The sequence below is a fragment of the Chelonia mydas genome, chromosome 6 (assembly GCF_015237465.2).
Source record: "Chelonia mydas isolate rCheMyd1 chromosome 6, rCheMyd1.pri.v2, whole genome shotgun sequence".
Classification (NCBI taxonomy): Eukaryota; Metazoa; Chordata; order Testudines; family Cheloniidae; genus Chelonia; species Chelonia mydas.
The window spans coordinates 104,651,114-104,859,827 of record NC_051246.2 but is presented as its reverse complement, the minus strand read 5'-3'; the positions used below and the strand labels follow the sequence as shown (position 1 = coordinate 104,859,827).

The 208,714-nt window shown below is 43.8% G+C and overlaps 3 protein-coding genes across 11 annotated transcripts; 1 reads left to right on the top strand and 2 right to left on the bottom strand.

Annotated features, from left to right (window-relative positions):
- Positions 1–20,746: 20,746 nt before the first annotated feature.
- CCDC197 (coiled-coil domain containing 197) lies at positions 20,747–48,477 on the bottom strand. 3 transcript variants are annotated; one of them, XM_007063446.4, is made up of 10 exons: positions 48,370–48,477; positions 47,945–48,139; positions 45,020–45,065; positions 42,914–43,090; positions 42,145–42,302; positions 33,885–33,967; positions 28,906–29,078; positions 27,441–27,551; positions 25,700–25,816; positions 23,978–24,563 (listed from the first exon to the last, which is right to left on the bottom strand). In XM_007063446.4, exons 2-10 carry the CDS (start codon positions 48,052–48,054, stop codon positions 24,366–24,368), a joined length of 1,173 nt encoding a protein of 390 aa, XP_007063508.2. In that variant the 5' UTR covers positions 48,055–48,139; positions 48,370–48,477; the 3' UTR covers positions 23,978–24,365. The 3 variants fall into 3 exon arrangements, with proteins under 3 accessions (XP_043405105.1, XP_007063508.2, XP_043405106.1); XM_043549170.1 differs by lacking the exons at positions 23,978–24,563; positions 48,370–48,477 and adding an exon at positions 20,747–21,029 and having other exon boundaries at positions 47,945–48,304; XM_043549171.1 differs by lacking the exons at positions 42,914–43,090; positions 48,370–48,477 and having other exon boundaries at positions 47,945–48,304.
- Positions 48,478–53,107: 4,630 nt separating this feature from the next.
- Positions 53,108–99,859, top strand: ASB2 (ankyrin repeat and SOCS box containing 2). Of its 2 annotated transcripts, none has more exons than XM_043549169.1 (12): positions 53,108–53,233; positions 59,153–59,286; positions 62,564–62,888; positions 70,407–70,695; positions 72,429–72,521; positions 75,707–75,873; positions 78,158–78,313; positions 79,956–80,201; positions 83,702–83,873; positions 90,340–90,901; positions 96,885–97,038; positions 98,545–99,859. In XM_043549169.1, the coding sequence occupies exons 4-12, from the start codon at positions 70,442–70,444 to the stop codon at positions 98,679–98,681; spliced, it is 1,941 nt and encodes a 646-aa protein (XP_043405104.1). In that variant the 5' UTR covers positions 53,108–53,233; positions 59,153–59,286; positions 62,564–62,888; positions 70,407–70,441; the 3' UTR covers positions 98,682–99,859. The 2 variants fall into 2 exon arrangements, with proteins under 2 accessions (XP_043405104.1, XP_007063509.1); XM_007063447.4 differs by having other exon boundaries at positions 53,109–53,233; positions 70,431–70,695.
- Positions 99,860–105,376: 5,517 nt separating this feature from the next.
- FAM181A (family with sequence similarity 181 member A) lies at positions 105,377–140,467 on the bottom strand. 6 transcript variants are annotated; one of them, XM_043549882.1, is made up of 3 exons: positions 140,393–140,443; positions 140,163–140,245; positions 105,377–106,955 (listed from the first exon to the last, which is right to left on the bottom strand). In XM_043549882.1, the coding sequence occupies exon 3, from the start codon at positions 106,884–106,886 to the stop codon at positions 106,011–106,013; it is 876 nt and encodes a 291-aa protein (XP_043405817.1). In that variant the 5' UTR covers positions 106,887–106,955; positions 140,163–140,245; positions 140,393–140,443; the 3' UTR covers positions 105,377–106,010. The 6 variants fall into 6 exon arrangements, 3 of the variants coding, with proteins under 3 accessions (XP_043405817.1, XP_007063510.2, XP_043405818.1); XR_006291869.1 differs by lacking the exon at positions 105,377–106,955 and adding an exon at positions 139,538–139,706 and having other exon boundaries at positions 140,393–140,467; XM_007063448.3 differs by having other exon boundaries at positions 140,163–140,435.
- Between the last annotated feature and the right edge of the window lie 68,247 nt (positions 140,468–208,714).

Genomic DNA, 208,714 nt, shown 5'->3' with positions numbered 1-208,714 from the left:
GACAAAGATTCAGGATTTTTTTTGGGGGCGGGGGGGGGGGGGGGAAGAATAGGTTCTTTGCTAGACAGATTAATACAGAAACATATTTCCTGCAGAAGCAGTGCAAAGGCCTGGGGGAGTTGGGCGTTACGGAGGAGTTGAGGAAGAGGGAAGGAGCCTGGGAGTGAGTTTGTAAGGTTGTTGGGTGTGGGTGGGTGGGGAGGCGGAAGGGGAATTTAGGGATTTGGGAGCCTCCCCCATGCAGACCAACTGATCCCCTAACCTCTCCCATTCAGGCACATCTGCCCCTGTCCCTAGTGTGGCCCTGCAGCCCCCTCCCATTCAGCCCTGGGCTCAGTGCTTTCACCGCACTGGCTCCTGAGCCACCACCCCAGTTTTTTCCCCCCTGAACTCCAGTCTGACTCCTAGAAGCCCCCTGTGCCTCTGTCCTCCCAACCCGTGCTTCCTAATCTGGGTCTGTGGGTAGCCGGCTGTTCTGGCACCACAACAACCTCTGGTGGGTGAAAGGCAGAATGTATTTTCTACAAAAAAAAAAAAAAAAAAAAATCATGAATTCTGCACATGAGCATTGGTGCTGAATTCCTCCAGGAGTATTACGTGAAGATGCTCCTACGCCAATGGGAGAGTGTTTCCCGTTGGCGTAGTTAATCTACCTCTCCCAAGAGGTGGTAGAAGCTCTCCCACCAACATAGTGCTGTCTACATGTACATGTAAGGTTAGGTTGGTATAACTGCATTGCTTGGGGTGTGGATTTTTCACACCCCTGAGCGACAAAGTTATACCGATACAGCTCTGTAGTGTATCCAGCCTTAAGGGTTTATCTGCTGCATAAGCTCATGCCCTACCTGAAGTTGTAGTTTCCAGGGCAACCAACTGAGATGCTACCAACAGGCTAATGCTGTCAGGTGAGGAATAAAGCAACAGAAAGTGGATACAGATCCTGATTTCAATAAAGAATGAAGGGAAAGCACCACACAGAAAGCAAAGCACAGCACAGCAAATTTGATCTTTAGGCTGGGCTTACGCTCCATTTTTGTACCAGTATAATTATGTTGGTTAGGAGGGGTCTTTAACATTGTAGTTATACCAGAACAAACCCTAGGGTGGGCACCGTTATACTAGTATAGTTTATCCCACTTCCCTTATGGGAATAAAACTATACTATTGTTAGCACCCTTATGCCAGAATAACTGTGTCTGCACTTGGAGGTTGTACTGCTTTAACTACACTGAGCTGGATAAAGCCATACAACTTCCTAGTGAAGGCAGGGCCTAAGGCCAGATTCTGTTAGTTTTCCCATGAGACGGTTATAACTTTAAGGAAATAATCAGGCTTAAATCTTTCAGTGGAACATTGAAGTCATTTCCAAAAAATATGTGCAAAGATATTCAGTTAAGTTATCCACATTAATCGTGGCAGTGTGATTAGCTAATTGTTGGAAGAAGTTACATGAAGTAAACAGAGTGCCTAAAATGCCAGCACACGTAAGGAGCTTTCTGTAGAAGGGCAATTTCCAGCTAGGAGGACTTTACTAAGGAGACATTTCTTCTCGTCAGAGTTAAGCTTTTTGAGACTTATCACTCACCATATGGAATGTGCGCATGGCTACATAAAGACTGTCAGACTAGGGTAGGGCTAGTCACAGAAATTAGAATGGAAGATAACCCACAGCATCATTCAGGCCATCCTTTCCCGACTAGCTCAAGTGAGGAGACTTCAACCCCAGCTAGTGAGAGACTGTTCCAAATAATGAGCTCTACTGTTATCAAGTAAAAAACTGCTATGTTTTCATGTGCTTTTATGTCATCCTACTAGTCCTAGTTTGAAAGATCACTAGTGCATCTGTCCACACAAATTGCACTGGAAAATTTGTCCCTTCCCCCTCCCATCAAAACATTTTGAAATTCATTTTTTTTTTAAAATCAGGTCATATATTATACCACCACCAGCTGTTGGAGGCAAGTATCGTTGTACCCTTTTTACAGATGGGGAAACTGAGGCACAAAATGACTTGCCATGGGTATGCTGAGTGAACTTTGGCAAAGCCAGGATTAGCACCTAGATCCCCTGAGGCCCAGTCCAGTGCCCTATCCACTAGGCAACACTATCTCAAGTATGTTTTTAAAAAGTGTGAGCAGCCCCTGATGATCTGAACTGCCAGAGCAGTTAATCAGTGCTATTATCAATGCTGCACATGTTCCTGCCACAAAATCCTGGAGGCTACTGAAAGCAGAAAGTAAACCCACACAGAGCGGTCTTCTTCTGCTGCATTAGAGAAATTGTGGTAAATAAATATTGATAGGAAGTTCTACTCCGTACTTTGAAAGGCAAACCAGGAAGATCTCAACATTTAAAACAAAAACCTACTTATATAATCTCAAAATAGCAGGAACATCAAGACTTGTCCCTATTTTTGCCAGGGAGGTGGAGCTTTGAGCCTTGAATTGAAAAATGGTTAAAGGTGTTGAATCTTCCACACAGACAACTTTTCCTCTCATTTGTCAAGAGCTTGGGTTAAATGGGTATGAACAAAAGATCTCTTCCTCACTAACTTACCCAGCTTCTAGTCTCTGGGGCTGTCAGAATTAGAGCGGGGCAAATTTTTGACAGGTTCAGACCACTGAAACATTTCATGAATTCCTGTTAGTTTCACTGAATTGATAGTGTTTAAAAAAAAAAGTCTAAATTTGTAGTTTTGACTTTTAAAATGGAAATTTCAATTTTTATTTAAAAACAATTTCAAAATCTTCTTCCATTTTCTTAGCAAACACATTAAAATGTTCACATTTTGTTCAACCTGAAATGTTTTGAGTTTGAACCCAGAACAGTTTGTTTTAAACTTTTTGGTTCATCAACAATTTTGAAAGTTTTTCATTTTAGTTTGATCCAAAAAATTTGATATTTTTTTAAAAACAAACAAAACTACACCAACAACTCCAGAACAGTTATTGGTTCGTCTCAAAAAAAAAAAAAAAAAAAAAAAAAAAAAAAAAAAAAAACCCACACACCACAATCCCATCAGTTCCCCAGCAAAAAAATGGGAATTAGAGACCCGATATTTGTAATGTGAAAAAACAAGGATTTTTTTTCCAATCAAACCAAGCAGCTTTTATCCTGCACTCTAAAATATGGTTTGTGTAGCATAAAAAAACCATTTAATAATGTTTAATGATAGTGGCTTTGTTAGTAAAAGGGTCTTTCAATTATCCCAGCAAGCCTGTCTATTTTCAGAAGTATGGGTGTTACCAGTAGCCAGATGCAACTTTCCACTCACAAATCAAGGAAATGTTTGCATTTTTTTTATTATTCTAAAATGTCTTATAAGAAGTGTCTTGAAAGGGTATATGCACTCACAGAATGCTAATTTGCAAGCCCTAAAAATACCGAGGTCTGACTGAGAATGGCATACCGGTCAGCAAGAGTTCTCTTTATTACTCCTACACTTTAATGAAGCAATTTCTTATGATGTGATCAGGCCAAATCTCAGCTTGCATCCGGTTAAAAAAGTCTCCCATGGCTAGGTTAAGAGGTGTAAGAACAGCTACCACTGAAGCATTTGTTCCCTGTTGGGAACAAAATGCCATAAATACAGGTTTCTGCTCTCCTTTCACTGATATTTACAACCATTTTATAAGCTTTGAAAAGCAAATTGGGCACTTGGATTTATGGCACAGTTTCTCCCCTCTGAAGTCTAGTGCCCAGCCCATACAAGCATTGTACACATGCTCTCCTGTGCCAAATGACCTCCCAAAAGAAAGAGGCAGCAACTCAGCAAAGTATATTGCTTTGCGATTGTACCAGTACAACAGTATCCTTCCTGCTTTGGTTTTCAATTAGCAGCAAAACTTCTCAAAGTTGTCATGAAACTAAGGCCTAAATTTTCAGAGGTCATCAGCAATTTCCGGTGCCCCAGTTTTCGGTTGCCTGTTTTCATCAATTTCTGAAATCATGTATTAATTATATGTATTGCAATAGTGCCTGGGAGCCCCTGTCGTCTTTGTACCAGGCCTAGCACAGTGAGATCCTGGTTTACAAAACAGAAAACCCCAGCCCCTGCCCCACAGAGCTGTGAAAGTGAGGCCCCTTTCAAGGCATCTCAGGTTGGGTGCTCAAATCACTCTGAGTTTTAAATAACTTAAGTCAAAAATCAACTAGGGAAGACTATGCAGATTCATTTGAATACTTCTAAATCATGGATATATTGTGTGATGGGAGGTCGTTTCTTCCTTGACTTTAAAAAAAAAAAAATATATATATATATATATATATATATACACACACACACCAAATTGATATTGTTACTGACATTTATCAAGGCTTTGCAGATATTGGCCTTGCACACAGGCTTCCTTGATAGTCTAAAAGACTTCCCACACATGCTGGTAAACCTCCATTAAAAAAAAACAAAAAAAAAAAACCCCAATGCTATCTGCTATGAAAAACAGGTCCTCTGGAAACACTAGGTGTTATCCCAGCCACTGACAGAGCTGTGTGTGCATATTCTAAGCAGACTGCAACAACTCTGCCAGAGTTGTATGCCACAATCATAGAATATCAGGGTTGGAAGGGACCTCAGGAGGTCATCTAGTCCAACCCCTTGCTCAAAGCAGGACCGATCCTGAAGGATCAACTGAATAAACTGAAAGATTAGCTGTTATAATGATTAACTGCTGGGTCCATCTCACCTGCAGTCCTCTGGAAGAGGTATTTAGAACATGAGAGAGCACAATAATCTGAATGTGATCACATTGCATGGCCATTGGTTACTCTTAATGTTTCCTTTATTTAAATTTACAGGAAAAGTCAGCATGCATTACCATAATTAATATGACAAACTTTGGGCCCAATTCTTTTCTGGTTTATACTTTGTTCATAGATTCCAGTGCCGGAAGGGACCATTGTGGCCAGCTAATCTGACCTCCTGTATAACAAAAGCCGTAGAACTTCCCCAAAATTCCTAGAGCATGTTACTTTATTAAAAAAAAAAAAAAAAAGTATTCATTTAAAAATTGTCAGGGATGGAGAATCCACCATGCCCTTCGGTAAGCTGTTCCAATGATTAATTATTCTCAAAGTTAAAAAATTACACCTTATTTCCAGCCTGAATTTGTCTAGCTTCAACTTGACATTTGTTGTGTTATACCTTTCTCTGCTAGACTAAAGAACCCATTATTAAATATTTATTCCCCCGTGTAGGTAATTACAGACTGTGAGCCTTAACATTTTCTTTGTTAACCTAAAAAAAAAAAAAAAAAAAAAAAAAAACACACCAATGGAGCTTCTATAAGGCATTTTCTAATTCTTTAATCATTCTCATGGCTCTTCTCTGAAGCTCCCCTCCAATTTATCAACATTCTTCTTGGATTGATGACACAGAACTAAACAGTATTCCAGTAGCAGTCACACCAGTGCCATATACAGAGGTAAAATAATTTCAGCACTCCTACTTGACATTCTTCTGTTTTTCCAGTCACAGGATTGCATTAGCACTGTTGGCCACAGCATCACACTAGGAACACATTCAGCTGATCACCACCATGACCCCCCCCCCCCCGAAAATCTTTCAGAGTCATTACTTCCCACGATAAAGTCCCCCATCCTGCAAGTTTGGCCTAAAGTCTTTGTTCCTAGATGTATATATTTACATTTAGCCATATTAAAACCACACATGCTATTTGCTTGAGTCCAGATCACACTCTGCCAGTGACCTGTCCTCTTCATTATTTACCACTCTTCCAATTGTGTCATCTGCAAACCTTCAGTGATGATTTTATGTTGTCATCCAGGCCATTAATACAAATCCTAAATAGCACAGGGCCAAGAACTAATCCCTGCAGGACCCAGCTGGTTGTGTGCCGTGACGTAAAACAATCATTCTAGTCTGTGTTAATCAAAATGTCATGCAAAGTCAAGGCAAATTCCTTACAGAAGTCTGAGGGTATGTCTACCCTGAAAATGCTACAGTGGAGCAGCTGCAGACACTACCTATGCAGATGGGAGGAATTCTCCCATCACTGTAGGTAATCCATCTACCTGAGAGATGGTAGCTAGGTTGACTGAAAACTACTTCCATGAGAAACTTCTTTAGAAAGGAGGAGGTCAGCCTGAGTTAAGTTTAGTCTCTTGAAAACATGAGATGATTTTGTTGTATATGTAACCATTTGTTTCCCTATATCCTTTTTCACTATTACCTGAACCTTAAATCTTTGATAAATATGTTTATAGTGAAAACAAGTTTAAGTGCTGGACAAGAGTTGAAGCGGTTCCTTTGGGGGAATAGCAGACTTGGTATTTCTGTGAGTAGCCAGTGACATGAGCTGGATATCACCAGAGCAACGCTTCAGGGGGACCTGAAGACTGGGGTGCACCCACTGTTAACCTGCAAGCAAAGAAAGGGCTGGCATAGTCCAGGGGAGAGTGCTAGAGTAGCCAGAAAGCCAAAACATGAAGGAGATTAGAGGGTTAAAAAACCAAATAAAAAAAACCCCCAAAATTATTCCAGTTTGCTTTATGAATTTGATAGCACTTTTGCTGTAGTCATTCATTCAGTTTGCCCTATTCTTTTGAGGGTTTCCACATTGCAACAGAGGAAGGAAAATATTGCAAACAACACAGGAAGATGCAACTAAAGAACACCAACACTGGCAAGAGGAATCAAGGGCATGTGATCCCTGCAACTACTTTTTACTTTTTTCTTCTTTTAAGTCACCTAGGTTTCCCTTTAAATGACTGGGTCTGTAGCTGAGCACAGAATTCACCACCACCCCCCCGACTCCCAGGTAGCCAGCTACATGCTCTCTAAAGTCTCTCTTCTACTCAGTTATCATGACCAAGGATTGCTCTTTAGAGACATTTTTACAGCCACCGAGAGCAGACACTAGATGGCACAGATGCATCAGCAAATCTGTTCCTAGCCCAAGAAATGCAGCTCTCAGGACTATGAGAAGTGGATAGGCTGGAAAAGAAGACAAGCACGCTAGTGGATCTTCTCCTCACTGAGCGTACAAGACATTGGACTGGATCACAGTCTGACAAACTGTCCTACCTACCACCAGGAAGAACAATGGTGACTACTAATTTACAGTGTAAGCCACCAGTTCCTAAACCGAATTTCGCACCCCTTGATAATCTGTACCTTATTCCCTGATAACCAGAAACTTCTATGCTTAAACTCTGTACCGTTTTCCTTTTTACTTCAACATTATCTTAATAAAGTATACCCTCCCCTGCCCTCCTTCCTTAGCACTAGAGAGATGCCAAAGGCACACAGAGGCTTACACCCAGTTTTGTTTCTCTTTGTTGCTTATTGAAATAGATTTCAGAGTAACAGCCGTGTTAGTCTGTAAGGTACCACAAGCACTCCCTTTCTTTTATTGAAATAGAGCACCCCAAATTGACAGCCGCCCCCACAAATTTCCTATCTCGCTTTTATTTTGTCTGTTATTGACCTCAGAGATGCAGAATTATGAAACAGAGGAGAAACAACGGCATTTAGGCTGAAGACACGGAGCTCACATTGTTCAGAAGCATTTTGCCCTCACAGTGCTCATGTCCCTCGCTTTGGCTCGTCGCCTCACCCTGTGCCGTCTTTGCGCCTGGGTGTAAGGACGGTGTAGTGCTTAACGTCACGCTGGAGGCCAGGCAGAAGCAGCGCTGGGGAAGGCGGATGGGCAGAAGCGACGCAGTGAAGCCGAGACCGATGCAATTACTTTAGGGTCCATCCACATTACAGATGGAACCACCATTTTGTAACCGCCCTAACAGGTTACAGTGGGTCCGACTTGCGTCCGTACAGCAACTTTCCGGGCACCTTCCACAGCACTCCGCAGAATCGTGTGTTTAAGTGCGTGTTGTGGGGCGCTCCGGACAGTTATCCCGGAGCAGCTGCTGCCTGCGCCATGAACTAAGGTTTCCTGCTTTTTGTGGCTAGGCAGCTTCCTCAGTCTTGTGTCTTCCTCAAGCAACTCCTCCCCACAGTCCGCAAGATTAACCTGATCCACGAGTGGTCTGATCCCGAGCAGAGCCCTCCCTCGGGTACAGCGGATCAGGGGGCCTGCTGTGGGGCCCGCGCGCCATAAACCCGTGAGGAGGCCGGGGGTGGAGGTGAGGTGAGGTGAGCGGCCGGCAGTGAGGAGGTAGGTGGGTGGACGGACAGCGAGGGAGAGAGCCGTGGCCACCGGCAGCCCCCCTACTAGACCCTCCCTCAGCGGCGCCCCCTGCCGGCGGGCCCCCGCCGATCAGCGCCTCCTGCCGCTCAGTGCCTACTGCCTGCCGCAGATCCAATGTTCCGCGGCGGCCGGAGGCGCTGGAGGTGGGGGGTAAGGGGGAGATGAGGCAAGGCAGAGCCAGGAGTGCACCCCCTGACCCATTAGAAACTCGGCACCTGTGTCCCAGGCCCTGCTCCCCCAGGGATGTCCCTGATCCTGAGGGCTTGGTGCAGCGCCTCAAAATTAGAGACAGGGTGTCTCAAGCCCCTCACCTATTTGTATTGCAACTTCCTGCACCCTTTCTCTCCTAGCTCTGTGTAGTGGTACAGTTCACCATTAAGTCACTCTGCCAGCTTGACAGTGCCTTTAAGGAAGACTAGTTCAGAAAAATGTTTCTAGAGCCGGTAGGTGGAACAACTGAAGTGCAGTGGGCTTGATTAGCTAGGGAGTCATCAGGAAGCTATTAGCTATGTGTACTGTTACAAATACATCTGGTAACATCCGCAAGCAAACAGCAGCGCTCCAGGCCATTATGTGGATGAGGAATCTACCAGCTAGAATTTAGACATCCCACAGTATAGTAAACTGAAGAAAGCTTTGCTATATAGCCAGTGCCTAGTTTCATAAGTCTCTAGTCCTAATTCAATTAATGCATAATTTTAAAAGGTCTCCTTAATTTGTTTTCAGTAATTTCCCCAGTTCTGAGGGAAAGAGCCCTCCTTAAATACCCAAAAAGGGAGTTGAAAATTATAGATTGGCGTGGCTTGAATTAAATCCATCCTAACAGGCTCTATATTTGGTTACCTCTAATACTGAGGCCCGACTAAGAAATGCAAGTGTACCATGTGACACTCAGATGTAATGCAGACAAAGACACTTAAAGACCTTGCAGAGGAAGACTTCTTTAGCCATGTCATATTGAAGTGACAATTGTCTTGGCTTAATGGCATTACACCCCTGCCAGTTGCTTGCATGCATGGGGCAAACATCTTCAGTGGGGGTTGAGGGTATTCAATGTTTTGCGGTATCTCATGGTAGAATTGTAACTTCATTCAGATAGGAATTGCCAGACCAGATCAGCCCGATGGCCCATCTTGTCCTTCAAACAGTCTGACAGCATCCAGTGTCAGCTACAGAGGAAGGTGCAAGAAATCCCATGGCAGGCAGATGAGGGATAATCTGCCCCCATGAAAGTATCATCCTGATCTCCAATAGTTAGAGATTGCTGGTTTCAGGGCTGAAACCAGAAGTTTTATCTGCCTTCCAGTGGAGTTAGCATTAACCATTATAATTTTGGATCTGGTCATTCATATAACCTTCCAATCCCTCTGAATCTTACTGAATTCTTGGCTTCAACATCCTATGACAATTCATTCCACATTCCAATCACATTTCTTTTTATGTCTGGACCGACCATTCAGCCTGCAGTACTGATGATATAGTCACTCTTTAGTAGGTCTAACGACTGGTGAGGATAGAGAGTGCTTGGAGAGATTTACCACATTAAGTTCTTACCCTTCAGAAAAGTTACGTAAGATGACAACTTAGTAGGGCTGTCAATTAATTGCAGTTTATTAAAAACTAGTTTTTTGAGTTGTGATTAACTGCACTGTTAAAAATAGAATACCAATTAAAATTATATTTGAAAATGTAGAATAGGATTTAAATTACAATACAAAGTATGCAGTGCTCACTTGATATTACAAATTTGAAAAATACTAATTTTTACAGTGCAATTCACCTCATACAAGTACTGTAGTGCAATCTCTATTGAGAGAGTGCAATTTACAAATTTAGATTTTTGTTGTTACATAATGGCACTCAAAAAAACAATGTAAAACTTTAGAGCGTACAAGTCCACTCAGTCCTACTTCTTGTTCAGCCAATCGCTAAGGCAAACAAGTTTGTTTACATTTATGCCCACTTATTTACAGTGTCACATGAAAGTGACAACAGGTGTTCGCATGGCACTTTTGTAGCCAGCATTGCAAGGCATTTACGTGCCAGATGGGGCAAACAAATGTTTAGCATTTCATGCTTTGGCCACCATTCCAGAGGACATGCTTCTGCTTGTTACTATTTTAATGTGTACTACAGTATCATAGAGGCCCAAAACCAAGATCAGGCTCCCATTTTACATATATTCTCTCCCTCCCCACCCCCCGATATCCCCCATTTTTACGAGCTAAGGAACTGAAGCAATGAGAGATTAAAAGTGACTTGTTCAAGGTCACACAGAAAGCCTATTGCAAAGGCCAGAACTGAACCCAGCTCTCAGTCTCAGCACAGTGCCTTAACCATCCTTCCTCTCCAAGGTCATAATGCCCCCTCAAGCACACACACCCAGCCCCCATTCAGTTTGTTGCTACACTGCCTGTGGCAGCTCACACAGTACTTCAAGCATGGTTAGATTTATGTATCTAGAATAGGAGACAGTGATCTTGTTGCAGAGAAGCTTAGTGTTTCCTATAAAAGTCCCTACTAGATTAGTAAAAGACTTATTTGTTACATTTAGCTCAGTATCGCATTGCTGTAGAAACCTTTGGGAGCTCAGTTCTTTGAGTAAATCCCTACAGTATGGATTGGTTATGTTCCAGCATTCCCATGATGCAGATTTCAGGTGACAAGCAGCTACTTCCTCTATCATTATAGGGATTAGAAAAAAAAAAATAAATACCTTCACCCCAATATGAGTGGGGCTGACTGAGGTAGATTCCTAGTTGTTGGATTACCAGGTCAATACTGCTGTTTTATCCACCTGTCTAACTCAGGTATTCCTAATGCACAGCATTCTAGAGCTAGGGCTAAGGCACTTGCTACAGCAGAACAAACATTTACAGATAAAAAGTGTCTTGAAGTAAGTGCTTCAAGTGAAGGGTGACCAAATCAAAATCCAAAAGCCACCTATCATAGTGCAAACATCCTCCTCAGGGTGAAGTATCATGAGAAGTCATAGTTCAAACAGCTCAGACTTTCTAGTTTTAGATTATGGGACATTTGTTTTAATCCCTATGAGCCATTCATCAGACCTCTTGACGTATATCAATAAAACCTTCCAGTGTAGATGGACTAAGCCTTACATGCATATTCAGAATCTGTGACATGGATACAATCAAAAATACTATAGCCAGAGCCAATTAATCCAGGCCCAGATAAGTGGCATCACTCTGCTTAACTGGAGAGACAGAGGGAATAAGTGACAAACCTGAAGAACATCAGGAACAGTGTAACACCTTCCCCAGTCTCAAAACATGTTGCAACATTCCTGCATTTAGCCTCATACCTCTGTGAAGTGGATATTATTCCCATTTAGATGGCTGTACAGGCCAGTTACGGCCCCAATTCAATCCCTGTTCAGGACAGCACTGAAACAGGTGCATAGGTCCCATTGACTTCAATGGGACCTAAGTGCATTCTTAAAGTAGTGCTTTGATCCTAACCTGAGCAGGGATGGACCTGAGCATGTGCTTTCCTGAATTCAGGAATAAGTATCAGCTAACCTCACAAGAGCTTGTGGAGGAGTCAGGACTAGAGCAGATGGTTTGGATCCTCATCCTGTGCCGTAGCTACTAGACAGTGTTTCCTCCCATTTAGCAGTGGTGTTTGCAGACCACACTGGTCAGCCATGTATAGCAAACTCTCAGGCTTACAGCTGAACTGTTTGTTGCCATTAATATTCTGTTGTCCCTTTGTTTCTTTCATGCCATTTCATAGTTAGTAAATGAGTCTGTTCTCCTAGTATTTTTTTTTAAATGCTTTTCACTATGGTTATTTTAAAGTCAGTTTGGCATAAGTTTAAACATACCCATCAACCAGCTTCTTTTAGCCTCCAATAATCAGGATGATACCTTACCTGACATTTCCACCAGGATAGTCCAAATTAGTCTTCCACTGTTCTATGGATAAACTCAGTTATGATGTTTCTTATCCTGAATTACCTAGCAAAGAGGAGAGAAATGTCTGACATAGGAAGAACACGTTACCTGCACTTTTATCTCAGCATTGGCAAGTCAAACAACTCAGGGCATTGCACCACTGCCACCATGTCAAGGTTCCTTCCCGACTCTGAACTCTAGGATACAGATATGGGGACCTGCATGAAAGACCCCCTAAGCTTATTTTTAGCAGCTTAGGTTAAAACTTCCCCAAGGTACAAACTGTTTCACCTTTTGTCCCTGGACCTTATGCTGCCACCACCAAAATGTCTAACAAAAACAGGGGAAGTGCCCACTTGGCAACATCTCCCCCCCAAAATAACCCCCCCACACACACACTACACCCCCTTTCCTGGGGAAGGCTTGATAAAAATCCTCACCAATTTGCATAGGTGAGCACAGACCCAAACCCTTGGATCTTAAGGGCAATGAAAAAGCAATCAGGTTCTTAAAAGAGGATTTTAATTAAAGAAAAAGAAAAAACCCTCTAAATCAGGAAGGGAAATACCTTACAGAGTAGTCAGATTCAAAACAGAGAATTCCCTCTAGGCAAAACCTTAAGTTACAAAAAAAAGACACAAAAACAGGAATATACATCCCATTCAGCACAACTTATCAGCCATTTAAACAAAACAGAATCTAACACATATCTAACTAGGTTGCTTACTAACTCTTTACAGGAGTTCTGACCTGCTCTGGTCCCGGCAAAATCACCACACAGACAGAGAGGACCCTTTGTTTCCCCCTCGGCCTTGGAAGTATCTTGTCTCCTCATTGGTCATTTTGGTCAGGTGCCAGTGAGGTTATCTTAGCTTCTTAATCCTTTACAGGTGAAAGGGTTTTTCCTCTGGCCAGGAGGGATTTAAAAGGTGGTTAGCCATCCCTTTATATTCATGACAGCACAAAGTCTGATCAATCTGCCATGAGTAGGAAAGATGGGCATGGAACAAATCCTGGTTCTGAACATCCCACAAGCTACAGTTCACAGTATTAATCCAAACAACTTGTCTAATGGCATCAAAGTCTTCTTGGATCTCCACTTCACTGTGCCATCCATACCTGGATGAAATCCCACAGTTACTTCAATCCTTCTCTAAGGGATCTACTGATGCCTATACATCAAGGTGGAAAGTAGACCCTTTAGCGAAGATATTTCTACAGTTTATACAGAACTATATTCAGCAAGGGAGAATGGAGGGGGGAAAACCAACAAAGTGTTAAAACAAGCTTTCTACAAAGAACTTGAGACATATAAAAACAAGTTTTGCTGTACTTTGCGGGGGGTGGGGAGTCTTCTTTTAACTTGTACCCTTTCACACGATGGTGCAGCCTCAAAATTTGAGATTTGCCAGCCTCTACCAATAATCCATTAAAGGAGAAACAATCCTATTAACCAGCAATTTAAAAAAACCAAATGTGAAGTTTGAGTAATCCCATACTGGAGTCTGGGGAATAAGTTAAAAACCAGTGGCAATAGGTCAGATAGTTGACCTGCCCAGAAAGTCATCTCATCAGGAAGATCATGATCTTCAGCTGCATTTCACTTAACAGAAAAATAGGCCAGAGCTACAAAGTTCAGATGCAATTCAAGGTTTAGAGTCCCCTACAAACCTTAGGGAAGGGTGTTCTGATCCAGGGGTTTGGTTTAGTATATTAGATATAGTTATCCAAGTTCAGATCCTGATCTGGATTCTCAGCCCTCCCCAATCTGTGGGATGTTTGGATGCTGACCTAACAGGTCTTGACTGCTACACCAGAGGAGAAATATTAAATAGCATGACAGACTGTTCTGTCCTATGCATGCAGAAGAGTTAATTGCCCACTTTATCTTGAATAATCTCTTGCAACATGCATTAACTCCCTATGCTTACAATCTGTCCACCTTATATTTAGCTGTGATACAGAGTACCTTGCCAGACCTGAAGAAGAGCTCCAGGTAGCTCAAAAGCTTGTACCTCCCACCCACAGAAGTTGTTCTAATAAAAAGATATTACCTCACCCACCTTGTCTCTGAGTAATCTCAGGTGATGCAAGTGCACCTGGGTAGATTTAGCAACATCCTATTCCTTTAGGAAAAAAAGGAAAGCACAAACTTTGTTGTACTAGTTGGTCCTCTCTCTAGGATACAAGACAGTGTTATTCTATCTAATGCTTGCCCCACTAACAGTATCCTAAAATGTTCTGCAGTTAGTCAAAACAGTAACAGATTAAAAACAGGTTTGTGACTATTGTGCTGGGGGGAGGAGGGGAAGGAGAGAGGGAGGAAGCAAAGTTATATGTAAGAAGATATAGGCTGCTGGCCCATCTCCCCAGCCAACAGAGGCTTAAACACCACACTTAGAGTCTGTTCAGGCCCTTTCTTCAGGGCACCATTTAGTGATGACATCAACAATAATTAGCAAACCCTAAAACAGCTTGATATAAATCCAAGAACTACCTTTTAACCTGACTCTACAGTTTCTTTACAGAGCCTCCCTATTCCTGATAGTACTTCCCTACTCCTCCAATGGACTGGAATATCCACTTACCCAAGTATCAACCTGCTTCCTTCAGCTCAGGTGCCCACTATTAAACTTACCTCTTTCTGCCTTTATATGAATCAGATGTTCATCAGGCAGTCACCTGATCCCTTCCCAGCTGGGGCTGATAATCACTACCAGGTCCAAACACCTATTCTTAAAGAGGCTCTGCTTCAAAAAAAAACAGGGCTGTCTGGCTCCAGGCCCTGTGGCCTTTAAAAGGGTAGACCACACTGTTACAGAGACCTGGAAGAATTGCTTCTGCTTTTTACCATAGAAGTAGCAGGAGTGCCAAGTCTTGTCTTCTCCCTAGAGAAATCTCCAGCAAAAACAGGGATTTCACAGAGCTTTCCTGAAGGGGAAAGAGTGTTGAATCTTTACCAAAGAGAGCTTTTCTCCCACGTGTCTCTCAGAAGTTTGAGTTCACTGTATCTTGACAAAAGAACAAAACAAAGAGCCTGGTTCTCAGCTGTACTGAAGCCCCTTTAAGTTATTCCATTGGCAAAAAGGAGCTATAAATGACCCCTGATGAATGTCCCCTCCATAAGGAGGTTTTCAGCAGGTGGAGAGCTGCTGGAATAACACTTTTCAGAGTAACAGCCGTGTTAGTCTGTATTCGTAAAAAGAAAAGGAGTACTTGTGGCACCTTAGAGACTAACCAGTTTATTTGAGCATGAGCTTTCGTGAGCTACACTGTCAGCCTCTTCTTCCTGCTCCCAACATAAGAATGAAGGGTTGAGGGTCAGGAAGGAAGTGGGGGCAAAACACACTGCACTCCAGCTACCCTCCCTTGGCAGATGACCCCCAAGAGGCCATTGCAGCCAGAAGATAAGTAAGAGCAGCCTTAAGGCAGGCCCATCTGACTTCTCCATGAATCCCGGTGGCATAAAGTAGCAGAGAAACAGTACCTTATAATTTTTTAGAAAGCATTTATCTTTACTTATCTTTTTACTGCAACTGAGTAGAGGGGAACTATTTGATGGTGGTGTTATATTTCTAAGGTAGCGGAGTCAACCAATCAATCAAAATGGTAGAATAAAGTAGTAATAATAAGATCATCCCAATCGGCAGGCACATACAAATAGCTGAAGCAGTGGGAGAGGGAAGGGTAGGGAATGGTTCAACTATAGGTTCTAGGTCCTGTTGTTTTTAATTAAGTCTGAAAAGGCAAGGCAATTGCAGCTTTCTCCATTTATTTCATAACTGCAGAAACATTGCTTGGAAAATGCATGCACAAGTAATATGACAAATGTGCTAAGAAATCCACTTAATTTCACTTGACAGTCACAGTTTCAAAACAAGTAAACACATCAGCAAATGGCAGACGGCCAAATTCTGGGATCTCTTCAACAGGTGTAAATCTGGAATAACTCTGCTTTACGCAGATATTAACTGAGAACATAACTGATTGATGCTCGGGACCAGCATCTTCAGCTGGTGTAATTCACTTGACTCCTTCTGAGGCCTAGTCTGCACATAGGAGTTTTGCCAATGAAAGTTATAGCAGTTCAATTAAATTGATGAAGCTATGGGTTGAGTGTGTTCACACTGCTCCTTGTGCACCGGTGGGCATGCTCGTGTCTACACAGGGCCATACTGCATTGATGTAGCTGGTATAGTGTGTGTAGGTATCTTAGGGTATGTCTACACTACGAAATTAGGTCGAATTTATAGAAGTCGGTTTTGAAGAAAGCGTTTTTATACAGTCGATTGTGTGTGTCCCCACACAAATGCTCTAAGTGCATGTAGTCGGCAGAGTTTGTCCACAGTACCAAGGCAACCGTTGACTTCCGGAGCATTGCACTGTGGGTAGCTATCCCACAGTTCTCGCAGTCTCCGCCGCCCATTTGAATTCTGGGTAGAAATCCCAGTGCCTGATGGGGCTAAAACATTATCGCGGGTGGTTCTGGGTACATATCGTCAGGCCCCACCTTCCATCCCTCCTTCTGTGAAAGCAAGGGCTATAAATCGTTTTGTGCCTTTTTTCTTGAGTTTCCTGTGCAGATGCCATACCAGGGCAAGCATGGAGCCCGCTCAGCTAACCGTCACCGTATGTCTCCTGGGTGCTGGCAGACGCGGTACTGCATTGCTACACAGCAGCAGTTTATTGCCTTTTGGCAGCAGACAGTGCAGTATGACTGGTAGCCATTGTCGACATAATCCTGGGTGCTCTTTTAACTGACCTCAATGAGGTCAGGGGCGCCTGGGCAAACATGGGAGTGACTCAGCCAGGTCATTTCCCTTTTAAGTTTTGTCTCATGGCAATTCAGTCCTACCGGCAGTGCACTGTCTTTTAATCAGCAGCCAGCAGAAGATGATGGCCAGCAGTCATACTGCACCGTCTTCTGCCGAGCACCCAGGAGATGACAATGGCTAGCAGTCATACTGCATAGTCCGCTGCCAGCAAGATGTATAAAGATAGATGAAGTGGATCAAAACAAGAAATAGACCAGATTTGTTTTGTATTCATTTTCTCTTCCCTCCCTCCATGAAATCAACAGCCTGCTAAACCCAGTTTTGAGTTCTATCCTTGAGGTTTTGAGTTCTATCCTTGAGGGGGCCATTCTGTTTCTCGCAAAGCCACCCCCTTTGTTGATTTTAATTCCCTGTAAGCCAACCCTGTAAGCCATGTCGTCAGTCACACCTCCCTCCGTCAGGGCAACAGCAGACAATCGTTCCGCGCCTTTTTTCTGGGCAGACGCCATACCACGGCAAGCATGGAACCCGCTCAGATCACTTTGGCAATTAGGAGCACATTAAACACCACACGCATTATCCAGCAGTATATGCAGCACCAGAACCTGGCAAAGCGAAACTGGGCAAGTAGGCAACGTCAGCGCAGTGACGAGAGTGATGAGGACATGGACACAGACTTCTCTCAAAGCACGGGCCCTGGCAATGTGGGCATCATGGTGCTAATGGGGCAGGTTCATGCGGTGGAATGCCAATTCTGGGCTCGGGAATCAAGCACAGACTGGTGGGACCGCATAGTGTTGCAGGTCTGGGACGATTCCCAGTGTCTGCAAAATTTTCGCATGTGTAAGGGCACTTTCATGGAACTTTGTGACTTGCTTTCCCCTGCCCTGAAGCGATAGAATACCAAGATGAGAGCAGCCCTCACAGTTGAGAAGTGAATGGCAATAGCCCTGTGGAAGCTTGCAACGCCAGACAGCTACCGGTTAGTCGGGAATCAATTTGGAGTGGGCAAATCTACTGTGGGGGCTGCTGTGATGCAAGTAGCCAACGCAATCAAAGATCTGCTGATATCAAGGGTAGTGACCCTGGGAAATGTGCAGGTCATAGTGGATGGCTTTGCTGCAATGGGATTCTGTAACTGTGGTGGGGCCATAGACGGAACACATATCCCTATCTTGGCACCAGAGCACCAAGCCAATGAGTACAAAAACCGCAAGGGGTACTTTTCAATAGTGCTGCAAGCACTGGTGGATCACAAGGGACGTTTCACCAACATCAACGTGGGATGGCCGGGAAAGGTACATGACACTCGCATCTTCAGGAACTCTGGTCTGTTTCAAAAGCTGCAGGAAGGGACTTTCTTCCCAGACCAGAAAATAACCGTTGGGGATGTTGAAATGCCCATAGTTATCCTTGGGGACCCAGCCTACCCCTTAATGCCATGGCTCATGAAGCCATACACAGGTGGCATGGACAGTAGTCAGGAGCTGTTCAACTACAGGCTGAGCAAGTGCAGAATGGTGGTAGAATGTGCATTTGGACGTTTACAAGCGCGCTGGCGCAGTTTACTGACTCGGTTAGACCTCAGCGAAACCAATATTCCCACTGTTATTACTGCCCGCTCCACAATATCTGTGAGAGTAAGGGGGAGATGTTTATGGCGGGGTGGGAGGTTGAGGCAAATCACCTGGCTGCTGGTTACGCATAGCCAGACACCAGGGTGGTTAGAAGAGCACAGGAGGGTATGGTGCGCATCAAAGAAGCTTTGAAAACCAGTTTTGTGACTGGCCAGGCTACGGTGTGAAAGTTCTGTTTGTTTCTCCTTGATGAAACCCCCCACCCCTTGGTTCACTCTAGTTCCCTGTAAGCTAACCACCCTCCCGTCCTCCCTTCGATCACCGCTTGCAGAGGCAATAAAGTCATTGTTGCTTCACATTCATGCATTTTTTATTAATTCATCACACAAATAGGGGGATAACTACCAAGATAGCCCAGGAGGGGTGGTGGAGGAGAGAAGCACCAGGAGGGGTGGTGGAGGAGGGAAGGACAAGGCCACACAGCACTTTAAAAGTTTAAAACCTTAAAACTTATTGAATGCCAGCTTTCTGTTGCTTGGGCAATCCTCTGGGGTGGAGTGGCTGGATGGCCGGAGGCCCCTCCACCGCGTTCTTGGGCGTCTGGGTGAGGAGGCTATGGAACTTGGGGAGGAGCGTGGTCGGTTACACAGGGGCTGTAGCCGCGGTCTGTGCTCTGCCTGCCTTTCCTGCAGCTCAACCATACGCTGGAGCATATTAGTTTGATCCTCCAGCAGCCTCAGCATTGAATCCTGCCTCCTCTCATCACGCTGCCATCACCTTTCAGCTTCAGCCCTCTCTTCAGCCCACCACTTACTCTCTTCAGCCCGCCACCTCTTCTCCTGGTCATTTTGTGCTTTCCTGCACTCTGACATTGTCTGCCTCCACGCATTCATCTGTGCTCTGTCAGCGTGGGAGGACAGCATGAGGTCAGAGAACATTTCATCGCAAGTGCGTTTTTTTTGCCTTCTAATCTTCGCTAGCCTCTGGGAAGGAGAAGATCTTGTGATCCCTGAAACACATGCAGCTGGTGAAGAAAAAAAAAGGGACAGTGGTATTTAAAAAGACACATTTTATAGAACAATGGATACACTCTTTCACGGTAAACCTTGCTGTTATTACATACATAGCACATGTGCTTTCATTCCAAGGTCACATTTCCCTCCCCCCAGCGCGTGGCTAGCCCCTCCACCCTTAAGAAAAGCACCCTATTTCAACCAGGTGACCATGAATGATATCACTCTCCTGAGGATAACACAGAGAGATAAAGAACAGATGTTGTCTGAACACCAGCAAGCATACACTGCAATGCTTTGTTCTACAATGATTCCTGAGTACATGCTACTGGCCTGGAGTAGTAAAGTGTCCTACCATGGTGGCTGGAATAAGGCTGCGCTCCCCAGAAACCTTTTGCAAAGGCTTTGGGAGTACATCCAGGAAAGCCACAAATGCCAGGGCAAATTAATCATTAAACATGCTTGCTTTTAAACCATGTATAGTATTTTAAAAGGTACACTCACCAGATGTCCCTTCTCCACCTGGCGGGTTCAGGAGGCAGCCTTGGGTGGATTCAGGGGGTACTGGCTCCAGGTCCAGGGTGAGAAACAGTTCCTGGCTGTCGGGAAAGCCGGTTTCTCTGCTTGCTTGCTGTGAGCTATCTACAACCTCATCATCATCATCTTCCTCGTCCCCAAAACCTGCTTCCGTGTTGCCTCCACCTCCATTGAAGGAGTCAAACAACATGGCTGGGGTAGTGGTGGCTGAACCCCCTAAAATGGCATGCAGCTCATCATAGAAGCGGTATGTTGTGGGCTCTGACCCGGAGCGGCCGTTCGCCTCTCTGGTTTTCTGGTAGGCTTGCCTCAGCTCCTTAAGTTTCACGTGGCACTGCTTCGGGTCCCTGTTATGGCCTCTGTCCTTCATGCCCTGGGAGATTTTGACAAATGTTTTGGCATTTCGAAAACTGGAACGGAGTTCTGATAGCACGGATTCCTCTCCCCATACAGCGATCAGATCCCATACCTCCTGTTCGGTCCATGCTGGAGCTCTTTTGCGATTCTGGGACTCCATCATGGTCACCTGCAGCTTGCCATGCTGGCCAAACAGGAAATTGAAATTCAAAAGTTTGCGGGCCTTTTCCTGTCTACTTGGCCAGTGCATCTGAGTTGAGAGTGCTGTCCAGAGCAGTCACAATGGAGCACTCTGGGATCGCTCCCAGAGGCCAATACCGTCTAATTGTGTCCACAGTACCGCAAATTTGACCCGGCAAGGCCGATTTCCGCGCTAATCCCCTTGTCGGGGGTGGAGTAAGGAAATCGATTTTAAGAGCCCTTTAAGTCAAAAAAAAGGGCTTCGTCGTGTGGACGGGTGCAGGGTTAAATCGATTTAATGCTGCTAAATTCGACCTCAACTCCTAGTGTAGACCAAGGCTCAGAGTCCTTTGCAATTCCTCCAGGCTCATTGCATTGTGGGCAACCTTCACGGCATATTGTCGGATCCCTGTTGGCATCCGAGAGAATTGTGGGAGCAAGGTTCAGACACCTATCAGAACGTCCCAGACCATACCTTTTCCTGCACCATTTGTGAACTGGTTGAGGCCTTGAAGAATGAAACATTCATTATTATAACAGGACAGTATATATTACTGTGCATCTGATGCTCCATTCCCAAGCATGCGTAGTTATTTATAGTTGTGCAGAGTTCAGGTAGAACCCATCCAGATCAGAATGGCATCATTTTACACCCCCTTTGTACTCTGATTTGGTAGCATTTTACACCACATTGTCCAGGTACAAATGACTAAATGCATGTAATGAAAGGAGAATCAGGACTTATGTTGTTGCAGTTCTAAGGGCCAAATTTCATTCTGAGTTTCACTGGTGTAAATCTGGGATAACTGCATCACTTCAGCTTTATATGGGCGTAACTAAGCACAAAACCCAGACTTTAAGCCCTGTTTTGGTCTCACTTACAGTCCACGTGTCCTGGAATTCAACATTAGAGCTCGTCTGCATGTTTTTTCCGCCCCATTGAAAATTCTGATGAAAACAAAAAAACTTCTGTTTTCTGTGAAATTTCATTTTTTTTCCTCTGAAAACTCCAAGATTTTGGCTGAAAACACGAACCGTGGCACCACCTGGGAGCTGTCGTTTGCTCCGCTATGTGCCGGGATCATCAGCAACACTACATCTCTCACAATTAGGCTCCGAAGGATTCGATCTTTACCAGTAAATCACAGTAAATGTCAATTTCACCATACACATACAAACCAACACAAAATATTTCCATCAGTAAGAACAGAAATATACAGATAGGCAAGGTAAGAAAAATATTGCTGGAGAACTTATTAGAGTTTGATTTTAGCATATCTACTTTGTATATTTTGGCATGTGCTGTTGACAATTTGTGGTTTAACAGTTCTAAAGCTTCAACATTTTGAATCTCAACATCAACTGTCATTAAATGCATGACCCCCGCACCCCGCAATTTCTTGCAACTGTGAAAGCTTAAATTGATAAAAATAAGTTTAAAAAAATGCTTTAAAATAAACATCAGTGTTATCCAACAAAATTGTAATAAAAATCAAATTTTCCAAGTGTACTCGTAATGCTTCATGATCTCCCCTGTTGGTGAGGAAAAGCTGTGCATCATTGAGTTCCTAGTCATGGTGCAATATGGGAGATAAAGTCCAGAAAGGGGACATGAAGAGCAAACGGCAACTCCCCTGAGGCGCTACAGTTCCCATTTTCAGCCAAAATATTTTGGTTTGTAGGTGAAATATTTCAACAACAAATTTTTTTGTGTGTGAAAAATTTAATTTGGTCAAGAACCCAATTTTTCCATCAAAAAACAGTTTTGATGGGAATTTTTTTGACCAGCCCTAGTTTGTATAGTGCAAACAAAGGGTGATGCATTGCACCTTTTTCAATAAAAATGATACCCATCAGTTTTCTCCTTTGTATGGATATGCTGGGAGATGTGGAAGGTATAATGCACAAAGGAAATGCAGAATATCTGGCCATGGTGGAGAAGAGAAGAGAGTGGAGAAAGAGGCCTGAATGAGTAAGGTGTACAAAGCCTCCGCTCTGGATCTTTTAAAAGTCTTGCTGAAGCTGAGTGCACATTACCCTGGTAAATTAAGCCTCACATAACTTTAATTTGCCTGACTGCCCCTTTTTATGTTGCCTCAGAGCTCATGGACTTTGGTAGAATTACTGGCGGGCCAGATTTTCACATGGATAAACTGCTGTTGAATCATTCCTCTAATGTACCAGCCAATAAAAATGCTTTCCTTCCCCAGCTCTTTCCACCTGTTTTTTTCCCTTTAAGAGACTCTTAATGTACAGCTTTGCTTGACTTCCCCATGTCCCTCTTACTGTGTTCTGGGGGAGTCATTCAGTAGAGGTCTTTTTGAGAACTTCTTTTCAAAGCTCCTAACCTGTGGACTGACCAGTGATAAATAATCCCAGTTTTGTCTTAATAGAACATTATCACCTTCCACCTGAGACTCTCAAAGCATTTTTACAAATAGTATTGAGTTACATCTAATGGAAGAATTATCCTCATTTTACAGATGGGGAAACTGAGGCACAGAGAGGTGACTTGACTTGCCAAGGGTCCCATAGGAAGGCTGTGGTAGACCAGGAAAAAAAATCCCAGAACTTCACCATAAACCCACTTTCCCATCTCAACAATAAGTCACGATTTTTTTATTCTTAGAAGAACACCACACAGCAATGATTCTGTTTTGGGCAAGGAGTGAGACCACGCTGAGGATAATGAATCTATGAGGTTCTAAAATTGAGCCCTTGTTTTAGCTCCCAAGCGGGTGCAGTGGGGCAATTTTTGTTCTATGTCTGTACAGCACCGAGCACAATGAGGTGCTGGTCCGTGACTGGGGCTCTGTTGTAATAACTGGGCCTATAAATTTACCTTAATTGTGAGCTCAACTGTGAGAAGTAAGAAAATGTTCACAGAATGTCACAGTAACCTATCATAATAAACAAATGGCAATAAAATAAGTTATAATGCTCACAATCAAAGAAGACAAGCAACAGATGAAGGATGGGAGGAAAAAACCACAAAAATATAATAAATTAATATTAATGGACCCCCTCCATGTAAGCCATTATTAGTTGGCTAACTCCTTAGGTGTCATGGGAGACTTGACCATGAGGAAGCATCTGAACGTCTGAGCTATTAAACTGATATTATACTTGAACTGAGTCAAAGGCCATTAACCTAGTACTGAACTTCTTGTTACTGGCATTGAGTTCCTCTAGCTTTTCCAGCTGATAAGTCACTTTGTACCGTCTGTTTCAGTTTCTCCCCTTGGCAACAGGAAATTGAAACCCTTGTTATGACATCGAAAAAGTCTCGGGCCAGCTGCTGTAAATCAGTACAGCTGAGAACTTGTCCCCGATGTAATTTCAAACAAGCCCACAGAAAAACACACACTGCAACATAATCATACTTGGTATTTACACAGCAATTTTCAGATAAGGATCTTAGTGTATGTTTTACAAACAACAAATTAACTGTTCTCCCACTGTGGTCAAATATGTTTTATTGTATCCATTTTAGTCTTCCATTCTTTGACCAAAAAGTAATATTATAAATGACTCCTTACTGATTTCACTGGACATGCCATGGATAAAACCCACAGCTAGTAATGGACTAATACTATACCCATATAGCAAAACCAATGTAATTTTCATTTACTTTATTGGTGGGCTTTTTGGCTTTTGAGTTATAGTCCAGTAATTGTGTGAACCAATGCCAAACTTGTGTGTGTATGGAAGACACAAATATTAAAAATGAAGGCACTAGAAAGAAGCAATTCACACTACGAAAAGTCAATGAGTCTGAGGAAGCTTGTATAATTTCCTCTCTTCCATTGCTTTGGAAACTGCAATACATTAATACAAAACAGTGTCACACTGATGCTTTCCCGTTGTTTTTAGGAGTTTGTATTACACCACCACTGCCTGCTGGAACTTGGCTTTGGAACTTCTTCTTGGTGATGCCCATTTTTCTGCTCTGAGTTTTGTCTCCAAGAGTAGATAGCAATGCCCCAGATTCATCAGGCTGAGTCACTAATTGCTGGATATGCTTTTTTTCCAGAATGAATTCCTAGTATAAAAAGAGAGGTTTCTTCCATGCAGACATTCACTCATGGAAGGGCTCCATCCTGCAGCCCTTACTCACGCACATAGTTCCTTTGATGAAACTAAGCAGCAGTTTTATATACCGTCCACAGCGAGATATACTGAGTAAGGGATACAGGATTAGGATTAGGCTCATTGGCCCCAGTTTAGCAAGGTACTTAAACACATGCCTAACTTAAAGCATGTGAGTATTCTCGCTGAAGTCAATGAGCCTATCCATGTGCTTAAAATTAGCCACATGCTTCAGGATCTTGCTAAACTGGGGGCTTAATCTGTGAATTAGATGGTAAATGCAAATCAATTGTATCAATTCCTTCTAATGACTCCAACACTCAGGATGTTCCACACACAAACTACAATCTTGTCTGGACTATAAGTGCATGTTTAAAATTGTCACACAGAGAAAGCAGGACTGACAATCCAACACACAGTGTTTCTGGTGAAAATCTGCAAGTACCACATGGTCCAAAACCCCTGCATTGCAATGCAGACAGTATTGGTATTTCAGTAATTGTTCCCAAGACTAGCTGTGCATGGCACTACTGGTACTGTAGGCTTCTGTGGTTCCCCTGCTTTACCTTAATGACGAGCTGCTGTGCTGGTCCCCAGAGCACTACAGCTGGCCTGCTCCCATTCAGCAATGTACTCTAACCACCAACGGGCACAATGGCTCAAAGCCCCAGTTTCACAACCAAGAGCAGGCTAAACGCCACGGGTGTGTAGTGGAATGGCTGAGAGATAGGGAAATATTATTCCAGTTTCATAGATGGTGAAACTGAGGCACGGAGCCATTAAGTGACTTGCCTAAAGTCACACAGTGAGTCATTAGCAGAGCTGGGAACTGAACTCAGATCTCCCGATCCCCAGTTCCAGGTTTTAAGTGCTATGCAGTGTGCCCTCTCCCACTAGATATATAACTAACCTCTACTACATGCACTACTGCATTTGCTCAAAGGCTCCAAAACACCCATTCTTGAATGAGCCAGACATCTGAGTCACTTAAATTTTAGCTGCCTATACAATCTGTATTCCCTTAGCAGCAGGCACCCCGCTGTCCTGAGCAGCTTTTCTGTTAATGCTACAGCAGTGTTTGTTACTTACTTGGATCATGTCCAGTTTTGACAACCATTCCATTTCCTGCAAGGGGCCATAATGCTGCATGTGGCACTGCTCGGCCAGGTTGGCGATAGCTAACAACAAGCTGCCTAGTTCTTGACTCTGCAAGGCATAAAAGACGTTGGTGAATTTTGCCCCACAGAACACTTTGCACATACGGGTGCCTGGAATTGCTAACCTCCATGATGAGGAAACACCTCTCAAGACTACCACACAGGAGTTTGGCTGGGTAACAATTCTGCTGTGAGACCTAGCTTCTCCTCAGTGTGCAACCCGACTGCACTGCTGCCTGTATCTCTGCCCCCATTTCCTCCTACATCCCTCTCTTGGCCCCTCTGTTCTATCCAAGCTTCTCTCTTCCCTCCTCGCTTGGTGCCCTTCTTTGCACAAGGTGTAAACCCTCAGCCTCAGCAACTGCTAATACTTACACTGACCCTTCCATCCTACACCGGAGAATCCCCCTCTTAACTGCTTTCCCCCGCTCCCAGATGTCTTCTCCCCCATGGGGCTAGTAAGATTGGGGTCCCTCCAGATTGCCAGGCTCGCAGAGTTTAGCAATTTTCCCACAAGTCCCTGCTGCCTTCTGCCTGGGCTCCCTGTCATGCCCCAGTCCATGGCATGGCTCCCACTCGCTGTTGTGGTTGCCTCACTTGGTGGTGAGCAGCAGCAGGGCTAGTGAGAACGAGCTGTGCCAAGTGGCAGCTGTGCGTGGGGAGAGGCACAGAAGTAGGGCATTGCAGCAGAGTGAAACCTAGGAAGATGAAGGGATGAGTGGGGAAAAGGGAAAACCAGAGGGAGCTCTGGGAGGGGCTAATGAGGGAGATGGGAAAAAAGGTCAAGAGGGAGAGGAAGTTTAAGAGGGAAAACTGGGTAGTAACTCATGGAGTGGGAGGAAGACAGCATGTCCATAGAGTTGGACTGAAAAAGTCTCTCTAGGTGTCAGCTGGGGGCTATGTTGGGAGAAAACTTGTCTATATGGAGAAAGGATTGTGCCTAAAGGCCTTGACTGAAATCCCCAGTTTAGACAATCAGTGACTAGCCATTTTCACCAATACCAACTCCTAGAGTAGACAAGGAAAGTCACTTGAAGTTCAAAATCACTGCTTGAAACTGGGCTAGACTGCACTGGCTACAAGTCATGGCCTACAGCCTCTTTGCCTAGCAACAGCAGAAGTTTGCAGTGGTGCAGCTATACCAGTGGCTAGTCTGCGATGGCTGTAACAGAGGAAAATCTCCGTGTAAACAACGCTTGAATCCGTCTCTGGAAACCACTGAAGATACAGTGTTTGGAGCAAGTTGCTGCAGATTTTAATGGTAGTTTCTGGCTTTAACATTGTCCTTTTAGAAAGAACTGAAGTTTAAGAACATAGGGCTAAACCCGGAGGTCCTTACTCACACAACGTTCCCCCTGACTTCAGTGAGGACTAACCCTGACTTGGAAGTTTCGCCCACACCAAACAACAAACTAGATGAAAGCAAATGATAAGTTGGAGAGCAAACCAAGAAGAGGGATGATGTGTGTATCTTAGAACAATGGGCACGTTAATGAATTCTGGGCCTGATCCTGCTGCCAACTCCCCCACTTCCCTCCACGGAAGGAGGATCAGGCTCTGAATGCTTGTGATCTCACTCGTGTGCCAGTCTTTTCAGTTAGGGTATGTGTCTCCTCTTTTATCCATAGCTCGTGTTCTGCTGGAAGGAACAGAAGGGACACTTTTGAACTTACCTGATATCTGAAGTGACCTTTATCGTGGTTAATACTGACTTCCAGCTGCTTGTTTTTCTCCTGGATTCTGTTGCACTTCATTTGAAGCTCAGAAAGTTCCCAAATCAGCATCTAGGTGAAGTAAACAAGAATGCACACTGGGAATGTACTTTGCACTGCAGAAGGAGTCTAGCTCTAGTGTCACTCATTCTCCTAGTGGCTTTCAATTTGAAGGATCCCAAAGCACTTTACAAATTAACAAATTTATTTCACCAACAGTGAGTTACACTCAGAGGCAAGTTTTTCCCTGGCCACATGGCTGCACTGGGGGAAGCACAAGCTGGACCTGTTCAACAAGTGTTGTATAGGCTACCAGCATTCTCCGCAGCCACGACTCTGAAAAAACTGGGCCATTCTGCTCTCGATTACAGTGATATAAGTCTAAAGCAACTCCAATACAGTCAGAGCTTGTCCACATGGGAAGTTCTTCTGGAACAACGTAGGGTGCGAATTTAAAGAGCAACAGTAATTCTGAAGTATTTTGACACTGATTCTTGAAGGTGAGTGTCCACAACAGGGAGCAGCTCCAGAATAGCTATTCTGGGTCAACTTCCCTATGTAGACAAACCCTCACTCTGGATTTACACTGACATAACTGAGCACAGAATTTGGCCCCTAATGCCAGGTTCCTGGCCTTTGAAGAAATAATGCCTCCAGGTGAAATTCAAATGCTACTGTGATGGCCACCATCTTGGCCAACACACAGGGGAATGAACAAGGGCTCCCAAGAGCTGGAACCATAAGTCTCTACGACTTGAGCTGAAGAGCCAGGCTCTTGCTACATCTCTTCCCCTTCCCTTGTCGGAGCCTGGATCTAGCCCTCTGTTTTTATTAACAGAAATGTTAAGGATTATTCACTGAATTAAAAATAAAACACCTGGAGAAACTTTTCTCTATCAGGAACTGGCTTCAGTGGCCACAGTGTATAAGCGTGGGTCAACATTTTGCTAGAAGACCCATGCTGTGGACCATTACTGCATAGTCTGCCATTGGACCTGCCTGACCCAATAGCCACGGGACATTCGATGGGGGATGGAGGGCAGAATGTACCACAGAGATTGACACTACTAATCTGAGAGTAAAAATTTGCCCAGGGTGATCAAGTGATGAGAACGTACTTGGTGTTTGTAATCAGAAATATTCCAGAAACTGTCCGTTTCAGCAGTTACATATGGACCTAGGTTTGCCAATTTTGGTTGGACATATTCCTGGAGGTTTCATCACATGACATAATCTTTAATTAATCTTTAATTCTGGAGACTCTAGGACAGACCTGGAGGGCTGGGGGATGGATCCCATCCAAGGCTTCAGTGGAAGTCACTGGTGCTCAGTATTTTACAGAATCAGACCCTTACAGACCCTGGCTTAACTCTCTTGGACTAACTACTATCTAATATACCATAAATAACACGCTTGATAACATTACAAGTTTTGTGGTATCATGTTCCCGTTGCAAGGTTTCAAGGTCATGCTGGCTTTTCTCAAAGTCATCTGACAGGGTGATCAAGTTCTTTATCAAGGTCTGGTTTGTAGCTGACAGCATCTCATGCCGCCTGATGATAGCTCCAATGACAGAATCTGCACCATACTCCAGATAGTCTGTAGCGGGACACAGGGGAAACAGCACAAAGGGAAAACAGACTTAGCTCACCATGTATTAGAGACACTTTATCTTCCTTCCTTTTCAAGTTATGTACCGGATCCTTTAAGGAATTGAGGGTATGTCTACACTGCAACAAAACACCCAGATGACTCATGTCAGCTGACTTGGGCTCGTGGGGCTCTGGCTGGAGCCAGGGCTCTGGACCCTCCCCCTTCACTGAGTCCCAGAGCCTGGGCTCCAGCCCAAGCCCAAACATCTACACTGCAATTTTATAGCCCCGCAGCCCAAGCCCAAGCCAGCTGACATGAGTCAGCCGCAGGTGTTTTATTGCAATGTAGACATACCCCAAGTGGCTCAGGGGAGATACCGTGTATCCACAGCTCCCACACCTTACAGGAGGGGCCAATTGCACAATTGGGCCCTGTCCATGCTAAATAAATCTTTTCCATGAAAACTGACTCAATATTTCCAACTGCAAACATTCAACCCTGATGAGATGATTTAAAAATCATGAGATTTTTTAAAAATATATTAAATTTGGAGTTATTTTTAATTGCCTTCCAGTTTTGGAGCCTTTATGTTTTCAGTCTTTTCTCCACAACCACAAGGATCAGAAGTGGATATTTTTAAACTGAAAGCTGACAGTCTTATTACTTATGAGAGTCAGCTGACTTCAGGAACTGGGATTTTAAGACCAAGAAGTATTGCAAGACTCATGATAAAGTTGCAAGAGTTGGAAACACTAATGGATATCTGAGAAGGAAAAAAAAAGACTTCTTGTTTTGATAGCATGCAGGCATGAGTGACTTAATTCCATAAAAATGTACCAAGTTTTTGAACAATTGACACCATTTTTATTAATGCCCTTGACACAAAAAGTAGAAGTGTGCTAATTAAATTTGTTGATGCAAAGTTGGGAGGCATTGTCAATACAAAAAAAGAAGAGGAGGACTTGTGGCACCTTAGAGACTAACAAATTTATTTAAGCGTAAGCTTGTGTGAGCTACAGCTCACTTCATCGTTTTTCCACTGAATGCATCTGATGAAGTGAGCTGTAGCTCATGAAAGCTTACACTCAAATAAATTTGTTAGTCTCTAAGGTGCCACAAGTCCTCCTTTTCTTTTTGCGGATAGAGACTAACACGGCGGCTACTCTGAAAATTGTCTATACAGAGGAGGATTGGAATATTAAACAGGAAAATCTGGATGACCTTGAAGGCTGGAGTGACAGAAATGAGACGAAATTCAATAGTACAAAGTGCAAGGTCATCCACTTAGGAGGGTCTTATAAGAATTTCTGCTGCAAGCTGGGGACTTGTCAGTTGGAAGTGACAGGAGGATGAGAGAGACCAGGGTGCAGGGATTGATCACAGGATGACTATGAGCCAGCAACGGATGCAGCTGTGGAAAAAGTCAAATGCAATCCTAGGATGTATTACGTATTGCCAGTAGAGACACAGAACTATTAATGCCATTATACAAGGTACTGGTGAGACCTCATCTGGAATACTGTGTACAGCTCTTGTCACCCATATTCAAGAAAGATTAATTCAAACTGGAACAGATGCAGAGAAGAGCTACTAGGATGACCAGGAGAATGGAGGGCCTGTCTTATGAAAGGAGACTGGAAGAGCTTGGCTTGGTTAGTCTCCCAAAGAGAAAGCTGAGAGGGGATATGAGTGCTCTTAATAAATACATCGAGGTGTAGAGGGATAAATACGAGGGAGTGTGAAGAGCTATTTAAGCTAAAGGACAATGTTGGCACAAGAACAAATGGGTATAAAATGGCCATGAACAAATTCAGGCTGGAAATTAGAAGAAAGTTTCTAATCAGAAGGGTGAAGTTCTAGAACAACCTCCCAATAGGAGTTGTGGGGAGAAATAAGTGGATTAGTTTTATGCGAGAGCTGGACAAATTTATGAATATGATTGGATGACAGCACTGCTGGTGATGGTGAGGGGCAGGGTTCAGCAGCCCCAGTGATCAATTCCAGTTTATGTCTTATGTTCCTAAAACCTTATGCTTCAGGGTTTCCGTTGGCCAACTGCAAGGGTCAGGAAGGGATTTCCACTCTCCCCCCCAATGGATTTTGGGGGTTGGGGTTATCTCCTTCCTCTGAAGCGTCATGGATGGCCATGACTAGAGAAGGGACACTGGGCAGTGTGGGCCAGGGCTCTGAGGGGGCACCAAGCATTCTCTCTCTCTCTCTCTCTGGTGCTTGGCTGACTGGCTCTTGCTCATGTGCTCAGAGTCTAACTGATTGCCATATGTGGAGTCAGGAAAGAATTTCCCCTCAAGTCAAATTGGCAGTGACCTTGTGGGGTTTTGCCTTTCTCTATAATGTGTGGGTGCAGGTCACTTGCCAGGTTTATCTGGGTCCATGTCACTTAATTCCCTGCCATTGCAGGGGCCTTCGGCATTGGTCCTTCCTATTCTCTGCCTGTGGCACACACAACAGTCTGATGTCCCGTAGACTGCAATACTTTGGTCTCATTTCAGTTGTTGGATTTAGTATGTTGGTGCTGCGTGGTGTTGGTGGCCTGTGACATACTGGAGATCAGGCTAGATGAGCTGGTGGTTCTTTCTGGCCTGAAATTCTATGACTATGTTTCTATGACAATATAATGCAGTCCATTTTAAAAGATGTACTGAAATGTAGCTGCATCTCTCCACCACTGGATGGCACTGGTTCTATTACAGGGACATTTAACTTGTGGGAAGCTTGGTCAGAGGCTGTAACAGTTTTTCACAGGACAGAATATTGATACCATATAACAAGAGAATCTAAGTGCATAATCCAAAGAACCGGGTTCTCCAGCAATAGGATGGGACAAGGGAACTAAGATTTTGTACCAAAAAGTTAAATATGGCATAGAAGAGTCCGCTTAAAAGAATCTACTCTTAGTCATGAATTCTGAGTCATTTAAGCAGGTGATTGCATCACCCAAACTTGACTGTGTTGTGAAGTTAAGCTGGTAACTTTCCATGGCTCACCTTCTGAATGTTGCTAAGAGATGAATAATCTATAGACTTAACATCCGACTAGATGTTAAATGGCTGTCAGAAGAGATATCTATGATAATCTGATAACCTTTTCGTGCGCAATTATCACTTCAGCCTTGAGTCTGGGCTAGAGAACCAAGACCTGAAATACTCGAAAGAACTCAGATGGACGTTTTGATGCATTTAAGCAAATTCTTATTCTATGAGAAATGTGCAAGTAACAAGGCAGAATCTGAGATTTGGGGAAATTAATCAAGTAGCTGATCCTTTATCTGATAGAGAAATAACAAGCTGCACTGTATTTACTTATGACAGACATAAACTGAAAGATAAACCACATCATTTAAAACTAGAAGAGCTTGTATCAGCCAAAATATCATTCCTGTCAGCTAAAACAGGGTTTCTCAACTTTTCAGGTTGGTGATCCCCTAGTCAAAACAAAAATGTTCATGACCCCATTACATTTAGTACAAAAGTAAGAGTAACAAGATATCAGTGATAAACTCTAAGCTTATCATTGTTATTTGTGTTTTAAGATGTTGCCAGAGAATGCTTACCCTTGAAGGGTAAGAGTGTGTGAGGAGTGGAGGAGAAAGAGTTCCTTTGCTTTAGATTGTAATAAAATATGTAATGCTTCCCACTACTTCCCCCACCCCCTGATTGCCTTTCATGACCTCGCGACCTCTGGGTTGCAATGCACAGGTTGAGAAACACTGAGTGAGAAATTAGTCTGGAGCATCTTCTAGTGACTCCAATTGTTTAATAAATAGGGAAGGAGAAATGGTCTGGGCCCAGGCAGGGACGGCTCCAGCTTTTTTGCCGCCCCAAGCGGTGAAGGGGAAAACAAAAAACAAAAAACAAGCCTGGTTGAGCTGCTGCCGAAGTGCTGCCGAAGAGGAAGAGAGGGACTGCAGGGCCCGCCGCCGAATTGCCACTGAAGACCCAGACATGCCGCCCCGATGACGGACAGAGTGCCACCCCTTTCTATTGGCCGCCCTAGGCACCTGCTTCCTTCGCTGGTGCCTGGAGCCAGCCCTGGGCCCAGGATGCCTAAAAGATCCCCAGAAGCTCTGGCAGGAGTCATCTGTGGATCATCACCTTACTGCTGGGCACAATGGATCTGCCCACTGCAAGGATAAAGCTTAGCTTTCTTGGAGGGGTTGGTCCATGGCTGTGGAACAAACTCCCATGGGAGCTAAGAACTGCCTGAAACCTCATCACTTTCTGTTCCAAGGATAAGCTGCACGTCAGACTTTGCTTTCAATAGCAAACTTGCAGAGCAGAGCAGAAATAAAATACCTACGTATAAAAAAAAAAAAATTAAAAAAACCCAGGCCCCTCCCTGAATAGATAAGTCTGAATGAGTAAATTCTTCTAAGAAAGGGCAGTTGGATTATACCAGCCCTCAAGTGCTGGGAATATGGAGACAATGTTCCCACCTATTTTTATCCTGCATACCTAATAGAACTGGTCTAGCTCAGCCAACATGGTCCAGGTAGGTCTGGGCACCGTATCTTGCCCACAGAACAAAACAATGTGGGTCGTGCAAAATGGATTTGACTCACTGAACTGTCTCAACCCTGCTGTGATGGTTAGCGTGCTGCTTAGCAGACCTGTTTGTGACTGAGGAACAGAAGCTGTCAGATGCTCTGTAACATGTGGATTGCCTTTACTTTTAAAGACACTCACTACTGGCGATGACTAGGCTACATGGCCAGGTCACAGGAGCAAAATGAGTCAGTGAAAGTTACTATTATTATACTTAAGGAGACTGCAGATGCAGTGTAAGAGCACTTACTGTCAGGCAACTGGTCAATGATTTTCAGTAGGAAATCCTCATAGACTTTTTGCTTGGCTACCTTCTTCTGCAGCTTCTTTTGTCTGTAAAAATGCAGCAAGAAATATGTAAAGCTTAATAAAAACCAATGAGACCATGAGGAGCTAATTACATGAATCCCATGTGTCAATTATGGCTTCTTTTCACACTTGCACTACTCAAGGGGAAGGATTTCCCTTATAGTAATGTGAATAATGGTGTTAAGTATGTTGCATATAAATGACATAGCATCCTTCATCAGATCCAAAAGTGCCCAATCAGTTCAGCCTCCCAACACCGCGTGGAAGTTAGTGTTGTTAGAATAGCATTACTGTACTATTATAGTCATAGTGTATTTTCATAAATGAGTAAACTGAAGCAATGAGAGGTTAAGTGACTTGCCCATGATTATCTAACTAGTCTGTGACAAAGCCAAGAACACAACACTCCTGGGACCCTGTACCAATAAAGTCAATGGGAATTTTGTCAATAACTAATGAGATTAGGACTCTAGTGGCCTGCTTGAACCATGGGACCATCCCATCTATCCTGGGGAGGAGTGAATGAAGAAGATTTGGGGGTCATGGAGAGTAACCAGCTGAACATGAGTTCCCAGCACAATGTGGTGGCCAAAACAGCTAATGGATCCTGGGATGCATACAGAGGGGAATCTCGTAGAGGGGTTATTTCACTTCTGTTTTTGGCACTTGTGCGATCACTGATAGAACACTGTGTCCAGTTCCGATGGCCACAATTCAAGAACGATGTTGATAAACTGGAGAGGGTTCAGAGAAGAGCCACAAGAATGATTAAAGGATTAGAAGACATGCCTTATAGTGATTGAGCTCTTTAGGTATGTCTACACAGCAACTAGACATCTGCAGCTGGCCCATGCCAGCTGATTCAGTTCGCGGGGCTCAGGCTGTGGGGCTATTTCACTACTGTGTAGAAGTCTGGGCTCAGGCTGGAGCCCAGGCTCTAGGACTTTGCGAGGTGGGAGCATCCCAGAGCTCGGACTCCAGCCCAAGCCCAGAAGTCTATACAGCAATGAAGCAGCCCAAACCCTGTGAGCCAAGTCAGCTGGCATGGGGCATCTGCAGGTTTTTCTTTGCTGTGTAGACATACCCTTTGTGTTTATCTATTTAGCTTAACAAAGAGAAGGTTAAGGGATGACTTGATTACAGTCTATAAGTACCTACATGAGGAACAAATATGTAACAGTGTGCTCTTCAGTCTAGCAGAGAAAGTTATAACACGATCCAATGGCCGGAAGCTGAAGCTAGACAAATTCAGACTTGAAATAAGGTGTGAATTTATAATGATGAGAGTGTAATTAGCCATTGGAACAATTTATCAGAAGTCATGGTGGATTCTCCCTCATTGACAATTTTAAAATCAAGATTGGATGTTTTAGGTATGCTCTAGGAATTAGTTTGGGAAAGTTTTTGGGCCTATGCTATACAGGACATCACACTAGAGGATCAGAATGATCTCTTCTGGCCTCAAAATATATGATGCTGGGACTGGATGACAGGGGATGGATCACTGAATAATTGACCTGTTCTATTCATTCCCTCTGAAGCATCTGGCATTGGCCACTGTCAGAAGACAGGATACTAGGGTAGATGGACCTTTGGTCTGATTTGGTATGGCCATTCTTATGTTCTTTTGAATCTAAGCATGACAATCTCTCCCCACCCCCCGCCCCCACCCCCCGTCACTTGCCCATAGCCACAAGAGCTTTTATCTTCTGATGGTAAAAAGCAAAAAAGAACAGTCTTGTTAAGACCCAGGACTAGAAATCAGGAGATTTGGATTCTATTCCTGCCTCTCAGAGACTTCCTGTGCAAACCCCTTTGTCTCTCTGATCTCCTGTTTGCCCATCTGTAAAATGAAGCGTATCCCTCAAGGTCATGTGTGCTCTGTGGACAGCTGGACCTAAATTCACCATCAAGGTCCCTGAATTGTCCCTCCATTAAAAGTGGAGGGTTTGGATTAATTAAATAGATGTTATTTATTTTATATTACATTCAATTTTTTTTAATACTGTCGCCTTGTTCTCCGTTCCTGGTGGAAGCCTTAAGAGCTGCAGAACCTGTACAAGTTATTCAGTGAATTTAGCCCTTTGTTCTTAATCTCACTGGGGCAGGGATTGTTGTTTTGTTCTGTGTTTGTGCAGTGACTAGCACAATGGAGCCTTGATCCAAGACTGGGGCTCCTAGGTGCTACCATGGTATAAATAATAAATAGTAATGTTTGCAAGCTGTCCACAAATGGAGCATGACTTTTACAAGTTTGCTGTTCACAGTTGTCTGACTAATATGTTTTGCAAACAAATTCCAGCCTGAGATTGTGTAACTAAGTGGCTGCAGCAAACATTCTATCTTCATCTTTCAATACTCAAGCTGTGTGATTGGTCACCCATGTCACATGGTATTGCTTTTGTTCCCTGATTGGACGACCATTATCAACTACTACTTCTGATATCATTCAAAAGCAAATCAAAGAGATGTGAATTTGCAAAGTGTTCACAAATAGTTGTCTTGACTAGTCATCCCTTTTTAACTAAAGTGCCCACGGAGTAGAATGGAGCAAAAGCAGTATACAGTAAATGGTAAGAGTACATGGGAGAGAGGAAAGTTTGGCCAAAGGCTCCATGGAAAATTCAAGTCTTATGAAACATGCTATTTGACATGCTATTTGATTTTGATTGTTGAATGTCTCTTTGATTGTTATTAAGTAGAGATGGGACCAGCCTACAGAGTTATTAGGAAGAGACAGCTAACAATTATGGGAGATTCAATTATTAGAAGTATAGATTGCTAGATTTGTGATGACTGGGAGAACCGCATGGTGAATTGCCTGCCAGGTGTAAAGTTTGCAGACCTCCCAAAACATTAAGATAGACTTATGTGCAGTGCTGGGGAGGAGCCAGTGGTCATGGTACATGTAGGTACCAATGACACAGGGAAAGGTACCAAGCAGTCCAATTTAGGGTGATAGATAAAAGATTAAAGTCCAGGACCTCCATGGTAGCATTCTCTGAAATGCTTTCAGTTCCACATGCAGGGCTGGTTAGACAGGCAGAACTGCAGGGTCTCAATGCATGAAAAAGATAATGATATTGAGAAGAGGGATTTAGGTTTATTAGGAATTGGGGAACCTTTTGGGGAAGAAGGAGACTATAGAGGAAGGATGAGCTCTTCCTAAATCAAAATTGAACCAGATTGCTGGCATGTAAAATTAAAAAGGTTGTAAAGAAGTTTTTAAACTAAGGGCTGGGGAAAAGTCAACAGGTTAAGAGGAATGCACATTTCAGACAGAGACATCCCTCTGAGGAGGATTTATTCAAAGGGACACTCCATATTCTCATAATGAGGAGAAGAAAAGTTGAAACAGTCAAACGAGAAAGAGTCCCATTCAGTTACATCACATGAAGAAAACTAAATATTGACAAATTTTATGAGTGCTTGTATACAAATGCTACAAGTCTAAATATTAAAATGGGTGTACTTGAGTGTCTGGTATTAAATGAGGATATGGATATATTAGGCATCACAGAAATGTGATGGAACGATGATAATCAATGGGACACAGTAATAGCAGGGTACAAAATATACAGGAATGACAGAGTGCACTGGTGGGGGCAGTGAAAGCACACAGTCAAATATAGTAAAAATCTTAAATGAATCAAACTGTACCATAAAATCTCTATGGATAGAAATTCCATATTGAATAAATAGCAGTAAGAATATATTGCCAACCACCAGACCAGGATGGTGATGGTGACTGTGAAATGATCAGGGAGATTAGACAGGCTCTAATAAGAAGAAAACCCAGTAATGCCATGGGATTTCAAATATCCCCATATTGACTGGGACCATGTCACCTCAGGATGGGATACAGAGATAAAATTTCTAGACACCATTAATGACTGCTTCTCATAGCAGGAGATCCTGGGACCCATAAGGAGAGAAATAATTCTTGATTTAGTCCTCAATTTGGCCCAGGATCTGGTCCAAGAGATAAATATAGCTGAACTTCTCAATAATAGCGACCATAATGTAATTACATCTAACATTCTTGGGCAGGGGGGAGGGGGAGAGAATACCAAAGAAATCCACCAGTGTAGCATTTAACTCAGAGGCGGGCAACCTACGGCCCGCAGGCCACATCTGGCCCATGGGACTGTCCTGCCTGGCCCTTGATCTCCTGGCCAGGGAGGCTAGCTACTGGCCCCTCCCCTGCTGTCCCTCCTCCCCTGCAGCCTCAGCTCGCCATGCTGCCAGCACTCTGGCCCGTCGCTCCTGCTGGGCAGCGCAGTGTGGCTGGCTCCAGCCGGGTGGCGGGGCTGTGAGCTCCTGCTGCTCTGAGCGGTGGGGGTGGGGAGTTGGATTAGGGCCAGGGGGTCCCAGGGAGCAGTCAGGGGACAGGGAGCAGGGTGGGTTGGAAAGGGGGTGGGGTCCGGGGGGCGGATAGGCATTGGGGCAGTCAGGGGACAGGGAGAAGGGGCGGTTGGATAGGTGTGGGAGTCCTGGGGGTTCTGTCAGGGGGCGGGGGTGTAGATAGGGGTCAGGGCAGTCAGGGGACAGGGAGCGGAGGGGAGGGTTGGATAGGGGATGGAGTCCCAGGGGGCAGTTAGGGGCAGGGGTTCTGGGAGGGGGAGGTCAGGGGACAAGGAGCAGGGGCGGTTGGATGGGTTGGGGGTTGTGAGGGGGGCAGTCAGGGGGGCGGGAAGTGGGAGGGGGCAGATAGGGCGCGGGGGCCAGGCTGTTTGGGGAGGCACAGCCTTCCCTACCTGGCCCTCCATACAGTTTTGCATCCCCGATGTGGCCCTCAGGCCAAAAAGTTTGCCCATCCCTTATTTAACTTCTAAAAGGGGAACTATGCAAAAGTGAGGATAGTAGTTAAACTGAAATTAACAGGAACAGTTACAAGAGTGAAATGCCTGAAAACTGCATGGAGACTATTTAAAAACACCATAATCATGGCTCAAACTAAATGTGTACCCAAATTAAACAAAAACAAAAACAGCAAGAGGACCAAAAAAAAAAAATGCCACTATGGCTAAACACATAAAAGAGGCAGAGACAAAAAGACACCATTTAAAACTAGAAGCCAAATCCTACTGAGGCAAATAGAAAGGAGCATAAACTCTGGCATTTCAAGTGTGAAAATATAGTTAGGCAGGTAAAAAAAATAATTTGAAGAGCAACTAGCAAAAGACACAAAATCTCACAGCATTTTTTAAAAATTACATCAGAAGCAGGAAGCCTGCCAAACCATCAGGGGGACCACTGGACGATTGAGGTGCTAAAAGAGCACTCAAGAAAGGCAAAGCCATTGTGGAGAAGCTAAATCAATTCTTTGCATCAGCCTTCACTGGTATCCTTCAGAGGATATGGGGGAGATTCCCACACAAAAAACATTCTTTTTAGGTGACAAACCTAAGGAACTGTCCCAAATTGAGGTATTAATAGAGGAGTTTGGGGAACAAATTGAAAAATCAAACAGTAATACATCACCAGCATCAGATGGTATTCACCCAAGAGTTCTGAAGGAACTCAAATATGAAATTGCAGAACTAACTATGGTAAGTAACCTATCACTAAAATCAGCCTCTGTACCAGATGACTTGAGTATATCTAATGTGATGCCGATTTTTTAAAAAGGCTCCAGAAATGATCCTTGCAATTACAGGCTGATAAGCCTAACTTTTCAGCATCTGGCAAATTGGTTGAAACTATACTAAAGAACAGAATTATCAGACTCACAGATGAACAAAGTATGTTGGGGAAGAGTCAACACAGCTTTTCTAAAAGGAAATGATGCCTCACCAATCTATTAGAATTCTTTGAAGGTGTCAACAAGCACGTGGACAAGGGGGATCCGGTGGATATAGTGTACTTGGACTTTCAGAAAGCCTTTGACAAGGTCCCTCAAATAAGGAGTCATGGGATAAGAGGGAAGATCCTCTCATGGATCAGGTTTCAGAGTGGTAGCCGTGTTAGTCTATATCAGCAAAAAAAAAAACCGAGGAGTACTTGTGGCACCTTAGAGACTAACAAATTTATTTGGGCATAAGTTTTCATGGGCTAAAACCCACTTCACTGGGTGCATGCAATGGAAAATACAGTAGGAAGATATATATACACACAGAGAACATGAAAAAATGGGTGTTGCCATACCAACTGTAGCGAGACTAATCAATTAAGGTGGGCTATTATCAGCAGGAGAAAAAAAACTTTTGTAGTGATAATCAGGATGGCCCATTTGAAACAGTTGACAAAAAGGTGTGAGTAACATTAGGGGAAAAATTAGCATGGGGAAATAGTTTTTACTCTGTGTAATGATCCATCCACTCCCAGTCTTTATTCAGTAACTGGTTAAAAGATAGGAAACAAAGGGTAGGAATAAATGATCAGTTTTCACAGGGAAGAGAGGTAAATAGTGGTGTCCTCCAAGGATTTATTTATACTGGGAACAGAGCTATTCAACATATTCATAAATTATCTGGAAAAAGGGGTAAACAGTGAGAAGCAGGGATCCTAGAAATCCGTTTGCCATGGAAAAACAAGGAAAATCGAATTTCCGTTTTTACAGAGAATCTTTAGTTTTTACATTTTGTGAACAAAATAAAAATATATACAGTGGAACCCTGATTATCTGATCTAATTGGGACTGGGGCCAGATCAGATCATCAGAAATTCAGATAGTCAGGACAATGGGCCGAGCTCAGGCTGTCAGTCCAAAAATTGTAAATATATCAATAAAACTGTGTGTTTAACTGATAACTATATATATTATGGCTAGGGAAACTAAAGTTCAGTGTTTCATTTTAATCGTGGAAAAATGCAGATTTTCATTTTTTTTGGTCAGAGAATTTTTTTTTTTTTTAAATCATGGAAAGCTAGGATCCCTGGTGAGAAGTCAAAGAGTTCAGATGATACAAAGTTACTCAAGACAGTTAAATCCAAAGCTGACTCTGAAGAGTTACAAAGGGATCTCACAAAACTGGGTGACTGGACAACAAAATGGCAGATGAAATTCAGTGTTGATAAATGCAAAGTAATGCACATTGGAAAACATAATCCCAGCTATGCATACAAAATTGATGGGGTCTAAGTTAGCTGTTACCACTCAAGAAGGAGACCTTGGAGCATTGTGGATAGTTCTTTGAAAATATCTGCTCAATGTACAGTGGCAGTCTAAAAAGCTAACTGAATGTTAGGAACCATTAAGAAAGGGATAGAAAATAAAACAGAAAATATCAAAATGCCGCTATATAAATCCATTATACACCCATACTATGGGTATGTGCAGTTCTGGTGTCAGCCCATTTCAAAAAGATATATTAGAATTGGAAAAAATATAGGGAAGGGGGAAAAGGGGTATGGATTAGCTTCCATATGAGGAGAGATTAAAAAGACTGAGACTGTTCATCTTAGAAAGAGACTAAGGGGGGATTTTATAGAAGGTCTACAAAATCATGACTGTTGTGGAGAAATTGAATAAGGAACTGTTATTTACCCCTTCACATAGCATAAGAACTAGGGGTGACCTAATGAAATTAATAGGCACTAGGTTTAAAACAAAAGGAAATACTTCTTCACACAACATAGTCAACATGAGGCTGTTACCGGGGAGGTTGTGAAGGCCAAAAGTATAACTGGGTAAAAAAAGAATTAGATAAGTTCATGGAGGCTAGGTCCATCAATGGCTAGCCAAGATGGTCAGGGACACAACCCCATACTTTTGGTGTCCCAAAACCTCTGACTGCCAGAAGCTGGGACTGGAAGACAGGGCATTGATCACTCGCTAATTACTCAGTTCTGTTCATTCCCTCTGAAGCATCTGGCATGGGCATCAGAAGACAGAATTCTGGGCTAGATGGACTATTGATCCGATCCAGTATGACTATTCTTATATACTTAAAGTTCTGGACTTTCTGATTTAAGCTTTCACAAAATGTGTATGTGTTCAAATCGGGGGGGTTAGCTCTCTTCTAAAGATTTTACCACTGTATACATTGCATGGAATGTAAGTTATCTGAGAAACTGAGCTGATCCTGCTAGTATTTGAGCCTTCAGGGTCTAGATTACTGCAATGCAAACCTGAAGTTTAGGTTTCTAAGCCACAAACACAGGTTAGAAAGACACATGCAAAATGACAGAGTAGAACTCGTTAAGTGGGTGGTGGAAAGTGAAATTTTTAGATAACCCTAGATGGGTCTGTTGCATACCTGACTTTGAGTTTTTCAAGTTCTGCTACCAGTTTATCTATCTCCCTCTGTTTTATTTCATTCATTTTTACTTCTGCTTGGTATTTCTGGAGTGCACGCCTCCTCTTCACATTACTTTCTTTAAGAAACTTGTCAAATTTAAGAGCTTGATTCCTGCTCTGGCAAAAAAAAAAAAAAAAAAAAAGGACATATTTAATAAACCAGTGCAACACCCCATTCAGGGAAGAGACTTTTTGTAAAATCAATTAAATATGTGCATGCTCTGCTTGCTTATCCTTGTTGAACCAAAGTTTTACAAATCTACAAAGCCCCAGGTTTGTTTCCATTTATATTCCTGTAGGATGAAGAATCAGGTTCACACTAGGTACCTGACACCAACATTTATGTCACTGCTGAATTTAGCCCTACATGTTTTACTGCATAAGCAGAGGGGAGCAGTGTCAGTCTATAGAGGCTTTCAGGATCAACCCAATGCTGATGGAGCAATCTGAAAGTCATTCTTATCACTGTGAGTATGATCAGACAGAGAGCGAAGGAGAGCACATTGCTTTCACTTGGGGAAAAAGCGTACCAGGCTGCAGCTCTTACCTGCTCCAACATGACTCTGCCAAGCACTCAAATACACCATTGACTGCACCAAGCCCAGAAGCAAGTGTGCAGATATAGAAACCACCAGAGCAGAGTCCTGGGAATGTGAAAAGACCGGGACTAACTCCTCAGGGACCCTGAATGCTCTCTTCTCATAACACAGATGGGAAATGATGCTTACATCCTGCTGCTTTTTGGCAAATTGTGCTTTTCGCTGAGCCACAGCTTCCATCCGCTCTTTAAATTCCTGTCTCTTAGCAGTCAGCTCTGCCGTGACACGATCAGCTTCAACCTCTTTCTTCAGAACCAAGGTTTTTTGCAAAGAGTTTGCATCAGTCTCAAGAATCTTGCTGGGGGCCTACAAGTGGAATTGGGTTTTCAAATCAATAGAGGCACATAACAAATTCCTGTGAAGTTCCCTTGGGTCTTGCATAAAATCAAGTGCATCATTACTTTTTGTCTTAAAGTATTAACCAAAATAATTATTTTTATCCCCTTGCCCTCAAGGTACGGATTAAAATAAGAAAACAAGGATTCAAACAAGAACATGAATGCCACAGCTTTAAGGCCAAGTCCTGATCCTATTAAGGCAAATGACAGACCTCCCCTTGACTGCACTGAGAGCAGACAGTGGCCCAGAGCTCCCAACCTGCCAAATGTGACCACAGTGTGGGAAAATAATTCATATAGAGGGACATAAACTGTACATCAGTGCAGGGGCTTAATATCAGCCGGGCTGTATTTATTTCCTAACAGACAACATTTTCTACAATCCAGTCTTGATACAATGCACACAGGACCTGATTCTCTACTGGTGTAAGTAAAAAATAACTCCATTTTGGTTAATGGAATTAGACTGGGGTAAATGAGAGAAGAATCAGAATTTACCATGTTGGATAAGATACTTCAGAAGATGGTGTTAAGATGTGACAGGACATCCCAACTACAAAGAAGTGATTAGCTGAGGTACAGTGTCAGGTGTCACAAAAGCCTCAGGTTTGTCATTGACTTCTTCTTAGCCCAATCCTGAAGCCCTTACTAAAAGCCTGCTCTACTTTCTAGTGAAGTCCACAGCAAAGTTCCCATTCAGGTCAGTGGGAGTCTTCCTAACTAAAGACATCAGGATTGGGCTCATGGTTGTTGGAAGCTTGAAGCTGAAATTTCCTTACCAGAATATATTTTTCCTGCTTGGTGCCCACACTGGTTTGTTAATGCTCTTTGCTAACTGGCCTCTCGTATGTGTGTGTTCATGAAAAAAAAGCACAGATGTTTTGCAAAAGAAATCCCCCATATAAAGAATGATGTGGCTTGGTGAGGGGTGAGAGGCCCATGTTTGAACAGAGCTCTTGTAGGAGCTGACTGCAGCATCCTTTCAGCTGCAACTGTCATCACATCACCTCAGCAACTGATACATGGTGCTGAGGTAATTTTCCTGAGGAAAAGGGTTCCACGGCCTCACCTACAGGGTCGTCTTTAGGATTTATGGGGCCCTATGCAGTATTATTAAACTGGTGGCCCTATGCTGGTACAACTGGTGCCCCTGCACCGGCGCATTCGGCTCTGTGAATATGGCCCCTGCCTTCTGTCTAGGAAGGGGACTGCGGTGCGCACTGGGTGTGTGGGAGCCAACCTGCTCTTACCTGCTCTCCCAGTCATAGACGCAGACTCCGTGGGTGGGTGCTCTGGGGCTGGAGCACCCATGGGGAAAATTTAGTGGGTGCAGAGCACCCACCAGCCCCAAACTCCACCCCTCAGCCCTCCGCCCCCCACGCCTCTTGCGCACCGGCAGCCCCGCGCTTACCAACTCCTCCCCCTCCCTCCCCGCGCTTCCAGAGTGCCGCGAACAGCTGATTTGCTGCGTTCAAGCTCCAGAACAGATGGGGAGGAGCAGGGATGGGGCCTGCTCGGGGAAGAATGCGGGGCAGGGATGGAGCAGGGGCGGGAAGAGGTGGGGCAGAGGCTTGGGGGAAGGGGTGAAGTTGGGGGCTTGGAGTGGAGCGTGGGGTCCACCATCGCCCGGCAAGATAAGAAGTCGGTGTCTATGGTCCTGGTGGTGCCCCAAATTTTTAGGTGCCCTATGCAGCTGCATATGTCCCTGCTCACCTATCCAGCCACCAAACTCAGATCCTACGGCAATGAGGGCCATACAATTCCCATATAGACAGACACAGGTGAGCTGAGTCTTGATGACACATACACAGCACCCTGTTGAAGGGGAAGCTCTTGAACTATTTTCCCTGTGACACACACACAAAAGAAGGAGGCATAAAAAAAAAACACATCTAACCTCGTTGATGATGGGGATATGAGTAACATCTTTATCCTCTTCTTCCCTGGGAAAACAAATGAGAGTCACCTTTACATGGGGAGAATTAAGGACACTTTGACAAGCCAGATCAGAGTGATAGAGTTTAAGGCCAGAAGGGACCACACTCGATTGCTGAGTCTGATCTCCTGTATATCACAGGCCATCAACACCACCCAGCACCCACACACTAAACCCAATGAAGAAAATGAGACCAAAGTAAATAAGACCCACAGGAGATCAGACTATTGTGTGCCACAGGCTGAGAATAGGAGGAACTGATGCACCAATGCCCAAGGCTCCAGCAATGGCAGGGAACTGATTAAGTGAGATGGACCCAGGTGTAGTTGGCAAGTGACCCACTGTAGAGGAAGGCGAAAACCTCCCAAGGTCACTGCCAGTCTGACCTGGGGGAAAATTCCTTCCCAACCCCACACACGGCGATCAGTTAGACTCTGAGCACATGAGCAAGAACCAGCCAGCCAAGCAACTGAGAGAGAGAATGCTCGGTGCCCCCTCAGAGCCCTGGCCCACCCCACCATTGTCCCATCTCCAGTCATGGCCATCCCTGATGCTTCAGATGAAAGAGATAAAAATACCCTCCCAGAGTATATTCAGGGGAAAATATGCCTTCCTGACCTCTACTGGTGACTGCCTGAAACCCTGAAGGATGTGCTTTTAGTAATAGAAACTGGCAGTGAGTCCCAGGGCTGTTGAGCCCTCCCCACCCTCACCATCACCATCACAAGCACCTCCATCATACAATTGTACTCAAATTTGTCCAGCTCTCTCTTAAAGAGAATTAAGTTGTTTGCCCCCACAATTCCTACTGGGAGACTGTTCCAGAACCTCCCTGCTCAAATGTTTAGAAACCTTCTTCTAATTTCCAGCCTGAATTTTTTCATGGCCAGTTTATAGCCACTTGTTCTTTGACAGTATTATCCATTAGCCTAAATAGCACTTCATACTCCCTGGTATTTACCCCAATGTAATTATAGAGAACACTCATAACCCCTCTGAACCTTCTTTTTGCTAGGCTAAACAAGCCACGCTCTTCCAGCCTCTTCTCATAAGATAGGCCCTCCATTCCCCTAATCAGCACCTGGTCCACTTTAAATTCATCTTTCTTGAACATGGGTGACAAGAACTGTACACAGTATTCCAGATGAGGTTCTATAAATGCCTTGCACAACGGCATTAATACTTCTCTATCTCTACTGGAAATGTCTTCCCTAATACATCCTAGGATTGCATTTACCTTTTTCACAGCTGCCTCACACTGATGGCTCAGTTATTCTATAACCCAGGTCTCTTCCCTTTTTTTTTTTTTCCAACTGATGAGCTCTTAGCTCATAGCAGAAATTCTTATTATTAGATTATTATTGTACTATTGACTTTCATCCCATTTCTGTTACTACAGTCTTCAAGGTCATCCAGATCTTCCTGTATAATATTCCGATCCTCCTCTGTATTGACGATGTCTCTCAACTTTGTATCATCAGCAAATTTCATTTGCACACTTCTACTTTTTGTGCCAAGGTCATTAATAAAACTTAAATCCACATGTTCAAAACCCAATAAGGTAGACTCACTTCACCTTTCTATAGCCAATAAATTGAGTTCAATGCTCTTTACAGTGTGAGCGACTCCTGAAAGAGATCTCTTGTGTCCACATTACAGGTTTCCTGGCACTTCTCTTAAAACTAGAAGTTTGCCCTTGTGTCCTTAGTTAAAAAACTGTATAAAAGATTAATTTAGTGCTCTAACAACACGCAAGGACATACAGAAGTATTATCAAATGTTCAGATAAGTACCTGGACAGATGAATATTATTTTTGTTTTACAAATATGAAAAGTGAAACATTGGCAGTTGGTGACCTGCCCCTGGGCAAAGAGTCAGGCAGAACTGGAACAAGAATTTACGTTTCCATTACAAGATTAATCCCACTGCAAAGTGTCTCAAGTTATCATTTTCCACTTTGGTTTGTTTGTGGTCATGAGGGTTAGAAGCCTCGAGCCTTGTCATACTGGAGATTGAAATCCTTGAGTCCAGGGTGGTATAAAACTCTAGATATGACCGTTAAATGTGCATAATTAGAACTAATGGGCATGTCTGGTATGTTACCTATTCTTTTGAAAAGATGTTCTATAAAAAAAAAGAAATGGCTGCCAAAATACATGAGGACTGTGCATCCTTGACCTCTCATGACTTTTTAGACAGCCAGCAAGTCAGCCAGATATGGTAGATTCATACATGTGTCACAACTTCAGTATGTTGGCAAGCGGAAACCACAGTGATGACCACATTACAAACAGCAAACTAGACAGATTAACAGGGCACACATATGCAGCAGCTGCACATATTCAGTTTCCCAGATTTGTCCTGGACTTTTCCAGGCCTGAGTTTGCCAATTGTGCATGTGTGTCACGTTATGCATGGTGGGTGTTTTTTTTAGAGACTCCATACTATCTTCTATAACTTGTAAGTTTAAATGATTCACTGCCTTGCTGTCTTCTACTCTACTCCGGGTTTGCAAGATGGATTCAGATACAATAAATGGACACGTTCAGATGTTGCAAGCAATAATTTTATAGTAGAAATTGAGAAGGCTTCAATCTGACTAAATTGTCCAGCCTAAGAGCATCATCCTAGATAGCTCAGCCTCTGAGAGGTAAACTCCATAGTCAACACAGATCCCCGGGGCAGGGAGCTATTTTTATATGTCTACCATAAAGGCTACTACAATACTAATCAATCTGTTCTTATTCTAAATGCCCTAGAAACACACAGGGAAAGGGGAGATCGATTTCAGAAACTCAGATCTCACAGGCACATTCACTTTAACACTCCCCTTTTAGACTTTAGATTCCAAGAAATAAAACGTGAGTGCAAGTGACATCACCTACCTGTGTTCCCCTAACTGGGTCACAAAAACGTTCCTCCTCCTGTTTTCCAGCTGCAGTGAGTACCTAGGATCATCGTTCCTTGGCACTGCCAGGGACTCCATGTCACTCATGATGAGCTCGGGAATCTAGCAGGCGACTTTCCCTACCTGCAATACTTCATACACAAGCCATGTGCGTTGCAGTGTCGTTCTCCTTCTGCAGAGGGGAAAGAGTTTGCAACAGACGTCTAACTACAACAAAGCAATTAGAAGCGTATCGTTTTAACTGCACGAGAGATGCAGAGCAGTCTATCTCAGTTGCAACTTCAGAATTTTGTATTGCAAATCTCCGGCAGAGCTCACTCACAAGAGTCGGGGGAATGCGGGCGGGTGAGTGGGGGGGGGGGAGGGAGAGGGAGGAGGTGAGTTTGCTGTTGCTACAGTTACCTTTCAGTAGCCGTCCTCTTCTGGCGTTCCCCTAGCAACCCTGGGCCGCGTTCTAAAAGAGAACGCGGGACACAGAGTGGATCAGGGCCTCAGTGCCGGGAGAGTGTCTTCTCCGAGGGTGACTGGCTGGGCTTTGCTTGCCCAGGGGATAACTCCGCTGCATAGCTATGCACAGCAATCTCATTAAAACACCCTGTTTTTAACGCAATTCGAAAAGGAAATCACCCCCTCCCCCGCCTGACATCTGCAGTAAAAGAGCCCGGTCCAGATGCACTGAAATAAAGGAAAAATAAAAGCAAATCCTGAATACTTTAAGGATACAAACATTAAAAAGGGCAGTTTGGGGTAAGATTTGTTTGAGCTTTCGGAAGCTGTTTGGCTTGCCTAATTCTGTCCTTTCCCCACAGTTCCCAATCTTTTTGCAGCATATCCCTTTTTAAAACCTCTCAAACTTCTAATGAGTTGATAGTGGACTAAGAGACTTGGGCACTGAGGTTCCCTTTCTGCAGAGCAGGTTGTGGCTGTGCTAGTTTGGGAACCACCCTGGCTCCTGCCCCCACACACTGGGACCCCATCTAGGGGTAAGGAGGTTCAGTCAACATGAATTTTTTTTTTTTGAGGCAGCAGGCGGTGGTCTTTCTGAGATGCTTACAGTGGTTCTCATCTGGATGATAATTTTTGTCAAGAGGACACCTGTACAATTCACACTAGACTGTGACCCACCAACTCATGACCTCATGACCACACACAGCCATAAGATCATATATTTTGCACAATATCAATCAACCTTTGTTGAATTCAAACCGTCAACCTCTGTGGTTAAAGGCTCCTTCTCCTATTCCCTTGACCCCCTGCACAATTCTATTTTAAATCACGAGTAGCCTGGAATCTTCTGTGGTTTTTCTCTAACTAGATAGAGTTTGTAATCCAGATTTTTTTTTAAAAAAAAAAGTACAGAAAATGTCACTAGAACATCACATGACAAGTCAGTGTATGTCATTTGTATGTTATGTTATTTAAGATTTAAAACAGTTTCCAAAGCCCTTTGAAAGAACCCTTGAGACTCTCTCAAATACTTTCTGTGTCCAAAGACACTGGGCTATATCTTCAGCTGGGGTAAATGGGAATAGTTGAATTGAAATGAATGGAGATGAGCTCTTTTAAATCAACATAGGAACTGGCCCAATAATTCTGACAAACACTTCTAATGATAAAGGGACATATTCTCTGGTCCGCTCCATACACTTTACACCATGTAAGTGCACATAGTGCAAAGTTGACTAAAAGCATCTGGAAATAGATAGTGACAAATTCTACCTGGGCAGGGGAATTCTTCACCAACAGAAAGCTGGCAGAGGTGGCTCCTGGGCCAGTTGCCATCCCAATGTTACTACTCTTCTGCCACTTTAACTTGTGCTGGGCAGCTCAGGATCATGGAACCAACATCCTCCACTGCATCCAAGCAGAACTCAGGTGGGGTGAAGAATCTGTTCCACGAATCTGTGAGGGGGAAGGGGGATCTAAAAGTAGAATACACCTGTTTCCTTCATCACTTTTGTCACATAGCCAGGAAAAACTGTCAGCGGTTAGGGGACTATTCTTATTTTGAGTATTTATGTATGTAGCTTCTAGTTAATCAAAAGGGGACTGTATTTGTGTTTCCATTGATCTTCTATGCACTCTGTAGACCAAATTTTGTTCTCAGTTACTCCAGTGCAACCCCACTAATTTCACAGGATCTGCACTAATGTAACGGAAAGCGAAATTTGGCCCTAATGGCCTGTAACACAAGAGTGAAACCCAGCAGCGCTGGACTGATCTTTAGTACTGACACCAAGCATGTGGGATGGGTTAAGGTTACAAAAGGCAATGCTCATGTCACATGCCAGGTTCAGTGTCCTCCAAAGGCTCCAGTGGTTTCTGTTACATCTTTTTGGTTGCTTGTTTTTTCTTTTAAATCAAAAGCAAATAGACATGATTATGAAACACTCCAGCTCACCTAAACACTGAATCAATAACCACAGACATGTTTTTATCCTGATTTAAAATATCTAGAGATTTTCTTTTTATAACGTAAGAGCTTTGGTTCTGATTGCAAAATGAAAAACATGCATAAGGAGATATTGCTGTAACATTAGTGGGTCTCTGTCCAGGCTGCCTTTCTGAGATATTGTTAGGGTATTCACTGGCCGGGAACGGTGAACAGCAGCCACTGGGAGCTGCGGGAGGGCGGGGCGGGGGGGACTGCCTGCAGATGGTCAACGTAAACAAAATGTCTCGCGGCCTGCCTTCAGATTACCCTAATGGGCAGCGTACCAAAGGTTGCCGACCCCTGCTCAAAATATTAGGTTAAAGAGGAGACATTCCTGGGGCAGGGGGATCAGATTTATCCCACATCTGCCTAATGTGTGGTTTCCTGCACCTTCCTCTGAAGCATTTGGTGTTGGCCAGTGTCAGAGACAGGATACCAGACTAGATGGACCTTGGGTTTGATCCAATCTGGCAATTCCTATGTAACTGAAAAACAGGTAATTAAACTAGGCAAGAGATTAATATCTATCTATACACACACGCACGCACACACACACACACACACACACACACACAGTGCAAACATGACTAGAGTACTTAAGTTATAACAAAAACAAAAGCCATTTTTGCATGATTTAAGTGCTCATGAAATGTGCTGTCCTCACAGCCCCAAAAAGCAAAGTCTTCTAGTATCTATAAAACAGGCACAGCATGGACAATATAAACATCCTAGCAGTGACTTGGTAACTTCAGCTCTGACCTTGAAGGATCCACTCTACATATGAGGCAGGCCTTTCTGCTGAGCTCACCCAAAAGGGTCCAATTCGTGCAGTTGTGACGGTTTTTGTGATGTGAGCATCTATCCATTGCTACCTGGATTGGGACCTCCAAATGTATCTCTCGTAGGCTACTGTACAGCTTTCAGATGGCAGCAACGTCTGATCAGTGCTAGGCTGGATTTGGCCTGCGAACCTAGAGAGTCCCTATATCCAGTTTCTAATCCCTTGAAACAAAAACCTTTCCTTTCTCAGCAGCCACGTGGAAGTTACTAAATTCCACACACTCCGTCACCACATTCTCTGATGTTCTTATAGCACCTCACACGCTGCTTATACCCATAATATGTCCCGAGCATACACCATCCAGAAGCACTATTAGATGCTGAGCTTAGACTCGTATATAGATACCACTGTGATGGGTGCCTGGGAAATACCTGGAGTAAACAGATGTACTGGGACCACTTTATACACTATTGAAACGGAGTCTTCTTTGGGACAGAGCATGGAAGCCATTCTTTACCAACTGTGCTGTAGGTCACAACTGGGTTTTAGTTAGTGAAGAAAAATGCATTTATCACACACTGCAGAGGGAATGTTGGCAAGCAGAATTTATTCATCCACATTATTTATCTCTAGTCCTCCAAAAGGGCCACAAGCTGCTTAAAGGCAACAAGCGGCCAGAGATTTCAGCTTTCTTCTAAAGATCGTGGGGCAGATCCTCAGCGGGTATCAATTTCAATGAAACCAAGACAATTTACACCCGCTGTGGATCTACCCCAGTACTTGTAGGAGCAAAGGGACCCTCAGCATGAAGCAGGGCCATTGGCTAAATATTGACTTAGAAGGAACAGTTTTTAAGTACCAAGATGATAGGAGTAGGTGCCTTAAAAATACCACAAATGGATAGACGGATAGTGGATGATAGAAGTGTGTCACCAGTACTACTGTCTGTGGCATCTACTGTTGTCTAGCCAAGGCCAGATGAAGTCCCAATCTTGCTTACCTCATGTGTTTGGACAAGACACAGTGGTCTGTTGGCAGCTCAAATGGAAAAAAGACCCTGAGTTTATTAAAATATTAAGAGTATGACACAAGTCAAGACATTTCAGGGTTGATACTTCAGCATTAGTGTATGTTTTTGTGCCTGTTTTACTCTTGTCCATAACATGGTTTGGGTACTTTTGCCATTTGTGCAACAATCTTTTCTGTTTTTGAGTTTTCCCTGGAGGGCTAAGAGGACTCTAAATACAAATAAAACAAAGCTGGGAGCCAGTTGTAAATGCATTTGGTGAGCAGATTCTACTACCTTCAGTCAAACCATGTAGTACCTTACTCCACAGCTAGTCACGCAGAAATTAAGGGAATCACATGTGCAATAATCTGCTATACAGTATGAGCAAGGGCAGAAGAATCTGGCTATTTACAGAATAGGGATAGGAATTAAACTAAATCAAATTAAGGCCACTTGAATTCTGTATGAGGGTGTTCACACATGAATTTAATGCAGTTTAACTAATCCACTTCAAGAAAAAATAATCCAAATTAACTAAAGGTGTGAATTTGATGTCCCTGGGTAGGCAAGCACTCAAACAGTCTCCCTGCTTGCCCCTTCTCCCTACCCAGTCATTCCACTGATAGGTTTGGAGAGGTCAGCTGGCAGGGAGGCTTCTCTAGGAGCTCCTCTTTTCAAATGAGCTCTGGTAGCCTTTCAAGTCCAGGTACATTAGTCAATCACCAAGGTAGTTACTTAGAGGTGGCTGAGATGGGCCTATTCTCTTTGAGCAAGCCCATCTCCCCTTAAAGGGGCCAAGCCCCACTGTGACAATACAAATATGTTTAAAAGAGTCCTCCTGCTTCTAAAGAAATGACTATGGAATGATATTTAGTATTTATCTAAACAGGGAGACTGAATTAATATAGGAAAGAAATGCGGGGAAGTTATGTTTTCTTGAGTTTATTAATCAATCTTGTCCCCTTGCATATTTGTGTCTCATTATTGTACCGTCTGTTGATCATTGCAGTGGATAAAATCCAGGAGCCTGCCAAATTACGAGGTAAGCATACAGTTATTTTTAACTAAATTAAATTTTACTCGTTCCATGGCACATTGTGCAACAGACATACACTAGTGTCAGATGACATTCTGTCCAGACACTTATGCTAAATTTAACTCCTCTTGAGAGATATAGGGCAAACAATTAAATGTCAGCCCTGCAAAACAAACCTGTTGCATTATGATTTGCATTTAGAAGAGAAATAAAATCCTTCTTACCTTCTCATCCATAAACAAAGTAGTTGGTGGAGGATGTCTAAGCTTTCTCAGTGGTTGTAATTAGACTTCATTTGGACTGGACTTTAAATGATGAAATTAGACACATTTCAATTTGGCTGTACAGCAGTGAGTAAATAGAGATGACAGTGCATTGTCCTTCAGCATATGCTGTTCTATTCCTTTTACAGCTCTCTTCACCATAGTATGAGAGTGCCTTCTAGAAGTGCATTAAGTGACATGACTACACAACTGTCCTGCATGGTTCTCTTTTCTTCTCCCCATATTATACATACAGAGGGCCCAGTTCTGCCCTCAACGAGGCCCCAATCCAAAAAAGCCCTTCATCATATGCTTAGTCTGAGCATGTGAGTAGTTCCAATTGAATTCCATGAAGCTACTCACATGCTTACGGTTAAGGACATGCTTATCAGCTTTGCTGGATTGTGACTTTAGGTGGATGCCTCTCCTATTGACCAGGCTGGCCCACAACATTTTGGCACCTGAGGCAGGGAGCTCAAATGATGCCCCCATACCCCCTCGCTTGGGAGAAAACTTTGAAACTCTGGGTCCTAGTGGCATCCCCCCTCTCCCCCCCACAGTCTGGCACCTGAGGCGGGCGCCTCAGTTCGTCTCATAGTAAGGCCAGCCCTGCTATTGACTTCAGCAAGAATTTTTTCTGACCCTTAGGAATTTGAAGGAAAGCAGATCTGGTATGCAGCAGACCTATTTTCATGTCATTGAAGGAAGGGGAAGGCAAGATTGACAGTAAAAAGTCACACATAGTCCTACTATACACAGTGGATGGAACAGTTGAAAACAGAACTTCCAAATCACAGCCCTAAAGAATGAGCTTTCTGTAGGATTTTTAAAACTTGTCTATAGAAATCTAGAGCAGGGGAATTGTTATACTCACGGCCTATAAACAGAAATGTTAAATAACATCAAATACTCTTGCTGGAAGGTTGCAATGTAAAACTAATTCATTTCTTAGAATCCAGAACAATAACACACAGTAACCAAAAATAGAGAGACAAAGCAGGCTGCTCCTTAAGGCAGAAAGGCAAAGCTCAGCCTACCTTTTTCTGAATTGGCTCCTTCCTGACTGAGACCCCCAGATCACACACTTCACTTTCACAACAGAGAACTCACCCACACTCTTAAAGGGATAGCTTGCAATTCCAACAGTTTTCAATATACCACAGGTGTGATTCTCTATTAAATTCTACAGCTTGAGTTAAAAAGACTACTGAAAGGATACTTTTTGACCTGCCTCCAGGTAGCCACGCTAGTCACTAGCAGGGATAGGGGCCACTAAGGGCCAGAGTTAGCTCCCATTCCCACTACTCAGTATAGGCAATTAGGGATAAATATCTCCTTATAAGATCAAAGGTACACCTACATTTTGGTTCTCAGGACCTCTGAAAACTGACTCTGTAGGGTCAGCTGCCTTATTCTTTTAGGGAAACGTCCTATAAAAATTAATAGAGAGTAAACCAACAGAATTCTATAGAAATTCTACAGGGTACCTTAGAAATATCTCAACAAACTATAAAATTTAGTAGAGACTGATACCCTTTCTGTCAGATTTTAAGCCAGCCTATGGAGTTTAATAGAGAAGCACATTCCTACTATAGCTTTCTGTAGACTGGTTTAAAAATTCGATCGAAAAATCATTTTCTGTCACATTCTGTAGGATATCTCCATTAGGGCAGTGATTCAGAAACAGTGGCTTTGGCCATTACGTTCATTGTATGTAGTAGAATGATGTGGAACATATTGTCATTCTTGCCCTCATCCTTCCCTCTAATAATGGGACTTCAGCTTCTGTTTCTGAAAGGTTTCAGAGTAACAGCCGTGTTAGTCTGTATTCGCAAAAAGAAAAGGAGTACTTGTGGCACCTTAGAGACTAACCAATTTATTTGAGCATGAGCTTTCGTGAGCTACAGCTCACTTCATCGGATGCATACTGTGGAAATTGCAGAAGACATTATTCTATACACAGACACCATGAAACAATACCTCCTCCCACCCCACTCTCCTGCTGGTAATAGCTTATCTAAAGTGATCATCAAGATGGGCCATTTCCAGCACAAATCCAGGTTTTCTCACCCTCCGCCCCCCCACAGACAAACTCACTCTCTTGCTGGTAATAGCCCATCCAAAGTGACCACTCTCTTCACAATGTGTATGATAATCAAGGTGGGCCATTTCCTGCAGGAATCCAAGCCCATCTTGATGGTCACTTTAGATAAGCTATTACCAGCAGGAGAGTGGGGTGGGAGGAGGTATTGTTTCATGGTGTCTGTGTATAGAATAATGTCTTCTGCAATTTCCACAGTATGCATCCGATGAAGTGAGCTGTAGCTCACGAAAGCTCATGCTCAAATAAATTGGTTAGTCTCTAAGGTGCCACAAGTACTCCTTTTCTTTTTGTTTCTGAAAGGTCAAGGAAAAGAACAAACCTTTCACTAGAACTCCTGATAAATCTCATTATAAAATATAAATGATATTTGCCCAACAAAGAATAGCAGAAAGGTGATGTTTACCCAAGTAAAAGGAACGTGTCTTTGTTTACATAGTCATGGAGGTTTTATTCATTGTGCATTATGATTACATATTCTCCTGTACTTTAGTCCCTTTTCATTTTGAGTCTGTGTACTTGACCTTCTGATGATATTTGCAGAGAGAGGCTGAGACTGTAATAACTGCAGATTCCTCCAAGGTTTATTGGCTGTCAAGTCCAGCCTGAGTCAGCAAGCAGCTAAAATGGTGCTGAAGAGCTTATATATTTGTTGTTCCCCTTGGTGCTAATATGCTATCTCCAAAGAAGTGAGGACTCCCTCTGGACTGTAACTGAGATGCAGAAAGAAGTCCCTATGCAAAAGTGGATATAGCACGCTCGGCCACTATGCTGAATCTCTGAGGCAGTGGGCTCTAAAACACACCAAAATAAATCAGAAGCCATTCCACTCAAATCATAGGACGTACACTGATTTCACATTAAGGTGAGAGGAAACTTGAGTCTTAAAACTAATATAGTCTGAGAAACTTTTTTTGGGGGGGCGGGGGGAGCAGATTCAGCAACACCAAAGCATTTTGCAAATTCATGGCAATTTCACCAAATTGCCGCTGTTGAAAAATATTTCTGAAAAAAAAAATCAAAACATTTCGTTGACATTTTAGAAATAAAACATTTTTCATTCAAAATGACTGTTTTTTAAAAAAAATGTAGCAACAAATCAAAAATGGTTTACATCAAAATGAAACGTTTCCGTTTTGTCAATATAAAACATTTCATTCAACCAGAAATGAATATTTTTTTCAATTTTTTTGAAATTCCCAGTGAACTGAAAAATCACCAGCTCTAATTCTGAGTTGATTGGGGTTGGAAGGACTTTGCAGCATCAGGGTCTTAGATAGCAGAGCCACAAAGAAATAATATATTCTGTAGACATCACACCTTAGCAATTACCCAGACCTTGGCATATTCGATATCTCACATCTTTTTTATTAGAAGTGTCATAGAATTTCAGGCCAGAAGGGACCATCAGATAATTTAGTCTGACCTCCTGTATATCACAGCTACCAACACCACCCAGTACCCACATACTAAAGTGCTGCTGGCTTATTGTCACCACCATATAAGCATGGCCAAAGCAATCACTTCTCAGCCCATTCTTGCTATGGGAAGAAATTGAAACCTTCATCTATTGAAATTCTTGTCCCCTTGCTAGTTGGATGGAGTTTTAGTAGCAGCATGTGCGTGTGTGGAGAGAAGAATGGTCTGTTCTACAGAAATTGAAGCCAGGAGCTCCTGAGTTCTAGTCCTAGCTCTAACACTGACTCCTTCTGCGGCTCTGCCCTTCACCCTTCTGCCTTCCTTTCCCCCAGCTACAATGCTGAGCTAATAATAGTCTCCTTCCCCTGTTGTTAGGGTCCGTCAGTGCAAAGCAGTGCATAAACACTGAGTGTACGCGTTTCTTCTCTTTCACAAGTGCACTTCAGTGGATTTTATTGGTTGGCATTTTTTGCTACTATAACTCTAAATGTGAAAATTGAAATGTATGGTGTAAACAATGTTTTTACATTAAGAATTTGATTACAAGATGTGTAAGTGCTGAGGAATCAAATAGAAGGCAGGTATTTGCCAGATGGTATAAAATAAAAAGCCATCTAAAACAAAATGTAGGTCTATTGAAAATCATTTGCTTTTTCTTTGAAAGGGATCAGGGTTGGTGGGTGAGTGTGGGGTAGGAGAGATGCATTGGAGTTTGCTGGTTATCTTTGAGAGTGTGTGATGGTAGTGAAATACTGCAGGCACACCAAATATCAGTTAATAGCAGAATCCCTCTCCCCATTGAAACCAATGGGAGTTGTGACATTGACATCAATGGGAGCAGGAATTGGCACCAGATTTTGATAAAGATGACTGTAAAATATGAGAATGCATGTATTACACATTTTCTCAATGAACTACCACACCCATAATGCATTGCACCTAAAGACTAAGCCAAAGTTTAGAAGAGCTCTATGTTACCCATGAACAGTGTCACACTCCAGGTAACCAATAGACTATCACCATGGACTATAGCTTAGAAGATATTGTGGTAAATGCTGTGACTAAATCTGCCATAAGAAATTCAGGTCAGGCAGAAAACCTAATTAAACAGCTGCTCTGCAAATGCATAATGTAAGAGATCCCATTAACTGGATCTTCTTGCATCTCATATTCCATGTGTCTTTTCAGCGCCCACTTTCTGCATTTGCTAGAGAACTACCATGTCTGAATGGCCAGCTGAAATGAAGTGGTTAGGTTGCCTACTGGAATTACAGTATCCATGAGACACAGTTAGTCTGTTGCCCTATTCAATATGTTCTTGCTTTCTCGATGGTGTCTGAATTCATGTGATCCAAACTCTCGAGTTTAGGCATCATTAATACCATTCCACTACTGAAAGGATAGCATACATGATGTGTTCATACTCATTTGCACATGAAGATTTCTAATCATGAGACAGCAAAAATATTTCTATTTTCTGACTTCAAACGTAGAATCAGTTTCTAGTCTCACTGGCTTGCATGCACAAATTTGGTTTCTGCACTAGTCTTAGCTGCATCCACAGTAGAGGATCCTGCTGAGAAACAAGGCCTAAGGGAACTGAAGAGCTGATTAGTTAAAACAAAGGGAAGGTGAGCTTGCAAGCAAATGTAAAGCTGAAGCAAAGGTTAAAGAGGCATTTAGAAACTTCTGCTTGCTACTTTTGAGGAAGTAGGAAAAGGAACCTGCTTTTTTTTTTATTTACCAAGTTTTCACAGGGTCTCCTCTCTTCCTCTTTCCTCAAACTCAGTTTTCCCTTTATGTGACCCATTCATGAGACCCTAATCCACTTCCCATAGCCACAGTGAGCTGGCTTATAATATTGTTTTTCTGAGTAAAGAGAAAACAGATATTAATGTGCAGCATCCGAGTCTGAAAGCATTCCCAGAAAATGACATCGCATTTTATATTTATTTTTGCTGGTGACATTTTGTAATCTCTTGGAATTAAGTATTAAATTAAGATGCACAACTGGATGCGTCTTTGGGAAAAATATAAACACTTCTTCTACAATCATGATTATTACTATGCTTTGGATGTGTTGTAGCAGACTTACAGCTTTGCTTTATTGAAAAATAAATAAAATGTATTTCTGTACATTAGTACTTCAGCAACTAATACTTCAAACTTCCAGAGGAGCTCCATCCAAGGATACAAAAACAGTTTTCCCTCAGGTAAATAGTCCTATTGGCTTCACATCAGTGAGATGTCAGGACTGAGCCCTACACATCCTTGAGGTAAGTAAGAGCCATTATTTCCATTTGGAAGTGGGGAAACTGAGGCACAGAGAACTTAAGTGGCTGCACAAGGCTTCAAAGAGAGTCAGTGGTATCTGGGAATAGAACCCAGATCTCCTGATGCCCAGTCCTGAGCTTTAGTTATAAAATCATGCTTCATTATGGGAAAACTCTAAGGAACTACCATACCAGATCAAACAAATGGTACACATACTCCAGTATCCTGCCCTCAGCAATCAGCTGTACTGGATGCTTTTAAGGAAAGCAAATACCCTTTATACAACTGTGAATATCTGCACAGGCTGCAGAATTCTCTCTTTTATGAGTATTTATCCAGGATGCAAAATGAGGGCTCCTAACTTGTGTACAGGGTGGTTCTAGTGATAGCAGGAAAGGTCACTGCTGACAAATTGCAGAAACATTGCATTACTCAATATATGCTGGTCAAAGGAGCCTAACAGGAAGACATAAATGCTACATTAAAAAAATAACCTAAAGGTGAATACATTTTTACATACTAGTAGATACATTTTCAAAGCCATTATTCCTACTACTGTTCTGCAAGAGGGTTCTCTCAGCAAGTTCTAACTGCTGCCAGTTTTGGCCCGTCTCTTGGGCAATGGATCTATGAGCCCCACTGTCCTGTCCCTCATGAACTCACCTGGGAGGAAGCTAAGTGTTCTTTACAATAGTGCCATTGGCCAACAAGCTCCACAGGTCCTCTGGGATCTGCATGGATCAAAAGGAATCTGTGGCAGTCCACAACCAGCTGTTGAGAGGCCCTGTACCTCTGCACCAGCTCTGTATCCCTTATGGGTCATCCTTCCTGCATTCCAAGGCAGCACAGCTCTGATGGGGGATGATACATGTTCTAACCTGCCTTGCTCCACCCCTATCCCTTTCCCACTGCCTCACCCCTCACAGACCCCAGGACCCACAGTGCATCCTCCACAAGGTGCATGGGGGAAGGTAGGACAGTGCCATGGAGGCAGTGCTGCCCCGTTTCTGCAGGAAGATGACACTGGTACATGGAAAGTCCTTTTCTCATGTGGATCTTGGGACCAGAATCTGGCCCCAATGCCATTTTCTAATTAAATGCTTAATCCTGCAAGGTACTGAGCACTCTGGCCCCAATTCAGCCAAGCGGTTAGGCACAAGCTTGACTAAGTGCATGAATAGTTTCATTCAACTCAGTGGGACTCCACACAGCCAAGTAGATCTGATGACAGGGTCAGAGCCTGAGAAACAAGCAGCAGGGCAGTTTTACAGAGGAAAAGAAAAAGAAGAGGAAAGGCTCTACATGTTAAATGAACAGTGGTTATAATTAAAACTAACTCAGAGAAGGTTTTAGGTTATGCTTAAAGGTGGAGAAGGGATTGCTGAGATGATTGTCAAAGGTGTGCAAGGTTCACACCCTAGGAGGTCACTGCAGCAATTGCTTCTTTGACTGCCAGCATAAGTGGTGGAATACCTTAAATGTGGTCTGAAAATAAGAATTGCTCTAACATCACGCAGTCGTGAAGGACAGAACATTCACCAGACAGCAGCTTAGAAGGAGGATGCATGATGAGATGGCCATCTGCATCACACCAGAGCAAGCTAGTCAAGGAGAAGGAACAAAGAAGGGGTAACTCTGATGCAGAAAGCATCTAAAAGAAGAGCAGGTAGACTGAAAGTAACTGGATAGATGAAGGAATATTACTAGGGTGGCTCCATCTAAGGCCACCTTGTTGAGCATTAGTGTGATGGGTATTTGTGCTCTGCGACCAGGCTGAGGCTCAACAAGGTGTTGACAAATGAAGGAAAGGGCCACCCACCATGAGCTTGCCCTCCATTTCGCTCATGGAACCAATATGGTAAGTGCTGGGAGTAGGAGTATTGGTATCAGCTGATTTCATATTGTGTCTTTTCTCCACAGTCATTGCACCTGGGCATCTTCTGGACAAATGACTAGTTACCCTCCATGGCCTCAGGCAAGTGGTATTTTTCTTCTTCCAGCCAACCCACCAATATTAATTAATTCATACATGCTGTTACACAACCCGCTGTCCTAGCGCAGCCCTTTGTAACATAGTGGGGCATTGTGGCACCTTTACCTCAGTTTCCCCTTGGTCTTCTACAACTCCACTCATCTATCAATGCCTTCCAGGCTACTTCAGTGACTTAAGCCTCTGATAAGTCACATTTAGCCCCACCTCTTCAGGGGTACCAATGTTCCCAGGCTTTACACTCAGGCCTGTAAATATTTCTTCCTCCTCTGTATCAGGACACACAACATTCCTTCTTCCTCTTGACTGCAGGGGTCCTGTATAGCCCTCTGACTGGGGTCTGAACAGTCTTTTTCACTCCCCGCATAGCTCAAGGGGTCCACAAAAGACCCAGGCAAATCCTAGGCCCTCTCATTGGTCTGTGGCCCTAAGCATGCTTAGGTTTCTTCTGCCAAGGGCCTGGGGAAGCCTAACAGTCACACCTGTTTTCCCTCAGGTCTTCCAGTGACAAGACTCTCTGTTCACCTCTGGATCTCTTCCTCAGCCAGCCCTCAGATTAGAGCATTCACTCTCCACTCCTCCCTAGTCAGCCTCCTACTGGTCAGCATTCTTCCTTTTAAGGCCCACATCCTGCCCAGGTGTGGCAGGGTGGGGCTAACTGAATGAGACTGACTGGCCTTAGGTTTCCCAGGTCCTAAAGGGGCAGGTCACCCATGCCTAGTTGTTTTCAGTCCACCTGGTCTTCTTTTAGACTCCACCTGGATCCACATTATCTACTCCTTGAGCAACTTCTCTAAAGGCCACCATGAGGTATATGACCACCATGGCACATACACTGGCCTTAAGCTGTCTAGGGAATGGGACTTTCCTTCATGTTCACGTGCTATTTAGAGCAGTTCTTTCTCTATAGTAAATGTTTATGGAATCATGTGTGGGATTGTTTCACAAGTGCTTTTGTGATATCTTGGAAGTTCTAAAGACTCGGGCTCCATGAATTCGAGTAGCCTTAAAATACATTAACCACTGTAAAACCTCAGCCAGCACCCACTGTCATCTTTGCCCTATTCTGTTTATGCAGCAGCAGCTGCAGCAAAAGCAGGTACAGTAGAAAATCTGCCTGCACCTTTCCCCAAAAATAAATGAAACCCTCCAGGACCGCATACTTTATATCAAAAATATATTGCAATTTCTTTTTTCCCTTTAAGTTTCAGAAACATATCCATATATGGTCTACTTGTCAAGGACAATAAAGAATGATGTAATAGAAAGGTCAACCTTGTGTCATTTAGCTACAGGATGCTTGATGAAATGAAGTTCTACAAATTAAAGCAACAAAGAAGAACTTTAGGATGGGTAAAAGTTTCTCCAGTGAATCTTCCAGCAGGAAATCTGAGATTCAGAACAACTTATATTTTGGCTGGTAATCCTTGATCATGGGGTGATCCAGAAATAAACTACAGGCTTCAAAGTGAGAGCATTTCAAAGCTGCCCTGCAGTAGATCAGTGCACCCAGGGAAAGGCAAGAGATGAATACTAAAGGGGATTTTCTGTACTGAGACTTACCCAAGGAGAGAACTCTTTGCAGCATTATTGTTTTGTTTCAGAAACCATCAGGTAATGCAACTGTGCATGCTTTAAATTTACTTATCTTATGCAGAATCTATTGACGTGTTATGGGTTGTGAAAATACTTCCTCCTATAATATTTTGTAAACTAACCAAGACTTTTTTTAAAACGCTCATCAGTTAAATTTAATTTGGAAATGGTTGGAAAGAATCATAGCTGCATAGTTTATTTACTTTTCCTTTACACAGAATGTGCACTTGGAATGTTTGCATGTGTTGTTTCTAAGGCACATGGAAAGATAGTTGCTGATGTTGTTGTGACATATTTAAGGTACTGTAAAGTGAATGCAGTGTACCAGGTATAGAGTAAACTAGCATAATGATATTAGCAAATGGTTCCCTTCATTTATATCTCTGAAGTTGTTATTGCACTTAACTCTGTACTGGGATCCAGTTTGGTAAGAAATAAACCCTTTGCATCAAAGAGTTTGTGCAGACTCATGGTTTGACGGCATTGTGAGATATGCCAAGCTTACTTCATAAACAGTTAGACATGTTCTGACAGCTGGGGCTGAAATGGATTTGTTTACCTGGAAAGTTCCATCTGGAAGCCTATAGTTGCTTTATTCTGCATCGTGCTATAACTTGACCGGCTTGCATCAATCGTTATTGCAAAAGTATACTTGGCTGCTGCTGCTGCTGCTGCTGTCCTACATTATTTGTTTTCCCTCTAAACACGGTAATTCTGCATGGTTTCAAATGGAAAATCTTTTCATTGTTTAAAAAGCCCATGATATCCTTAGCAGTAAACTGCCATAATTTACTCGGAAAATTGCAGAGGTTTGACTGGCAACTTACCAAAAAAAAAAAAGCCAGATTCCCAACTGGTGTAAATCAGTGTAGCTCCATAGACTTCAACCCCATCTGAGGATCTGGCCCAAAACATGAAGACCTAAAGGCACAAGTAATGGCCTCGACCCCGCAAAGACTGAAGGACATACATAATTTTGCACATATGAGCAATCCTGTTAACTTCATATGTAAAGTTAAGTATGTTTGGAAGTGTTTGCTGAATTGGGGCCTTAAAAACTAAGAGAAAAAGAAACAGTAAGCCAAGAAATCCTCCTTAACTCTTTCATTTGGAGTCTCTTAATCTTGTTGTTGTTGTCAGCATGATCAATGCCATTTAATGAAGCATAAACCATAGAAACTGAAGTTCTGTATCTACCTACAAGTTGAGCAGGGTGAAATCAGTGCTAAGGCAAGATCCCCTCCACTGCTCCTTTAATGACCTCTTCATTATCCTTGACCTACTATCACCTTTTCTAACAATAAGCTGCAATGCTGCTTTCCTGAGTCTTTTGAACAGGGACTGGCTGTCTTGATACATTATGTTTTATGGGAGGTGCGTTCAGAGGCGACTTGTCGTTTCATATAAATTGTCATATTTAGTCACTAATTGTACTGAACGGTGGTTCAAGAAGTTAATGACCAACTTTTTATTCCCTATACTAATGTTATTTATTTGCATTGGGTAATGGCTAGAGGACCCAGTCAGGGATCAGGGCCCCATTTTGCCAGCCACTACACACACACGCACACACACAACAAAAAGGAGGTTTCTGCTCCAAAGAGCATACAGTCCTATAATAATAATAACTACAGATGTCCATGGTTTTTTCCACAGAGGCAGATGGTGAGTCTTTACTCACATTGGTGAGCAGTTACTTACATGAGTAGCAATCTTGATTTCAGTGGGACTACTCATACGTAACTGCTCACTTATGCAAAGAAGGAAGTCATGACCTGGCCTACAATGTTAGCACTTCATTCCTTACCATGTACTTTTGTCTCTGTTTACGCTTAACATATCCATGTACATTATGGGTCTGATCTTCTATGCCTTACTTAGACAAACTTTCATTGAAGTCAATCCAATAAAAAGAAGAAGAATACTTAGCAAGGGGGAACTCTGCCTGTGCTGAAAGTGCAGGAGCAGACCCTATGTGGAGATGGCTGTGAATTAAAACCCAGGAGGATCTTGTTAGACTGAGATATTAAATTATAGCACAGTCAGCAAAATGATACAATGAAAGAAGAGATCAGTAATGCAGCAATTCAGAATAGAGGCAAAGGGTTTTGGTAATGAATAGTGATGGGCAAAACGCCTCAATGTTCAGATTCTGTTCCTATCAGGCACAATAGGTTCATCATAATTGTGTGAGCACAGGCTCTTGTGAGATTCCCAGTATTGCTTGGAAATTCAGGGGACATTCAGAAGTTCAAATCCAAATAAAATGTAGTCATTTTAACAGTTAAACCAGTAGTTTGAAACCTACAAGCAAGATTCATTTTCAATATGAAGAGATGGCTTGAGTTGATTGTTACTTTAACTAAACTGGTTCAACCATTCCTAGCCACAAAGAGTTTTGATGGCACTAATTTCCCTTGCAGTGGATGTGGAATATTCAATTTATAGGGGGCATTCATAAGGTCATTTTGGTAGCTCACCACTAAATTAAGGCAGCTCAGCTACGTATCAGAAAAGCATTGTGAGAGGGAACAGTAACTTACCAGCTCTTGTGCGGCAGTAGACTGCAGGTTGGCTCCAGTCTGTAGAAAGAGAGAGGAAGGCCTGCTTCTTGCCTCAGCAGACTTAGTTCAGATACACCTGTTGCCCAGTCTTAAAATGGAGCAGTTTTGTTTTCTATCTTTGGTGGATTCTTGCTTAACTAGTCCTCAGTAGAAGTGTGTGTCCAGGCAGGATGTGGATGAAGGTGGTCATTTGCTGGTGCACAAAACAGGGAGACTGTTCTAAACATAAGGCACACCATGGGGACAGGCATGTGGGCCAAGATTTTCAAAACTAGGGATGTCTTTTGCAATTCCAGACACTCACTGAGGTGCCTACATAAGGACAATAGTAGCCTAACTTGAGGCACCCATGCCTGAAACCCTTGGCCACAGACAGGAGCTTGAGAAGGATGCAGAGGGGGCAGCAGATAGAAGGGGTGGGTCTGTCTGAGCAATGGGAGTCAGAGGGGGAGGAAGAAGATAAGAGAGCAAAAGAGAGAAGGAATGGAGTTATGTGGAGTGGAGTTATGCAGAGCCTTCTGGGCCCAAATCCTACCCATATGCTACCCATATGGTGTGGGTGCAGAGGGCCCCTGACACAGCTGAATTGGCATGATTCCTCTACATGAGGAGAGCAGCATGTCTACACAGCAGATCATGCACACTCTTTGTGCCAGAGCTAACTCTCTGGGGGCAGGATGGTGACAGGCAGCATTTGGGGCAGGCTGGGGTTGGAACATCCAATGCTATGATGATTCTCGCAAAAGAGGCATGATATGGAGCCTATTCCAACCCTTTTGCTGAAGTTGAATGGAAAAAAAGGATTCCTTCCACCTCCCGCTCTGAAGGGCCCCAGCATCTAGTCACGTTACTTAGCTCTGGGCCATGGTGATTTGGGATTGTTTATTGTTATTTATTTGTTTAGCAAGGACAATATAACTTGTGACGCAGGATCGAAAGCGCCTACTTGTTTGGTTGTGATGACACCTTTGCTTTAGAGTGCAGTTGTCCGGTAAAAATGTGACCTTGTTGTCAGAGCCCTGGATGTGCATGAAAAGAGAGACCTATTAGCAGAGAATGAGAGAGAATCAAATCTGGACTCTCGTCAGTAAGGAATCAGAATGTCCACAGCTTTCTGTTACTTCAAGCCTGTCTGAAAATTCCTAGAAGTCAGGAATTTGGCTTTGGCTCCCTCATCCTTGGTCCTGCGAGTTCGATGAGAGAAACATGACTTACTAGTAAAAAAACTCTCTCTATTTTGGGCCCCATACCATTTCTCTCTGCAGGATGAGTCAGTGGTTGGAGCCGCTGCCAACGCTGTTGTTTCTGCACTCGCTGGGACTCTTGTCATAATATTTAGATAAGCGGAGAGCATCAATATGGATTTTTTTGCAAGTGGGTGGGATTGCTTAACCCATACAGAAGACGCAAGAGAGAAAATAAGAGCCGTCCCAAAATTCATGATCCCATATACCCCTCATTACACACTCTGCAGGTGATGAAACAAAAGAAAAAGGGGGAGAAGGACACTAAGAAATTACCTTCATGTCTAGGTTGTATGAGGCTTTCTATCATACAAAATGCCATCCAGCTACTTTGCCATGTGCAGTCAGACAATGCGGTCTCCATACATCCACAGCACACAGACACCAGCTGCCAAGCAAGTACAGTGGATGATGGAGTGTAAAACAGCAGAGCAACATGTCAAGAGTTCAACTAGCCCGGGGCAAAGAGAGCCATTAGGGGAAGGTCTGTGTCATGGTACTTGACTTGTCTGTGGCACTAATGTCGAAGCATGGATAGGTAACAGAGTGGCTGAGAAGGGGGGTAGGGCCACTGTGGCTCTGTTCCTGCAGCTGTCAGCTGTTTGGTGGCTTGGCACAGATCCCTTGGATGCACAGGGGTCATAGCACTGGCCTAAGGCTGTCACTGCCTGTGTGCCAGCTATCACTGAAGACAATAATCAAATATCAGCCTTGTGAGATCTGGCATAAAACAGGGTTGAAGAACTTCAAGCCTCCAACCTTTTACTTAGGCAACTGTTGTGGGGTACAGCTTGCATATTGTACTCCTTAATAGTCAGATTACCACTCCCAGCATGATTGAATACATACAAAATCAAGGGTAACTCTCCGCCCTTAACTTTCCCTCTTTTGCTTCTGTGGTGCTTGGAGTCTGAGATCAATGCAGGCAGTAATCACATGTGTTATATACCCTGTGGAACTTTGCACAGCAGGATAAATGAGAATAAAGGTGAGTCCTTAAATCCACATTTCCTTGCTTTTGTAGGTTTTACTCAGGCTCTTAAATTTAATGGTAATCAGAGAAAACATCCCACATCTCAATGGAAATATGAATGGAGACTGTCTTCACCGATTTTGACATATCCTCCGCCACTGTAAAATCGAGCATCAGGGCTGTCTCCTCTGCCCTACAGACAAAGTCTATAAAGGTTGCTTAGAGCAGTGGTAACATATTGTAGCTGGAACATGAAATACTTTAAGTTCCTGGGACCATAGTGATGTGCCTGTGTGCCTGGCTCTGATGCACCACTGCTGCTCACATTCTATGCATCTGTACTTGCCATAACCCCTACCAGAGGGTTATGTTCTCCTCTAGCTGCAGTCTAGTGATCCAGAGATCGAAATGGAGAGTGCACAGTTACACAGGGGGCTGGCAGAGCAGAGTTCTTAGCCTAGTAAACTGGCACAGACACCTAGAGTGATTGGGAATGAATGGTGGTCTAGAGCAACAAAAGGTTATATGGCTCCCTACAGTATGTGCGTGAAAGAGAGACTCTGGGGCAAGAGGGGTGGGCATTTCCCAGTGTGCTTAGAGCAGTACAAATGCTACAGGCCTGTCAGTGTCTGACATCTCTCCCAAGAACCCAGGCTTTTCTCTTCTGTTAGACCTTGCACACAGCTTTACAAAGTAGCAGCCGTGTTAGTCTGTATACGCAAAAAGAAAAGGAGGACTTGTGGCACCTTAGAGACTAACAAATTTATTTGAGCATAAGCTTTCGTGAGCTACAGCTCACTTCATCGGATGCATTCAGTGGAATAGGGACATTCCATTCAGTGGAATAGGGACATTCCGTTCAGTGGAATGCATCCGATGAAGTGAGCTGTAGCTCACGAAAGCTTATGCGCAAATAAATTTGTTATTCTCTAAGATGCCTCAAGTCCTCCTTAGCTTTACAAATGTGACTCCTCACCCCAATTTTGAGCGAGCCTGTTATTTTGCTTATGGCGGCCTACAAAATACTTGGCAAAAGTCGGTTGCAATCGAACTGCCAGGAGAGCACCTAAAAAGGGACGCAACGTAACAGCCCTAATGAGAGGCCCTTGTGGATCCTGCAGAGCTGATGGAGATCTGAACCAATGAGACTCAGTCCAAAGAACAGGGACTCACCAGCTTTCAGCTATCAGAACAGGGTGACCAGATGTCCCTATTTTATAGGGACAGTCCTGATATTTAGGGCTTTTTCTTATATAGGCGCTTATTACCCCCCACCGCTGTCCCGATTTTTCACACTTGCTGTCTGGTCATCCCGTATCAGAAGTTCTCTTTTGGCACAGTTGCACCTGGCTCTTGTTTAGCTATTAGGAACCCCATTGCTAACAAAGTCATTTCCACTGGAGTAGCAGCATTAACCAGCTGTTTGCTTTTTCAGCCTTGTGCATTAATTCCTCTAAGGAGCCGCTTTCCTGGGTCTCTCCCACTCCCTGTAAGCTGCTTTTAAGCATCTTGGGAGGGTAGCGACCTGCCTTTAAGGATTAACCAACAGGGCACTGCTGCAAGCCCATCAGATTTTTTTCTTTCTTTAAATGCAACCTCTCCTTATTTCTCCCAAACAGGTGATTATCTAGGAGACATATTCACTCCTCTGCTAATGCCAGAAGGAGGAATGCTGTCCCCGCTGCATGCTCCTTTCTTCCCCCTCCCCCAAATCCTATGGGAGACACACGGCTGGTTTTAATGTTGGGGCTTAGTGTACATTTGAGGAAGGAAGGAGACAGGGTGGAAGACACACTGTACAGCATGCTCCCATCCAAGTGGATATGTGAAATGAACTTGGGCTCTTTGAGCCCAATTGTCCACCAGTCAGCGCCTTGTATAGTCTCATATACTGTACCTGCAGAGACTGAATGCAAAGCAGGCATCAATCACTGCCATTCCAACTGGGTAGCATTTTACACCCTCTTTGCACACGTGTAAATGAGTGCACAAGGTGTGGGGGCAGCAGAGAATCAGCCCTTGTGTCTGCACGGCCCTGAAAAGCCAGGGATTTAGCACAGGCTAGGGGTGGGTGACCAATGGGAACATGGGCCTGCAGAAGTGCTGCTGTCAGGAGAGGGAGCAGATGTGTAGAAGTGAAACTGACCAGTATCTTTTTTGTTGTTCAAGCTGAGTGCACTACAGAAAGTAACCTAATAGTGTAAAGGGTGAAAAGGGCATGACAGGCCAGCTCCTCAGCTAGTGTAAATGGGATTAACTCCATGGAAATCAACAGTTATCTTACTTTACACCATCTGGGGATCTGGCCCAGCAACTTTCATCTTCAATAATCAAAGACAAGTAAGAGTAACACAGAGGGGGACATGTGAATGTTTTCTTTGATTCATTTTTAAACTGACAGTGTTTTCTTAATCCCTTGGGGCATTTCCACTACATCTTATTGCCCAGAAGTGCCCTCACCTGAAGGAAGCAGAAGAAAGTCTGCTTTACTCACTTGTAACTTCTCCCATTTAGCAAGAGATAAATTAGCTGGGTCCACGAGGTGAAATTATTATAAGAGGGCTAAAAGAGAAAAAAAGAAATCAAGCCCATTAAATTTAAATGTCGCTTCTAGTGGATTCACTAAAATGTGTTTTCTCCTCGACTGAAAATATGCTAAGGACTCCTGGTCAGTATAAGTCAAGGTGCAGATCTGACCCTGGACACAAGATGGTTGAACGTCACTTGCACATTTTCAAGATTTTGATTTTTACAGTTTCTTCTTATCCCCTGGTACTAGGCAAGCAGAGGATGGCTACAAAGATCACGGCCACAACAAACACCCAGAGAAAAACAATAGGTCATGAAGAGTACAATCTGTACAGTAGCATGAGTGAAGACGAGCTTATTCAACTGGCCATAGAACAGAGCTTGACAGAAGATCCCTCAGGTCAGTCAGCTGCCCAGAGTCATCAGAAATCGGTCATGACAGCCCCTGGAGAGCCACCTACGTTGACTCGTCCTTGCTCTCATAACCCACCGAACCAGATTTATCCTTGGCACAGGTGAGTGTGTGAGTGAGCTGGAGCTGTCACAAAGCCCACAGTGGAAAATGGCTATCTAAACAGGTTTACAAACCAGCACGGAAACTCATTTAACAGACCAGCTTGTAATTAATTTACAGTGGTCAGCTTCTGATCTCATTGCCGCTGGGGTAGGTCCACTGGAGTCAGCGGCATTACTCTGGCCTGACACCATTGTCAATTAGATTAGAACTCGGGCCCGAATGTCTGCTAAAAGTTGTGTATCTTTGCAAAACACTGGACCAGTCCTGCAACCTTTTCTTACCTAAAGAGACCTCACTCAGGTGGCAGCCTCATCGCTCCGCAGGGAGCAGAGGGCTTTCCTGAGTTAGTTCTAGTCAGGTGAGGCTTGCAGAATTTTTATGAAAAAATGTGGAATGGTTCTGATTTCCCCACACACACACAAAAGAACCAAACTACGTATATAAAACACACGGCTATAAACACGACTGAGATGTCACAAACGTATTGCTTTTGTTTATTTCGGCACAAATTCTGAGCTCATGTACACCCAGGCGCACCCGAGTAATTCCGCATCTAGGCAGACCCCTCTCACCACACAATGTCACGCTCGGTGCCAACGCCGAAGCAGCCCACTGGGTTACAGGAACCTGCTGTTTTAAAAAGCAAACATTTGTGATTTTCATTTTTAAAAATGAAAAATTCTCAAAAAAGATGGAAAAGGTCATTAAAAAAATCCAAATAATCAAAAAATAAAAGGTGTGTTTCAAACCCTGCAAAAGAACAACAATTTGTATATATTTTGTGTATTTTTGACAGCTGTAATTGTAATCTTATGATGCCACGTTTATTACAGGCCCCCAAACAATGTGATGGGTGTCATGGGTGTTTTGTATACCCAGAGTGAAATCCTGGCAAAATTTCCATTCATTTAAATGGGGCCAGGATTTTACCCACTGTGATTGTTGTAGTATTACAAGATCTGGTGGAGGTACTTCTGTACGGCGCCTGATATAAGACCTGTTGTGGGGCCTGGTCTTGTTGCTTAGCGTCTGAAGTGGGGATCTGATATGGGGCAGCTTAAGGGCAGATCTGTCAGCTTTGGCCCTGCACTCCGAAGGGTCCCTTGCCTCCTGCTGATTTTAGCACAGGACAGCATCTGCTGCCTTGCACAATGACTGATGCTCTCCCACCTCTGCCTGAGCTCGGCAGTTTAGAGCTCCTGTGCTCTGCAAGGGCACAGCCTGCCCACCCTATTACTAGGGAGGTATGGGAGCCTGCACGAAGGTTTGTGGCCCCAGGTCTTTAGCTGGCCTAGGACCTTGGTAGGGTAAGGTCCGGCATGAGGCCCGTTGCTGAATGCACAGTGCTAATGACCCTATTTCAACCCCTCACCAGGCTTCCTCATCTGACTGTGCTCTCAGATCCTCCTTTCCTTGAGGTGAAGAATGTCATCTAGCTCTGTATCTTCCTCCTGTGTAGTGTGGGGGGGTTAACCTCATTGTTGTCTTATATGGTCATTCAAATCCCCTGACACTTCCTCAGTGGGCCAAAAATAATTCAGAGCTGAGAGAGCAGCTGAGTTCTGCACAGAGCAAGCCGTGGCCATCTGCTTTCATTCAAAGCCACGGCGGCAGGCTCCTTCTCTCTGTGTGTCTCTTTTGGCTCCTGCCTTTATTAAGGGGCCTGAAAATGACCTGCTTCTCATATGCAGAGTATTTCTCTTTATTTCATTCGTGCCATCGCTACTCCAGGTTGGCAGCCCAGTCCGGAGGCCAAGCTCCAGGGTCATCTTGGGGGGTCAGACGAAGGTACAACGGCAGCCTGTTCATCACCCCCCAGCCTGTGTAAGTGTCTCCGTCTCGCTGTGTCTTGCTCCAAATTAGCCTTGTTGTCTGTCTGCCCTCACTCGCCAGCTGGAGGCTTTTGGGTGGCGGGGGTTGTGGCATTATGTGTGTTGGGAGGAATGCATAGTACTGCCTGAGGGAATCTTATTCATTTCCTCCCTTGTCCACCCTGCCTGCCCTCTCCTGCCCGCTCCCGAGCCCTCTACACACACTCAGTCACTCCTGGGCTACTCAGCCCTACGGCTCCCCGCACCCTACTGCACATGTGCAGGCTTCTGTGGGTCCCTAGACGTCCGTGAGATGACAGGGGAGAGAGGAAAAGGGATGTGTGTGTTGTGGTTTATTTATACACACTGGCTTCCATGTCGCAATCACAACGGAATCAGGCGGGTGTTATTTTTAACTGCATCATGAAGTTCAGAGTTCGAGCCTGGGAAACAGGAACATAAACATGTCAAAGGGCATCAAATCTGAGTGAAGAAGCCTGATCCTTATCAATGCGCTTGGTCAATGTGTTCAGGACAGCTTGAGCCTCATCTGTTCACTGTACAGGGCTCCTATGTGCAGGGGTACATGTCCTCTCCCACGCTCTCAAGAGGGGCCGTGGTGTTCCTCCTCGCGGGCTGTGGCTCTGACCCGAAGGGGGAAGCTGCCATTGCAGGCTGGACTTCTTCCTTGTGAAAGAGCGTAATCGTGCTTGGCTGAGTACAGGTACTGTTGGGGAAAACTGCTGGATAGGTTAGATAGAGAGATCAGACAGGGAAGATGTAGCAGGGGGAGGGGACCAAACTGTGCCCATACTCCTGTGAAAGTGCTGGGGGGAGGGAGACCACCTGCATGGTGTCTGCATGTCACAATGCCTGTGAAGATGTGTTGAGGAGAGTGCACTGAGCACTCACTGCAGAAAGAGGCAACCTAAATTACCCTGCCCACCTGCTTGTGGGTGCTAGCAGGAAAGTGACTGGGTATGTGTATGTGTGGGAGCCTTGATCACACCCCCAGTTAAGCTGGCCATGCCCTTACAAACCCCCATATGCTCAGGGAGAGCCAGTAGCATCATTCTGCCTGGGGCCTGAATGGGGTGCTGGGAAGAGAAGATGCTTCCTGCACCATTTGTGCTCCAGCCCACCTGCTCTGGACTACTCAGAATAGACCCCATCCCGAATCGCTCTTGCAGTGGGAATTCAGCCGTCTGCTACCTGCCTTAGAGATGCAGTAACTAGTCTGAGCAGTTCACAAGATTCAGGGTTTTTTTTAAAACTGCCCGCTTCCTTCCTGCTCCTGCTGCAGACGTTGTCCTGTTTCTGACAGAACCAAGCAGCAGAGTGTTTATTCTTTTATAAAAAGAAAAGGAGTACTTGCGGCACCTTAGAGACTAAGCAATTTATTTGAGCATGAGCTTTCGTGAGCTACAGCTCACTTCATCGGATGCATACTGTGGAAAGTACAGAAGATGTTTTTATACACACAGACCATGAAAAAATGGGTGTTTATCACTACAAAAGGTTTTCTTCCCCCCCACCCCACTCTCCTGCTGGTAATAGCTTATGTAAAGTGATCACTCTCCTTACAATGTGTATGATAATCAAGGTGGGCCATTTCCAGCACAAATCCAGGTTTTCTCCCCCCCCTCCCCCACCCCACTCTCCTGTTGGTAATAGGAAAGGAGTACTCGTGGCACCTTGGAGACTAACCTATTTATTTGAGCATAAGCTTTCGTGAGCTACAGCTCACTTCATCGGATGCATACTGTGGAAAGCACAGAAGATCTTTTTATACACACAAACCATGAAAAAATGGGTGTTTACCACTACAAAAGGTTTTCTTTCCCCCCACACCCCACTCTCCTGCTGGTAATAGCTTATCAAAAGTGATCACTCTCCTTACAATGTGTATGATAATCAAGGTGGGCCATTTCCAGCACAAATCCAGGGTTTAACAAGAATATCTGGGGGTGGGGGGAAGAGAAAACCTTTTGTAGTGATAAACACCCATTTTTTCATGGTCTGTGTGTATAAAAACATCTTCTGTACTTTCCACAGTATGCATCCGATGAAGTGAGCTGTAGCTCACGAAAGCTTATGCTCAAATAAATTGGTTAGTCTCTAAGGTGCCACAAGTACTCCTTTTCTTTTTGCGAATACAGACTAACACGGCTGCTACACTGAAACCTATTCTTTTATACTGACCAGCTGTGCTGCAGGCCAATCACACAAGGGCTCCAATGAGACACTCATTAAACTTTCTGTGCTGCAGTGGAGTCTGCTTGGCTAGTGCATCTAGGGCCTGGTCCAGCAAACCCCTTACTGACACCAGTAGTTTTTATTCAAAGAACTACTCATGGGAATGAAGACTACTCACCTGGGTGAGGGGTTTTCAGGAAGGTGCCTTTAGGGATTTTCTAAAGAGCTAAGGGGCAGATTTTCAAGAGCTCAGATACCATATAAATACTTTAAAAAGGACCGGTTTTTCACAACTGTTCTGCATTCAGCAGCTCCCATTGTGATTCCTACAGACAGATTTTCAAAGGAACTCAACATTCAGAAAATCTGGCCACTTATTTTGGTGCCTAAGTGGAAACTGAGCATTTTTTAATACCTAGTCCTTACTGTGTTGTGTTTGGAGTTTCATTGGGGTGGACAGCTTTTCTCTTCCCCTCCTTAACTCAATGGACGTGATTTCAGATCTTTACACAAAGGTTCAGGTGTTGATCTGAACTACATTGCTGACTTCTTAGAAACTGGACCAGCTGTCTTCTCAGAAGAGGCTCTCTTGTGAGGTTCCCAGCACTTTCTGCTTTCCACAAGAACAATCCCTCATGGTATTTCAGCGTTTCTACTTCTGGGCTCATTTCTTTTACACAATTAAGCAAACTTGTGCAAACCTCAGAAAAGTTTGGTGCAGGTTAGGTGTGAGTTTGGAGCAAAGCATTGGAAAGAGGTTTCTGGACAGGTTTGACCATCCCGAGTTACCTTTTAGAGGAAAGCAGTATATGGGAGTACAATCACATAGTACTATAGAGCTAGTGTCCATTGCAGCCAGTGCACCCCAGAGCCACCAAAATCTTGCCATTTTAGTTTGCATAAGTGGGCCCTAGGCTTTCACAGTCCGTCTTGGTTTTAAAAAAAAAAAAAGCTTTACTGTAATTCTGCAAAATGTCATTGGTTTTCAACATTGTTTTAAAGAGAGCTGGATCCTGTAGTGGAAGCAATCAAGGAAGGAGATGAAAGTGCCTTGCTCAATATGATGAAATCAGGGAAGAACCTTTCCGAACCTAACAAGGATGGTTGGCTACCACTGCACGAAGCTGCCTACTATGGCCAAGCAGGCTGCCTGAAAATGTTGCTAAGAGGTTAGTAAAATAAAAACAACTGATTACAAATGGAAGAAAAACTAAAAATATCAGCCAAAAAGAAGAAAATATAACCACTCCCATGTTCTGTTCACGGCATACACACAGAGACAGATTAATACTCTTGCTGAAAGGTTGCACTTGTAACACTACTTTATTTCTTAGATAACACACAAGAACCTAAAACCACAGGGGGACAAAGCAGGCTGCTCCCTGAAACAGAGAGGCACAGCTCACTCCACCTTACTGTAGGCTAGCTGGCTGCAGACTGAGTGCTGCTAGGCCCAGATCACACACTTTCCTACAGACTGCAAGCAGGATCAGGAAAAATCCTGAAATTTAAAGTGACAAGCTACAATTTTAACAGAGTTTTAATACATCACACCAACCTTTGTTCAGTTCCTTGCAAAAAGACCCTTTACTCAAGCTTTGTACATGTGTATGAATTTCACCTATTTGAATAAGCAGCTTGCAGTCTGTACATAATAAATAACAGTTAAGATCTTAAGTGCTGATTGATATCTGTCGCTATTCTGGGTTGATGTAGGCTTGCCCCATATTATCAGGTTTCTTAGGGTATAAAATAGTGGTCTAGATCCTGAGCTGGTGTAAATCAATGTAATTCCAGAGAAGTCAGAGAAGCTACACCAATATACTCCAGCTCAAGATCTGGCCTGGCCTCTGTTTGCTAATAGTTAATAATAGGGCTACTGGTTTACTTTTGGTTTCAAGTTCCCATTGGAGAACAGTTGCTCAACTGCTTTTTGAATCACCAGTTGCTATAGTCAACCTACATTTCTAACATTTTAACCTAATTTAGTGTCCGATCTATTATTCTCTAGCCTATTTTATAGTCAATCTACAGGATGTTCTCAACCCACTTTGACTTTGTTTATTTGGGGGAGGGGAGGGGACCCTGAAGGATTTTGAAGGGTTAAAGTGCCTCGAAAAAGAAAATGCAGTGCACAGATTTTGGGCATCACAACGCATGGATCTAAACACTATGCTCCAAGATGTCAAGTCAAAGGGCATGCTGCATACCCATGGTCAGTAGGAGCACTGCTCTGGGGTGCACTGGCTTATGCTCTAACCCTTCCGGTTTATTTCTATTTCATCCAATAAATGGCACCGCCAGCACTGGCAGATACAAGTTGCACCTTTCTGATCCTCATGCAGACTCCCATCCTCTGCCTCCCCTCCCGCTGAAGACAGCATCATCACCCTTCCCTAGGCTTTCCATTGGGGCATGGCAGCTTTACATTGTGGCTCGGACTTCACTGGAGCCTCACCACCAGAGTATGCCCAAGGGCCGCACTGAGTCATCCTGTTCTCAGGGAATACGTTGGCCACATCTTGCTCCTATCCAGTGCCAGTCACCTTTGCCGCATGTGCTGATTGGTTATGAGCCCCTCAGTGAGAGAAGCTGGACTGCAGACACTCTGTGCAGTAACATGGTAAATTTTCCACCCCTTTGGGTCCTGGATTACCCCACCAGAGATGATGGTCTAGAGAGGGGCCTGAGTTTACATCCAGATTTGGCTTCATAGCCAAACTTCCCCCAAAGCTCAGGAGTGTTCGGATTTGGTGTTTCACTTTATCCCATGATACAGGCAGGCCCAGCCCGGAGTCCTCAACTTTGAATCTTCATCTGTACTTGATCTGCACTTCGAGGGGCTTGGCTGTTGTGTTCTGCTTCAGATCCATCGCTAACATGCTGGTTAATTTCTCCATCAGTGAGATAAGGTGCCTCTTACTGATAACCAGAAAATGCATCACCTCTAAGGCTGAGTGTTAGCCAGCATGTATTGTTATGACTGTCTAAATCCAGGCCAGCTGTATAGATGAAAGCACTTTAATGTGTCAGCAAACTCATTCACGCATTTTTTAGCGCAGCGTTGATTTCTGATGCCATATTTACTGCAGCGTTAATATATGGAGTGATATGTAATGTCATGTGATTTTATTTTCCTCTTTTTAAGAATCTTTCTTATCAGAGAGTTTTGAGTGGTGTTGCAGAGAATAGTGGAATCTGGTCTGGATGGCATGGCAAAGCCATCTCTTGGGTAATTTCTTAGCATTTGGTGTTTCATGTTTGAAATCATCATAGGAATGTAGAGCTGGTAGGGCCTCAAGTCACCTAGTCCATCCTCCCCACACTGAGACAGGACCAAGTATACTTAGATCATCCCTGCCCCAGAATGATTAGCAACAGAGTTCTCAGTCTCAGAGTTAGACAACATATGCTCTATGCCTTACTAACTATGGAACAATGACGTCTCATTAGCATACCCGGGAACCATTGATCAGCGTACGCTTCAGGAAGAGACAGCGCTGTACATAGCAACAAGCAGGGGAAACCTGGACTGCCTACTTTCTTTGCTGCAAGCCGGGGCTGAACCTGATATTACAAACAAGTCCAGGGAGACTCCACTCTATAAAGGTAAATGGCCTGATTTTCAGAGGTGCTGAGCCCCCTAGATTTCAACTTGAAGTGGCAGGTGTTCAGCACCTCCAAAGATCAAGCCCATGTTGTTTCTATATGAGTATGTATGTGTCTTTTTAAATACAAAATTCAAAGCACCTATTAGATATCAGAACAAAAATAATTGAGAACACGTCAGTCATTCACTTATAGTGTGGGCACAGGCACAATGTACAGTATTTACTACAACAGATGTATGCTAATATGAAAAAATGCTATCAGATATCCTGGGTATGCTACATTGTTGCTTTGTGTTGAGCACACTTTATTCAGCAAAGCCACACAAAATCCATGGAATCAGAGTTCGGAGAAGGAAAAGTTCTCTTAGGTCATCAGGTCCATCTCCTTGTGAACGGATGGTTCCCCATGGTACATTTTGCAGTGCTCTGTCTAGTGCCCATGGTACTCATTCTAGTGCTCTGACTAGCCTAGTCGTAAATGTATAGGCCCAGATTTTACAAAGTGGCCACTCTCTTTGAGTGCCTGGATTTATGGACACCCAACTTGACACTGGATTTTGAAAATCTGGCCCAAAATAGGCTACCAGATTTAAGGGACTGTTTCACTTTTCAGTAAATATAAAAGATGGGACAAAACATAGCATATGGAAGCACACCCAGCCTTAGAAAACTGTTACGAAAATTTACTAGTCTCAGCACAAAATCTGCTTGCCCACAGGTGGCAGTGTATTACCCAGGCAGCATATTACCTATTTCTTGGTGGGTCCCTTTAACTTTCTTGGCACCAGCTCCACTGGGCATGGCTGCCAAAGTCTTTCAAAGTCAAAATTATCTTAAACTCAAACTTTGATAACCAACAGATTTCTTCCCAGTGCTCCTCCTGGCTGGAGGCATTTCTCACTTCTCTTCCAAGGCCTCACAAGGAGAACCCAGGTCACTCCTGCTCCTTCTGTGAGTGAGGGTTGAAGGCTTACTAGCAGAACAATCTTTCCCTCTGCCTTATGTGATGCCCTTCTCCAAGGGTTTTATTTTGACTGGTTGGAGGCTTGATTGGGAGAGAAAGGAGCATTGCTCCACCCTTCATTACAAGGCTCCTGGTGCCTTAAAGAGACAGTCATATCTTCTCAGCAAGACTCAGTCTAACTCCAAAATCTCTCCCCCTATCCCCCAGCCATCTCCTCCTCCCCCCCAGCACCTCCTGGCCACCGGCAGCCCCACCGATCAACTCCTCCCCCTCCCTCCCAGTGCCTCTGCCCACCATGGATCAGCTGTTCCACAGCATGCAGGAGGTGCTGGGAGGGAGGGGGAGGAGCGGGAATGGGACACGCTTGATTAAAGCTTTTTACAAAAGGAAAGTTGGGGGTGGAACTGAGTGGGAAGAAGCAGGGCAGGGGTGGAGCGGGAGCAGGAAGAGGCAGGGTGGGGATGGGGGCTTGAGGGAAGGGGTGGCGTGGGAGTGGGGTCAGGGGCAGAGCAGGGGTTGAGTACTCCCGGGGCAAAGAAGAAGCCGGCACCTGTGCCTGTGATTCTAGGTACCTCAGGTTCTAGCATGTTGTAATGGGGCACCCAGAACTGTGGCACCCAGAGTTAGTGGCCTCTTGAAAAGTTTGGCCTAAATGACCTGCTTTTTGTTGAAACAGCCTGTGAACGCAAAAACGTCGAAGCTGTAAGGATGCTGGTGCAGTACAATGCTGATGCAAACCACCGATGCAATCGGGGATGGACTGCTCTCCATGAGGCTGTCTCCCGGAATGACATAGAAATAATTGATATCCTGATCAAAGGGGGAGCCAAGATTGAAAGCAAGAACACCTATGGGATCACCTCTTTATTTGTGGCTGCCGAGGGTGGGCAGTTAGATGCTTTGAGATACCTTGCCAAGTGTGGTGAGTACAGTGGTGCTGTTCATTTGCTTTATATATTATGGTCTAAATATTCAAAAGTATCCACTAATTTTGGTTGGCTCAGTTTTTCAGTAGCCAACTGGAGATGAGACCTAGTTTTCAGAGGTGGTGAACACCTGTTGCTCCCATGGAAGCTTCTAGCAAGAACAGTCCACATGGGTGAGAAGGGGGTGCTGCGGTTAGAATACAGGTGCACAATGATTGTGTTTCTTCAGTATCAATGGACACTCGGTTTAGAAGCAATTTGGTGCCCTTACTTTGTGCGGCAATGATAACACAAAAGTTTTTGTGACTCTCACTGTACATGTGTATCATAAAAATCCAGTGACAGAAGAATAGGTCACAGACAGGGAAAGATAAGAATAAGGTCAGAGTTAAATGTTAGCCAAGCACGGTCTGCTCACGAACATTCGGTAAGATATGACTTGAGCAAAGCTAGTTCTCCTCAAATATTATATCACTTTGTCCTGTTTTCCATAATGTTGAAGGTTCACAGTATGCAGTGCTGTTGTAGCTATGTCAGGATATTACAGAGACAATGTCAGTGAGGGAATATCTTTTATTGGACCAACTTCTGAAGTGAAATAAATAGATATTACCTCATCCACCTTGTCTCTCAGAAGGTCACAGGGAAGATATTTTTTCCCATGGTCAAGGGACTCCCTCTTGTGGCATAGGGTATTTCACTGAGGCTCTATTGTAGCTTTTAGCCATAGCCCTGAGTAGGAGTTTTGGAGCCACAGGTCTCCAGTGGGAGCAATGAGGGGCACAAAGCCTCCTAGAGCTCCACATCGTGCAGAGAAAGTGCAGCATTGTCCATCTGTAGGAGGGTGCAGCATACACTCCCTTTCTCGGACAGCCAGCTCTATTGGCTGACGAGGTGGTAGGAGGGACCTTAGCTTGGTTCCTTCCCTCCCTATCCCTTTTCAAGTGGCTTGTGCTCCAGAAGGTAAGGATCAGTCTTTGAATCTATGTGATTTTTGTCCGACCCTTTAGCAAGGGGCACAGAGGGGAGAAGACTTCTGGTACCTTCCACACTTGTACACCTGCGTTGGGGCTGGTCACCTCGTTATCCCCATTTTACAGAAGGCTATACCATACTCACCATTCCCACCTCATAGGGGTGCCAGGAGGATTAATGAGGAGGTGTTTGCAAATCACTTTGCAGTTGAAAAGCACTAAATACATTTATTAGTGTTAGGGAGGCGGGAGGGTTTTAAAGTCCCTAGGTAAGGCCAAGTCCTGCTCTCATTACTCATGTGAGGAGTTAGTCCCTTTGAAGTTACCATGTCTATTGTTGTGAGTAAGGCAAGCAAGATATGGCCCAGGAAGAATATATTTCTTAGTCAGTCGGAGGAAGAATAAGAATATTTTGATTCTCATAATGAGTCAAGAAGTCACATCTCATATTACTTCCCCCCCAGAAAGGCCTTTTAGAATCCAGCTCTCTCCTGTAGTCCCATGAGTCTTTGTGCTCACTTCTTCTCAGGTGGGTTCATAACCTTAAAATCTCTCTTACACATGCACCAGAGCAGATTCCTGGCACTTCATGATGCATGTAAAACCAACCCTTTGGCTTCACCATCCCTTACAAAGAAATGATACCTCGGCCCCTTTCAGCTGTGAACAGGCCAGCAAATACAAGGAGACCATGCTTAAGCCTGTCGTTAATGTCCAGTGCAAACAACGAATTTTATGTAGTTTATCAAATAATAAAGATTCTCAGCTGGTATAAATTGGTGAGGCAGTATTTAAGTTAATGGAGCTACACTGATTTACACCAGCTGGGAATCAGCCAATGTGTGATGTGTCGGTGTGTTTGTATAGATAGATATAGTGGGCCTGATTCTCATTTACACTAAGGCCACTTACACCACTCTAGTCATGTAAAAGGACCTTAAAAGGGATGCAAATATAATTATACTAAATATAATTTAATCTGTCTCCTTTACACTGCCAGAGCAGTGCAACCTCCTTAGAGTAAAGGAGAATAAGACCCAGCATATAGAAATATATTGATGAAATAAGAACTAAACTGCAATGAAGATAAGAAAAATCTCTAAAGAAAGATATGTGGCTGTAAAAATACAGATTGCAGTTATGGCTGATAGAGAACAAAAGATATTGCTGGCTTTCCAGTTCACTTTTTTCACAAGTCAGCTTTATGCGACATTGAAAACTAACCAGTTATTCCATCGTGATTTAAAACACTGATTTGAATATGATTTGTGGTTCAACTCAATTACATGTTAGTATTCCCTTAAAGTTCAGTTTTGAGGAAAGTCCAGTAAAAGTGCCCAATATTTCCCAGCCATAAAAGACCTGCTGAGAATCTCAGTAATAATATAATTGTATTTTTACAATAAGCAATGTTTGCCATAAATAAAAAAGAAAGATTTCATTTATTTCTCATTAAGAAAGTAGCCCTGTTTTGTGTTTTGTCATTGAAATTCTCCTGGTGTTTCGAGCTACAGTATCTTTAAATTGCCAAACAAAACACAGATGTTTCAGCTAGGGGGGAAATGTTCTCTTTGGCAGGGAGTTTTCACGGCCAAACAAAAGACTGATTGGCTGTACTTTTTTTTTTTTGTTTCTTATCAGAGTTTGGGAAGCAGAAAACCAATGGATTGTAATTCTCTTTTAGGATACCCATAGATCAGGCAGCCTGAAGGCAGAGTGGCACTGTGTATTACAATCGAAGCCCCGGTTTGGAAATTGACACAGGTTTTCAGGTCCTAAAACTGTGCCACAAAAATAGCTACATTTCAACATGGTTGTGGCCCAACAATATTTTATCAGGGTTTATTCTTGCTGGTGCGCACATTAAACCATGTAATGACTAGAGCTAGTCAATACAAAAAATAAAATAAAATGCAAAATCCCTACCATGTTACAGAATCATCTTTTAGCCTGGATATATGCACAAGGATTAAAACATGGTTCTTCAACACAGGGTTATATAACATGGGACTTTCTCTGTCCATGCAGGCAAGAAAAGGCCATGTTATAACATGATTTCTCCTCAACCATATTTAACAGTGGTAAAGAAGATGGGGAGGGTGGGGCTGAGCTCGTGACCAGAATCTAACTGTAGACACCCTTTGTGGGTATTATCCTATGGGTACTGCTGTTTAATCTCTCTTCCTATGTAGTGTATTACCATTTATATGCAATGGTTTGTCCTTGGTGGAGTGGCTGGCCCCAGGGAATACCCTGTTACACTCAGTCCCTCAGCACTGGGGAAAACATTTACCTCATAGCAAAAACACAGTGAAGAAGACATAAGCTGTTCTTTTATTGCCTTGCCCACATTCTCACCCCACCCCAGCAAATAGTGTTAGGAAAATATGAGCAATCACTTGACCTTACTGACAGTTTTGTAGTTGAAACCTTAGGTAAGTCATGAGACTTGGGCTGTTGATCCAAAATATGTTACATCTGATTCTAGCCATTTAGCTCTTCAATGTTTTTTGTGCTCTTAGGAGCTGATATCAACACCCAAGCCAGCGATAGTGCCTCTGCTCTTTATGAAGCCTGTAAAAATGGACATGAAAAGGTGGTGGAGTTTCTCTTGTCCCAAGGTGCAGATGCTAACAAAGCCAATAAGGATGGGTTATTACCTCTTCATATAGCATCCAAAAAAGGCAACTATGAGTAAGTTTTTGGTGTGTTTTTAATCACTTTATTGTATCATTTCACCCTGTAGAAAGGAATTCAGATATTTTATTAAATTAATGGCCCAGATCCTCACATATTTACGTCAGTATATCTCCATTAAAGTCAATAGAACAACACTTATTTATACCACCTGGGAATCTGGCCCTATATTCACAGAGTTTGGGTTTCAAATACTAAACTCAAGGGTATGTTTGCTGGGATGGTATAAGCCAGTCATAGGGCCTTCCCTTCCACACCAGGGATGGATCCTGCTACCTCAGCTGAGATATTACTTATTAGTGGTGGGCCTTCAGAAGCAGAACATGCTGCTCTTCCGTGTGTTCAGATTTTATCACCATTTATAGAGAACAATAACTCAGAGGCTGACAGGCGAGGAGTGGATAAATGACAGGCGAGGAGTGGATAAATGAATCTCTATGGCATTAGAGAGACCACAGCTGGAATACTGTGTCCAGTTCTGGTGTCCGCACTTTGAAACGGATGTTCAGAAGTTGGAAAGAGTTCAGAAAAGAGCTGCAAGAATGATCTGAGGTCTGCAGAATATGCTATAAATTACAGTAACAGTCTAAATAAGATCAATCTGTTTTGTTTAAACAAGAGAAGGTTAAGAATTGATTTGATCACCTTCTGTAAGTGGGGAAAAGATTTCTGATAGATGGCTCTTTAATTTAGCAGACAAAGGCATAACAAGTTCCAGTGGTTGAAAGCTGAAGCTCGACAAAACACATTTTTAATAATGAGAGTAATTAACTATTGGAACAACTTACCATAGGATGTGATGGATGTGTGTGGCCCAACAATATTTTAGCATGGTTTATTCTTGCTGATGTGCACATTAAACCATGTAATGACTAGAGCTAGTCAAATAATGCCAAAAACCAATGCACTTGAAGTGTTTAAATCAAGGTTGGATATCATTCTAAAAAATATGCTCTTGTTGTAGAAACCACTTGGTGAAATCTATGCAGTTATGCAGGAGATCAGACTAGGTGATCCTAATCATTCCCTCTGGCCTTAAATTCTATGGATCTATTAATTTTTCCATCAAAATCCCCAAATAAATAGTAGAATCAGAAACTAAATACAGCTGCAAAATGTGTGTATGGATTTTTCCCATTTCATAGTGCATGAAGAACGAAACCTTTTTGACAACACCATGCCTTTTATCCAAAGATCTCCGTGCACTTTGCAGACATTAACTAAACTTCTCCATATTACTGTGATGTATGTAAGGATTATTATTTTCTGTAACTGTACCGTTGTGGAGGCTGTATGTGCTAGGAGGCATCCCGGAGTGAATTTATGTAACTGATGTATATATTGCTATCATGTGGGTAGGAGTAGCTATTATAGCCTTTTGCTGGCATGACTCAGAATTCTCTCTGGGGTTTAAGTTAAAAAGAGATTTTCTTAAAAACAAACGTATTTTAAACTAGAAAAGGATCAGAGGCAAAAACCCAGTTCCAGTCCTCCTTCCCTAAACTCTGGAAAAGTGGCTCTGAATCTGAATGCCTATACTAAACCTGAACCAGACGTCTCAGTCTGAACACCCCCAAAACCTGGACAAGTTTAACTTCAGTTCCAAAGCTCTCCAACTTGAGTCCAACCCCACTTTCAAAATAAGGGGCCTGATCCAAATCTCTCACCAGTCATTGCTGATTCCCATCAGTGCAAATGAGTTCAGAATTAAGTCAGAAGTCTTAGTTCCTTCACACTTAAAAGGTTGAACACATTTTTTGGTTTATAACTGCTGTGAACTGAAGTGAAACAAAAGTATCCTTTCTTTAGCGGCCAAAATCAAATATTTATCCAGATGACAAAGCTTTACCCCAAGTGGCCAGTCGTTCCTAATTCCTTTGGTATTCAGTATAATAACACCCTTCATGGTGACCTCTCTTTATATTCCTGCGGATTTAATATGTAATTCTCCAGGAATTCCACATTCAGACTTGCTGCCAGAACACGGAGGCTTCATAACGTCAAAAAGCCAAGAATGTGGTCCCAGGGCTCAACATTCAACTCTTATTGCTTGGTGTTTGTTTATTTTAAATGATGCCTTGTCAATATTAATGTAAAATGAATTTTGTTGGCATGGAATTCATAATTGTGTATCATCGGTGTCATGATCATAGCAAGAGGTCACTTAACCCCTTTCCTCCCAGTGCTCAGGAGTGGTGGTGGAGAAGGGCAGAATTTGTTTGTGATTTATTTTGATTTTTTAAAGATGGCTGTCAATCACTGGGTGCATTTTTATTGGTATCCTATTATCTACAGCAGCTGGGAGGCAATGTAGCCGGCAGTGGCATTGGAACAATTTGTATAGTGGGGTGCTGGAAGCCATTGAACAAAACTGAAAACCCTGTATATGATGAAAACCATTTCAAGCCGGGGGCGCTGCTGCACTCCCTGTGTTCCTAGTTCAGGCATCCCTGGTCTCAGGTGGCAGAAAGGGTCAGGTGGTAGGGACCATGGGGAATCCAGCATCACTTCCAGTGTGAGTATGGCACTTGGGTGGCCCTGTGAAGGAGGTGGCCTTGGGTGGCCATGTAAAGCAGTAATTGGCTTTGCTTGGATGTCTCTCACTGGGAAGAACCCCCCACCTTTGAATAGGAAGTACAGTCTGCAGCCTTGGAGGCACGGTCATGCTGAACAGAGCCTTTGGGGGTCAGAAAGAGAGATGGGCTCCAGCTGAAAATTAGGTTCCTGATACCGATTTTAGTGTTCCCCATCCCCAATCCTAAAATACATGCAGGGGGCTTTGGATCTGGGCTTTGGGTTTGACACTTTAGCAAGAGAGGGGACATTTGCAAAATTCAGATTCAGAGCCAAGTACGGATTTCAAACACCCTCGGAGTTCAGGATTCTTCAGGGCCCTCTCAATCAGATACAGAGAGCTGGGTTGAGCACATTCACTTCTGGAGCAAGAGAACAAAAGAAACCCTTAAATCTTAATAAGACCCAGTAAATCACGGGATGACTAATGCTGGCACTTGGCATGGTGTAATCGCAGTGCTGCATGTGCTTTTTTTGCTTTTATGGCTATTATGAAGCATTTGTTGGTGATGGATGATAGCCATCTAAGCAGCACCCAAATCGCCTGGATTCTGGTGAGCATCTTTGTTACATGAGGTCAGTCTCTGCTTTGAGAAAGGCTCTGGGTGGAAATTTCCTCTGTAGGCTTTGGATCTTTTCCTTAAATAAAGACAAAACTTCTTCAGGTATGTAAATAATGGTGTAGCAATAAACTTGCCATGGGAGACATCATAGTCCAACATGTAAATAGGCATATAAGGTTCTGCATGTCTCCAACTCTCATTTTAGTCCGAGTAGAAGAAGCTTAGCACCATTCAGGAGCAGCTAAGCACATGGCATCATCAGATGCTTTAAAAGTTATAATAATTACTGTTAAGTTGGATTTATCCTGTAAATATTCTGATCATGGGATATGCTGAGCAGCTGCCATTGCAGTCAAGCTAAAGATGGCCAGTACCTTGTAGAAGGCACCCAACGTCTTGCAGGATTGGGCCCTAAATGGGTTTAAATGGACCCTAAGGGGGTTTAAATGTTTATTGTTTATTTGTTAGTTATGATGGCTTAGGAGGCTCAAGAGCTGAGTGAAGGATTGGGTTAGTTATTAATTAGTACTTATTCACCACCTGCTGTATAATTGCTGCGCAGGGATGGACCCAGGCAACAAGATTCAGATCTAGATTTTCTCAAAACACACACAAATTCTGGGGGTATTTAGCAGAGCTAGTCAGGAAATCTTTATTTCCCAGCAAAAAATTTCACTATACATGGTTATACTGAAATTTTTCAGGTTTTTGTCAAAAGCCCCAGACCCAAAAGTGGTGGGGTTTTTTTTGTTTTTTTTTTTGTTTTTTTTTTAATGTTGGCATTTGGTTGTTGAGACCAGAAAATTTTTGGCCAGTCAGGCAAAAAAAATTCAGTTTTACTGAAAACTTTCAATTGATTTGCTGATTTTTCTCTGGTTTTGTTGCTAAAAATTTTCATTTTGGGAGTTTTCAGCAGACCCTAACTATCTTTTTTTTTTTGTCATCACAAACAGACATTTCCCATGAAGATGACCATTTTGACAGAAAAAAGCATTTTTTCGATTAAAAACATTTGTTTTTCAAATAAAAAGTTTTGACCAGTGTTTTAGATCTGTTTAGAGCTAGATGTGTTTCGATCAGGAATTTTGGCTTGATTTGTTAGAGAAGGGGGCCAGATAGGAAATTTGAAGCAGGTTCAGATTCTGAACCACACAAAAGCTGGGGTGTTCTGACGTACGGCTTTAGCTCAGGCACTTCTCTAGTGCTAAGTATTATTAATTATCCTGCCCACAGTATGACCATTATTTATTATTACTTGTTTTTATCCAAATCAGTGTTTACATCCCTAACTATCTTAGTTCAAATAAGAGAGAAAAGATTAAATGAACTAAAGTTTAATGCCGTCTGATATAGTGTGTTAGTCGTCCATATCTCCGAACAAGCTGGCACACTTTTCAGAGACATTCTGAAGAACTAGCTAGCATCTCGGGTACATGTAGCAGTGCCTTCTATGAGCTGGAATCAACACTGTTTATCTGTGCGTCAAAGACCACATGCTGCTATCACTTAACAGAGATTTTTCATTAGCTCAAGTGGCACAGGCTTATGCTTTTGCTTTTGGCACAGGATAATCTAAATTCTGCTCCCCTCCCCCATTGGAAAATTCGAGATAGCTACAATGCAGCATGGGGACTGCTAGAGCTGGGTGAAAAATTATTTGCACCTTTAGACCCCCTTCTAAGGAGAATTTTGCATCATATTCAATGTCTTTTCATTCACTCTTTACAAACCTTCATGTATTCATACACCTATTTGTGGAAGATACATTTGAGGCCCATGAGGAGATTAGTTTAATCCCAAAATTTGTTTCACAAATGAATTAAATCTTTGTTGGACAACATTAAGTAATAACAGTTGGGTTGTCTAGTTCAGAGAAGAGAAACTGTGTCATGTGATTGAGCTCAGGTAAGGAGTTAGAAATAGTGAACGCACAAGGGAATACTTGCTGCGTCCAACAACCCATAGGTTGAAGAATGTTCACAGAAAACGTACGTCAGGTTTGAAGCGTGAATACATTAATAAAAAACCCAGTCAGCTATTGATTTTCTCTTCTGTGGTGCTCATCACTATTAGTAACCAAATGCCTCACAGACTTCAATGAATTTAGACTCACAGGGTAAGTGTACGCAGCAACTATACACCCACGACTGGCCCATGCAAGCCAGCTCGGGCTCTCAGGGCTCAGGCTGTGGGGCTGTTTCATTGCTGTGTAGAAGTCCGGGCTCAGGCTCGCACCCAGACTCTGTGAGGAGGGAGGAAAGTATTAATTATCCTCATTTTAGAGAGGACAGTACTGAGGCACTGAGATTAAGTGGCTTGCACAGATTTCTTGAGGCCTCAGCCTAGCACCGTGACCAAAAATCCCACCTTCCTGTCTGTTTGCAGATGATTTATAAGCAGGAAGAAGGGCTAAACTCACTGACTAAAATGTTCATTGCAAATTGCGTGTCCATAGTAACAACCATGAAGACCTAAAAGCAACCATGGATTTGTTACTATATGTTTAATACTCATCACACTTTTATTGTTAAGGCTGTAGGATGATGGCAGCTCTATTTGAGTTGTTAAGGAAGCACCGTTGTTTCCAATAGAAATTCCTGTTTACTGAGGTTTATAATTTTGCTGTACATTTTTTTTCCTCTGGGCTAATGCTTGGCAATCTGCCTGGAAAACGGCTTTGGTTCTTTGTTTTATTTTAATTCCTAATTGTCCTTTTGGCTCATCACAACCAGACCAGCTTGGGTTGACTCCGATAGCCCCATGGAGTTGCCCCTCCCCATACCCACAGAGTGAAGGGCTCCAGAGGGGTGCCCAGTGCAGGGAGTTGGATTTGGTACCTGAACTGTAACGCTGGCTTCAATCCTGGGACCTGAATATAACCCTCCCGAGATGAGCTCAGAAGTGAGCTTCTGGCTTTGCCCTCTCCCTCTCGTTCGAAGCATTGTGAAAAATCAATGCATAGAAATGCTTCAGGGCCAAAACTAATCCTAATTTTTAAGGACTAGGGTGAGACCTAATGTGGGGGCAGATTATCCTACATCTGCTGGGTTCTTACTCCTTCCTCTGAAACATCTGATGCTGGCCATTGTCAGAGGCCCCTTGGAGCACATGGACGTTGTGTCTGACCCAGTCTGGCAGTTCCTCTGCTCCTAACCCCACCCTGTCAGGATGAAAATGCACTGGCTGAGTTGTGGGGGATAACACGGCTCATGCCTGTGTTATCAATCCTTCACTTTCATGAGCAGCTGGCTCACTCCTGTGTCTCACTATTATTTGCTGTAGATTGTCTAAGGCTAACAGCTATCCACTGAATCCCCTACTTGCAGGATAGTCAAAATGCTGCTCCCCGTGACCAGCCGCACTCGGGTCAAGCGCAGTGGCATCAGCCCGCTCCATCTTGCGGCTGAGCGCAACAACAACGACATCTTGGAAGAGCTAATTGAGGCCGGCTATGATGTGAACACCACCCTCTCCTATGAGAGAGCCCGGCTCTACGAGGACAGGCGCAGCACCGTCCTCTACTTCGCCGTCGTTAACAATAATATCTACGCCACGGAGCTGCTGCTGCAAGCTGGCGCCAACCCCAACGTCGATCTTATCAACCCCCTGCTAATCTCCATTCGCCACGGCTGCCTGAAAACCATGAAGCTGCTTCTAGACCACGGGGCAAATATTGATGCGTACATTTCTAGCCATCCCACTAGTTTCCCAGCCACCATCATGTTTTCAATGAAGTACCTCAGTCTGCTTAAATTTCTAATGGATCTGGGGTGTGACGCCGACTCCTGTTTTAAGTGTCAGTACGGAAATGGCCCACATCCTGTGCTGGATCATAGAAGGGGCAGATTGGATGATACCCCAGTGAACAAACAGCCAAACATAGTACAGGTAAGTCCAACGAATCTAATTGATCTATGATATTTATATGGCCACCATTAACGTAGTCTCTGCGCCCCTCACACTCTTTAATGTAATTATCCTCCCAAATCCCCTATGAAGTGGGGCAGGGCTCTTCTCCCCATTTGACAGATGGAGAACTGTGTCACAGAGAAGCTAAGTGACTTGCTGAAGGTCACACAGGAAGTCTGTGGTGGAGCTGGGAATTGAAACCAGATCATCAGCTAGTGCTCTAACCACAGAACCAGCCTTCCTACGTAGGCATTGATACCACTCTCTTTGCCTTGGTATTTGAGCCATCATGAATTAAATTACCTTGCTAGGTAGCACTCCCTGTTTCATCTGGGGTTTGGGCAGAAGAGATCTGCCTTGAAACATTTTCTATTTTAGACTTTTTCAATTAAAAATTTACTGGTAAACTTTGAACATCTATTGCGTGCTCTATTGGGCTCATCCCCCAAAGGTCCATTGGATGATGTGTGGTCTATTGTTCTAATGTTCTACTGTGTGCCAAAAGAGTGTGCTCTTTTAGTGGTCTGTGCTAGTGGTTCTCAGGCCAGCCTATGTCAAGAGGGGCCACGCTGCTCTTTTCTGGAGCGGGGTGGATGTTTTGACTCTACCCTTTTGATTAAAATCAAATTTGGTTTCTAGCCCTTCTAGCTGGGAGAGTAACCTAGTGAATGTTCATAACTGCAGTAATCTGGTTTACTGAATGTATAGCATTAGAGAAAGTGCGAGTCACAATATTTGCAACACATATATGTAAATTATAGTTGAGGTTCTCAAAGCCGTGTAGGGGAGTTAGACACATAGGCTGATATTTGCAAATCCACTGAAGGGATTTAGATGCCCAGTTGCTGTAAATTAGCCATATTTCTGATATAGCCATATGTTTCAGCCATAACTTCCACTATCATTAATGAAAGATTCCCCTAGACTGCTTTGAGAAGTCTTATTATACATTTTAATATATTTTAATAAGTAAAATGATCAAAATGATATGCACTGAATGGAAAGCCTTTTTTGGCCATATATGGAACAAGCAGTGTCAAGGAGTTAGCAATTATGTATTTTGGAGTTTGGGGGGTTGTTTATTTGCTTGCTTCTTTGGGGCAGAAATGCCACAAAGGATTCTGAAATCAGGGATTTTTATCCCTTTCCTTTTTCTTCTCCCCTGCACAGATTCATTTTTTATTATTTTTATTTTTAATGGTAAATTGCATTTGAAGAAAGAATGGGGTTTTAGGGATAGTGAAGTTTCTGAGAGTGTGAGAGATGTTGCTATTGTTGTAGGAACAACTGGGGAACCCCCTCCCCCAGTATTTCCATGCATCACAATGTGTGCATATGTGGCAAGGAAGTTGGGGAGGATCCTCTTATCTTGCACTCAGCCGTCTGCTAATGTCCCCACCCAAATTTGCAATGCAACATGCATCCCTATAAGATATCCTGTGACAGCCCTTCCCCCACAAAGTCACAAGGGAGAAGTGGCTCCCCTTGATCTGTAGGGCACATTCTGTCTGGTTTAGTATCAGCTTATAGGGGGGTCAGAAGAGAATCCATCCCGCCCTCTGTGCCCAGAAGTATGGTCACTGAACAATGGCCTTTGAGGATGAAAATAGTAAAGGAAAGAGTGTAGGGGATCCCCAGGAGTCAAAAGGCACTTGCAGGACCCCACAGCTCCTCCTGGAAAAAGATCTTTTCTTCAAGACAAATCTAGAGTGAAAAACCTTGCTGAAGAATGTGGGAAAGGTACACCCATAATAGCAATACACTGGTCCCAAACTAAGCGTGTGCCTGTCAGTGGATGTACTGAGGCAGGCATCACTTGTGTGTCATGGTTTTCTTCAAGAAAATAACAAAACAGGGCCCATCAAGTACAGAAGACACGGATGAAACTCAACAGAAAGTGTAGTGCTTAGAATTCTAAGGACAGAAGAAGGTTTTCGTTTATACCCATCTATGATTTCCAAGCCACTCAGAACCAGCTCACATTGTACCCATGTAAATAGCTCATTTCCCATTCTGGGTCTCAACTAATATTATAATTATTATAGTGCCTAAAACTGTGCATAGTGTCCCACAAAACTAAGCCTCTGCCCTGAAGATTGTTCAGTTTAAACTTGAGATGACAAAGCTAGTTAAAGTCATGTAAAATCCTATCTGTGCCTAAAGTAAAAGAGAAATCATTGTCGAACTAATTCAAACTGAGCATAGGAGGCATTTTCCTCTTTTTGTTATAAAATTCTTGGCACTAGGGGATTGCTTAATAGAAGATGGGTATATATGGTTTAGCTTGTTAATATTTTTGTATACCTTTATACTTTGAAATAAAGCCCAGGAGATCATTTGGGACCTTCGCCATTAAACTTCTCCTCATAAAATACATGGACTCATTATTTCAATCATATGAGATTACCTGAAATTACAGACATCCCAGACTTTTCACCAATAACTGTTTACAGACCAACAGCTGATAATAGATCTGAATTATTAATCTTTACCCAGAAAAGATAACTAGATATCGGAAGATGAACTGAAAAGTACATCACTTCATACTATTACTATTGTTGCTAAAGTTTATTGTTCCAGTCTACAGTACTTAAGACTTCTGTGAACATTAGGATAGGGAGATCAGTCTACAAATATATTAGTTCATGATTCCATAAAATCTTCCGTTTACCCATGTAAAAAGGAAACAATTGGTTTCTTCTCAATTCACGTATTGAGAATTAGAATGTTGGAAATATGAAGATGAAGAGTAATTTATTGTAATGCCACAAGAGGGCATTTACCTTTTGTAGGCCTGGCTTGACATGCATAATTGGACATGGCAAGGCCTCATTTCTTGGGAGACTGGATTAGGGAGAAAGAAAAAGAGTACTTGTGGCACCTTAGAGACTAACCAATTTATTTGAGCATAAGCTTTCGTGAGCTACAGCTTTCGTAGCTCACGAAAGCTTATGCTCAAATAAATTGGTTAGTCTCTAAGGTGCCACAAGTACTCCTTTTCTTTTTGCGAATACAGACTAACACGGCTGTTACTCTGAAACCTGGATTAGGGAGAAACAAAGAGGAGTCCTTGTGGCACCTTAGAGACTAACACATTTATTTGGGCATAAGCTTTCGTGGGCTACAACCCACTTCATCACATGCATGGAGTGAAAAAAACAGTAAGCAGAATATATACTGTAGCACATGAAAAGATGGGAGTTGCCTTACCAAGTGGGGGGTCAGCTAACGAGCCAATTCCATTAAGATGGAAGTGGCCTATTCTCAACAGTTGATGAGAAGGGGTGAATACCAAGGGAGGGAAAATTACTTTTGTAGTGCTAACGAGGCCAATGCAATCGAGGTGGATGTTGCCCATTTCCAACAGTTGACAAGAAGGTGTAAGAATCAACGGAGGGAAAATTACTTTTTGTAGTGACCCATCCACTCCCAGTCTTTATTCAGGCCTATTTTGATGGTGTCCAGTTTGCAAATTATTCATTTATTCTTTTGCATAGAGACTGTCCGGTTTGACCAATGTACATGGACACAAATCAGACATCAAGAATTGTAACATTCAAAAACCAGTAGGCGAACACTTCAGTCTCCCTGGACACTCAATAACAGACTTAAAAGTGGTAATTCTTGAACAAAAAACCTTCAAAAACAGACTCCAACGAGAAACTGCAGAACTGGGATTAATTTGCAAACTGGACACCATCAAATTAGGCTTGAGTCTAATCAACTCAGTGTAGCTTTGCTTTCTGCCAAATTAAGGAACCTGAGTGACAAGACTGGAGTAGAAAAGTCCAGAGCTATACCAGCCCCAGTGTAATTTTGTTTCTGTAACATTCACATTTCCTAGGGTTGCACTCTGTAGTTCCCGCCCCCCCCGGAAAATTTTCTGTTAGTTTATTTGATGAGTGTTTGAATGTAGTCTGTGTATATGCGGAGAAGGTGGCTGCCGGAGAAAAGAAGAAGAATACCATTAGACACAGGATCTGCTTCTGCATTGTCTTGCAGTGTGTGTCATCATTTAAACCTAGACAAAGTAGGTATAAAGTGCTGCCATTTGGATGTGGTAGCACTTTACACTCACTTTGTGCTCCCTTTAGGCAGGTGTGAATGCCAATACCACAGGTAAGGAGTAGGAAAATCAGGCCCATATAGCCCAAACAGAACTTCCTATAACCAGAAGAGCAGGAGACCCACTGAAGTCCACTGGGGACCTTGCAACACAGATCTAATTTACTTGTCAAGGTTCCTTCCCCACTCTGAACTCTAGGGTACAGATGTGGGGACCTGCATGAAAACCTCCTGAGCTTACTTTTACCAGCTTAGGTTAAAACTTCCCCAAGGTACAAATTAATTTTACCCTTTGCCCTTGGAATTTCCACTGCCATCACCAAACTTTAACTGGGTTTACTAGGAAACATAGTTTGGACACGTCTTTCCCCCCAAAATCCTCCCAACCCTTGCACCCCACTTCCTGGGGAAGGTTTGGTAAAAATCCTCACCAATTTGCATAGGTGACCACAGACCCAAACCCTTGGATCTTAGAACAATGAAAAAGCATTCAGTTTTCTTACAAGAAGACTTTTAATAGAAGTAAAGGAATCACCTCTGTAAAATCAGGATGGTAGATACCTTACAGGGTAATTAGATTCAAAACATAGAGAATCCCTCTAGGCAAAACCTTAAGTTACAAAAAAGACACACAGACAGGGATAGTCATTCTATTCAGCACAGTTCTTTTCTCAGCCATTTAAAGAAATCATAATCTAACACATACCTAGCTAGATTACTTACTAAAAGTTCTAAGACTCCATTTCTGTTCTGTCCCTGGCAAAAGCAGCATACAGACAGACCTAGACCCTTTGTTTCTCTCCCTCCTCCCAGCTTTTGAAAGTATCTTGTCTCCTCATTGGTCATTTTGGTCAGGTGCCAGCGAGGTTACCTTTAGCTTCTTAACCCTTTACAGGTGAGAGGATTTTTCCTCTGGCCAGAAGGGATTTTAAAAGGGGTTTACCCTTCCCTTTATATTTATGACACTTGGAAAACAGTCAGATACTTTGGTGATGGTCATGACATGGCCCCCTAAAAGAAACAGAAGGATGGGGTTGGATTTATGTAGAAAGATAGGCCATATTTTTTAAATGGGTGCTGAAAGTCAGGCTTCTAAGATTGTATTTAGGCACCTAAATGAGTGGCCTGATATTCAAAGGTGCTGAGCGCCCACCAGCTTCCAGTGACAACGAGTTTTTCCTGCTTCAGGAGAAAGTAAGGGGGACGGCAGGCTTTGGGCCCCATATTAGGCCCAGTTTGTTTTTTGACACAGAATAACCTACATAGTGAAGCAAAAGCTCCATGTGGTTTATCTTGTAGCATCTCCACCAGACTGTTCCTTAGCCAGGAGTTCAGCTGCCCCACAAACCTGAAGATGTCAGGGAATCTACTGGAGGCGTCATCCTTCCTCGTTGAAGTCCTGTGCCCCTGCACTGCCTACCCTGCCAACTGCTACCTCAGACTTTCCCCAGACTAGGATCGCAAAGAAAAGAAAGGCAACATGCTAAGGGTGATAGAGCCTAAGGTTGTTCTGACTTTAAAGCAGATGCTCTGCTGGTATCCAGGGAAAGCTGTGGGCTCTCATCCAAGCACCCAGCCACTCATGGATCCTTGACTGCCCTGAGGACCCTTTTTGGGTGACAGAGGATACTGTGCCCTATAGGTGGTTGATACCTCTTCCATGCTCCAGAGCCAGGAATCCACTGGGATTTTGTTTCTTTCACCCATGGTGGGAGAGGGGATGATTTTGCCCTCAGCAGCAATAAGGGGTTTTTCATAGAAGTTTTCAGAGGGAAAATTAAGAACTGTCTTTATCCATGGTATGAAGGCATAACCAACATGATGTCCTGACAGTGTCTCTCCCCTGAGGAACTTATCAATCTCACACTTACTGCAGTAGCTATGGCTTTTGTTTCAGTTTTGTGATATGGTGTCTGCTCCGGAGATGAATCGCTGGGCTGGGCCTATTATCGATGTTCTCCTGGATTATGTGGGCAATGTGCAGCTCTGTGCCCGGCTAAAGGAGCACATAGACAGCTACGAGGACTGGGCAGTCATTAAAGAGAAAGCAGGTATGACACTGGGCTGAATTACATTACACAGGCCAGAATCGGTACCAGGGAAGTCACATTGCGGGGGGGACAGCCTGATGGTCATAAAAAGCTTCAGCAGTCAGAAACCACCTTCCTTCACAGGTAGGATGCTCTATCATTGGATCCCTTGTGGAAAGGTAGGGTAGCTCTTTAGTGCAATTTCTACTGAACTGTATTTGGTTTCATCCTTATTAAATTCTGTCAGGTTATTAGTGGGAGGGTTTAATAGTGGGAGACTGAGTATAGTTAAGTAACTTGCCAAAAGCCGCTCAGCAAGACAGTAGCAGACTCTGAGATGGACTTCAAGAGTCCTAAACTCTAGTCCCCTCTTTCAGCACTACACCTAAGTGCCTGGGCAGCCACTGATCTCAGTGAGACTTTGCTGTTCTAGAAATAGAGACTCTTTTGTGTTAATCCCTCTAGCTTTTATCTGGTTTATATTTGCATCTCCACCTTTTTGCTAAACTGTGTTTGCATTAGGGTTCAGCTCAGTTGGGGACTGGTCCTGCTTTGAGCAGGGGGTTGGGCTAGATGACCTCCTGAGGTCCCTTCCAACCCTGATATTCTATGATTCTAATGACAGCTTAGCTGGCAGATCCTCATGGCTCGCATTTTGTAATGCAGGGGATTACTTGGTGACCTGGCTCATTGGCACAAGGGTTCACCCTATTCCCCCTCCACACTTACAAATCTCCTTTTTTCCAGGGGATTCTTTCAGCCCTCTTCAGAATCCTGGGGATCCCTACCCCATTTCCCCAGCTACCTTCAAGGCCTCATATTGTGCCTACCATTGTTCTGGCCAAGGAGGGCTGAGCATGGTTCCTGGCTGAGCCAGAGGGGTTGCCACAGAGCTATCTGAAGTATTTCCTCTCTTCTTCCTCACATTGTGTCTCAGCTCCCGCCAGCCTGCGAACAAGGGGCATAGCTCCCAGCCCCATGTGGCAGTGTGATGTGTTAGCACATGGAGCCAGCTGTCCTCCCCTGGCAGGTCTGAATCTAGAACTTGGCCGGGCTGCAATGTCGGACAGACTGGAAGCAGGCTTTGGTTAGTGCGGGGCATGTATTAAGGTGCAAATGCTCATCCACCAATAGCATACTTAAGCAGGTGTGTCAGGCACTGAGAAGATGAGCTGGGATGAGGGAGAAGAGAGGGAAGGAATCCCACCCCCCATCCCAGACAGCAGAGACACTCCACAGCCACAGCTGCTCCCCCATGACTCCACTATCTGATCTGCCCCACCCCGACTTGCAGCACACCTGGACCTGTCAGGGAGCTGAGCTGAGTGCTGTGCAGAGGATGTACACACCATAAGTGGCTCACCTCACTGTTCATCCCCTTTGACTGCACTGACTCCACTGCTGGGGGTCCTTCCTCCACAGCCCCTAATAAATGTCATGGCTCAGCATGTGAGGCACTGACCTAGTTTAATAACTCAACTGATCTGAAAATGCCCGACTAACATTTAGGTCCTGTCTCTCTTCCAGAGCCCCCCAGGCCTCTCGCTCACCTTTGCCGGATCAAGGTTCGAAACGTGATTGGGAGAAACCGCATTAAACTGATTGACACTTTGCCTCTGCCGGGCAGACTGATTCGATACCTACAGTATGATTATTCACAGTGACCTCGTGCAAACCTGGTGATCAGCAGCTTCCTGGTGCAACAACCCAATTCGTTAGAGAGGAGAATATTCACATGATCATGTTGAACGGACTGCATGATGGGAAGGATCACCCCATAGCTAATCTATGTGCATTACAATGCTGGAAAGGGAGAGAGAAGAAAGGGAGGGTGAAAGACACAGGGTGACACAAACAGGACAGACTACCCTTTGATTTTTTTTTTCCCAACAGAAAACAAGTGCTTTGCAATGTTACACACCTGAAAGCTCTGTAGGGAAGGGGACAGGAAAGCCGGCACTGAAAAACTAGCAGAGCCAAAGCCAAGTGACATTGTGGGATTCAAAAAGGACCTGAGGGTCTTTCAGAGGTTAGAGTTCTTCAATGCTCAGGAGTCAGTAATTGTCAAGAATCTGCATATGTGGGGAAACAATCACATTTCCCTGAGTGTTATTTTGTTTTCTGTCATGTTAGACTGAGCTGTTTGCTGGTTGCTAATTCTCTGGTACCTTGACATTGTCTCTCTCACCTATTTATTTTTTGTTTCTTTTGGCCTTTCTTTATGAACAGTTCACTTGATTTCCAAGCATTAAAAACTCAGAACTTTTGAGATTTTTTCCCCCACAGCAAAGATATTTTGTAAATATTGGTGCAAACCAAGAAGACTTGACTCATCCTAAACTCCTGTTTAAGTCAGTGGACATTTTATTTGAGTAAAAATCCAAGGACTGAAGGATTTAGCTCACAGTAAATACTGCTTGTGGTATATTAAAAGTGTATAAGAAGTAGACAGGGTTCTGGTGTAAGTGAATTTCTACAGTGAAGATCCAAAAGCAATTCTGAACTCCTTTTAACTGGTGTAAATCCAAAATAGCACCACAGAAATCAATGGATTTTCTCCACCATAAAATTGCTATGAGAGCAGAATCAGGCCCTGAAGTTCAGGTGACAGATTTAAGTGAAGCCAAGACACTGAGCTACTGTTACTTGTAGAAGAGTGAGATTATTTCAAAATTATAAACACTGGCACTAAGATTTTCAAAAATGGTTGCTCAAAATTAGGCTTCTATGTCCTTATTTATGCATTTAAATAGTGCCAGATTATGATACACTTACACTAAACATTTACTTATGCCACAAGTAATTCCACTGAAGTCAGTGAGGGGACTTGTGCAGTAAGGTGCTACTCAAGGAAAATTACATTATCATAATTTGGCCCTAAATGGCCTGAATTTCAAAGTGCTGAGTACCCAGAAGCTCCCACTGACATCAATGGAAGCTGCTAGATTTCAGCCCCTTTGAAAATCAAATCACTTATTTGGCACCTATATAAGGATTTACATTAGACCCCTACCTTTGCAAAACTTGGCCTAGAAATACATAGGCTCTTCATCCTCTTATTGTAAACACAAAAGGAGTTTTGGGCTCCAATCTGATTTGGATTCATACCCGAGATTATCTGCACGTCCAACCATACACACATTAGGTATGATTTTGTGTGTTGACTTGCCCACCAGATACTGATTCAGATCGAAATCTAAGCAAAGCAGGGGAAATACAGTTATTCCTGACAAACAGGGCTGCATTGCACAAAGGTTTCTTTTTGTAGACTTGTACACCTTAACACAAAACTATTAAGTGTATTGCACACATGCATGTCTGTTTTTGCCCAACGTTTGGGGTGAAATACCTTCCAGCGCTTGCGGAAGGGAATGTACGCAACAGTAGCAACAACTGCAGCTAATTGCACCTGGGTGTGTTGACTGTCCCCTTCCAAAACGCAGTGGCAGTTGAGAACCCAATGCCCTTTCCATTCAGATGGAGCTGTGCTCCTCCAGCAGAGCTTTGAAGAAAGTGGCCTGGCCAGCTCCGCAGCTAGTGAAAATGGAGACAGCTCCACCCATTGTCTTCATTTACTCCCGCTGATGTGCTGGCCCCTCATTCTCAGATCTAACAATGATGCTGACCATTTTCCCTCCTCCGGTGGGTATCTCCTGCACTCCAGACACGCTGTCAGGGTTGAAAGGGAGATGAAGGACAGAAGAGATGCCAAACACCAGGCTATTTCCCACTCCAAAAACAATGACAGGCCAGATCCTGCAAGATGCTGAGCAGCTCGATATAGCAACCTCAGAGAGAAAATAATTCAGAACAGGCGCCCGCTCTGCGGTTAGTGTAAATGGGCACAGCACCCATTACTCCAGTGGCATAACACCCATTTATACCAGCAAGGATCCAGCCTTTGGTGTTTGCAAACAGTCTGCTGCAGGGAGCTCTGAAAATCACCCCTGCTGCCTGGTAACTCATCCCAGCAGCATGGCGCTTCAGAGAATTTTTACATAATTCTAAGAAAACAATTTTTGACACCGCTTAAAACTCACCACATTTCCCCCTGTCAATAATGAACCATAATTTGACAAGAAACATACAATAAAGAATCAGAAAAAGACTCACCCTGGGACCCCTACTTGTGAGGCCAGGCACATTACCGCCTTCCTGAAAGGAAGCCGTAGAGCTGCTCAGACACAACCTTGCTTTTGAATATTTAGCATGAACATCCTAGGTGAACAGATGCATGGCCTGGCCACACAGCCCTTACTTATGCTGGTGAACACTTACTTCATTGAAGAGACTTATGCCTGGGAGTAAAGTGCACACCCACATGTGAAAGGATTCCACAGGCCAGCTCCAGTAGTCCTAACAGTACTGTGTGAACTAAGTAGCTTTTGATATATAGAAAAATCACCTGTTTAGCTGGCATAGCTCACACCTGTGTGGGTTGAGCCTGGAGGGCCTGGTTCTTGCTTACTTCCACTATTATAAATCAGGAGCAACTCCCCTGAAATTAAACCAGTGTCACAGGCTGGAATCAGACTGAGCTGCAAACAGATATTGATACTGAAACCTGGCATGGTGGAGATGGTTTACCTAAATACCTATTTGCTGTATAATGAGATTATCCGAGGCCACCTTTTTGGTAGAATGATCTGCAATCACAAACCGTGTACATACAGTAGTGCTGGGATTTCATAAGCAGTCCAAAGCTGTGGAATACTATGGAGAGGAAACCTTTACATATGCAAAATGATCATGGGATGCAGGATTGTTCTGTTTTGTTGAACCTGGAAAAACTGAAACTGGGTATGGGTTGAGCAAAAGACATATTACTCCTTAACTGGATACCTACAGGCCTGATTCCTCTATCATATTTGTATCGGTCAGGATAATACCGCCACTGAAATCAATAGAGCTACCCTGGTGTAAAATTAGTGCAAGCGAGAACAGAATCAGGCCCGTACTGTGCACATACACTGAGGAGAGATCACTCCATTGAAGATTTGACCTGGCAATCACAATATTACTTTATTCTTTCTGCTTGACCCTCACTGCCAGTCTTTCCACAGTTGGTTTACATTTATTTGCACGAAAACAGAGTAGGCTACCTCTCTCATACCCGATGTCCTGAATCTGTACAAATTCTCCTTTCATTTATAAAAATGAATACAGCTGTGAAACAGAACAAATACTTTGGAGCCAAGGCTTTGGAATCAGTTCAGTAGTTCCAATATGCAGTAAAATGGTATATTTTTATGCGTCAGGACAGACATCTTCAGTGATGAGAATTGTTTCAGCTGTTCCAGGAATATTAAATGGCCAGATTACTGTACTTTTTTATTGCAACATGTGCAATTCACTTTATGTTCTTGTGCACTTTTTTGTATAAAAGCTTTTTCAATTGTTTTATTATTTTTTGCCATTATTTATAAAATATAGTTTGGGTTTAATATTTTACATTTGCATTACATTTGAGCAAATGGTGGCTTTCCAGTGTTATGTTTTTCAGCTTCTAAACAAAAGGCAAATAAACTAACATTCTAAAATGTTACCTGCTGCTCTGAGGACCTAGACAAAGAGGTATCTGGGGAAAGTTTGAACCAATCAAAGCAGTAATAAGTTATAATCTATAAACAGTAATCACAGGAAGAGGAGACTTGTATTGCTGGAGGAGAGGTTGTAGCTTCCCAGAAGGCTTAAGAAGAATGTCTCACACAAACATTTGATTTCGTTGGGGATTGGTCCTGCTTTGAGCAGGGGGTTGGACTAGATGACCTCCTGAGGTCCCTTCCAACCCTGATATTCTATGATTCTATGAAACCTCGTCAGTTACTTCAGCTACATATAATGATGTCATTCGAGTTCTGGAGCACTGCTGCTTCACTTCTTAGGATACACCAGAACTCCATGAAAGGTCCCAGCCCTGGAACTAGAACCATCCAGAGGTTGGGCTTTCCGTTTCGCGAAGGATTTTGAAATTTGGCGTTGTTCAAACTTGCAAAGGAAAATTAAAAAAAAATAGTTTTAGGGTGATAAGTTTCATTTTGACATTTTGTTCCAATTCTGATGTTCCAGAGTTATCGTATTACAGTGCTAGCCATGATCCTACAAAATAAAAAGTTCTAAATGGAAAGTCACTTAAAATAAAAAAAAAAAAACAGAAGTGGTTTGACGTCAGAACTCTCCCTTCCCCTCCCCATCTTCCTCTGAAATGACCCAGTTTCATGAAGTGTTTCCATTTTGGTGGAACCATACATTCTGAAGTGGTTCCAGAGAGCCAGGTGCTGATCCCAGTCATCCTGCCTGCTGGCAGCCTGGCATAACACCTGTGAAGCTACTCTGGGTTCACACAGTTGTGACTGTTCAGCATCTGGCCCATTGGTTTCAGTCCGACTACAAGTGTGAGTAAGGGTCACTCATGTGAGAAAGAGCTACAGGAACCCCTTGTCTGTAGCTCTGCAGCTTGCCTCTCTTGGGCCCATTTCTCCTCCTAAGAGGGAATTTTGAATTTCACTTCAGTGGATGCAGGATCAAGGACGCTGCCTCTTCATGGAGTCTTTTCTGAAGACAAGGAGGAGGTATTGAAGTATGATAGAGGAGCCAGACCCACACTTCTCTGCTGGCCCCCAAGACTTTATGAACTTGATTCTTCTGGACCTTATGCTATTATTTACAACTATGCAAAGCTGGTAAAATGCTACCAAATCAGAGAATTGTGTTGTATAATGCCTTCTTTGCACAGGTGTAAATGACTTACAAGGAGAAGGAAGTTAGGACTCAAGCCTGGTTCATCTTTCGTGCTGTTACTTTTAGACTGCAGGAATAACCCACTCTGGCTTCACTTCTGCATAAGCTACTCTCAGGGTTATCATTGGGATGGCTGGGAAAAAATGGGCCCACAGGCCAGAGAATTATCTGCATGCCCTTAATAAAAGTTTCAGGCAGTATACAAGGCCAGATCCTCAGCTGGTGTGAATGCATGAAGTTCCATGCCCATTTATACCAGCTGAAGAACTGAGGATCCATTCCTCAGTGTTTGTTTCGCTGATCATTTTCTTTACAATAGTTAGGCCCTCAAAAGGTGTTGAGCCTGCATCTCCTCTCACACAGGTGAGAATCAGGAGTAACTCCACTAAAGTCAATGGCACTACACCAGTGTAAAGCACCACAGTAACAGTAAAGGGACCTGGCCCATCTACCACTAAAATTATGGAAAGATTCCCATTGTCTCCAGTGGGAGCTGGATTAGGCCCCAGATGCACATGGCCTGATTCTCCTGTCCCTTTTGTACTAGTGTATCTCTATTGACCTCAGTGATTTACACCACTAAGTGACTGGAGAATCAGGTCCATAATATTTAATCGTAGGTCTCCTGTCCTATTTGTTTAACATCACTTCTTTGTAGGCTTTAGAGAAGTTTAACAAAACACTCCTTTTAACCTTTCAGAAGTGATTTCATCACACATGACCAGCTTTGCAAGTGAATAACTTGCAAACTACTAGACTACTTATTTATCTGCAGCTTTTCATCTTAGAGTCAGGGCATGTCTACACTTAAACCGCTATAGAGGGACAGCTGCAGTGGAATTCTTCTGTCCACCTTGTGCTGTCTAAACTGGGGGTTAGGTCAGCATAGCTACATCGCTCGGGACTGTGGATCACCCCCGAGCAGTGTAGTCATGCCAATGTAAGCTCCTAGTGTAGACCAGTCCTCAGGCAGAGTAGAGAATTGTCCCTGGGAAGCTCATTGCCCTGATCAACTGAGGCTTGGTCTACACCTAAAACATAGGTTGACCTAGTTATGTCGCTAAGGAGTGTGAAAAATTAACCCTCCCCCCGAGATACATAGTTAAGCCAAACTAAGCCCCCTTTGTAGACACCTTTAGGTCAATGGAAGAATTCTTCTGTCAACCTGGCTGCTGCTTCTTGGAGAGGGGGATTTCTGACAGCCATGGGAGAAGCCCTTCAGTCCCCGCAGTAAAGTGTCTGCACTACAGTGCTGCAGCAGAGCAGCTGTGCCACTGTAGCAGACAAACCCTGAGGCTTTAGTGCCAATATGTTCGCGCGCCGATCTTCTCTCTTATCTCACTAGTTTTGCACTTACATGTTCAAATGCTAAACCATTTCCAGTCTGTTCTCTTAGTTGTCACAGGGGAGGTCTGCTCTCATTCACACCAGTTTTAAACTGGCTAATTTCATAGCCTCCAGTGGAGCTACTCCTGACTTACACCACTGTGAATGATGGGAGAATCAGGCCCCCATTTCTGAATGACAACGCCTTTACAAACTGAACCTGAATCTACTCCTTGGGAGGAAAATAAACATGCAATCTGAACATATTTGAGATGTGGAGACAAATAAAATTACCTGCTTTATTTTTTTAAAAACTCTCTTGATATTTACACAAGAGAAGAGCTGAAATCGATTTACAAACTTATCTTCTGCATGAAATACTGTCCTATTGGTAAAAGAAAGTGACCTGAAAACCTTAACTGATTTCTTTAGAATGACTTTAAAGTACAAGAGACGTTATCAGTTTAATCACGTCATTGCTGCTGGTGGTACAAAGTGTCCCCCGAAAGACATTCCCATATGGAAAAGGTCTTGTAGGTGTTACAAGTGCAGATTCCAAATGGTTCTTAGCCTGACACACACTGGGTCAAACAATTATCTTAAATACAAGAGGCCCAGTTGGCCTGTCATTTAACTGCACTGGCTTCCGTAAGAGTTATTCCTGAATTATACCAGTGCAGTGAGGGGAGACTGACACCCAAATGTATTCACAACCACTATTTAAGTCAGCCAGCTTGTGCCTTTCCGATTAAAGGAGCAGCCGGTAATGGCTGCCCATCTATAGACAGATGGAAACGATAGCATATTCTTCCCCGAAGAATTGCTCCACAGTGTGACTAGCTGATGGGCCAATGTCTGAAGTTACATTTCAATTTCATTTGAAAGAGCTACCGTACACAGCACAAAATCCCCTCCCCTCCCCCAGGCTAAATGTATCCAAACACATTGAAAATAGGAGGTGGCCCAGCCGGCTTGGTAGGGATGGGTTTCAAAACCACTGGTCTGTATAGTTTCTGCCCCATACTGCCCACCTCCTTGCAGAAGTGTTGGATCTCCCCTGTGGGTGCTGTGCTTTTCCTCCATAGCCCGAGGCCTGGAAACGGTGACTGAGGTAGGGCTCCATGGGTTTGGTAAACGGGTTGTCCATGGTACTGAAATGGACAGCAGCTCCAGGCATTCATCCGGCCAGATAAGGATGTCCCGGGCACTTTGATAGTCTCCTTCTCCCCACTGGGTTGGGCAGGCAGAGGGGGGCTGCCTGGCTCTGTGGTATCGGGACCCTTTTTGCTTTTCTTGCCCTCGTAAGGAGGAAGGTCCCTGGAGTTTGGGAGCCCATCCAATCCGGCAGGAAAGCTCCCGACCAGCAGACTCTGAGTTGGTCTGGGCTCTTCCCAGAAGGAAGCAGGCAGCTGTCTTTTCCTCATGGGCACCTGATCTGGCCTTACAGACTCTGGGCTTTGCTCCTGCAAAACCTGTTCCCCACTGAAGTTCTCCTCCACCTCTGATAGCCTCAGGGCCTTTTCACTGGAAACTGTGCAGTGATTTGGATCCATGCCATCTGGGTCTGAACTGCGATTTCTATCCTCTGACCCCCTTTTGGAGCTGGATTCCATGGATTTGCTGGGGTGGCATCTTGGGATCCTGGAATATTTTTGAGAAAAACGTTTGAGCTGCTTCTGCAAGTATTTTCTGTGGTCAACTGAGCGGCGGCAGGGAGCAGACTTGTCCAGAGCGGCTTTGATGTCACTAGAGGCCAGGTTCACAAAATTCAGTAACGTTTTTACCTCACTGTCTGATGCCATTTCAAAGAGGGACCTTCCTGGAGATTTCCATCAAAAGTTTATAATCCCACTCCACACACCTGGGCAAACCTGTGAAAGGAGGAGGGACATATTCATGACTTCAAACCCAAATGCTTCCCTGCAGCAGGACAAAAATCGAAAGCATCAAGTAGATGGGAAAAACAAGAACAAATCAAACTTCTCAGCTGAACAAGCAAGGTGTCAGCTTGTCATGCTAGCCAAGTTTGAAACATCTGCAGCACATCCACATCCTTGCAATCACAAAACCTCTGCATGCACGCACACACACACGCACCCAGGACAGCTTGTTACTGCTGAGAACCAAATGGTTAATCTTGTTAGACAGGTAATGTTTAAAGCGTAAGCAGAAAGCTCAGCAGCACTTCCATGTCACTGTAACCAAAACACACACACTGAGTAGATTGTCTCTCTAATATTGATTGTTACTGTATCACTGCTGAGAAGAACCCAGTTCCCCGGCTAATCTTGTTATACAGGTTATACACTACCAACCTTTAGAGAAGCAACCGGAGCCTCTGAGTGTTTAGAAGCAGTTTAGCAGCACTTGAGTAAGCTGAATGAATATCAACTCCTTCTAGTTAGGGGGCTTTCTCAGACCAATCAGAAGCCACTTTGCCAAATACAAAGCATCCCAATCAGGCATTAGGCTCCCCCGTTCTCACATTCTTTGTCATCACAAATTGTCGCCATGGGGACAGCCACAGAAAGACAGCTAATAAATACGACCATTTCCCTGTGATTTCTACCATTCTCCACTCTTTCCTCCACCCCTTTTTTCCTCCTCCACCCCTGTGAGGGCCTTCCCTTTGCTTCCCCCCACCCAACAACAACACAATCCAACATGATATGCTGCTGATGAGTAAAGAAAGTTTAGACACCCTTTTCTCTAAACTACCCCAAAGCTGTCTGGAGGCTGGCAGTAACCATGCTTCAATGACACAGGACAATGCTAGTTTGGGAGACCAGGCTAGCCTGCTTTTAACTGTTCTTGATCAGGGCTTTTTTTTTTTTTTTTTAAGGGAGGATGATGTCAGGAAAAAAGGTAGGAAAGGAACAAATCTCTAAAGAGATGTGCAGATATCCATGGAAAGGGAGCTTGAGCGCTCAAGAATCTTGTCTTTATGTTTGCCCCCTCAATTGAGCCACACAAAAGCTGAATTACCCATTCAAACTGCCCGGACAAAAGGATGGAGTTGGATAGTACTCTTGCATCTGTAGTCAAACAGTTAGAGACTTAAATCGAGTCGTCATGATGGAGAAAGAGTTAGACAAAGCCCATAGAATTGCCATCAGCAAACATTTTCCTGTGTCATATTAATGGGTCTCCATGACTCCCCCTGGCCTGGGGACAATAGCACAAGTTTGCACACTCGACTACTGTCACCCTGCCAACGCTGGCAAGGAGCAGAAACAGGACAATCCTTTAAGGGGAAAGCATGCCCACTGCAGGGAAGGGAAGAAGAGAGCGAAGAAAAGCGTGTGAAATGCTAATTGAGCTGCTTCCTTTACTGATCCAGAGTTATGCGAGTCCTCCTCCTCCTTGCAGGACTGTCCCAAGGGGTGGCACAATAACTTAATAGCACAGTAAAACCCGGAGTCCCATGATGCACGTTATCCCCTTGGAGATCTGTGAGAATAGGAGAGCAGAAAAACCTGCCTCTGGTGAATTTCAGAAATGCCAGCCATTCAGAACTCAAGGCAGTTTGCACTCCCATCCAAACAGCCATCGCCTCAGGCTTGAGCAGCCATCAGCTGAACTGCAGTGTTCAGTTGGAAGACTAATAAAGATTATCATGCCTTTGAGATGGAAATGCAATATAAGGGCTAAACATTATTACTTATTATTATTAAGAGGGCCCAAATATAATCTCTGGCTCCAAACACATCCATGCTTTGGGGCTATCTGAAAATCCAAACCCAGATCCAACTTTTGCAAACAAAAATCACTCTTTCAAGGGTCAGTCGCAAAGACCTGAACTTTAAAATCCAGCCAACATCCATATTTTACAGCTTGTGCCCATTTCTATTAATTTTACTTTCCGTACAGGAAAGAAAAGTGCTTGTTTATGCCATGTGGGGTTGATGACGCACTTTAAATTAAATGTCTCACTTGGCACTAGAGCTTGAAGACCTTATTCCCTTTTTTGCTCATCCTTTCCCCAGCCACTTGTGATGTCATCAGGAGTTCTGCACCTGTAAGGGCTATGTAAAAACTCAGGGCCAGATCCTCAGAAGGTGTAAATCAGCATAGCGCCATTGACTGCACTAAATGCATTGTTTTACCCCTGGTTTAACACAGTGTGAGATGGAAATCAGGCCTTAAGGCTTTTTCTTAAAGACTGGATTTACATGCTGGGCCAGATCCCCGATGTACTACAGCCCCTTTGTACAGGTCTCATCAGCACAAAGGGTCACTGAAGCTGGTAGGTCCAGCCAGCAGAGAATTTCCCCAGGGAGGCACAATCCCTAGGCCACCCTGCTTCTGGTGGAGCAGGTGAGGCCAGTAGTAAGAGGCATGGTTGGAACACTCCTGTCCTCTGGCAATCACCAGCTGCCAAAATGGCCCCAGCTGTTGGTTACACCACCGCAGTGGCTGCTCCAAACTATACTGGAGTCTGGGCTGGCACAGATCCATCCCCAGCACTGGTGATCTGCAACAGGTTCCATTGCACTAGCCTCCCAACGGCACCCAAGCATCCGTCCCTCTGTTTCCAACTAACTGAGGCAGACGAGGGTAAACATTCTTGAAGAGCCAATATAAAATTTCAGCAGACAAGAAGTTGAGATCTACTGATGCAAAGTGCTATATAAGCACAGCATGATCATCCAGATGGGGCTGTAACTACAGTAGGCTGCCTTGCGTAACCTTTCCCACCATTCCAATTCCAGGGGCCGTTCCACCAGTGGGAGCGCTCGTGTAGACAACCCTGCCTCAGGAGCCTTGAAAGAAACTCTCTTGAGACCTTAGTCCTGTGTTATTCCATGCTAGAAATCTCTCTGCACTCTTATAATTTCAGTCCCCTACACACACACCTACACACACACACTGCTTGGGAATGACAAGCGACCGTCTCTTGATATATTAATCAGAGACTAGCCTTCCAGCCCCAGTTCACACAGTGATCATTTTGCTTGCCAGGTCCAGGATAAATTTTTTGTTCTGCACAGGTTAGATGAACAGTGTTTTCGTCCCGCCAATGTAAACAGGTACCCTTCCAAGGGCTCATATCTTTGCTTATTTCCAGGTAACAAAATTATATCTTGTGTATACTTAACATATGAACCAGGCTGGATAAACTGTGTAAACCCTTGAGTAATGTAATCCCCTCCTAAAGAGCTTAATGGCTGCCCCAGATTTTGGGAAGAGAGTGTAACAAACAGATGGAAGAAGGATTTGGACTGCTCTGGGCTGTCACAGAATGTTAATGAGCTGTATCTGCCGAGACTTGGGAAACTCATGTAACATAGTGAAAGGTACTACACAGAGCCTCCACTGGCACGTGGAACAGAGCCACCTCTACCTGGGCAGCGTGTGAGCCCCCTCAAGTCTCCTCTGTGAAATGATTGCTGGGGCTAAGTGCACCAAATTCACCCTGGCCTCACTCTAGTGATGTGGATGGAGTTACCCTAGGATGGTGTCAGCTCATTCGTTATATGAGCTCTGAGTAAGGAGAGATGCAACACCTGGGAGGCTCAAAGACACCCCTCTGAGTATCCGTTCCTCCCCACTTCCTTCTAATTTACTGCTTCCCTCAACCTTAGCTACTCTGGCCAGCAAGTGGGGTGAGTTTGTGGAGCTAAGGCTATGCATTCCCTGCCTACTCCTCACCCACTGGCTCCAATGAGGTGCCTAGCCCAGCTTACTCCCACAGGCCTGGGCCCAAGGGCCAGTTACCCCCTGTAACTCTTTCGTGGGCTTTTTACCCCTTGCTATTCCCTTGGGCAGGTGTGGAGTCTAAGGCCATGTCTACACTACACTGTTAAGTTGACATAAGTCAACCTAACTGTGGAGGTAGACGCACTGCAATGCTCCTCCCGCCGATTTAACTCTCCTGCTAAGCCGACATAATAAAACCACCTTGAAGAGAGGCATAGTGCTTATGGTGACGTACGTAGAGCAATGCAGTGTCAGTGTAGACACTGAGTTGCTTATGTGACCCTAAGTGGCCTCCAGGAGGTGTCCCACAATGCCCATTGTGACCGCTCTGGTCACCAGTTTGAACTCAGCTGTCCTGCAGCCAGGTACTCAGGCATGGGCCCCTCCCTTTTTAAAGACCCAGGAATTTTTGAAATGCCTCTTCCTGTTTGCTCAGCCTGGAGAGCTCACATTGCATCTGCCCAGCTGACCATGCCGGCTCCCTGCAGCAAACTCACTCCTGCCTGGAGTACACTGGAGCGGTTGGATCTGCTGGGTCTGTGGGGACAGGAGGCTGTGCAATTACAGCTCTGCTCCAGCTGCAGGAACTTTGATACCTCTGGGCAGATTGCTCATGGCATGGAGGAGAAGGGGCATGATAGAGACATGCAGCAGTGCTGTGCTAAGATCAAGGAGCTGAGGCAGGCATACCAGAAGGCAAGGGAGGCCAATCGTCGGTCTGGTGCATCATCAAAGACATGCCACTTCTACAAAGAGCTGCACACCATCCTCTGCAGCAACCCCACCACCACTGCTAAGAGCCCTGTGGATAATTCGGGGTGTGGGAGGGCGGGGTGCTGGAGACAGTGGCCAGCAGAGTGAAGCCTGAGGATGACATGGTAGACGAGGAAAGAGTTGGAGGACAGGCAACAGGAATGTCTGGTGGCCTGGTGAGCCAGGACCTCTTCTTAAATCTGGAAGGGTCTAGCCAGTCCCAGCAATCTGGCTCTGGCACGCCTGATGCAGAAGAGGGGAGCTCTGGTAAGTATTCATTGTGCTTTGATACTGCAGGGAGACATGATGTAGAGGTCTCCTTTTTTTAATCAGGATAGAAGAGGGATTGAAATAACCAACACAAGCACCATTTGTATCTGGTTTCATTCCCCTGTGTAGCTAGGCATGGGGGCCCTGCGGAAAAGTTTGTTGATGCACCACAGGATGTCATAGAAATCCTCCATTGAGATTTCTAGGAAACTCCCTTGAAGGTACTCTGCACTCCTCTGCTGAAGGTTTCTTGGGAGGCTGTCTTGCTTCTTCCCCTGCTGTAGGAAACTTTACCACACCAATTGGCAATTACTTCTGCAGGCAACAAAGAAGCATACATGTGAACAGCATATGGACCTGACTGGCAGCCACATGCAAGCAGGAACTGCACACTTGCATCTTCGGTTACCCGCAGGAATGAGATATCAGCTGCTATCACCTGTGCCAATATTCAGAATAGTGGCCGTAGGCGCTCATAGTGATACCCCTCTGAAACTCCCCTCTGAAACAAGTTGTGTTTCTAACTTGTCTGCATCAAGGTTGTGAGTGCACTCACAATAGTGCCTCTGTCGTTTCTTTAGCTTCCGCAGTTCTGCCCTTGACTGTCTCCTCCTGCACACTGGCTGAGTGGCTCCAGATAAGGAGGATGAATCAGGAGGAAGGAATACATGTTCTGGGAGGTGCTGCAATCCTCTGATGCTTCAGATTGCGAGCAGAGAGCATGGAGAGAGGCTATCAATGAGAAACTATGTATGGGTAGCCGGGAGAAGAAACAAGAGCAGGAGCAGATGATACAGCTGCTTCAGGGCCAAACAGACATGCTGAGGACCCTGACTGAACTGCAGACAGAACACATCCATTCTCACCTCCCCCTGCAGCCCATATAGAACTGCCTTCCATGCCCTCCCCACTCTCCACCCCCACATTCGTCGCTTATTCCTGGGCCATTTCAGTACCCCATGCACTCCACCTAGAGGGACATGTATCACAATTACAGCTGGACATATACCCAGCTGTGAGAGCCTCATTTGAAAATATGTCCTTTGTTTTCATGTCCCTGGCACAACATAATAATGTTTGTACCACTGTTGAATAAAAATGTATTTATAGAAAGATAAGGAATCTTTGCTTGTGTCCTACAAATGGTGGTTGCTGCTGCTGAAATTCATACACAGTAGCAATTGGTGCATTTGCATTGTAAAATTAATGCACACACAGCAATCATAACAAGGTTCATACTACAGTGCAAGAAAACAGTGTCCGGCTAAACGCATTACAGACAGAAACATTACTGGGGCTCATTGTCAAATGCTCCTTTAAAGCCTCCCTGATTTGAGTAGTCCCCCACTGAGGCCCTCTAACAGCCCTGGTATTTGGCTGCTCAAAATTGGCAGCCAGCCAATCCACCTCAATGCTCCACTCCTGCAGAAAATGTTCCCCCTTAGCTTCACAAATGTTATGCAGAGCACAGCAGGCTGCTATGACCATGGGAGTATTTTCCTCACTGAGGTCTAACCTCACAAAAAGGCAGCACCAGCGAGCCTTTAATTGTCCAAAGGCACATTCAAAGGTTGGTCTGAACCTGCTGAGCCTATTGTTGAAGTGCCCCTTGCTGCAGTCAAGGTTTCTGGTGTAAGGCTTCATGAGCCACAGAAGCAAGGGGTAGGTTGGGTCTCCAGTGATCACTATGGGCATTTCCACATCCCCATTGGAATCTTTTGGTCTGGAAAGAAAGTCTCTGCTTGCAGCTTTCTGTACAGGCCAGTGTTCCTTGAAGATGAATGCATCATGCACTTTCCCTAACCACCCCCCGTTGATGTTGGTGAAATGACCCCGGTGATCCACCAGAGCTTGCAAAATCATAGAAAAGTAGCCCTTTCTGTTGATGTGCTGTTGCAAGGTGATCTAGGGCCAAAATGGGGATACGCATGTCATCTATCGCCCCACTGCAGTTCAGGAATCCCATTGCCGCAAAGCCATCCACTAGTACCTGCACATTGCCCAGAGTCACAGTCCTTTGTAGCAGGAGGTGATGCACACTTGCATCACTAGAACCCCCATGGTGGACTTCCGAACTCCAACATGACTGATCAGTAGCAGTCTGGAGTTGCCAGCTTCCACACAGCGATCTCTACTCACTTCTCCACCATTAGGGCAGCTCTCATTCTGGTGTCCCTGTGCTAGAGGGCTGGGGCAAACTCCGCAGACAGTTCCAGGAAGTTGGCTTTTCACATCCAAAAGTTCTGCAGCCACTGTTCATCATCCCATGCCGGCATCACGATGCGATTCCACTGCTCAGGGCTTGTTTCTCATGCCCAGAACCGACAGTCCACTGTGTGCAGCTACTCCATGAATGCCAAAGGCAATCTTGAATTGTTTCTTTCCATAGCAGCCAGAAGAGCAGACACCACGGAGTCATTATCAGATTCACAGCTCCTGAAATACTGCAGGATCAGCCGTGTTGTATTCATACTTATCACAATACTAGAGAGAAGTGTAGGATCCATGCTTTGAGACAGAGATGGTGGGCACACAGTTTACAGGGGCTGTTGAAAAGAGGAACAAAATGTAATCAGAAGCCCATGGAATGATGGGACGGAGAGCCCACCACCATGAAGCACTGTGAACCCTTCCTAGAATACCCAACAGCAGGTGGCGCCATAGGCATGAGAAGTATGTGTGTGTGTGGGGGGGGGGGGTGCTGCAGCAACCCCAGGTTTTCTGTGGGGTCCCAGCTGCCAGCCCCATGCCGGGCCACACATGTGGGGTCCCGGTTGCCAGCCCTGGGTCTGGCCGCACACGCAGGGTCTGGGCTGCTGGCCCCACATGTGGGGCTCCGCTACTGGTCCCACACCTACCCCCAGCCGTGGGCCCAGCCTCAGCCCCCTTACCCCTGTCTGTGCCCACCCCCCTTGGAGACACAGCCCTGCTCCCAGCCTCAGCTGGTGGGTGGGGAGCACAAGGTAAAAAATTTGGGGATAGTTTTGCTGGCTTTCAGCACCCCCACTATAAAAAGCATTCCAGCGCCACCGGCGGGTGGTGAGTTGCACATTGGGATAGCTACTCTCGGAGCACTGCTCTCTCTGTCGATGCAAGAGTAGCAACAGTGGACGTGCTCCACCATCACAAGAAGCGTTGTGTGGACATGCAAAAGCAATTTAATTGCAGTGATGGATCATCATCCACGTAACTTAAGTCGACTTAACTTTGTAGTGTAGACAGGGCCTACGTCCCATTCTAGCCCTTTATTTGCTCCATTGTGTCTGGCCCTTCCTAATGCAGCTGGTTTTAGAATCAAAGATCTCTGTCCACTGACACTTTCCTCTGTGCAGCTACCGTGCTGCTGCAGAAGATAGTTCACGATGACGAGGCTTTGTCTGCTGCTCTGGTACCCCTGTTCCCCTGCAGCTGGGTAACAATAGGGATCCTAAGGGGGATAGACTGGAGAGCAGGATTTTTATTTTGAAAACCCTTTCAAGGTCAGACTCAGGTTGAGCCGCATAGGGTTTTCTCTAAGAGGCCTCCGGAGCCCTTTTGTTCCTCTCTGCTCCAGCCATGTTCATCCCAATGTACGTGTGAAAGGAACAATTAACAATAGGGCACTTCTCTCTGAGTTTCCAATGCACTTTGAAGTGTCCACCCAGCAACGGCTTAAGAATGATACATCATTTTCCACTGTGAAAGTGTCACACTAGTACAGCAACTGAAAAAATGCCTCCACATGCCTTCCCAGCATGCAGACAGGGACCAGCTGGAGAGCCACTTCATAGCTGACATGTCACCCTCGACAGCTCTCTTCCTGGGAATTTTCGGGAGGCAAGGTTAAGTTATTCATGAGAATACATGCATTAGATTTAAAATTACAGCCAGGCTCTCAGCCATGCAGCCTTTGCTTCAAAACTGAAGCAATGAGAGAAGGGAAGAGGGGGTTTTCTTAGGTGGAAATATGGGAGAAGCGTTTCTAAAGTGTCATTTATTTTAAACCATGTAAGACTTTAGCTGTCTCCACAGCAAATCCTCTCACTACTCCTATACATACAGAGGCCTTGACTGCAATGGTACTTCAACACCAGCCTAACTTTAACCATGTGAGTATCCCATTGAAATCATCGTACCACATTTCTTACTGATGGGGACCTTGAGTCATTTAAACGGCTCAGTGCCAATAAAAGCAGTTTCCCTTGATGTGCAAGTCACTTTATTCAGATGTGTCTCCCCCACCCCACCACCATGGCTTGAAGGGTGAGGTGTGGCTTGGTGGGTAGGAACAGGAGCTAAATCTGCTGTTTCCCTTCCAGTAACCTATTTACAGAATGGAAACCAGTGTAGTGAAGCCCAGAGCTGTCTTTAACCACCATTCATTTTCATCCTGTAAAACAAGATCCTGCTTTGGGCCGCAGCACTGTGCATATACACAGGAGTGTTACGATCTGTAAAATGACTATTGTTATCACCTCCTGTCACGTGGGTAGTACAAGGGTGAGCTATTTAATGTTTATAAAGAGCTTACAGATTTTTACCTGAAAGGTAATGCAACATCATAGCTGTTGTGATACAAGAAAATCAAATATCAGAGGGGTAGCCGTGTTAGTCTGGATCTGTAAAAGCGGCAAAGAGTCCTGTGGCACCTTATAGACTAACAGACATATTGGAGCATAAGCTTTCGTGGGTGAATACCCACTTTGTCACTTGCACCCGACGAAGTGGGTATTCACCCACGAAAGCTTATGCTCCAATACGTCTGTAAGAAAATCAAAATGCTTCCTTCAGACATCAGCCATGACTACAGTTAGTTAAATACCCCTGTACAAAAAAACGACTTTTTTGGCTAAAAATTTCCTGGAAACTTTATCCTGTTTTTCAATCAAAAATTTTAGTTAATATTAAAATTTGCAACTTTTTTGACCAATTCTATCGCTGACTGAAAGACGGGAGGCCATTTTCATAGAAAATCTCAACATTATTTTCTTTTCTTTTGGGTCAAAATTCCATTCTGCATCACATTGACAGCTTTAATTTAGCCACACTGAAGGTCTGTTTTTTTGCAATCAGGATAACAAGAGCATAACAAACAGGAAAGGTCCCCTATGGGCTGCCTGCTTAACATCACCTTTGTGTCTCTATTAAATACAGATGGAAAATTTAAAAAAATGTTTCAGTACACATGGTTGTGCGTGTCTCTTGAAGAAGGTGCCTTTGAGTTTACAAGTAACAGGTGGCCACAGAGCTGCTAAGTTCATTAGCTTTGCTAAATATTCTCAGGCCCAGATCGTTCCCTCTCCCTCCATAAATGGGGAGCATGAACGCCCAGGGGAAGAAGTGTGGGACACAGAAGTACCTCCTCCCCTCAGTCCTTTAGCAACCCTTCCCCAGGGTGCTGTGGAGGTCAGGATCTGGGGGAAGGGTTGGCCTGGGCTCAGCGTTAAACCTAATCTAAGCATGTAACAGCATGCCCAGCGTGTTGTGTGGAAAGCCTAACAGTGTGCTCTGCATTGGCGTATCCGTTAACGAACAAAGTGCCCTTGTGGAAAGAGAGTAAGTGGGATCTGGTGACTCAAGCACTGGATGGGTGTCAGTTCTGGTGTTGGATTTGACGTTGATTTGTTCTGTGGCCTTGAGTAAATCACTTAACTTACCTATCTATAAAATGGGTATTATAAATCCTTACCTACCTGACATGTATATCATGTATTATACAGTCTCAGAGTAAACTACTATCCTACAAGAGGAGCCAAAGTCAGTATTTGAAGTATAATGCAGTCCCTGCTTTAACCTGTTGAGACACTTTTTCAGGGTGTTCAGACCATAGGTCACTGTGTTACCCCCTGCGCCCCCAGCTCAGCAAGAGACAATTGTTGGTGCTAAGCTGTGTTTCAGTTCCCTGGCAGTCTCACCCCTGAACTCCCCAGAACGATCCCCCTGGAGCATCCACCCCTATCACTAGACACCCCCAGTAAATACCAGGTAAGCTGTCCCCAGAGAGACAGTGTACAGACACCTGGAAGGTTACAGCTCAGGAGCAGGTCCTTTATAACAACACAGCACTGTATTTATGATGGAAACAAATGTAAGTTTGTTAACAAAGAACCCTTATTTACAGATTCTAGTGGGTATTGAATAAGAATAATAGAAACAGAAATGGTTACAAATAAATCAAAAGTATAACATGCTCTCTAGAGACACAAGCTTAACACACAGCAGTTTCTCACCCTCAAAGTCTTCCTGGAGCGTATACTGGTTGTCACTCAATCTAGGATCCATTTGTTCACCACTCTCCACTACGTGTGTTCCTCAGTGAAGTAGATAATGGGGTGTTGTCCTTATACCCTGTTATAGTCCAATAGGCCTTTGAAATACATTCCTTTTTGTTCTCCAATGTGCTGGTGTCATACTGAGGTCTCATTCCCACATCAACCTGTTTTTCCTGTTGGCTTTACAGGCCAATGTATCTCCCATTGTTTTTGACTCACAATACTTAATTTACATATGGCAGAGAGATAACTACCTTCCCCCTGGTCTGGAAGAAACCTGCTTCTTCTTTTATCTGGTTATAGACTTTAAAGCATAATATAAGTAGGTATACATAATGCCTCACCTAGTACTTAATACATACACTTCACAATGATATTAATCACCAGTGCGTCACTGGCTTTCATTTGATACCTCACACAAACATTCTTTATAGATAAATACTATGACCGCAATATGTTAGCTGTAGTGAGTTTGTCAGGCCTGAGAGGAGTTGCTGACAGAACAATGAACCCTTTGCAAGTTGGTATTGGGGGGTTCTTAGGTCACACCTGCACACTGGATTTTTATATATGAATCAGTGTGACTGGCTCTTTCCTGCTAGATCCCTTCTTTCCCCTTTGGAGCGTCTATGGACACCCTCAGCCCCTATACGATTTCACAGCAGGTGAATAATGCTGAGGGATACTGAACTCATGTAAGTTACTTGGGAGAATCTCATTTCACCACTTTCGGTGAGGTACAGAAAAAATTGCCATAGGTGGGAGAGTAAAATCCTGTTGATCATGGATCTTGGTCTATAGGGTTAGTCCATTCTGACTCCTGGCAAAAGCACTGATAGCCTGTCCCTTCCCTTCGTTAAAGGTTTCCCATGTATTTGTTTTACTGACTGAAGTACCTTGTGGATGCTAAAAGCATGAGCTTCCCCAAAATCTTTCTGGGGCACATTAAAGGAGAGGATATTTCCTCCTTCCTTCCTGATAGTCAAATGCACCAGAAGCAGTAACAGAGTCTGCAGCCCTTGTGTCTAGCTGAGGCTTTCAGAACCAGACCTCTGTTCGCAAGGCACTGAGGTGTTACTTTGCTTTCCTTCCTCCTCCCCACCCCAACTCCTAATAAAAGAGCAGTATGACTCTGGCCTGGCATTTTAACCTGCCTCCCTCAGTAGCCACAGCCCCCTCGGCCATTTCCTTACTGATGGCCTCAGCTCGGTTCTGCTCTCAGAAGCTGGAAATTGCTAACTTCATAAATATTCCCTAGCTGAACTTCATAGCTGTGTATGTTTGTCTAAACGCTCACATGGGCCAAAGCTAACAGGGGCCAGCTCACAGCCTGAGCAATCTGGAGAGATCCTGAGCTGCTGGGTGGAGCTAGCCTCTGCAGACAATGAGGATCCAGTTTTAGATCCATTGGCTTTATGGTGGGATTCTATGGGGAGCCTCGGAACGCTGTATTTTGAGGTGTACTGGGGTGTGGACACCCCGCACAAATGCCCTATTCCTGCCATCTGCCATGTAGTAGAACTGTGTCGTTTCTGCTGTCTTCAGGCCTTTTTCTTGGGCTTCAGCAAGGATTTCCCTCCATGACATTAAGGGCCCGATCATGTGTTCTTTGCACACTCCAAATTCCCAGTTAAGTCAACAAGCGCTAGAGGTGTGCAAAGAACACACAAATGAGGCCCAACTATTGGGCCTGAATGATTGGCAGAGAAGGGCTAGAGCACGGAGCCGGGGAGAGCCTAAGCCAGGTGTGGCTCAGAGTCCCATTTCTTTGTATCCCCAGCATTCAGGACTAGGAGAGGGGCACAGTGGGAGAGAGAGGGTTTGGTTAATTTGCAGTGCCTGATATTCTCAGGCTTTCAGAGTGGTCACCTCTCTACACAGGACAGATGCAACCTGGCTCTAACCCAGGGAGCAGCTTTTACACATTTCTGCTTTCAGAGTAACAGCCGTGTTAGTCTGTATTCGCAAAAAGAAAAGGAGGACTTGTGGCACCTTAGAGACTAACCAATTTATTTGAGCATAAGCTTTCATGAGCTACAGCTCACTTCATCGGATGCAACGTTTCTACTTGGATTTCACAATCGGCGTTGCTCAAACCAGCATCACCGCTGTGCGTTCAGCTGCCCGGTTTGCTGCACTTAGGGGCAGACTGAGTATTTGCTAAATGCGGAGGCTGTTAGGAGGCAGAGGGGAGAGAGCAAGAGAGGAGGGGGGTGGTTGCTACCCAGAAGCCTGCCATTCAGGCAGATGGTGGAATGATTTGATATGAATAGCTGCTGTCAGTCTCATAGAGTGAACTTTACAATTGTGCTACGTGTCGGACTGCATGTGACTAATGCCATTCTTCTGCTGGCTACAGGCAGAACACAGCTGTTTTTTAAGGACAATTTTGGTTTTATGGACAGAAAAATCCATAGCAAGAACCTGTTAGGAAATGCGCAACATCCAGCATTCCACTCTATAGAAAGGATCAAATCCCTTCAAGCCTTTCACCACCTCTGCTAAGTCAAATGCATGTTTAAAGACAAGCCGGATTTTCTATTTCTCCACTCAAACAGGTAGGGCAGGGGTGGGGGCAGCCACAAGTTTGGGTTGGTTTGCATAATTCCAGTTTATTTAAATGTTGCAAGATCAGGGAGTCAATTAAGTGACAGATGCTGCAGGTGGTTTCTGTTGAAGAGACAATACTGCAGCAGGGATGCAAAGAAAAGCTATAGCAGAGGCTAAAGATCTGACATGAATTGGAGATTTTGCATTTTAGTAGTTAAAGGCCCCAGTTCAACAGTCAGAAAAAGCAACGCACAATGGGCACTAGACCAGCAATGAGGCGAACCCTGCAGAGTGTAGAAGAGGAAGGGGTTTAAGGGTGAGCTAAGCGGTAACTGTGCAGATTTGTCAGTCTGCAGCCTGCATGAATTTCTGCAGGGCACACAGCCCTGCTTCCTGTCCTGTTCGTCTCAGGCAGTGTTTCCCCCTTTGCTCCCCCTTGTGGGCCAGAGTAACCCTTTCTTTAACCAAACAGCTGCTGAGTACCTGAGGTCGGGATCCAAGATTTGGCCCTCCCAACTTGCCATCCACACCACACCTCTTTTTTTCCCTTACATGCCATAGAACAACCAATCACACCATGCTACCTGTTTGCTCTGTGTTGTGCAAATGGAGGGGTGGGGATGGGGATGGGGAAGGAGGCATGCAATGGATGGCAATTGTATGTGGCCATGGGTGGGGTTCCTTATGCCAAACCATGGAAAGCAAAGCAGCCCTTTTGTTGAAGAAAAAATTGCTCCTGTTGGGAGACGTAACTAGAGCAATGCTGCCAGAAGCAGCAAGGAGTGAACCGGATCCGAATGAAAGATTCTTTCATTCATAGATTCCAAGGCCAGAAGGGACCTGTGCAATCATCTGTTCTGACCACCAGCATAACACAGGCCATAGACTGCTCTTGCTCCATTTTCAATGTGTGGGACATGAAACCATCCATCTCCTTTTTTAAAAAAACACCTATGCAGGATCTGGCCCAGTATGCCTTAAAAATGATAGTCCTTCAAACGCCTTTTTAAAAAGTGACTAATCTACAAGCAAAGTTGTTCTAATCCCCTCCACTCCCCATTATTTTGAACAGTAGTAAATGTCAAATAGAGAGATTGACTGCAGTGATGAGGGCATCCCTCCTTTAGTGCATGTTGCTCTGCTCTCATATGCCACCTTCATCTAGTTCTTCACCAGAGCTGGGATAGCAGTGCTCAGCCAGAAATACAACCACCAGCGTCATTCTTGCAACCTACCTACCGTGGGTTATTGTCTCACTTATGTAGTAGCAGGTAAAGAAAGCTCCTATCCCAGCCCTTCAGCCCAGGGTGAAACACTCGACCCCTTTGCTTGTACTAGAGTCTGGGATTGTTTCGGCTTAGTTTTGTTTTACAGGGCCAGATTCTCAGAAATTGCTTTCATTTCAATGGAGCCACACCAGCGGAGAACGTACCCTGTTGAGTAGAACGGCTCTGTTGTTCCAGACATATACGTGTTTGACCATTTTATGGTATTAGCTACTGAAATATGATTATTGATTTTTTTCAGTCTTACAGGAAAACCGAAAGACATGACAAATGTTTTGTCTTAATGTGAGAGTCAACCGCTGCTGGCCTTACTCACCAGGTGTCCCATTGACCTCAGGGGTACCACAGGATTTGCCCAAGGTAGCTACCAGAAGAGTTGCAATGCTTCACTGTCAGTAACATGATCTATCCCAAGAAAAGTACTCCTCTAACTTGTGGCAGATGCACTGACATTTGAGAGGGATGATGTGACATGCTGAAAGGCTGGCAGAGCCAGAGGTAGGGGACACAGACATTGCCAAGAAGTCAGGTTTTAAAGAATAAAGGAGCCTGAAGCAGCAGGACATGCAAAACAGAATCTGTTGCTGCCATCCAGTTGTATGATAAAGCTCCCAAAGAATGATAAACAGTGTGCAGATTCCTTATTTGATGGAGTGATTGTCATCTTCTCTATAGGAAGACTGGCAAACGTACCTTGGCCCAGCCTTCTAGTGCAAGGCTGGAGTTACAGTTCATTGTTGCATGTTTCTCTACCTGGTAGTTAGCACTTATCACAGACCTAATGAGGGACATGACTTAAAGCTGCGGTGACTGCTGCCGGGTGAACTGGCTTTGTCAAGCTGTGCACCAGATTTCACTTAGGAAGTCTGCTTGCCCTTGTGAATCCACCATGTGGCAGCTGGAGAATCTATTATGTATCAGGTACCTGTAGCTGTTTTCCAGAAAGCCAGTAGATCAGTCAGGGTAACCTTGGTGCATCTCCCATTCTAAACGTGCCACCAGAGCTATTGTTTAAAAAGCTGGAGGGGTGGAATGAGCAGTATCAGAATTAGGCATTGACAATAACAAATATTAGCTAGCTACCGTATTTCGAGAGTCCTTAGCACACTGACACACAGGTGTTCCTTATTATGCATGGTCTTGTGGTTAAGCCAATGGACTGGGACTGAGGAGAGCTGGCTTCAATCCCCAGCTCTGCTACCCATTTCCGGTGTGACCCTGGGCAAGTCACTCAATCCCTCCATTTCCCAGCTGTAAAATAGGGAGCTGTAAAACTGCACTTTGTCTGCCTGGTGTGTTTAGATGACAACTCTTTAGGGTAGGAGCTGTCTTTGGGTGTTTGTGCCCTGATCTTGGCTGGGGCCTCTAGTATGCACTACCATCATATAAATGAGAACAACCGTGGCCACTCCTTTATTACCACTTAGACTTGTCCTAGTCTCCCTGGTAAGAACATTAAAAGTATAATGTGTCAAACCAATTCAATGCATCCTCCAAGCTCCAACATTGGCTAGAAATAAAAACATTTCTTGTACCACTGCTTCTTGTTGGCTTTGCCCTTTAGGGGTTCCAGGTTCAGGTTTGTCCCCACACTGGGCCAGTGGCACAAGCATTACATCTGCTAATCTGCATTGGTCCTGAGACTGCCTCTCCGTCACAGAACTATCTCATTGTAATGCCGATGGCTTGTCACAAGATGGAGCTGCAGCTGGGACTTGAACACCTGTAGTCAACAGATACTTGGGCCAAGCTTGTCCAACAGGGGAAGGATATAATACACTGGCCTCGTGTGGGCATGACCATGGTGCCCTCTCGTAGCTGACCCCAGCAACCATAAAGCCTGCTATTGTCACCCCACTAAAAGACTCCTACTTTACCTCAAGTTGCACAGGTGGGTGCTTTTGGTGTAGAAGGTCCAAGGTTTGATCTTGGCTGATGGCCTGGTGTCTGTGAAGGTGTGGTGTAAGTCATTACACCAGCATATGAGAATGCTTCCACTCCCGTGGTTATCAACATGAGGCACCATGGGAATTATTCTGTTTTCATGTGAATCCCTTGACACTCAGGAACAGCTCTATTTCCAGGGGGGTCCTCTGTTTGTGCCATCGGGACAGCTCCAACGCTACATGTGTCATGGACATGTGGCAGGTGAGCATGACTCAAGTGCCTGCGTGTGCCACTGACATGTCGCACATTGGTTTAGCTCCGAATGACATCAGTGAGTAACATGGATCATAGCAGCTGCACAAGATAGTACCGGGACACAATGCATGAATTTGATGTTCATTGACTCAGTGGGTCAGATTCATCCCCTTCACTCGTGGTTCTGTTGTACTCTCTATCAGTTTATACTACAGAACTAATGTAATATAGCTGTGGCCATAAGACCAGATTTCTTAATTATCACAGATCTCACTGGCCTAGATTGTAACACCTTTGCTCATGTGGAGTAGTGTCTTACTCTTTGCGTAGTATGGCTGATTTCAGTGAGACAATTGGGAATGTCCAGGGCTGCTTTCAGTTGCTGGCAAGCCTCTCCCCACAACCACTGAGCAGGTTTTATGGCAAGTCTGCCTCAGTTTCCTCTTTGTTCAGCCAATCACAATTTAGCCCTCTGTCTGGTAGCTCCTAACTAAGGCTTGAGCCAGATTATTAATAGTCTCTCCCCTCTCTGGGCAGCAAAGAGTCTAGAGAGTCAGGAGGCCAGCAACCCTAGCAAAGGGTTGACAGTCTCCAGCCTCTTTGGGATCAGATCCCTTTGCTCTACAGGCGTAAATAATCCCTATGCTGGGGTTGATAGGGGAACTCAGGCCCACTTGTTCCTCTAGGTTCCTATTCAGAGACCGTGTACGAAGCCACTGGAATCAGCATCTCCCAGTGCCTTACTGCTCCTCTGGATGGCTTCCTCCCACACCTTTCTTGTAGGGTGTTCCCCAGACTCATGCTCTGTCATCCTCTCCTTCTGGGGGTCCAAGTACCTATATATCTTCCTGCCAGTCTGTTGCTGAAGGATGCTGTCCTCAGTGGGTCCTCAGCCTTTCTGGCAGCCACCTCTGCCTTAAGATCTGCAGCCTTTTCATCTCCTCAGCTGTTGCAGGGCCCCCAGTAAGCCCAGCTGAGAAGGCAGCTGATCGACCTGTTAGCTCTTTAGTGACTGAGACAGCATGGGGTCTGTACGCCCCAAGAGAGGGGAATAAAGTACCACTTAGAATGAGTAAGGGCGGCAGGATCTAGCTGAGGCAGCAGAACCGGGGTGGCAGCTAGCATCCACGCAATGGAAATATTTGGAGGGGGGGCTGATAAATGTTTCCATCCCCCTGTGTTCTCCATCCCCACAATGTCTCATGGAGGCAAGAGTGGGAAGCAGAGGTTGGGTGAGGCGGCTGCCACAGCACCTGGAATTGGGCCAGTAGTGAGGGAGCAGGTAGGAACAGCTCTCCTCTCCCAGTGACACACAGTGTATGGCCCCGGCCGGGCGGGGCTGGTGTGCAGGGACCACACAGCAGTGACACACAGTGTATGCCCCCAGCTGGGCAGGGCTGGTGGCCATTTACATGACTCCCTGTCAGCCAGCCCAGGCTGGTCCCACCTTCCAGCCACCATGGGTCCCGCAGAGACACCCAGCACAGGGCAGGGGCAGAAGCATGTGCACAGGGTTGGGTGAGGGACAGGGCACCATCAGCTGGGCAAGAGGGCATCAGCACATAAGTGCCAGCTGCCAAGCGGGGGCAGGAACACAGGGCTCCAGCCTCCCAGCTTGGGTCCATGCTGGGTTATTGTGGCTACTAGCTCACTCCAGCACCACGATGCGTGCAGAGGAATAAAACGCAGCACCATTAAACATACAGGAGAGCTTGGGAAGGACGCCGCTACTTAAAACAATGCTGACAATTTCTATATTTTTTAATAAAAAGAAAAGGAGGACTTGTGGCACCTTAGAGACTAACAAATTTATTTGAGCATAAGCTTTCGTGAGCTACAGCTCACTTCATCGGATCCGATGAAGTGAGCTGTAGGTCACGAAAGCTCATGCTCAAATAACACGGCTGCTACTCTGAAACCTGTCATATTTTTTAATGTAATTGAATCTCAGTAGAAGAGAGAAAAGCCCACTGTAACTTTAAGTGGAAAAGCCAGTTTAATAGAAGGAATGGTATATGGTTAGAGCTGTTATATTTATTGTCTGCCTGGGTATAGTTTTTAAGAAAGAAATGGATCCCGAGGGGTATACAGGCTCAGTACCTTAGAATGGTGCTTCGGTACTATACAAAAACGTTGCCCAGAGGCTTAATGGTTGCATGCTGCAGCCTACACTAGATATTTGGGTTCAAACAGCAGCCCAGCTCTCTCACCTTCTAGGGCAGGCAAGGGCTAAAAAGAATTGCAGAACCAGCAATCTGATCTCCCTGAGGTAGGAAGAAAGACCTGTCCCTCAATGGTACAAGTAAGGAGCTGCTCCAAAGGGAATGCAGTCCTGTCCATTCCTCAGCAGCTGGATGGACCGTTGTTGCTAGCTGGGGCCCGGAGCTTGAGAGTGAGGGGACAGTTAAAGGCAGGGGAAGGACATGCCCTCCCACCTCCTGGAAAGGCAAAATGGCTTTTGCTGTTCCTTTGTCAACAGCTATCTATAAATAGCACTTTGCAAACTAAGAATTGCTTTTGCTGGGGACACACACATTAAATTTTAGCCCCAGGTCAATTGTTGTGCTTAAGTTAGGAAGCCGGGTGTGGGGGGAGGGGATAAAAAACTGCTGACACAATCTTAACCAGAGCTGCACAAATGTCAGTCCTATAATAATACCAAAAGGAAAGAAAAAGAAACTGTCACTCTGACAATTTGGATTTCAATGCTCTTGTGCCCAGCAGCACGAATGGATGCCCAGAGACTGACACGCTGTCAGAGCATTTGGCTCTTGCTGCTTATATAAATTGCATTGATTCACTCCAGATGCTTCCATATCACAGTGCCGTCCATTTAGTAGGTAGAACAGCTACCACTTCTTTAGGGCTTGAGGGACCAGGGAAGCCTCCCATCCCAGCAATGTCATTGGTCCCCGTCCCGTCCCCCCCCGCTTTTTTTTAAATGACACTTCTGTTTTTTTTACTCGCGGTCATCAGTACCTTGTCACCAACCTCCACCGAAAGGGCAGAAACCTTGACCTTAATCACTCCCTCATCGTTAAAACCCAGCTTGTTTCCCCTCCTTAAGGACATATGCCTTATGCCTAACGTTCCCTTTTGAGTCATGCATGATACTGATGGGCTCCCTTTTTGGGTACAGAACTCTAGTGCTCGTGACCTGTTCGGAGATAGAGGTCTTGTCTGTATCCACAGAATAGCCATGGCAGTGTATGTTCCCCCATCCTGCCCCCAGCTTTCTTCAACCCTGTTGTGGAGAGAGAGGACATCTCTATGGAACGAGTCTCCATGGATCATTCAGTCCTTGGTGTCATTGCAGAGACTGCCAACAAGGTTATCAATTAATACCAATTGTGGGAGTGGTTTGCTTATAGGGACACCTGGCAACTGAGAACTTGAACTCAGACCAGACCAGCTACCACACTGATGACAGCTTTCAGTCACTGGGTATGGTGCAAACTGGAGACCTAACTGAAGGGCAATAGATCCCATTCTCATTCTCCTGAACCAGCCAGTTGCCCATGTTCTGAGTTTTGCCTCCATCTCAGTTATTAGGAAATGTCAACTATTTTGATCCACAGCCCAGCAAGCATTTCTGTGTTAGTTTCACTGATCTGTTTGGCCTAACAGCCTTCCATTTCTGGTGCCCCATGAACTCTTTATAAGAGACAAAACTCCCTTGGCGGGGGATTGGCGCATAGCGTAATACAGACCTAGATGTTACAGGGGCTTTATAACTTTCTATCAGTGTTCAGAAAGATTAAAAACAAATTGAAAATATTCTTGCCTATAAGACACAGTTTTTAAAAATATTTGTTTCATTTATATTGACATAGACACAAAACCTGACACTCTCCAGTCCTCGGCTACACAGCTTGAGATGCTGTCCTCTGTGATGTTCAGAAGGCATGAGTGTGCTATTCTACAGTGCATGTTTGGTACAGGATAATGTTGCCTCTAGTAAAACAGGCCCAAAGTGGAACAGAGGAAGTGTGGCAAGCACTTGCTCCAGATCTTGTTCTTTTGAGGGGTGAGTGAGTAGGGGGATCCAAGAACAATCATCAGCCACATCACGAATAGCACCATCATGCAAAGTCTAGATAGAAATCCTATTCCAATATGTTGGTTGGGGCGGAGGGAAGAACACACTTTACAACGTAATCTTGGCCACCATTCACCTGTAGAAACCGACCACGCCCCATCACTGTGGGGCCTGATTCTGATTTCACCCCAGCATAAGCTGAGATTCAATTGACCTCAGTGGACTCACTCCTGAGTTAATAATTCCACTTTCACTGAGATCAGAGTCAGGAACTTTAGGCCTGATTTTTCAGAGGTGCTGCTGAACACTGACAATTCTCACTGACCTCCCTGGACCTGTGGGTGCTCAGACTGTCTGGGTACAACTTAAATTTCTCCTGGTCTAAGTTTCTATCTGCTTATCTGCAATTGACCTTGATATGTTATGTTGCCACTAGAGAGCACTGCAGGGACCAGCTTGGGAGTTGGGACTGCCATCTGTATTGATGTTAAAGTTTGCACTGTCTATTTTCATCCATTACAATAATCCCAGGGTTGCTTTCAGAGCATGCAACCAGCAATTTAAAGAAACACCACTGCTCCCTCCAGGAAAGTGGACATTTTTTTTCATCTGTATGTAAAATGAATCCAATGAAAAATCCCTCCCCTTGTTCCAGTCCTGACACATTAATGCTAGGTGGGATATTCTCCTGCTGTACGTCTGCCTTTTTAAGGATACGCAATACCAGAAGCCACTGCGGGTAAAACAAAACAATTTATATGAAGAGTTAGGGCCTAATTCTACAAAATTTGGAATATTCTCAAGTCCTACTGAATTAAATGGGAGCTGAAGGTGCTCAGTGCCTTGCAGAAGATGCTCAATCCCTTCCAGGATTGGGTCCAATTCCACAATCCTAGTCCAGTCAAAGGTATTGGTTTACACATGGAAGGTGGGATCAGGCCCAAGGTCTGCTATATAAATGTCAACAAAAGTTAGCAGAACAGAGAGCCTATATTAGCCCTTTTGTGAGTATACAGTTAAATATTATGATTATACACTTGAGTTCAGCACTTGGGATATAACAATTCTGAGCTCACTCCTGCTTCCATGGAGTTTTGCCATTGATTTTAACAAGAGCAGGATTGAGGCCTTCTATTGCAAGCGCAAACCCCCTACATCTGGAGTTAATGCTCCATATGTTTAAGATACTGTGGTGCACCTGGTGAACAGGTGGTGAATTCTGCACATAAGTGGAGGTGAGCAGCAGCAGCATCCATCAAAAGTGTTTCTGTAGAACGTGAAGTGTTTGGAGGGGGAGCTCAATAAGCTGAAATGAAACTGAATATTTATGTGGCCAAATACAGAATCTACACATCCATCCTTTCTAGTGATGATGATGATGATGATAAAGGAAAAAATAAATATTTTATTTGTCTATCATAAAAATGTGACTTGCCTGAGGTGAGCGGCCAAATAGGATTTTGCAAGTCCAAAGCTGAGTGTTGGGTTTTTTGGTTACTTTTTACTTTCCATGTATCTGGTACAGATTGCAGGCTGTTATTGTTGCAATAGTTATCAAGGTCCTGAGCTTGCAATCAAATTTACTGAACACACACACAGCCCCATTGAAGTCAATGGGGATGGGTGAAGACAGGTGGATCTGATTGTAGGACTGGGGCCTTTTTAAAAAGTGCTTTAAAAGAGCCATATAAAGGCCCTCACAAAATGCTGCCTTCAACTATTAATCTGGAGAAGGCAGTGCTTCCAGCCATTCCTCATCGTAACTTAGAATGTCGGTTGATTTGCATCCTTGCAAAGGAAACCAATTTTAATCCACTACTTTTATGGCTGCAACATTTATTCAGCATTTGCTTTCTTTTCTTCAGGAAGCACGTTGTCTCATCAGGGCTGAAAAGTGGAGATGCAGGAAGTATATTGCAGGGTCAATCTGCATGCCAAGGTGGTTACACTAACAGGGCTTGCATTCCAGCTCATTAGTAAGGGCGGAGCAGGTCTCAGGACCAGTCTTCTTTCATTTAGATTCCTAAACATGGCTACGAGAGGAAGACTTGGCTTGTGAGTTAGACACAAACCTAGGGGTTGAGAGCTCTGTGTTCAGGTCCTGGCTTTGACACAGACTTCCTGAGCAGCCTAGTCTCCCTGTGCCTCAAGTGTCCCTCTGTAAAATGGGGGTGATAGAACTTCCTTTGTTTATACTGTAAGATCTTCAGGGCAGGGCCTCTATCTTACTATGCTATGTGTTTGTACAGTGCCTAGCACAATGATCTCAGCTGAGGCCTCCGAATGCTACTGTAATATCCAATAACTTTAGGTTACCCATGTTTGAACATTTTAGCCAGATTTCATTACCTTACTCTTGATATAATCCACAGTCTGAGCACCCCGCCTATGATGAGATGTGTACCCTGCATCTTGATGCTGCACCTAAAATGTCTTTTCCTAATAAATACATTTTAAAACATGATATTTTCAGCAAGCAATTATGAAATATGTTATGATTCCTATTAATAACCAGTAGAGGGCGTTTTCTGCTTTTACTTATCAATACATTTTAACAGGCTATGAAATGGCAGTAGCTTTTGTTATTCTTGAAATCTAAATTACATCTGGAGGACAATCCGAAAATCTACGGTGAGAAAATGGTAACAGTTCATGTTTTGCAATTTACACACCCCACTGTAAAGTTTTAAAGCAATTTATGCCCATTACTCTTGCTGAAACAAATAGGAATTCAGCTTGGCAGCTTTTGTAAGAGACCAATGGGCCATCTAGCCTGCTATCCTGCCTTGAGATGTGGCCTACACCAGATGAGTCAGAGGAAAGCTGTCATTCAAGAAGGGTATGTCTACACTACATAGCATAGCATAGACACTACAGTTACAGAAGGGGTTTTTCCGTTGCTGTAGTAAATCCATCCCCTCCAGATGTGGTAGCTAGGCTGACAGATTAATTCTGTCAATTTAGCAGTGTCTATGCTGTGGCTTAGGTTGGTTTAACTACAGCTCCTAGAGGGATGTTTGATTTGTTTTACACCGCTGTGTGACACAGGTCAACTTTAACTAAGTTTCAGGTAGAGACCAGGCCTCAGTCACTTGGGCTATGCTGTACCCCCCGGGGGAGCTGAAGAGGCAGAAAATGGTTTCCCTCCCATTAAGGAGAAATACAGGAAAAGGTTTAATTATACATGTACACTTTGCTTTAGCCCTGATATAGCTCCGATTCAGGAAAGCCCTTGATTATGTGTGGTACTAATCAGGTCAGCACTGAAGCATGTGCTTAACTTTAAGCCCTATTGGAGAGGAGGGATGATCCAGTGGTTAGGGCATGAGCCTAGGATGTTACAGACCCAGATTCAAATCCTTGCTCTGCCATGGACTTTGTACGTCCATGGGCAAGTTATCTAACATCTCCGGGCTTCAGGTTCCCAGCTTTAAGATGGGGATAATCCCTACCACACAGGACTGTTGTGAAGATAAATACATTAAAAGAATCATAGAATATCAGGGTTGGAAGGAACCTCAGGAGGTCATCTAGTCCAACCCCCTGCTCAAAGCAGGTCCAATCCCCAACTAAATCATCCAAGTCAGGGCTTTGTCAAGCCTGACCTTAAAAACTTCTAAGGAAGGGGATTCCACCACCTCCCTAGGTAACGCATTCCAGTGTTTCACCACCCTCCTAGTGAAAAAGTTTTTCCTAATATCCAACCTAAACCTCCCGCACTGCAACCTGAGACCATTACTCCTCGTTCTGTCATCTGCTACCACTGAGAACAGTCTAGATCCACCCTCTTTGGAACCCCCTTTCAGGTAGTTGAAAGCAGCTATCAAATCCCCCCTCATTCTTCTCTTCTGCAGACTAAACAATCCCAGTTCCCTCAGCCTCTTCTCGTAAGTCATGTGTTCCAGTCCCCTAATAATTTTTGTTGCCCTCTGCTGGATGTTTTCCAATTTTTCTACAGCCTTCTTGTAGTGTGGGGCCCAAAACTGGACACAGTACTCCAGATGAGGCCTCACCAATGTCGAATAAGGGGAACGATCACGTCCCTCTATCTGCTGGCAATGCTCCTACTTATACAGCCCAAAATGCCATTGGCCTTTTTGGCAACGAGGGCACACCGTTGACTCATATCCAGCTTCTCGTCCACTGTAACTCCTAGGTCCTTTTCTGCAGAACTGCTGCCTAGCCATTTGGTCCCTAGTCTGTGGTGGTGCATGAGATTCTTCCATCCTAAGTGCAGGACTCTACACTTGTCCTTGTTGAACCTCATCAGATTTCTTTTGGCCCAATCCTCTAATTTGTCTAGGTCCCTCTGTATCCTATCTCTATCCTCCAGCGTATCTACCTCTCCTCCCAGTTTAGTGTCATCTGCAAACTTGCTGAGGGTGCAATCCACGCCATCCTCCAGATCATTAATGAAGATATTGAACAAAACTGGCCCCAGGGGCATTCCACTTGATACCGGCTGCCAACTAGACATGGAGCCATTGATCACTACCCGTTGAGCCCGACAATCTAGCCAGCTTTCTATCCACCTTATAGTCCATTCATCCAGCTGTTATACCAATAAAATAAAAACCAGCAGGATCTTATTAAAGGGAAAAAGGCAAAATACCACATTTATTGTGAATACAGAAAGAATAATAGTAAGCAGTTATAGTTATAACATTCCATTCAATCTCATATTTATTCACACATTCATTCATACAAACACACACACCCAGGTTCTGCAAGGTTGTTATCATAGTTACCAGCCTTAGAGTTGCTCATGCCAAGCCACTGGCCAGGTGGCCTGGACATGAGGAGGGAGCAGGGCCTTGTCAGATGCTCATCTGATGCTCCTGGAAGTTGGTTTGCAGAATCAGACCCCAAAGTTCTCACTTTCTAGAGTCCATTTTTATAGGAATTTCTTCCTATGCCCGTCTATGGGAATTGCTTCATCATGCTGTTGCTGAATCAATCAGCAGATGTCACATTCCTGACGGCTCCATGCTGCCAGATGTTATCTTGTTCTTTGGTTCTCCCATTCTTGAGGCTGTTGGGTGGATTCCAGTCTGCCCTCCGGGGGTCCTCTGGTTATTTCCACTTGACACCTTCTTCAGCCGATGGACACTGCATTCTTAGGCTGGCACCTCCTTGATCATTCAGTTATTATCCACACCAAGCATCCATCCACATACATCCTCTATCTCTATTTTAATCACAATTGTTAACAAAGCGAGATGAATACAACAAAAGGGCGGGGAGTCTCTGGGTGCTGTTTCTATTGTTACAGAGTATTGCTTTGAGTCTCTCTCTGTGTGAGTGGTTGTTGTTACAAAGAATTGTTTTGAGAACAGACTCTGTCTTAGAATGTACTAACACAATTAGCAGCTTCGAAGTTTCACACATAGAGGGAGAGAAACAGTATCAAAAACCAAGAGACCTCTTAATTAGTAATACCCTGGAATTTAAACTATGGGGAATCAAACTCATTTGTGATTTTAATACAGAACTTCTTTAATGTGATCCAACACCTTACTTCTTTAACTTGCTGGCAAGAATATTGTGGGAGACCGTGTCAAAAGCTTTGCACACGTCCACTGCTTTCCCCTCATCCACAGAGCCAGTTATCTCGTCATAGAAGGCAATTAGATTAGTCAGGCATGACTTGCCCTTGGTGAATCCATGCTGACTGTTCCTGATCACTTTCCTCTCCTCTAAGTGCTTCAGAATTGATTCCTTGAGGACCTGCCCAATGATTTTTCCAGGGACTGAGGTGAGGCTGACTGGCCTGTAGTTCCCAGGATCCTCCTTTTTCCCCTTTTATAAAAGATTGTGAAGGCCTTTGAGATCTACTGAAACTGTCATTATCATGAAATCAATCGGCCTTTAGGCATGTGTGTAAATCCCATGGAAGTCAGTGATAAAGTTAAGCACAAGCTTTAGTGCTGTCTTGAATCAGGGCCATGCTGTGCAAACTGATCTCCACATTAGCTTATCACTTTGGACAACACTTAGATTCAGACCGTGGCACTGTGACAGATACTAAACAGAATGCTAATCTCAGCTACCCCCTCCTGGAATACCATAGATTTTGGCACAATTGCCTCTTAATGCTTTAATAACAAACATTATGACTTAAACACTGTCTGAAGAGGACCTACTAGTTTTAATTGGAAATTCACCCCAGTGCAGAGGGCTTGACCAATGCCCTTAACCCAGGATTTACTGGGGCAGTGTCACCCATTACTAGGGTGGCCAACTTTCTAAATCTGTGAAAACTGGACACTGAGTGCTGGAACCTCCCCCTGCCCCTGCTCCGCCTCTTTCCCTTGAGACCCCACCCCCTCCACTTCCCCACACCCCACCGTCACTCCCTGCTCTCTCCACCACCCTCCCCCTGCCAGCTGAGCAGGGCTCTAGGGGTAGACAGGTGACTGGGGCAGGACATTGGAGTCGTGCTCCGGGGATGAGTAACTGGGGCAAGATGGAGGAGGGAGAACAGGGTTTCAGGGATGGGGGGGGTGTATGGGGCAGGGTGGGGGAGGGAGAGCCGTGCTCTGCAGGTGGAGGGGTGAGTGGGGCAGGGAAGGGCAGGGAAGAGACAGCCACGCTCAGGGCAGGATGCAGGAGCTACCGGTACCTCTCTCCACCAGAGCCATTGCTGAGTGATCCTCCAGGCTCCAGCAGCAACTGCTGCTTTTCCTGTCCCCTGGTCTGCTGACCGAACACTGCCAGGTTCCCTTTTCCACTGGACTTTCCAGTCAAAAACCCGACACTTGGCAACCCTACCAACCAATGTATCTGTATCTATCTATCTATCGGTATTCTGCATAACAAAGCAGGTAATGAAATAACATTCTGTTTAGGGCTGGAATTTCAGAGGCAGAAGGATGCTCAATGCCTTAGAGGCAGAAAGTGCTTCATATCAGCCATCAGTAATTTCTTTGGCCAGTGAAGAGGCGGCACGGATGAGCACTGGAAGGTATCCCATCCTGCCCCTCTGGAAACGGAATGTGATCACCATTGTGCATGAGGCCTGGAAGCTGTGGGCTGGCCAGAGTTGTGTGGGAAGAAAGGCCCTCCATGATTCTTTGCAAAAAAACTTTCACAATTCTGAAATTCGAGCAACCTTGCATGCATGGAATTCTGCTTTTATGTAAAGTGTCATGAAATGGGGGTTTCAATTCAAAACTGACTTTGCATAGTTTTTTGAGCAAAGATGGGACTTTCCATCCCTTAAAGTGTGGTCCATTCTTGAATGAAATTTCATTTTTTATGGCTCAGAATGGAAATTTAGTAGTTCTGCTTCAGCAGTAGGAGATTCTGGTGCTGCCTGTAACCTGTTCAACACTGCTCTAACACATGGGAAGACAGCCCTTGCCCCCAAAGAATTAACAATCTGGGGGTGGGGTGGGGTAATTCCACAAACATCTGTGCATGTTTAGCTTTCATGCAAGCAAGTAGTCCCCCCAAAATCAGTGTGTCTGTACCCAGGACCAGGGCCTAAGGAAGGCAGCGAAGGGCTGGGAGAGGAATAAAACCTTACCACAAGAATATTTCTTTTGTCTTAGTTCCTAGGTCGTGTCACAGATTCAGAGGCACTAGCACTGTGTTGCAATGTCCAGGTTGCAAACACAAGAGAACTGTTTCCATTAGAATTTAAAAAAATGTCAAACTTTTCTACTGGCCCCACATTTTATTCAAACTTACTATGAGCCCAAATCTGAGGCCACACACTGGAAGGGAAGGCTGTGCGATCCCAAATACAAGAGGAATTGGAGCTTTAATAGCACGAGCGGAAAATGGTAGGAGACTCACCAAATCTCTTGTGCACATTTCCTCTATCAATCAATTTCCTAGTTTTCAGATACTGCAGCGAAGTGTTTGGTAGAAAAATGTTGTTTGTTCCCTGATCCAAATGGATCGGCTTTGATAAGTGCAGCCGGATTGATCTGTGCTGTGCGTCCTTTAACTGAGTTATGATGCATAATCTTCTGTGGAACAGAACATTTACATTCAACTGACCTAGTTGAAAAAATGCATTAATTTTAATTTATGTAAAATTCTCCCAATAGAAGAGCAAGAAGAGAGAGGAGATGCCTATTTGCAGTCCCTGCCTGCTTGGAGCTAAAGTGAAGTCCAACTTTTTAATAAGGATTTTTGAAATGGAAAAGTATTTTATGGATAATTTGTTCATGTAAATCCACATACAGATTTCTCTGCTCCTCTTTAGCTGATTGTGGTCATGAATAAAATATATTCCTTCAACTTGTCTCCTTTCTACTTTTGGGCACCCACTCCACCCCTTCGGGTTCTTAGGACAGATTGATGCCTGTGGATAGGTGGAGAAACTCAACAGCTTAACTGAAGAAAGAATTCCATTTCAACAAGAGTTACTAAAACCACTGTCGTATTCTGCAGCTCTTGTGAAAGCTAATCCCGTAAATCGGGCTAGGTGCATTTGCAGAAGGTCCACATGGGTGGGAACTTTGTTTTGAGATTAATAGGTTAATAGCATAACAAAATTTACATCTTCATAGATCCTTCGATCCAGAGAAATCCCGAAGTACTTAACAAGCGGAGACACAAGCTATCTACAGCCTTGACCCAGTACAGCAGTAGTTGCTGCATATGAGCAGCTCCTATAGGAACCAGTGGAAGTTGCTCCTATAAGGAGATTCAGACACTGGGACCACTTCATAATTTCACAGACATCTGGCCTTCTTCCAATTGCTCAGTAGATTCAAAAGCAGCATTGTGGGCTCTTTGGCAAAGACGTCATTATGAACAAAAACACCCCAGCATCTTCTGTTCTCAACTCTCCATCAATGCGCAAAGAAGAGCATGCGCTGACCCTACCTGGTGTTGTTGCCAATGGGGCTGCCCTAGAGAGTTGTGCATTCGTAGGATGGAGCCAGCTCTGGGAACTTCATTCTACAATACCTAGTATGATATCATCAAATGTGCTCACTCTGGCTTTCACAATGGTCCTCAGCAAACTGTACATTTTGATGAGGATGGTCACTTCATCCACCCCTGAAATTCAAGCATCCCAGTAGCCCAGTAGCACAAAGAAAGGGGCAAATACCATTTCTAGGTGAAGCTACGGAGGGAATTTGGGTGGGCAGAATGGTTAGGACATCAGGAATAGTTCTCCTCTAAGAGGAGGGGGCATATCTTTTATTTAGGGTTTTTCACCATTAGGTAAGCCAGACATTGTAAATAAGAGATGGGCCCAAACCAGAATCCCAGAGTAAGCCCTTGCTCTAGACCCAGACTTCAGGGTCAGTCTTTAGCTCTGGCAGTTTTGGCTCTAGCAAAGCCGCTAGAAAGATGCTCTAAAGAGCTATCTGAGGATTTCTCCTGACAGAACAGAATCCTTGAGTGGCATAGAGCTAGCATAGATGTCTCTATGCTGTCCAACTGCCCCTGTCTCCATTAAGGAGGCTGGCAGCTGAGGGGACTTGCTGAGCAAGGACAGGATGGGGGAAGATCACATGGTATGCTCCATGTGCTCTTTAGCTCATACAGTGGCCCCTGTAAAATTGCTGCTGGCCCTTTATCTCTGTAACTGGCCAAATCAAGATCCTCCCCAGATCAAACTGTGCTCACCCTACTTGTGCAGGGAGCCCCCTGTAATCAATGAAATTATTCACTGGGTATAGTCAGCAGGATTTGGCTTGTTGGACCTAAACACCCCTAAAACGGGGAGCTCCAGCTCAGAATTTGTATATTCCCTTATTTTAGAGTGTTTTGATTCACCCATTCAGAAAGTTGTTTGGATCTAGATTCTGTTATGAGCCCATCTCTACTAAAAATACATCAAAACACATTCTGTTGTTGAAACAATGTTCTGTGTAATAGCTCAGAATGTTTTCTTATATTAACCCTAACACCTTGTGTTACTTGGTAACTCAACAAAGAATTAGAGAGAAGTATGTATATTGTAGCTGTGTGATTGTTACACCTCTGTTTTAAGTTTACTACACCTTTATGTTTCTAAGACCTTTCTCAGGATCAAAATATCCCTGCTGTAGCCCCAGCATCAAGGTAGATGCCTATTTGCAGCTAAAATTGAAGTCTATGAACAGTGGAAATCCAGCACGGATGAATTTGGTCCCTGCCATGGGGTTTCTCTCTTCCCCTGCCCCGGACTGAATATGTAAAAAGGGCCCATTAACCCTGTCGCAGGTGGCACTTGGAGGAGAGACAGGGTTGATAAGGCCTGATGGCTGATGAAGCCCAGCTGCGGATGAGCTGGGATATGCATAAAGAGAGGAAGTTGGTGATAAGGGAGGAACTCTACAGCTGCTCCCTAGAGAGGTGGGGAGTTGGTAACAGACTGCGAGACATAAGCCCTGAGATCCTGCCTTAAAATACAGACTCTGGCAAGAACTTGAGAGGGGGTGAAATAGCCATAGGGAGCAACAGTAATCCAGAGGGAGGCCAGAAGATAGGAAGGAGCCCAGGGGAACTGCAACAAGATCAGAGCTTGAGAAGACTGTAGGTGCTGGGCATAGGGCCCCTGGGCTGGAATCCTGAGTAGTGGGTGAGCCCAGGTTAGGGTGACCAGATGTCCTGATTTTATAGGGACAGTCTTGATTTTGGGGTCTTTCTTACATAGGCTCCTATTACCCTGCACCCCCGTCCTGATTTTTCACACTTGCTGTCTGGTCACCCTAGCTCAGGTTCCCCTACCAGCCACTGGGGAAGTGGCACAAATTGGGCAGTGGAGCCGAAGACTGCCTGAGACTGTTTGTCCAGTAGGACTTTGATAATCCACAAGTGTAGGATTATAGTGACCTGGCTGGAGGGGCAAGCCATGAAGAGGGAACAATAGAGTTGAGAGAGGCACCCCAGTGGTGAGTAGCAAACCCCATGGCAGTCCCCAATGTGCAGAACTACCAGTCATTTTGTTCCCAGGGTTGCTGCAGCTGGTTACGGAGAAGATGCCAGGCCTACGACACACCCACTGTGGTCTCCCCTAGAGACATTAAGGAAAGCAACAAGAAAGAACAAAATCTAAAATAAAACTAATTTCAGATCAAAGTAGGTGTTTTGTTCATAGAAAACGAAAGTGAGGGAATGTCTCCACTTAAGCTCTGAATTTGTGTATCAGTGGCTGTTTAATCATTGTCAGCGCTGTTCACGTAGTTGAAAAAGGACCATCCATATACTATACTTCAGCTTTGAGGCTATATAACGCTATAAAATACAGAGAGTGATTTGTGACAGAAGAGAAATGTTGTTTGTCTCCTGCCAAAGAGCTGTCATTCCTGACTGTGCATAATATAAATGGCTCTCACACAACATGAAAAAGCTATTACAGAAAGTAACCTCTCTGTTTTCTAATAAATGCATTCCAGCAACAGAAGAGGTACAGTATGAGACAGGTATAAATAATGCAAAGCCAGGAAAGTGGGAGGAATACTGTCTGCAAAAGGAAGTTTCCCTTCAGTTCCCAGGAACATTTCCTATGATTTATCTGGTGATTAAACTGCAGCCTTATTTATTTCAAATATTAAAAACCAATTGTCAGGTTTTTATGCCCCAATGATTCATGAGCTGTCAGATCTCCTTCCAAACACACACACATACACCATAGCATTCAGAAGCTTGTCTGCTTCTGCAGTTGGACCTTGACAGGGCCTAGAAACAAATGTTGGTGAGAATAATTATGCAATGATACAGCTAAGTGAAAGGAAAAGGGAGTAACTGAGTAATGCTAATGAGCCAATATGTATCTAGCTGTATTACGTATGACCGAGAAACTCTGAATCAAGCACTGCCCCGGGTGAATGGTATGGCAACCCTGGCATTAGTTACTAGAGGGAGCGGCCAAGACTCTCACAGAACCAGTCTTTAGATGATGTGAGAAGATTATTTTCAAGCAGCCTCTTCATTTTCAGTGGAAATTCCTGCAACTCTCAAGGGGTTAGGTGGTGTTAAAGGCCTTGGTCCTTATGCCCTGCCTCCTTCAAATCTCAGACTGTGAATAAAAGTAATTAAGGGCTTCCAAAATGGTAGCCTTATTGGTTTGCAGATGTATAAATAACCATCCTTCTTCTCATTTCCATACCTTTAATTTTACATGAATGGATATACCTTCTGTAGGCTGGTTGGCTGTCCTAGGCTGGTCAGATCCATCAGCCATGCCCAGTTCTGTTTGTAGCCCTTTCCTTGGGGATCTGTTTATTCCTCAAACACACAGACAAAAGGAAATGTGGAATAAGCAATAATTTTGTTTGGGACTGAGGGACCCTCTGGCCTCCAATAGCTAAAGGGTTTGCAATTCCCTCAGGCCGAGGGTTTACAGAGCCTGCTTGCCCTCTTACAGCCTGGTGCTGCAGCCACAGGAGAGTATATTCTCAGCTCTCTCCTGGTCCCAGGCTCTCTCACAGAGCTGGCAGCCTCATTTATATCCTCTAGCTGAGACTCACACCAGTCGTTAGATGCTGTCCAGCTGGATCAGGTTGATTCCCAGCACCTGCCTGTCCAGCTTCCCTTCAGAACAGGGGCAGCTGCACACTGCCCCCCCCCCCCGCCCCCAGGCCTTTAAAGGGGCAGACTGTCCTAGCATACATACCCAATACAGTTGGTCAGATATTTGCTGAGAATACTACTCATTGTGAACTGAGCCTTTTTTGTTTTCTGATTGAGAACTGTACATTCATTCATTCAGTTTGTCAGAACTGGGCTTAAGTGGAACCTGCGTGATGCACAGCAGAGCTGGTAGCAGTGCTGTGAATAAAAGCAATTCTCATTTAAAGATAGCCTTTGCAAAAACAAAGCTCGTGAACAATTGCCAACGTTATCGAATTTCTTGTTTGGTAAAAAGCTTTGACATTTTTAAATCAACCTTTTAATCGCTTTAAAAATCAAACCCACTACTGTAATGGTTAAAAATAATCAAAAATGGAGTTAAATAAAACTGCTATAGACATTTTTTGATCTTGGTTTGAAAAACACTGATCAAATTTTGTTTGCTAAAACAGGTTTTTAATATCTTAGAAATTCATGAAATGTTATTAGCCAGTTTTAATCGTAGGCTTTTTGCTGGCCCTCTGCACAGGTGTGAATTTCATGCACAAAAAGCTGTTTCTCAAACAGCCATTAGGGGGAAAATGGTTCACGTTCATACCAATGTCTGAAGTAGTGACCTGCGAGGGGTCATGACCAGGGCTGAGTTGAACAATGACTGGGAATTTGCACAAATATTTACCAATGCTATTTACAGCGTTCAATCAGATCTAATTGCCAGCATAAAAGCTCTCAGTTGTTATATAGAAAAATACATTAAGAATCTGAATGCTTGTTGGCTTAGGAAGCATCACTTTTTAGCTAGAATATTGATTTGTATGCATGAAATTTAGACAATCTATTTCCTGAGAGGTTTGTAGGGAAAGTACCTTATGATTGCTGCATATTTTACATAAAAGAATGTTGTGCTTTGTTTCATTGCATGTGTATTTTATATGTCAGAAAGTGAGTAGTGTTTTCTTAACTCCCCTTGCTACAAATCATAGTTATATGCCCTAGGCTGATGTATTAATTGTTTGTATACTGTCCGTTCTGAAAGAGAAGATGGGCCACACCCTTAGCTGGTGCAGAGCAACATAGCTTTGCTGAAGCCAAGTATAGAATGTCTTTATTATTTTAGTCTATTGAAATGCAAAAATGAGATTTTTTCTCTTTACTCAAAGGTTTACAGGGAGTGCCTCCTACAACATCTGCAAAGCTAACTCATTATCCATCTTCACTTTCCTCCACAAAACACTTCTTTGCTACAATGCTGTTAACAATGGTTACACAGTGGTCACAGCACACCAGCAGCCCTTCACCAATATTGGTTGATTGTTTCCTTGCACTGCCCCACGTCTCTGTATCCATATATCATCTCTTGTTTTATACTTAGATTGTAAGCTCTTTGGGGCAGGGATTGTTCTGTGTTTGTACTGCACCTAACACAATGGGCTCCTGATCCATGACTAGGGCCCTTAGGTGCTATGGTAATATAAACAATAAGAACAGGGGATGAGAAGGAAAGTGTGAAAATATTGATACTGTAACGACATGGCTAGGGTATATATGCTGCTGCTCTCTGGTGGATAGAATCAGAACTGCTTTTCTGTGTCATAGCCCCAACATGGTTGACAGCTAATGAAGATTCTCCTTCAGCTCAGTAGTAGGGGCATGTGTTTTTGGCATAGGAGGACGTTCTGCTGTTTCTGTGAAATTCTGAATGATCATAGCAACAACCATGATTGCTAGGTGACCATGGATTTCTTACAATAACTTCCTTTATCCAAGGAGCTCAAAGCACTTTGCAGACCTTAGTGAATGGGACTCCCAATCCCTGAGGTAGGCAGGTGCTGTTATGTCCATTTTACAGATAAGCACAAATGTCTGTGCTCAGTTTCATCCTAAGAAGGTATTTATGCCTTGAGCCTTGGCAGACTGTTAATTTCCACCTTGCACTCAGGCGTTAGCCAGCTACTGCATGAACCTGACTGCCTAAACTATTCACTCTAAACAAGTTCTACATGACAATGTATAGCAGGGCCTTTAAATAGTTGTTTTAATACAGAGTCACATTCGTCTGATTATGTAGCCTTCAAAGCTCAATCTGTAACTTTCTCTATCGGTCCTTCATGTTTCTCTATTTGCCTCCATTGCAAATGCTAATGTTATTTCCATCATTATCCTGCTTGCAGCTCTTAGATAGAGGGAGAGAAAAGTAAGATCTTTCACCCATATGTTTATCTCACTACCGGGAATTAGCTGAATGGAAGATGAGCACAAACAGCCTTCATTTACCAAGAAAAAGCAGGCTGGAAAGTGTCAAGAGATGCAATGAATGAACTTCTCTTGCTAATGGCTGACTGGTCTTGTTATTAATACAGATATAATGATGTTAAGCTTCTCTATTAAGTCAGCAGGCCTGGGCTATTGGTTACACTTCATTTCTTAGAAATAGACTCATTTTTCAATTACATCTTAATTTGCAGTGTCTTTAAATGCCTGGAGAATACAAGAAGTTCAAGAGCCTATTATTGAGGATGCTGCTGAGCTTCATCCAGACAAAAATGTTAATGAGATGAAGGTTCATGTTTGGAACTTGCTTATTCTTTACTTGCAGGGACCTGTGCATTGGCTTGTCTCCCTTTTCTTGAAGAAAATAATTGGATCCACACAGCTCAGGAACCAACACTTATAACAGTGAACACAAGTAAAACTAAGCCAAGATCACACTGAGGATCTGGCTGAAAACTTCCCACAAATCCAGGCTGTTCAGTCTTATGGATGGAGCAGTGCTATACCAGAGACCTCAAAACATTAACCCAAGCTAGTGAGTGAAGCAGTGCTTAACAATCTAGGCTCAGACTGTGACTGGCCAGAGAGTGGGTGTTGAGCAGGGCAAGGGGAGAAGGATGGTAAGAGGCTTCATGTTTTTTGTCTTGTATCTATTATCAGCTCTTACTTTGGGGTTGAAATTTTAGTCCTTGCATATTCTGAGAGCCTCTGGGCTTAAGTCACCCAATGTCCCCGTGGGTGAGAGAGTTCCACACTGCCCGCTGTGCAGGGCTGTGGCAAAAAGTAATCTGGCCCACACCGTAACGCCATCAATATGGACCCCTGCAGCTCTACATTAGTATTATATAAACTGCCTCCTTGGTGAGTTAAGGATTGAATAAAACCAATGTTAACGGTTGCCAAGCACAGAGAGAGCTGCTGGCTCAGACTTAACCCTGGGAAGAAAAATGTAATGGTGGTTGGCAGAGGGAAAGCACTTACCTTGCCAGCAGCCTAACCTCACCATTAACTGGGTGACCAGACCACACACGCAGCCTTGGTGGGCTGCTGGATTCCTCGCTACTCTTGGACACACAGTGTGTATTACTAGAGTGTCGAGGTATGCTTTCCTCTATTTCTGGCTGGCATGGGGCCTCTGCCCTTTTCTCTCAGACAAGGAAAAAACCACAGCGACCTACACACTCGTCATCTTCGTTAGACTTCTGCCACTCATTCTAGTTGGAGCTGAGTGTAATCATCACACAAACTGGAGCTGACGTAGCATTAGCAGCCAGTATCTTAATGCCCCAGCAAAGACAGTAGCCCCACAAACTCCACCGCCTCTCCCTTTGTTTCCACACTGAATTCAAGGTCATATGCCTAATGTATAAGGGCTTGAGCAATCTGGGACTTGGCTTTTTCAGGGACTGACTTATCCATGTAGAGGACTCCACAGGATGATGCATTTGGAGAGGCTGAAGATACAGGTTTCAAGCCCTGGAGGCAAAGTGCTTTTAGCAGTGGGACACCAGTCACTCAGCTCCTTGCCAGAGAAGACCACGTTAAATCTAAGCTCAGCTGTGCTCTTATTTACCTTTTCCACAAAGTCTTCCTCTGGAAACAGCTTCCTTCCTTAAGGAAAAGAAAAACACCCAGGAATCATTTGAGGACAGAAAAAGAAGAATCATAGTGTGGACTTCTGGGCTTCTACATGAATGTGACTCCAAGGTAGGGGCCCTTAGAAATAGCTTAGATAAAGCTGCTGCAGCTGAGTAGCTTAAATGTGAAGGCAAGTAGAGGAGACACAGGAAAGCAGGTTAGTATAAGGGCTTGTCTACACAGGGTTGTCTGGGAAAGCTAATCAGAATTAACTAAAGGTGTGAATTTGAAGTGGATTAGTTAATCCGCATTAAAACCCTGGGCGAACACCCTCAGTCAGAATTAAAGTGACCTCAATTTGGTTTAACTTAATTCACTTCCAGAACGAATTAAGCTAAACCAAACTGAGGTCACTTTAAACTGCATGGCTGCTGTTAATCAGAATCAAACTAATCCACTTCAGATTTACACCTTTAGTTAATTTGGATTCACTTTCCTGCAGGCCTCTGTTTAGACAAGCCCTAAGAAACTGGAAACTGAAAAGGTGTAAATTGTACCAGCGTAGGGCAGGATAGATTATGACCCTCTGTCAGGACCTCCCTCTGTTACACTAGTATTACAGGTCAGCTTCAGTCACAAGAGACATTGATTTGTTGCACGTAAGATATCCAGATCATGCAGCCAAAAACAAAAACCAAAGCCCAGCCCCCAGAACAGTTGAGAAGCATGCAGGCTCTGGACGGGTCTGTCAGGTTTTGTATCCCTCTCTCACTATCAGGAATGCTGTAACTGAGCCTGTAGTTTTACTACAGCTTTTGAATTTTCGTCTCTTTCCTTAGAGTCAGTGCAACTTGAATGGGAAACTTCCCTAAAGAGAAAGTTCTTTATTGCAAGTAGGTGGCAGTGGCCATATTGCCGTAAGGGCACGTCTCTACCGGCAACGTTAAAGCACTGCCTCGGCAGTGCATTAAAGTGGCTTGTGTAGGCATGGCAGAGCGCTGGGAGACAGCTCTCCCAGCGCTCTAAACAAACCACCTCCACGAGGGGCGTAGCTCCCAGCGCTGGTGCACTTTCCATCCTGGCACTTTACAGCACTGAAACTTGCTGTGCTCGGTGGGGGGGGGGAAGCTGTGCAGGTACAGGTCATCCACGTAAACTTTCCATCCCTGTCATGCTTCCAAGGTCAAAGAGACAGACATTGCTCTGTTGTGCTGAGTAAGTGATGGCTGGGCAAGTGACAGCTGCCTCGGAGCATGTCTACCTTTTACACCCACAGAGTTTAAGGCCAGAAACTCCCACCAGATCATCTAGTCTGACCTCCTGTGTATCATAGGCCACCCAGCACCCACACACTAAACCCAACAACCAAAGACAGAGCAAAGTATTATACCCTCCAGGAGACTAAACTGAACACCACTATCATCAATTAAAAGGGCAATGGAGAAATTGTGCAGCTTGCTCTTTTTTGTCCAGGCCCTTCCATTTTTCTGCTCTTATTCCCCCCTCCCCCTGACACCACGCACCTCCAGGGTGTGTACCAAACCCCAGGGGGCAGAGTATTGACACTGCACCCCTGGAATGACTGAATCACAAAGGGCCAGTTCCTTGTACACATTGGGGTAAATCCTCCTCCCAGTGCCCAGCTTGAGGTGCTGGGCTGTCTGTTAGGAGCTGGGTGGTGGTGACCAGCTGGGAGTAGGGACAGAATCTACATGATCCCTCCAGGCTGTGGAGCCACAGTGGAGTTGCTCTGTGGCTGGCTCTGATGCCCTGGGACTGCAGAGGCAGTCACTGGTGGATCCACCAGGGCCACTCTCTGCTCCTCCCTGGCTCTGCTCTCACAACCCCTTGCATGGCAGGCTGCTAGGAATGCCCCAGGGAGTGAGGCTCCATGCACCCACTTCCCAAATTTCACCCCCACTTTGGCTCTCTAATTGCCCTCATTCTGCTGCCTCTGAATGCTCAGTGCTCACAGGTGGGGGGGAGAGAGTAGGAATTACCCCCATATGTATCAATCTGGCCTAGCTATGGGTTTGTAAGGGGGTAAGTAAAAGGTGTCCTTAAGGGTAAGCAAGACAGGGTAGACACACAAGGCAGAGTAAGTGATTTGCCCAAGGACACACAAGGAGTCTGTAGTAGAGCAAGAAAAAAAATCCAATCTCCTGAGTCCTGAACCATGGCTTTAGCTGTTAAACCAGGCTTTCCCCACAAGCTAGACTTGACTTGTACTCTGCACTTCCCTAGTACCTTTCATCCAAGGGTCTCCCTGCCCCTTACAAACATGTAATTGCTCTGGCTTCACCACACCTCTTTCCATTTAAGAGAAGACATGGAGGCCCTGTTGGAAATCCCCTACTTTGCCACTTGAAGCTGACCAATTTGCACATACCAGGCAGATGGTTTGGCAGGTGGTCATTCTTTGTACACATTGATTGAGAATAGAAAATTGACTCCAAAAATATAGAGGAACACAAGAAAAGGGTTTGTTAGATCTCAACCAGTGATCAAGCCAATGCAATGCGGTTATCGGGAAGCTAGTTCTCTCTGGTGCTGCAAAAACATGACTCAGCAATACCCAACATGGCAGCGTATGCTTTGGTGCCCTTCTCATGCTGGGAGATTGATCCTTGAGTGCGTGCGCCTGTATTTCCTAATCTTTTCATCTTCATATATTTGACTTAAATCTTACCGTGGGGAAGAGTGACCCTTTGCCTGGTATTTAGCTCCATGGGATCTCTTCTGGGAGCAAACCTGCTCAAAGTAGGTATGGCACGTAGATCAGCAAACTAATCTTTCAGTCCATTAGCGGGGTGGGGGGGAAATGACAGCTCCACACAGCTCTGTCACTCCGAAACTAAAATGCTGCTGGGAACAGTCAGAGAGATTTAACCTCCCCGATTAAAAAGACTAAGCCTTCTGAATTTGAAAGCTGCTAATATTCATAACCTTTCCCTCTCAGAACCCAAAGTCTGTCTTTAAAATGCACTATTGACATCTGGGAATATCCAGAAGGCTGAACAGTTCTTGCAAATAGGATTTGAAATGTTTAACTTTCAGCTAACTTGATCGGGGACCAAGTCAAGAACTTGCCTTGGAAAAACTGGAAGACTGGGGATTTATTTAATGTAAAAATAAGTGACCCATCCATGAAATATTAGTATTTTCATTTGCTTGTTTAATTATAAAGCTATTAAAACTAGAGGTGGACCCACAAGCTATGGGTGAAATTCACCCCTGTGCAGAAGGCCAGCACAAAAAGTCTAGGTTGGGAGGGATGGGGAGGCCAAATTTACTGACCCTCCGAGCCACATATGATAATCTTCAGAAGTTCAAGAGCTGTGCACACCTGCCGGGCTTCCAGCCCTGCTGGGAGGAGGGTCTCGGGGTTTCAGCCCCAGAGGAGGCATCTGCCAGGGCTGAAGCCCCGAGCCTGGGAAGGTGTGCCCTGCGCTGACGCCACATCTCTGTGCTGCAGGGCAGAAACTCCAACCTCCCCCACCCCCAGTCTGGTTGGCAGAGAATGAGGGGAGAGACATGGAGGGCTCCACAAGCTGCAAATTGTAAAAGAGCCACATGTGGCTCACGAGCCACGGTTTGACCACCCCTGGTCTAGTAGCTAGGGCATTGGCTTATGACTCAGGAGGAGAGCTGAGCCAACATTTTTGGATGAAGTTTTTCAGTGAAAAATGCAGATTTGGCAACCCCAAAACATTTTGTGAACCTATGTTAGTTTTGCCAAATTGTTCATGTCCAGAAAAAAAACCCCAATCAATTTAAAAGTGACTTTCAAAATTTCCTTCAATATTTTTAATTGCTCAAAATTGAAAAAACGTTATTCACACCAAAACAGGCTATGTTTTTCACTTTTTGATTTGTCAAAAATCCCCCAATTTTCCAGTTTGACCCAAAGCCATTTTTCACAGTTTCGAGTGAACAAACAAACAAACAAACGTCAGTTATTTGCACAGCTGTGACATTGGGCAAGCCATGCCATGTGACATTGGGCAAGTCAATCTATCGTCCTGCACCGTTTCCCATCTGTAAAATGGGGATAATTCTTCCCAACCTCACAAGAGTGTTATGAGGCTAAAAACCCGATTAATGATCTGAGTTGCTCAGTCACCATGGCAGTGAGAGCCATATAAGCATCTAGACTGATAGCTTATGTGACCCTCAAAATAGGTGTTGTGCCAGCCTTCTGCCCAAGGGTGATTTTCACCCACTGTGAGAGTCTGAAGTCTAAGATTTGCAAACAACCCTCATCGCCAATGGGCTGAAGTTAATCCCCATATTTTTTCTTTGGGGGATGGGGGCAGATTTGAAATTTGGACCCAAATCTATAAGCTGCACCCCGAGTGAGATGCAGAGGATCATTCAGTCAAGGTTGTTAAAGTCATTCGTTAGCATAGCTTTACAAGAACATATGGGTGTAATTCATCTCCAGGTAAGAGTTTATGGAGACAATACTGTGCATCTAGCCAGGAGGATTTGTTTCAAAATCCGCTAAAACTCTCACACTTGTTCTCCTATTTGTAGGTGCACAACATACAGTAAACAGCTGAAGGAGAGGATGGTTATGCCCCTGCATAAAGAGGCAAGTGGATGGAGACAAAACTCTGGAGACTCATTTTCATAAACCCAGGGGCCCCAGTAAACAGAAGGAAGGAGTCAACTTCCATTGCTGGCTGTATCTCAGAAAACAATGTGATCCAATTCCAGTTCCTTGAGGTACAATCTACACATTGCTCCTGGCTCCCCTGTTGGCCATTTCATTAAAGTAGCAGCAAGGATAACAAATTCTATTAAATTCTACAGGATGATATTAAAACAAATCAAACAAACCAAGAAGTTGGAGTAGATCAGGTAGTCACGCTGGATTACCAGAGTGGTCCTTTCTGCCCTTAAAATCTATGAGCCTACAGAGAGGTTACCATTTTCCATTCAGCATAAGAGGAGCTCTTAGGTTCTGTGGTAATACAACTGTATTACTAATAAATAATGAAATAATACAGTAGGTAGGATTGGGCCCTAAGCCAGGACAGAGTTTGCTTTTAATATATGTGGTAGATTGGAAACCCTGAGGAAAATAATGGACCTGCAACTGAGAGTAAAATTAGGTTGAAGATATTTTTATTGCAGTCTGCTCTGTTTTTGTACCTCCTTGTAAAGTACATCCACAAAAAAACTAGGGATTTGCAGCTGTAAACTGTGCACTGTGGAAAAATCCAGCAAAAGAAAGTTTCTTTATTCAGACCATTAAATAGATAGCTATAGAAGTTGTCAGAGTTCCCTCCCCACTCTGAACTGTGGGGTACAGATGTGGGGACCCACATGAAAGACTCCCTAAAATTATTTCTACCAGCTTAGGTTAAAACTTCCCCAAGGCACAAATCCCTTCTTGTCCTATGACGGTATTTGCTGCCACCACCAAGTGAGTTAGACAAAGATTCAAGGAAAAGAACCACTTGGAGTTCCTGTTCCCCAAAATATTCCCCCCAAGCCCCTTCACCCCCTTTCCTGGGGAGGCTTGAGAATAATATCCTCACCAATTGGTACAGGTAAGCACAGACCAAATCCCTGGGGTTTTACAACACTAAAACCAATCAGATTCTTAAAAAAAACAGAACTTTATTATAAAGAAAAAAAAAGTAAAAAAAAGCACCTCTGTAAAATCAGGATGGAAGGTAATTTTACAGGGTAATCAGATTCAAAACGTAGAGGATTCCCCTCTAGGCAAAACTTTAAAGTTACAAAAAACAGGGATAAACCTCCCTCTAAGCATAGGGAAAATTCACAAGCTAAAACAAAAGATACTCTAACGCATTTCCTTGCTATTACTTACTATTCCTGTAATTTTAGATGTATCATTCAGTAGGAGCTGGATTACTTGCTTGGTCTCTCTCTTTGTCTCCCAAGAGAATACACACAGAGAGCACAAAAACAAAGCCTTCCCCCACCCCCAGATTTGAAAGTATCTTCTTTCCCCATTGGTCCTTCTGGTCAGGTGCCAACTAGGTTAATTGAACTGATTAACCCCTTACAGGTAAGGGGATTCTGTACTTCTGGCCAAGAGGGATTTTATATTACTCCATACATACATAAAGGTTGTTACCCTTCCCTTTATATTTATGATGGAAGTACCAGTCTAATATGAGCTAATGCGCTAGTTTCAGAGCTAGTGTTTGAAGTGCATTGAGATCACGACGCATTCCAAGCTACTACCCCACATCATTTAAATGCATTAATACTCTATTCTTCTTAAGTCTTAAATTAGCACTGTCATCCGTTTCACTGTGTAAGTCAAGCAGTAAATTATTTAGGGACAATCTGATTTACACTACTGTAAATTAAGAGTATGTCCACTGGCTTTAATGAAGTTACTACAGATACACCCCCATAGTGAGACCAGGATATGGTCCTTTGTAAATTGCACAGATTACATGAGAATAGCCAAGGCATACACTGGGGAAATGGAGTGCCGATGCACAGGGAGAGATTTCTCAATGGGCCGTACTGTGAAGTCCTCACTCAGATAACATGTTAAAGTCAGTAGGGCCTTTTGCCTGAGTAAGGACTGAATAAGTCTCAGTCTATTTATAGAGAAACCAGGGTGTGACACTGGGTTTCTCAATATTCACTTCAATCCCTGCCTCCCCTGCTAGAGTAAATGTTTCAAAGGCGCCTAGGGGACATAGGAGTCTAAGGCTCATTCTTCAGAAGGGATTAGGCAATTTAGTTTGAAGTCTCATTAAAAGCCACTTTTGAACATGATGCAGGCTCCTAAGTGCCTAATTACTTCTGAAAGTGGGACTTAGGCTCCTACGCCCCTTAGGCGCCTTTGAAAATTTTTTTACTAGAAGGTGGGCACACAAGTGGTTTAAAGATTGTACTTAAAGGAACAATCATTAGTAGTTTGCTGTCAAACTGGGAGGATGTATCTAATGGGGTCCAACCTGCTCAGTCCTAGGTCTGGTACTATTCAATGTTTTCATTCAAGACTTGGATAATGGGGAATATGCTCATTAAATGTGCAGAGGACACCAAGCTGCAAGCAGCTGCAAACACTTCGGAGGACAGGATTAGAATTCAAAAGGACCTTGACAAATTGGAGAATTGATCTGAATTTAACAAGATGAAATTCAGTAAAGATAGGTGCAAAGTACTTCACTTAGAGAAAAAAATCAAATGCCCAACTACAAACTGAGGAATAACTGACTAGGCAGCAGTATGACTGAAAAGGATCTGGGAATTACAATGGATCACAAATTGAATGAGTCAACAATGTAGTGTAGTCTTGCCAACATTCTCAGAGTCTAACTGATTGCCATATTTGGGATCAGGGAGGAATTTTCCCTTGGGTCAGATTGGCAGAGAGTCTGTTTTTTTGTTTGTTTGTTTGCCTTCTTCTACAGCATGGGGCATAGGTCACTTGCAGGTTTAAACTAGTGTAAATGGTGGATTCTCTTTAACTTGAAGTCTTTAAATCATTATTTGAGGACTTCAGTAACTCAGCCAGCAGCTATGGGTCTATTACAGAAGTGGGTGGGTGAGGTTCTATGGCCTGCAATGTGCAGGCGGTCAGACTACATGATCATGATGGTCCCCTCTGGCCTTAAAGTCTATGAGTTGTGAAAAAGGCTAATATTCTGGAGTGTATTAACAGGAGTGTTTTAAGACAGACAAAGGAGATAGTTATCCTGGTGAGGCCTCATCTGAATACTGTGTCCATTTCCGAGTGCCACACTTTAAGAAAGAAGTAGACAAACTGAAGGGTCCAGAGGAGAGCAACAAAAGTGATAAAAGGTTTAGAAAAATCTGACCTGGGAGGAAAGGTTTAAAAAAAACAACAACAACAACCCTGGGCCTGTTAGACTTGAGAAAAGACCTGATAAGTCTTCTAATATGTTGAGAGCCATTATAAAGAAGATGGTGATGTATTGTTCTCCATGGTCACTGAAGGTAGGACAATAAGTAGTGGGCTTCATCTGCAGCAAGGGAGATGTAGGTTAGATATTAGGACAAAACTCTCTAACTGTTAAGCTCTGAAATAGGCTTGAGGGGGTGGAATCCCCATCATAGACTCGTGGTAATGTAGGACTAGAAGGGACCTTGTTATGTCATCTAGTCCAGTCCCCTGTATTGAGGCAGGCCTAAGTATTATCTATACATCCCTGACAAGTATTTGTCTAACTAGTTCTTAAAAAACCTCCAGTGACAGAAATTCCACAGCCTTCCTAGGTAATTTGTTCCAGTGCTTAACTACCCTTACAGTTAGAAAGGTTTTTCTAAGGTCTAACCTAAATCTTCCTTGCTGAAGTTTAAGCCCATCGCTTCTTGTCCGGTCCTCAGAAGGTAAGGAGAAGAATATATCACCCTCCTCTTTATGACAATCTTTTACATACTTCAAGACTTATGTCCCTCCTCACCCCCCTTTTCTCTTCTCAAGACTAACTGTGACCAGTTCTTTTTAATCTTTCCTCATAAGTCATGTTTTCTAGACGTTCAGTCATTTTTGTTGCTCTCCTCTGGACTTTCTTCAATTTGTCCACATCTTTTCTGAAGCATGGTGCCCGCAATAACCTCTCATGTCTTCCTTACAAGAGTCCTACTAATACATCCCAGAATGATGTTTGCTTCTGTCCTCACCCCCAAGAGTATTACATTGTTGACTCACATTTATTTTGTGATCTACTGAAACCTCCAGATCCTTTTCTGCAGTACTCTTTCCTAGGCAGTCATTTCCCGTTTTGTATGTGCAATTGATTATTTCTTGCTTCGTACTTTTCATTTATCCTTGCTGAATTTCACCCTGTTTATTTCAGAACATTTCTCCAGTTTGCCAAGATCATTTTGAATTCTAATCCTGTCCTCCAAAGCATTTGGTATTGTCTACAAATTTTATAAGTATGGGCCCACCAAATTCAGAGTCCATTTTGATCAATTTGGTCATAGGATTTTAAAAATCATAAATCGTAACTGTGGGGGGTCCCAACCCAAAAATGGGCTGTGGGGATGTCCAAGTCTATTGTAGGGGGATTGTGGTATTGCCACCCTTACTTCTGTGCTGCTGCTGGCTACTGTGTTGCCTTCAGACCTAGGCTCCCAGGCAGCAGCCATGGAGCTACCTGCAGCCAGGGGAGGTTCTTAGAGATGGGTCTGACCTGGCCCCAGAAGCAGCCCCGGCAGGAGAAGAATAAGTCCTGTCCCTCCCAAGCCCAGCCAGGATGAGCATCTGGAGACCAGTGCATGGTAAGAGCCCCCAGCCCTGCTCCTCCCCTACACTAGCCAGATTTTATAGGTGAGACCAGATTTCACAGCTGTGAATTTGGTAGGGCCTTATTTATAAGTGTACTCTCTGCCATTATCCAAATCATTTTGAAATATATAGAATAGAACCAGATGCAGGACAGATCTCTGCAGGACTCCACTCAATATGCTCTTCCAGCTTGATTGTGAGCCACTGATAACTACTGAGTACACTTTTCCAAACAGTTGTTCACCCACTTTATACTAGGTTTGTCTAGGATATATTTCCCAAGTTTGCTTATGAAAAGTTCACGTGAGACAGTATCAAATGTCTTACTAAAGTTGAGATATATCACATCTACTGCTTCCATTCCATCCACAAGGCTTGTTACCTGGTTAAAAAAGATGGTTTTGAAGAACAGGTTGGAGAAACGCCTGTCAGGGATGGTCTAGGCTTATTTTGTTCTGCCTCAGTGCAGGGGGCTGGACTTGACTTTTCTAGGTCCCTTTCCGCCCTACATTTCTATGATTCTGTACCAGTAAGGTTACATCCCCACCAGGCTGGCTCAGCTGTGTAGGCTGGTGCATTGTTGGGCATTAGCCAAGGCTCTGCCTATTCCTTGCCCTTACCAGCCCACTCCCCACCTATCTGTGGAGGAAGGGAAGTAGGGGCTACACAGAGGTTGCTTCCACCTGCCCCATGCTGGGACTGCCAGGCACCTAGCCCATGCCGAAGAGAAAGGAGATACCTTAAGCCCTCTTAATTCCCTGTGAGATCATCAAACAAGGCATAATCTTGACCCAAAATATATTAAAATTAAAATTCAAATAATGTAGGTTTTTCCTCCTCTGAAGCACTTAGTCCAGTCTAAAAACACAGTGTGCAGACAAAGAGGTGCAACACAGAATGGAGAACAAGATTTTATTTTTCACTTTCATTCTCTTTTTTAATGTAATTTTCTCACTCGTCTTTGGCAGGACAGGAGGATATGGCCTTCTAAACTGTGCTCTCAGCAAGACTGCTGACTAAGCAACCTTTACACTCCTCCAGCCTTGGGGCTTTTCCACCCAGATAATCTACAGTATGTTCTAAAACAGGAGAGGAAAAAGGCTTTTTCGCACCACATCTCAATCCATGTATTCATCCATCTATCGATGGATTCCCCATAGAACCCGAGAACAGAACAATATATGGTTCACTTTGGCTGATGGAAGCAGACGCGCCGACTTTCTAATTTCCCCGGAGGGTGCTAGATCCCCACTCCTCCCCAGGCCCCGCCCCCACTCCACCCCTTCCCCAAGGCCCCACCCCCACCCACCCTGTCTCTTTCCGCCCCATTCTGACCCCTTCCCTGAGCACACCCTGCCCTCGCTCAGGGAGGTGCTGAGGGGAGTGGAGAGGCGCTGATCGGCAGGGCCACCGGTGGGTGCTGAGCACCCACTATTTTTTTCCCTGGGGGTGCTCCAGCCCTGGGGCACCCAGGGAGTCAGCACCTATGGATGGAAGGTTTCTTTGGTACACTGAGCTATGAGAAATGTGAAAACAAACAAACAGTCACCAGTGATAGTTGTGGACAATGGACCTGATTTTCCATGGGGCTGCAACCTGGTCTTTCCTTGCTGGTGCACAAAGAAATATGCATACATCACCCGCATGCACGGGCAATAGAATTTTACTTGCATGTTGCATGTATGCACACACACACATTATCACTAGTATGTATGAAAAGTGTATGTGTGCACTACTGTAGCCAGCACTATGGCAGGAACCTCTGGAGAATCAGGCTGTATATGCAGACTGTTTCCATTCATTATTACTTACTGTTTCTATTTCTTTTGATTTTTAAATATATCCCACGCTCTGGGTACCATGACAATTAGCAAAAGCACAGTACCTCCAAAAACAGATCAACCTCAACTCCTACCGCACAGAAATATGAACAGCCAGCCAGTAAACAACCAGAGTATCTCCACCTCTTACCCTTACTTTTCTGAACATCTCAACTTAAGATCTTCATCAAATCTTATTTCAAATAAGAACACATTTGTAAGTACGGTATGATCTGTGCTCCCTTTGTGCATAGTCTTTGGCAACAGACTGGTTACCTCTGCTATGACTATAGCTTGATGGATCAGTTTAATGCTCCCCAGAGCACTATAGTACATAAGGCTCTCTATGCTCTAATACCCTTTTGTTCTAATTGCCAATGAAAAGGTAACAGGGCCAAAAGGCACAAAGGTGTTTGCTAAGTGCATAATCCAAACCCAACAAAAATATCTGTGGCTGTGTACTAAAGTACTAAATTGGCAGCTTGCTAACAAAAGAATGGTTCTCGGAGAACATGTGTAGGCTGCCCTGGTCATTAACAGAGTCCTGAGATCACAGTTGTTCTGTCTCAAATAAGAATAGTTTATTAAAGTAACAAAAAGTAAACAAAATCTGTCACACAAAAAGGGTTTTCTTTTACCAAGAACAAGGCCCAGCCCTTAGGCTCAAATTAGCTGAAGTCTCAGTGGACACACCCTTCTGTAGAGAACTGTGATCTGCGAAGCACAAACACCATTATTATTAATGGCACAAAGACTTACACTTGCCCCTGGAAAACTGGGGCTACTACCCTGAACCTTCAGCTACAAAACCCATGAGTCTCTGCCACCCAAGCCAAGGGACCTAAAACTGGGGTGAGAGGAGATTCAGGCTCTTCTTCTGACTCTCCTTTCTTTACAAATGGAAACGAAACACAGGAAGGTTGTGGCCACAGCGGGTCCAACACAAGCCTTTCTTATACCCCCAGAGCAGTGAATCAGAACATGAAATCTCAATCAGCTCCTGTTATGAAAACTCATGTGAAAGGAGGTGTTTGCACTCCAGGAGAGTTCAGTCGGGTGGGGATAGCTCCCGGCACAAACAATGAATTCCCCTCACCAAGACCACCCTAATCATTTAAAATTAGTATCCTACTGAGTTCACAAATGCAGTGTTACTCAGGCATTGACAATCGAAAATTATATCCACAAATGCCAGTTTGTAGCACAGTTTATAGCCCAGGATCATCAAAACTAGCTGGTTAGATCTCAAGCTCAATGTGTAAACATCATGGGCCTGATTCTGAACTTCACTGACCTCCCTGGAGTTACTCTTGATTTACAGCAGGGTAAATAAGAGGGAATCAGACCAAGAGTTTTTATAACTAAATTCCCATTTAACTAGAAGAGCCCCCAGGACTACAGATTCCTTAGTGAGACATTTAGATGGCAATATAGCAAATCCAGCAGTAGTTATTCCCCTGCAGCACACAGGCAAGTTACAGGATGAAAGGGACCATTGGTCTCTTCCATGGCAACTCTTAAGTTCCTAATGGCTTGAAAACAGCCATTCTATGAAATGTGGCTAATAGTAGTTTGTGCTTTGTTCTGAATTTTGCTTTTTGCTTTATTAGCATTTTAGTGGGAGACTGCTGACAAACAAGTATGTGTTCCAGGCGTAATGTTCGTAGTTTAGTCTGTGACACTCTTCCCTCTGAGTCAATAATTTACCAGCATCTCGCTATGGTGTTAGAAAACAACGTGCTGCTGGAAGGGATCTCTTTCCGATGAGGTGTACAATAAAACATCCTGTTCATTTGTGGTCCCCACACTCTTTTGACAAGGGCAGGTGTGTTAGCCCTGGTGGCTTGTCCAACTCAGGAATTTATTCGGCACAGTATTATTTCCTAGCTGGATTCAGTCCTCCTTATTTCTTGCCCCCAAAATCTTGGGTGCTATTGCTATGCATTGCTAAATAGCTTCTTTGTTCCTCCCCAGAGGTGTCTGCATGTCAGTGGTAAGTGCCATGATGCTTTACAAGCTAATAGCTCACAGGTACTCATGATAAGGTAAGCTCATGATACTTACTGATACTTATAACTATAAATTGGTTTGATATCTTGTATTAAATCATTCTGTCAGATTCATGTACTGTAATGAGTGGGCCAATGTGTAACACTACACCCTGCTGAACAGAATAAAACCTGTTCTACTGCATATTAGGCCCTTTTGCATTGTCCTCCTGCCTATAGGCTGCAGCCCTGTGTCCTCCTGCTGTGGCTAGTGCTGTCCCCTGCCTGTAACAAGGTATGTCTCAGCTGAGCTCTCAGGCCCTGTAGCCCCAGCTATCTAGCTGCTTCCAGCCTCCTGCTCCAGCTTACACACAGCCTCTTTTTAACCCCTGCCTGAGCCAGGATTCCTCCTGGTCTCCAGCAGTATCTCCCTTCCCTATGCTGAAGTGATTTTTGACACCCTCTATTGGATGGATGTCATATTGAGTGGTAACAGATTGCCCAGGAATGAGCCAGCAGGTTCACTGCAATGTTTATTAACAACACTGTCTTTCCAGAGGCATTTCTGGTTACATAAATCCCTCCTTTATTTCATAAGAATGAAGCATGGATTTTGTAGAGACCCACTAATAACAGTTACAGAAAAATGGCATAAAATATGATTCATAGCAGCCATAAATCATGAGTCATGTTCATAAGTACTAAATATTTAGTTACTAGTATTAGAGACTATACGCCTAGATCTAATCCCCAGCTCTAAACGCCCCTGAACTCTGAGGCATTCAGAATCCAGTACCATATCCAACGTTTGTGACTTGTGCCTATCTCTAAATAACCTGGAGAAAAAGTTGAGCTCAAACACAGTGAATCTCTCTCCAGCCTCAACTGATGAGACTTAAATCTTTCAGTGCTTTGAACTAAAATAGTTATCAAAATAATTCTCTGTCTTTTTGTCAACTTTGTACATTCTTTTTGTACATTACAAATGCTAACAGGAGTGCACAGACTGGTAGCACAAAGTTTACAGAAAGGCAAAGAGATCAGTCATAAATCAGTCTCCAGTGCTTCTTATTCAAAGCTAAATGTGGACTCAAAGCTCCGATGATAGGGACTGACAAAAGAAATAATGCTGGCCCGGACAGAGATACTACAACCTACTCCTAACAAACACAAGCCTAAAACCTTTAATTCCAACCAAATTTGGCAACAAAGGCTCTTTAACCTAAAACGGCCCCCTGCTTTAAAACTTTGCCCAACCACAGAGGCATCTGTTGCCAACAGTCCAGTATTATAAGGGATGGTCCTTATTTAATTAAAAAATGCCCAGTCCCACATTGAATCAGTCCGGGTTGCCTTTTATGCCTAGTTTCGGCCAGGAGTTTCCAGACCATTGCTCCAGCACCTGAAGTCCAGGACTGAATCGTGCTCTAGCACTTCATTTGACAAAGTGCTACTGGTTGGCAACTTGGCCTGGCCCACGCATCACAATGCCACTCAAGTTTGTCTGGCACAATGGAGGAGCATCTGGGCCAGAGAGGTGGCTGGGCCAAATTTGAGTGGCATTGCAACCTGGTGCATGGGGTCAAAACACCATTCAAATTTGGCCCAGTCACCCCTCTTCCTTGCACTGGGTCACAATACCACTCAGCTTTGGCCAGGTCACTGCTCCATCTGGCATGCAGTGCTCAGAGCTGGAGACAGAGAGAAGCTTGGGGACTTCTGAAGTCTGCCCTGTATTTTAAAAATACAGTGGTGGCAAGTCTCACCTAGGGGAGGTGGGGGTGGGAACGTTCTGCATTACCAATATCCCGGAAGTTGGAGGGCTACACACACATTGCTTAAAAATAGATCAGATTGCCATCACCATGATCATTAATGCAGGGACCTTGGAACCCAACATGTGACAGCCCATCTCAGAGAACACTCCGATCAAGACAAAGCATTTAGTATATAGGATGTGGCTGCAGGTAGCATTGGTTGTCCAGTGGCCTAGCTATGGCACTTGGGATAGCTCTGGCCCTGCTCTAAGGATTTCAATGTCCTTTTCTCAATCCTTGCCCCTCCCCAACAAAAAAATCCTTCATATAATTAAATACAATTTTATATCAGCCCACACTAATGGAACATGGCTTGATGGGAAATGCTGAAATGCTCTCGCTCTCCCTGTACCATTCATTTAAGTGATACAGAAAATCAACTGGTGGTTTCCAGCCGTCATGGTAATTTATTTTTCTAAATAAGACATTTCACAGTAACTCTGAGATGTCTCTGGGAGATTGGTTATTGCCGGATAACACCACCCCAGGAATCTGAGATATTCATCTGCACCTTGTATTTCATATCTCCACAGGGGGGTGATTACCTCTTGATCACACTCCTTGCCATGATTTTTAAGCATTACTGCTTGGAAAAAAAAAAAACAAAAAACAAAAAACCCCGCATGGGAGAATTAAATGCCAGAATGAACTGCAGGGGGAACAAGTCCAAGAATACTAGACAGTGGAAAGTAAAGTGATCAAGAACTGGAGAAAACTGCATTAAAAGCCTTCAAGTGCAGGGATCTTTGGGGTCTGGCCAAAGTTTAGGGACAATGTATTTATCAGGCATTAGTCTTGCTGAACCATAAGGCTTTCAGAAACAGCAGCAGCAAGCACTAAGCATTTACAAAAATATATCTTGCTCTATAATGTAGTGAAGAGCCATTCTGCAACCAGCATAACCAATTCAATGGCTTTCAAATACCTATAAAAATGTCTGGCTTATCCATTCTCAGTAAAATGTTGTCAGTTTTAAACAAGACCACGGTGAATTAAAGGCTGGCTCAAAACCAAGCATAGCTCAATTATACAATTGAGTAGACCCTAAGTGAGAAATTTAACATTTCCTGTACTCAAATCTGCATTAGAAAATGCTGCAAGTGTCCTGCCATTTTGGTTTGCTGTCCTTGGAGACTTGCTCACCCTTTTATTAGGCTTAGAGTTTTGTTCCAGTCTGGAACAATGGATTCAACCCCTAAACTGTGGAGGAGTTCTGATACAGATGCATTCAACATTGAATCTAAACACCCTTGAACTTTGGGAAAGTTCATTTCTAAGACTGGATCCAAAGTTTGAGAAGGACGTCCCTTTCTAGTCCTCCCTCATTGCAGATTCACTCCCAGTTTCAAAGATGTGGTGTATGTAGCTGTACGATTTTCCTGTGTACAGACACGATGGTCTCTCCTGGAGGCTTTATGAGCTTGAATGTCCTTCCCCTCATTTATTCTGGTGTCCATCAGGAGTAACTGTATTGAAATCAAGGCAAATATTCAACAATTATCCCAATATAAAGATGGGAAAATGAAGCACAGAGTGATTATGTGACTTGACAAAAGTCACACAGGAAGTCTGCAGCAGAGCTAAGAACAGAACCCCAGGTGTCTTGACTCCAAGTCCAAGAAAGTTCCATTGGAGGCTTCTCCACCTAGCCCACTTGGTGCTAAATGCCAGGCACTTGGGGAAAGAAAAGATGCTGGAAAGGTTCTTTTGGCCAGGGAACCACAAATAGGTGTGTGATTTCTGTGCCTCTTGCCCAGAATGCCAGTTAGCAGGGCCCAAAGGGATGCCAAAGGCCCCCCTGCTTCCACTCCCAGTGGTGGGCAAACCCGTAGAACAGGGAGGAATGGATCTAGTGGGGCCCCTCAAGAAGAGCGCATTGGAGTACCATCACATATTGGTGACAGTGAACTATGCCACATGGTACCCCAAAGCCGTCCCGCTGTGCATAACAAATGCACCCACCATAGCAATGAACTCATGAAGGTCTTTGCAGGGGTCAGAATACCAAGGGAAATACTGACAGACTGGAGATCCAAGTTCTCATCCAAACTAATGCAAGAATTTTGCAAACTGCTGAGGATCAAAGCCCTCAAGACCCCCATTTACCATCCATTGACAGAGGTATTGGTGGAGTGGTTCAATGGGACCCTGAAGGCCGTGCTGAGGAAATTTATCAACACAGACCCACAGCTTTGGGACCAAGTGCTGCTATCATTGCTATTCACCATACTGGAGGTTCCCGAAGCCTCCACAGGGTTCTCAGCTTTGAGCTTCTATATGGGAGACAGCCCCAGGGGATTTCGAACCTCTTCCCAGGCTTCCTGGATATTTCAGGAACCCCAGCTCATAGGCTCAGTGCCCTATGTTCTCCAACTATGGGAACGGCTGAAAACGCTAAGGGGCTTAGCTAAGGAAAACCTTTTGAAAGCCCAGCAAGTCCAAGAACATATGCACAGCAAAGGGGTACGGTTGCAAACTTTTAACCTTGTGGATAAGGTCCAGGCACTAATCGATTGCCCGATCCCATCAACCAAGAAGTAGCTGCGATGTTACCTGGGACTGGCCAGCTATGACAGGCAGTTTGTACCTGACTGTCACAATAGCCACCCCCCCTTACCAACCTGGAGAAAGGCACTTCTCCCAGGAAGGTGCAAAGGACCAAGGCAAGTGAAAAGGCCTTCAGAACACTGAAGAACCAGCTAAGTTGGGCCAGTTCTTTTCCACCCTGACTTTTCAAAGCCTTTCATTCTTCAGACAAACGTGGGTCTCAAGACCACGTTATCCCAAGAGGTAGAAGGTGAGGAACATCTGATATTTTCTGAGTAGAAAGCTGTTCCCATGGGAGGTGAATTACTCAACAATAGAGGAGGCAGCCCTGGCTATAAAATGGGGCATAGAGGCCCTACACTATTGTCTAATAGACAACTCCTTCTTACTCATCACAGACCATGCCCCCCCTTCATTGGCTAAACTCTATGAAGGACACCAATGCCTGGATCATGAAATGGAACCTCTCCCTGCAGCCTTTCGACTTCCAGGTACCCCCAGGAAGGGCACAGGTAAACACCAATTTTTTCCTCCTCAGGTTGGAGAAGGAGAGCAGGAGGAAGAGGCACTGCCAGGTCCTAGCCTGAGGGGGAAGGTATGATGGGGTGCACAAGCCCCACACTGGTGAACTAAGGGTCAGTGAGCAGCTCTGGGCTCAGAAAGCCCTGCCCAGCCACACCTGCTGGGCATGCTCACAGTGGAGGCTGAGTTCAAAACGCAGCAGCTCAGCGAAGTCTAAATGGACCGAGCAGGGGAGCAGTCATGTGCTGCAAGCTCTCGTAGAGAAACCACTGAGGCTTCATGTGGCCGGAACAGGCCCCACCACAATGCCACCACAGGCTCTTCACCCATGGGGGCTGGGAGCAACGAGCCACAACAGAGAGGAAAACCCTCTGGAGCATGATCATAGGATTCCAGGGGGAATCCAGATGCAGACCAGTGGTGCCAGTGTAGAAACTGAAGCTGGGATAGAACGTGGCCCAGGCAGCTGGCGTAGGGGCACCCTCTCCCTGGCTGCACTGTTGAACTATTACTCACAGGGCCCTGGGTTGGAATTTGGTGGAGCAGGGAGGGCCTGTGTTCCCCTACCCTCAACCATTGTCCCTCACCACTGGGCAACATTGCTGTTGACTTGCCACTGGGCAGTGTAGCCAGATTTGAACTACACCCCCCTGTCCCAAACAAGACCCCAGATTGGATCAGAGAGACTCTATGTGGGTACAAGTAGAGCTGGCTGGAGAACAACAATTCCATTTCATGACCACTTTTGAGGTAATGAAATGTTTTTGTTCCACATCAGAATGTTTTCATGAAACGGAATTGTGCCAAACATCCCCTTTTGGATCAGAAAGCTCAGGTTTTTGCGCCCTCTCTGACAGTCTACCCTGGACCTGAAAATCCTTCCTGTTGACGGATTTGTCAAAATCAATATGTTTTCACAAAAGGTTTTGGCTTTTACAAGTTGCATTTTTCAATGAAAAAGAATTCTGGCTCAGTTTCCAATCAGTTCTAGGTACAAGGGTCAACTTCTGAGGATCCAGTTGCAGGAAGTGGGGTCTTACACTGTAACCTACTCAGAACAGACCTCATCTGTGAAGTGCCTAGTATACATTTGATACTATTATAATAATAAATACATTGCGTAGGGCAAAGGAAGCTTGTTTAAGCTATTTTTAGCACAGTTGTTTAGAGAATTCTTAAGAGTTGCACTACTTAATATGGAGTGTGCTTATTTAACTTTGTTCAGCCATTTTACATAATTATTAATAGGACTGTGTTTGCAACCAGAGTACAATGCAATGTACAGCCACCACTAAATGGTTAAACACACAGGGCCAATTTCTGCCAATTGGTGTAACTGGGTGTATTTGGCCAACTGCACTGGGTGGGGATTAACAATCAGCAGAACAACATGTTAGAAGAGTTAGGAAAGAATTGGTAGAGGAAGTAGAAGTGGGTGGCAACGTGGGAAGCAGTGACCATGAGATGGTTGAGTTCAGGATCCTGACAAAAGGAAGAAAGGAGAGCAGCAGAATACAGACCATGGACTTCAGAAAAGCAGACTTTGACTCCCTCAGGGAACTGATGGGCTGGATCCCCTGGGAGGCGAACATCAGGAGGAAAGGAGTCTAGGATAGCTGGCTGTATTTTAAAGTAGCCTTATTGATGATACAGGAACAAACCATCCTGATGAGGAGAAAGAATAGCAAATATGGCAGCTGACCAGCTTGGCTTAACAGAGAAATCTTTAGTGACCTTGAACACAAAAAGAAAGCTTACAAGGAGTGGAAACTTGGACAGATGACTAGGAAGGAGTATAAAAATATTGCTCAAGCATGCAGGGGTGTAATTAGGAAGGCCAAAGCACAATTGGAGCTGCAGCTAGCAAGGGATGTGAAGGGTAACAAGAAGGGTTTCTACAGGTATGTTAGCAACAAGAAGAAGGTCAGGGAAAGTGTGGGATCCTTACTGAATGTGGGAGGCAACCTAGTGACAGATGATGTGGGAAAAGCTGAAGTACTCAATGCTTTTTTTGCCTTGGTCTTCACAGACAAGGTCAGCTCCTAGATTGCTGTACTGGGCAGCACAGTATGGGGAGGAGGTGAGCAGCCCTCAGTGGTGAAAGAACAGGGTAAGGACTGTTTACAAAAGCTGGACATGCACAAGTCCATGGGGCTGGATGCAATGCATCTGAGGGTGCTGAGGAAGTTGGCTGATGTGAGTGCAGAGCCATTGGCCATTATCTTTGAAAACTTGTGGTGATCGGGGAGGTCCCAGACAACTGGAAAAAGGTAAATATAGTGCCCATCTTTTAAAAAGGGAAGAAGGAGAATCCGGGGAACTACAGACCAGTCAGCCTCAACTCAGTCCCTGGAAAAATCATGGAGCAGGTCCTCAAGGAATCGATTTTGAAGTACTTGGAGGAGAGGAAGGTGATCAGGAACAGTCAACATGGATTCACCAAGGACAAGTCATGCCTGACCAACCTAATTGCCTTCTATGATGAGATAACTGGCTCTGTGGATATGGGGAAAGAGGTGGACATGATATATCTTGACTTTAGCAAAGCTTTAGATATGGTCTCCTACAGTATTGTTGCCAGCAAGTTAAAAAAGTATGGATTGGATGCATGCACTATAAGGTGGATAGAAAGCTGGCTAGATCATCAGGCTCAACATGTAGTGGTCAACAGCTCAATGTCTAGTTGGCAGCCGGTATCAAGTGGAGTGCCCCAAGGGTCAGTCCTGGGGCCTATTTTGTTCCACATCTTCATTAATGATCTGGATGATGGGATGGACTGCACCCTCAGTAAATTCGCAGATGACACAAAGCTGGGGGGAGAGGTAGATATGCTGGAGGGTAGGGATAGGGTCCAGAGTGACCTAGACAAATTGGAGGATTGGGCCAAAAGAAATCTGATGAGGTTCAACAAGGACAAGTGCAGAGTCCTGCACTTAGGACAGAAGAATCTCGTGCACTGCTACCTGCTGGGGACCGACTGGCTAAACTGCAGTTCTGCAGAAAAGGACCTGAGGATTACAGTGGATGATAAGCTGGATATGAGTCAGCAGTGTGCCCTTGTTGCCAAGAAGGCTAAGGGCATATTGGGCTGCATTAGTAGGAGCATTGCCAGCAGATTGAGGGACGTGATTATTCCCCTCTATTTAGCACTGGTGAGGCCACATCTGGAGTATTGCCTCCAGTTTTGGGGCCCCCACTACAGAAAGGATTGTGGACAAATTGGAGAGTCCAGCAGAGAGCAACAAAATTGATTAGGGGGCTGGGGCACATGACTTACAATGAGAAGCTGAGGAAACTGGGGTTATTTAGTCTGCAGAAGAGAAGAGTGAGGGGAGATTTGATAGCAGCCTTCAACTACCTGAAGGGGGGCTCCAAAGAGGGTGGAGCTTGGCTGTTCTCAGTGGTGGCGGATGGCAGAACAAGGAGCAATGGTCTCAAATTGCAGCGGGAAGGTCTAGGTTGGATATTAGGAAAAACTGTTTTACTAGGAGGGTGGTGAAGCACTGGAATGGATTACCTAGGGAAGTGGTGGAATTTCCATCCTTAGAGGTTTTTAAGGCCAGACATGACAAAGCCCTGGCTGGGATGATTTAGTTGGGGAGTGGTCCTGCTTTGACCTCCTGAGGTCTCTTCCAACCCTAATCTTCTATGATTCTATGATAGTATGGCAGCACATTGCGGGGGGGGGGGGGGGGCATGCAGGGACAAATGCCCCTCCCAGCAGCTGGGGAGCAGAAGGGGTGTAGCCAGAGTCAGAGCATAAGGGACAGGGCCAGAGCCTCTTCCACCTGCTGTGATGCTGCTCAGTCCAGTGCAGCAGCTGCCTAGGAGAGAGCCTGCTTGCCGCAGCAGTGGGCTGACTCCTGCCCAGGCTCGGCTTCCAGGGACAGTGGCCAAGCGAGTCAGAGCCCTCCCTCCCCCTGCCACTGGCTGCCCCTCCCCAGTCAGGCTCTCTCCCATGCAGCTGGCTGCGCTGCACAGAGCAGCAACTCAGAGCAGCTCTATCCCGCTCCCCGCCTGGGTCTGGCTGCCAGGGAGAGCAGCCGAATGTGCCGGGGAGGGGACGGGGGAGGGGCAGTGCAGCAGGATAACAGAGCCCCATCCCACACAGGTAATCTGGGGCAGAGAGACGGCGGGGAGGTCACATGTCCTCCCCTTTAGCATGTGCTCCCCCAGTATGGGGATGCACCAGTCGTCTTGATACCATAACCTCTCAGGAGGGGGATGGTGGGAGAGAAGACACTAGAAAGTTATCTTGGACCTGATTCTTCACTGCTTTGCATTTTCTGGAGTCACACCTGTGCAAATTAGGTGTGAAATGCAACCACTCTGATTTTTTAGTGATTTCCAGCCACTTGGCACTCCCTTTCCACAGATGTAAATGACTACCCAAAATGCACCACAGGGGAGAATCAGGCCCTTTGAATCCACAGAGCCTATCAGCAGAAACAGATGCAGACCATAATACAAGCTTCCTTTTTCAAAGTCATGCAGAAGTCTCATTTATGAGATTTTCGGAGAACATCTGCAATACTCAATTCTCAGAACAAGCTCACAGCTGCAGATGTGACTGGGGAATTGCTAAGCTAGATACCAAGCATTGTTGAGCAGTAGGAGACCTCATTCTCCTCTCACACTGGTTTAACTTATATGGTTTCTAAACACTTTGCTTATTATGTTACACATTTTATTATGGTAATTAGGTGGCTGGTGTAAATTGGCATAGCTCCATTGAAGCCAATGGCACCTCACTGATTTACAACAGCTGAACGTCTGATCCAATATTATCAATAACAGAGCTAATGCAAGAAAAATACATTTTGTTAGAAGAACTAAAAGCACATGCCTCAGAGCTCCATCAAGATAATTCAACATACAGTACCCAGATCCCTAGATTGAAATCAGACTGTAATGTTTCATGAGAGCTAAGTCAGCAAAAAGACACCAAGGCACATGAGCTGAATTGCTAAAAAATACCAGTACTCTGCATTTCAGAAGCACTTTCCAGATGAAATGTCGGCCTAGTGCTTTGACATTTAACAGATCCAGACTCAACCCTCCTGTGAACTAGGTACAGTCGTCCCTTTTAGGGAGTCAACATTTGTCAACAATTTCCATGCAGTGTTATTGCTATGCTAATAACAGGGGATATTGGCTGCCAAGTGCTGACTTTTTAATGGCTTCTTCTGCATGTATAAGTATCCATATTGTGCAGATGGGAAGACTGGGGCACAGAAAGAAGTAATTAGTACAAGGTACCTCAATTAGTGTATGGAAGAGCAACAAACATATCAAATCACATGGTTACCAGTCTTGCCACAACCACTAGTCTATGCTTTCTCTCTACAGTTCTTCCTATACAAGGCTGTTTGTATCATAGAATAGTCAGACTGGAAGGGACCTCCAGAGCTCATCTAGTCCAGGCCCCTGCACTCATGGCAGGACTAAGTATTATCTAGACCATCCCTGACAGGTGTTTGTCTAATCTGCTTTTAAAAATATCCAGTGATGGAGATTCCACAACCTCCCTAGGCAATTTATTCCAGTGCTTAACTACCCTGAACAGTTAGGAATTTTTTCCTCATGTCCAACCTAAACTGCCCTTGGTATAATGTAAGCTCATTGCTTCTTGTCCTTTCCTCAGAGGTTAAGGAGAACAAGTTTTTCTCCCTTCTCCCTGTAACAAACTCTTATGTACTTGAAAACTGTTATCATGTCCCCCCTCAGTCTTCTCTTCTCCACACTAAACAAAGCCAATTTTTTCAATCTTCCCTCATAGGTCATGTTTTCTAGACCAGTGCTACTCAAAGTGGTGGTCCGCGGACCAGTGCCAGTCCGTGAGCCATTGGCTGCCGGTCTGCGCGCACATTGGAAAAAAAAATTGCCGGTCCCCCACATCAGAAAGCTTGAGAAGCACAGGTCTAGACCTTTAATCGTTTTTGTTGCTCTTCTCTGGAGTTTCTCCAATTTGTCCACATCCTTCCTAAAATGTGGCACCCAGAACTGGACACAATACTCCAGTTGAGGCCTAATCACTGCAGAGTAGAGCAGAAGAATTACTTCTCGTGTCTTGCTTACAACACTCCTGCTAATACATCCCAGGAAATGTTTGCTTTTTTTTGCAACAGTGTTATTCTGTTTGTTTAAAACAAAGCATTTGATGCCTTAGGTTATACAATCCTAATCACTTGTTCATAAACACTCTCAGTAATAAGTGTTTTCTATAGCTATATAGAAATTTTTTACAATTGTTGTGGGAAATGGATTTTGAGGATATATGTCAGATGAGCTAGTTTAAAAAAGGAGTTACTGAGGATGCCACAGTATAGAGGCAGTGGCTCTCAACCTATTTACCATTATTGGCTGCATATGCAGCTCTCTGTGTGTTATATGGGCGGCATCCACACAATATATATGCTACCCATATGGCCCTGAGGATGTCACATGGGCTGCAGCTGTGTGCTGATTGGGCCACAAGCGGCCCGTGGGCCATGGGTTGAGAACCACTGGCATAGAGTCTATTACAACCGGGGATACATTTTTGGCTTGATACATTTTAGAGGAAAACAGATTTATCAAGACCAATGTCATCTGTTTGTGGGAAAAATAAGGAAAAGGTTAGATATTCTTTCTGGAATTGCTAGGTCTAGTTGTTGGCAATAGCAATAGAGCCCCACCTCCAATACTGGTTGAGTTGCATGTGGCACTCGTTACTCCATCTCCTATTGTCTCCCATAGTCACATTCATGATGGCTCTGCTCACATCATTAATTCTTCCCAAGATGCCATTGTGTATTTGCTATTTATCCTGGGCTTTAGATTGAGGGGTTTTTGTTTGTTTTTACTGGTATTAGGAATATTAGAAAGAGGTATATTTAAACACCAGGGAAGAAGCTGATGAGAAGCCGAGATGTGAAGCTGCCATATAAGGATTAGAATATATATAAAAACTTGTCACCTTAGAAAGCTCTCTCCCTTCCATACCCTTCCTCAAAGAAACCCCCTCAGTAACCCTCTACTTCCTACTCTAGAGTCTGGTTTTCCTCCTGTTTACGTGGTTGTAAATCTGAAGTGACTTTTTTGAACTAAATGTGCTACGTTGGGGTAAAACTGGAGTAAGGGAGAAAAGAATCAGGCCCTGTATAACTAGAGAGTCCCCAAACGGCCTAATCCTGTTCCCATTGATTTAATGAGTGTTTTGCTAGTGATTTCAGGGGAGCAGGGGCAACCTTTTATTCACCTAAAATACACTTAAGCCAGCGCTTCAGCTGATTTAACCTGGAGTCAATCAATGGGGCTGTAGGTAAGTGGTGCAGGGGGATTGAGTGTGTGGTTCTGATCTTATATATTCTAGAGATATTCTGCTTAAGCCAGCGGAGTTACACTAAAGGGAGTGAGGTCAGAGTCAGGTGCATTACAGATAGCTGTAAATACTTGATAGAATCATAGAATATGAGGCTTGTTGGATGCCTGGAGCAGCTCATGGGGGTGGCTGGCAGAGCGGAGCCCCATGGAGAGGTGGGGCAATCAGCTTTGGACCATGTAAGGTGCCCCTTAACCCCCCCCCCATCTCCACCCAGGTTGGGAGGTAAAACTCTGCAGATGAACTTTTGAACTCTGGGGCTGCCCTGACCACGGACAGAGACTTTTGGGTCATTGGACTTTTGGGACTTTGGGGGATTTTGGGTTGCTGGACTCAAGAACCAAAGGGAAAGGACACGCCCCAATTTGCTCGGGGTGGGTTTTTTGCTCATGGGTTGAGTTATGAATCCTGTTGGTGGTGTTTCCCCAACATAGACTCATAGATTCATAGATACTAAGGTCAGAAGGGACCATTATGATCATCTAGTCTGACCTCCTGCACAACGCAGGCCACAGAATTTCACCCACCCACTCCTGCGAAAAACCTCTCACCTCTGTCTGAGCTATTGAAGTCCTCAAATCGTGGTTTAAAGACTTCAAGGAGCAGAGAATCCTCCAGCAAGTGACCTACGCCCCATGCTACAGAGGAAGGCAAAAAACCTCCAGGGCCTCTTCCAATCTGCCCTGGAGGAAAATTCCTTCCCGACCCCAAATATGGCGATCAGTTAAACCCTGAGCATATGAGCAAGATTCGCGAGCCAGACACTACAGAAAATTCTTTCCTGGGTAACTCAGATCCCCATCTAACATCCCATCACAGGCCATTAGGCCTATTTACCATGAATATTTAATTATCAAAACCATGTTATCCCATCATACCATCTCCTCCATAAACTTATCGAGTTTAATCTTAAAGCCAGATAGATCTTATGCCCCCACTGCTTCCCTTGGAAGGCTATTCCAAAACTTCACTCCTCTGATGGTTAGAAACCTTAGTCTAATTTCAAGTCTAAACTTCCTGGTGGCCAGTTTATATCCATTTGTTCTTGTGTCCACATTGGTACTGAGCTTAAATAATTCCTCTCTGACTCCAATATTTATCCCTCTGATATATTTATAGAGAGCAATCATATCTCCCCTCCACCTTCTTTTGGTTAGGCTAAACAAGCCAAGCTCCTTGAGTCTCCTTTCATAAGACAAGTTTTCCATTCCTCGGAGCATCCTAGTAGCCCTTCTCTGTACCTGTTCCAGTTTGAATTCATCCTTCTTAAACATGGGAGACCAGAACTGCACACAGTATTCCAGGTGAGGTCTCACCAGTGCCTTGTATAACAGTACTAAAACCTCCTTATCTCTACTGGAAATACCTCATCTGATGCATCCCAAGACCACATTAGCTTTTTTCATGGCCATATCACATTGGCAGCTCATAGTCATCCTGTGATCCTGTGATCAACCAATACTCCAAAGTCCTTCTCCTCCTCCGTTACTTCTAATTGATTCGTCCCCAGCTTATAACTAAAATTCTTGTTATTAATCCCTAAATGCATGACCTTACACTTCCCACTATTAAATTTCATCCTATTACTATTACTCCAGTTTACAAGGTCATCCAGATCCTCCTGTATGATATCCCTGTCCTTCTCTAAATTGGCAATACCTCCCAGCTTTGTATCATCCGCAAACTTTATTAGCACACTCTCACTTTTTGTGCTGAGGTCAGTAATAAAAAGATTAAATAAGATTGATCCCAAAACCAATCCTCGAGGAACTCCACTGGTAACTTCCCTCCAGCCTGACAGTTCACATTTCAGTAGGACCCGTTGTAGTCTCCCCTTTAACCAATTCCTTATCCACCTTTCAATTTTCATATTGATCCCCATCTTTTCCAATTTAACTAATAATTCCCCATGTGGCACGGTATCAAACGCCTTACTGAAATCTAGGTAAATTAGATCCACTGCGTCTCCTTTGTCTAAAAAATCTGTTACTTTCTCAAAGAAGGAGATCAGGTTGGTTTGGCACGATCTACCTTTTGTAAAACCTTGTTGTATTTTGTCCCATTTACCATTGACCTCAATGTCCTTAACTACTTTCTCCTTCAAAATTTTTTCCAAGACCTTGCATACTACAGATGTCAAACTAACAGGCCTGTAGTTACCCGGATCACGTTTTTTTCCCTTTCTTAAAAATAGGAACTATGTTAGCAATTCTCCAATCATACGGTACAACCCCTGAGTTTACAGATTCATTAAAAATTCTTGCTAATGGGCTTGCAATTTCAGGTGCCAATTCCTTTAATATTCTTGGATGAAGATTATCTGGGCCCCCCGATTTAGTCCCATTAAGCTGTCTGAGTTTCGTTTCTACCTCAGATATGGTAATATCTACCTCCATATTCTCATTCCCATTTGTCATGCTACCATTATCCCTAAGATCCTCTTTAGCCTTATTAAAGACTGAGGCAAAGTATTTGTTTAGATATTGGGCCATGCCTAGATTATCCTTGACCTCCACTGCATCCTCAGTGTTTAGCGGTCCCACTTCTTTCTTTGTTTTCTTCTTATTTATATGGCTATAGAACCTTTTACTATTGGTTTTAATTCCCTTTGCAAGGTCCAACTCTACTTGGCTTTTAGCCTGTCTCACTTTATCCCTACATGTTCTGACCTCAATAAGGTAGCTTTCCTTGCTGATCCCTCCCATCTTCCACTCCCTGTATGCTTTCTGCTTTTTCTTAATCACCTCTCTGAGATGCCTGCTCATCCAGCTTGGTCTACAACTCCTGCCTATGAATTTTTTCCCCTTTCTTGGGATGCAGGCTTCCGATAGCTTCTGCAGCTTTGATTTAAAATAATCCTAGGCCTCCTCTACCTTTAGATCCATAAATTCTTCAGTCCAATCCACTTCCCTAACTAATTTCCTTAATTTTTGAAAGTCAGCCCTTTTGAAATCAAAAACCCTAGTTGCAGATTTATTTTTGTTAATCCTTCCGTTCAGTTTGAACTGAATTAGCTCATGATCACTTGAACCAAGATTGTCCCCTACAACCATTTCTTCTATGGGGTCCTCACTACTCACCAAAACCAAATCTAAAATGGCATCCCTCTAGTTGGTTCAGCAACTACTTGATGAAGGAATCCATCAACCATCGGATCTAGGAAAATCTGAGCCCTATTATTATTACTAGCACTCGTCCTCCAGTCTATATCTGGGAAGTTAAAGTCTCCCATGATCAGACAGTTTCCATTAGTATTTACTTTATTAAAAACATTAAAGAGGGCTCTATCCATATCCAAATTAGATCCCGGCAGTCTGTAGCACACCCCAAGCACTGTCCCAGGGGAGGCTCTAATAGTTTTCTTCCCCAATGTAATTTTTGCCCAGATGTCTTATCCATTCCATCGCTTCTTATTTCTTTACATTCTACCTCATCATTGATATACAATGCTACTCCACCACCTTTACCTTTATTTCGGTCTTTCCTAAACAGCACAGACCCTTCAATACCTGTAGTCCAGTCATGACTACTATTCCACCATGTTTCTGTTATCCCTATAATATCTGGTTTCACTTCCTGCACCAGTAGCTCTAGTTCCTCCATTTTGTTACCTAGGCTCCTCGCATTGGTGTACAAACATCTTAATTTTTGCTGTTTGGCCTCGCTCACATTCTGTACCCTATTAGGCACGGTCATTCTACAGCCACATTGTTTCTCTCTTTTATTAAAAGGCTTTTTGCTACACTCAAACTCTGTGCTTGCGGGAGGGGAAGTATTGCCTCTTGGAGGCGCGCAGCGGGGGTGGTATATATTTGTCCCAGGTCACTGGGTGGAGGCTCGAGCTGGTTTTACATTGTGTTATTGGAATGGAACCCCTAGATACTGAACCCGGCCCTTGTTGCTGCCAACTCTGACGGGCAGAAGGGTTACACTAGCATCAGGCCTGCTGGTTGTAAGTAATACATCCATTATAAACAAAGGCAGCTTGCTAAGAGGAGGTCTGGATAACTCATTCCTTTTCTATTACCCTGTTTGAAAATACTGTAAATTCACCAAAGACACCCTTAATCCCCCACTTTCCCTTTGTAGTGCGAGGAAGCATGTTTGGTTGCTGTAATTATTTTGACTCCCTCCTCATTTCTTGGGCAGCTGTTCTCCTGGCAGCTAGCTTCCATAGCATGCCACACTCTGTGTCACAGGGATCTCTTTGGGTTGGCTACTCTTTAGAGGGTCAAGAATGATGATGGCAATGGGTATCTGAGTGATGTTACTGACAAACTTTGCCAAAGCTTGTCCACAATGCAGAATTCATTCCTTTGTTTTCTTTTGTTGCCCTGAAGTAGTTGGAACCTTTACATATCAAAGGGCTAAAATGTGCTACCTAAGAAACGTAAGAGGCTTTATGGATTCCTGTTCTGATGCTATTTATACCTCTTTTCATTGTCCAATAATTATTTGAAAAGTTTGAGTTTGAAGAGTACAGTAGGGCTTGTGACAAACGGGGTTATAAATTATCTCCTCTTCTGAGAAAATAGGATCATAGTAGCTAGAGATGAAATAGACCGTTAAGAAAATCAAATCCTCCTTCCTCTAAGAGTGTTGGCTTGATCCAAAGCCCAAAGAAGTTAATGGGAGGCTTTCCACTGACTTCAAAGGGTATTAGATTAGTCCACAGATAGACAATGAATTATTGATAACAGTCCAGGGTTAACACTGCTCCTCATCTTTTTAAGCACACAATAATGTATGCACAGTTATCTGTATTAGGCCTGAATCTACAGTGGGCTCCATGCAGTTGGCTTCCTTTCACCCATCCAGAGCGCCTTGCAGAGTCAGGAGCAGTATGCAATGTATTTTGTATTTACACATGTATGTGTTTCTTTTTTCAGCATGTGAAGTGTCCTTTCTTTGCTAAATAAGATTTGGAATAGCAGGTTATTGCATTTAACAGGCGGTTAAAAGGTGCATTAGAAGACAACCCAGTGTGAAGTGTGTCCTTATCTATCATTTCAGAACACTGAGTAGGTTGAATCTGATTGTGGCAACATGCTGACAATGCTGAGGTTAATGAATTAAAGATTTATAATACAGGATGCTTAATGAAGTCAAATTAAAGGGCTATTGTTGTACAATGTGACATTTAATAATCATCATCATCATTAAAAAGTAACTCCCCATCACCACTGGCTAGCACTTGTGGTGCTCCACAGCAATGCAGAATACATTTCAGTTAAACAACAAAACAAATCAAAACACATAGAAAAATGTGGCACCATTTTTTAGAAATGGTCAGGGATGGTAATATATAGGGGTCATCTGATTAAAACAGAAGGCTTACCCCATGTTTGGGACCCTCCTAAGTAAGTGGGCAGCTGTGGACATTTTATCCTATGTGGAGGTTTCTGGAAGGTATTCAAATGCAGTTCCAAGCAGAGTGCACAGCTGTGATCTAATCTAGAGGTGACAAAGGCCAGGTCTGCCTCACAGAGAACAGCTGCAACCTCCCAGCCACATGAAGATGGAAAAAAGCACTCTTGGCTACTGCTGCTGTTAGGGCAGCAAGAAGGTGTCATGGATCTAATGTGACCCCTGGATTGCAAACTTTCTCATCAAAAGGTAGACACACCAGATAGAGTAGAGATCATTTGGGGGAAAGGAAGTAGTGTGTCCGGGTTAAACCTCAGCTAGTGAGAGCTTATTTAAGAAAGAATTTGAAAAGCAACTAGCAAAAAAGACAAGATTTTTTTTAAATTACATTAGAAGCAGGACGCCTGCCAAACAATCAATCAGTGGTGCCCAGGAGTGTCGCGTGTCTCCCACATTTGGGGAGGCTGGGCCTGAGTGCCGGAAGCTCTCTAGAAGTGGGGGGGGCACCTGTGCCTGGACCATGGCCCCACCCCCTGCTCCACCCCAACACCTGCCCACGCGCAGCCTCCTCCCCCAAGGCCACGCCCATACTCCACCCCCACTCTACCCTCAGGCCCTGGTCCCACTTGGCCCCCCAGGGAGCCCCTCTGCTCGCCCGTGCCTCTCTCCTGCCTCTTTCAAAGGGGCCCCCAACTCACCGCTTGCACCTCTCTCCCCCTCCCACAAGGAACCTCCCCACCCGCCACTCGTGCCTCTCTCCGCCCCCTGGTAATAAGTCCCCAGGACAGATGGTATTCACCCAAGAGTTCTGAAGGAACTCAGATATGAAACAGCAGAATTACTAACTGTGGTATGTAACCTATCACTTAAATCAGCCTCTGTACCAGATGACTGGAGGACAGCTGTTGTAATGACTCTTTTTTAAAAAGGTTCTAAAGGTGATCCTGGCAATTACAGACAGTAAGCCTAATTTCAGTACCAGGTAAATTGGTTTAAAGTAAAGAAGCAAGTTATCAGAAACATAGATGAACATGATATTTTAGGGGAGAGTCAACACAGCTTTTGTAAAGGGAAATCATGCTTCAATAATCTATTAGAATTCTTTGAGGGGGTCAACATGCATGTGGACAAGGGTGATTCAGTCATCAGTGTACTTGGACTTTCAGAAAGCATTTCACAAGGTCCCTCAAATAATCTTAAGCAAACTAAGCAGTCATGGGATAAGAGGGAAGGTCCTCTCATGGATCAGTAACTGGTTAGAAGATAGGAAACAAAGGGTAGGAAGAAATGGTCGGTTTTCACAAAAGAAGGGTAAATAGCAGGAATCCCTCCCCCTCCCCAGGATCTGTACTGGGACCTGTGCTGTCCAATATATTGATAAATTGTCTGGAAAAGGGGGTGAACAGCAAGGAGGCAAAAATTTGCCAACTATACAACATTACTCCAGATAGTTAAGTCCAAAGCTGACTGTGAAGAGTTGCAAAAGGATCTCATTAAACTGGGTGACAGAGTGGTAGATGAAAGTCAAAGTCGATAAGTGCAAAGTAATGCACATGGGAAAACATAATCCCATCTATACATACACAATCATGAGGTCTAAATTAGTTGTTACCGCTCAAGAAAGATCATAGTTGGAGTCATAGTTCCCTGAAAATATCCACTCAATGGGAGCGGCAGTCAAAAAAGCAAACAGAATGGTAGGAACTATTAGGAAAGGGATAGATAATAAAACAGAAAATATCATAATGCTTCTATATAAATCCATGGTAGGCCCTCACCTTAAATACTGTGTGCAGTTGTGGTTGCCCCATCTCAAAAAAAGATGTATTTGAATTGGAAAATGTGCAGAGAAGGGAAAGGGCTATGGAATGGCTTGAATATAAGAAGGGATGAAAAAGACTGGGACTTTTCAGCTTAGAAAAGAGATGGGGGGGATATGACAGAGGTTTATAAAAATCATGAATGGTGTGGAGAAAGTGAATAGTGAAGTGTTATTTATCTCTTTACATAAGACAAGAATGAAGGGTCACCCAATTAAATTAGACAGTAGGTTTAAAACATACATAGGTCCCTCAAATAAGTATATCTTCACACAATGCACAGTCAATCTGTGGAACTCATTGCCATGGGATGTTGTGAAGGCCAAAAGTATAACTGAGTTCCAAGAAAAATCCATATAAGTCCATGGAGGATCAGATCATCAATAGCTATTAGCCAAGATGGTCAGGGATGCAACCCTTTGCTCTGGGTGTCCCTGAATTGCCAACTACCAGAAGATGGAACTGAAGAACAGGGATGCATCACTCATTAATTCCCCTTTCTATTCATTCCCTCTGAAGTATTTGGCACTGGTCACTGTCAAAAGACAGGATACTGGGCTGGATGGACCAATTTGGCCATTCCCATGCAAATCCTGATCTTAGCTTAACACTGAGAAAGCATGCCAGACATATGGTCAGGGATTGACATAGAGCTGAATGTTATCAGCCTACTGGTAGCTTTGCACCCCCCAAGACATCTCACTATCTCCTCTAGCCATGTCACAGAGGCATTGAGGAGTGACAGAAGAACTCTGCACGACCCCACTGAGGGTGCTACTGCAGTCTTAATAATAATGACAAGTGATAGAGCATTCTGGACAGATGAGCAATCATCCTTTTTCTGCCATTCTGAGTGTTTACAGAGAGAAATCAGTGGACCCATTTCAAATATCTATCTCTGTAAGAGTCCAAAACTTTATCAGACCCACCTCAAAGGGTAAAGCACCAAAAGCAGCTGATACATGTAGAAGAATCAATATGGACACTTGATCTTTGTCCATTGTCAGAGGGATCATTGATGTGGCTACACCCAGATCTAAAGCCAGGCTGAAGGGATTGTGGGACACAGAGAATGCTAATTAGCACTGAGGCTTTTTCACCTTATTCTCCTGCTCAAGAAAGGATGATTACATATGTGACTGCCTGTACCCCTATGTTTGCCCCTTTTACAGGACTATGATAAATTTCATACAAAATATGCCTGGTGAGGGATCATCTGAAAACTCATAACTTGCTGATCATTATTGTCCTGGTAAAATGTGTGGCATCATTGTGTGTAAAGTTATAAGATTCCACTCTATGATGTTACTTGGGGCTTGGCTACACTTGCACTTTATACCACAATAAAGCTGCCCAGAGCGCTCTACCTTACTCCCCGTCCACACTGGCAAGGCCCGTAGAATGCTCTGACTCCCTGGCTGGAGCGCTCCTGGTACTCCACCTTGGAGAGAGGGATAACGGCTGTTGCGTATTGGCTGAGACGCCCCAGGGTCAGTGTGAACGAGGAGTTAAGTTACTGCACTGTGATTGATCTCCGGAAACATCCCATAATCCCCTTAAGACAAGTGGTCACTCTTCCCTTTGTTGTGAAATCACTGCAGAAATGCAGAATTGCATTTCAAAGCTCTGTTTCAGACAGCGGCTGCTTATCTGATCGGACAAACATTTACTGTTTGCTTTGAGTGAGTGAGTGAGTGAGTGAGTGAGTGAGAGGCAGGGGGGATTGGGGGATCTGAACTTAACAGACACCGTGCTGACACACTCTCAGCACCCCAAAAACCCACTGTCTCCCGCCCCCCCCACATACACACAACACACTCCACCCCACCTCCCTCATTTGAAAAGCACGTTGCAGCCACTTGAACACTGGGCTAGCTGCCCATAATACACCATTCCCAATGCCACTGCAAGTGCTGCAAATGTGGCCACGCCAGTGCGCTTGAAGCTGTCAATGTGGACAGACTGCAGCGCTTTCCCTAGTGCGCTCTCCGAAGGCTGGTTTAACCCAAAGCGCTCTACAGCTGCAAGTGGAGCCATAGCCTAAGACGTTCCAAATCTGGGGAGCAGTCACAAACCAGTTCCCAGGACAAAAGGCTAGCCAACGCCTCAACCAGGTGTCAACAAAATCAAATAGACCATCATCTGGTTAAGTGGCCATTTTTTGGCAGGAAAGAGGGTGTGAGTGATAAATGCACATATTGAGAAAGAAACAGCTCGGGGTTCCAGTCCACACAGACTTTGTCTCCTGAACCTCAGGTGGAGATGCTTTCTCTTCTTTGAGATTAACTACAAAAAGGGAAAGCAGACTCCCAAATTATCTCCCCCTGTCTCTCTACTCATGGCATCAACATTTGATGAACAAAGGAAGCATTTTTAGACTAGGGGAGGGATCCTGACTGAAAGAAATTCAGCCAATACGATTGCCTGTAACGTGGTGAGAGAGACCTTCGCTTTGATTTCACTTAGCTTGTTAAGTTAGGCATTAGTTGCATTTTATTTTTATTTTCTTGTAACCAATTTGGATTCTTATGTCTCATTACTTGTAGTGACTTAAAAAAAAACTATCCTTCCATAGTTAATAAACTTGTTTATTGTTTTATCTAAAACAGTGTGTTTGGATTGAAGTGTTTGGGGAACTCCATTTGAGATAACAGGATTTGTGCATATCATTTTCTATTAATAAAATGACAGACTTCATATGAGCTTGTATTGTCCAGGAGAGAGCCGGGTAGTACAAGACATACATTTCTTGGGGAAAGTCTGGGACTGGGAATTTGCTGGTGTTACTCTACAGCGCAATTCATGAGTGGCTGGCTACAGGACTCGTACAATATAACGGGGAGTAACTTACATGCTGGAGGCTGTGTGAGAGCAGACCAGGAGTGGTAGCTCTCACAGCAAAGCATTGTAAAAGGTACCCCAGGGTGAAGAACGGACAGGTCACAGCTGTTCAGTGGTCCAGATTGTCCCCTGGGTAATGTCACAATAGACAAGGTGATACAGAAAACAGCAGGCATGCAGTAACTCTTCTGTGAGCTCAGCAGAGGCTGCAGAGAGAGGGTGCATGCAGGGATGCTTAAGCGAGCCCATTTATGAATTTCCTACCATCTGACAGGTTTCAGAGTAGCAGCCATGTTAGTCTGTATCCACAAAAAGAAAAGGAGTACTTGTGGCACCTGAGCAGCTCCAGAGGAGCATGGGTCTCAGCTCCTTCTTTCATATTTAGGACCCAATCCAAAGCCAGTTGAAGTTAATAGAAGAACTCCCATTGACTTCAATGTGGTTTGAATCATGGCTTCAGTTTAGCTATCTTTGGGTCAGTGTGCAGCTGATTTACACAGCCTTATGGGGATTTCTTGCCTGTTGCCGTCAGGATTTAGCCCTTAATTTGCTCTCCTTCCCTCAGACAATCAACAGCATGGAGTCAGTGAGGCTTGTTATACTGTTAATGCTGCACATATTTTTCTTTTAAAATTATTAAGTTGGACTTCCCACCTGACCTCATTGTTTCATTAAATTGTCTCTGACCTGGGCTCAGATTTCAGTTGCACTCTAGGAAAACCTGGCATGGCATCTAGGAGAGGACAGAACAGCGACCTGAGATGAAAGTGACCAGTTAGAATACTTAACACCTCGACTGCAGCTCTTGTAGAGATCAGGGAAGGAGAAGGGATGAAAACGCGGACATAAGCATCACTGAAAAAGGAAAACAGAACAATACAAAGCTAGTATATTTAAAGCAACCTGGGATCACCCCCGATATTTTTAATAGCAGTTCCTTATATTTATACATTGCCTTTCCCAGAGCACTTTAGTTGCAATAATACAAGGCTGTTGAAATGCAGGGACCACTGGGGTGCAGCTATCAGCCAACACACAGCATGTTGCAGAGGGGCAACTTTGGGTAAGGACACAGGCATTTTTCACAAAATGTGATGGATACTTTAAAAAATCTTTCTGCTGTGTGTAGGGTGACCATACATCCCGTTTTGGCTCGGACAGTCCCTTTTTTAAGCCCGGTCCTGGCCGTCCCAACTTTTTTGGCAAACATGGGCATTTGTCCCGTTTGCTCTTGTCAACTTGAACAGTTGGGGCAAATGGAACAAATGCCCACTTTTGTCAAAACAGTGGGATGCAGAGGAACGTTTTGGGGGGCGAGCGGCAACGCCAGCCCCACGCAGGGGGAGGCAGGGCTCGGGCGAGCAGCGATACCAGCTCCAGCCTTGCGCAGGGGGCAGGCAGGGCTCAGGCAAGTAGAGACGCTAGGCCTGCACGTGGGGGAAGGGGGGACTAGCCCCACACAGTATCCTGTTTTCCCTTTGGGAAATATGCTCACCCTAGCTGTGTGCGGACTTTAATGTCTCAGCCGATCACTCCACATATTAACCTGCATGGAAAATGTTTCATAATCACAGTGGTGCAACAAGAAATAAAGCTTTTTTTTATAATTAGAAATAATAAAAATAAAACCCCTTCCTAGAGCATAAAGAAGGAAAAAAGAGCACAAGCCCAATGTTTTTATTCCCGCTGCAGGTCACCTTTCAATAAAAGCATCTGGAACTTATGATGAAAGCCTTGTTCACTTTGACCTTTTAAAAGTCTTAGATATTCAATGGGCAATATTTGTTCCTGTCTTCAGTAGTGTTTGGAGGAGTTCAAAGAATTTGGACCCTTTCTCTCCACTTTCTTCAGGCATGTTTTTAACCCTAGACTATAAAGCCACCATCTCAAATGCAGACACCACATTCTGATCAGAGAATGTATTTACATTGCTAAGAGTCTGACAGTTCATTGAAATGAGAGCGAGCCTGAAGCTCAGAGGCTACAAAGCATGACTTGTTTCATTGCAAGAGTGATGAAAGCCCCTAGAGACACGTCGTATTTTGGTAAGAGAATTCTATCATAGATATTTTCCATGCAGGATTATGCTGAAATAGATCCATAGAACGTGCTGACAGCATGTCTCAAGCAAGAGTGGAAGAAGGAGCATTCATTTCTATAAGAGGAGACCTAATTTTGGTTGCTCTCTTGTATATACAATACAAAACTTCATCCTAATCTAACACTTAGATCCAGATCCTAGGCCTTATTGGCATTGCAGCTCTGTAAGAGGTGGTTAGAGTGGGTACTAAGCCATGTTTATGCTATATATCTCATCGCAGAACCCTTGGGACAATGAGTTAAAGATAAGTTTTTGCCAGTCACTTTGCTGAATTCCAGAATCACACTAAACAAGGCACATTTTTACAGTCAGCTATAAGAGGCCTGTGGTAGCAACTAATAACTACACCAATTAGGAATTAGATAGGGTGGTCCCATAAGGATCTGTGCTCTTTGAAGTTCTAGCTGCCACTGGAAAGATAAATAAATGCAAAGCGTGTCATCGCAGCTAATAACTCCCCGAGATAGAGGTTACAATTATGTAATGGGAGTTAGCCTACATTTCAGCGATGACTTGCCATTAATTTTTCCTTGCTGAAAGGTCTTTTATGATTGGAAAAAGAAAAGAGGTGACAGAATAAAAGCATAAGACCTACCAGATTGCTTCATTAAGGTCAGCACTGACTAAGCACAGCGGGATTTCTTATTTATAACGTGCTGCTAATTCTCTGAAAAAAATAAATGATAAAGTACAGGCTATAGATAGTGCAAAAAGTTTCCTGAAACCTAGCAAAGTTCAAAGGACTAGAGTGAAACTTGGATCACACAAGGAAGTAAGGACTGAGAACTCCCCTTTCACAAGGGCCAGCCAGACCTTGGGCCTGGGAGCCCAGGGGTAAGCAATAGCTGCATACATGCTTACATTCCCTGCTCCCACCTCTGAAGCAGGTGGGCAGGGAGGGGAAGGGAATGGACGGAGCCTTGGCGTCATCTCACTATTCCCTGGCCAGTACAAACGAGCCAGTGTGAGGGGGTGTTGTAATTTTTTTGCTGGTATACACCAGCAGAAAATTACTAATTCTTCCCTCCCCCACCCTACCCACCCACACCCCAGCCTCTTACCTGAAGCAAGGAGGAAGCAGGGCAAGGATTATGACTCTGTCACAATGCCCCCAATGCAATTGAACCACCCCTTGCTCAGGGACGTGCCTGAAGTCACAATGAATCTACCATGGAATGTCTGGGAGCACCAAGCTTCCTAAGACTGATTTGATCTCTTCCTTGTCAACACTAAAACAGGAATCTAAGCTCCCATTACAGAGGTTTGAGTTCTCAGAGGCCTGCGAAGGAGAAAGACTGCTTCCCAGAGACATGAACCTTCCTCGGAACATAACTGGACATAGAAATGGGACTGGGGGGTGAAAAGGATGAGTCAGCTGTCATACATACATGTGGAAATGCCACTGTGATTGCAATAGTCCATTACCCTGAAGCACTTGCAAAGACCAACCCAGGGATCTAAAAACCAAACCCACAGTGAAACCTGTATTAGCAGGCTGTGCTAATGTTTATTGTGACTCTTTTCCAGAGGAATGCAAGCTGGGTTGCATGAGAGAGGCACATCTGAGTCTGGACTGTCCTGTCACTCACTTGTATGAGTTTTAAACTCCATTTATAACAGTAGAGCTACTCTGGATTTTCACCAGTGTACATGGGTGAGAGCAGAATCAAGTACCCGTTATTTAAAAATCATATACGCTTGCCTGTATGACCGGACCCATCCCTCTTTAAAAACAACTTCTCCCTAATGAACTCAAAGATGTACAAATTAAGGGCCTAATCCCCAAACTCTTCCTACCTTGAAGAGTCCATTGAAATCAATAGGCTTGACCCACCATGATTTTACTCCAATATAATTATATTTAAGTCAGTGGTGAATCCAGCCCTATGCATTGTGCAAAGATTTACTGCCAGGCATAGAGCTGTGAGTAAGCCCAGTACAGTCAGTGAGACTACTCTGGATAATAAGCACGTCTGGTAGCAAGTGTTTGCAGGTTGGTACTCTGAGCCTCATGTTTAGAGATGTGCAAAGATAACCCAATGCTAATTTTTTTTTAAGTGAAGCTAAATACTACACAAGGCTTTCCACTGCCAGCAGATGACATCTACAGCAATTTGGCTTCAGAGAAACAACATTTAAGGTGGAAATTTTGCTGAGCACAATCAGGAAAGGGAATTACAGCTGGTGTCTGAAAGACTGGGAAGGGGGAACATGTTAAAAACGTTGAAATGCTTTTCAAGGTTGTCAGCATGAAAGCATGAAATGAAAGTCAGCTAACAAGACAGCCAGTGGCAGAGTCATTAATGCCAGTTACTAAATTCAAAGACTTAAGAAAGCACCCAGAAAATTAACAAGTCTGTGCTTTCATAATGGAACAGGAGTGAGCCAAGCTACTGACAAAGTGTTGGTTAAAACAGTTAGTGTGATGATACACATGGAGGTTGATTTATACAAGGAAGGTGAGATTGTAGTTTTCCTACTGCTGTTTTATTCTTAACTCCGTCAGTTACATGTCTCTTCTTCTGAAGTTTAAGGGAAAAAAGTGAGTTGAATATGTCTGTGTGGACCTGACGGGAGTAGGAACAAACAGAAAAAATTGTCAGCTTTACACTGCACAAGAATTCCTCCAAGCTGGCCTAGAAGGGCAGATTTATAGTCCTTTTGCACCACAGAAGTAGCACAAAAGGACCGCATCTGGGCTGAGGCTCTGGGCCCTTATTTTAAAGAGAATTGCAAAGAACATCTGTAAAGTAATAACACTTCACACTTCTCTGGCACCTATTCATCTGAGGCTGTCAAAGTGCTTTGCAAACTTTAATAAATTCGACCCCCATAAGAGAGATGATGACTAAGTATTAACCCCATTTTACAAGGGAAGAAACAAAGCAAAGACTTTGTTTTGCTCAGTGTCCAACCATCCAGGCTTTGGAATGAGTGGTTACTCCTAGGTTCTATCTCCTGCTTTAACCACTAGACCACACCAACATGTAATTGTGATATTTCCCAGTATGAAAGCATCTCTTGGTAATCCAGTGTAACTTGTAAAATATACAGGCCATATGCATCTGACTGCTCTTGTATTTAATTACATGTTTTCAGTGAGAAATTTAAATGGGAGTTCATAATTTATAATGTTACGTCATTGCGAGATTTTTTTCAAAGTCAAATCTAATTAAATGACTGTCAACATCAAACAAGAGGTTTAACCTGTGATTCATCGGAGCGTTTCTCTCTGTCAGATTTGCCGTTACACATATTAAAAAAATTGATCTACTTACATACATTTTGCTGGCATTGGAGTTATACAGGTTATAAATTCTGAATAAATAGCTAGACCTTCAGCACAGCCATACCAATTTCAAAATGTCAATACTTAGGATGATCCTTCTGTTTTTTACTGGTAATGAATTTATCTGTTCCCAGGACCCTGCCACTTTAATCTGTGAGATTCAGCCTTCATGGCACACATATTTTATAGCTCATTAAGAGATTGTGTAACAGGTGTATTCATTTTCTGAAAAGAATGATTTTGAAATCACTTTAACTGTACGGTATGAAAGACCCCTTAGTATCAGGGGAGTTCTCTTCTGTAATCCTTCTTCTGGAAACAGCACAAATTCCATGGCCAAGATTTGATAAGTAATTCTGGGTGCCTCACTTGGTGCCTTAAAGGGGTCTGATTTTCAGAGAATGGGTGCTCAACAAGTTGGGCTCTCCAATTATAATGTATGTATTTATGTGGACAGTCTGCATGTACACTGTATAGAAGTTATAAAAATACACTCACACTCAGACTAGAGCTGGGCCTGAACTGAAACCCCAAAACCAAACACTCCTGAACTTTGTGGGATTCAAGAATAGGAATCTGGATCCTGACCTAAATATCACGTCTCTTTCCTTCTTATCTTGAACTGAACCAAAACACCAGATTGAACACCCCTAAACTCTGGTGACGGGTAGTATTTAGATTTACATGTATCTGAGAGTTGTTAAACCTCCAGCTCCCCTATTGATTTCCTGGGGCATTGGTCCTCAGATGATTCAGGGGGAAGAGAGTTACCTATTGTATACCAGGAGCATTTTCTGCAGCAGCCTGGTTTTTCCAGGCAGGTCGTTCATCCAAATACTAACAAAGCCCAACCTTGCATCCCTGCTTAATCTGTGAGGTATACAAGGATCACATCACAGCAGAAGATGACACTGCTGAAAACTGTGTATATGTTCATTGTATAACTAAGAGATCTTTCCATTATTTGAATCATTAACATTGTGTGTTCTTAGAAGATTCCAGTGTCCCTTCATGCTTTGCGGCTAGCTGGGAGGTGACAGGGCACAGAGATAAGGCTGTTAAGATGAACTTGGGCTCAACTCTCAGTTCCATCCAAACTAAACACAGCACAGGATCTTGGGGGTGGGGGGAGGGTGTTGCAGAGGGACGTTTATCACCGTTGTGCGTTTCCTAGTCTAGATCTGGCATCTAGCATAAATTACAGCAGCCTCAGGTCTGATTTCTCTTAAAACTTGATTGTTTATGGTTCCAAGGGACCAGTCTGGACACATACCTTTTACTGTAGTCACACTGCCCACAAGGTGCCATGAAAGGTATGATGGCATACACCAATTATGTCAGCTCTGTGCTACCTTCTACGACAGAAGCATTCACTGGTGGCCAAGTTTGCCAGAATACAGCCCCTTTCCACTGCCATAATGTAACAGACAATTGGGCCCTTTCAGTTAAGATTCCACTTTGGATGTGCAGGCCAATATTTGTGCTTTTGAAAAGAGCTACAGAGTTCTTTTAAGAGTATATACAGAGTGATGGCCTTTTTTCCATCCTTAGTTCTATTTTAACTTTTTTTTTTTTTTGCCTATGATATATAGTCAGAGCTCACCTGATGAGATAGTACACTCAAGATTTATAAGAAAGCTGCTTTCCTGCCACATGATAATAAATTCTCCCTAATCCTGAATATATACTAGACATAGAGCAGGGCCTTCAACAAGTTTTATAGAGCATTAGTGTCAACAGTTTAAAGAGAATTGGAAAGGAAAAATAAAGTACCATCAGCAAAGAAAAATCCAAATTGTTCACTAAAAGGAAATTTGCTATGGGAGTTACATATGAAATAGACTTTTTGTTCAAAAGTCAAGAAAATGCTAAAAGTTGAAAAAGATAATATTGATCAAAAATATTCTTCTGAAATAGTTGGATCCAAACAAAAGTTCAGGTAAGAGCCATTAATGAAATGAAAGCAAGACAAGATTTTCTCAAAAAAACAAAAAACAACTCCCCCGCCCCCCCAACCCCATACACTCAAGTACAGGAAAGAGTCCATCTTTCCTTTTGCAGCAAGGGTGATTTGTAATGTGAACCTAGATGCGGAAATACAATGTGTATCATTGGAACCCTTTGTGAGCGGACTCACTTCTCATGTAACAGTGCTGGATTGATGGCCCCCTAGTCTTTCAGACTACTGAGCCTGAAAAAAGAGATCCTATTTTGTAGCAGTATATAAACCCCAATTTCATGTAGTGTCTCCTGTGTCACTTTTCATAACTTTCTAAAGGATCTGATTAGCCAAAATGCCCATGTAGTTCACTTCCTACATTTTTACCAATCAGTAGAGTACTAATAAGCTGCCAGGTGGGACTGCAGAACCTCCTGTTGAGCTAATGGAAACTGAGCAAGCTAAAAATATTTGGAGAGATTTATTTGATTTCGCCACATGACATCCTCTATAATTTATCACTTCAGCTCATGCTTATTCTGTTTTCCTTGTAGTTTTATTTTAGAAGGAGGCCTTTATCTTCTTGCTTTTACCCTAAGCACATCTTGGAGCTGGAACCAACCTGAACCCATGTTTATCAGATCATATGTTTATCAGTGTCTTTTTGCCATCTGATGATCCAGGAGACATTTCCAATCATTCTGCTGAACAAAAATGAGCTGAAATCACAAATACTTAGGTGATGAACAACTAAGGCTACAGGCTCCTATTTTGTGTGTGTGTATAATATGTATATGCATAAGTGCTGGAACTAGGGGTGCTGGGAATGCTGCTGCACCCACTGTCTTGACATGGTTTCCATTATATACAGGGTTTACAGTTTGGTTCAATGGCTCTCAGCAACCCCACTATAAAAACTGTTTCAGCACCCCTGTGTATATGTACACGTACACACAACCCTAGCACACAGACTAATTCTTTCCTGACAAGCTGCAAGAGGAGTCTCTGCAAGAGAAGACTCCTTGTACTTTGCTAACTTGCAGTGAAACAAATCTTTCATGTAATGGCTAATTAACTTAATCCCAACAGGTCTCCAGGACTAGATAGCTTTCTATGTAAGTGTCTTAAAACAAAATGAAACATGCCATTTTGGAATATTCATCAAAAGCAGTTGAATAAAATGTATGTCTAAGGATAAAACCAATATGTCTTCAGTATTTCAATATTCAAGACGGGAGACATGACAAGTTTAGGAAATTTCAAGCCAGCAGGTTTCCATCATATCCTGCCTCCAAGTGGAAGTGATCAGTTAAGTTGTATTGAAAACTTGTTTATATGTAGCAGTCTAATAGGAAGCAACATAGTATATTCAAAAGCTGCAGATCCCTTTGATCCCTTCAGCTTTTGTGTAAAGATTACAACAGGGTTCAAAAAGAACTAGATAAATTCATGGCGGATAGGCCCATCAATGGCTATTAGCCAGGATGGGCAGGGATGGTGTCCCTAGTCTCTGTTTGCTAGAAGCTGGGAATGAGCGACAGGGGATGGATCACTTGATGATTACCTGTTCTGTTCATTCCCTCGGGGGCACCTGGCATTGGCCACTGTCGGAAGACAGGATACTGGGTTAGATGGATCTTTGGTCTTACCCAGTATGGCCATTCTTATGTTCTTAAAGCAGTGGTTCTCAACCTATTTACCATTGTGGACTGCATCCAATACTACCTCTATGGCCCTGAGGATGTCACATGGGCTGCAGCTCTGTGCTGAATGGGCTGCAAGCGGCCCACAGGCCACAGGTTAAGAACCACTGGTAGAAAGACTTGCACATTAGATATAACAGCAGCCCCTGGAGTTGGTGAATGTCACACATACACTAAAAGCAGCCATTTTGCAAAAGCAAGTCCCTAGCTGTTCAAACCAGAAAAAAATGCAAAAGCAAAATACATTCATAAACATGCAGCTAGAGGACAAAACTCTGACGAGAATGCAGTTTCTACAACAGATTAGTTTGTGGCAATAGAAATAAGTTAGCACAGAGTGAATTTCAAAACAGATACTAGAGGTGAGTGTAACATAACCATAATAAACATATGCAATACTATTAGTGACTGTCTAATAGTAAAGTAAAAAATATTAAGATTATTCATGTAGCAAAGCAAGACTGGCGTGTGTGTTTAAGGACAGATACCACACAGCACACAGTGAAATGGTGGAATGGGAAGCTCCATATGTGCTTGGGTTACATAAAAGTCTGCAAATGCACATGATCAAACAGGTGTATAACTTGTTTACTAAACAGGACATAAAGGATATCCTAAAATAACTTTATGTAGGGTTTAATGGAATAAGATGCATTAAGGATAATACCTCACCCTGATATAGATCCCATTAACTTCAATGAGACTACTCATAATGCATCAAATTAAGCATGTGTCTTTTCAGGATTGGGGCCTTAAATATTATCTATACATTAAGACATATAGCCAGTAGGGTGGTGGTGGTGTTTTACCACACCCATCCACATAGAACCTGAGTGCCTGAGCATCTCTCATACTGTAGAGTTAGAGCGAATCATTTATTAACTTAAAAAATAAGGGCTTGTCTACACTTACCGGGGGAACGATGTGTGGCGATTGATGCATTGGCGGTCGATTTAGCGGGTCTAGTGAAGACCCACTAAATCGACCGCAGATCACTCTCCTGTTGACTCCTGTACTCCTCCTGCATGGGAAGCACAAGGGGAGCATCTCCCATCAACATAGCATAGTGTGGACCCTGCGGTAAGTAGATCTAAGTACGCTAAATTCAGCTACGTTATTCACATAGCTGAAGTTGCATAACTTAGATCAATCTCCCCCCATAGTGTAGACAAGGCCTAAGTATTTGTATTAAAGTCTTTTATAAAACTACATACTCCAAGAGCTTGTGTTTTGTGAGAACACAATGGCACAAGGTAAAATTTCAGGAGCCTCAGAACAAATTTATTATTACTAATGAAAAATAAAGGTAGTCCTAAATATTTGCATGCCATAGGGCCACTGACTAGCCTGTTCTTGTGGTCTCCTAGCCACCAACACACACAGGCCATTTCCCTTTCATCCTGTGTGCTTTTAATCTTCAGTTTCCAAGCACAAAAGAAAGAACCACACCCACCTTGTCTCTCTAATATCCTGGGACCGACACGGCTACAACACTGTAAAGAAGGAACCCTAGGTATACAGCAGACAGAGACTTCCACACAACTCTCTCTCTCCTCTTCCCCGTTCTCTCTCTAAGACCACTCTTTACCTCCCAGTTCCTCCCAATTATTGAGCCAATTGCCTTGTTAGCCCAGCAATTGCCACCCAAATATCAGTGATCCCAACAGAAACTGATTAATTGACTTCAGTTAAACCTGCAAACCTCCCAGTGCTGCAGCAACCTCAGTGATCTGGGTGCTATAGATAGCCCCTGGTCACATGGCATTTTGAAACTGGCATGACTGTGCTGTAGGTCTAGTTATGTGTTCAGAATTATCTTTCTAGTTTCAACTCTGCAAATTACACACAGGACATAAAATGTCAAGTAAAATTCTATACAGATATGCTAAGATTTTCCCAAGTGACTAGTTCCTCCATTTTTGGGTTCTCAACCTGAGCCTAATTTTCAGAGGGCAGGTTCTCCGCACTTTCTGAAAATCAGGCACTTTTAAGTTGTCTCCGGTTGGGCACTCAAAAATGGAGGAACCCCAAATCACTAGTTGCTTTTGAAAAAATTGGCCCTAATGTATCAGACACAGACATATGGAAGATCACGCTTAGAGCAGTGTGACCAGCATTCCAAGTTTCTTACACTAGAGAACTGTAGCCATTCTTTGTTTACCCTGTTGATCCTGCGGGGAAAGGGTTAAGTTGTTTCTGCTGACTCACAGGCATAAGTGATTCATTACCATATCTTGATATAGGGGAGGTGAAGTGGCTTTCAGTGGTGAGAAGATTTTAGGTGTGGGGTGAGCACTCCTAAAGGAGGACCTGTAGGAGCAACTAGTCTTGGGGGGAACTTTAAACTGTTTCTTATATTATTTTATTGTTGTTATTCTTTGTAATAATGCCAAAACTCAGGAAAATAACCTCAGTGATTTTGAACTTGACATATTGTGACAATGGTTGCAGAGCATGTTGGGAAAAGTACCTGCTTACATATGCCTATCCTTCCACCTAAAATGTTGGTGATATTGAATGAAAAAGTGCACAAGGCCCTGCACAGATACAAGCTTCTTTTGTTAATAATAGGTGAGGAGACTGCATGACTAGGTTTCTGGGGATATCACGTCTCAACATACTGTGCTCAATGCACTTTACTTTTTAAGTCCTAACTTCACGGGAATTGATGCTAGGCAGAGACTAAAAGTGAACTTCTTAAGTGTTTAGACAAACTTAATGAACCCAGAGCAAGCAGTAGGACATTTTGTTTCTAAAAGATTTATCTCTGCTGTGTTGCTAGAGATATGAACTGCAAATGAACTTCATATTCACTTATAAAATAAAATCCACATTAATCTCAACTACTAGAGACAACAATAAATTGAACAAAAGTGAATCAGAGCTGAGAGACTTTGAAAACAACCACTCCATCACAAAGGACATGCACTTGGCCAACTGTCACAACATTGTTCATGTTCAGAAATTAAAAAGCCCTGGAGAATATTCTCAGTTAGGTCACATTTAACTGGTACGACATAAAACTTCAGGGTTCTGCTGGCAGTGCCTGCCGGGAAGCAACTGTGGAGAATAACTATCAACATCTTCCACTCTGAGGAGATTTGTAGTAAAACTCAACCCTTTTGTCACCGTGGGGCAAAAAAGTAAGTCACTGCAGGGAGGGAAGTGGAACATGGAGAAAGGAGCAGTGGATTTACTCTAAGTCCTTACAGTTCAATAAAACCCAGTAAGTTCATCCACTGTCTGCTGTAATGAGTCATGGATATGTTTACGGTATGTGTGAGTTATGCTAGCTCTAGCTTTATGCAGCCAGCCTTTTGGGAGAATTACATGATTTAAGTCTTCTATAAATAACTGGCACTAAGTCTCCTCCTTTGGGTAAAAGGTCAATATTGTTCTGCTGACGATGAATCTTCTGTTTAGCCCAAAGAACCTCCAGCATAGCTAGACGGGTAGGGCTAAATTTGACTTTCTTTAAAACCAGCACAACCCCAGTGTAGTTGATGGATTTGCATTGGTATAAGCAAAAGCCCAATTTAGCTCTAAGATGGGGGGGGGGGGGGCAAAGATAGGAAGGAGAAGGAATGGAGAATACACTGATATTCTAGAGCTCTTTAGTAATTATTTTTATATTAGATTATAAAACATGGTGACATCACTTTGCTGTACTTAACTCAAAAGTATTTATTGAATGAGTCCCCTTTTCAGCAAAGTACATAAGCATGTTATGACCTTAAGAGCATCCCTATGCCAGAAGACAAGGGGGTCCCTGGTATGTAGCAGTGAGTTTGGGCTGGCCTGACCCGCTCAGATGTACCCCAACTCACTATTGTTGTAATCTGTTGTCACGGAGTGTGGGGGAGTCAGGGCCCTGCACCCCCCACTTCCTGCAATTCACCGTGACTTTCAGCCAGCCAGTAAAACAGAAGTTTTATTAGACAACAGGAACACAGTCTAAAACAGAGCTTGTAGGTACAGAAAACAGGACCCCTCAAGTCAGGTCCCTCCTGGGGGGTGGGGAGCCCAGACCCAGGTTCTGCCCCCTTTTCCCCGGTCTCCCCAGCGAGCTCCAAACTGAAACTCCCTCCAGCAGCCTCATCTAGCCACACCCCCAGCTCTTCCTCCAGCCTTTGTCCAGTTTCCCAGGCAGAAAGTGTCACCTGGCCCCAACCCCCTCCTAGGTTACGAAGGGCAGCTGCAATCTTTTATGTGCTGGCCATCAAGTGTCATCCCTCAGTGAAGTCACACCCTTATTTCCCATAACCATCTAGTATCAATGCAGACAGTAAACTAGTAAAACTCCCATGCAAGATTACCAGGTTAAAACTCCCTACTCCATCACATATGTGTCTAAAAGGTGTCATAGGAAAAATTATGGTGTGATGGATGTATGGACAACCCACAAAGGAGTATGCAGTTGTGCTGAAATTATAACTAAAATGTGTTTAAACCAGGCATGTCAGGGGAAGTTGATAAACAGATTTTCTACAGACAAAGGAACGAGGCCAACACAATCAAATCAGGTGTGGCCAAATTCAGTGGGCTATTTATTTTTATTGGTGGCTGTGGGAAGCGATCCTTTGCACCCCTCTGAGTGACATAAATTACACTGACACAAGCACCGGTGTGGACAGCACCATGTTGGTGGGAGAGCTTCTCCTGCCGCTATAGCTACTGCCCCTCGTTGGGATGGATTAATTATGTTGATGGGAGAGCTCTCTCCCATTGGCATAGAGCAGCTACACAAGAGATCTTACAGTGGTGCAGATTGATATAAGAAATGTGCATTAAAGCATATTATTACAGAGGAATGGGAGATGGGTTTTAAACACAAAAGTTCCGCCTGTCTGGAAGATTGGATGAAATTCAAATTACTGACAGAAAAGATCTGTGCTATACAAATGATAGAGTATAGGACCTCATGTCACAATGATGGAGATCTCCTTTCACATTGGTGTAAATCTGGAGCAATTTAATTGAAGTCAGCGAAGTCACATGAGTGTAAAACTGGTGTACGTTGAGTCAATTTTTAGGTGGTTATAGAAATGAGTTTAAAATGTGATGAACTGCTTAAATTAATCATTAATCAAAGCGAAAACACTGCGTCCTGCAAACACCTATACATAAATGTAACCTATCACACATGAATTGCCTCATTGAAACCAGTGAATCATGATCATTAAAATACTTTTGAAGAGCGGCGAGGGTTGAGGACTCTAGTGGCTAAATTCATCTGATCTGTAATCATGGTTCAAAAGTATAAAATGAAAGAACAAGATCTTTATATACAGAAAACAGTGCAGCTCTCTCTCTGTCCACCTCTTCTCCAGGACATATAGGAAAGTGTAGTATTAACATGATATGGTTGGGCAGGAGTAACATGCATTCTGAACATTAGTTTCCTCTGAGTTTCTGAGCAGATTTACTGCGAAGTTTTGCCAACTCAAAACCACACAAAAACAGCATTTACAGTATTCAAGTGCAGAATCAGGATACGGTAAGGACATTGGTGTTCTGGTAAGGACATCTCTGAGTTACTGTGATTATTCTATTCAGTTATATGCTCTGAAAGTAATCACCCACAAAGCAGGAAATTAACCACTCTTTGTGTGACTAAGACCTCCCACAATGAAAATGAAGCACAGGGAACACTGTGCACTAGAATTGCTATTGGTCTAAGATACCCTCCCAAAGGGAAGAGACCCTGCAAACAGCTCAATGTGGCAGCCCCAAGTGCTTCCATGGAGTCCCACTGAAGGAAATGGGACTGTGCTGGGTGCAGGGGTCTGCCTTGGGAGAGTTCATTCCAATATCAGGTCCCAGCTATGGTCAGGTTCACAGATCTAGTTTAAAAAGGCATTCAGGGAACCAGTTGTCTCCACTCCGCTATGCCAGATTTACAATAGTGGATTCATCCTGTTGAAAAACTGGTGCAACAGTGGAGAATCAAGCCCAGGATTTCTAATATACTCAAAAAAGTTTCTATAGGCATAAAGAAATACGTTTATGTCAGTCATTTCAAAACCTAGATGCTGTGTTGCTGTCATTATCAGTCTGTTTACTTAATGTGAACTGTAAAATAATTGCTCAGGTGACATCTAGACAAGCAGCATAATCTCCGAGCCAAATTAGGCTGACTTTTCCAAGGAAAGCTATTCTGACATAAGATTACTTATGTCAAGGTTCCTTCCCCACTCTGAACTCTAGGGTACAGATGTGGGGACCTGCATGAAAATCTCCTAAGCTTACTTTTACCAGCTTAGGTTAAAACTTCCCCAAGGTACAAACTTGGTATTTTACCTTCTGCCCTGGGACTTTATTGCTGCCACTACCAAACGTCTAACCAGTATATTACTGGGAAAGAGTCCGTTTGGAAACGTCTTTCCCCCCAAAATCCTCCCGAACGTTACACCCCCTTTCCTGGGGAAGGTTTGATAAAAATCTTCACCAATTTGCATAGGTGAACACAGACTCAAACCCTTGGATCTTAAGAACAATTCAGATTCTTAAAAGAAGAATTTTAATAGAAGAAAAAGTAAAAAGAATCACCTCTGTAAAATCAGGATGGTAAATACCTTACAGGGTAATTAGATTCAAAACATAGAGAATCCCTCTAGGCAAAACCTTAAGTTACAAAAAGACACAAAAACAGGAATCTACATTCCATTCAGCACAGCTTATTTTCTCAGCCATTTAAAGGAATCAGAATCTAACGCATATCTAGCTAGATTACTTACTAAGTTCTAAGACTCCATTCCTGTTCTGTCCCCGGCAAAAGCATCACAAAGACCGAGAGAGAGGCTTTGTTTCTCCCTCCCCAGCTTTTGAAAGTATCTTGTCTCCTCATTGGTCATTTTGGTCAGGTGCCAGCGAGGTTATCCTAGCTTCTTAACCCTTTACAGGTGAAAGGGATTTTCCTCTGGCCAGGAGGGATTTTAAAGGTGTTTACCCTTCCCTTTATATTTATGACAACTTATAGATCTTATTAATACTAATTACTCCTGGTATGTTATATGCCTTTCCTCTCCTATTGTCTGTCTTGTCTGTTTAGACTGTAGGCTCTTGGGGCAGAGGCTATCTATTATTCTCTGTTTGTACAGTGCGAAGCAGAATGAGGCTCCAATCTTGGTTGGTCCCTCAACACTATTGTAATAAACGCAATTAACAATATTAGAAGGGCACATAAAGTTGCAATGTTAACTCTGGATTCAGAGAAAGCAAATTGGAAGCATCTGTTTGCAGATGGGGGGAAAATTAGCTTTGGTGAACGTTTTTGTGCCGCCTTGCTAAAAATGACTAGGAGGCATCCATGTCTATAGATGCATCCATGTATATCCCAAGGGTATGCATCTCTGTCTATAGATGCATCCATGTATATCCTCACCAAGTACTCAGCAAACTAGTCCATAATCACTTCTATAATTTAGTTTTAGATTCCATTACAGCAGCAAAAGTCAAAAGGATTAAACCAGAAGGAAGGTGTGTTGACTACAGAGAAATATTATATGCAAATGTAGATTATTCATGGCTGAGTCACAAAAACATGTATTCACATTCCAAACCTGATAAATCTGTCATGATTTAAAGTGCTGACAATATAATGCTTTGCATTTATTTAACACCTTTTCATCAGAGGCTCTCCAAGTGCTTAGCACATACTGGGATGAATTCAGAATAATGGCAGTTTCAGAAGGGTGCTTCAAGGTGTATTGTACAGCATCAAACCTCAAATCGGCAGCTGAGGGTTGGGTGACGCATCTGGGAATTAAAAGAAGAAATAACCTAAAGGGCATGATAAAAGTAAAGCTAGGTCTGGTGATCAATAAAATAAAATTGGATTTTGAAAGATGGGAACAGTTTAAACTCTCTGTGAGGGAAAGTAAGCAATATAAAGATGAGCAATCCGCTAGATCATTATCTCTGTGCTAGAGAACATTCCAAGATTACACTTCAAAGTTTGTGTGTTTTTGGGTGGCATATGTAAAATATAATGGATTCTCCTTAATAAGGCCCAGATGCTGCTGCTTTTACTCTCATTTAGTAGCACCTTAATCCCTGAGTAATTATAGGACCAGATTATGCTACCTTTACCCTTATTAATTATTATTATTTTATTTTATGTATTTGTATCACAGTAACCCCTAGAGTTAGGCATTGTACAAACACATTGAGCTGGACTGTGAACCTTTTACACTGGTGAGCAGTTATTCCTATGGGTAGTCCTGCTGACCTCACTTGTGACTATTTCTGTGATGCTCAGCCCTGTGAATAAGGGGTGCACAATCTTGCCCCGAGTAAAAGACAATCCCTGCCCAAAGATCTTACAATGTAAGAGCTAGATTCTGACACCTTCACTCACGCTGAGGAGTGAGTACCTTACTCCACAGGTAATCCCGTTGCTCCGCCTACCCACATCTTCAGTCCGAGTCTATAGCAAAGCACAGTCCTGGCTCTCTGCATACTCACCACTCTGAGCAAGTGGGCAGGTAGGGGGTAGTGTGGGTGAAGATGCCCATGTGTGAGGAGGGAAGGAAGCTGCACCCTTTTAAGAGCTGCAGTATTTGCCTTCCCCTCTTTCTCACAGTGTATAAGGAGGAACTGTGATTCTCTGAGGTGTCTGGTCCTGGGGTGGAGCAGTTACACACAATTACCTATTCAGGGCTTATCCAAAAAGCTCAGTCTATCCCTATATAAGTTGTTACTCTCTTCCGCCAAACATGCTAATTTGTTAAGATAACACAGGGAAAGGAACAGAGCAGGATCTGAACGTTTAAAAAATTAATACCACAATAGGGAGCAGATTGAACTGAACTGCTTTAAAACGTTGAAGATTGGAGGCTTAGCTTCTTCTAGCAGAAGATATATTTTTAACATGCAGACGATTCCAATGGCTGGTGCAGGGATCAAAGCCAATGGTGTGTCAAAACTGTGGGATGATGAATTCTCATTGATGGAGGGAGACTTGAAGTGGGAAGATCCTAGTATTTACATACCTACTTCCATGAGGTACAGTCCTGAAAGTGATTTTGAGATACTGTGACAACGTGTGATACAAATGATGTTTCAGTCTGTGTAATTTATGTCTTGGTGCATGAGAACATCCGTAACAGGGACCCAGTGTAAAGCATTTCAGTATCTTTGCTTTTTTTCTTACACTTCTACATTTCCAAACACACTGTCGTCAAGCCTAGTCGAGAACATAATTGGTGATGGGCACACTGTATCATGTGTACATGCACTGGGGAGTGCAAGTGCAATTTATCTGACGGGTGAGAGGTGAACCTAAAAACTATATGAAACATCTGACTTGAACAAAAATAACAAAAGCAATGGAATCCTCATATAAGGCTGGCTGTTTGTCTTAACTTTCAGCCTCTGTGCCCATCTGTTAGAGTAAGCATAGAACTCACATACATTCAATGGGCTTTGGACCAGGTCTGGGGACCCAGATTGCTCAGGCATTTGGCAGTGGGAGAAAGAACCTTTCACTTCTCCACCACTAGTTAAATATTTATAATATTTTATAACATAACAATGCTTTGAACTTCTGTAGCAGCTTTCATCCAGGGACCTCAAAGTGCTTTACAAATACTGATGAAGGAAATCACACCTGAGGTAGGTAATTATTTAGATCCATGTCACAGACAGAGAAACGTGGAGAAAGAGGTCAGGTGACTCAGTGTGTGCGTGTGTGCGTCCGCATGATTTTATAAAAATCAGATTAGTCCATAAAGAATTTTATTTCTGAAATGCTACTGGCATGACTTCCCCTGAGTGAAGCAGTAGTGATGGGGTTCTCGCTACTAACAGAAATGTAACAGATTAGACAGGCATGAAAGATAGTTTATATACTGAGAGAAGGGGCAGGACAAAAGGGAAACACTGAGATATGGCCAAATATAGCCTTCTGTGTGCTGGAAAATCTTTGGTATCTCTCTCCTTTCTCTTGAGATAAACACACAGACTCTGAGAAAATACCCTTGAAATGTTGATAGTGGCCAACTGGATTGAAAAACATTCTGTTGTGTTGACATCAGCACCTTCAAACATATATCATGTAATGACTTATAGAGAGGTAACACCTTGTGACAGCTTCCATTACTAACAGCTGGAAAACAGATGGGTCTCCCTTCCAGAATGCAGCCAGAGCTGTAATATATTTTCTGAATGGAACAGAAGTGCTAGATATTTCTGAAACAAAAGACAAAGGGAATGCCAGCTCTAAGGACCAAATGCAGTCTGGCTATAGCAAGTTGACACAATTGCCGCTGAAATCAGTGGAAGTTGTGTCTGGTTACATGGAGCTGAATTTGGTGCTAAGAGATTGATGATATCAGATTATAGAGAAATATCCCCTTCCACGCCAAAATTTGTGGAAGGGGGAAAAGTGACTCAGTAAACTCAGTGTGGTTCCTGATGCATTTATCTCCTTGAGGAAGGGACTAGCAGCCATGTGGATGGAGGGAACAGAGCAGTAGGTAGGTTTGTGGCTTTGTCCTGCTAACCACATACAGACCAAAAATACACAGGACAGTTGCTTAGGATCTTGGAATTCCAAATATTGTGCTGGTCTCCTCCACACTTCTCCCACCTCTACCCCCTTGCAGCATGGCTTGGTAATGAGCTGTGCTGCCAACAGTGGCCTAGCATTAGCTTTGTAAAATCTTCCTGTTAGCTATGCAGTAATAACAGATCAATAGCCTTTTATAAGCTTGTAATGACATATGACTCCAGCCGTTTGGATATGTAGCTCTTAACTCTCACCTTTGATCCATGTAAAGTATTAACCATAGTTCTAGCTCAGAGACAGGATCAAACTTGTATTTATTTTTCTGCCATTAACTAATATCAAGCTGTATATAATGTCATCACTGACTACAACAGATGTAATTTTGGTTGGTCATGTTGTAATGGAAGCAACATAATGGGAGCTGATGCCACTGTCTAAACAAAAATACACTGTGGATTCTATGGCTATATGAAGAGAGACTAACTTAGGGCTTGATTCTGTCACCCTTTCTCACAGTGAATAGTACCTTACTCCATGAATAGTCCCATTGGAATCAGTGAGGATAGTCACAAAGTAAGATACTACTCAGTGTGGGTAAGAGTGGCAGAATTTGGCCTTTGATGTGTACATCTGGGCTAAGTGACAAATGAGGAAGTGATGGAGACGTGATAGTTGCCTAAAGTAGAGTAGACACAAAGGCCATGTCTACAGTAGGCTGGTGTTAACAACAGGGGGAACTATTTGATAAAATTCCTTGTATAGAAAAGGCTACAGGCCCAATCTCCCTGCATAGCACCTTCCTCCATATCCAGCTCTAGTGAAGTCAGTGGGAAGAATTGTTTCACAAGATACTACTCAGTAGGAGGAAGAATGGTAAAACTGAGTCTTAAGAAGAAAGAGTCAGTTTTGGGTAGTAACAAGGAGTGTGGTAATGGGATGAGAGTTAGAAAAGTAAAAACTAGAGTTAATGGCAGGGCAAACATCTTGGCTGTGAGCTCTAATAGCCAGAATCCTTCACTTGAGACTTTTAGAACTAAGTGAGACACAGCACACAAGAATGTGTTCGAGGAAACAGCACTGCTGGGGCGTAGAGGAACGTGCAGCGGGGCGTAGCAGGGCCCAGGCCAGTCCCCACTGGGGGCAGGGTGGGAACACCACCCAGGCCCACTCCGCCCCAGTTCTGCTCCAGCCCCTGCCCCCAGCCATGGCCCTAGCTCCCAGCCCCCAATTCCCACAGGGGAGGGGCGCGGACATGGGTAAGGGGGTTGTGATCATGAAAAGTTTGGGGACCACTGTCTTAGGCTACACTACAGCTTAAGTCGACATATATTATGTCCCTCAGGGGTATAAATTAGCCACCACCTTGCGCCACATAACTTATGCCGATTTAAGTGCACCAATGCAGCTGTGCCGCTGTAAGCTCTCTAGTGTAGCCAGAGCCTTATGGAACACAATAGTCCTTTCCTTCTTCCATCCTGTAGCAAATTACTTCCTCTCGAAGCAGTCTGTTTGGTTTTCTGGAATAGATTTCAGCTGCTTTCTGCACACCTGTAACAGAAGTAACAATTCCCCAGCAATAAGTGGAGTCCTCCCATCTCTTCTCTAACACACAGAGATACACAGAACTAGGTATCAAAATGCAAGGATTGCTGTCCCCTGGTTTCAAGCATATGCTGTGAAATGAAACAAACGAAGAATGGTGAGAAATAATTTGCAAAGCTGCCTTTCAGTTGAGTGTTTCTGATTACTTTTATTAATTATTGAATAATTTCATACATTATTCAAGCTTTTTCTATAGTTTATGGTATCATCAAAATAAAACCAAACCTGGAATCAATCAGCCACCACAATGTGTTCCTGCCACCTCTATAAATGGTATTGATGTATGTAGGCAGAAAGGGAGTCTTTCTTTTGTGTGTTGAACCTCTATTTCACTGGCTATTATTTTTCTTGTTTATTTGTGTTTGGCCCACTCCTGTCTGAACAACTCTTCCTGGGTTATTCCCAATAGTTCTCCTAACTTTGCTTAGCAGGAGAATGGTATATAATAAAATGCAGTATAAATCAGACATACATAGATACAAACAAAACCCCCTCCTCACTCTCTCTCTCTGTATCTTTACAGGATTTTATTCCAGGACCCTCATCATTTTATCTGAGCACCCAGAGCCAAACACCCCAATACATTTTGGAATCTGGCTATGAATCCAGATGTTTAGCTGGCCCCAATCACAATGATGGGCTGAACTATTTATCCCTGAGCTTTGCAGAAGGGTAGGATATTTAAAATCTGGGTTCTAACTTTACAGGTTGGGCCCCACGTCTAATAAAAATAGAAGTAACGTGTAAAGAAGACATGGACAGAAAGGGAAAGAACTGAATTATGAAATGGATTGTCTTTAAAACATAGTAATGAGGAAATGTTGTTCTGTTTCCTGGAAGTATATAACTGTGCAAGGGACAGATGTGTTTAACTTGTTCCCCTTTTGGTTCCTCCATTGTCTTTAGAGGGCAGCTCATCATGGGAGGAGGGCTTAGGCCTTGCTACTCCAACTTTTTCAAAGGACATGGCCATTATTTCTGCAACACAGCTGAAAAGTGATCAAGCCAAGTAATCTCCCCTCTAGCTAATGGCAGGAACATAGAGTACCAGGTAATTTGCTGTCTTTTGAGAGGACAGGGCATCACTTTCACTTTTTCATCCAATGCATGTTGAGCTCCAGATGAGAGAGTTAGATCCTAAGAATTTAGGGCCTGAGCCACATTCCTTCAATAAGAATTGGATTAGGCCCTCAGTGCTGCTGTCATGTCACATTAACAGCCTAAATTCAGCTGAATTCTCCACTAGATTCTAGAAAAACCACTCATAGCAATATGAAAGGAACCATCTCATGTAGCTCAATCATATACATGCTGTTGATAGAAATCCCCCTGGCTTGTTTTAGAGAGGATTCTGACTCCTAGGGGTTCATTGAAGAGACAGCCAGGAAAAGGATTTTATTGAAAAGTAAAACTAGAGACTTTCATTTCCTTTTAACGAGTTCTACACCTGTAGCATCCTCAATCAAATGTGCAGAGCTTCATGTGTGATGCGTGCAAGTGAAACCAAATAAAAAGGAGCTAGTGTTCCTGGGCTGTGTCGGTCCCTATAGAGAAAAGGTGGGTGAGGTCATATCTTTTATTGGACCAACTGCTGTTGGTGAGAGAGACAAGCTTTCGAGCTACACACAGCTCTTCCTCGGAGCATCACAGCTAAATACAAGGTCGAACCTTTCCCAGACCTGAGGAAGAGCTCAGTGTAGCTTGAAAGCTTCTCTCTCTCTCACCAACAGAAGTTGGTCCAATAAAAGATATGACCTCACCCACTTTGTCTCTCAAAAAGGAGCCGCATAGATCATTATCCATTCCTCTGGGAAAGGTGATTCCCTGTTCATGCTCAATGTCTGGACAGTTCTATTAGCACTGTCACATGATAAAGCTTACTCAATCTTAGACCCTATCAGTTTCAATAATAATATAGCCAATAACCATCCTATTTTTATTTTTCACTTATAAAAGCCTTAAATATAATAGACAAATGAAAGCTTTAACAGCGTGATGCAAAATAAAAAAATAGGTATTTTTACTTAGGGTTGGGAAAGATTTAACTTACTAATGTTTAGTAAGTTATCAGCTAATTACAGAATGTTCATAGCCCAGAGGAATATGTACGGGCCATTATGTACTATCAATTTTTAAAGCAGAAGTCTGCAATGTAATTGATTAGGAGTTCTGCCTGAAAATTAATGACATGGTCTAGCCCTATGTTACTTTTATCTGAAGTCAGATCTTAGCGAGGGAACTGCAGATAGAGAGTGTGGTGTGTGTAAGCAGTGTATGTGTACAATCGTTTACAAGTGCAAATGGGGGGTATTAAATCCTAGAAAGTAAAAACAGGCACAAGTTGGGTAATAACTAACACACAGAAAAGAAAGGCAGTATTGCACTATACATTATCCTCTGGTTTGGAAGTAATTCAAGATATCGGGACTTCTTTGGGTGCTTTTAACAATTAATGGCACAATATTTTCCCTTTAATAAATAAAGAGCAATGATGCTCTAATCGGATCCATTTGCTGAAGACAACAAATCATGACAAACTACAGAAGGAGGACAAGCAGGATGCGTGTTTTTGCACTTAACCAAGCAGCATTTCATAACAAGAAATCTGGAAATGCAAGACCACACTTACATACAGTGCAGTCATAGTACAGTACATTTTTCACCGTGAACATACACTTGCAGTATCTTGTGATTTAACATACCCACACAGAAAAGAACACACATATGAACACGAGCTATAGATTATGTCATGTAGCTTCATACATAGGTCCTGTTTTTATTCTCACTCAAACCAGTGTAGCTTCTTTGATTTCCATTAACATCATGATGCCCCAGGACTTAGGTAGGGGGAAACCCATGAGAGGTTTAATTGAAACCCCTCGTGTTAAAAATCAAACTCCAGTTCAAATATTCCATTAACTATTAATTTAAAACTATGAAAATACAACAATCAGCTGTTTTAAAATTTTAATAAAGATCCTTACAACTTTGGGGATCTTATCCCTATATATCTGAGCCAAGGGGAGCTATTGAATGCTCAGAACTTTTGGAAAAACAGGCCATTTATTTAGCTGCCTAAATATGACTCAGGAGTCTAACTTTAGGCATCCTTTTATCTATATTTTTGGACACAGGCAGTAAAATACTTTGGGATCCTCTAGGTGAAAGTCCACCTAAGACAAAAGCGGTTGTATACCCACACAGGAGTTTGGACAGAGTGGATGGAGGGCTTTTGCTGAGTATTGAGGTGTGTGTGTTTGAGAGAGGTAGTGGTGTAAGTATGGTGGGACAGTCCGGTACGTCGTACCAGTAAGATATTTATAGCCGGTACTCCATACCAGAAAGACACAGGAGGAGCAGAACATGGGGCCGCTGGGTGGCCCCACGCTGGCAGCTCCTCCAGTGCAGTTGCATCACCCCCAGCCCTGCCTCTAGCCCTTCCACGCAGCTGCATCTCCTGCCTCGGATATGTACAGCAGCCCCGCCGGAGGACGGGACAGGGCTGGTGGCAGTACAGCTGTGCTGGAGGAGCTGCCAGGGTGGGGCCACCTGGCGGCCCCATGTTCTGCTCTTTCGCCGAGGTGGTTCTGGAGAGCCCTGTAGTTCAGAAGCCTCCAGCACAGCGGGAGGAGAACAAAGCCTCCGCCCCTCAGGTAGTGTGAGATAGATCATGGGAAGGGAATGGGGAGAACATGTGGACCCCGGGCTGGGGATGGGGTGGGGAGGAGTCACATGGGAGATCACGTGGGGAGGTCACATGCCCCCCCTTTAGCTAGTGCCCCCCTTTGTGTACCTCCCATGAGTGCAGAACTAGCTTCTTGGCTTGAAAGGGGGCAATGATATTCTTGAAAAAGGAGAAGACAAAGTAAGACTGATGGAGAGAATATGCTATTGGGCATGACAAGGCTTTGAAATATCAATCATAATTTTCTTTGTTTGCTTGTGTATTCTTTAATTTTTTTCCCCAGGTAGAAGATTAGGTATCTCAGTTGGTTCAGGAAGAAGCTAACTAAATTCTTCTTAAGTTCATTGGCATATGTCCAGAAATATCATTAGCAAGCAGTAGAATGTTAAATGGCAGCTTCCAAGCCTTGACTGACCACAAAGCCCTTCCTTGAGATGTGGTAACCTTCATTTTCTTTGATTCAGTCTCCACTCCAGCTAAAAGCCTGCTTGCTATGTCAGAAGAGGGGGGGACAAAGTCACATGGGGGTAAATCCATAGTAACTTTCATGATTTCCATGATATTACTCCAGATTTAGAGCATTGCAACTGTGAACAGACTCTTGGCCCAAGTCTCCAAAGCACTTTAATAATATCATAAAATCAGTCTATACTGAAAAAATAAATGTATTCTTATGGATCATCATAACCAGAATGGCTACCTGGAATATAAGAATAGCAATCATTATTCTTATTGCTAATCAGTGTTCCAGTTATTGTAATGTTCCCTGAATAGTCAGAAAAGCAGAATGTTATCATGACTGTATTTTTTATCACTAAATGTTTAAAAAACCCCAACAAGATAAACTAGTCTGATCAATGCTAATCAAACCAAGGACCTAAGTAAATATCCCACAAAACAGCCATTCAGGGTCACATTCTTCTCTTACTCTGGTGTAAATCTGGAGTAACTGTTTACCTGAAGTTGTTGCCAATTTACTTGGGTGTACCCCAAGAGTAAAATATTGGTGTTGGTTTGTGTGTTACTTTTGCTAGATCATTTGAGTAATACAGTGCAAACAGCATTTTCCTGAAAGAGATTAAACTTTTTTCAAACAAATCTTGTTTAGAATTCAAACAGCATTTCCGTGGCACTTTTCAGGCTTACTTTGCCAACACCGAGCCAGAATCTGGAGCAATGTTGTTTTATAGGTTCATAATGCCCAACATTGTACTGTGCTAAGCAGGACAGGACTCATTAACTAATTCAACCTCAAAACACCACTCTCAGGTAGCTGGGTTTTTACACCGCCATTTAACAGATAAGAAGACTGAGGCAAGGGAGTTTAAGTTATTTGACCAAGGGCACAGAAGATATCATTGTTAGAACAGAGATTACAATTCAAGAATTCTTGGATTACACTGGTCCTGGGATCAAACCACTCAGCTATGCCTGTCTCTCAGTATACGTATAGTATCTCTACCACAGAAAATCATGCGGTCCTTTTTAATTTTGGCTCTGATTCAACAAAACACTTAAATATGTGCTTAACATTAAACAAAAGGGTTTAAGCATGTGCTTAAAATTAATTTAACTTAACTTTAAACGTGTGCTTTTGTCCTTTGATGAGGTCACAATTCAGAAAAGCACTTAAGCATGTACTTAACTTTACACACTTAAAGTTAAGCATTTTCTTAAACTCTGCTAAATCAGGGCCTATAATTATTTAATGACCCAATCATATCATTTATCTGTCTCACAGAGATAAAATTCTGGGGCCCTATTCTCCCTCTGTAGAAAACCAGTAAATCCCCCTGGAGTTAATGGAGGACACTGGTATCATATGTGGAGGAGCATAGGGTCCATATTCAGCACTTACACATGCTACACTCCCATTCACTTTAATGGGAGATTTGCCTGAATATAGACTGCAGGATTTGACCCACAGTTCAACATTTGATTTAAAATATTTACAGTCCAGTGGTTTCATTAATGCCAAATGACCACCCCAAAGCGGAAAAGGTGCCAGTCAGGTAGGCCAAAGTTGGCTCTTAGTTACACCAGTGCTGCAACACCAGCTGTGGCTGCTCTCACGGAACTGGGAGTAGAGTTTGGTCCACTGTGCCCTTAGTTCCCTGGTGTGTCTTTGGGGCAAAGGAAAAACACTTAGAGCTAGTACTTGAACAATTGCTAAGGGCAGGAGAATCCACAGTTCTTTTGACATTAAGTCACTGTAAACAGGGGAAGAAAAGAAATCTGTGTTGTATTTTTTGGCTTACAATGCCTTAAGCCTTATCTCTCATTCTGTCAGGAACCAAGAACTATGTATACAGATGGTGCAATTTATTATCTTCTGTACTGCGATCAAGTGCTGAAATACCTTCAGGAAATCACCAGAAAGCCTGAAAAGCTTGCAGTCTCTTGTGACTCCAGCTCGGTAAAACTATAATTGAACAAGGACAATATATTAAGCACTGTATGTTACACAGTAGACCTATGGAAAAGGAGTGCAGCTTTTTCAGCATCATTACAGAAAATATATTTATTGCACAATTACTGACTGCATCCAAGGTCATCAGCTATGCATCTCTCTCTATTCTGCTCTCTCTCTCTCTCTCTCTCTCTCTCTCTCTCTCTCTCTCTCTCTCTCTCTCTCTCACACACACACACATACACACACACACACATTTACAGATAAATACATAGTTCTATTGGAACAAATTCATCCTGGTCCACTAAGTTCACCTGGATTGTTTACATTTATAAGACATTGCTGAGCTTGATTCCCTTCACACTTACACTAGTGTAAATCAGGGGTAAGTTCACTGAAGTCAGCTGCGTTACATCAATGTAATAGTGGTGTAAGAGAAAAATTCTAGCCCTTATTTGCAACACGTTGACATATTTTTATCCTTGCTTCTCAAAGCAGAGTCATGAAACAGTAATTTTGCTTAACTAGGCTGAATTTGTGCCAGAAACGTAGAGAAAAAAATTAATCTAGCATCTCCGCGCTCCCTCATTCAAACCTGTATATAAAATATATAACTAGAGCTGGGCTTAAGACTTCACATCTGGAGCCTAAACACTGCAATATTTGAGATGTTCAGCTCCAGGATTTTGCTTTGTCCCTTCAAAAGACAGTGACCATTTGCAAAATTTGGCTCTGGATCCAGATTTGGATTTCAAACACCCCCACAGTCTGGGAGGTGTTCAGATAAGACATTTTGATTTAGGCCCATCTCTCTATGTAATTAGAAACAGAGTGTGACACTAAAAATTGACTCAAGCTCTCGACGCAGCAAAAATATTTATTAGCATGTTGACATATGATAAATCTAACTTACAGAAACAGCCACTATTCACAGGCCCTCCTGCAGCTTTGCTCATTAACAGGCTCACTAAAAAACTAAACCCATTTTGCTTTTTGATCTTTCCACTCTATTTCTTCTTTGTAAAGAGGCAAGACTGTGCCACCCTTACAATAAAGGAATCTTTATTCACTTCCCTGCACGCGCTCTTAAATGTTCCAATGTGCTTCATTATCACATAGAAACACAATAGAAATGAATGTCTCAAAGCGTCTTTCATTATTACATCTCACGAAACACCAAAAAAAAAAAAAAAAACCATACAGCAAATAATTCACTCACATGACAGAATAATCCCACATGCCAGGTTGAAAGAAATGTTGCTTCCCAGCAGAAGGCATCTGACTGACATTTGTACCCTTTGTGGCCCATCAAACCTTCAGGGCTCCAAGTCGCATGGCCATGAGGGCACGCATTGAGGCCCGCTGACTATGTTTAAGGTTTGAGTGGCTTTTTTTATCCCTCTTGGTTGTCTTTGTTATGATATTTGGTTTTATTAATGTGCTTTAATCTCTGATAGGGAAGGCCCAGCCCTGGGAGTCAGGAAACCCGGGGTTCTACAACCACAGTTGTCACACACTTGCTGTGGGACCATCAACATGTCACTTAGGGCCTGACTTTCAGATATGCTGAGCACCCAATAGCTCCCTTTGATTGCAACAGGAGCAGCAAGTGCTTAGCGCCTTTGAAAATCAGGCCATAAACCTCTCTCGTCCTGTTTCCCTCTCTTTAAAACAGGGATGATGAT

Bases quoted from the DNA above. Each gene is read 5' to 3' on its own strand.
- CCDC197 (XM_007063446.4), bottom strand. From the start codon at position 48,054: ATGAGTGACATGGAGTCCCTGGCAGTGCCAAGGAACGATGATCCTAGG. The intron at 43,091-45,019 runs GTTAGATGTGTT...TTCCACTTGTAG, and splicing joins ATATCCCCATCATCAACGAG to GCCCCCAGCAAGATTCTTGA. The intron at 42,303-42,913 runs GTAAGCATCATT...TTTTTTTGCCAG, and splicing joins TTGCCAAAAAGCAGCAGGAT to AGCAGGAATCAAGCTCTTAA.
- ASB2 (XM_043549169.1), top strand. From the start codon at position 70,442: ATGGCTACAAAGATCACGGCCACAACAAACACCCAGAGAAAAACAATA. The intron at 70,696-72,428 runs GTGAGTGTGTGA...TCGCTACTCCAG, and splicing joins CAGATTTATCCTTGGCACAG to GTTGGCAGCCCAGTCCGGAG. The intron at 90,902-96,884 runs GTAAGTCCAACG...CTTTTGTTTCAG, and splicing joins AACAGCCAAACATAGTACAG to TTTTGTGATATGGTGTCTGC.
- FAM181A (XM_043549882.1), bottom strand. From the start codon at position 106,886: ATGGCATCAGACAGTGAGGTAAAAACGTTACTGAATTTTGTGAACCTG.